Source organism: Abramis brama, assembly GCF_963993115.1.
Source record: "Abramis brama genome assembly, chromosome: 23".
NCBI classification, from domain to species: domain Eukaryota; kingdom Metazoa; phylum Chordata; class Actinopteri; order Cypriniformes; family Leuciscidae; genus Abramis; species Abramis brama.
The window spans coordinates 23,949,546-24,237,903 of NC_139985.1; the positions used below are offsets into that span (position 1 = coordinate 23,949,546).

The 288,358-nt window shown below is 39.0% G+C and overlaps 8 protein-coding genes and 1 pseudogene across 14 annotated transcripts; 3 read left to right on the plus strand and 6 right to left on the minus strand.

Annotated features, from left to right (window-relative positions):
* The first annotated feature begins 238 nt into the window (after window positions 1-238).
* On the plus strand, window positions 239-15,782 carry comp (cartilage oligomeric matrix protein). The gene is made up of 20 exons (XM_084100934.1): window positions 239-357; window positions 1,765-1,838; window positions 5,807-5,858; window positions 5,950-6,098; window positions 7,397-7,534; window positions 7,615-7,689; window positions 9,478-9,630; window positions 9,716-9,820; window positions 9,955-10,062; window positions 12,278-12,437; window positions 12,515-12,633; window positions 12,926-12,978; window positions 13,064-13,257; window positions 13,598-13,776; window positions 13,866-13,914; window positions 14,000-14,196; window positions 14,293-14,465; window positions 14,567-14,706; window positions 15,300-15,387; window positions 15,676-15,782. Exons 1-19 carry the CDS (start codon window positions 282-284, stop codon window positions 15,353-15,355), a joined length of 2,250 nt encoding a protein of 749 aa, XP_083957060.1. The 5' UTR covers window positions 239-281; the 3' UTR covers window positions 15,356-15,387; window positions 15,676-15,782.
* A 4,006-nt stretch (window positions 15,783-19,788) lies between these two features.
* On the minus strand, window positions 19,789-43,253 carry crtc1b (CREB regulated transcription coactivator 1b). Of its 2 annotated transcripts, none has more exons than XM_084100936.1 (12): window positions 42,997-43,253; window positions 41,359-41,475; window positions 35,495-35,622; window positions 35,344-35,403; window positions 35,153-35,256; window positions 34,390-34,495; window positions 32,809-33,145; window positions 30,204-30,416; window positions 30,015-30,101; window positions 29,671-29,757; window positions 27,124-27,298; window positions 19,789-20,142 (listed from the first exon to the last, which is right to left on the minus strand). In XM_084100936.1, exons 1-12 carry the CDS (start codon window positions 43,120-43,122, stop codon window positions 19,931-19,933), a joined length of 1,752 nt encoding a protein of 583 aa, XP_083957062.1. In that variant the 5' UTR covers window positions 43,123-43,253; the 3' UTR covers window positions 19,789-19,930. The 2 variants fall into 2 exon arrangements, with proteins under 2 accessions (XP_083957062.1, XP_083957061.1); XM_084100935.1 differs by having other exon boundaries at window positions 35,495-35,634.
* A 3,450-nt stretch (window positions 43,254-46,703) lies between these two features.
* klhl26 (kelch-like family member 26) lies at window positions 46,704-62,930 on the minus strand. Of its 2 annotated transcripts, XM_084100938.1 has the most exons (6): window positions 62,836-62,930; window positions 62,663-62,750; window positions 62,356-62,475; window positions 53,325-53,510; window positions 48,976-49,019; window positions 46,704-48,872 (listed from the first exon to the last, which is right to left on the minus strand). In XM_084100938.1, exons 5-6 carry the CDS (start codon window positions 49,014-49,016, stop codon window positions 47,291-47,293), a joined length of 1,623 nt encoding a protein of 540 aa, XP_083957064.1. In that variant the 5' UTR covers window positions 49,017-49,019; window positions 53,325-53,510; window positions 62,356-62,475; window positions 62,663-62,750; window positions 62,836-62,930; the 3' UTR covers window positions 46,704-47,290. The 2 variants fall into 2 exon arrangements, with proteins under 2 accessions (XP_083957064.1, XP_083957063.1); XM_084100937.1 differs by lacking the exon at window positions 48,976-49,019.
* A 23-nt stretch (window positions 62,931-62,953) lies between these two features.
* Window positions 62,954-75,174, plus strand: ddx49 (DEAD (Asp-Glu-Ala-Asp) box polypeptide 49). The gene is made up of 13 exons (XM_084100939.1): window positions 62,954-63,222; window positions 65,194-65,317; window positions 65,564-65,649; window positions 66,553-66,674; window positions 66,779-66,966; window positions 71,318-71,458; window positions 71,908-71,983; window positions 72,068-72,144; window positions 72,250-72,347; window positions 74,159-74,233; window positions 74,400-74,488; window positions 74,574-74,645; window positions 74,924-75,174. The coding sequence occupies exons 1-13, from the start codon at window positions 63,108-63,110 to the stop codon at window positions 75,068-75,070; spliced, it is 1,410 nt and encodes a 469-aa protein (XP_083957065.1). The 5' UTR covers window positions 62,954-63,107; the 3' UTR covers window positions 75,071-75,174.
* Window positions 75,175-75,732: 558 nt separating this feature from the next.
* On the plus strand, window positions 75,733-80,814 carry lsm4 (LSM4 homolog, U6 small nuclear RNA and mRNA degradation associated). The gene is made up of 6 exons (XM_084101015.1): window positions 75,733-75,886; window positions 76,888-76,929; window positions 77,678-77,776; window positions 77,904-78,105; window positions 80,206-80,286; window positions 80,555-80,814. Exons 1-6 carry the CDS (start codon window positions 75,884-75,886, stop codon window positions 80,557-80,559), a joined length of 432 nt encoding a protein of 143 aa, XP_083957141.1. The 5' UTR covers window positions 75,733-75,883; the 3' UTR covers window positions 80,560-80,814.
* Window positions 80,815-87,633: 6,819 nt separating this feature from the next.
* rab3ab (RAB3A, member RAS oncogene family, b) lies at window positions 87,634-114,857 on the minus strand. Its single transcript, XM_084100693.1, has 5 exons — window positions 114,753-114,857; window positions 101,524-101,751; window positions 91,183-91,301; window positions 90,958-91,082; window positions 87,634-89,951 (listed from the first exon to the last, which is right to left on the minus strand). Exons 2-5 carry the CDS (start codon window positions 101,749-101,751, stop codon window positions 89,761-89,763), a joined length of 663 nt encoding a protein of 220 aa, XP_083956819.1. The 5' UTR covers window positions 114,753-114,857; the 3' UTR covers window positions 87,634-89,760.
* Window positions 109,502-110,500, minus strand: LOC311074748 (putative nuclease HARBI1; annotated as a pseudogene). Its single transcript has one exon. The product of its transcript is annotated as a putative nuclease HARBI1 (transcript).
* Window positions 114,858-117,575: 2,718 nt separating the features above from the next.
* Window positions 117,576-206,131, minus strand: pde4cb (phosphodiesterase 4C, cAMP-specific b). 4 transcript variants are annotated; one of them, XM_084101966.1, is made up of 16 exons: window positions 147,483-147,582; window positions 147,228-147,307; window positions 133,218-133,394; window positions 131,056-131,092; window positions 130,668-130,738; window positions 130,487-130,536; window positions 130,182-130,294; window positions 126,802-126,895; window positions 125,474-125,637; window positions 125,297-125,395; window positions 124,593-124,757; window positions 124,391-124,490; window positions 124,104-124,258; window positions 121,210-121,332; window positions 120,737-120,919; window positions 117,576-119,258 (listed from the first exon to the last, which is right to left on the minus strand). In XM_084101966.1, exons 2-16 carry the CDS (start codon window positions 147,278-147,280, stop codon window positions 118,863-118,865), a joined length of 1,980 nt encoding a protein of 659 aa, XP_083958092.1. In that variant the 5' UTR covers window positions 147,281-147,307; window positions 147,483-147,582; the 3' UTR covers window positions 117,576-118,862. The 4 variants fall into 4 exon arrangements, with proteins under 4 accessions (XP_083958092.1, XP_083958089.1, XP_083958091.1 ...); XM_084101963.1 differs by lacking the exons at window positions 147,228-147,307; window positions 147,483-147,582 and adding an exon at window positions 205,540-206,131; XM_084101965.1 differs by lacking the exons at window positions 147,228-147,307; window positions 147,483-147,582 and adding an exon at window positions 162,131-162,648.
* Window positions 206,132-239,722: 33,591 nt separating this feature from the next.
* cist1 (colon, intestine and stomach enriched 1) lies at window positions 239,723-251,827 on the minus strand. Its single transcript, XM_084101710.1, has 5 exons — window positions 251,677-251,827; window positions 250,133-250,267; window positions 246,558-246,794; window positions 246,218-246,378; window positions 239,723-241,281 (listed from the first exon to the last, which is right to left on the minus strand). The coding sequence occupies exons 1-5, from the start codon at window positions 251,747-251,749 to the stop codon at window positions 241,234-241,236; spliced, it is 654 nt and encodes a 217-aa protein (XP_083957836.1). The 5' UTR covers window positions 251,750-251,827; the 3' UTR covers window positions 239,723-241,233.
* Window positions 251,828-288,358: the final 36,531 nt, after the last annotated feature.

Here is a 288,358-nt window from a genome sequence, read left to right on the forward strand (position 1 = left end):
TCAGAAAACAAGTAGGCTAACTCTTGATCATCGGTTATGTTGTGTGTGTGTGTGTGTGTGTGTGTGTGTGTGTGTGTGTGTGTGTGTGTGTGTGGGAGAGAGACTCAAATCCAAGTATTTTTTGCCCCGGCTTTACACGTGAACCTTGGAATGGAATGAAAGGTGTGATCTGTGAAGAACCAGACTGCAGATGACGTCAGAGACGTGGTATAAAAGCAGAGGAGACACAGACACACTCAGAACTTTAGATCTGCTGCCCTCCTCAGACACAGGCACTGAACATGCTGTGGACTCTCTTGTTCAGCTGCAGCTTTTATCTGCACAGCGATCTGGTTTTGGCTCAAGGAATATCCAGAGGTGAGTTGACTTTCTTCATAAAATGTATATTTTTGTTGTATCTTATAAATATTCCGAAATCTGAAAGTCTTTGTAGAGGAATATCTAAAGTACACTGCAAGATTATTTCAGAGAATATATTCATAACCATATGTATGAGTTATATATAATAATATAAACATTATTATTATTATTTTTTTTTTATTTATTTTTTACAAAGCTCCTAGAAGTGTTTATGCTAAGAATCTTTATACTGTTTGCCAAGTAAGAGAACCTATCATGTGGGCAGGTTTTGAAATGCTTTAATAACATATATACAGCTGAATAGAACTTTCCATTCTGCAAAATGCAAGATAAAGATCAACATTTTAAGATGAATAACTGATAAGTTGAGCTTATGGAATCCTGGAATGCATATGGAAAACACTGATGTCGCTAATGGAAAGAGCACACTTCCCTTCTGTTTGTCTGGACTGCTCTCTCGGGAGGGGAACCTCTGACAGAAGCCCCTCCTACTAAGTTTGTCTCTTAGATTTTTATTTACTTATTTCTTTTTATTTAACATGTTCTTAAATTTACTGGAATCATCAATGGAGAAAATCTAAACCAAACCCTTATTAGGACCCTAACCCCACATCTAGAGCTGAGAAAGAAATGGTCTCAGGTTGATTTGATCATTCTGGTGTTGCTGCTCCTGTGGCTCATAAAATCCAGCCTCATAAATCTAAACTGCTACAGTTTATCTCCTGTCATAACAACACGTTCACACATGAGATTAATCAAAATGACGCATGATATTTGGGTTACATGTTATGGTCATGCTGAAACACAGAAAGCAGGATCCACCATTAGGCAACAAACTTAGACTGGCCTTTGCTATTCACAAACACACAGCATAAACACTCAAAATGTGTGTGAGACACAGATGTAATCCATTGGCAAATTACTATAATACAGTTCCTGACTGCTAAAATGTCAGATGCTGAAAAATCACCCACAGGGCCTGCAGGAAAAGCCATTATATTTTGAGCGGGGCCTTACAAGCATTAATCATGAAACTGTCCGGTTGTTCTTAGTTTACTGTTGAAACAGGTTTCAAAGGGATATTTCACCCAAAAATGAATATGAACACCCTTTTTTACACACCCTCATATCATTCTAAACCTGTATGACTTTATACTGCAGAAGAAAGACATTTAGCATAGTATTTAATGAGCTCAAAAAGATATAACAATAATATTTAATCATAAAAGTACCGTGTTTCATGCTTTATTGTAAGCCATTAGATACTGTAGCTGTGTGTGAACAGAAAGAAACTTAATACACAATGTTTGGTTTGGAAACATGAAGGTTCCAAACCAAGAATTATCTTTCGATAAATCAGCATGTTGCTAAATCACCTTTCTAATTCTACATTGTTTACTACAGATGGTGAGATTATCAAACAGATTAAAGGCACAAACCAGGAGCTTGCCGAAATCAAAGAACTACTGAAGCAACAGGTAATTCAGAAACCAAACGTAATGGGCTCTTCAATCATTTCCTTAAGTATGTCATTGTAAATTATCAAGGTAAATGACTTTGTATGAAACCTCTGGCATACACTAACAATCTTTATTTAACCCTCCTGTGCTCCTCATTTGGGAGTTAATACAATTAATACAGTATTTCAAGTTAAAATAGAGACTAGGCATTTAAAATCCATTTTTTGAAGGCAGATTAGCGCCATCTGGTGAGAGTAAAGAAAGAAAAACATGTAGGCCTAATACCATGGTGTAACCACTAGATTCATGAACAGCTCTCCAAAGAGAGGCTTTTTGACCGCGAAGACCAAAAGTGTGACTATTTTATTACGACCACTTAGCCTTTTCAAATCATGCCCTCAAATATATATTTTTGTGTGTGTATGTTCATATAGCAAATGCCATAAAAGTCAACATGTTTCGTACCATTACGATGAAGCTACGATTTTTTAAATTTTCTAAAATTGTTTGGTCAAAAGTGACAGAAGAGCACCAGAGCAGGGCCGTGCACAGACATTTTGAGGGGCAGTGGCTTAAACCAAAAAAGGGGGCACTATAAGGAGTTTGAATGAGGCAGTATCATCTTAATACAGAAAATTAAAAACAACTCTTTTATATGGGCAATAAGATTACAATTAGGATTTAGTGCAAAATCAAGTTATGTTGTTATAATTACTCTTCCAATTAAATAATTCAATGTCAATGCCAGTTTAACTGTCTGATGCTCAGTGGGCTCTCACTCTCTGAGCTGCCTCATCCTATGGAAGTAGTATAGACATTTAATTTAATATTATAGGCTACACTTAAAGTATAAATTGAAATGATATACAGGTTACAACAGTTATAAAGTCACACCGGGGTAAAATGCGCATTTGACTTAATTCTCTTTTATACCACTCAATGGCACAAATTCTGCTCAGCACTTTTTTTCATAAACGCTTTTGATGATGGACTTGGAAATTTGGCTGATCATTGACTTGATCAAAGTTGATTCTGTACTAATTTAATCTACTATTTTATGTATATTTTTTTTTATGTTTTAGACTTATGTAGCAATTTAAATACAAAGATCTCAAGAATCTTGTTTCTGTATTTTTAAAATGAAAATTATGACAGATAGCCTATATTTATTGAACAAACATTTATTATTTAATTTATCAAAATAACTCCAAAATTGTTATAAACTTTACTAAAGTGATTGGTTTGAACAAGTATCAACTTAGACATTATTAAAAGCATATTAATTTAGCTTAAGTATTTTTATCAATACTGTGTGTCTTACCATGCTGGTTTTACCCCGTGTGTACCTCCTTGCCACCTCATACATTAATAAGATTTTTAAACAAACCACCTTTCTGATTTATTTTCACACAAAATCTGTTGCTCCATAAATTTTCAAACATATATTGTTCTGCAATCATACACTGGGAGTAGTGAAAATTAGAATTCTTGTTCAATCAAATTATTTAACCTGATCTTATCTAATATAAATAACACTAATAAATAAATCACAAATAAATAAATAACATTTTCTGTTGTTTGCAGATTTTGTAGACAAAAAAACAATGCCTTCACAAAATTATAAGAACAGAGTGAGAAAGAGCAAAGACAAAGCCTATTCAACATTGCAAAAATTGAATCAAAGTTCTAGAAAGCCAGAGGGTAAATCATTATGTATAGAATATTTAGCAGACAGTTTTTCACACTTTAACTCCTGTAAATATATTTCCCATTATAATCAGTTGCCTTAGTTGATATAGTATCTATCTATAACATGCATCATATTTATAATATGTTAATGAGACCATATTAACATTATACATAATAAAAAGGTAATATACTATATATTATCTAAATGTGTTCTAATCTAAATGAATAGTACTTTAGTATAGAAGGTTACAAGGTGGCTAACGGCACAAAACACATTTGCTTTTCTTCCAAGAACATGGATGTTGCACGAGTTGTAACTTGTTAGCACTATTTGAAGACCAGGAGCAAAACATTTTGCGACAGAAATACAAAAACATATTACCAAAATACTAATTTTGTGGATCGACTACTGTCTGTAATGTGGATTGTAATTTGTAATCGACCTGTGAATGGGACGAAATTCTATTCTGAAACTGTCGTCGGAGAGCGGCACATGCTTGTCTACGAGTGACGCTGCGGAGCGAGCAGGAAAACACGGAGCGGATTAGCGGAATCAGTGGATCTTTAGCGGAGTGATAACAGAACGTTTTTATGGGAATCTTCTGGAGGGTTAGGGAGGGGGGCGAGGGGGGCGAGAGGGGCACCTCAGCTGATGAGGGCAGAAGGGCAGTGGCTCTAGCCACCGGGCCTCCCCCCTGTGCACGGCCCTGCACCAGAGGATATCATGACAGCATGCTGTGAGAAGGTCAAAGACCGTGATGTAAATGTTGATATCTTAACTATATTTGGAAGGAATTCCCTTGTTGAAATGTATACCACTTGTATCCCTTGTATACCACAGCTGTTGAACACACACAGAGACATACACACACAGAAACTTGCATTACCACCTCCAGTTGTGTATATATATACAGTGCAATGCATAAGTGAATACACCCATGCTAAAGTTGACTAAAAAGAGGAATAAAAAATCATATTTTGGAAATTGAACTTAATGCCTTAATTTAAAAAATTAGGAAAAATCCAACCTTTAAGGACACCAATTTTCTTTGTGAATGAATAATGTATCGTAAATAAATAAATGTTCTTCCTTAAAATACATGGTGCATAAGTGAGTACACCCCTATGTTAAATTCCCATAGAGGCAGGCAGATTTTTATTTTTAAGTATTTTTTTTTTTATTAAATTTTAGGATACTATGTATCCTGATAAAGTTCCCTTGGCCTTTGGAATTAAAATAGCCCCACATCATCACATAGCCTTCACCATACCTAGAGATTGGCATGGGATACTTTCCATAAGATCATCTCTCAATGCAAATCAAACTAGCTTTTAGGCTAACTGAAATAAAATCATGCCAATCTCTAGGTATGGTGAAGGCTATGTGATGATGTGGGGCTATTTTAATTCCAAAGGCCAAGGGAACTTTATCAGGATGCATAGTATCCTAAAAAAAAAAAAAAAAAAATACTTAAAAATAAAAATCTGCCTGCCTCTATGGGAATTTAACATAGGGGTGTACTCACTTATGCACCATGTATTTTAAGGAAGAACATTTATTTATTTACGATACATTATTCATTCACAAAGAAAATTGGTGTCCTTAAAGGTTGGATTTTTCCTAATTTTTTAAATTAAGGCATTAAGTTCAATTTCCAAAATATGATTTTTTATTCCTCTTTTTAGTCAACTTTAGCATGGGTGTATTCACTTATGCATTGCACTGTATATATATAATTTCAACAGCCTGTTGTCAATTAAGACTTACTTATTGTATAAATGAGCAATGTGTTCCTGGAGATACAAATGGTACAACAGAAAATTAATGCAATATTTTGAACAAAGATATGAAAATGTGTTAGAACCGATACATAAATATATTTGGTAATACTTCACAATACAATGGCACTAATATGCATTAATTCATGCTTAACTAATGCACAGATAATCGTATGACTCATGAAGAACTAAGATTAATAGATTAAGTATTATATGAATTGCTATTAATTAAATGTGTCATGATGTATTAATTAATAAAATATATGGTAGTATTAACTAATAGTGTAAATGAATGTGTTAATTACCACAATGGGTCGAAGCCATGCAATTCAACTTCCAGTTGTCTGCTTTAATTAATCATTAGCTAATGATTTGCAAAGGTATCATTATGTTATTTTACTTGTTGATAATTTTATTTTATATTATATATAACATTACTGCATATTAAAAAGTGAAATCACATTTTAGTTATTATACATTCTTACACAACACTGACAAATTAACAATTTGTTTTATAGATACAGGAAATAGTTTTCCTGAAGAACACGGTTATGGAGTGTGAAGCCTGTGGTGAGGAATTCTAAGCTTATCATTGCATCAGATTTATAATCGAGATTGTAACTGCTAAATATTGGATATTCATTCTCTCTTGTCCTTGTAGGCATGAGACCAGTAGATCCACAGCCTTCATGTGATCCCAACCCCTGCCACCCTGGTGTGGAATGCATTATGACACCCAGTGGCATCAAGTGTGGCCTGTGCCCGGAGGGCATGACAGGAAATGGAACTCACTGTACTGATGTTGATGAGGTGAGTGGGCTGTCTGAGCTGAAATAGGGTGAATTCCAATCAGAAGTGAGCATCCATACTCACTCCAAAGGGAGCTCTTGAAGTGGGGACTCTAGAGGGAGCAGGGAAATTGTGTCTTATAAGGTAGCAGTGTGTGAGTGTGTGCGTGTGTGTGTGCGTGCGTGCGTGTTCCTCCCTCTCTGCTCTCTATATAAAGCTTGCCGTCTCTTATTAGGATCATGCAGGTAGTCATTTTTACCTACTGTATCTAATATTAAGCACACATTTCTTAGCAAAAAAATGCGAATTTAAATTGCATGTGAAATGCATGACAAATATGTGGTAACAGGGTTATTTCAGCTATCTAAAACTAAACCATAAAAACTGTTACTCAAAATAAAATGAATGCTAACTGAAATAAAATAAAATATACAAAATTTTAACTAATTTCATTTCAGCTAGATGTCAAAGCATTTGTCATTTTCATTTAGTTCATCCTGATGTACTAAAATAACTAAAACTGAAATAAAAATGAATAACTCTATTAATAACTAAAAAATAACTATTCATAACTAAAAACTATGATTTTTTTTAAAGTAACTAGAAAAATGGCAAAACCATAAACAATTAATACTTGACCTAAAACTAAAATTAAATGAAATTAATTTGTCACAGCGAAACAAAAAAACTGATACAACTTATATTATTCTATTTATTCATAACTCCCCTGCCATCTATAGTAGTTTTAAAATGAATCGCAAGGACGATAAAATTGATAAAATTACTTTCTCAAAGTGACCATCGCATGCACTCTTCGCTAACGGCCTTGTGGAAGGGCCCTTCGTGAAGGTATTCGGTTGTTCCCTATTGTTTGGAACGGCCTTACAAATTAAGTCCCCTTCCCAAGGTGCCTTTCAAGGGCGAAAAACAGCATTTGGAATCCGCTGAACAACTTGAATTATTTTATTTATATGTTAACTCAGACTCTCCTGCCATCTAGCTTTAAAATGGCTCACATAACCATAAACGGTAAAAAATATTTCCTCAATTGCATGTACCCTTCACTAACGGACTTGTGGAAGGGCCCTTTATGAAGGGATTCACTTTCATTTGGAATGCCACTACAAATGGCATCCGCTTCCTGAGGTGTCTTTCTAGGGTGCTAAAATTCCGTTTTGAATTATCCCTTAGTCTTTTCTCTTAAGGATTTGTGGTGCTGTGTGGAACAATGTCTCTAAATATTTTTAAAGAACAAATATTTAATTTGTACTTCACTGCAGAGTAAGATTTTTGTTCTCTACTATTTCTTTGTTGTACAGTGTGCTGTAATGCCATGTCACATGGGGGTGAGATGCATTAACACATCACCTGGTTTCCGCTGTGGGCCCTGTCCAGCTGGGTACATGGGCCCCCAGGTGCAGGGGGTTGGACTCGCCTATGCATCTGCCAACAAACAGGTATCATTTTTATATGAGAATAATCATGAGGCAATCAATGGATAAAATGTTTGAAATTAAATGGAAACTATTATATGCAGGTCTGCGCAGACATTAATGAGTGTGCAAACTCAAATGGAGGCTGCGTGGAGAACTCCAACTGCATCAACACACCAGTGAGTGATGCTTTATGGTCTGTTGGTCACAGCAGCAGAGCTACGTTTAAAGCAGTGGTTCTTATCTGGTGGTTTGCAGGCCAAAAATTGGTTCTGCTATTGATACACTCTAAAAAGAGACTTCTGCCAGTAGTTACTTCTACCTGATCTGACACTAAAAATAACTTTTATCAACTAATGTGGTGAGGCAAGGAACCATTAAGGAACAGTTTGACTTGAATCAGTTTATTTACATGTGCCCATGTAATTAGGTGCCTATTTAATTTTAGATTAAAAATATTTTCAGTTGAAGGGTCACAGACATGACATGCACAAAAAATTTATATCATGGACACAAATTAAGAATTCATTCCCATGACTTGATCCCAATTAATTTATGGTCTTATCAATATGTTCCCTCGTTTTTGGTAAAACTCGTCACCTTTTATTAATTTGTTCCCACATTTTCGGCAAATCATGGCCAAATTGTATTAATTCTTTCCCTCGTTTTAGGTAAATTGTGGTCATGTTGTAATAGTGTTCCCTCATTTTAGTTAAATCATGGACACATTACTACAACGTGACCACAACCACAAAACGAGAACAAATTAATAAATTTAGGAAACAAATTAATAAGTGTGGGAACAAATTCCTAATTCATGCAAAATATATGTATCCAAACTATAAGGTATTTTGGAACAAATTCATCTGTTCAGCTAAAGCTAGCTAAATTAGGCAGATCCTAACATATGCAGGTTGCGTGACATGCCCTTATCCTTAAATACAATTAACAGAACTGTGTAAGATAACAAAAATAGAGCCAGACTTCATTAAATACTGGTTATAGATTTGATATTAGCTGAGTCCCAATTCAGAGGCTGCATCCTTTGAAGGCTGCCTTGGATACATCCCAAGATTCATTGCACACCGGGGATGACACCGGATTTTTTTACACTTTTTTAGGTTTACACCGTTACACCCACTTTTAAATGTAAGTATAGTCCTTATTCACAGCAGCGCCATCTTTGATTTTAAATGGGAATGAAACCAAGGCTGTGAGGGATAGACATACATCTCTTCAGTGAGGTTTACTGATATCTTTGTCTTTGGATTGTCCTGCTGACGAAACACTGCAAAAATATCTTTCCAAGAAATTGCAGTACACAAAAAACTCCAGACAACATGAGCTGTGGAAAAGTGACCTAGGAGCTTTATACAGTTTTATTTTTTCTATTTTTTTTTTACAGCAGATACTATTGAAAACACAGTAAGGCTATCCCTCACAGCCTCACTTTCATGCCTGTCACTGCTCTGAATGAGGTCTATTGGGTTTCAACTTACTTGAATATCTGAATATCAAAGCATAGACTGTAAAAAATATGGCTGCAGTGTCCACGACGTCACCCATAGGTTTCTGAAGAGCATTTTTGAAGCCTAAAGTGGGCGGAGCCGGCCATCACCATCTTGGCAGCGCATCACTCCCGGATAACAGAAAATGGGGTTCTTTTCATCAAAGAGGTTCAAAGGACACAAGATATTGATATATTTTACCAAGATACAATTTTATAGATAATTTCTGCTCTTTATTATATACATAAATTGATCATGGTGAACATATTTACATAAGTTGTGAACCCTGAATTGGATCACAGCTATTTTGTTGGCTCACCACAATGCAACATAAAAACTAATCAAACCAGATGATAACCACTGGTCTACAAATTTGGATAAATTGATTCATATCAATCAGTGGGATCATCTTTCTTTTCATTCACCTTGTTTATATGAATCATTGTATGTTTATGGCAGGGCTCTTTTCGTTGTGACCGCTGTAAGACTGGTTTTGTTGGGGATCAGGCGAAAGGCTGCAAACCTGAGCGGTCTTGTGGTAATGGTCAGCCCAATCCTTGCCATACCAGCGCAGAATGCATTGTTCATCGTGATGGACAAATTGAATGTGCAGTAAGTCAATGATCATATTTGACATATTTCACATTATGCAAACTCCTATAGATGTGACTAGCCTAACTGATATAATCTGTTTTAGTGTGGAATTGGTTGGGCTGGGAATGGATACTTGTGCGGAACAGACACTGATATTGATGGCTTTCCTGATGAAAAGTTGGAATGTGTGGAAAGAAACTGTGCAAAGGTAAACAACAACAACAACAAAAACAAAAACAAGAATAAAGATGTATTGCACTAAGCATTAAGTAAAAACAAAGTAAAAAGTGAAGAACTTGTTAAAAACTCAAGTGTTGAGGTCTCAGTAAAATGCTTTTCTAGGACAACTGCCTCACTGTTCCAAACTCCGGCCAAGAAGATGCAGACAAAGATAACATTGGTGATGCATGTGATGATGATGCAGATGGAGATGGGATCCTAAACACAGAGGTCAGAGGTCACCACACCACCTTGGTTAAATGCAGTGTTATAATATCACCTGATAGACAGTTGTAATCAAAATTATTTAACCCCCATTGCAAATCCGGTTTATTGGCAAAATTGACAGACTTTTAGCTTTTTGCAATGAACAAATTAAACAAAAGTAATTGAAATAGCTCAACACAAAAAATGTTTCAAGTGGTTTTCCCAAATTCAACTGAAAATGCAACTTTTACTGACTTTTGCAGTCTCAAAATTATTCAACCCCTCCGAATAGAATCCCTCACAGCAGCACAAATCTGCAAAACAGGTGTTGTCTGAAAGGACAGTTCCGGTGAAAAATGAACCTGGGGGTAATTAACACATGGTTACCGAGTCGATCGTTCCCTGGGATGCGTTTTCATGAAAATCGAATGTAAAGAGTTTTATCTCTAAAAACAGATTAGCTTATAACGCTAGTATATGGGGCACAGAGAAAGTAAAAGTAAATCGCTAGTTAATACCACTAACAAGGCTCAAAATAGCCTCACACTAACACGGTAGCATAATGAGGGTCCCTACATGCAAACCGAAGCATTGAGAACTTTGTAAGTGTACAGACAGTTTAATAAGAAGAGACTTTATAAAGACAGAACATTACGCGTTTACAGACAGGCGTCATCTTGGAAAACAGTCTCGACTAATCGAGTCACGAACGCCGCGCTACGTTATATTTCACAAACGTAATTCCTATCAACCAGCTCACTTAGCACGGCGTTCGTGACTTGATTAGTCGAGACTGTTTTCCAAGATGACGCCTGCCTGTAAACGCGTAATGTTCTGTCTTTATAAAGTATCTTCTTATTAAACTGTCTGTACACTTACAAAGTTCTCAATGCTTCGGTTTGCATGTAAGGACCCTCATTATGCTACCGTGTTAGTGTGAGGCTATTTTGAGCCTTGTTAGTGGTATTAACTAGCGATTTACTTTTACTTACTCTGTGCCCCATATACTAGCGTTATAAGCTAATCTGTTTTTAGAGATAAAACTCTTTACATTCGATTTTCATGAAAACGCATCCCAGGGAACGATCGACTCGGTAACCATGTGTTAATTACCCCTAGGTTCATTTTTCACCGGAATTGTCCTTTAAGCACACCTGATGCAACTAATCAAGGGCTTCATTAGTTGCACTATGTTTGCTTGAGCTAGAACACATGAAATATCTGAACTGGCTAGGTTTGTTAAGTGTCACATTGAACTGCATGTTAGAAATTTGGTTAAGAATGGTCCAACAAGTTAAGAGAAGATATCATCACCCTTCACAAACAAAGAACAGGACACAAAAATATCGCGAATTCATTAAATGTTCCTAGAGACAGCGTTGGAATTATGGTTTGGACGTTCAAAGTTAAAGGAACAGTGGTTACACTACCTGGACGGGCAGAAAAAGGAAGCTATCAACGGCTGCTGCCAGATTTCTGAGAATGCAGGTTCAGAAATTTGTTCATTGCAAACTGCTGAAAGTTTAAAAATGTTGCCAATAAACCTGATTTGCAATGGGGGTTGAATAATTCTGATTAAAACTGTATGCTGTCTGCTGCCTTCTTAGGAAGCATCCTAATCCAAATGGAACTTCATTCAAGTGATTGAACTGGACTGAACATTCTACATAGGCAACAGTTTTGCACAGCATACATAATGCTGCATGTAAATGGAGAGGAGACTTGACTCACTACTGATTCTAATACAGTTCGATGTTAGCGTGTTGTTCAGCTAATATTACACTTAAAATATTACATTAAAATGCATATCACAGACAAAGCTCATTAAGGGAAATTTCCTGGATTGGCTTCTTCATAAAGATATTTGTGATGCTGCCTTAGAATCTTGTCAAATGCTAACTTAGAAGGTTGCTGCTTACCTTTTAAAACATACTTTATGTTGGGATTATGCCCAGTGTTGTCTATATAGGCATTTTGGGAGCTGTAAGCCTAAACCAGGGTTCACCAATCTCGGTCCTGGAGGGCCGCTGTCCTGCAGAGTTTAGCTCCAACCCCAATTAAACACACCTGAACCAGCTAATCAAGGTTTCACTAGGCATACTAGAAACTTTCAAACAGGTAGTTGGAGCTGGTTGGAGCTAAACTCTGCAGGGACAGCGGCCCTCCAGGACCGAGATTGGTGAACCCTGGCCTAAACTACCAGTTCTCATGACCATCTTACTGCTTACTTCTCTGATAGGACAACTGTGTGCTCGTCCCCAATATCAATCAGAAGAATATTGATCAGGATGATTATGGAGACGCTTGTGATAATTGCCGTCTGATCAAAAACAATGATCAGAAGGATACAGATGGTGATGGTCAGGGTGATGAGTGTGATGATGACATTGACGGGGATGGTAAGACTTTAGATATGTCCTTCATTGGGTTACTATGAACAGCTGCATTGGTCCAACTGAGAAGGTTTGCTTTCTAGGAATAAAAAATGATAAGGATAACTGCAAAAAGGTACCAAACCGTGACCAGAAAGATCGAGATGGTGATAATGTTGGTGATGCTTGTGACAGCTGTCCCTACGTCCGCAACCCTGATCAGGTCTGATTAACTCTTTATTAATTTCTCACTTGTAACTTCTCTCTTCTCTTTACCCAGAATGGTTTGATGTCAGAATTTGTTTTTAGAGTGCACACCCGATCCCGCTTAAAAAAAAGTGGTCTGGGTGTGGTCTTGCAAATTTTGGTACCCAAAGATCTGGTTGTCCAGACTCAAAAGTACAATGTAAAAAAGAGACTGCAGAGTGATAGAGGTGGAATAAAACTCTGAATCCAATAAATTGAGGTATTAAAAAAGCCTACATAACTCATGATTCTCCTTCTTTCTGTTACAGATGGATGTGGATAATGATTTAATTGGTGATCCTTGTGACACCAACAAAGACAGGTATTACAAAACTCCAAATGTTGGTTCCCATTGGTAACACCCATAATCAGAATGTTCAATCCAATGCTTTGGTCTCTATCCTCAGTGATGGAGATGGGCATCAGGACTCACGAGACAACTGTCCTGCAGTTATCAACAGCTCCCAGCTAGACACAGACAAGGATGGCATTGGAGATGAATGTGATGATGATGATGACAACGATGGCATTCCCGATCTCCTTCCACCTGGTCCAGACAACTGTCGTCTGATTCCAAACCCACTGCAGGAGGACTTTGATGGTCAGGTTTTAAAGCTTGGAAACCTTACTTTATGTCAAACTGTTATACTAATACCATTATTCTGAATTAAATAATCTCCTGTTCAAAAGACCAACATATGTTGTGTTTTGGATGATGGTCCCCAATATGGAATACTGGTGTTTCAACCAGCCTTCTTAACTAGTTTAACTGAAAAGACTTTATGAACCATATTGACCAACACCAAACCAACAAACCTTTTTTCAGCAGGGTTACAACCCTTCTTGTGGATTGTTTTCAGCCAGTTTCTGATCTTGTTGGTTTGTCGTATATATGTCAGATCATAATCATCTGCATAATTTTCTTGACTGTTGATTTGCAGGTGATGGCATTGGCAACGTTTGTGAGAATGACTTTGACAATGACACATTTAGCGACAGCATTGACGTTTGTCCTGAGAATGCTGAGGTCACTCTCACCGACTTCAGAACCTATCAGACTGTAGTTCTAGATCCAGAGGGTGATGCGCAGATCGATCCAAACTGGGTGGTGCTTAATCAGGTCTGTCTGCCTCTTTCTGCCTCATAGATGGTGGCAGTCAAAGTTCTCACAGTGTGAATTTACTAAGCAATGCTCATCCTTTTTAACAGGGAAGAGAGATTGTTCAGACCATGAACAGTGACCCTGGACTGGCTGTAGGTAAGAGACTATGACAAGGAAAAACAGCATAGTGGATGTACTGTCAAGTTGATTCCAAGCTTAACTCCTCTGGTTACTCCAACAGGCTACACAGCATTCAATGGTGTGGACTTTGAAGGGACGTTTCATGTGAATACTGAGACGGATGATGACTATGCAGGCTTTATCTTTGGCTATCAGGACAGCTCAAGCTTCTATGTGGTAATGTGGAAGCAAGTGGAGCAGATTTACTGGCAAGCCAATCCTTTCCGAGCTGTAGCTGAGCCTGGTATCCAACTAAAGGTGTGATCTGGTTTCTTTAAGTGCAGAGTAACAACTTTTATTGCTCGGATCAAATATAGTATCAGGTTTTTTTTTTTTTTTTTTTTTTTTTGGTAGGCAGTGAAATCAGACACGGGACCTGGAGAAAACTTGCGGAATTCACTCTGGCACACAGGTGACTCAACTAACCAGGTGAAACTCTTGTGGAAAGACTCCAGAAATGTTGGCTGGAAAGACAAGACGTCTTACCGCTGGTTCCTGCAGCACAGACCCCAAGAAGGCTATATTAGGTATAATCAGATGGACAATGTTTCATCTGCAAATCCTTTTTTTCATTTGCAATATTGTTTTATGCATGTTTAGGTAAATACTCTGCATATCTTGCATGCAGGGTTCGGTTCTATGAAGGTCAGCAGATGGTAGCAGACACAGGAATTATTATTGACACAACCATGAGAGGAGGCAGACTGGGAGTTTTCTGCTTCTCTCAGGAGAACATCATCTGGGCCAACCTGCGCTACAGATGCAATGGTCAGTTATTTTGATAAAATATATTTTGCGTACATTAGAAAATAAGTAAACAGTCTACACTCACTCAAAGAGCTTACTCTCAGGCCAATAAATAATCTGAATTCCCAACAGTTCTACACATCCTTGGGCACTTGCTTGCTCATTTATTATTTTGGCTAATTTGAAAATACTTAAAGCTACCAATAGGAGTACAGTACTCCTAAATGTTTAACATATTTTACTTTTTTTTAAGTTATCATGAAATAAAAAAATCTATTGATTTTCATTTATACAAAATAAAGGTAAATACATATTTCAAGTCTTTTTTAAGCATGATTCATTAAATCATGTTATTTCAAATTTATGACAAATTCAAATTTATTACAATAATTCCTTTTTGGATGACCGTTTTTCATGATCCAGTTCCCATTGGACTTCACTTGGAAGACTTTATACATTTTGCAGAATCCAGCAGATTTTCCCTTTGAAAAAAGTGCAGAATCATCTTTTTTTTTGTATTATTAAGGTAAAATGTGTAATATGGGTATACAAAATTCACAGTCTCTGAGGAGAAAATGATACAATTCTATTGTATTTCCTCTTTGTTTTTGCAGATACAATCCCAGAGGACTTTGAGACATTCAGAACCCAGCAAATCCAGCTTTTTTAAACCCAAACTCAACATCAGTTATTTTTTACAAGGTTAATGTGTTTTGAGTTGTATATTTCTGTCATGTGTTTCATTTTTTATACTTTAAGAACAACAGTGGACAAGCCTTCTTTAAAACCCCAAATGACTGACAGATACACTGATGACACTGCATTAGCACTGAGGTCACAAACACCAGAATTTAAATATATATATGTATTTTAAAAACACGTACAGAAATACAGGTTACAAAATATAAATGATATAACAAGAAGGCTCTGATATATGCAGCTGAGACATCATGCACGTCCATATTTAGCTTCTTTTTTTTTTCTGAGAAAGGAAAAGGACCAGCAATACAACAAAGACAAAATCAGTTCCTTCTACAATCAATTACCACAAACAGGAGACAAAGATGACCACACCAGCACAGCGACTATAGAACTGGGCCTCTGGATAGATCCAACCCAATGAAAGCTCTAGACAACCACAAATTATATGTCCTAATATACCGTTAATTCCAATAAAGAGCGAGCACTGTTTATGCTCACAAAATGAAAGATCACAAAGATTTGATGTGCATTCTGTAATCTAACACTCTCATGAGTGGTTTGTTTACAATGTCTTTTAATACTTATTAACCTGCCTTAAGTGAGATGACAGTTGACGAAATAAAAAATATATCATCTTTACAGAAAGAAATCAATGTAGATGGCACTTAGTTTATGCTAATGCTATGAGTAAAGGGGAAGGGTTGTTATACTGATCAGCGCTATCCTATGGGTCACTATCATTATGTTTATCAAGAAGTACATCCCATCTAGTCAACTACGTCCTTATTAGTCTTAATGGTACGGACATGGTAATCATGGTCACTAACTGCTTAGCAGTTCTATTAAGGCTTAAAGGGGAATTTACGCTAAAGGGGGTTTGCTCTCACACAAATAACCAGGACACAAATTAACAAGTCCAACATACATGTAAGTGCTGTTAGCTAAAACCGCTCCAATAAAATGCCCCAAACAGGCAGTTTGGCTGCATGCTGCATGTTCATCAACAACAGATTATTTGACCAATAAACACATGCAGTCTGCCCACATCTCCTAATGTTTAACATCGTAAAGCAACAAACAGACTGAGCCCTTTTTTCGGTTTGCATTGGGAAGTCACATATACGCTTCCAGAATTGTTTTCCCTCTGAATTATCAGTGCAATACAGAGAACAGTTCACAAAGAACACCTTCACAATAAACTGGGGGAAAATGCATGTACAGGGTTGAACAGTCGGCATTCTCAGAAAGTAAAACAGTCCAAGTTTCATGAGCAAAGCCATGGCTGAAGCCCCTAGGAGCAACAGCCAGAAGATTTTGAAGTAATGCACATACGTCAGTATGAAAGCTGCCATATCTTCCAGATTTCTGACAGGATTTCAAATGGAAACTCAAGATGCAAGGGCTGAACAAATCGATAGGGAAGGGGAATGACCCAACTGAAGTTAACAAACATGCTACAACTGTGATGAACAGAAAAATGCTACTGTGACCCCAAAAAAGCCAACATAACAGATCATTAAAAAAACAACAAAGAAACAAAAGTGCTTTGGTCAAGCATTGCCAAGCAGGTCATTTGGTGTAATGCACTATAATAACACGGAGCCCCATAAATACATTCCATTTCTAAACATGATCATAGACGTAGTTATCAGTGATAAACCAGTAAAATTATACCACTAGCATTAATTAAAACATGCACGGTGTCTCTGGAATCTATTTTGTTTTATGTTCAGTGAATCTTTTTACTGGAATCAGCCAAGCTAATGAAGACCTCGTTCTCTAAAGGTATTTTCTCATTTTGACATGCTGTCGTCATATTCCTGTGATAAGCTTTATGTACACTGTTTTCAGGAAAAAAAGTGTCTGAGACAAACACGTTCATGGAAAACGTGAAAACAATATTAGAAATATTCTGAATGGCACAGTTTGAAGAATAAAATGTGAGTATTGCAGTTTTTGTTGTCTAATAAATATCCACCATCTGAGCCAATCCCTACTTCTCAGCCCTTAGTACACAATTCATATTCAAACAAAAATATTCCAGATTGATAGTTGATTAATGCTTTTAGTTTGCATAGGAATTACAAATGGGATTTGCACCGTTTTAATAGTTATTTCCTTGAAGGATCCAAATGTCCAAAATGTATCTGGCCAAAAAGGGCTAAACTCCACCAGGTTATTTATCCAAAGTAGCATAAACTTTGAGTTTTTGGATTGACAAATTAGATACAGTGGGGCCCAAATGTATAATTTCTTTAAATAAATCTAAAACATCTATATAAACTATATCATCCGCATAACAGTTTGACTAAAAAAAATCTATTCGATTTTGTGGTAACACTTTACAACAAGGTTCCATTTGTTAACATTTAACATAAACTACAATTAAAAAATACTTCTACAGCATTTATTCAATTTAGTTCATGTTAATTTCAACATTTACTAATACATTATTAAAATACTATATCTGTTAATATTTAATTCCTGAGATGACATGAAAGAACAATGAACAGTTGTATTTTTTTTAAATAACTTTAACAAACATTAATAAATACTGTAATAAATGTATTACTCATTGTTAGTTAATGTTACGTAATGCATTAACTAACATTAACTAATGAGACATTATCGTAAATTGTTGGCAAATTTCGTAGTATTTCAGTAACATTTTACAATAAGGTTCCATTAGTTAACATTGGTTAATGCACTATTACCAGCATTAACTAACAATGAGCAATACAATTGTTATAGTCATTATTAATCTTGTTAATAAAGTTAACACTGTTAACACTACTCCATAAAAATACAACTGGTCATTATTAGTTTATATTAGCTCAGATACAACAAGTTCTCTTTTTAATTGTTTTTGTTTTAGATTTTTTTTGAAATCCTACAACTTTCCAGGTTTGAATGAAAAAACCCCACTGCATATAGAGATCATAATGTCACTGAACTGTAAATGAGTGATTCCTTAATTCCTTCTAATAGCACAGAGGTCTTCAACCTTGCTTCTGGGGACCCACTGTCCTGCGAATTTGATTTCCAACCTGCTTCAGCACACCTGATTGTGTGCTTTCAAGCGATCCTGAAGAGCTGATTAGCTGATGCAGGTGTGTTTGATTAGAGTTGGAACTCAACTCTGCAGGACAGTGGGTCCCCAAGAGCAGGGTTAAAGACCTTTGCTATAGCACACAGGGCAAAAAACGTCACTTGATCAAAGTGCGACAGGGCTCGAACATACATGTGGGAATGAAAAACACAAACTCCGGTAAACAGCACAGAATAAGGAGCATTACTCTCCCCATGCCAGATGAATGACATCATCTTCACACAGAAACTTGAGTTATGTTTGGCAGTACAAGTACAAACTATACAGCACTCAATACTAAACAAAATGGCATTGATAAAACAAGAATATCGAGAGGAAAACACTTTGGAGATTAGAAAATCACATCGACAGTTAAAAACAGCATTTTGTTCATATAAGGCAAAATCAGGTCCTCTCACAGTGTAGTGTTCAGCAGGTTTCTGCAGCAGCTCTTGGATCCCGTTTACTGACCACTGTTGAAGCGTACATTACAGCGATAACAGTAATCAAATCTTCAATTTGAATAACATATGCAAAACATACAGAAAGTCACGTGACAGTCCACAAAAACACCAAAATATGGGTTATATTTCTATCAAGAGACCGCTGTACTTTTGCTAGAAAATTTCATTAATTACTGGCAAATATTAAAAAACAAGAATGATAACACCAATTGTGACATCTTGAGATGTTTGGATGTTACAAAATGCTCGCAAATTGAAATGCCATGGAAGCCATTTTGTAAAAGCAAACTTTATGCCTTCCAGTGTACAATGAGCAACGCTCCCTTAAACCCTTAATACACAATCTGGGGGAGTAGTGCTCCTTACAGAAATATAATTAAATAATATATATATATATATATCTATTATTAAAAAAAAATAATTAAAATAAATACATATTATAAATAAATATGTCGATTTCACACACATAATTATACAGACGGATAATTCTTCATGGACATATGGCATAATTATGTAAACATTTTAAAATAGATGAAAGTTGGCAATTCACTTAATGTGACAAAATAATTGATAAACATACTGAAGTAAATATGAATTAATAAACATAATCACAATGGTGTGAACCATAAAAGATCCATATGCCGATGGAATCAAAAGGATAAACAAAACACAAAAATACATCAAGACAAACAGAAAATGCATGTTGGCGACCAACCAAGATAACGAAATGCAAACAAACAAAAACAAAACATGAATACATGAAGAGAGTGGATGGTGGACGGTATTGCGCATTGGAAACTATCCAGTGTGGATACAGGACTTCCACCTCCACACCCCCCAAACCCTCGCTGCCATCACCAGCTCCTGGCCATGAGCGGTTTGGCAGCATGCTGTTGTGTGGGTGGTTGGGAGGACGAGGTCAGCCACTCACCAGATGGTGAACAGAGAGGCCATGCAGCGGAATGTCTCGCTTAAAATTGCATTCACAGGTTCACAGTCGATCCATGCGGAATGTGTCCTCAGTGGCCGGGTCGGCGAGAACCATGTCCGGGTCGTTGAGCATGTGCAGTCCGTCTAGTGTCAAGGGGTCGATCTTCAACTCGTCCAATGGGAACTGAGAGTCTGCATCAAAGCTGACGTCACCAACGCTGGCCAATGAGCTGGTGAGGTCTTTGGAGAGACTGGGTGGAGATTCCCCTGTTACTAGTGTACGACAAATCAAAAATGCCAGTTAGCAACTAATAAACGGGTGTTCACGCATACAGTGACAACAAAGTGACCAGAAGTCATTCATTTTTTTATTGGAGTAAGTTGGAGATTTTCCATGACATCAGTGACTTGTGTTTGGCATAAGTTTACATTTCATTAAGTTCAGTTTAGTGATGCACTGACATTTTGGTAAATGAAAATATTTGGCCAAAAAATAATTGAAAGTTTCAGCTGAAACAGTTTTGGAGGACTGAAATCTTTCAGCGAAATATGTATCACTAATTAATGTTTCTCCAATGGCACATTTTGACTGTGTCAGTGACTTTTTTTAATTCAGCAGTATATATTGTGTTAAAGTGGATGTTGTTGTGAGGACTTTTATTATGACGGGGGTACAGAGAGGAGAGGGGAAGAGAAAGGGTGAATAAAGAGAGAAAAGAGGCTAAAGAAGAACTCGTCCGTGTCCGACGGTTTTATTGCTATATTCCTAAAGTTATCTTTGGATTAAAGCCCCGAGAACACCCACAAACAAGTATTACACTTGTAGCATGCCTACCATCTAAAAATCACAATATGTGTGATTGTGATTTGTTAGTTTTTATATGAAACAAATTCCTTCAAATTCTGTAAATTTTATTACGAAATTCAAACAATAAATGTCGTTTTGATGTGCTTTAATGTGGTGTGACAGATCTCTGTATCTCCCTCGGTTCAAGTGGCAGTGCAGAGCGCACGTGAACCGACCATCTCTTCCTCTTTACTAGTTATAGCATTAAATAAACATGAATGTACATCAGAAGGTATACTGAAAGAAACTAAAATGATTCATGCCTCATGTAATCGCTCAATCAGTGTTTCAACCGCAGAAAGTCTTGTTGTGTCGATGTACTGACACTAGGGGTCACACTTGGGAGCCCCAAACACCTCTGATACTTTGAGAAAATGCCAATGAAAATTGACAAGTGGAATTTGCAAGCACCTCAGGAGATTCAGTGCATCAATTCATTCAGGTTTGTGCTAAAGAGCCAAGACAGTGTTCCCACCATTTCAGCAGATAGTTCAATGTTCTGGCAGGAGGGACAGAACATCTTATTACCTCAATCAGGGAACGGAGGATACAGTAGTAACCAAGACGTTCCCTATCTGTCAGTCACTTTTACATGGTGTCGATGTACTGACACTAGGGGTTCCTAGGGAAAACGGCACAACCAGCTAAACCAAGTTAGGAGGTTTTGGCGGTGCAGATGTCGGCAAGCTGCTCCGTGCCAGGTAACAAGTGCACTCACAATGTCGTGACCTTCCCAATACTCCACATAAGCAACGTCATCCACTGTACGACAAGGGGGCGGTAAGGACCGTACTTACAGAGGGAAAAGGATCGCTTCAAAAGTTTTTTTTTTTTTTTTTTTTAAATCTTTTCTCCTTTTTTTTAAGATAAAAACTTATAGCTGTGCAGACCAGAAGTTAACGCTGGGGAAAGCACTCTTTTTTCTATGCAGAAAAAAGAAAACTACGGAGACCACATCCAGCAAAGGGAGGAGCTTTACAACACAGTGACTGTTGGCAGAGCGGAAACTGTACCATAGGGATTGTCAACAGGGTTTCACTTTTAAGCTAAACTTGAAATTGCCAAAAAATAATAATAATAATAATAATAATAATAATATTCATCATTGTTAAAGAAAGAAAGAAAAAAAAAGAGAGATTTGAGGTTAAAATGAGTGCAGCCTATTGGTTGTGAGCACATAGTGCAACCTGGAAGAAACAAGGAAGCTGATTGGCCATTGAAACTGCACATGTCACATAGAACAGGTGTGTGTGTGTGATTACCAGCATGCAGAGGGACCTTTGTTTGAAAAGTGGATGTGCTTCTCCTAGTAGTGATGGGAAGTCTGGCTCTTTTCAAAGATTCGGCTCTTTTGGCTCAGCTCCCTTAGAAGAGCCGGCTCTTACGGCTCCCAAATGTCTCTTCATTTAGTATCAGTCGGAGACTTCTATTTTAGCCTAATTTAGCAATTGTGAATGATTTGTGTTTGGTAAGCAATTTTTTTATTCAGTGTTTTCATAAAAGTCTTATTTTTATGCATTTTTTTATATTTTCTTTACAAAAAAAAATTCACAGTTACTATTATTTAACATTTCAATAAAACTTCAATATCAGATGCCTCAGCTTGGATGGGCTGATGCAATTTTTTCTTTCTGTGATTATTTGTCCTGTTTTTGAGAAGTCTCCAATTTCATTGAAATGCAGCAAGATGCTGCTTCTTTTTTGGTTTTCACTCATTTCTTCACTTTCTCCCAACGCGCTTTCATTTAAATCCGGCTCCCCCGCCTCTCTCTGTTGATCTGTGTATGGCCTGTACCACTACACTCGCTATCTTCGGAACATGTGTCCCTTTCCTTCTTTTACATAATGGTATGATCTTAGTCTGTCCTCCCATGTCATAGAGCTGTCTAGTTCGCGAACGACACATCACTATCTCCTAGTGCTTCTCCTACCCAAGTTGGTGTTGTTGATGGTTACAAAACCAAAGGAGAAAGATTGTTAACCTGCACGGTTGTAACCATTGAGTTTGGAGTAAACCACATGCTGAGTTTGTTCAAAGACAGCTGGGAAAAGCCACAATGTGTTCATCAACTTTGAGACGCTACTGGTAGGACAAAGACTCAATTCTTTAGTGACTACAGATGTTGTGTATGTTTGCAAGTTGTTTGTTAATGCTAGAGGTTTTAGCATCTAATATGCTAACTGGCCATGTGCACTAAGTGCATTTGATTTTACATTGCTGTTGAGTTGCTATATAAACTGTGAGTATTTAAAAAATATTGTTTGTACTTTAAATTAGTTAAAATATCCTCAAATGTACATTGATCTCAATGCTGTGTGTAGTGACTCATATATTTATATATTTTCTCTGTATAGGTTATTAAAATACTCATCTGAATTAATCACTGAAAACAAGCACAAGAAGATCAAGTTGTTGCTGATAGATTTAATAAATTGAATTAGAATTAGATGTTTTGAGATATTCCCTGTACCCTCTGAAGTTGATTGAAGCCTTTTTTCAAGTTTGGGCAGACATTGAGGTGAAGAAACCCTGTTAACTTGACAATTACTACATATGGAGTACCTGGTCCAACAACACGAGTTGACCTGAAAAGTCATGATTACTTCATGAGTACTGGGCCTGGCAGCGAGTTCCACCACCGAATTAAGTTAACATAGGGCGCTGGAAGCTAAAAGTACACCCAGGGTTCGCTAGCCTGGAGAATTCATGTGAACAAAAAAGTGCACATTATCACCTCAGAGAGGGGAAAGGTGTTGTGTGCAAACTGTTCACCCAGCTAGTTGCCCGCACCTTACCTATTCGTACCTGATAACACACAGGACAAAACTGGCTCAACCCAGAGATTGTAAAATCTTGCAACCGTATTGGGTGTCGCCCAGCCCGCTGCTCTGCAGATGTTTGTTAAGAGGCGCTGTTCGCTAGAGCCCAGGAGGATGCAACACTCCTCGTGGAGTGTGCTTGGATTCCTAGGGGGCATGGCACACCCTGGGCAATGGCATCCCAAATACAGTGAGCAATCCTCTGTTTGGAGACAGCCTTCCCCTTCTGCTGTCCGCCAAAACAGAATCAGAGCATCTAAAGCTCTCCATGCAATCCAAGTAAACACACAGGGCGTGTACTGGGCACAGCAATGACAAGGCTGGGTCTGCCTAATCTCAAGGCAGTGCTTGCAAGCTCACCACTTGATCAGGGTCGTGGGAACTTTGGGTACGTAGCCTGGCTGGGGTCTCAGGATCATGTGAGAGTATACCGGACTGAACTCTAGGTACGTTTCACTGATAAAGAATGCCTCCAACCCTCTTCTTGTTAGTGAGCGTGGTCAGGAGGGCTTTCTTCAAAGAGAGGACACTCAACTTAACTGACTCCAGGGACTCAAAAGAAGCTCTCTGTAGGCTCAGCAAGACTGCAGACATGCGTGAGCTCCAAAAAACCAAGTCCGGGTGGGCCAATACATCGCATCCAACAGGACCTGTGTATCAACCTCCCTGACTTCGCACAACATCTATGCAACCAGGTTTACTGGGGGGAAAGCATATTTGCGTAGGCCCGGGGCCAGCTGTGTGCCAGTGCGTGCATGCTGAGAGGTCAGAGAATACCATAGCGGTGGGAGGATTCCTGGATCCGTCAGGTCTATTGCCACAAACCAATCTTGATGGCGAACGTATGTCAAAATGTGTTTCTGTGTTAACATCTTAAATGGGAGCTTGTGCAGGGCCCAATTCCAAACTCACAGATTTCACCACCTTTGGTACGATGAAGGGGTGTAAAACCCTTTCTTCATCTTGGCTGGAGGGACAGGCTCTATTGTATCCTCTGCCAAAAGGACTGCATTCTCTGTATGCAGGACAGGGTCATCTTTGCCTGTCATCGAGGTAAAAAGGCACCGCTGAACCTGGGTGGGCGCCTGTCCTGATGAGCCAGTGTGATGGTTTCATGAGAAGCACCAGTGGGACAATTGTTTTAGATGTACCTGTGGTAGTACAGCGACACAGAGCGTTGGACGCCACGTCGAGAAGCATCACGTCCCAACCCTGTGGGTGCACTGAAACACCTACCTTGCTCCATGTACCTTGACTGGAACCAGCCTGTGATGGCTGAGGAATCTGTGCATCTTCAAGACGCGTCACATTGACCTTAGTGGGAATTTGTGTGTGTCGTGGTGGGAAACTCGCGTCCAACATGTTCAGACTGCGAGCTGTGTGACCCAATGGGGGAAGGAGCAGTCTGGATATCACCTCCTGGGAAAGAGCAGCTCCTGTCATTCCTGGGTCACTTGTCTCAGGGACGATTCGAAGCCTTCGGGATCTTGGCGCTAGCCTGATGGATGGGTGGCGTCGCCATCCTGCGGTGGGCTCAATGCTGCATCCGGGCTGTGGATTCAGGCTGCAAAGGAAGGCAGGAATTCAGCCAAGTCCTCGGCATCGGAATGCTGCAATCGAAAGTTCGTCCTCATCTGGATCCCTGAATTAGAAATTAGGTTCGCTATAAGACGAACTGCTTAACTCATCCATGAACTTGACTGGGCACAATGAGAGTGACTAGGAATGGGAGGCCCATTGGGATTGAACTGGCGGAACAATCCCATTGTTGTCCTCATCTCCTTTTATACCCATATGTCCAGGGGAGTGGCACATAGAAATTCCATTCGCCAATACTAATTGGCCTTTTCTCAAAGTATCAGAAGTGTTTGGGGCTCCCAGGTGCGACCCTTAGTCTCAGTTCATCGGCACAACGTCGAACTGACTGACAGATAGGGAGCAGCCTATAAATGTATGTTACAAAACGTTACATTTATCTCTGTAAAGCCATTCAATTTCTTTAAAATAACTCTGGAGAAGCATTTTGCAAAATAAATGCACTACATTATATATTCATTATATTTTTACTTAATTGGTTATATTCATTATATGTTTCAATAAATATGTCATGAAAACAAGTTTTAATTAAAATGTAAATGTATATATTTCAACAATGAATTTGAGTAGAAACAATAATAAAATTAAAAATAGTCTCTTCACTATCTTCAGTACTCCATCAACACCATGGAGTACTCGGAGGGAGGCTACCTTGGCTAATCTACCCATAGATAGCAATAACCGAGGAATTGGAAGCTTGTTAGTAGATTTTCTCTCCGCCATCATGCTTCGTATAATCCAACACACCTGCGAACTTCAGGCGTGTGCATGTGATATTGTAACGTGTGTGAGGGGGGATCTGTGGCGTGTGCACAAACTGTGATTGACGGTCAGATCTCACACAGCCCTGCGCTGATTGGACCAGAAGAACTGGGAGCGGTGGATTTTTGCAAAACAAATAACACACTCTAGGTGGAGGTAGAAGCGCGGGTTTTTTCTAAAACCGGCTGATTTATGTTGTTCTGTCGAAGCATATGGTAAATGGTAAATGGACTGCATTTATATAGCGCTTTCACAGACCTATGGCCACCAAAGCGCTTTACATAGCCTCACATTCACCCATTCACTCACTCATTCATACACCGACGGCGGTGTCAGCCATGCAAGGCGCCATCCAGCTCGTCGGGTGTCTTGCTCATGGACACCTCGACACTTGGTCAGGTGGAACCGGGGATTGAACCACCAACCTTTCGGTTTGTAGACAACCTACATGAACCACTGAGCCACTGCCGCCCCATAGTGACGGTTTCAGTGAATATGATCAAAAAATCTTGCCGACTGCAGCTTTAATTTAAGTTTTTATTTAAGTGTCAATTATTAAATAAATTTGATTAACTGATTATGGAATAAACTTTATTTTTCGATTTTGGTTTTCAGCTAAATGGTTTCGGTGTTTTTTAATAATAATAATAATAATAATTATTATTATTATTATTATTATTATTTCGGTGCATAACTAGTTTAGTTTGGTCTTGATAGCTTTCCGTTTCTGTGTGAACGGAACATAAGTCTTACGTTAATTCTTGCATAGCCAGAATATTGCCTAACTTTGCATTGTATTCTTGCCAAGAAATGCCTGACCAATCACAGCTTTTGTATTAAAATGTCATTCAGGGGTCAGGGGATATAACTGAAACTGAATCTTGTTTACACAAATTTGTCTTGACTAACAGAAACCCATTTTGCATGAGACTGGTTGTTACTCTTTAAAATAATCATGAAATCAGAACATTTACATTATTCAAATCAAGTACCGTCCTACTTTTTTTTTTTCTTGTTTAATATCCCGTTTTAATCAAAAATTAACAAAATAAAGTAAAATGGGTTGTAAACAGACTTTTAATGATAACTTTATGCAAGCATTCTGTCCTCCCCAAAACTTGTGCTTGTACTGGAGGTAAAGAGCCTCAATGCATTTATTGTACCTCAGTGACATCTCTTCGAAAGACATTTGCATAAAGACATTCTTGTTGAATTGAAAGACACAATACCTGTGAGAATGATGTTGGGAATGTTGCCATGGCTACTGTAGCTCAGCTGCTGTGCCTCCTGCTGACTGCTGTGGCTCCCAGTTAAACCCATCATGGCTGCCTGTGTGTAGTTCAGGGTTGAACAGTGACTGGAGTCACTCAGATTCTCCATCATGTTCATGTTGAACTGTTCCAGCTACATGATCAGCATTAGAAAGATTTTAACTCATTTGAACACTAAATAAAATAATAACATTTGTAATAGAGCAGCTAATTTTATTCCTGCACCTTCACACTCAATCAAACAGTAGTCCAGTCCAGTGAGTGTGTCATAGACGATTCAGCATTATATACTGTGAAAGTGCTATAGAATTAAAATGGATTTAAAGGGATAGTTCGCCCAAAAATGATATTTAAGCCATGATTTACTCACCCTCAAGCCGTTCGAGATGCATATTTCAATCTTTTTTCAGATGAACACATTTTCAGTTATTTTAGAAAATGTCTTAGATCTTTCAGTGGTTATAATGTGAAGCAATGGGGTCCAGCAGATTCAAGTCGCAAAATGTGCATGCATCCTTCACAAAAATAATCCATCCGGCTCCAGGGGGATAAACGAAGGCCTTCTGAGGGTAATCCGTGCAGTTTTGTCATAAAAATATACATATTTAAAACTTTATAAACGAAAATAACTGGCTTCCGGTGGCGGTCGGCGCGCGTTCATGGAGATGAATGACGTCGTGACGTAGAGCGAACGTAGAGTTTTGTTTTGCTCTGCTCTCTGGCTGCGCTGTCACGCTCGGTCTACGTCACGACGCTTCCTGCGTTACGTCCTACGTCATATGCCAGCAACCATCTCCATGAACGCGCACCGACCGCCACCGGAAGCCAGTTATTTTCGTTTATAAAGTTTTAAATATGTATATTTTTACGACAAAACTGCACGGATTACCCTCAGAAGGCCTTCGTTTATCCCCCTGGAGCCGGATGGATTATTTTTGTGAAGGATGCATGCACATTTTGCGACTTGAATCAGCTGGACCCCATTGCTTCACATTATAACCACTGAAAGATCTAAGACATTTTCTAAAATAACTGAAAATGTGTTCGTCTGAAAAAAGATTGACATATGCATCTCGAACGGCTTGAGGGTGAGTAAATCATGGCTTAAATATCATTTTTGGGCGAACTATCCCTTTAATTTTGCCCATCTTGAAATAAGTTTCCTGCACTGAATCTCTCTCTCTATCTCCCTCCCTCTCTCTATACAGTATATTATATATATATATATATATATATATATATATATATATATATACACACACAACCCAGTTGCGCAGTTGATATCTGCGCTGGTAGTAGACGTGGGAAGTTGAATCAAGCATCACTGGTAGAGATGGGAGGTGAAGAATGTATAAAAAAAAATATACATGTAAATTGAACAACAGCTTGACAGCCATATCATAATAACGCGACTTATTCATATTTTTATTTTTATTAATAATTATGTATTATGTATTTATTTATGTGTATTTAGCCTGCCTCTGCCATCCAGCACCATTCGGATAAAAACTGTGGATTATTGAATGTTTACTTCAAATATCTTTAGAGAGGAATATTTTTGTTGTATTTAAAATAGGGCAATGTTAGCGTTATGGCACGCTAAACTCTCACATTAAATTGATTTAATTCATACTCAACAGCTGAGTGTGCTCTCGTGCAGAAAGTCCACAAGTGAGACCCATAGAAGTATTGAACTTTTGACGTTCCAGGAAATCCCTAATGTGGACAAAGACATCCAGCTATTGCTTTAGCTGAATAAAATTCAGATAGAGACGTTTCGACTGATTAAAGGGTCAAACAGGTTAAGGTTTTAGTTGTGTTATTAAAGCTTATTTCTAACACTGTTTTGAACTTGACAGTATTTTCTCTGTCCTGGTTATTTCTTAGGCAGTCAAAGAAGCCAGAGAAAGCCAGTCTTAATTGTTACATGCAATGGTGTGATTTATTGGCTAAAAAATGAAAGCAAAACACAAAATAAACAAACTAAAGATGAATTTGACTGATAACATTGTTTTTTCAAGGATTCTATAGATATTGCAATATATCGTTACCATGAATTCTTTTTCCCACGATAACCATGGTATATATGCAACCCCAATATATATATATATATATAAAAAATGCAAAAAATATCTATCGATTTTGAGAAAAAAAAAATATTTTCTTTCTTTCGTGTGCTCTGACTGAACAAAAACTAACATGCACCGCACCATAATGTAATGACCAACTTGTGAACGAATCGGTTGATTGGTTCATCACAAAGAACAGCCCTAATCTAGTTGTTTTTCTGGTCTGGATCTGAACTGAACTGAATTATCGGTCTAATTCATGAACTGAATTAATCAGGCAATTCACTTCCTCTCTGAATCAGCTATGATTCACTCTTAAGATGAAGTCAGCCTTCAATGGTAACAGGGTTTTTTGTTGTTATTGTTGTTGTTGTTGTTTTTTAAATGGTATATCTTAATATAAAGAGTGATTTTTAAATGCCGCACATGTATGTACCTGGTTGGATAGGGCATTGGTCTGTCTGGATGGAAATTGTTGATCATAGAATGAATCTCCAAAGATGCTCCCAACCACCTGAATATGCTATGAAAAAAGATCCATTAAGAACAATGTAACGCTGTGGTAAGCATGCACGAAGATGAAGTAGACATTCTTTATTATATTCCAAAATACTGAGGAGAAACACAGGAACTCAAGCAGGGATTAACATCATATCTAAAGGAAATTAGCCAGATGTAACAACAAACAGATGTACTGTAACAGTGTGAAAGTGGTGGCAATAGATAGAAGTACACTCTGAGATGCCAATAAACACAAAATCACAAAAATTAATTACTTACTTGAGGTGAACCGCCAGGTGAGAAGCCCTGATTGGACACTGGAGATGTTGGTGACTGATTGGTTGAAGAGCCGGTCTGACTGCGATACTTTTGTGAGTAAAAGGGCTTTAGAATCATGTGATGTGTTGAATTTGAGATAACTGAAATATCAACCTAAACCAAAGTGCGTACACTAGAAGAAAAACTTACTGAGTTGGCAGTTCCACTTGTGGCTGTCTGTGATTGGCTGGCAAGAGAGGTCTGGACGGTGCTGGGGGTGGAGCTTACGGTGAGAGGAGGGAGCCGTATGAGACGAATGTTCTGAGGAAGGGTATACGGCTGTTTCTGCAGGTCATTCAGTAAACTCAGCAGTGAGTACTGAGACAGCTGCTGCTCCAGTGACAGACTGTCCATCGTGATTGGCTGTGATAGCAACATACAGTCAACAAATCAGATGTTAGTGTTATGAACAAGGACATTTTGAAAAAAATGTCATAAACCCATACATTTATCCCACAGTGTGACAAATATGTTTTTTAAAAATACAGGGCCAATAAATCTGAAAATGCGATTTTTATATCATCTGGTGCTATTTTGAATTAATTTGTTTTTATCACTGATTTTTTGGATTGACAAATTGTAGACTCATGTATTTAGAGACATACTTGATTGCTCAATTAATTTATTGATTTCTCAGTTGATTCAGATCTCATTTAGAGATCTGAATTATATAGTTACATTTTGCAACAAAATAAAAAATAGGCAGTTGATATTTGCTATAGTTAACTTTACGTGAGTGCATGGCATGTATGTGGATAAAGTTGGATATAATATACAGTGAGGAAAATAAGTATTTGAACACCCTGCTATTTTGCAAGTTCTCCCACTTAGAAATCATGGAGGGGTCTGAAATTGTCATCGTAGGTGCATGTCCACTGTGAGAGACATAATCAAAAAAAAAAAAAAATCCAGAAATCACAATGTATGATTTTTTAACTATTTATTTGTATGATACAGCTGCAAATAAGTATTTGAACACCTGAGAAAATCAATGTTAATATTTGGTACAGTAGCCTTTGTTTGCAATTACAGAGGTCAAACGTTTCCTGTAGTTTTTCACCAGGTTTGCACACACTGCAGGAGGGATTTTGGCCCACTCCTCCACACAGATCTTCTCTAGATCAGTCAGGTTTCTGGGCTGTCACTGAGAAACACGGAGTTTGAGCTCCCTCCAAAGATTCTCTATTGGGTTTAGGTCTGGAGACTGGCTAGGCCACGCCAGAACCTTGATATGCTTCTTACAGAGCCACTCCTTGGTTATCCTGGCTGTGTGCTTCGGGTCATTGTCATGTTGGAAGACCCAGCCTCGACCCATCTTCAATGCTCTAACTGAGGGAAGGAGGTTGTTCCCCAAAATCTCGCAATACATGGCCCCAGTCATCCTCTCCTTAATACAGTGCAGTCGCCCTGTCCCATGTGCAGAAAAACACCCCCAAAGCATGATGCTACCACCCCCATGCTTCACAGTAGGGATGGTGTTCTTGGGATGGTACTCATCATTCTTCTTCCTCCAAACACGTTTAGTGGAATTATGACCAAAAAGTTCTATTTTGGTCTCATCTGACCACATGACTTTCTCCCATGACTCCTCTGGATCATCCAAATGGTCATTGGCAAACTTAAGACGGGCCTTGACATGTGCTGGTTTAAGCAGGGGAAACTTCCGTGCCATGCATGATTTCAAACCATGACGTCTTAGTGTATTACCAACAGTAACCTTGGAAACGGTGGTCCCAGCTCTTTTCAGGTCATTGACCAGCTCCTCCCGTGTAGTTCTGGGCTGATTTCTCACCTTTCTTAGGATCATTGAGACCCCACGAGGTGAGATCTTGCATGGAGCCCCAGTCCGAGGGAGATTGACAGTCATGTTTAGCTTCTTCCATTTTCTAATGATTGCTCCAACAGTGGACCTTTTTTCACCAAGCTGCTTGGCAATTTCCCCATAGCCCTTTCCAGCCTTGTGGAGGTGTACAATTTTGTCTCTAGTGTCTTTGGACAGCTCTTTGGTCTTGGCCATGTTAGTAGTTGGATTCTTACTGATTGTATAGGGTGGACAGGTGTCTTTATGCAGCTAACGACCTCAAACAGGTGCATCTAATTTAGGATAATAAATGGAGTGGAGGTGGACATTTTAAAGGCAGACTAACAGGTCTTTGAGGGTCAGAATTCTAGCTGATAGACAGGTGTTCAAATACTTATTTGCAGCTGTAGCATACAAATAAATAGTTAAAAAATCCTATATTGTGATTTCTGGATTTTTTTTTTTAGATTATGTCTCTCACAGTGGACATGCACCTACGATGACAATTTCAGACCCCTCCATGATTTCCAAGTGGGAGAACTTGCAAAATAGCAGGGTGTTCAAATACTTATTTTCCTCACTGTATATCCAATTTTATATATAGAGCTGTGTGATAAAGTTTACATTTCTTTACAATATAAACAATCACAGAGTTGATATAGTATTGCTTTACATGAATGTAATGTGTGTATGCATATGTACTATATATCCAACTTTTAATATATCATCAGGTAATATATAGTTTACATTTTTCAACAATGAAACAATCAAGCAGTTGAGATTTGCTATATACCTAATACCAAATCTCAACTGCTTGATTGTTTTATTGTCGAAAACTATATATATACTAAAAGATCATGAGACCCCATAGATTGCTAGAAATAAAACTAAAACCCTTTAATTACACATTACAAATGAAAACACAGACTGCTCTGTTTAGGGAGGCAGGCTTACCTGTGCGATGGGTATCTGAGGTGAGACCGCAGGTGGTAGCGTGGGAGCTGGCTGCTGTAGGCTGATATTGGGTGAGGGGACGGGGCCAGTGTGCTGGGCAGGTGGGGAGGGAGGGACGTGACTGGCAGCACTGATGCCCAAGTGTGTCAGGTTGGTGGTCAGGTTGCTGGTACTACTGGAGCTGGACGTAGGAAAGGTAATTGGGTCATCTAGATCCAGCGGGGTGGGGAGAGGAGGGGGGAACTGAATGTTTGTCAGATCAGGTAAGGAGCCGCCTGTGCTGTGAGCAGCTGGCATCAAAGAGCTATTCATTTCTTGATCAGGAGATGGAAATATGCTAGAAAAATTAAACAGAATATGCTGTGAATACCCTCCACATATGGTAAATATCATGAAACAATATATACATATTAATATACTGTATATTTTGCTGGACGAAAATGCTATTTATTTTCAATTTACCGTTAAGGGTTAAAGTTAGCTTCATTTTACTCAATTGTCTTGAAATTAAGATTCATTACAATTAAGCACAATTCGTCCCACACAAAATCTCATTAAATTGTCATTACTGAAATACAATTTGTTTGTTTTTTGAACATTATTATTTATCATTACCACGGTTGTCCTAACCCTAATCCTAAAACTAAACTTTCGTTTAGTATATCATTTTTTCAGCTAGTTGCCAAGCCAACCATCTCAATATCTCAACTAAAAACAACACTGGCATAAATCAAAATGTAATTTCAGTTGAATAATTATATAAAGACAGTTTAAAATACTTTCAAATCTATATACTTTCCAAACTACAATTATTTATTGTTTTATTTTCACATTTCAGTAATAGGAATCTGGAGGGAAAATGTGTAAATTACCATGAACATAATCTCGCCATAAAAAAAAGCTTAAAATCAGGCATCATTTTCTTGAGGCAAAATATAATTATTATTATAATATTAATTATTCACCCAAATAGGGTTCAAAATGAACATTCTGTTTTACCTGCCAATGAAGGATGATTTGAGAATATTTACCAGCCATTAAACATTTCTTCATGGCTATAAAATAACATTTTACATTTATCACAAAAATGTAAAGACCTACAGTATGGTGGATTTGTTTCTTATTGTTTCGTTATGGTTGCTTATGTGAGGAATAATCCACATGAAATTCTGGAGAAAAATAAACTTTAGGCATCATGTAAAAATTGCAGTTTGCTCCAAGGGTAAAATATTTAAAAACAAGTCATGACAGATTTGTACAGTATGTCTAAATCTCTCATATCACAGAGTATAATTCTAACAGTTCAATTAAAACCATGTACTATTTCAGTTCCTAATAAAGTTACTCGACAAATGGCCACTGCAAACTATATTTTATTATTTCATTTTTAATTAAAACATTTTTACCCCATTTTGGCACATGGTGAGTATTAATTTTGGAGCATCTAAAGTTGCTGCCACACCTCCTTTTCTCTACTGATGCTAAATCAAAGATCATTGTGTTACATGTTTGTCCAGCACACATGTAAAATAATAATAATAAATAAATAAATACATAAAAAACATGTCATGATAAACTCACTTAATCCCAGGAACATCACATGACTCTGTATGCATAGATGCTTTGGGCTCGTCTTTCTCCATCTCTAACTCAGTGTCCTCTGTATCTGGAGGGGTGAGCAACAGCACTGAAGAAAGAGGGAAATGGAGAGGAGGATGAACTCCAGCTAGTCATTGTAAATGAGGAAAAACAGTATCTTACAATTACATGACAAATAGAGTGTCCACGATAAAGAAAAGGAAAAATATTTTGATAAGTTCTTAGAAATGTTCTATTCATGTTCATGTTCATGTTGTGTTTGTGTGTGTGTGTGTGTGTGTGTGTGTGTGCGTGCGTGCGTGTGTGTGTTTAACCTTTCTACAATTTTCAAGAAATGTTTAAATTGAATTAGTAAAAATAAAAAGTAATAAAATATTTCCTGTCCATGTGAGTGTAAATAATCTTAATCATTATGTACAAAAACAGACTTTGTCAGATATTACCTTTATAATAGCATAATAGGGGCACTTTAAATATTAAAAAGCAGGGAATAACTTTTATTTTAAAATAATTAAATTAAATAATAAAAAAATATGCTTACTTACTAACTTCTGAAGATTTTTTTATTTTAATTTTAATGAGGGTAGGTTTTTTTTAATGAGGTTTTTCTTTATTATAATATCAGGACAGTTGTATCACCCTTTACAATATTTTTGAATTTATGCACTACAAACTCATTCTAATTCCACTTCACATGTATCTTCACAAATAAAAAACGAATAAAAAAAACCTCCCAAATTCTTACATGTTTTCACTCCTTTTGACTGCAATTCTTGAGATCCACCAACAAAAGTGTCCTGTTGAGCTGGATTCACAGCGCTCTGGTGTAGAGCTGAATCAGAGTTGGTCCTGTAGTAGAGGTGGGAACAGAAGAAACAATGATTTATGACCTTTAAACATGTTTTGTTTCATAGTTTGTGAGGAAAACTGCTTTACCTCCTCCAACTTGTGTCGGGAGGTGGTGACAGATATACCGAGCTGTAGGGGCAGCTGTCAATGTAATTGGGCTAAGGACAATGTCTCACACAGGTACACGCACATAAAATACACCACAGTAGGGTAAAACTAGCTGTGTATGGTAAAGGATATCTGACGTCCATGCTTGTCCACAGAGAGAGGTCTACGATGTGGAGAAGCGATGCGATTCCTGTCACGATACACGCGGTCCACCAGGCCATGATGTCGGGACGTCCGACTGGTGTCTAGAACTGTCGACTGTAAAATAATCTTTTAAAATTTGTTTAAGTGATCTTCTAAGATGCATTTTCTTTAGAAAAGGTATGGGAAATTTTGCTGCAGTGTGGGGCAAATAAAAGCATTAAACAGGCTCCACACAGAAGATGGACTAGCAGTATGAAAGCTTAGAGCAATGAGAACCATCTTGTACATTCTTATGCTAATGTATCATAAATGAATAGCAATGATAAAAATGATACTTGAAATGACACTTGTGCAAATGCATGTTTCCATCAGCTTTGTTACATTTAACTAATTCATTAAATAGACATTCCTTAGGACAACCAATAATATTATATGAATCTTTGGTTAGTAATTTGCTTTCGGTGTGGGTGTTCTGGACTATTCCTACAATACAGCGCATTTTCATATCTCCATATACAGTAGTGTCCCCAAAAAGAATTTGGACATGTAATCCACACTAAGTTGTCCGAATGTCTTTGGACTATATATCAGAATGTCAAAGCAAGTGACAAGAAGTATAGAATAAACACACTTTCCAAACAAAACATTTCACAAAAATATGTTTTACTTTTATCATAATATAACAATTCATGTCCCCAAGTGCTTATGAACACTAAACATGGTAAACTTGTTAAGAAACATTCCAGATATTTCTTCATAGTTCCCTTTCGAGAGCGGTAACTCTACATTGCGTAGCTACACTTTGGGAACTCCTCCCTTCTCCACTTTTGTTGAAATCTTATGTGCTAACGCCAGCTTGGAACAGCTGGCCAATTGTTGCGAAGTATGCAAATACTGACAGGCTCGCGAGCAGTATAAAATGCATGGGCGCGACAATTGCGTCAGAATCTCTTTCTTCGCGCTGTCACTGTTGAAGTTGCACCTGAGGACTAGTTACCTTTTCTTCCTCGCATCCGATGGCTAACCTTTGCAGGATTTGTGCGGGCCCCATAGACCCGCCCCACACCTACGAGTACTGCGCCGCCTGCCTGGGCGTGGCCCACGCCGAGGCAGCCTTCTTGGTCTCCACGTGCGTGCACTGTGCCGACCTGTCGGTGCGCACTCGAGAGGGTTTTTGCTATTACGGGGTTGAGGCCCACTGACGCCAGCAAGCCACTGGTGGGCCCTCCCCCACCCAGAAACGACGGTGACGACGAGGCCTGGGGCCATAGTCCTGTGCCGTCGCCACGCACCGGTCCTTTTCGCGGTCACGCTGGACTCAACGCGAAATGCTCCAGTAAAAAGGAAGTAAGTCCGGTATGTCCAGTCAAACCGCCGCCAGGCTGCTTCGAGGAGGACTCCGTCCTTCCCCGATATCCACGAGCACGTGGTAAAGGGACGTGTGGAAGCTCACGGCTCTGTGCGCATGCCCCCTGTCTAGGAGACTGTCGCCATGCATCTGTGCCCGTCCGTTCGTCTCTGGCCGAGGATCTCAGCTTGTAGTCCAAGCCACTCATCTGTCTGAAAAAAGAAAGGCTCCAATCACTCCCTCCGGCCTCCTTGGTGATTGATGCCGTGGAGTCAGTTACTGAGCATTTCTCTGAGGTCCAGCAGAAGCGCAAAGGCTATGAGTCACGAATATTGCCCTGTCGCTCGTTCCAGCCGAGGTCTCTCTCTTCGTCGGCATCTCGTCCCGCCTAAGATCAGCTGAGCAGCCCGCTGCGGATCTCCGCCCTGAGCCGGATGTCTGCTGTAGGAAGTGGCGGGACCGGGAATGTAGCATCACGGACCACAGAGAGTGCTGTCCTCGGCTGCCAAGCCTTCGTCCTACGGACCGTCCAAAAGGAGGAGAGAGTTTGTTGGAGGCCCCGCCCCCAAGCACCGTGTTCTGCATCATGTCCCCTCTGTTCCTGTAGGTGACATTTGCAATGTTTGTGTGCTGTTTGTGTGAGCTCCACAATAAGAGCACATATCTCTTCACGCAAAGGGCCTTTTCCTCCTCATACACTCAACACTGTGTCACTCGCCCTGCCCCAGAGCAGCGCAGAGTCACAGTCTGTGCCTGTAATGGCCTCCCGATGGAAAAACGCGAGAGTGCCAATGTTTCCCCGCCGTGCGCGACACCGCTCGTGCCCGATCGGCAGCCCGCCTGGCTGGGACAGGGCTCCAGTCTACATACTGGCAACAGCGGCCATAGAACTAATACAGCCGTGATGTCATTTTCTAGACACGTGGACAGTTATTCCAGGCGTTTCACCTTGGCTACTGGGGATAATTCAACACAGGTATTCTCTTCAGTCCAGACGCAGACCAACCCACGTCAGGCATGGGTCCGTCACTGACTTTGCCTCAAAACGCCCCGTTCTGAGAATGGAAGTGCACAGCCGCTATTCCGTGGTGCCCAAGAGGGATGGATGACTCCGTCTGATACTGGACCCGAGACCCATCAACCGAGCACTTCACTAGCGCACGTTCAGGAGGAAAGACTCCCTTAACATGTGAGCTCACTCATCGAGTTCTATCCCCTCTTCATGGGCCATGTAAGCACGCCTTTAGGGTTGTATGTTTTGCAACTGGCTGATCTTCACAGAAAAGTGCTTTCGGTGAGTGATTATCCTCAATTATCTCCTAGTCTTGAGTCTTGACAACGGGTTTGCGCAGTCATTGCCGCTTCGGCTGCTTACGCTGTGCTCATGTACATACTGATATGTGTTTATGCTGTTATCCATCCATCCATCCATCTTCTACCGCTTATCCGGGGCCGGGTCGCGGGGGCAGCAGTCTAAGCAGGGATGCCCAGACTTCCCTCTCCCTAGACACTTCCTCCAGCTCTTCCGGGGGGACACCGAGGCGTTCCCAGGCCAGCCGGGAGACATAGTCTCTCCAGCGTGTCCTAGGTCTTCCCCGGGGTCTCCTCCCGGTGGGACATGCCCGGAAGGCATTCCCGTGAAGGCGTCCAGGAGGCATCGGGAAAAGATGCCCGAGCCACCTCAACTGACCCCTCTCGATGTGGAGGAGCAGCGGCTCTACTCTGAGCTCCTCCCGAGTGACCGAGCTTCTCACCCTATCTCTAAGGGATCGCCCAGCCACCCTGCGGAGAAAGCTCATTTTGGCCGCTTGTATCTTGTTTATGCCGTTATGTTGCCCTGTATCCTTCAGTGCAACTGGCTATTCTGATCTAACTGCATATATTCACAGTTGTTGTCGCTACGGCCGCTGACGCTGTGCTCATGTACATACTGATATTTCTTTATGCTGTTATGTTGCCCTGTATCCTTCAGTCCTTCAATTGTCGCGCCCATGCATTTTATACTGCCCGCGAGCCTGTCAGTATTTGCATACTTTTGCAAACAATTGGCCAGCTGTTCCAAGCTGGCGTTAGCCCATAAGATTTCAACAAAAGTGGAGAAGGGAGGAGTTCCCGCAGCGTAGCTACGCAATGTCTCGTTCCCGCCTCTCAGGAAACCAAGGTTACAATAGTAACCGGAGACGTTTTTCTTTCTCAAATCCAAATGGTTACGAAAAAATGTCCTTTGATTTGATAATATTGCTATTTTGCATTTGATATTTTCTGTGCCCTCCATATCACTTTCCATCCTGTTTTTGTATCAGTATTTTGTTATATCCCTTTATCTAAACGAAAAGTCTTAATGGACTCATCCTAGGAATTTGACAGAATTTTGGTGCAAAACAACAGCGCAAACATCAATAAGTAAAATTACAGACATCGGTATTACAATATACTAGGGATGTTAATTTTGCTATTGATTTTTTTTTCAGTTTAAATGCGTTAAACTATAACACAGCATCCATTTTCTATCTTTCATCCTTTGGCTGCGCTACAGTATATGATCACGCTATCATTCATTCAAGTGCTATTAAATCATTCAAGCGTGATAATACGCAAAAAAGAACTCAAATCTGTACTGGTGCGCTGTCTGTGAAGTGTCTCTCTGTGAACTAACACCTGAAACATGCGCACAGAATGTCGCTTCAGACAGCACGGCAGCACCCCACTGAGTTCTCTTTCGCACTTGATCAGACAAAAGAAAGCACACACACTGTAAAAATGTAGCTGCAATTCTTAACTTAACATTTGTTGAGATAACTTAAATATCCAACTAAACTAAAGTTAACTAAACTTACTATTTTAAGTCAAGCACAAACAAGTACTTTTTTAAGTTGAAACAACACATTATTTCTTATTCTAATGTTGAATTTTAAGTTGTGATAAATAATCACAGCAATCATTTTTTACAGTGCAAAATTATGTAAAAATTCCCTTTTTGATGAGTGTCCTCGTAAGCACAGTCTTAAATGAGTTCAAAAGTTAAATTAACGTAAAGAGTTGTGAGAAAACAGGGAGTCAGATCTGCTTCATGTCTATCAGTTCTTAAAGTGACAGCAGCCTAATAAACCTGCTGCTGTCTGTCATTAATGTTAATCAAAGAACAAAAGACAAAGAGAAAATCACTCACTGCTCTTGACTGTATAACCTTTGTAGCTTTAATAAGGATTAAGACTGCAGTGTTTATTTTCTGTATATTTACCTGTAAGACCTACATGGAAATCTTAAATCACTGTTTACAAGGTTACATGGTCAAGAACAATGAAAACAATAACTTTTTTGTGCATTTTAGCAGGGCATGTAAAAATCTGAACTGGCCCGACTGGTACAGTGGAAAAAAAAATCTTAGGGTTGAGCCCAAATATATTAAAAACACATCTAAATATGACATTTATTACAATGGGTTTATGTTTCAAATAAACCCCATATCGCTCATTTCTGCATTTGAGTCCTCCCTCATTAATCTGTAACAATAAAACTAGTTTTTCTGTTTAAAAGCAGAGGGTCTGTTCTTTCTTTTGACATATTCCATGTTCAGATATTCATACAATAAAATATTCTGGGGGCCATGAATATTTTGTGAAAATGATCAAAAACACTGGCAGTGGCTGGCAACTTTTTTATTTATTTTTTACGCTGTCGGGGAAAGAGTTAAAACAAATTTTTGGCTTAAAATTAAGAAAATGTGCATTGTGCAATAAAGAAGTACTCCAAATAAAGCTTAATTATTTAAATATTTATATCAGTAAGTCTCAAGCGATATGTCAGTAAATGTTAATGGATTTGTAGTATACTTAGTATGAAAATAATGTATTTTAGATACATTTTGGTATAGATTTTTTTTTTTTTTTTTAACTAGGATAAATAATGAGGAGGAAAATCAATTTTATACAGTATCAGTATCAGTGATACTGACCTTCATACTGGCTTACTAAAAAGATGTCATTAAACAAATACCATGTTTATGTTGTTTCAACATTATTTTGGAGATTCAATGTGAAAGTATTACAATATAAAAATATTTTTAAAACTTTAATGTTAGGTGCGATTAATCGCGATTACAGAAAAATGTGCGATTAATTAGTTTTTTATCGATTGACAGCACAACAATATACAGGAAAAAAAAACTGAGTAATGACTAACTTTAGTTCTTATGTCCATCGTGTTATTTCATAAGGTTAATTTTCTTACCAGTTGTGTCAATAATCAAGCTATAATTACTAGTTAAAGTGTCTCAAAGCATCTAAGCTTAACTAGAGTACATCACAAGCATATTAATTTTCTTTTTAAGTTAGTTGAAAAGGTACTGCATAAGAGGAATGACCCATCTTGCACTATGAGTTTCATCCAGTTAGGATGTTTATGAAATTGTGATTAGATCAGCTGAAGGGAAATTCAATCATAAAGTGACAGCAAGTGTGTACGACAGAATTTTCAAACTTATGAAGTTTCTAAGGTCTCACCTGAAAAGGGAGGTCAGTGTTGCTATTTCCAATCTGATTGACATTGGGCAGTGACCCTCCATAGCACTGAGCTCGATTCTGGCCTAGTTGCAAATACTGGGTCTTCTGTAACTGCAGCTGTGCAAAATAACAGTGCGTGAAAAGCAGCAGTGAATGACGAAATGAAAGCATGAATGAAACGTAAACCAGATAATGTGGAGTAAAAACACTTTATCAAGTGAAGAATGAGAAAAGCAGACCAGTGAGAGTTAACAAAAAGTAGCAGAATATGGGTTTCAACTTATGTGACACACACTAATATATGTCATAAGTTCAATACCAAGGGACATACTAATAGGCTGCATTTCAATAGAGGCCAGGACTAAATGCCAGACATTTTCCTCCAGTAAATATTTCTTTATTTTCAAAAGTTAAACTTGAAGTCATGACTAAAATAAGTTTCGAAAATTTCACAGAAAAAACATTTAACTTATGTTGACCAATAGCGGGGCAAGTTGTCACAATGAAAATATACCGTTTATTGACAATGATTTGAGAAGAAGAACTTTTTATGTATAAAACCCTATCAAATAAAAGTAAAAAGGCACATTCAACAACTTATGTATACGTTAGGTAATCAGTCATTTAAATAAAATAACATTAATCATAATGGAACAATAATAAAAATGGAAAAGTGCCATACAAAAACATAACAAACCACTGTTTTGGTAAAATTATAATGAACAAATTATTTAAAATAACAACATAAACCACGTGACAACGTTCCCTGACCTGACATTTATGAAAAATACACACTATGTTAAAATCTGTCCAGTTATATTTTAGTATCATTGATTTAATATTAAGGATTTTAATATTTTGAATTAGATGTTTTAATTTGAAAGTTTTAGTAATAGTGTTGTGTATTTTTGTATTAGTTTTCTATTTGTATGTCTACAGTTTTTATTCATTCTTATTTAAGTTTTTTTTTATTATTACTTGAAGTTAAACAAAAAAAAATTGAAATGTTGAAATAAAATTATTCAACGTTTTTTAATTTAATTTGATTTAATGTTTATTGAAATATTGAGTAATGTTTTTTTTTTTTTTTTGTATTAGTTGTATTTAACAATAGTAACCCTGAATATATCTTCATTCTGCATCCCAGTATGGTTTTACTACACTTGCATACTTTACCATCCTTTACAAAAACATGATAATATTTAAATCCTATAGTTGGATTTAATCAAATATACAAAACTGCAACAATGCACACGTGTAGACTTTTAACTCAAAACCTATAGTAACAAATATTTTGTGACAACTTGCGCATATGACAATTATCCACGGTCTACTATATGACATTTCATTATTTAGCCTAGAAATAAAAGACCGAAAAGCAATCACAATCCATTCGCGGCCAAAACAGATGTGCACGACATCTGTCCGGCCGCATCCTCAGCATCTCTGAGCTCATGCATCCGATCGGCCTCCCGTTACGCTCAAACCCTGAGACATCATTATCGTCTTCACCGAGTTATCACGGCTCTCGGGCGACAAAAGTGTTCTCAAATCATATACAGGCTATATTCTATACATAGCAGCTGTGCTACGCGCGCGTTTAGCCGCGACACACGTATCCGTTTCTGACACACGTACCCGTGCAGCTCGCGTGATGCTCAGGTCTTTCATGACCTCCTCAAACGCCGCGGTCTCCTCCGCTTGTTTCTGGTTGTGAAGGGCAATTTTCTCGCTAAATTTTCGCGGATTGTTTGAGGTCGCCATCTTCCGTTCTTCTCCAAAACACAGAGCGTTGCGTGAGACGCGTTGTGCGCTGCTGCGGCGGCGTCATCACGGGAAGAGTTGTGGGCATTGGAGTCCAGAGACAGTCCACTGGAGGAGAGCCTGATTGATAAAACAAACAAACAAGCCCACCAGGATCTTCACGAGCTGAGTCCGACATTTTTTTTTAATGAACTAGTTTCATGTCTTGATAGAAGATACTTGTTTCTGATAAGAGGCGTTTGTGATGATGAATGTTTTTTAGAAAATATATAAACATAGGCTATAGGCTTATGGTTGTTTCACAATAGGGAAATAAATGTAAAATTTATATTGAGATTTAGGCTATTCATATATATATATATATATATATATATATATATATATATATATATATATATATAGCCTATATATGTTTGTTTAATTTAGTAATTTAATTTTGCTCACGTTTCATTATCAGTGTTTCTTTTATGTATGTTAATGTGTTATTTGGTAAATATCGCAAAATAAAGCTTTTACCCTAAATATGACTAAATTTAGTTTGTTTTGCATTATTGCAATAGAAAATATGAGCCTATAAAGTTCTGTTTTGCACACAGCAATAACAACAATAGGCCCACATAATAAGTAAAACACTTTAGCCTACTTGCAAAAACGTTATTTATTGTAGGCCTAATAGTAGCATCACTGAAATTGAGAACACGTTTGTGTGTATTTTTATTTAGACCACACTGTAATGGTCACAACACAGCAGATGGATAAAAACAAAAACATAATTTCACACATGGAAGACAAACTGTGTAAAAGGATAACTGCAAAAGTGCTACCAATATAATACATTCAGTGTTTTTCTTTTGTTGTTGTTTTTTAAATAAACTATACCACACATTTAAAAATGTAACAAGTAAATTTACATAAAGATTAGAACAGAATGTCACTCACACACACACACACACACACACACACACACACACACACACACACACACACACACAAAAATATATATATATACATATATATATAAATTGTTTGGGGGGGTTTTTAGATTAAAAGCTGCTTGGGAAAATTGTTGTTTACATAATCAGAACTGTAATGCTTCTAACAGGTAAATTAAGGCTGATCTGTGGCATAAGTCCAGTACAAGATAAAAGGCCATTTGTTCATGTATAAAGACCCAGCTAACTTACTCAAAAGTATTGCCAGATGCTGTCCATATTTAGCTTTACATAAGTCATTTACTGCTGTAACCGTGGTAAATTAACCATCTGTATACATACGAATGTAATTTGTATTGTTGGAAAGAACAATGGGTCTCATTCATCAAGCCTGCTGCGTACACACAAATGTGTGCACAAACAAATGATTCACCAAAAACTTTCGTACTAAAATGTATTCGAAGTTGAAAAAATTTAGGAACTGAAACCACATGTAAAGCACTTTCTCTGTGCGGCCTTATAATCTTGTTAAGATGTTATATTTTATCTCAAACATATTTAGCACCCAAACTCTAAATGTCTTCCTAGCCTTGTTCTGGAAGCAGACACACTCGGTTAGTTTAAATCTAGACTAAAACACATCTCTTTAACCTGGCAGATACACATTACACATTTCTATAATTCAAATCCATTAGTATTGTTAGGCTGCATAAATTATGTCAAACAGAAAGACTTCCCATTACACCAGATGTACTTGTTACATAAGAAGAATGGCATTTATGCTAATATTAGTCTATCTCATCCTTATCCAAAGTTACCGTAGTCAGCCAGATCCGGGTCGTATCAGATCAGATGGTGGACCTGCACCTAGTCACAACCTCATCGCAGACCTGTATGTCAGCAGATACCGTGTCAACTAGAACAATCACCTGTGAAGACCTCGTCGACACGACAGCCATCGGCACAGATCCACAGATCCACAGCCCACAAGGCAGAAAGACCACAAGAACCAGACATGTCCTCTGCACAGCTGCTTTAGCTGAATTGAACTCATTTCATAATTGATGTACTTTACACAATTATTGAACTGAAATGAATCAACACTGAAATGACTTCAACGGAATGACTGTTTACTATTCTTTTTAGAGCTGCTTTACAGCAGTGTTTAATTCTGTTTGCATCATTTAATCGTTATTTTCCTGTTTTTCACTGTAAAGCTGCTTTGAAACAATTTGTATTGTATAAAGTGCAATACAAAGGTGACTTGAAACGACTATAATTATATTGTACATTATATTATTTTTATATAAAATTACATAAAACTAATAAATACAGCTTTAAAGTGATAAGAAGAAAAATAATTAAATGATGCAAACAGAATTCCTCTTAAATATATTCATCATTTATAGTGAAAGAGTAAGAAAAGCTGTGTTATAGCTTAAACTGCGAGGTTTCTCTGTATAACGCATATGTACAGCTGGCTAATGAAAGGTCTAATCTGGGTCTGTATAAAAGGTGTTTATTGTGTTTGAACTGGTTTTGAGAATGACACACTTGGCATTGCTTGAGGATCGAGTGCGTCTGCAGAGAGCGGCATACAGTATGTTTGACTTGAGGGACGAAAAGCTGTAAAGGAAAGGTTGTGCTGAAAGCCCTTATATGGAGATGGTTTAGGCATATTTTATGCAAATGACTAACCTTGTGCACATGGCGGCTCATTTAGAATACTCCAAATTCACTAACATTAGAATGAGATTAAGAACAAATTCATGTGTGCACTACGCACGTGTTGTGAATTAGGTGGAAATATTTCATGAAAAGTGTGAACAAATACGAAATAATCCACGCAATTATCAGTGAATGAGACCCACTGTTTTTGACACCTTAAAGGGTTAGTTAACCCAAAAATGAAAATTCTGTCATTAATTACTAACCCTCATGTCGTTCCAAACCCGTAAGACTTTTGCTTATCTTCGGAACACAAATGAAGATCTTTTTGATGAAATCTGAGGGCTTTCTGTCCCTCCATTGGCAGCTACGCAACTACCAATCAAAAAGCTCATAGTGATCGTAAAACGAATCCATATCAATTGAAAGGTTTAGTCCAAATTTTCTGAAGAGACTTGATCATTTATATGATTAACAGATTTAATTTAGGCTTTTATCCACATATAAACATTGATCAGTGAACATAAAACACAAGCTGAACCTGCTTGACGCGCGAGAACAAACCTCATTGGTTCTTGCTGAAGCTCAAACGTGCAGCGTAATACGAGAATGAACCATTGGTTCTCGCAAGTCAAGCAAACATGCTTGAGCTTCCGTTTACCACAACTGATGTGTTGATGAATGTTTATATGTGAATAGAAGCCTAAATTCAATATGTGATTGTCTCTTTAGAGAGAAAAAACAAACAAACACTCAATTCACATGGATTAGTTTTAGAATCTTTTTACAGATTTCATCAGAAACATCTTCATGTGTTCCGAAGTCTTGCAGGTATGGAACGACATGAGGGGGAGTAATTATTGACAGAATTTTTACTTTTGGCTGAACCATCCCTTTAAAGGGATTTAGGGGGAAAAACATTAACGCATAAATGTAATCAAACACATCATCATACTTTAAATGCACAAAACACAACATGGGTAGTTTTTAGAATGCAGGGTTTTTTACACATTCAAATTACATGCTGACACAATATCATGACAAAAAAATTGTGCTGTAGTTCCATGTATATGATCCAGTCCCTTGACATACTGTATATACCTTGTAAAAACATAAGAGTGAACCGTTTTAAGTCATTAAATCACTGATTGAACATTAAAGTGCCTAATGAAATGTGCTTGCTTAGTTTGTGAAAGAAAACAAAACTGTAGGTAGGTTAAAAACATTATTACCCAGTAATATATAAATGTATATATATGTTGTTGGTCCATTCAAGTCTGTCGTCAACGCAAATCCCACAGGCACTTGTCAGAAACCCTCATTAGAATAAAATGGGGCAATCTACAAGAAGGGCCAAAAACAACATCACTGCTTGAGTGGTGTGTAGAAAGATGCTTCACATTCTCAAAAGGGTGATCAGGAAAGTTTGTGCTTTCATGTCATTAACATGAACAGGCCTTAAATCATTCATGTTTCTAAAAAGTGAAGGGCAAACCAATTATACCATTACTTTTACTGCTGTCCCTGTGGACACAAAACTTTATGCGTAAAACAGCAAGTATATGTGCTTAGCGCTGAGTGGTTGTTTGGGGAAGTATAATAGGTGTACAAGCTATTCCTGCAAAAGATTCTGGAAAATGAAGATCTCTTTCCCACTCATCCGTCTCTGTATTATAAACTTGCACAATACTTGTGACATTATTTAGGTGCCAGTTGTATCCTCCAACTATATAGATCTTTTTATCCAGCAAGCAGCAGCCAGCCTCCGACTGACCAGCACGCATTGGACTGACTGTTGTCCATTGATCGGTCTCTGGAATGTAATACTCTACAGCTAGGACATCAAAGCAGCGGTCAACATGGTCCATTCTGCCACCGAGAGCATATATACGGTTGTTTACGCTGATCATAGCATGCAGGACTCTTGGCTCGTTCATGGGACACTTGAAATCCCACTGATCCGAGGCTGGATCATAGCAATGAAGAGTCTTCTTATCCTCCACAGACACCCCATAACCTCCAGAGACATAGAGTTTCTCTCCACATGTAGCTCCGGCGTGACCCCAGATTCTCCTCTTCAGGGAATCCACGTAAGTCCACTCATTTTTCCTTGGACAATAGCACTCTACAGAGGACAAGCTGCCAGATCTGTTGCGTCCCCCCGTAGCATAAAGTTGTCCATGCAGTACGTTAAGCTGAAACTGAATGCGGCTCTCCTGCATGGGTTGGATTCGAAGCCACTGGTTCAGATGGGGGTCATAGCGAAAGCAAATGTCAACTGCGCCCTCTCCACTGCGATATTGCAAATGCTGCCCACCCACGACGTACACAAAATTGTCGAGAACCGACACACATGCATGGCTGCATCCCATCTCCATTTCGGTCAACTCTTTGAACTGTCGCACTGTGATGTCGGGCAGATAGTAAACTTTGCTGCTTACAGTGCGATCATTGTCGGTGTAGGGTGTTCCACCAAAAGTAATAAGCGACGTAACGTCTGAGCGAATGGAAGTTCTTGGTGATTGCATTTCGTGCTGTCGGAATGGAAGGATCTGATAATTGAAGGCCTCTAGGAGAAAGTATCGGCACTGCACATCCTCCACCATGATGTCGACCGTTTGGACACTGTCCACAAGCTCAGACGATCGCATTAGGGGGAAGCGCACGTGGCAGAGCACTTCGCTGGCTGCAGCTCGTCTGGATGCGTCATGCTGCAGCCAGCGGATCGCTGCATGGAACAAGTCGATCTCACTACAGTTCTTCAACTTGTTGCTCTGAAGGAAGAAAACCAGTCGTTCCATTGGAATGTGAAGGAAATCATCCTCCTGTGCTATCTGCAGGAAGTGACGGAACGTGTAAGCATCGACCGACTGTTTAAGGGACGAGAGGCTAAAAGTGGTGGCCATCTGGCCGATATTTAGACAAGTCTCAACACTCATGGCTGATTTCAGGAACTCCTCACAAAGCTCCACCACAGGCACCATCTGCAGGAAGACAGCAGCACCAAGAACATCCTGAATGCAGTCCAAGTCCAAAGTGACCTCAGAACTGTAGGCAAAATCAATAATGTGCTTCAGTCCTCTGGCTGAAAGACCTTTTAGCTCTATGGTGTTTTGGCTTGACTCCTTCATTCCTCCAGTAAACATGGCTCTGTATGGATCAAGAAGAAAAGATTTTACACCTCTGTTCAAATTGTGAAGAAAGAATCTGCAAAATTTTAAGCTAACCCTAAAGTACAAAAGTGACTGCTCACATTTTTAGCAGCCTTGATTCCGGAAATATTTTCCCAGTCATTTTCTAAGTAGGCATTAAAAAAAAAAAAAAAAGAAGAATATTAATAAAATTTCTAAGCCTTGAACCAAAACATTATAAACATGGCGGATTATAAACTTGACGGATATCAAGATGTCTCAAGTCCTATGAAACATGACAGGAGCTTTCATTTGGGTTTATTAACATGTCAAATCGGCTAGATGCAAAGAATGTGGGAAAACAATTAGCGACAACATCAAATTTTATGAGACATCGTGACCTGTCAGTGGCTGGCTGTGATCATGGGCATTTGACTGGTTTAATTGGGATAACCTCCCCAAAACATCAATCATACTAAAGAATAGATGCATGAGATTATATTCGTAATTAGAAAACAATTTAAAATTCCTTGCAGCGAGAGTGTCAGGCAACGCATTATACTCATAGTTCAGCCGCGGCTGACTGGATTGAGCGTCCAGCAAAGCGTCGGTAAGCTGCCAGTCTGATCACGGCCATCTGACTGCTTTAATTGGGATAAAACTCTCTGAAACTCCAATCATGCAAAAGAACATAATCATATCAACAGATGCATAATAAATGAGCTTGAGAGGGAGGAACACAAAAGACAAAAACTGCCAAAAATCAATGGTTTCTGAAACTGCCAGACAACTAGCCAGCCACTGACAGGTCACGTGACATGCCAGAATCAGACTGGCAGCTGCCAGCCAGCCACTGACAGGTCACGTGACATGCCAGTGAGCTGAAGATTGAACCCCTACTGCATTTAGCTGCACACTTCTGTTAACGCTTCTGCTTAATTCCCACAGTTTAACACGGTGTCTCATTTCGAAGACTGCGTCCACTGGAGGTTACGTTTGTCGGCCGCATACGTCACAAAAGGAGTCTTATTTCAGAACAGTAACCATTATAAAATTGACCGGTATTCCTAGTGAAGCGTAAATTGTTGTAATTTCTTAATGAATTTGGAATATAGGGGTCAGTTTACTGAAATGAAGCAGCCTCAATGATGTATGCGGCCAACAAATGCGACCTGCGGAGGACACAGCCTTCGAAATGAGACATAGCCAAAGTATATTTATATCCGCAACCTTAAAAACAGGTTGAGAGACTATGATGAATGGTTACCTCACAATGTACAACGGTAAGCAGGTGCAAAGGACTTTATCTACATGAAATACATATATCTCTATTGCTCACATACTAGTTATCTCTCTGCATGCCAACTAGGGCTGCACTATAAATTGTTTTAGCATCGATATCACAATGTGCGCATCCATGATAGTCACATTGCAAAATGTGCAATGTCAAGTATAATGACTATATGATCTGTACAGATCAGGCACCACGGTTCGAAACGCACATGATTCTCCGATTAATTGCAAAGTTTAACGATCACAGAGTGAAAGTTTAAGACTTGCACGTGTTTTAGGTCCTGTCAGTTTAAACATTCAAGTGATTTTAAACTATTAGAGCGTAAGAAGACACGGAAGAAGACTTGCACGTCTTCTTTTATAGTTTTAACAGAGCAACACACACAGCACACAAATACCGAATTCCATTCACATCTATTTGTGCTAGAACGGACACGTACACGCTAAATTATGTAAAAATGCTCATCTCTGTGAGTATCTTCGTAAACACTTAAAGCTTACGTGAACGTAAATAACTGAGAAAGAAAATGGATACGTATCATTATATTGGATCTGTGCATTTGGTCTTAAAGTGACAGCAGCCTAATTCTTCTGCTGCTGTCTGTCATAGAGGTTAATCACACAACAAAATACAAAGAAATCACTTTTGTAGCATTAATAAAGAGTAATTTAAATGTATACAGCGAAGACTATGCAGTGTTATTTTACATTTGATTATTCAAATGAATACTGTTCAATTTTACTGTATTTATTTTGTAATTTGTTTCACTCTAAAATCACCTCAATCATTTTAGAATTATTAATTCTTTCTCAATAGAGCCAGAGACAATTTATATGAGACATGCCACTTCCTCAATCCTCAATACAACTATATAAGGAAAACCCGTAACGGCAAAGATGGCGGTTGTATGCACATGTCCCGCCCCTCCCGCCGGAAAGCCAATCATCTGCTTTTAACAGTCAGCAGCTGACCACTAAGGAGCGAATGTACAGTGACGTGACATAACTGCCATATTCAACCTGTGCTTTCGCGCTGTGGCTGGCGCTGAGCCAAAGACGGACGCGCTCAGCGCTTGTCATAGGCTCTATCACAACTGTTCAGTGTTTTAACCACATAATGTTTATTTTAGGTTTCAGACATTTAAATACATATAATTGTTTAAGTGCTTGGCACAACACCGGCATTCTGGATAGAGACGTAAATGAAGTTTGGTGTCGTGAACGTGAACCCTTGCGCATGCGTAGTAAAGGTATAACCTGTGGGGAAAAGGGCATTTTAAACCTTATTTTGGGGCAAAGTCATCAAACTTTTTCAGCGATTTTTATCATATTTTACTGTTGTTTCTATACATGCAGTTTTTATGTCCCGGTGACCAGTGAAAGTGCAGTTCTGACTCTCTGCCCATTCATTTAGATAGGAGCCTGGTCTTGTTAGTCCGAAATAGCTGCCCGGAGGCGTTGCCAAGATGGCGGCCGAGTGGCACGACTTGCCTAAAAGGACTTTGATAGAGCTTCTCCAGTCATCTGGTGAAATTATTTTCATATCTCTCTCTCTCTCTATATATCTATATCTATATATATATCTATATCATCTATATCTATATATATATATATATATATATATATATATATATATATATATATATATATATATATCTATATCTATATATATATATATATAACAAAATATTGCATTGACAGTTTTTTCCAATATCATGCAGTCCTAAACATGAGGTTTAGTAAAAATGACATAACTTTAATTTTATATGAATTATCTCTTTAACATTTCATGTAAACAACTCAATAGTGCTAATGCCAGTAGTTCAAAGGGCTAATGAACTTCAAGCATCAGTCATTTTTGGGCTTGTGCTCAAATTTGTTGAGTGCACACAGCAGCTCCTCATCTATTCTGGATCCTTCTTGGTATTTCATTCTTCTTTCAGTGCTTTAATGCCACCAAATGTTCTGGTTTGTGTCTCTGTAGTGTCTCATGTGACCCGCAGCTTATAACTTATTAGTCAGCAGCACATTTTCATAACTGAACAAAGAGCAAGACGTATAACTTTTAATTAAACACATTATATTAGGTTTGTATCTTTAATTTACTGTATGTCTAATAGTTTTGAAACCATCTATATGTTAGTGTACTCCTTATATGACATGAGAAATCAAAATGTCCTTGATTTTTTGGCATTTAAGAGGCCAAATTTTTAATTTAATTTTTGTACTATTAAAATATCCAAGTTTTATAGCTTAAAACAACCTCCTAACTACAAAAAGAGCATTAATTTAACCAAGCTCAAAAAATGGCTTATTTGGATATTGTGGGATCTTTTGAATATGACTGCCTCCAGAGCAAGATACGGATGAATATTTGGCCCACTGGCACTCAGTCTCTTAACACGTCAAAAGCAAATAGAACCCAATGTAATCACTGACGCTGAATACAGTATACCCGTTCAATTTCTAATGTACTCCATGTGCTTTAGCTACTCCTGACAACAGGACAAATGGAAGAGTAAAGGAACATTTGCTTTGATGCGTCCAGTTTAAAAACCATGTTAGTATCTGTACAGCCTTCAGAAGGTACCCAGCGTCAGGAACTGGCAGATTTTTTTTTTTTTTTTTTTGGTACTCAATTTTTATTGTATTAGAGGGTAACAATATAAAAGAGGTATTGTAACAATTCAGATACAACAGCAACACTTACTAATTTTTGTTGAAAGATGAATCAGTCAACTGTCTTGGATCTGACAGAAGCTAAATTGCAACTGTAATTAAACTAATGATGCTTTGCCTGTAAATGGTGGTTTTATATGTATAATGCTTTACTTACACTTACATGCAATAGCGGGGGGCTGTTAATATTTTTTCCCATGCAATTGTGTTAGCCAATCACAACAGAAGGGCCAGAATGAGAGTTGAAATTAATAATTTTTGTGAATATACAACTTTTTGGGGGTTTTTTGTGCAAAAAAAAAAAAACAAGCCTAAAGGAACATATTAAATTAATTAAACATATCCATGTTGTGTCCCCTTTAACACTGACAAAATCTGTTATATATGCAGTAGTCAAGTCGTTTAATTGGGTCATCAATAAGAACAAGGATTAACCTTGCAACTTATTTCTCGATTTACAGCTCAGTTGACTGGTGTTAACAAACTGTGTATATCTCACCTGAAGTAGTCACTGCAGGAGGCCAAAACCGCTTTGTGAACCTCGAAGCGTTCGTTGTCAATGGCCAGAACCACATCCAGCAACTGACCTTGATCACGCAACGCGGACAACCCCCTCAGGAGAGTGTTGCTGTGGCTGGGGGCCGAGAAAGTACAACGGAGCGTGCTATTCTTGTTGTTAGCCATGCTGGAAAAAAAAGAGAATCAGTTACGAGGAATTGTATCTCTCACCACTCCCTGATCATTGTCTCTGGCTACACAGCCCATATAACTTCAGAAGTAGCTTGATGAGTTTGCTGTTTCCCGACGCTCCACCAATTGGTCTCAGTTTCTAAACTGACGCATCAACATGATCCCTGTAATAGCACTTACTTTTAAATTATTCAAAAGAATGGATAAAGAACCTATTTGGATACAGAACCCATAAGCTGCACAAAAACCAAGCAACAAGCAGTCGTTGGAATCTTACTGACTGATCTTGATGGAATCACTTTTGTAACTTTAATAAGGATTAATCTATAGTATTTATATAAAAAAAAGAATACCATGCAGTGTTATTTTACATTTGATTACAATTTCTGTTCCTGAAATTTGTTCAGTTGTATTTATTTTAGCCATTGCTAATTAGTTTATTTGTTCTTATTTTAATACTGACTGTTTACTTGTCTTTAATAATGTTTGAAATGTCTATTACTTAGTCTAGTTGTTTTTGTTCATGGTATTCAGCTGCAACAGAGACACAAAGGCTGCGTTTACACTGGCACAAAAAATCCAATCTTTTACTCGCATCTGACACAGATCGGAATTTGTTGCACACGTGTAAACACAAAAAATCCGTGTTTTTTCCGCATCCGATCTGAGCCACTTCCAAATGTGTTTTTAAATCAGATACATATCCGATGTCTGGACATCCGACCTATGTCTAAACACACATATCCGATTCTCCTTTGAATTCCAAGCCACCACAAGGCGAGGACGACACGTTTATTCACAAAGATAGCTTTTTAATGTTGCATTATAAGGCAGCTTTTTAGAGGTGGGAACTTTATATTTATCTTTGTAAAGAAAAGAAATTGCACGAACACAGAAACATTCAGAAGCTGGTTTTCAACCTCTGCCTGTGACTTTTATAAATAAAACAGCTTCGCTACCGAAAACTACATTATATTTCTCAGCAATGAGGTGACAACTTCGCTGTAATTAAACTTAGGTCACTCACTCGCACGCTCTCTCTCTCTCGAATTCATAAAAATAAAAAAATATATTACAGGGCTACTTTATTTCACTTCAGAATTCTAGATCTGAGCTGTAGATAAACGAAAATGATTTATGGACTAAATATCTGTTCCGTAAGATTTTGTGCTACAAAACATTCATGAGTCATGACAGCTGTTATCTTGTCCATGCTGGCAAATAATCATGACCACCCGACATGAATTATATAAATAATTTTAATAGAACAGCCATTCAAAATCAGGGTCTACCATGTGAATTGTAGATGATCACCAAAAATCATTTTGGGCAGGAATTAATGTAAACACAGATATCGGATACCAGTCCTGTCTAAAGTGAGTGTAAACAGATGGGCCAAAAAATCAAAAGATCGGATCTGTGCATTCAGACTTGCAGTGTAAATGCAGCCAAAGAAAAAAAAAAACAATATGTTTGATATCTAAATGTTTGAGTTAATTTTTTTTTTACCTTATTGGAATCGGAACTGGGAATCAATGAGCAGAATCTGAATCGCCAAAGTTCAGATGATACCTAACACTACCTGGAGGGCCACTGTCCAGCAGAGTTTATCTCCAACCCTGACAAAACTCACCTGCCTGTAGTTTCCTAGTAATCCTGAAGACATTGATTATCTGGTTCAGGTGTGTTTGATTAGGGTTGGAGCTGAAATCTGCAGGACAGTCGCCTTCCAGGACCGAGCTTGCCCATCCCTATAGACTAAATGTTATCATATTATGGCCGATAACAACATATTAATCCTTTATTAGTCTGTCAAAATTAAAGCGGCGCTATGCAGTTTTGGCAATTTCTTCGCTGTCTTCTCGCGGGTTTCTCTATAGAGCTCCCCCTACAGCTTTGGAATAAATATTTGACAACACTGTGGTCAAAACTCGTTGGTGACTCGCCCCCCTCCCATCTTCTCCCGCTGGTCATGTGCATTTGTTTTCAAAGAAGCCGGCGAACACAGGGAGCCATGTCCACTGAGGTATGTATGATACACAGCTAGCATTTAAATGTTTAGATAGTGTATGTGTGCAGTGCCGTAAAGCAATTCGTTACATCGCGAAACCTGATATTACGCGATACTTCCTGACAATGAGTTGCACAGTTGCAAGGGTGGTTTTTCCGCTCAAAGGCGCTAGGGGGGTGCGAGAAGACCACCATTCAACCCGAAAAAAGTCATATAACCATTCCAATGACTCCGAAGCTGTTAAGGTAAAAAAAACCTGCATAGTTCACCTTTTTTTTAAACATTCAAATGAAAATCAATAATCTCCTATATTCTGCATGTGAATTTTTGACATAATGTTAATATTGCAAAAGTTTTCCAGCGTTGGAGAGATGTTAGAGTGGGTAGGCCTGAAAACGGGTGCCGGGGTTGCTTTGTTTCTGCTCGATATGCGAGTAACATTGGTTTTGCCATGTTTCACATAACTGAGATATGCTGTTGCAGTTGTTGAATCACAGCTGATGCCTGGCTCACACTACAGGAGTTTTAGGCCGAATGATCCCCGATTCAAGAATCGGAGAAAAAATATTGTCGATGACCTCGATCGGTTCCGATGTTCGGCGCAGATTATCTGGTAATGTGAGGCGTTCACAGATCGAATATTACACCTGCCGATCTGCTCTAACACAAATCGGGCTCGCCCCGATCACATCAAACATGTTTGATATTTAGGATTTTAAATCGGGATGAGCAAGACTGTGATTACGTAAGAACCTTCAAAATAGCCAATAAGAAACAGTTAGGGCTGTCGTGCTGAAGGTAATTTTGAGTGACTCAACAGTGCGATGTGCGTTTTTATCTCCATTTATTTATTGCTAAATAAATAAGAGTTACGCTGTGGTCAGCAGGCACGAAGACGAGTACATGTTCAGTACTGAAACCGAAACTATAAAGCGTGTTAAAACGAAGTGGAGTAAAATGAAGATACAATGTCAAAATAAGGGTCGGGTCCACATAATACAATAAACACAACATAAACCTGACAATGAGCTTTTTTTTTTTTTGACAATGACAATGAGCTTGTTAGGCCATTGTTATAGAACAGTTAGTTCCTTGAATCTCACTTTACGAGAGGCTTTCTGCTGATATTTCACAAGTATTGGCATTGATAGTCTCTGCATTCTAGACAGGCTGTCACTCAGTCCAGTTACATTGTTACGCCACTAGGTGGCGAGAAGGGACAGTCTTTTAGTGAGTCATTAAACTGTTTATTCAACGGAAATGTAAAAAAAATGCGGATTCATTCAAAGATAGATGTAATGAAACAAGCTGTTAATTATTTTAATATTTAATTTGAACTTTGAGCTCCACTTTACAAGACTCAGCTGAGCAGCAATGAGGCGCATGGGCAACGCTGAAGCTGATGCGTCACTTCATGATCAATGGCATTGATTCATTGTATCGACCAGCGCTGAGTCGCTGATGCCATTCATTAGAAATATCCTTAAATGTTAAAAGGATGATTTTTGAAAGATTTCGCTTTCCTTGGTCACGGCTACCTTTTCATGAATATGACTTGATATGAAGGACAGATACTGTTTACATCTGCTTTTCCGCTTCAGATCTGCTGCGTGAGATCACGTGAGGCGTTTCGTCTGGCAAGATAATCTTAATAACATTTTGTAGAGTGTGATGCGCCGCGATTTTAAAATATTGTAGTGCTGCACAATTAATCGAATTTCTAATCGCGATTACAATTACGGATGCCACGATTACGTAATCATTCAAAACCGTGATTAAAAAAAAAGAAAAAAAAAAGACGCTTACATTATTCTGCATGGGTGTGTTTAGAGCATGTTACGTTGTGGAGAGGCGAACCACGACTAACGTTACTTCAGAGAACCCAGCACAATAGGAACTACCAGAGACGTAGGCCTAATTGTATGCTGAAATAAAAAATCTCTCAACTCAGAAAAACGGACTTTTCTGTCCTGTCAGCCGCTATACTGCAGTAGCGCGCACTCTTCAATTGCACGCGCAAATGAGGCGGAGCGCGCTGTATATCGCTTCATTATACAGCGCAAAATAAACTAGAAGCATGCAACGTTGTTACGTTTTAAATTAGAAAAAAAACGCGTTGTCCAGATTCAGTATTTGCGGTCAGATGAGATGTTGTCGGTCTATATGTCAGTGTCATTATTCTATCGTTATTTTCATAACTTGATACGAAATAAAAAGTCTCTAACCTCAGAAAAACGAAATTTCACGTCCTGTCAGTTGTTTTACTGCGCTCGTAGCCGCATTCACTTTAACAGTTCTTGTAAGTATTGTGTATCACCATGGTAACGGTTGTTTCCATAACCCCATAATGCCACTTATTGATTATTTTGTATATTTGTAAATGACTGTGGTGGCTCATACCAAGATTGTATTAACAAAAACTAGTTTGGAACTGCTATTTAATAGCTTAACCTTGTAGGCCTACTGTTTATTTATCAGTAGCCTATTAGTCATATTCTTACAATTTATTTGTATATTAAGTAAAGGGGGACAGTAGCCTACTTGTATGTGTCAATTTTTGTGTAAACAAATTATAATAGGCCTATATAATACCTAAAAAGGTGGGTCGCGGCTTGATGACCATGGGGAAATGTGGGTCCCATGGCCAAACTATTCAAAACATCATGCAATGTAAATCGTGGTAATCGTAATTGATTACAATTTCAAGGGAATAATCGACTATTATGATTTTTGTCATAATCGTGCAGCCCTAAGTGTGAGCATGTTTAAGATTTGAGGGAAGAAAATCTGCAAAGATTCTCCTTAAGTGTGTGCTGCAACCAGATTTTACAATCGGTTAGGATATTAAAACTCCTGTAGTGTGAGCCAGGCATGATTCACGCATCCTTATGGGGGTGGACCAATGAAGGGAGGGGTGTGTTTCTTCTGGGTTGGGGTGTGTTTATTTGGGTGTCAATTTCAAATATCAACAGTGTTTCTCAGAAATCTCTTACTACACCTTGAAGAGCTTCAACCCAAAGCCTAAGCATTTACCGCAGCTTGCCCTGTCCTGCTTTGACAGATGCATGTGCTGTTTAATGCTTTTGAGGCATGTTTTCCTCAAAGCATAACTTACATTTTACAGTTATATCCTTGTCTCATTTTGTTGAAATATTTCTTGTTAGAAATCTAGATTTAAATTTCAACATTTAACACAAGTAATCGTATTTTAATGAGAGCAGTAACAGTAAAGGGACTATTGTTGGAGTAGCCTATAAATGTAAAATCATTAGGCTACTATGTTCAGTCGAGTAAATGTGTGTGCTCCTCATACCTTGTACAAGTTAACATTTTGTTTATTACAATTTTTGATTTAGTCATTTTAACTTCTGCTTTAAAACGGCAAATAACCAGTTGATTTTTTTGGTTTAGAATGTAATGTTAATATATTAACCCTTTTTTGAACAAACAATGTATAGCCTACATAGATACTTTTCATAGCCTTCATATTTCACATTGTTTGGAGAACAACATTGGGCAGGATTATGAAATAACATTTTCTTTTTAAAATAATGGTTTTAAATTAATTATTTTTTTTAATGTAAAATATAATTTTGTATAATTTGTGGATTTTTTATATCTGATTAATCGATTAATCAATGAAATAATCAGGGTTCGAATTATGATTTCATCTTTGTGGGGGTCTCTTTAAAAAAAGAGAAAAAAAAGTAGTCTATGAGCAGGCGTGGTAGCTTAATAATGTAATATAAAAATATAAAAATTTGTAAATATAATACAAATTTAATAAAAAAGCTTTGGTGACACAATTCAATTTAAATAGTAGCCTACATTTGGTTTAATTTGTTGAGAATTTTCACGTGAGTGAAATAGATCCGACAGATTTAATTAAGTGGTCCAGTGGTAGAACATTTGCCAAACGCGTCGGAGATTCTGGGTTCGAATCTGCACTTATATCAGTTTTTTTTTTTTTTTTATCAAATCCGATTATGTTTATAAGTGGTTCTATATCAGGCAGAGACACGTTTGTGTGCATTTTGTTTTGTAATTTTACTGGAACGAATAGAGAGTCTCCACAACGGATTGAAGCGCGCCCGAGTGAAGACTGTGCGCGAGCCACAAACAAACACAGTATCCGCGCCAATGATCGCAGCGGCACTTTTATCACTTGGTATAAGTGATATATTTATCACTTCATAAGGTTGTACCGTAGTGTGATGACGATCCGAGATCCCGCGAGATCCATGTGTTTGGCATCTTGTCCTATCTTTTAAGTCATGCTACAGTAGTCTGAAGGAAAAAGTGCTTTATTTGTAATTTAAAATAATGGTGCTGATGATTTTTAGAGACCCCCACAGGTGTATGATTTTACTGCTTTCATGGGAGCTCATCCTCTCTCTATGGGAGCTCAGCTCCCACTGGCTCCCACGTAATTCGAACCATGGAAATAATCAACTGAATTGATTAACAAAATAATCATTAGTTGCAGGCCTAATGTACAGTATAAATAATGGATACTAATTTCAAAATTTGCTAAAGATTACATTAAACACTCTTAATAAATTATAAGTGTTTTCGAATATTCGTTTTGAAAGGCAATCTAAACGTAAAAATAGGGAAAAGAGCATGTGCAATGACAACTTCCAATTTATATCCAACTGATATCAATAAATGTAAAAAACCTCTTGATATTGCTCATATACCATTACAGGAAAGATAAAATGCAATTCCTACACAGCTGGTCATGTGATGTCAACATGGCTGCACCCATAAGAGGGCGACCCACTCCATGCAGAACAAAAACAATTTTTTTCTAGAAAAATTGTGTCTGAAGCCTTCTTAATTACATATGTTGGGGTAAATGTCACTGTAATGATATTTTTCAAAAGTGCTTTTCATTTCTATACGTGTAAAACTTTAACAAAACATTACGGAGTGCACCCAGGCCCGTCACCAAGGGGGGGCATTGGGGGGCAGTGCCCCCCCCAAATTACTTATTGTGCCCCCCTAAATATAATGCACAGGACAGGACAATAAAACAAACTTATATTAAATGTTTGATATTAAATGTCTGCGATGATCATTTTCATTTTAAAACCAAACTGTTTCAGCAGAACTTAGCTCACAGGAACAGTAATCTAACGGTAACGGTAACACTAGAAATGCATAACACATTATCCTCAGAAATGATTCAGAAAATTCATTATTCAACGCATTATTACACAGAACGTAAATTGAAATATAATTATATTCATAAATGACTTAAAACATCCCAAAACAGCACCCAAACCTTGCAAAGACCTACCTCATTAATTATTCAAATACAACAGCCAATGGCAAGTTTCCAGCAGCAGACCTTTCAATATGTTATTTTTGTGTTAGTAGTTTTATTTATTCAAATTACAATATGCAGTTGTGTGTAAGTATATGTATATATATATATATATATATATATATATATATATATATATACACACATATAAATCATGCAATTCATTTAGTTAAGCATACAGTATTGTTTATACGTAATTATTTTGCGCAGCTGGGCATTGCATGCGATCTCAGAATCAAATTTTGGCGGTTTTGTACTTCAAAGCTATGGATATAAGAAAGTGGTTTAAAGATTCGTCGTTGACAAAGACGACTTTGACCAACAACAACGTGTGTGGAGACGACTCTGGAGCTAATGAGATAGGAATGGAGAATTTGTCTAATGAGACACAAGTTCACAGCGTAGACAGAGCAGCGGGTGTAATTATGAATGGGCCTAGTGACGTGATCGCCATCGCTGTGGCTGTGACATTGATCTTGGAAATGAAGGACCGAATCAGATCATTTTACAGCGATACCCTGCTCGCTTGTATAATAATAAAAATCGCTCCTTTGTGTCTTCATGGTATCAGACTAATGATATACGTTACGTTGATTGTGCCTGTTACTCAAGAAAGCTACTAGATGGCACTGTGTTGTGTATGTGACGAACAATGCAGATTAACAAAAAATATAGGCTACTAGCTTAGGGTGACCATATTCCAGGACATGTCCGGCCGGGGTTTCGAGATCGCCCAAAATATCCGGGATACGGCTTTTGCTTTATCGTCGCCATTCATTTTGTTTACATGCACACCTTTTGATTCAGTAGGACTGAATTAATTCCGATTGGTGAATCTGAATGTAGTGTTTACATGAACGCTAAACAAGTGATCGGTTGATGTGCGTTTTAGCATTGCTAAGAAAATTCCTGTGTTTTCTTCTCGATCGGGATCCGTGTGAAGCAGAATGCATGACCTGCAAAGCTGGCACGTACGTGTCAGTGTCAAATAATGTAATAATGTAAACATAATGAATGGTGACTGTAGAAAGCAAAAGCCGAATCCCGGGCATTTTGGGCGATCTCGAAATCCTGGCCAAACATGTCCTGGTTAAACAGGACGTATGGTCACCCTATACTAGCTAAATGTGGAAATGTTAAGAGAAAATAAACAGACGTTGAGATCATAAGGTAAAGCATTTTTTTTTGAATAATTTAACAAAACAAGACTATTGTGGACTATTTTAGTTATGGGTTGTTGTTTTGGTCTGTCTCAGATCATTAAAAAAAGTGTGCCCCCCTATGAAAATTAAATGCCCCCCCATTTGGTTTGTTCTGGCGACGGCCCTGAGTGCACCTAATATTCAAAAAATGTCTAAATAAAGACTGAATAATAAAACCAATACATTTAGTTTTCTTTACTAATATTAGCACCTAACCCTGTTGAATTTTGGAGCAACATCTCTCTATGCATGCATCAAACGCATCGCATGCCACATTTCATGCTACATCCATGCCTACCTGCTTTGAGCTCGATTCACAGAGAACTCCACACCATCTGACTCCGCCATGCTCAGCGAGGATGAGGATGAGGAAGGTCATCATGTGCAGAAGCCCAAATAACCGCTAACCATTCTCAATCTTAATAAAATAAGAAATACAACAATTCAATGACAAAACAACAACAACAACCCATATCATACTTACAGTTTCAAGTGCATAGGCTGCTACGAGACAATGAGAACATTAGAAAGGAAAGTAATGATTCATTCTGCATTAATATTGTAGGGCCTGAACACTAATACAGAGTTATTAATGTTCAGCTCACCTGCACGCGCCTCTCACCCTCTGCTCGACCCCGCGGTTTCAGCTGCGCGCTCACGAGCACACCACTCACGAGCTCCTTCGCATTACATCTGCCCCAAAATTACACAGCTAATCAGAATAAAGCACGTGTTTTCATGTAAATACATTTGCATGGAGGGAATAAGGCATTCATACCTAGCCTGGCGAGTTTGTTGCAATGTTTTTATCATACATAATCTCTCTCGCTATTTTCGCTGTCAAAAGGCGCAGTTCTTGACGTGAGGGGCGTGGTCATTTTCTTTTTCAACGCGTCATCATCATATGACGTCCAATTCACGCGTCCGTCACAGATTCGCACGAGGAAGCTTGTTATTAACTTGTAAAGGGTATTCAAATGCGCTCAAAGCAACATTAATACAGATTAGCTTATGTTTTGGACATTTTGTTTTTAGATAACCCTGTGTAAAATGGCCACGTTTGAGTCTCTCGGACTGTGTGAGTGGTTGATTCAGCAGTGTAAGCAGATGGGCATCAGCCGACCGACCCCTGTACAGGAGAAATGCATTCCTGCCATATTGGAGGGTAAAGATTTATATCTGCTTTATAAAAACTGTAAAACCAATGAAAATAGACAGATCACGTTCATTAATTGGCTTTACATAGATCATTAGAAGTATTAATTCGCGAGCACATGTGGATGGCACAACCAAACGGTGTCTTTTCTAAACAACAGTAACAACAAAGTATTTATTCTTGGTTTAATATTGTCTTAATATTTTTATTAGAAAGTATTTTGGAGGGGAAAATTTGGCACAATAATAGCTGTATAATTATTAGACTATAATAAGAATGTTTTGTTGTTATGTATGCCTTTATATTTATATTATTACATTTATACAAAGCTGTTTGTTGTTGTTTTGAGTTATTTGACTGTTGTTAACTTTTGTGAACAGAATGACATGTTCATATTCATGAGTAAGCTCATTAATAAATAATATATCCTCCTTGGACCCAGGAATAGACATTTTGTCCTCTGTAGTGGACATTATATTTCTGTGAATTTCTCTGACAGCATACATGTAATATCATACATCATGGATGTCTTGTAAAGAGCATATTCAGGGCTTTTCAGAGATACCAAAAGTTCAGAAGTTTCACAATGACAATTGCCTCTCCTTGGACTTTAAAAATAACTGACATTAATTTAGTGATCAAATTTAACACTCTTATGGAAATGTGATAATATTTTGTAATTATCATTTAAATCTGACACATTTTTTAATTGTTTGTCATAAATAAACATCTCAGGAAAATGTTATGGGGTTTCAAATCAAAATATGACTTTCTGTTATGAAACAAGACATCGATTTCATACATGTACACTGTAGAGAACACCAAGACTTAAATCATGTTTATCATGCATTTTGGGAGACACAACAAGTGAATGGGGAAAGAAATTATATTTCAATATTCCTATGAAATATTAGATATTATTATGAAAATATTGCCAATTACTACTCCCATTGTTACGCTTCTTTTTTCATTACATGTTGCACCAAGAACACATTAATATGCACATTAGATTCAAAGTACAGGGTGGGCCATTTATATGGATACACCGTAATAACATGGGAATGGTTGGTGATATTAAAGTCCTGTTTGTGGCACATTAGTATATGTGAGGGGGCAAACTCCTCAAGATGGGTGGTGTGTACTAATATATACTAATGTGCCACAAACAGGACTTTAATATCACCAACCATTCCCATGTTATTACGGTGTATCCATATAAATGGCCCACCCTGTATAGATGCATTGTATAAAAAAAAAAACCTTATGGCTATTTTACACACATATTGCATAAAGCAAAATGGTAAATCAAATCATTCTGTTATCTTTCATGATATAGTTGAGAATCATCTTTTTACAAAGTCTGGTATATAAAATCCTGAAACATACAAATTGATTGATTAAAAAAAAAAAAAATCCATTGTTTTTGCCTATTTATTTGCTTATTCATGTCTATTCATGTCTTTTTTTAATTTATTTGTATTGAGTCCTGGTGTCCTCTACAGAGGACAAAGCATGACATATGAATAAAATATAATTTTTCTAAAATGATATTTAAAAAAAAAAAATCTTATGCTCTAAGCAATGTAATGACACGAGAAAATACTCAGGAGGATATAATAATAATAATAATAAGCATATGAATATTATATGTGCCTGATATATCCGTTGCATCTGTATCATGACGGGATTTACGTTCTTGCTTTTATGGACATCTACACATTTAAAAAAAAAAAAATATATATATATATATATATATATATATATTTATACATTTATATACATTTCAAGTAATCGAGACAATCTGGCCTTTCATTTATAGTTTACACCCTTTAATCTATAATCTAATGTCACTGGTGTAATTAAGTGTGTTAATAATAAAGTGTGATTGTGATTTTGCCTGTCATCGGGGGTCATATTGAACAAAACAGAGTTGTTCTTTATTTTTTAATTTGCTTAATCCGAATTCTGTCTTTCACATAGGTCGGGATTGCATGGGCTGTGCAAAAACTGGAAGTGGAAAAACAGCAGCATTTGTTCTTCCAGTGGTGCAGAAGTTATCTGAGGACCCTTATGGTGTTTTCTGCTTGGTGTTAACACCTACCAGGTGCCAAGTTTTAATTAAAACAAACATAACACATAAAATAGTACTGAACTTTAATACAAAAATTGAACAACAGTACTGAACCATGAAAATGTTCTGTACTTTTCAAATATCTAAAAAAATATATATATATTAATTATACCTTGATCATTCATGTTAGTTCATAGTTCATTAACTAAAGAGAAACAACTTTAAAATGTATACAAATTTATTAGTAAACTTATTAATTTTTGTCTGTTTTCTGTCCAGAGAGCTTGCTTACCAGATCGCAGAACAGTTCAGAGCATTAGGGAAGCCTCTAGGCTTAAAGGACTGTATCATTGTAGGAGGAATGGGTAAGATAATATTCAGAGCTCTACTTGGTCATCCTTTAGGGCTCATTTATTCACAAAGCAAAAACAGTGCTTAATGTTTATTGAAAACTGTCATTTATAGAATGCATATTTATTAAAGTGCCCCTATCATGCTATTTTAAAGGTTCCTAATTTTGTTTAGAAGGTCTCATACAATAGGTTTACAATGATCCAGGGTGAAAAAAAAAAACAAAATAAACCTTTAATTAACTCTAATAAATGCATTGCAGTATCACCTCTTTGTGACTGAAACTGTTTGATGAAGTATTCAGTCTCTCTAAACCTGTCCTTTCTGAGAGCCTACTCTGCTCTGATTGGTCCCATGGCCCAGTCTGTTTTGATTGGTCTACTGCTTACAGCTCATGCTGGAAGCGAAACACCTATTACCATATCTGAATTTCATCTCCAGAGGCTTCCTCAGCACTTTATACACAGTGATAAGAACAGTAACGATGGCGTCGGTTTTACCGCCATCAATTCGACCCCGAGTCCTCATCCTTTGGAAGTGCATGCAGTGGATTTGCTTTCGCAGCACAGATTATAGCGTCTTTTCAACATGTTAACTACACGAACCAAACTCTTCCTGGCTACAGAGTTTGAGGGCGGGTCAAAGTAGATGTTGTTGGAAGACCATAGGCTGGCATTATGCAAATCTGTTACAAACCTACATAGGTTAGAATTAATGACGACTCTTTTCAGGCAGTTCAAAATCGGTTCTTTCTTTTGGGAGACAATAACTCTTTACTCATTTATTGTGCACTTTGATCTTTGAAACTTTGCAGACCTTTTACATTCACAAACCACTATATTACACACTGCATGAAAGGTAATATCAGAAGAAGTATATTAGGGGCACAAACTTTATTTTATTTTTTCTTCAATTAGACATGGTCACTCAGGGTTTGGAGTTGTCGAAAAAGCCGCATGTTGTTGTTGCCACTCCGGGACGACTTGCTGATCACATCCGAAGCTCTGACACAGTTAACCTGAACAGAATCCAATTTCTAGTAAGATTTTGATGTATTTTCTAATGGTTGTTTTATCTACCTAAATTCTTAAGCTAGTTTGTTTTAAAGCAGTTTTCATTGAATTGTGGTGTGTTTTTCTGCAGATCCTGGATGAAGCTGACCGTCTTTTAGAGCAGGGCTGCACAGATTTCACTAAAGATCTAGAGGTCATTCTCAGTGCTGTGCCCGCAAAACGCCAGACGCTGCTGTTCAGTGCCACACTCACGGACACGCTACAGCAGCTGCAGAGCATTGCCATGAACAGGCCCTTCTTCTGGGAGCACAAATCAGAGTAAGTCATGCTCAAAAGTGTGTCGGGAGAATGTTTTGAGATGTACAGGAGAAAATAGGTGTGTTCAACTTGAAGCTGCTCAGACTGATCATCAAAGTACCCTGAGAGGGATTAGAGAGCAGACGGCTCCGTATGTCTTCGAATTGCTCTCGCGGTACTTTGATGTCATTCACCGATCGGTCTGTGCAGCACCGCTTCAAGTTGAACATGCCTATTAATATTGCTGCCCTGGGGTGCGTTTCCTAAAAGCATCGTTAGCCAACTATGGTTGCAAGTTCTGTCGTTATCAGCATAGGTCAACGAGTCGGCGTTTCCCGAAAACATAGTTCTAACGAACATTCGCAAAGTTGTGTGGTTGGAACTGTGTGGTCTAGCGTCACCAACTGTCCAGAGTTTCACTAATTTTTATACTAATAACTTTTGAACCATAAGGGCTAGAAACAAAATTGGAAAAAAAGTTATATTCACGTCTTGAAATTGGCTCAAGACGATTTGATTGCACCATATGACATTTTGACCATATGATAATTTTCCGTCATGAAAATCTGTCTGCCATTTTGAATTCTCCGAAAAACCTACCTTTTCTAACTCCTCCTAGGCCGTTACTCCGATTTTCACAAAAATTTAACCTGATCATCTTCAGACCATGCCGACAAAACGTCGATTCGTCAAACCGTTCTCAAATGAACTAATTTTACGTAGCGCTTGCGAAAACAGACGTAAGGCTGTATCTCCGCAACACTTTATCGTATACATGTCATCACATGCATGACTTTAGGCTACATGATGCGTTTCGACGCAGCTCCACCTACTGGTCCAGACATACGAAAAATTGCTATTTTTCCTTATAACTTCTGAAAGGTTTGTCCAAAAATCATAAAAGTGGTCTCGTTAGATCATCTCCTTAGATTCCTGAATCCTTGCCGAGTCCAACGATATCAAACATTCTAGGTTTTGCCTTACGGTTTGTGTAGAGTTGTAATTTAGCGCTTAAAAAACATTTGCCAATATCTTCGAAACCGTTAGACCGATTGAGATGAAACCACCGTAGGAATTTCGGAAACATAGGTCGTTGGCAATATGCTAATGCCCAAAAGTCAAAATATGAATAGTAAGTGGCAAGAAAATGCAAACAAAGTCAGGTGTGTGGGTCATGTGTTTATACATATAAATGTCAATAACTCCAAAACGAAATGAGATATTTTCACCAAATTAGCCACATGTACTGGCTCACTCTGAGGACACATACAAAAGATTGCGGGATTGTGCCTCTTGTTGTCGCTATAATAGAACAAAACATAAAATTTCCATTGACTTCAATATACAAGTCGTCAGTCATACGAGTCATCAGCACCATGCCTTGAAGGTACTCAAAAAGTTTTGAGGTAGCGCCACCTTGTGGTAAAAAGTTATAACAAAATTAGCAAAAATGCTAATAACTTTTGAATACATTTGCCTATTGTAATGACACTGGGTTATGCCGAAAACATAGATACCAATTTTGCCATAGTCAGCCAAACGTCCTGTCCGCCATCTTTATTTTCTTTTAAAACCTACTTTTTCAAACTTGTCTTAGAACGTTTGTCCGATTTTCACCAAAATCGAACAAGTATCGTATCATCTCCAGACTGTGCCGACAAAATGTTATGGATTTCGTGTCGATAGACAAAAACGTTTTTGTATACCGCAGCAGCAGCAAAGATGAGGCATGTTGCCAAAATGACTATTCAGGCTTTATCTCTTTTTGCATAGTGTGATGTCTGTTTATATTTGTCAACACACATTTAGTTTTTCTTCATTTTTATGTACTATATGGTATATTTAGTAGTTATCAGTGTATGACAAGTTTCGGTAGTAAAATAAAACTTTTTCTTACTTGCAGATCAAATGCATATTAAGTATCTGCATAATCTTCGTTATTGACTAGTGCTGGCTACTTGACAATTCATAATAATTCATAATGATGTCAGACCTGAGCTGTCATTTAAGCCTTATTTGTGTGTCTAGTATGTGTGTCTAGTACTTTGTCTAGACTGGAATGGCCATTGCAGAAGCTTGGTTTTGTGCTCAGTGACCCTTTTTTTTATTTTATTTTTTATTTTGATGTTTGTTGTTTTTGTATCACTGTCCTTTTGGAAGATCCAAACATGGCCCATTATAAGAATTAATGCTGTGGGCCTAATTTTCTGCCAGAGGTCCTGGACATGTTGTTCAGATACATGGCATCATGGATTCGATCAAATGCCAACAGATAAAAAATCAAAACCTGACAACCTCTGCAAGAAATCTTATAATGGGCCATGTTTGGATCTTCCAAGTTCCAACAGGACAGTGATCCAAAAACAAACATCAAAATCAAAACAAAAATGGGTCACCTAGCACAAAACCAAGCATCTGCAATGGCCATCCCAGTGTGTGTATATATATATATATATATATATATATATATATATATATATATATATATATACACAGTGAGGAAAATAAGTATTTGAACACCCTGCTATTTTGCAAGTTCTCCCACTTGGAAATCATGAAGGGGTCTGAAATTGTCGTCGTAGGTGCATGTCCACTGTGAGAGACATAATCTAAAAAAAAAAATCCAGAAATCAGAATATATGATTTTTTTAAACTATTTATTTGTATGCTACAGCTGCAAATAAGTATTTGAACACCTGTCTATCAGCTAGAATTCTGACCCTCAAAGACCTGTTAGTCTGCCTTTAAAATGTCCACCTCCACTCCATTTATTATCCTAAATTAGATGCACCTGTTTGAGGTCGTTAGCTGCATAAAGACACCTGTCCACCCCATACAATCAGTAAGAATCCAACTACTAACATGGCCAAGACCAAAGAGCTGTCCAAAGACACTAGAGACAAAATTGTACACCTCCACAAGGCTGGAAAGGGCTACGGGGAAATTGCCAAGCAGCTTGGTGAAAAAAGGTCCACTGTTGGAGCAATCATTAGAAAATGGAAGAAGCTAAACATGACTGTCAGTCTCCCTCGGACTGGGGCTCCATGCAAGATCTCACCTCGTGGGGTCTCAATGATCCTAAGAAAGGTGATAAATCAGCCCAGAACTACACGGGAGGAGCTGGTCAATGACCTGAAAAGAGCTGGGACCACCGTTTCCAAGGTTACTGTTGGTAATGCACTAAGACGACATGGTTTGAAATCATGCATGGCACGGAAGGTTCCCCTGCTTAAACCAGCACATGTCAAGGCCCGTCTTAAGTTTGCCAATGACCATTTGGATGATCCAGAGGAGTCATGGGAGAAAGTCATGTGGTCAGATGAGACCAAAATAGAACTTTTGGTCATAATTCCACTAAACGTGTTTGGAGGAAGAAGAATGATGAGTACCATCCCAAGAACACCATCCCTACTGTGAAGCATGGGGGTGGTAGCATCATGCTTTGGGGGTGTTTTTCTGCACATGGGACAGGGCGACTGCACTGTATTAAGGAGAGGATGACCGGGGCCATGTATTGCGAGATTTTGGGGAACAACCTCCTTCCCTCAGTTAGAGCATTGAAGATGGGTCGAGGCTGGGTCTTCCAACATGACAATGACCCGAAGCACACAGCCAGGATAACCAAGGAGTGGCTCTGTAAGAAGCATATCAAGGTTCTGGCGTAGCCTAGCCAGTCTCCAGACCTAAACCCAATAGAGAATCTTTGGAGGGAGCTCAAACTCCGTGTTTCTCAGCGACAGCCCAGAAACCTGACTGATCTAGAGAAGATCTGTGTGGAGGAGTGGGCCAAAATCCCTCCTGCAGTGTGTGCAAACCTGGTGAAAAACTACAGGAAACGTTTGACCTCTGTAATTGCAAACAAAGGCTACTGTACCAAATATTAACATTGATTTTCTCAGGTGTTCAAATACTTATTTGCAGCTGTATCATACAAATAAATAGTTAAAAAATCATATATTGTGATTTCTGGATTTTTTTTTTAGATTATGTCTCTCACAGTGGACATGCACCTACGATGACAATTTCAGACCCCTCCATGATTTCCAAGTGGGAGAACTTGCAAAATAGCAGGGTGTTCAAATACTTATTTTCCTCACTGTATATGTATAGTTTAAAGAATTTCTAACTCATGGAAAGACACTGGATTAAATTACTTAGGATGTTAAAGTATTTTCTCAACTAGGAGCGAGACTTTGTTTGTGGCCAGGTTATGTTTTAATGTAGGCAGTTACGTTGTTATTTGGTTCTGAAGTCATGCACTAATTCAGATGTTCACCAGCACTATTTTGTTGGAAGAGGGTTTTCATAGGCATTAAAGCTGTTTTGACAAAGGCCTAATATTATTTTTATGTGGTATGGCTCTCTCTCACAGTGTGCGGACTGTAGATGAACTGGATCAGAGATTCATCCTCACTCCTGAGAAAGTCAAAGATGCGTACTTGGTCCATCTCATCCAAAAGTTCCAGGATGAACATGATGATTGGTCTATCATAATATTCACTAACACATGCAAGTAAGTTTTCAGTTGCCGAAAAAAAATAATTACAGGGTTTATCAGTGGTGCTTGGTAAGGCAAATCCCTACTATAAGTATTAAACTTGACATCATAACCAGACTGCATGTACAGTGGACATGAATGCTACCTCAAAATGGACATCTTGTTGAGGAGCTTTTCTAAGCAATCAGACTTAACATTTTACCTGGTGGACAAATCCCATAGACTTGCATTAAAAAGGAGGAAACTGAGTCATATCTAAGGGGCTCTTTTGAACTGGTAAACCAACTGTGCACCCAAATAACCTAGAAATTGCCATAGCATTATGTTAGCAAGTTTGCACAGTCAAGCACCACTCACATTTTCAAAAGAAAAATGTAAAAATCTATTATTTGATTCCAATAATAATGATAATTTTTTTGATAATGATGATATTGTTATGTGATATTGTGATGTAAATATTCCAGGAACTGTCAAATACTCACAATGATGCTGCGTGAATTCAATTTCCCAACCATCTCTCTGCACTCAATGATGAAGCAGGTAAGTGACATGTTATGTAGTTAAAATTGATTCTCACTCAGTGCCTAATGTCTACTAAAGGCTTTTATTTTCTTCCCCTTTCAGAGACAGCGTTTTGCCAACCTTGCAAAGTTCAAGTCCAACGTCTTTAAAATTCTCATAGCCACAGATGTTGCTGCCAGGTACAGAAGCAAACATTTCTCAACACACCTCACCATTGCTCTTTGCCATTTTCTAATTTATTCCACTTTCTCGTGTCTATGTGTTTGTTCTCTTCTTATCTGAAGGGGTTTAGATATTCCTACAGTGCAAGTTGTTATTAATCACAACACACCAGGTTTGCCAAAAATCTACATCCACAGAGTGGGACGAACCGCTCGAGCTGGTGAGTTTAGAGCTCTATTAACAAAACTGAATGTCAACCCACAGTTAAAGTTTTGTTATCTTGTAAATTAGACATTGTTATTCTTCTCTGGCTTTTTTTTTATGTTAGGTCTAATATTACAATTCTATACTATGTTTCTGTAATATGTATTAAACCTATAAAACATTAAAGACTAAAATCAGTCATTTTAAATATTCTAATAGCTTTATAATATACGATATAATTAAACATTTTCTATAAAAGAATCATACGAAGTAGCAGAAATGACCTTTAAAATTACACATGAAATACAGGGGTTGGACAATGGAACTGAAACACTGGCCAATATATTATTGGTGGTTTCGTGCCTATATATGCTGTAAGAGCAGAGTGTGAAGGTTGAATTAGCAGAGCAATAGCACAGCTGTACATAAAATATTGCAATACACACAACATAATGGGAGACATTTCACAGTACAAAAGAGGACAAATTGTTGGCTCATCTGTGACCAGGACAGCAAGTCTTTGAGGTGTATCGATAGCTATGGTATTCAGGATAATGTCGGCATACCAGCACGCAGGATGAACCACATCCAACAGGAGTGAGAAAGCTGTCTGAAAGGGATGTTCAAGTACCAACCTGGATTTTATCAAAAAAAACATAAAAGCTGCCCAACTCGCTGCAAAATTAAATGCACACCTCAACTCTCCAGTTTCCACCAAAACTTTTCGTCAGGAGCTCTACAGTCACTTTTGATCGTTTGATCACTCGTGCCAGTGCCAAATGTCAGTTTCATTGGTGCCAACAGTGCAAATCTTGGGCTGTGGACCATGTGAAACATGTATTGTTCTCTGATGAGTCCAGATTGAAGCACGGGGTTTGATCACTGATGGTTTGGGCTGCAATATCATGGCATTCCATACTGTGCTTGATGTGCGTCACTGCCCAGGACTACCGAACCATTCTGGAGGACCATGTGCAACCTAATGGTTCAAACATTGTACCCTGAAGGGGGTTCCGTGTATCAGCATGATAATGCACCAACACACACAGCAAGGCTTACATTTACATTTGTAAGAATGGTTTGATGAACATGAAAGTGAAGTTGAAGCCAGATCTAAATATTTTTGAGCTACTTTGGGGTATTTTGGAGGAGCAAGTCAGCATCATAATAGAGACCTGGCCACTCTTCTGGGCTCTGTGAAACCCGGCTCAAAATCACTCTGGCCACTGTGAAGGACTTGTATCTGTCATTCCCAAGACAAATTGATGCTGTATTGCCTACAGCATCAATAGCACAGTATGGCCCCACCATACTAAAATGTTATTGTGGTCTAAAACCAGGTATTTCCGTTTCATTATCCAACCCCTGTGTTCTAACACTTACCGTGAACTTCCAAGCATTAAACTAAATTATTAACATGACATGACAAAAAGCGACAATTTTATATATGCATGGAAAACTGGGATTTTACAAACACTGGGTCAGATGTTGTATTAGTGTTAGCCATACCAAGTGACAGATGAATTTGTTCAAAAGACCTGCGGCCCATTTTTAGGTTGTGAGTGTGACCCACCAGTTGAAAAACCACTGTGCTAAAATATCATATCTGACGTGACATAACATCTGCTATGGCCGCTGTACACTTGTTTCACTTTAGGCTGCCTGGTTATAAAAGAAAATGTATGTGATTGGATACAATGCTGAACCATTGCAAAAACAACAATGTAAACAGCATAGCAGCAGGAGTACATCTAATTGGATTGCTGTAACTAATACAAATTCAGAATTGGACCATCTGTTTTATAACGTCATCTTCCTGTTGTCCAGGCCGAAATGGTGTGTCAATCACTCTAGTCACACAGTATGACATCCACCTCATCAGTGCTATCGAGGAACAGACCCGTAAGTTCACAACTTAAACAGATCTTCTCATTTAGAGAGAACTTTACTCTAGAATCTAAATATTCTATTGTAATAAAAGCACTGTAAATGCAAGTAATAGTAATGGACTTTCTATGAAATTACTTGCTGTAAGAGTATGCTTATGATTACCGTTTTGTGTGTTTAGAGGTGAAACTGAAGGAGTTTCCTGTTGAAGAGAAAGAGGTGTTGAAGATCCTCACACAAGTCAACGTAACAAGACGACAGTGTGAAATTGTGAGAGAAGATTTTTTTTTTTTTTCAATATACATTTTATATAACACATGCAACCATAATCTTACAATTGTTAATTCTGTTACAGAGACTGGAGTCCACTGATTTTGATGAGAAAAAGAAGATAAACAAAAGGAAACAGATGATTCTGGAGGGAAAAGTGAGCCGTTTTATTTTAAATGCATGCTTTAAACATATTACAGAAATCAGAAAAAGATTATAGATTATCCAAAAAATTATATAGAAGTTGTCGTTTTGTCTAGATTTGATGACAGGATTTTACTTGCAGAATGACTTTGTTGCTTGTGGTTCAGTTTTTTTTTTTTTGTTTTTTTTTTACTTTCTTCAGATATTAAATAAATATAATGCATAAATAAACACATACAAATTAACCATGTTTTTTTTATTTGTCCCAAACTTCTTTTGTATCAATCACAGGATCCAGATTTGGAAGAAAAAAGGAGAAATGAACTAGATAAGATCAGCAGAAATAAGAAGAAACTGAAAGGAAAAAATCAAGAAAGCCTCCAGAACAAAAAGGAAAAGAAAAAAAACAATGCAAAAACGACAGAAGTAGACTCTTGAAGTGTTCTTGATATTGTACATTTACATAGGTGTGTATATAGCATAAACGAATGTATAAAATATCTGTGATCAATATTTCAAAATAAACTGCATTTTATGAACTATGTTGAGTGTGTTCTTAAATGAATAAACACATTGTAGCCGGGTTTCACAGTCGGACTTTGATTAAGCCTTAGTTAAATTAGGACATTTTATCACATTCATTTTTATTTTTGGGGGAAGAAATATTTCTCCCCATTTTCTGGGAGCTTGGGGGGTCCCTGGAAATATAGCCGTCATAATATACCCCCCACCCCTGAACCAGGTATATTTTTTGTTGCTATGAGGGTACTAAAACGCCAAGGTTTTCTATATAGGTGGAATAGGGAAAACAATCAATATATGCTATATATAAATGCTACTACTGATTACAACTAACACATCATATTCATAACATTTCAATTAAGTGTGCATCTTGAGACAAAACAATGGCACTGGCATATTTTAAAATGTATCAGTATAAGTTGATTTCAGTTGCTCAAACAGGCATTTTAGTCTGGGACTAGGTTTAAACCTTGTCTGTGAAACCGGCCACGTATAGCGTAAATGTATACTATTACCAGACGGGCTCTGCTATTACTGCAGTGATGATAAATTATTGGACTTTTATTTTGACAACTTCCGCTTTCACCTGGAAGTACAACAGTAAATGGTTCGCACTTCGCAGACCACCTTGTGCCGCAAAGAAGATTCACAACAAACATTCGTGATTTAAGACCTCAGCTGATTAAACTTTACTGGAGATTATAAGGGCTGATCAGTCGTTCAGCTGACATGGTAAGCGAACGTCTATAAATTTGTAGATTAGTCAAACTGAAGCTCAGTTCCTGTGTTTAGTAGAGAAGTTGTAGCTTACTGGTCCGCAATCTCGAGCGCGCCCTAATGTAGTGTCCTATATCGACGAACACCTTTTAGCTTTGCGGTAGATGTAGAACCGTGTTTTAATTAATAATTTACGTTACAAACCACTACAGAACCCACTGATCTATATATTAATATATATAGATAAATATTATAGATCAGTGCTTCAGAGCACAAACACATGCGATGCGCTTTAGTAGTCAACAGAATATGGGGTTTCAATTCAATGTCAGCTAAAGAGGAAGTAATATAACACTTTTATTGTACGCTATGTAACTTATTCCCATTACTAACAATTAAAAAGATGAATGGTGCATTGTTCACTCCCTTACGAAAATTAACCATGGTTTTGTTATAGTAAAGTGTATTAACCATGATTTTTTTTTTTTTTTTTTTTCGGTGGATTGATTACTATTTTTCAATTAGGCTATCTCAACAGCTTTAAAACTACTGACATTTATAAAAATGTGTTTATATGAAAGGTTTCAAACCTAAAATTATGTCATAGTACTATAGGCTATATAGTTTTAAATGTGTTGTTATTTAAGACACCATTTTAAATAGTTTTCTTAGTCTGTTCATTTGTTCGGACAGTTGCACCAGCTGACATTTTGGGGGTTTAAGATAACAAAACATTAAATAACATATAGGCTATTATTTAAATGTACTAAAGGCTTTAGGCTATAGAATAGTGATGTACGTCATGAATTTATAAAATAATTTTAAAAGGAAATATGCATTTGGACACAAAAATATGCACGTCATATCATTGACCCAGTTACCATGGTTTAATAACCTTTTTTTGTGGTTAATTTTCATAAGGGTTGTCAGTAGATTTTGGAATTGACTCCAGAAAAAAGTCTAAAATCTAAAGGTTCAGATTCACCACCTTTACTGGTTGATGTCTTCTCTCCTAGCTCCCGTTATCTTTACTGAAGACAGCACAGAACCACCCGATGGTGAGTATGAGGCAACTCACATTATGTTTTGTGCAACTTTATCATAGCCATGTCCTTGAGTAATACTACATGCCATGGTCTTTGCAGTTTTTGGAATATAGTACAGTAGCAATACCATAGTACATGTATATAGTGATCGTTCAGTATCGAGGTAGTCCAATAGTAAATATCTCATTACTTTTCTTCATAGAGAAATGTATTTATTTTATTATCAATAATATATAGTACATTCCAGACAACTTTCAAGATGATGTACTTGTAAGTATTTAACTTAAGTATAAAGTCAAGTCATAAACTATAAATGTGATTTAAACAATATTAAAAAAAAGAGTACTTGCTGAATTCACTGAAAAACTATACTACCCAAAATCATGAAAAGCCAGCCACCAATCAATCAGAAAAGTCATCCACTCCCATAAAGCACTGAAAATGATGTAAGGCCTCCCATCACTCTTAATCAACTAATATATCTGAATATTTTACAATAACCAAATATTATTATTTTTTCAAATCGAAGTTTGCAATGTTTTCTGGTGATTCTGGTTGGCTTAGTTAAAGGCTTAAAACAATTAATTGAATCTTTTTTTAAATGCCTATGGTGAAAATGAGAAAAAGAACCCCTGAAAAGGAGGCATTCAGTTGTATGCTGTTTTATAAGGGAAATTAAACCCAACTAACATAACCAATAAAAAGTAATGGCAATTAAAAAGTTTGCCTGTTTCTTAATTTAGTCTGCTTGTGTTTTCAGCTGGTGGAGTTAAAGAATGGTGAGACGTACAATGGCCATCTGGTCAGCTGTGACAACTGGATGAACATCAACTTGAGAGAAGTTATTTGCACTTCAAGGGTAATTAAATCTTCATTCCTCGAGATGAGGGGTTCTTTGAATATTATTGATTGCATAAACGTGATTGAGCATTTGTGTGTGTGCTGAAATGTAAAGGTTATTTCTGCCTGCTGATTTTGATTTGCAGGATGGAGATAAATTTTGGAGGATGCCGGAATGCTACATCAGAGGAAGCACCATTAAATACTTACGAATCCCTGATGAGATCATAGATATGGTGAAAGAGGAAGTACAATCAAAGGGACGCGGCCGGGGAGGCATGCAGCAGAACAAGCCACAGGGAAAAGGCAGAGGAGGTGGACCTGGAAGAGGTGGTGGAACCGGCAGAGGTAAGACGCATTTCAAAGCCTTTGTTAAAGGAATAGTGTGACAAAATTGTCAAAAATGTTGGGTTAACTTAAATGTTGCGTTTTTGAAATGCATACACACTAGTGATGCACGGGTGGATGAGATAAATCATAATGTGTTCATTTTAATAAAGTCAAAATCTCATTTCACTGTAAAATGCAACAAACGTGTGTCACTGTTTTACTTTCAACAACAAAGTATTTTCCTTCAGTCAAAACCAATCCAGTATATGCCTAGAGCACCTCCTAGTGGTCATTACATAAAACACAAAGGAAGTAACCTAATGAGATATTGCTTAATAACTTAACAGATTTAACTAAAAATGTACACAAGCGTAGCAGAATTTATTCTAAAAGAGTGTTTTCCAACATAATGATGGAAATAGTATGCGCGTGATGTCACCGTCGACCGGAGTGGCAAAGTGCCAAAAAGGCTGAAAATATTAAATTAATAAAAAATAATTCTATTTTTAAGATTTTAGTTAAATTTGAGTGACCAACCCGCAAAACAGAGCACAAAACTTCATATAGCTTCATTTAAATTGATGGGCTCGCATACCCCTGTCATTCTGCATGAATTCAAATGTTTCCATGGTCGCGACGTAACATTTGCCTGCTAACCAATTCTTTATTTTGTAACAAACTTGTACTTCACTCTTATCCTATTATTCACATAAAAAAAAAAAATAATAATATGTGCTTATGGTAGTGGTCAGTCACGTTGACCGCCACATCCGTACGTGCTGCACGTGTCTCATTTGGGATCGTTTTACTTTTAGGTGATGTTAATTGCAAACATTGCGATTTGTGTTTTAAAATACAATACAACAACGAGCACCATATGATACCATTTACGGTGCATTCGGTCTCCTTGACAGGATATGAAAATATACTGCCAATAATAACCTCTGTTTTAGCCAACATTTATCACCATTTAAAGTAAAATGATCCCAAATGTAATTACGGCGCACTCGCTTCATTTTATCAAATGAACATATTTACATCAATTAATTTCACAATAATACTAGCCTTTTGTTTAGACTAATAACCTTTTCGTTCGAGCGAGGAAGCTGGCGTTTTGAGTTGCATTTGCTCATGCTGATGACTATATGCCACTGCTGTAAATGCAACTTGCAGTTTTAAAGACCCCTGTGGTACAAATCAAGTTTTTAATGTTGTTTATGTCTATGTGGTGTTTTTAAGATGCTTTAAGACAAACCATGAGCAAATTCACAAGTCAACAATTGCAGAGTATTTTCTCCTTAAAACTGCAGTGAACCAAAGACTCAATGCGGTTTCTGACGCCACAAATACCATCGTAACCGATCCCATTAAAGTCCCAGCGGGCTTTACGCTTTAGCATATCTTTAACTATGTTACGAGGCAGGGGAGTCTCAAGAGAAGCCAGGTTATCCCGGTATATTTTTCTGTTGATATGACAAATCGGGCACATTTACAGCGGGTGAATTACGTATGTGATGTATGTTACGATGTAATGATGAACATGCATGCGTTTCTCCACTGACGTTCAAAGTTGTTCAAAGCTTTTCAAGGATTTTTAGAAGGCAGTTTCCTGACTCTGAGATGGCAAACGGGAACATGGTTTGTGTAACATTAGCAACACATTAGCTGTTTGATAACATAGTCAAGCAAAGGGCTAATCATATTAATTACCGTTACGTGTCTGACGTTGTAGAGAGCGATACATAGACTAAAACGCATTACCATTCTGATACATCGGTTTGTATTCGACCCTATAATTGAATGACGATTGAATTAAAATCTCTAGTGAAGAGAGTAAAGCCTGTGTTTTCAGGCTATTAAGGAAATGTAATTTTGCCAAAGAAGAACTTTTACTTCTAATAAATGTTCATTTAAAAGCAGCCTACTTAAGTGTAATATGAACACACCGAGAATTAGAATATTTGTAACGTGACGATCGGGTGCAGATATCTAAATCAGAGAAATCCATAGGTTAAGTTGGGTGGTGGGTGGATGATTTATTTTTAACAGTGGATTCGGGTGACGTCAACTGTGCATCTCTAATACACAATTGACAGACTTTTTTTGTTGTCTTTTTAGGTATTTTTGGTGGCCGTGGCAGAGGCATGCCGGGAACTGGCCGTGGACAGCAACAAGACAAAAAGCCTGGTAAACCACAAGGTGTGAAAAACCAAAACTAAATTTTATAACAGATCCTTCCCTTGTGTGCCGGTATGAGTTTTACTCCTTTTAGTCACAAGAGCACCTCTTCAGGTCTCTGGATGTTCATACATTAACATCATCATTTTATTTAGAGGCTCATTTACAAGCCTCAGTTCGTGCATCAAACTGTTCAGCAACTTTTGTGTAACAAGTTTAATGTAAAAGCCTTTAATGTCATGTGAATTTTTACCCAATATCTGATACTTATTGTCATCTACTTTCTCAGTTTGATCATCAACCGAAAAGAAGTGAGTTTATTTTGGAAATGGACGTCCTGGATCTCCGAAGGTTTTTAATTTGGGCAAGCTGTTGTAAAGATGCTTTTCCATTTTCTTCAAACTGTTTTTATTTCTGTTCACTCACATTTTGGTGCATGTTTTCACATTTGCTCTTAAGTTTGTTTGTTTTTTGTTTGTTTTTAAATACAACCATGGTGTAACTTGACTTGTGCACTTGTGAATAAACAATTTTTGTTAAATATTGCAATTGCTGTTAATATGTGTGTCAGCACTCCATTACATCTAAACAAATGGAAACAAGTTGCATGTATTAAACAGTTCAATCTTTGGTAACTGCTGAAAAACACTTGGCAAGCCATTTTCATGTTAGCTTTCGAAAAATAGTCTTTAATATTTATTTGCCTTAGTTTTGGAGATGTCTAGATTGGTAAAAACACATTATTTTTGGGAAGCCAACATGAAATTGTCTTGCCAAGAGTTGTCTCTTTGAGATTAAACTGAGATTAGCAGAATGGATTTTTATTTTATTTTTTTAGGGTTACCAGTCACCACACTAGTTGAATAATGAATTCCTATGACATTTCCATTCACTTGTGATTTAAAAGATGATTTTCACATTTGACATTGAACTATTCAGACCGATATGTGAATCACTTCATTTTTGACTGAATAAATAAAAAAATCGGACTCGGATTCAATATCGCTCACTAATCAGACATTAAATAAATAAAAACCATGACTCGCAAGCTTGACTTTACACAAGCAATATTTTAGACCAAAGCATAAAAATGACACTGCTCCTTGTGATTATGACATTAATATAATGTCAGTCCTTGCTTTGGTTTGTCAGTACGCAAATGTTTGAATGCACAGAATGGCTGCTCCATAGGAATTACATTTAAATTAAAAGTGCTGCTTCAAGTTGAACACACCTAATATCATTGTTGGAAGAAGCACATGACCCACTAGCATTATTATAATCCATCCATCCAGTCTCCAAACCGTTTATCCTTTGTAGGGTTGCTGAAGCCCATCCAAGCTTCTCAAGCTACAGGCAGAACATTGGACTTGGACAGACGGCAATCCATCACAGGGCTCACACACAAATTCACACCTACAGACAATTTAGTCTATAATTCACTTATGTCTGGATTGTGGAGGAAGCTGGAGGACTCAGAGGAAACCCTTGGTAACAGAGAACATGTAAACTCCACACAAAAAGGCCTCCTGGCTCAGACAGGATTTGATCTCTGCAGTGCTTCCCACTGAGCCAACATGCCACTCTTTTTAAATAAATGAATTCAATTATTTGTATTATATGTTTTCCCTAGTTTTTCATCCAATTAATCGAAACTATCAACAGATTAATGGTTAGACAAAATAATTGTTAGTTGTAGCAGTACTTCCCGCGGCCCTGGTGGGGATGTTACCAGAGGTGGACGAAGTACACAACTTCCTTACTTGAGTAAAAGTATAGATACTAGGCTACTGGTCAAATACTCCGTTACAAGTAAAAGTTGTAAAGACCTATTTTTACTTAAGTAAAAGTACAGAAGTACTCGTTTTTAAAAATACTTAAGTATCAAAAGTAAAAAGTAAATGTCAATGCATTGTTTTATTATTGTTGCATTGTTGTATGTGTTAAAAATCCCAATTGGTCACCCTCCTGTCACTCTATTGGGAGACACGCCCACTTCCTGGAACTTTCTTCACCTGAGGATAATTAGGCCTCCCAATCAACCTCACTAGTGTGTCTCTCTTTGTGCTGACTGCTTGCTCCATGTGTTTGCTGCGTCTATGACTTTGTAAGTTTATTTAAACATTTTGTATTGATATTAATTTGGTAATTGTTGATTTGTTTAATTTGGTTAAAGATTTTCTTTATGGTTATGTGAATGTATAATTATTATTATAATGATTTGTATAATTATTATTATAATGATTTGTATAATTATTATTATAATGATTTGTATAATTATTATTATAATGATTTGTATAATTATTATTATAATGATTTGTATAATTATTATTATAATGATTTGTATAATTATTATTATAATGATTTGTATAATTATTATTATAATGATTTGTATAATTATTATTATAATGATTTGTATAATTATTATTATAATGATTTGTATAATTATTATTATAATGATTTGTATAATTATTATTAGAATGATTTGTATAATTATTATTAGAATGATTTGTATAATTATTATTAGAATGATTTGTATAATTATTATTAGAATGATTTGTATCAGTAAAGTTAACTTTGTTTGATTGTAGACACCAGCAATATGCAGCAATTGTAAAGCCACATTAATGAAATGGGACAATGAAGAAAGAAAGTAAATGGCAATAAATCAATTGAGAAGTAACTTCTGGACTCATTCCTGTGTTCTAATCGACACACCATTCTGGTAGCACTTATCCTTAACCAGTCAAACATCAAATATTTTACAGTATGTAATACTTAAAGTACCGTATGCCGAATCTACGCCTGCCTACCTACCCTCATATCAATATCAAATTTATTTCTAGAACACAGTTCCAGTAGTGGGATTGAACGTGAGATTGAATAAGTGCACTCAGTAACGTCCACAATGGTTTCGGACACCCAAATGGCTGTTCCCTCAAATATTGCCCTATTTAAAGTTTTTTGGCTTTTAGTATGAATATGTTAACCTTACTGTTATCTATAAGCTAGTGTGCTCCAAAAAAGTGACAAAAGTCGCATTTAGAAGACCAAACCCAACGTTGAAAATAAAAATCAGGTTTATGTCAGAATCCAATGTCAGATTGACGTTGATCTCCAACGTTGGACAGACGTTGTATTGTGGTTGACAATGAAAATCGGGTTGACGTCAGGTACCAACATCAGTCGGGTTCTGACGTCAACCCGACTTTTATTTTCAATCAATATCCAACGTCAATCTGACGTTGGGTTCTGATGTCAATCAGATGCAGGGTTCTGACGTCAACCCGACTTTCATTTCCAACCAAAATGCAACCAAAATCATGCCCTGACTGATGTTACTTTCTACTCAAGGACCTTGACAGAATTGTAGTGGAGTAAAAAGTACGTACTTCAAGTACGTCAAAAAGTGTACTTAAGTACAGTACTCAAGTAAATGTACTTTGTTACTGTCCACCTCTGGATGTTACCATGATTGTGAGCGAACATAAACTGGTTTCATCTGAACGCACTGTTTGGAATCTGACAAACTCTGCAGGACAGTGGCCCTCCAGGACTGAGTTTGGACACCCCTGCTCTAGAGCATAGCTTTATTTTTCAGTGTCATGAAAAACTTGGATTTGGAGATTTCTTCTGTAGTGCCATAGAACGTACACAAATTCTGTTATTCTAAATCATGGTGCTACCCACCGTTTTGAAATTTCAAGGAGAATAAGGCAGGGCTGCCCCATTTCACCTTATCTTTTTCTTCTCGCTGCTCAGCTTCTCTGTGCTCACAAAAAAACCAGCAATCTGAAAGGAATAGCTATAGCTGAACGAGAGGTGATTGCTTGCTGATGACACGACCCTCTTTCTTAGGGATGCTATGCAGATCCCTTTGGCAATAAGTGTTATTGAGTCTTTCTCCAAAGCTTCTGGCCTGCGTTTAAATGTTCAAAAATGTGAGTTTTTGGCCATAAAAAACTGCAATGACTCCTTTATTCACGGTATTCCTGTGAAAGAAAAGGTTTGTTATTTAGGAGTTTATATAGTGAAGGACCAAAAAGAAAGATGCATTTTTAATTTTCAACCCCTTACGGATAAAATTCAGAAGAGATTTAACCAGTGGCTACAAAGAGATCTCTCTTTGAGAGGCAGGGTACTTCTTACGAAGGCTGAAGGCCTCTCAAGGCTTATTTATGCTGCTCAATCTGTTCATTTGGAGTCAAAGCTCGGTAAAAATATTGACCAGATACTCTAAGTTTTTGTGGAAAAACTCAGTTCATTATATTAGAAAATCCGTTGTGAAACGGATGGTGGTCTTAATATTTTGGATTTTAGTACTTTAAACTATACCTTTAAAATGAATTGGATGAAACAGTTTAGAAAGAACCCAGGGTCTTTGTGGAACTTTATCCCTAATTATATTTTTTCTCAGTTTGGTGGTCTGGATTTTCTTCTGTTATGTAACTACAAAATTGAAAAATTACCCGCAATATTTTCTGCTTTTCATAGGCAGTCTCTTTTAGCATGGTCTTTGATATTTAAGCACAACTTTTTACCTCATAAATATTTTATTTGGAATAACTGTAATATTTTGTACAAGAATAAATCTATATTTTTTCAGAATTGGTTTGATCAAAATATCTTGTTAGTCAGTCAATTAATTAATTCTCAAGAATTGTTGTTTTCATATAAGGAATTTCTAGATCATTTTCAATTTCCTGTTTCTCCCAAAGAATTTTCAATAGTTATGGGTTCAATCCCATCAGGTGCTCTTGCTTTATTCAAAGGAACTCAATCTCTACTTCCAGTCTCTTTGAGTTTGGTTAATACTTCTGTTGGCAAATTTGCGCCTGTGACCGCTTACTGGAATAATGTAGTTGGTAATATCTGTTGGAAAAAAGTGTGGATGCTTCCACATCTCTTTTTTTTAACCAATAAAGTAAAAGAGATTTCTTTTAAAATAATTCATAAATGCTACCCTGCAAATCAATACATGAAAAAGTTCAAAAAGGATATTTCCTCCAGTTGCTCTTTCTGTGACATCTCTGACGAAACTGTAGTTCATCTTTTTTGGTATTCCATTTACGAAAATGTTTTGGCAAGATGTTTTAGGATTTATTAGGTCTGAAATCTACAATGAATGTGTGTTGTATTGGAAGGATGTGGTCCTGGGCTTTGTTGATTTTGACCAATCTAAAAAAGGTCATTTTTATGTGATTAATCTGATCTTGTTACTAGCAAAATTCCATATTCATAAATCTAAATATCTTAATGCTAAAACCTCTCTTTCTTATATTTGTGAAAGAACTTGAAAAATACTTTTCGATTAAGTTGTCTGAGAACAAAAAAGCCTTAAAAACATTATCTGTTTGTAACTCTTTTCCTTTTTTCAGTGTCATGTAAATCTCATAATTTGTTAATGTTTAATTTATATTATTATTTTTTTGTATTCTGTTGTTATCTGTTATTACTTGTGTATTGTTTTAAGCATTAATAAATAAATAAAAAGACCCAACAGCGTGCGCCATCTAGAGCTTCATGACACAACTTTGTATTTGTTTTTGGGTAACTATTCCTATAAGCTTCAAGATTGACCTAAATCTTTCTAATAATTATTGTATACAGGTTATAGTCTCATTATTGTACTGTTATGTTTTAGACAGTCTCAACAATGCATTGAAGTTTGCAACCATGTAGATTTTTAGTTTTGTTTTGAGAAGTTTCTCATAGGCCGAGACTGTTTAAAAGGATTTCTTGAATTCATAGAATGAATTCATGAATTCTATGAAATGTTTTTCTTTCTTTTTTTTAATTCTGTATAGTGTTTTAAAAAGATGCTGGTAATCAACTGAAGGCATAAAACATTAATTTATCTTTTGTTCAAATGAAAATTAAACAAGCCCTTTAATTGTTTTGCAAACAGGCTTATTGTTAAAATTCTTCAGTCTCTCATGTTCTTGCTCAGACGTGGACAGGCTCTGATCTCTCTGGTGTGGCGCTTGAGTTCCCTGTCAGGTTGGGGTTGGACTTCAGGCTTCGGGTCGAGTCTCCAGCTCAAGCCCTCCACCAAGGACAGCAAGTGTGTTCTTTCCTATCCAACACAAAGATTATATGAACAAGTCAACTCATGAATGATATTTTAAGAGCTGTTTTACAACAGAATTGAATTCTGTTTGCACTGATTCTGTTATTTTCCTGTTTACCGTGAAGCTGCTTTGAAACAATACGTTTGCGTGCAGGTGCGCAAATTTTCAGGGCCTGTTTTGTGCGTACGCAACGGTTATAAATGAGGCCCCAGATCTCAATGGAGGCAAAACTTATGCAGAAATGCATTTAATCCTTTGTCAGGATGAAAACAAAAGTAGTGAAAGATCTTTTCCGTATTTTGATGTTCATTTGAGTGAAACGGTTTATCGGAAAACAAAAATGTAGGGTAGGGACTTCTTGCATTCTATGCATCAGTTGTTGATTTGTTTTTGAGATATGGGCAGATATCAAAAAGCTCTAAGGCACAATGAGTGCTTCTCAAACAGAAGGCTGTATATAGTATGTCCTCCTCAGCATTAAACGTTAGAATGAGACAGTCTAGTAAGTGCTTATGGCTGTGTCACATGTTCCCGTCCCCACAGTCACGGCACAAAAATACAACTAAAACTTAATTTTGGAAAAATACTAAAATATCTTCATATTAGCCTAATTGGCGTTCTATTAATGCAATAATGAATGACAATCGTCTGTGGTCTCAGTGGCTTACATTACTGGCAGTTTAGTGTTAAGTGATCACACTAAAACAAAGGATAACATGTATGCCTTAAAGTCCGAAAACATTATAATTGTCTAACATTTCATAATGAATTCAGACAAGCTCACTGCAGACTTGTTTCCCGTATGTTCTTTTTTTGTGAATTGAAATGTGTGCAAAGGATTGTGGGTGATTTAAGGACACAATCGGATACACTTGATGCATCCTGCAAAAGGGATGCAAAAGTAAGGCTGCTTTCAAGGATCCTTCAAATTGAGACGGCCTTCAGAGCCGCTTGATGACGTGACAACCGAGATATCTGGCCTTACTAGGATGCATCCTTTCGTTTGAGAAGCACCCTATGACAACAGCTGATTCAGCCTTCATCCCGGGGTGCTGCTATTTTTAGGTCCATCTAGTGATTGTTTTTCAATTAAACCACATTGGAAGTCATTTAATTTAGGCCGCATGTCAAACTCCACTCCTGGAGGGCCACTGTCCTGCAGTGTAGCTCCAAAACACCTTTCTGGAGGTTTCTGGTTCAGGTGTGTTTAATTAGGGTTGGTTCTAACCTCTGTTGGAGTGACACCCCTGATTTAGGCGATAGGCCTGACCCAAAACAGATGCAACATGGTCTCAAGTAAACAGCACAAACCTTTATTTTTATAAGTTCAGTCATTTTCACAACATAGACAGTTGATTTGGTAAATTTCACCACTGGACACTTTAACACCAAACCCCTTATTGTAAGTACAGTACATTTACTACTGCATATTAGTGTTTTTTTCCTTGTACATTACACTCAAAAATAAAAAAAATAAAAATAAAAAAAATCACAATGGAAAGCATGAATAGAAATAATTCTAGATAATAATGTAGGAAATGGAGAACAAACTCGTAGTCATGATAAACTGATCTGAACGTGGAGCGACTACTTTATATGGTGAGCTGTGGTGTTAATAAAGATTCAGTCATATCTTCTCACTTCTGATTTCCAGGGCCATGAAAGGGTCTCACTAAGGTCCTCTATCTATTGTATTGTCTGCTCATTAGTCCTGAAGGAGAGGGTCCCACCTATTTGTCCAGGGCCCCATGGATTTTAGCAGTGCCTCTGCAGATATCTACATTAAACTTTTTTTCTACAACATGATTTGAGGTTTTAAAGAATCAACAGCATTTGCCACAAATACAGTCAAGCTTTTGAATTTCAGCAAACCAGCTCTACGTAGACATGACAGTCAGTCTATCTTCCTGCTTTGGTTTACAACAGTACGTTTCAACTAGGATTTAAACCACTTGATCACATTTCCATCACATCCTACAAAAAATGATCTGTTTATGTTAACAGAATGATAAATAATCTGCAACACATGAAAAGGTATTTTCTTCAATATTGCTCTGTAATAAAGTGACATTCATTCACAAGCAGGCATACACGACAGCAGGTAAAGAACACCCTTTATATCCTCTTTTTGTATTTTTTTCTTCTTAATATCACCTAGATTTTTTTAAAGCCTAGAATTGATACAACACAGTTCACACATAAAACCAAAGACTCAAATGTATGTACAATAAGTGTTCACTAAAGGAAGACAGAATAGCAAAGGAAAGATGCAGGAATAATCAGGGAGGGTCTTATACATGTAAACGTTAATACTTGTCATGGACTTTTTTTCTTTTTTTTTGCAAACGGATTTTTCATTATAGTTGCAGGTGTGGTATTATACAGAGCCACATCAAATATTTCATAGGACACACACCAGTCTAGAAAGTCTTTATGGGAAATTCCAGTCAAATCTCAGATATTTGCTAAATTTTGTGAGCGTATAAGAGTGTTATTGATAGCAAATAGGTTGAGCTTATGGCTCTGCTATAATGAAATTACAACATGGCTGCAAATCAGACTCTGTTTTTGACTAGAAATATACTTGACTAGACCTAATGAAGCATTTAGAATGGAATCACTATTTGCCTAGATGGCTTTATTTCCTTCCATGCAAATTTACATCAAGGAATGTTTGTGTATGATATCTGGCGTTCAGTCCCGGGACTGAAATTACATGAGGCAAGGCAGTAAACAAGATACAATGTCACAGATACAAATAAGCAAGGTTGGTGACTCGCACTGCAAAGAATTACCATGAAAACAGCATTAATTGACTTCTATAACTTTCTTTATATTTGACTGAATTGGTCATTTTCAAAAAACAAAAAAACAAATAATAATAAATAAATAAAAAACATTTTAGATATGTATCTCTAACATTATAATTTAAATACTGAACTGTATTCATTATGTACACTTCTGGAATAAATATACAGAAATCTCTTTTTTTATATTTGTTCATAAATATGGTTATGGAAGAGTACAAGAAAAGAATATGAAGTGAAATGAAATGAAGGCATCGAAAATTAAAAGATTACTGATTCTGTGTGCTACACCAAACTTGGTCCTAATAACACACCCCTAAAATTTGAACTTCATTAAGTCTTTAAAACATAACACAGGCTTAATCAAGCCTAATCGAATTCTTAAATGGTGCTATGGCTTTCCTTTTAAAATGTAATGGATTGCAGGTTGAATAAAACCATGTCAAAGCTTTAGGTGTTAAAGTGAGACATCAGAGAGGAGAGGGTGTGGCCAGAGGAGGCAGTAAGGGGAACTGAAGGTTTTGTTTCTTGATCTTTTTAAATACCTAAACTTGTTTGTTTTTTTTGTGTGTGTGTGTGTGTTGGTGCAAGGCAGTGCAGAAAGAGCCGTGGGGTTTTCAGCAGGCGCAGTCCTGGTGCGGGGCAGCGGGTTGCTCTGTGAGCTGCGGCCCCTGTTTGGCTCCCGTCACTGCAGGATCAGCAGCATCCAGGCTCTCTGACATCTTCTCGCAGATTATGTCTACCAGCCGCTCGAAGGTTTGTTTAACATTAATGTTGTCCTTGGCACTGGCCTCAAAATACTCAAAACCTGAGGATAAAAGAAGAAACCAAGTCAAGACTAAGGCCCTGTTCTAAAACCCATTGAGCTGCCACTGACAAAAGCACCATTTCAATTTAAGCGCCATATTCGGCAGTTGTCAGGTGTGAGTTGTCAGGAGTTGATCATTTTTACCATAGTTTTTATTTTGCTACAGTTGCCTTTGACAAGTTTTACAACATTGAGATGAAGAGGTACAATAGTATCTTCGTAGAGCCGGTTTTGGAAACAAAAGCCATGTCTACTGTAATTCCATCAGGTGAAACTCCAGAAACTTCCAGAAATAATAAAAAATGGACTATAGTGTGTGCTTTTTAGAGTATTGTGTCCTTAGCTTAGCTACATGCTAACGCCAAACTCTACTGAAATCAATTGTGATTTGTATGACACACAGAGGTTTTTTTTAGTAAGTATGCTGCTTTAGAAAGTAGCTGCCTATGTAGGCAGTAAAGACAGCTTACTAGGTTTTGGAACCCAACCCAATATAGCTAATACAAATATCAAGCCATGAAAAAATGGATACCGTACTTTCCAGAAAATAAGTTGCACGTGACTAGTCACATCGGGTCAAAATTGCATTGATTAGAGAAAATAAAAAAACACCAATAATTCACATCGGTGTATAAAAGTCACATTTTATTTTTACTTTCAAAAATAATGTAAAATACAGTGAATAAAACGAAATATTACAAACATTATAAACACTATCAACATGTATTTGAGTTGTCCTCACTACACAATAAATAAAAAAAAGTATAAAACAAACAAATTATACTGCCAGTCATCATAAACAACATTTAAGTCTAAATCAATTTTACTAATGCGAAAGTAAAAATACCGGCATGTGGGAAATGCGTTATAAAAATAAACTTGATAAAAAGATGATTTAAAAGAAAAATTTATGTTCCAGAAAATATGATGTATGTCAGCAAATACATTTCTCCCTGAAAGAATATTTGAAATGACACAGCTGTGCCAAACACCAAACATGACTTACCGAGATGCTCGGATAGCTGTCGGCCCCTCTCAGAGGCCACCACCCTCTCATCCTCCATGTCACACTTGTTGCCCACTAGAAGCACCTGAGCGTTATCCCATGAGTATGTCTTAATCTGTGTGGACCTGCGGGAGACCAGTTACACATAATTAAATCTTTGCTTGTTAAACACAATTTCCTCTGTTATATTTGAGGCAGAATGTTTCGCATGTTTAGTTAATTCACCAGTCTTGCACTGCGGCGAAAGACTCCTCGTTGGTTATGTCGTACATGAGGATGAAGCCCATGGCTCCGCGGTAGTAGGCAGTGGTGATGGTTCTGTAGCGTTCCTGTCCTGCTGTGTCCTGTAAAGGAATAGTCAGTAATTCACAAGTTAAAATAGGAACAAATGCAAAACCTATTTTTTACATTTAAAATATACAGAATATGCATTTGTTGGCATTAGCCAAGCCCTTACGGTAAGAACACACACACATATATATACATATATATACACATGTTCAGTTCTTTCTGGTTCTCGAATCTGATTGGCTGAGAGCCTTTTCCAGCCGTGCTATATTCACACAGAAACAGCACTCTAACTGTTTCACCGTTTGTATCACTCCGCTAGAGGCAACTGTCATGGCGGTCGAGCAAATCCACCATATTTAAAAAAAAATACTACTACTGTTGTTGTGTCATGAAATGTAGTTTTAAGAGTTTCTTTAGGCGAGAATGTAGTTATTTATACCTCAAATATGTGACTAATATATAATCATAGTGCTTATTTTACAATCTGTTGAGACACTTTCGCAGATGCGAGGTCCAGGCCGTCAGTGGCCATTCAGCGCTCATGTACCCGCAGTGTAACGGTCACCAGCTGGAGTGCCCTTGAAAGCCACCATAGGGCACTCCACACCAGACTATCTTGTTCACTCACAGACTACATCTCCCATCATTCTCTGCCTGGACTCATCAGCACTCATTATCACATTCACCTGTAACTCATTATCTTGTTTAGTTCACCCCATATAGCCTGGTTCACCCCATCACTCACTGTGAAGTTTTGTATGTTGTTGCACTGCACTTCTGAGTGTTTTCCCTGGTTTTCTTGTGTCTTGGTTTTTTGGATTTCTTGCCTATCCCGTGGATTACTCTTGTGCCTCTGACCCCTGCCTGTTTTGTTTTGTTCTGTTTGTAACAGAAACCTTCGCCTAACTTAGATCCAGCAGCCGAGAATTTACCAACATGAATCCAGCAGCACAAATTATGCGTCTCCGTCAAGGAGATCGATCAATGGAGGATTATGTGATTGACTTTTTGGAGCTGGCTCACCTGACCTGCATGGAAGAGGTATGCTTAATGATATTTTTTCGGGGAGGATTATCTGAGCCGCTCGGTTCAAGCATGCCTCTGTGCAATCCTCATTGGACTCTTGGACAGTATATTAACTTGGCCCTGCAATTGAGCGATTCAGCTTTTACTGTGGGTTTGGCGGACGAGGAGCCCCACAACCCCACAGTACCTGCCAAGTCTGAGTCCGTCCACGTCAGCCCTGCCGAGCCTGCGCTTCACGTCAGTCCTGCCGAGCCAGAGACGCTTCACGTCAGTCCTGCCGATCCAGAAACGCTTCACGTCAGTCCTACCGATCCAGAGATGCTTCACGTCACATCTGCCGATCCAGAGACTGTTCACGTCGCCGCCGAGGCAGTGTCTCTGGACAAGATGGCCGCTGACACACCTGAACCTGAGCCCTTAGCAGAGATGGCCGCCGACACGCCTGAACCTGAGCCCTCAGCAGAGACGGCCGCTGCCACTGTGTCGGTTCCTGTCCCTGAGCTGGTGTCTGTCCCTGAGCCGGTGTCCGCTCCTGTTCCTGAGCCATGGCCGCCCGAGCCTGTTCCTGTGCCATGGTCGCCTGAAGGGTCGTTTCCTCCCTGGCCACCTGAAGGGTTGTCTCCTCCCTGGCCGTCTGCACAGCCTGCTCCGCCCTGGCCGCCTGAAGGGTCGTTTCCTCCATGGCCACCTGAAGGGTCGTCTCCTCCCTGGCCGTCTGCACAGCCTGCTCCGCCCTGGCCGCCTGAAAGGTTGTTTCCTCCCTGGCCACCTGAAGGGTCGTCTCCTCCCTGGCCGTCTGCACAGCCTGCTCCGCCCTGGCCGCCTGAAGGGTCATCTCCTTCCTGGCCATCTGCACTGCCTGCTCCGCCCTGGACAGACTACATCTCCCATGATTCTCTGCCTGGACTCATCAGCACTCATTATCACATTCACCTGTAACTCATTATCTTGTTTAGTTCACCCCATATAGCCTGGTCCACCCCATCACTCACTGTGAAGTTTTGTATGTTGTTGCACTGCACTTCTGAGCGTTTTCCCTGGTTTTCTTGTCTCTTGTTTTTTTTTGGATTTCTTGCCTGTCCCGTGGATTACTCCTGTGCCTCTGACCCCTGCCTGTTTTGTTTGTTTGTTTGTTTGTTTGGACTGTCTTCCTGTGCTTGACCCTCTGCTTGTTGGATTACGATTCTGGATAACCCCTTTAATAAAAGCTGCTTTTGGATCCTCTACCCTCGTGTCTCGGAGCAGTTCGTAACACGCAGAGAACAGCATCATCTCGGCCAGTCTTTCAGGAATTTGCCGCTGGCTCTTATGTATAGGGCTGTCGTGATAATCGCAATATTGTAGTACCGCACTACTGACTGTTTTCTTTTATCATAAGGCTATACCCTTCTTGTTTTGAACTTCGTGCATGTGTCTTGAATGTTAAATAAGTTTATAATGATAAGAAGACCATTTATCATGATTTGCACTTAAGCCTAAACAGACAGTGAATATGAGAGAACGACTGAGCGTGAAGAGTAAAATTTCATCTTTGAATATAATTTCATTGTTTAATATTATGTATCTGTAGTATTATTATTATTATTGTTCTTTATTAGTATTCATAATCAGTTGTATTATCTTATGAAGTTTAAAATGCATGAGTTAAACTATAGATTGCATGGACTGTAAAATGCAATGTTCACTTAGCAGAGAGTTCCGATGATGATACTTCAAATGTGTGCAGTTGGTATTGTAAGACTTGAGAAATTAGAAAATGCCGGACAGTCTGGTTAAGGAGCGACCAGACCCTGAGAAGACTGGATCTTGTTGGAAATTACCATTTGAACTCACCAGAAACACGTAACAGGGTGATTGGAATAGTCTGCGAAGAGCGGGTCGGATGGGAATTTAGCCTGTGAGCATCTGAAATGTTATTAGGCTAAAAGGGATTGGTACAGCTGAATTGTTGATGGGAGATTAAAATTGTCAATAAAATGGACTTTTATCATTTGATCTGTCTTTGTTTGATTAAGTAAGAGATGTTTTTGCTTTTTAGCACTAATAAATCTGTAATTGTGGTATGGACTTTTGGGGTTGAAGCTGGAATTGATGAAGAGTTCCGAGCATCTGAGAAAACCGAAGAAAGCCAATATAAACATTGCATCGAGTGTGAGGTTGGTATTTAGCGGAGAGTAGAGACACATTTGGTGAGTATGTCTAAAGTTATGGGTTGTCTGGCATCTAGGCGGTGGATTGAGTCCTTTGGATAAGAAGGGAGGTCTGTGATTGGTTATTTCTTCGGAGGGTGAACCGAAAATAAGTTTATGAAAAAATTGGATTCCGCTTATGTAACCCTTAATGGAACAAGCTTGGAGGTTCTTGATGCTGTAAGTTGAGATATAAATGAGTTAATAGTGAGAAGTAAAAATCGGGAAAAGGCAGGTTGTATGTGAGGTGAAATGACTTAAAACATCCCCATGCAGTTACGCAAGATTGAAGGGTTCTAGGGAAGATGGCTTGAAGAATGGTGTTGAGAGATGTGTCAAGAAGGGTTTTCAATTGGTGGTTTATGGGAATATCAACTATGAATAATGAGGTACTGGGGTTGGGTCTGCCTCTGGTGCCAGCAGCCTGAATTTCTGAAAAGCAAAACGCGCGAGAGAGTCAGCTATTTGAATTTTGGACCCAGGAATGTGTTTGGCACATATGAACTATATGGGCAGTTATAATGAATTGCATGCTGAAATCCAAATAAGAAGTCTTAAGAGAAGCATCAATGTGGGGGAGTGTGAACAACCTTTATTAATGCAATGCACGGTTGCTTCGTTGTCTCAATGAACTATGATGCTATTGGTGGACCATTCTTTTCCCCACAGGAAAGCTGTTACGACAAGAGGATAAAGCTCGAACAGCGCTGAGGACACTGAGGACTGCAGTGAGTCTAGAAGCTGGGGGCCATGTTGACACGAACCAGCTGCATTGGTGAAATCCCCCAAATCCTATGCAGGAGGTAAAAAGTTGAATATCGACAGGAAGAGACACCAAATTATCATAGAAAAAGTAAAGACTGTTCCACTGTTTAAGGAAGGTTATCCATAAACTAAGGTTGTTGCAGCACGAACTAGTAAGGTGAATAATGTAAGGAATTGCATAGTTGTTAGAGAGAATCCAGCAAATAGCTTCTGACAACATGTTGAAAATCTTCGGGCTGCTTTTGCAGCCAAAAGTTAAGCAGAAGGCGAAGTATCATTTTCCGTGCCAGCATATATGCTGAATAAATACCATGAATCTGGTTGGATGGGCATGACTTTAATTGCAGAAGTGATGTCAACTTTGGCGAGCCACGAACAGTGTTTTTCATCAAGGTCATTGCTTGATCAATGTTGTGGTAATGAAGAGAATATTTTTCAAGAGGGATAAGGCTGTTTATGCTCAGAAGCTGGGAATTGTGCTGGGCTGAGAGATCGATTATCAAGCATTTTTTACCTGAAAATGTTCTAATAGCCACTCCAAAGGGGCTGATACAGAAACACTTGAATGGGGAAATGTTAAAACGGCCGATCATGAAGCCTGATTAAACATCTTTTTTAATTAGATTATAGACTGTGTCAGGCTCAGAGAGAGCTGACTGAATATTATCACAAATAATACTTTGGGAGGGAGGCTTTCAATGGCAGGTTTTAAATCTAGATCTGCCAGATCTCTTTAAAGGGCATCTTGAGCGGGCATGAGCACAGCCACAATAGCTGCAAATGTTCATGAAACGGCAAAGCTGTCTTGCACATCTCCCCTTGTTTAAATTATTGCAGACCTGACTGCTGGAAGCGAATGAATTAAGCGTTTCTCCTTCTAGTATCCATAGCTGAGGAGTCAAAGTTGATGTTTGCTGGCCACGGGACAGCTAGTTGATTTAACCTGGGATGAATCTGGGCATGGGGGAATTGAAGGGTTAATCAGAGGGCAAGCTGTGGTGGAGTGGGCAACGAATCTACAGACCGCACAGGAGATGTTCCTGGAGCCCAAGAACACCATATTGTGGAGATCTGCATCTAGTGCACCCCAGTAGGGCACTGATACCACTGGGCAACACGGACAGTGCATTTTACTGAGAACAGCTTATGATATGTGTAAAAGTGAGTTCCTCCGTAAGATAGCGCGAGCTCTGCAATTATCGCAAGATAATCATTCAGATTTCACTGTAGTGACTAAAAGCGATGGAGAATTCGGAGAATGAAAGGCGATCAGTGGGATAGAGATCTAGCTTGGGAGAGAGTGTTGGGAGGGAGAAAGGCCGGAGCCTGGAGAGGAACAAGGAGGGTACAATAGGAGAGAAGCTAGGAAGGAAAATAAGACATCTGGGCCTGCGCCGCTAGTGGAGGCAGCCTGACGCTAGGGTCTGATGGTGGGGCTGCAGGCCACGGATAGGGAGAGGATTAGAGATAGCGTAAGGAGAAGACTGTGATGGCTGGGCTTGCGCCGCTAACAGAGGCATACTCACGCTAAGTGGAAGGAATGCATCAAGGAAGGCTGGTATTGCGAAATGAGGTGCAGCGCTGGGGAAAGCCGCAGTGTGTAACTGGGCGGAGGGAAGAGGAGAGTGGGGCCTGACAGTGGCAGAATCTGGGGCACGGCCCAGACTTGCTGAAGGCCTACTGCCACAGCCCGACACACGAAGGAGGTGTCGGGTCTTGCGAGGAAGGGAGACAGAGTTTTTTGGGGAATCTGAATTCAGGGCCCTACGGGTATTGCTTGCTTTGTTAGATGCCTTGGAGGGTGGAGTGGATTTAAGAGAAGGAACTGCTGATTGTAAGGAGACATACAGGCCTTAAAACTGTGTTTTGTTCATTCTACAAGAGAAATGGACATTTGCGCTGATTAGAGTCCGTCTCAAACCTAAGGGGCCTTTCACACAGAACACATTTTTCCATTCCACTGCGCTACTTTTCCATAGTTTTTGTAAAATACATGCTAGACTGACTTTTTTTTACCTGTTGCGCTCACATCTTGTGTCTTTTGCAGCGTCTCCCTCATGACACGGCATTCTAAAAACGCGGTGCTCAAGTTAAAAGAAGTTCAACTTTTCCAAAACACATCTCTAGACCTTGCGCTTTTTTTCGTTCCACTGACCTGCATCTTGTTTATTTTAACAGCAAAAACACATTCTGTGTGAACCAGCCCAAACAATGTCCATTTCTGTATTGCAGGGATTGTTGTTTGGGCCGAGGTGGAGGAGGACACTGAAGAGGATTGTGGGTGTCTCGCCGCTGGAGCCAAGGGTAGGACTCGAAAAATCATACTGACCCAAAACGTTTGGATGGTAGTGTTTGATATAAATCTGTTCATCATGCATATGAAGTGATTGTGTCTCTTTAGAAGACTTGGATTAAACTGCTTGATTCGTAAAGATGACTTTTACAGTACTTTATAAAACTATTTGAAGCATGAAAGTTTTACTGGTATGGACTTTCCATGGAGGGACAGAAATCTCTCAGTTTTAATTAAAAATATCTTCATTTGTGTTTTGAAGATGAACAAAGTATCCAGAATGACATGAGGGTGTGTAATTGATTTTTGGATGACCTATCCCTTTACAACAGTGAAATATAACTCAATTAGTGTGTCTTGTATGTAGAGAGATATTATTGAAATGCTTATTTTAATTTGGTGGACAATAACATGATTGAAAAATCAAATGGATTTACATTGAAAAAAGGGCCTGAAGCCATATCTAGCGACTAGAATGTCACTGAAACTTGAGTAAGATAACCACCAAGCAACCAGAAATCTGGTTATTTATATTCTCTTGCCAGATTTGTGAAATAAAATTATTGAAAAAGTTATTGAATTTTCTACCACATTTTTGAAAAGCTGTAGTAAAATAAAATATAATTCAGTGATCATTAGTCATCATGTTATTCCAGAGACAAGCTTTTGTTTGGCCTCCTGCATAAGTCAGGCCTCTATTGACTGAACTGAGTGAGTTTATAATTAACAGGCTCATTTCTCTGGTGCAGTGATGCAAGGATCAGCTCCTTAGGCTACATGGTGGATGCTTTTTGTTATACTTGATCTCATATTTCTTGATAGGAGGAGCTACAAGGCTAAATCCTGTATTTCTGGTTTATGTGGGAAAAAAGTACAGAGGCTCATTGAAGGAATATTCAGAGATTAAGTACAACTTCGACAACATGCTGTTGATTACCACAAATAATTTCAGTTTGTCCATCATTTTTTTATTTTGATTTTTTTATTTATATAGTATATTCAATTACATGTATTTTCCAAGTATAGAGCATGTATTTAAAACAATACTAAATAAATTATTTAAAAATAAAAGAAATGAATGTCCTGAGTATTATGGGTTTGGCACAACATGATGGTGGGTAAATGATAAACTCCAGTTAATTCAACTATCAAAGACTTTCTAAGAGAAACATTAAGATGATAGAATTATGAGGACATCAGCCTAGTGTATCATATCAATAGACTAAATCCTCACCGACAATGTAACCTCTCATTCCTATAGAGACTTCACAAGGTCAAAATGGAGTCTACTGAGCAGCACTAATGGACCTATTAATATACCAAAATATCTGAGACCGAAAGCCTATTTTTGGCTCTTGACTCTGATACCACAGTAATACATCAGCATCTTTTCAACAATATGCTGCAATCCAGCAAGTGTTTCTGTTTTCTATTACACTGACCCTGAACCATTTTCAAAGAGTACAGTACAGAGCATCAGGGCAAACAAGCACTGTTATGTGCCAATTAAATTCTGCATCCATCCAGGCTAAGCAAAAAAACAAATAGTATGCAGACTACAAAAGAGCACACAGCATGGTGTATATGCGCTTGAATAGACTTTCCATTTCTAGTGTGACGAATGAACTGGAACCATTAACAACTGCAATACCTAACATGTCTTGGGACTAGGGATGCTCATATTGACCGTTTAACCGTTAACCGAATGTAAAAATTTTGACCGATTAATACTATCAGTTAAACGGTTTAAAACGTTTTTTTTTTTTTATCTTCTTTTTTTTTAGTTTGCTGCATGGTTTAAAAATAAAATACTTTATAGCTTATATATTTATTAACTCACGGAGCGCGTCGACACCTTTTTTACAGTCTATGGTCGACACGCGCAACCACATACGTCTCGAGACGTTACCTGTGTATTCCCGTCCGATGGGACATCCATCCCATCGGAGAGGGTGTTTTCTGCCGCGGGTCTAACTGTCAACAGGCTGCGCTCTAGACTGACCCCACATCACGTTGATGTTGCTTTTTTTAAATAAAAAAACGAGAAAAAAAAAATGCCGTTTTTTTCTAAAGCTTTGTTCAAACGGATTCAGTGTTTTCTTTTTGTCATCTTAATTTGTTAATTATTTAAGTTTAAAAAATATATTTAGTGTAGGCCTATTTTGTTTTTTATTTGTATTATTTTATTCTGTTTTTCTCTCACTGTCAGAAATGCTGCAGGTGCGTGAACATTTAAACTGAATCCAGGTTCTGTTGTTGATCTGTTCTGTATGCTGCTGTTTGCACTTTGCACGTTAAAATAAACCCTTTGATAAAAACTTTTTTTTTAAAAAGGGTCACAGATACGCGTCCATTTTATTTGTATTTAATGCAATTGACCCTTCGCAAAGACCTGCCCCCCTTAGTTACTGTCGCTATGTCCGACAAGCTACGCTGCTCTCACGTACACCATGTTCTCACGCAGTGAAAAATACATCGCGGAGCAGAGAGGAGACTGACAACATGCTGACAGACAAGGACAGACCAGGTTACTTTTCGGTTACTTCTGATATTAAACATATTAAACAAAGTCTCACCTTTCAAATTTGGTCATTTTTTTAAATAAATTTATACAATAGGCTACATACCGTTTTGTGGCTCTTAAATGTGTCTGACAGATCGCTGTAGAGCATCCGTTAAAGCTGCTCGTGAACCGATCATCTCTTCCTTCTATAGCATCAAATAAGTTATGAATTAACATAAGAAGGAATGTTGTTTTAAACCGCGGAAAGGGGTCAGTACATTCCGTTTTTCAAGTTCAAATCCTCCCATGTTAATCTGCTAGCTAACGTTATCTCTCCTGACTGCTTTGTCGGACAAAATGGCGGATTATGATTGGTGAGATCGGCTGTCAATTCAATATTATAATCTTATCAGTTAACGGTTAATAATCGATTAACGAGCGGCGGTTGTCGGTCGGGAAAATTAATCGAAATGAGCATCCCTACTTGGGACATAACTTGATCAGACATTCTTACACAAAACAGGATTTAAATAAAAAATAACCCCCTATATTTCCAAGGTGACAACTGGGCGCCACTCTATGAATCATGCTTGAAGTCATGTGACAACAATGTAGCATAGTACTGTCTGAAATGTTTATCGTTGCATAATACTTTGAATAAATGAAGAAGAAGGTTGAGCATATACAGTACATTTTGTACAGTATTCAATAAATAGCAAGCAAGTATTCAATTCTGAATATAACCAAATTTCCAGGTCTTTTTAGACCATATACTGTATGCCACATAACACTACATTTTATCCATGGTAAGATGGCGAGAGCAAGCTTTTCTCTAGCGTGTGTGAATCTGGTCAGGTCTTTGCTGCGGTCTGTGAGGTGGGGGAGGGTCGTCTTCACCAGAGGGAAATATGAGACATTGGGGGAGGGGTCCTAATACATCACAAGCGATTCTGATTGGTTACTCATCTAGCACATCAGCAAACCTCCCCAACCATACTAGCTACTGACCATCTCTCTCTTTCTCTCTCTTTCTCTCTCTGTCTTTCTCTGTAGAACACAACATTTCTTTAAACCACAATGGCTTAATTGATTCCATTGGTTGATTTTACATATTTAGGTTTATGGCATTACTATCACAATTGTATTTAATTTTTTGAAAAGTTAAATGCCTGGGGTTTTTTTGTTTTGTTTTACACTTGCATATTAAACCACAGCTCTGTTCCAGATATTTAAATAAAATGTATGGGTCTGAAATAAAACAATCAATATCAATAAACAGTGACTTTAACCCCAGTATAATAATGGATCACCACTATGGACTTTCCAGTAAGAAAATAGCTAGAATGCAAAAATCTGCTTATTCGTTTTTGACAAAAAAAAAAAAAAACATTAATCTCTTTTCTACCACAACAAGCCCTTAAACTGGCACAGATATGTTCCATTTATCTACATCAGCACCTAATCAATGCTCTCAGTGCTGATGGGAAACAATATCTCACCCAGATCTGCAGCTTTATCCTCTTGTCGTTCCTGTAGATGGTCTTCACCTTGAAGTCGATGCCCACCGTGCTTACAAATGCTGGGGTGAAGGAGTCATCAGCATAACGAAACAGAAAGCTTGTCTTCCCAACGCTGCTGTTCCCGATGATCAGGATTTTGAACATGTAATCAAAGTTCTGGTCGGAAGACTCCTTTTGTCCATAACGATTATCTGTAGCTGAAGCCATCTATAGGATGTAGAAAAGAAAAAGAGGATATTATTTATACATTTGCGTAACAGCATTCAGGCTATAGCGGCATCATCATTATGTTAAGTTCCAAAACACAACAAACATTATGTTTTCAAATATTGAATACTGAGAGAATAATGCAAATAGTTAGCATGTACTCCTTGGGCATTGTAACATTGTAAATCACCAACGTTATGCTGCCTTCTATGATTCCTTCTTCTGGATTCTATTTACTCATAAAGCAGCAAAGCTTGTATCCAGGGGCCAAAACTATTTTTGCCACACCTGCCAATGGCCAGTGACTTGAGAAAATGTCCTGCCCATTAAAATGTATTTGCTTTATTTCATAAAAAGCAGTTACTATTATTGATGTGATTTTTGTAGTTTAAATTGTGATTGCAAATTATAATGCATTTTTTAAAAGCAGGATACAGGATCGTTGTGCTTGTGAGTGGGTCAGCACAGTTTAACCAGTTTAACCAGTTACCATAGTAATAATACTATTGCACTGTAATTTTTTTCTTACAAATCTAGTATTTAATACATTTTCAAATGCATGTATAAGCGACCCAAACTCTCAGCACTTGTGTGAGCAGAATTTACTGTGTACCGAGCCATTCTGAGATGCTGAAAACCCAAAGATCATGAGTTGCTCGGTTGTAAAAGAACACACCCTTTCACTCTGAAACACACAGAGCATCAGACTAAATATGATATAACCTGATAGCTGCCTTTGCGATTTGATAATTCAATTAGAATTCATAAAAGTTACCAACCAACTGGTGAGTGACACAATTTCATACACTCACCAACTATAGTTTTTACAAGCATGTGGCGATTGGTAAGTGTTCATTTTAGGCCCTGCTTGTATGCTTTGCAGAAATGGCAATCCCAGAATGCAATGCAATGAAATCAGTGCAAAAAAAAAAAGTATAAACCAATAGAAATGTTGATCATACTTAAATCATTCAATACTTGATACTTAATAATAAAAACAGTTTAATCTAATTAAAATGAACTGTTCATGCAATATTTGTGTACTACTTTTAACTCTTTCACTGCCATTAACATAATTTTCTGTAATTTATGAGACAACGCTTCTAAGCCATTGAAGGAATTTTTCGGCTTTCCGTGTTTTTATTTTAATACAGTAGCTATTAGGCAACTTCTGAAAGAGTACAGAATCTCTGAATCAAAACAGGCAAAAGAGGCACAACCAATAAAAGCACTGCTTATGCACTTTTTGTTAAATAATAATAATAATAATAATAATAATAATTCATTACATTTATATAGCACTTTTCTCTGCACTCAAAGCGCTTTACATAGAAAGGGGGGATCTCCTCAGCCACCGATGCGATGGCAGCCATATCGCACCAGAACGCTGTTCAAAATGCTTTTTTTTATGAAACTTAACCACATTCAAGTATTAATAAAAAAAAAATGACATTTTTTTTTAAAGCAGAAGCTCTGTCCTTTCTTTTGATGCATGTTCAATTATTTATACAACAAAATATTCTGCGGGCCATGAAAGTTTTGTGAAAACGATAAAAAACACTGGAAAATGCTGGCACAGAAAGTGTTAAGTTTATTTGAGCATAACCAAATCAATACGCAGTCATATTGACAACGACTCCAGGGCAGATGTTTTGGGCAGGAAAAAGCAACTTGTATCTGCTTGAATGGGGAAATACCAAAAACTGACACTTCAATAACATATTTCAAATCAGCAATACATTCTCATAAACCGGTTCTTACACTCAAATAAGTAACTGTTTCCATCAAAGCTACAAGCAGCAGCTGCAGTGATGCAAAGACTTTACCAACTGGCGACTGGCTTGTTTATTTAGAGGCAGTATTTACTGCCATACTGTGACTACTCCCATTCATTGTAATACGAGTGAACCATCTTGGTACACACAGTTTAGGGGTGGGCGATATGACCAAAATGTTACATTACAATATGAGTAAAGCCCCCCAGTTAAGGAAATTCCAGTTCCAATTAAGAAATTGTTCATTTGTTACTCTAATTGATAGAGTAACCAATGCTGCGTGGTAAAATGCAACAACTGTTTTCAAACTTGGCTTGATTAATGTGTTGTGCATAGCCTACGCTGTCATTTTAATTTTTTCATTTTCATTTTTCATTTTTTTAAATCTAGATTTATTTCAGAACAATTGAACAATACACGATTTCAAATATATTTTAGCCAAAAATTAATAGCAATAAATAACACCAATAATAGGCTATTATTAACAGCAAATGCTTTGTAAAAACAGAAAATAACAGCACATTTCAGCCTGTCACCATCATGCAAACATGAAATATCAAACGTAGTTCTTTCCAGGTTTTTGCATTTTTCTTGTACACGTTTTGGCTGTTGCACTCGTGTCTCGCGTCTTTTGCAGCGTCTCACCCATGAAACGGCATTTTAAAACGTAGCGCTCAAGTTAAAAAAAAGTTAAACTCAGGTCTAATAACTATGCTTTTTTCTCATTCCATTTCCCGAGTTTCGTTTTTTTTTTTTTTTTTTTTTTACGCAATAGAGTGGTGCAGGTATGACGTCACTTTGTAGGCCAACCAGCAGTTAGCATCACACTGGTTCCTTCGACAAGTTATCTAAAAACATTTATCCAGAACTTCTGAGTCAGAATAGTTTGTAAGAGCACAATTATAACCATAAAGATGCTGTAAAAGCGAACTGAGTTTACAGGTTCGGCGTGATGACGTTTAATCTCCTCGACAGCCTCTGCAGTCCCATTTAGCCACTTGTTAGCAACCGCCTTTTTAAAGACACGTAACAGCTTCAAAAAATCATGAGTGGGGTAATACTGGTATATTTTTATGTCACAGAATAAAACGTGAAAGTGTCTTGAGCTTGTGTTCACCACAGACCTTATTTCAGACATTTAACCAAAACCTCATTAAAAAAACCCATTGACTTCGGGACGATGGAACCGGAAGTGCTAATATGCTAACTCGCTTCTGTGTTTTGGCCTAAAAGTGCACCACTCTAATACGCATTTCTGAGTGAACAGCCGCTAACACTAGCGATGTGTTCTACGTTCAAAGAGCACGTCACACAAGACCAGTTAATCAGGCGTGCTAATTTCTTCTCTTACTGCTTATCATAGCTGTATTGTCAACATGTCTATTTGTAACATTTGCTAACATTTTTATTCAAAACCTTGATTTCTTGATTTAAAAATTCAGGCAAAACATTACATTTTTTAAATCGTCCAGCCCTGCTACTACATGTTGCACAGTTTTTTTTTATTGTTTTTCTCCAATCACAGAAGCGCTGCAGGTATGTAATGTGACGATTTATGAATCCTCATGTTCTGTTGTTTATGCTGCTATTTGTGCATGTAAAACTGAACAAAACAAATTTTGGTATTTTTAATGGGTCACAGATACTTATCCATTCTAACTTAATTGTTTAATTGCATTTTAAGATGGGATCCCCAAAAAATAAAATTCTGGCTATGCCACTGGCATATATGGTTTTTGGTATTATGCTGTTAGCTTAGCAACATGCAAACTGTTGCAAAAAATTTATTACATAAGGAGCACTATTTGTATGATGCATGATGTGTATGTGACATTTCCTACATACAGTTGCTCCCATGTAATGAGCTAACAGAAAGGCAGCAAACAATTTTGGAACAGAGCCATTGTGATTTAGTACATGTAGGAGCTTGCTGAAGACAGCAGAGCAAGCAAAAGCTTAACTTCAAAATTACTTTATTTGGATTCACTATGGCTGAGTGAATCGTTGTCCCATCCACTGTCTGACACTTATCCCTTGAGACCTGTGACCAAACAGCAGCGGTAGAGTCACCAGCTACTGAAAATCAGTCAGGCAAGAATCCCGGGACAAAAAGAAATGTCTGAGAGGCTGCCATGCCTTGGCATTAATCTGACATTTTCTTTTGGTGTCAGATCAATATTTGGCACAGGACCTTCTGAATTAAAACCGTCTTTTTTTAACACCTTCATCGGAATATGACAAAGGCGACTCAATCTATTGTCCATCTGAAGTTTACATGAGCTGCTGTAATGATGATGATCATTATAATCTGTGATTGTATAACCTTACGGCTGTAAATGACTTAAACATATATTAGGCTAAATCATTATAATATCTTAAAGTCTGCGTGAACCGGAAGTTGCAAACGACTTTTCTCCAGTGTTGTGACGTATTTCCCAGTGAAAAGGAATATTGAACAGAGGGCAGGGTTTTACTCTAGCGCTCCTCCTCTCCATCTCTTGCTCATAGCAGACTAACGGTTTGAGGGGAGTGGTTAAGCGTTTTCAACCCAAGCCGTCAAACCTACATCATCAGAGAAGGAACGCCATTCCAGACCGGAAGTAACTTTTCAGACTTTGATTAAAGATTACGACGGCAAACAAATTTTTTTCTGTGTATTAACTTGCACGGATTAATTGTTCACCACAAGACTAGTAATATGCGCTAACAAAGTAAATAGGGTCAATTTTGATTTCAGTTGGACTTTAATGAGAAAACATAAAATCAGAATAAGAAAATGATAAGAAATCAACATCAAGTTGAATAAAAAAGGTGATATATTTACACGTTAAATGCACTTACTATAGTGCATTAGTACTAACCCTATAGTAAGTTCTATAGTTAATTAAAATTACTCAGTACTTTTTTGTTTAATTTCACTGTACGTCACCTTAAAATAAACTGTCATGGCATTAAACACGTTTAAAGGAACACGCCACCGTTTTTTGAAATAGGGGTTATTCACCGTCTCCCCTACATTTAGATAGGTGGGCAAACACATTTTTGTCTCAGTGCATGCATTGTCTTAGTCTGGCAGCGCCGCCGCTAGCTTAGCTTAGCATAATGAATGGAATCCTTTGTTTGCGGGATAGCATGTCGTGAGTAAAAGTGATTAAAAAAATATATATAAAAAAAAAAATTACTTCTTGTGGCCTGCGTATTCACGACGAGTACAAATAGCAATGCAGAGATATCACGCAACACCGGCTAATATTCACGCCGGTATACGGAAGTTGGGGGATTTCAGGTGTTGCATGATATCTCTGCACCCAAGTAGCAGTGCTCCGCCTGTGCTTCACCCCAATATAGTCCCAAGTCAATATATGCCTAGTCTTAATCTGCATTGCTATTTGTACTCGTCGTGAATATGCAGGCCACAAGAAGTAATTATTATTATTGATTTTTTTTTTTCACTTTTACTCACGACATGCTTAGCATGTTAACTTGGAATTATTAACTAATTACTCTTTTCTGTAAAACAAGTACCAGGATGGATACTGAAGGTGAGCAGAGAAGAAAGTTAGAGAGGGCAAATGTAACATGAGCTTACACACTGTACATATCGCAGTGACTCAACAATGCTTGGGAGATCAGATTGGGATCAAGTGAAAAGCAACAATCAGATCTTATGGATAGACATATAAAAGAAAGAAAATGCTGAAACACTGTGCAAGCCTTTCACATTGACAAGGACAGATGTTTTATTCTTATCAAGCTGTCTCAGGAAGGTTTTACTTTAGGACTAATCAGCCATTCCACCCTAACAATGTTTTACACTATTAAATTAAGCTAATTCTGACATGGGGAAGAAAAATGTCAAGTTAGACTAATGTTCGTCTCAAGTCAGTCGTGCCATACACATACAGATGCTGGAATATATTTGGAACAGCATATCACTACTATTTCTGCAGAATGTATAATGCGCATGTATGCATATTTTCCAAATGCATTGAAAATGACCTATTGTATTTACAAACAATTGCAGTACACAGTGAAACACACTGTGTACTCAACTGTATCAAATAAATACAATGCAAGTGACTTTCCATTTTCATTGTGATTAACCACAGATAATGTTAGACACATTTATTAGTCTTCAACCCTGATACATTATTTTATCATCTTTACAAGCCTTTAAGAATAGTAGATGGTTGAAAAGGATTGTGTCATGATTCCTGTCTTCTTTTTCCCTGATCTTGTGTGGACTTGTTATTTCCTGTTTTGCGTCATGTTTTCTTTGTAGTTTTTCTTGTTGATTAGTTCTTTAATTGTTCCCAGGTGTGTCTTATTTGCCAATTACCCCTTGTGTATTTAAATTATTCTGTTTCCTGGTTCTCTGGTCTACATGTTGGATTTCTGTCAATAAACTCATTGCATATGGATCCAGCTCTCCTTCGTTCTTGAAAACTCTACGTTACAGATCGCATGCCCAAATTGCAGATGTGCTGTTGTAGTAAAAGCATTGGATTTTATGCAAGCTACAGCTGTATACATGATTTCTATTTCTTTTTATTACATGCTATATTCAACAAACCTGTCTGCAACCATTCAGGTGTACAGGCAATGTTTATTAATTGCTCTGAAACAGCTGCATTGACAGCGAAGGAGAGTTTGTGTATGTACAATATTAGCAATGTTGCAGTCTCGGCTTTGGATGGGCAGCTGAATGCTGTACATCAACAGAGACCTTCAAAATATAAACTTTAAATGAGCTACATTTTCATGTTTTTCCAACTTGGTGTCATCTCCTTCTCATGTTTTTTTAAAAAAAGTAATGCCTACTTCGTAATTTTTTTATTTTTTCAAGAAATGGTGCTTTAGTAGATTAGAAACACACCGGTAAGCTTCATCATTTAACTGTACAATTTCAAATGTTAGGGCTGTTTGACTTAACATATGCAGAATACAGGAAAAGTGGGATATTTATTGTTTTCCTTTTTCCTTTCTATAGTTTAGTGGAGATCTTTAGCAACGATACCTTTCAAAAGTTAAGGGTTGGTAAGATTTTTTGTTATGCTCACCAAGGTTATATTAATTTGATAAAAAATACAGTAAAAATTGTATATTATACAAATTGAAATATATTATTATATTGAAATATTATATATATATATATATATATATATATATATATATATATATATATATATATTTTATTACAAATTGAAAATTACTGTTTTCTATTTGTGAACGATTTTCAGCATCATTACTCCAGTTTTCAGTGTCACATGATCCTTCAGAAATCATTCTAATATGCCGATTTAACCTTTCTTATTATTATCATTATTATGTTAAACAGTTGCTTAATATGCTTAATATTTTTTTTGGAAACCGCGATAATTTATTTTTCAGGATTCTATTATGAATAGAAAGTTCAAAATAATGTATTAGAAATAATAATCTTTTGTAACAGTATATGACTTTACTGTGACAATTTAATGTGTCCTTCCTTGCTGAATTTGATGTTTTATTCCAAGACGACACCTGGGCCCAGTTTTTCAAAAGTAATCCAGTGGGATTTCGGATCACGGATTGGATCAAATCAAAGCATGTAATCTGATCTTACATTTGATCTGGATCAAACCTGCCCTTTGGGTTTTTCAAAACTTTGAACTCGGTTTGGGATCTATTAGATCAAAAAAAAAAAAAAAAATCCCATCAGAAGGGTGGATTCAGTTGTGATTTTTCGAACCAAATGAAGAGAGTTTTTTTAAGTGAATGATCACAAAATCAATGTTTACTGATGATATATACATTTCTTCATATTTGAAGCATATATGAAGCATGTCACATCTAATGAGATATGGTAAACAAACAAACAAACAAAAATCTCAAAGCTATCAGCGGTCAAATAAATGTCACTGTTGCTCACAGCTCTCCACAGTATACTAATGGCAATGACAACAACAAATATACTCAGTCATTCAGTAGCCTAGTTAAAAGTAATTTCTCACAATTGCATCTCTAATTGCATGTCCAGTGTGTCCTTCATTAGGTAAGAACATTAGCGGCTGTTCTGGTTCTACATCAGGCTCAAAAATTGTCATCAAGAGGGACATATTACGATGTAATACAAAACAATACAGGCAAGGATTATGTTGCATGCCACCTTGGGTTGTACTCGCAAGTAGTTAAGGCACGTCTCTCTGGACTCCATTTAAGCGTTCAATGGCACATCTTGTTTTGCAATGTGAGGAGTTGAAGTGTACCTGCTCAGCTGTGTTTGCAACTGGAAAAGGGGTCATTAGCCAGGGTAGGAGTGGATGTGCGCTGTCTCCCAATACTATGCCATTTGGTCGGTGGGATTGAGGCTCTCTGTATAGTGCACTCTCTCTTAGAATATGTGCATCATGAACAGACCCTGGCCATTTCACAACACAGTTGGTTATTATGAGGTCGGCATTGCCCACAAGTTGGATGTTGATGCTGTGCCTCCCCTTTCGATTGACATACTCCCACTTCCTTTCACAAGGTGCTTGGATATACACGAGTACAATCAATAGCACCAATACTAGTGCTAGGCATGTTCCCCATCTGAAAAAAACGTGCGTTTAGTCTGAGCTGTCTGGTCATCCTTAGGAAAGGAAACAAATTGATTGATCAGACTGCCCAGTGCTACTGACATAGCCTTCACCACATTACTCACGGTTGCTTTTCTCACTCCCATATTGTCACCAATTACTTGGTAGAAAGTCCCACATGCGAAAAAGCACAGAGCGATTAAGCACTGTTCCTCCACGGATAAAGCATGACTCCTTTGGGTTTGGTGTTGGAGTGTTGGCCTGACAAGATCTGCAATGTACTTAATGTCATCTCTCCCAAAGCGAAAACGTTCACACAGTTCTTCTGATGTGTATTGCTCGAGTGGTTTGGCACGCTCAGCATGCGCTTTAACGGTACCTTCTCCTATGGTAACGATGAACAATACCCGCCATGTGGATGCCTCTGTAGGGCGAAATGGGTGAGAGAAATGGGTGCAAAGACATGATGTGTTTAAATGGTGTCACCCATTAACCAGCAATGAGCTGATTGATGTAAGCCTAATTGAGCACAAGCCAAAGCAATCATGCTCAAGGCTTTTAAGATCAGTGTTGGCTACACCAAAGAGTTGGAACCATGGACTCAAAAGGGCCTAATTTCACTGTGGCAGAAACTTGTGCACTGCTGGAGGGTGTTCGGGCCAATTTTGCCTCGATAGTAGGAGGTTTCAGCTCTGCAAAAGGTGGAGAAGTGACCAGAAAAGGAAAACACAACATTTGGCTGGCTAATGACCCCTTTTCCAGTTGCAAACACAGCTGAGCAGGTACACTTCAACTCCTCACATTGCAAAACAAGATGTGCCATTGAACGCTTAAATGCCATGGGGTCTGGCCAAAAGAGGACCATAAACCAAGTTTTGTTGCGATTGAAGAGCCTTACTGAAGCCAAGAACCCCCAAACAGGTCATATAAGAGGGGTGATTTCACTGATATGGTCCTTGATATCATAGGAGGAGAAAAAATCAGAGGCCCTGCATGGCATTGAAGGCATAGAAGCAGATGGAGAGGCCACAATTACAAAAGTGGTAAGCCATGCTTACAAAGACTAGGACTTCAGCAGAATGCGAGCAAAATTCTCCTGCAGAGGAAATGTTTGTCCTGGACTTGACTACAGTGATTGAGGATCCCCAGTGGATGTAATGAAGACAGTCCAAGACGTTCCTACAAGAAAATGCAAACGTTCCTCAGCTACAAACCAGGATGGTGACAGCTATGAGTTGCTTCTGAAACGGGAAACCGAAAGAGCAGAAGTATAAATTGAACTGGGTAGAGAACAAATCTTGCTTACCCAACTGCAGCAGAAAAAAGTGCAGATGGAGATACATCTCCTAAAGGCAGAGATGGAAAGAGCTGGTATCTGTCCTGTAAATTATTTTTGACTATTGGATAGTATTGTTTTTGTTTTGTTATTTAACATTATAACAAAATAAGGAATGTAAAATGTTTTTGTTTCTTAAAATTAAAACAAACAATGGCAAAACATGGGATTTCCAAATCCAGATCAATTTGATCCAGATTATTATTTTTTTTTTTAAACGGGCCTTGGACACCACTCATATGCAGTGTTATGAGGTCATGTGACAACAAATAGCATACATTTGTCTGTATTATGCAACGTTTACCATTGGATAATGTGTATTCTGTTTTTGTTTCGTTTTTTTTAAAGTAGTCCAGATATAAACAGATAAAAGTAGATCACAGTATATAGCTAGTAGGCCTATTCCATTAACAATATAACTTGTCTCTTAATTTAAACACACTGAAAAAGAAAAAGAGATTCAGGGCTGACATTTCACCTTAAAACATTCCATTAAATAAACCCTTAAAGAAATTGGTTCAGAAAGGCACAGACAGAGGCTAACATCATACTACTATACACTTACTATTTCTACAGTATAGTATGCATGCATATTGTGTACAGTATATAACAGAACAGACTATGGCTGTGTCCAAAATAGGGCACTATTTGAGGGGACAGTCATTTGATGTCCAAAACCATAGAGGGCGTTATTGAGTGCACTTATTTATTCCCACAATGCATTGCAATAACGAGCGTACAACCGATGTACGCTCAATGGCTATAGAATACCCATAATGCACTGTGACGATCGCACCGAATTAATTCCCGTGTCTGACCATCCATCCATCCATCCTTTTTCCAAATCGCTGGTCCAATGTGGCTACAGCATAATATCATACAGGTATAAATTCCTTTTTAATTGATTATTAAATTGTTTAATTAAGGTTTATACATGGTAGTTTCCATGACAGAGTTCAAGATAAAGCATTAGGCCTACTACTGGAGCTGCCAGTTTGCTAAGTTTCAAATGATTATTAAATAGCAAGCAAAAACTATGCAAAAGCGGCAGCCCTTCCAGCGAACTCGGTGTCAGAATTCACTCACTCGTTTTCATTCACTCCTTCAAGTGAACTATTTTAGTGGACTAATGTAGGGAATAGTGAATGATGGTATAGGGGGGTGATTTTCGAACACAGCCTATGTCCATTACTGTATCCCACAATGCAAAGCACTTGACCTCATATATTATTTCCAGAGTGAAACAAAATTCAACAAGTCCTCAGTCATTATTTCAACAAGCCACTTAGAGAGTTAAAGTTGACCCAAAAATAAGAGTTATTTTTTCCTTTACTCACCTTTATGTCATCGTCTGTGGAACGCAAAAGGAAAAGTTTTAAAGACTGCAGTTTGCTTATTTCTATGCAATTACAATGAACCAGGAGTGCTCCATGGAAAAAGTTACCAAGTTTGGAACAACATGAGGATGAGTAAATTAATATTTACTTTTACACAACATTTTAAAAAAAGCCTTTTTATTTACAAATTACACTGGATTCCACTGCATTTCTGGATGCTACTAAATGCCACATATTAGGTGTCTATAAAGTGATATATATATATATATATATATATATATATATATATATATATATATATATATATATATATATATATATATATATATATATATATATATATATATATATATACACTGTGCAGTACTTAGTAACCAGTAATTCACTCCGAACAGAGACATTTGGAATACTGTGGCAAAAAGCGAAATGGGATTGGAGATTGGCATCGTATTCCACTTCAGGGCAACATGATCTTTAGATAGAGAACTCAAGGGTGGTTAAAGAGAAAACAATGTTCCTATTCTATTTCTGACCTGTCAAAAACACCATAAAAAAACTCTAATACAAGCTTAATTAATTTCATATACATGTTTAACCAGGATACATGTATGTTCATCACAATCAAAATAATTTCCACCAGACACAGCACAAACTCAACAAAAAGGCTTCTCCTCCAGAGAACCAGGAAGCTGATCTGTGATTCAGCACTCCACGTCTGGTGTGTCGGGAAGATTTGCAGAACACCAAAGCATCCTATCAGCATCTCTCCTGATAACAGAGGGCTCGAGCAGACTAAAAATAGAGGCTAACTTTTAGATCTCAGATGCTCTTTCAGCCCAAAAACAAACTGCCAGACCGCCAGCTCATTTTTATGGCTATATATTGTTGGGAAGAAAATTGTTTTCAACAGCAATTACACTACATGAAATGTGCAGGCTCTGCTCTAGACTAGAGACTGCTTTTCTCTTCCTTTAGACTCAAATCCTCAATAATGCAAAAGAAATTGAGACTGACAGCCCTAGTGGACACTGTGTGGTCGGAGCTGCTCTGTTCAAGAACCATCAAACTGATCTGCTTCAAAATCATCATTTAAAATACTAGTCAGATAACACTGCTGAAGAAGAAGAAGAAGAAGAAGAAGAAGATCTTAAACCAGCCTAAAATGGTTTGCTGGTTAAGCAGGTCTAGCTGGTGGTGACCAGCTGGAAAGTGCACAAAAACACCTCTGAACCAGCCAAAAGACCATCAGCCTGTTTTGGCTGGTTCAAAACCTTTTTTTTTAATTTATTTATTTATTTGTTTTTTAGCAAAGAATAGGCCTAAACGAAGCAACCTAACATATAAACTGCCAAATGTGAGACATTTGTCCAAAACAAGGACAGAACCACTAATAACTTTGGTTTTGCTGAATTATGGAGGTAAATATCCTAGACATAGAGCCACAAAACACGTGCATTTTCTTGAATGGTTCTATGAGACATGCCGGAATTTTATCAGTAGCCCAATGTTATACTAGAATATTACATAATACAGTACAGCCTATTATACATTATAGCCCTTTATTATAAAAGGAAAATTATAACTAACAAAAAAATCTGAGCATCCTTACATAATAGGAAACAGCACATGTACATGCAACACTGCTGCTGCGGAGGATATTTTCACCTGATTCACCATCTTCTGAGATGATGCTAAAGAACACAACGAGCATGGATTCGTTATTCTCGTTTAGATATAAAAAACGAAAAGGCAAACAATCATTCGAATCCGTGCAATGTAATGCCAACGCTTCAAAGGCTATGTGGCAGATCTGTCTTTCATGGGGAGTAAAAATAGAAGCACAGGATTCGCGATGTTCATGTCAAATGAAGGTTATTCTCCTTGCAACCAGCACATTTTTCGCAGTTTCCCAGTGACAAACACACACATAAACATATATTACGGTATATTTAGCGTAAAATATTTAAAACGCATATTACTACCGTTCTCTTACCGTAAAAGCCTTTTTAAGCGTCACTTACGCCAATACTGCGCCTTTTCCAACACCTGCAGACAATTTGACGTCACTTGAAAGACGTGTGACGCCAAGAGGGGCGGGGTCAGAGCTTTTGATTGACGGATCCGAGAGCTAATAATAACAATGCAATCCCACCCACAGGACGTAAAATATTCAAGACTCTTTAAAACCAGCATCATTCATTATTTAGGAACTTGGCTTTGGCCTTTCCATAATTAATCAATTAAAATGGTCGTAGAAAACGAGCAGCTGACACAGGGATTTGTTTACATTAGCGGTGCAGGTCAGTGTCATTTTCATCACACTAATATGTAACCAATGTTTGACTCTCATGTTGTAGTAACTGTGGTAACTATTCTATTTTGACCATAACAATGGTTAGCATGGTGATTTTCAACGCAATAATTTCTTGACATTATAATAATATTATTTCCTCCTGATAATATTATTATATTATATATGTAGGGCCTATTATATTATAATAATAAAGTAATATAACTATAATAATATTATTCTATTATTGTGTTGTATTTAATACATCAATTAGCGTTATTTTAGCGCCATCCAGTGTTCAAATTCATGTTTACTCAAATTATGAGAAGTCTTTATGGAGCATATGGACCCCATAAAATTAAAATGAGTGTTGTGGCATGTCTGTTCGCTTTGAGGTCATCTAAATGCGAGTGTAATGCTGAAGTTTAAATGAAGTTTAATTCATATTTAAAAAGGTAAAATTGTACCTGCATTCTTCATTTTACACAAAAACAGAGCAAAAATATTAGTGAATCATCTTGCATTCTAGGGCTCATGCAATATTGTGGCCAATCAAATGCTTTCTGAGAATCTGTCTTTCTAATACTGCTTACCACCAGAGGACTATAATAGTACCAGGAGAGTCCTATTAGCATTCCTGTTCATCTCAATGGCTCTGAAATACACTGCCTGCACAATGGCATTATATCATATTATATTGTATAATATTAGATTAGATTAGATAAGATTAGATTAGATTACTGTATGTAGTCGATTATATATAGTCGAAGCTAGCCAGTCGAACTGTGCCTGTTCTGGACTTTTCATGTCCTTGGCTGCTATTTTATTTATACATTTTTGCTTAAAACACAGAAACACACAACAGAATAGTTGCTGTATTTTTTGTTGTTGTTTTTATTGGCAATTCAGAACAATCTTAATTAAAAATTAAGTATTTTTTGGCTCTGACAGTGGAGAACACAAACACACTCTGTGATCACCTTTATCTGAAACATGATCTCAACCTGTAAACAAACTGAACAAATATATATATATATATATATATATATATATATATATATATATTTTTTTTTTTTTTTTTTTTTTGACAACATCAGTAATACTAACAAACAGACACAGAGGACACAGTTGAGTTAATATCATACAACAAAATTCATTTTAGACACTGAATGTTTCACAGTCACTGTTGTAATGGCACTGAAGCTAAACGGATGTGCTTTAAGGCTGTATGCTTGGATTTCTATACTGGCTTTTCTGATCTCTGAGAATGAGTGTGTCCAAGGCTTCTGGGTGGCACTTTTAGCATTTAGTATCAATCTGGCAACAGCTTCTCTCCCAGCACTGCTCACTACTTTTTTATTTTTTTATTTAACAAAATCATTATGTATCACGGTTTCATATTCTTAACAAACTAAAGGTGAAATGTGTAGGCCTAATTCCGGCTACTATAAATACAATTTAAAAAAATAATAAAAAAAAAAACATTTTACAACAGGTTTCCCAAGCAGACCCCCATCTCTGATTGGTCAGAAGAAGAGAGAATTATACCCCAATAAATAAAATATGTAATAAGATGTTATCTGAAAAATGTTCAAATATAATCTATAGATTATAGATAGACTTATAATAAAATGGTTTTGCTACTCAAACAATAGTCTTGTAATTTCAGAGCAGAATTTAGAATGAAGCAGTAATGTTAAATTTGGTACATGTTAATGTATTAAAATGTTTTTATTTACTGATTTCACACAATTTGACACAATTTTCTCTGATCCTAGTTTGGTTTCCCTTTTCAGGGATATCAACATGCAAATGACTTACTTTTAGTAGCCTTTACTGGAAAACTAGGAAACTATATATATATATATATATATATATATATATATATATATATATATATATATATATATTTAAATTGCACACTTCACCTTCAAATTCCTCTGTAATTTCATAGCATGTTTCTGATTGTATATAACCAGATATTTATGGAATATTTCGAGGCAAAAAGCTCTGAAAATGATGGCAATATCAGAGCAGGATCTTAAGGATCATTTTGTCAAAGCCCTTTATGTGAGGTGGACATGCGTTTGGCTAAGAGTAAGGGTTGTCTGCGCTGGTCTGGGATCAGAACTCACTGTTTAAATCCACCTGCAACCACGAAACCACGAAAGATATCAGATCCACTTCAGCTTTCACTTCAGCCAGAGGCGATCTTCAATTTGGCAATGTCTAACATGGGCACACCAGAGTAAATCAATGTAAAACACTGATTCACCCGTGAGGGTAAAGTTTAGGTGAGTTTAGATTTGCAAACATGAGAAGATCTGTCACCATTCGAATTCATTCATAAATCAGATAAAACATCAACCCTGTTTCTATTTATATAATCATTATGTATACATAGTGCTAATGTTTAAGAGGTATAAAGGTATTTCAGTACAAAGACACATGTAAAGGGATTCTCCGTATGAGTCCATAAATTTGACTTTTAGATTAAATGTTTCTTTTTTTTCTTATTTGTTTGTTCAAAACAAGATTATAAGCAGATTGTTTAGTGACTGCACTTTGGAGTCTTGCTACATTACAATGAAATCAATATTATCCTGAGGTTGTTAGCATTCACAATCTTATCGCTGACCTGTTAAGGCAAGACACTACAAGCAAAACTTCCTTCCATTCGCCTGATTAATACAGCTTCTTTCTTTTTTTTCTGGCTATTGACAATATTCTTTGGAATGATAAAAAGATATCAAAAACTCCCTCTGTAAAAACCTTTATCTCTAATATGTCAACAAAATAAAATATGTTGAACCAATGTACAGATTTCTGTTCTGAAAATGTATGCAAATTAGTGCATATTGAATTAGATTATTGAAACAACATTTGAGAAAATTTGTATTAAAAAAATGGCCTTATCTTTATTTAGTAACATTTTATCTTTTTGTCCTTGTTACACGTCACATGTAGTTACTATAGTAATTACTATAAATTGTGCATCATTACTTGCAACTAACCCTAATTCTAACAACCCTGACCCTATAGTAAGTTAATGTAGTTAATTATTATTGCTCGGTACTTAAATGTATAATTACACTGTAACACTGACACTTTAAAATAAAGGGTTACACTTTACTTTGATGTGTCCGTGTTACAGTGTAATTATACCTTTAAATACTGAGCGATAATAACTTACTATAGGGTTAGGATAAGGGTTTGGTTTAAGGTTTGTTGCTTGTAATTCTGCATAATTTACTGCTGTTATTATAGCAAGTACATGTAACGTGTAACAGACGCTGTAAAATAAAGTGTTCCAAAAATGGTCTTAATGTACTGTGTTTAATCAACTGGGGAATTATGATATATTAGTTAAAATGTTTACCCAATTCACCTGTGGTGTCTTGCCTTAAATATTTCTCACAACTGTCCCGTTTCATTTCAGTGGCAAAAACAAAACAAAACATTAATTTATCCATTATTAAAAATGTTCAGGATATTAAATATACTACAGTCCAGTGAAAAAGTTCACATAATGAGTAAATCAGCTTTCCTCTGCAATTGGCATGGACAGTCACTCAAGGGAAGACTCATGTTTCTCCATACGACATGAGACCACAAAAACATTCATCCTCAGTCCTTTTGGAAATGTTTGTGTCTGGGACACAAATAGAGCTTTAAAATGCAGGTTATTTGGTCAGATAAACCTTGGGTCTAATGTCTTTTTAGTTTTTAGTGAACGGTTGTTCTACTCAACCCCAAACGAATAAGTGCTACTTAGAAACACAAATGAGCTGCTGTGGTTGGTACTGGGTCATCTTAAGTTTCCAACTGCAGGATGGAGGCGCTGGTCATTTCTTGGTCCAGTTCTCTTTCACCGCTGTCTAAAATGGGAGTGACTTGAAGGGGGGACATTTGTGGATGCCTGGTGTCCGTCACAGTCCCTGATCTTTCTGAATCCATGTGCTCCTCTTCAGCCTCTAACTCTCCATCCTCTTCCTCCAGAGTCAGCTCGAACTGGAACTTCTCCCCGGCTGAGCCCACCGTGGCCCTCGAGTCCTGCTCTTCGGGGGTGGGCGACGGGCTGCGCGGGATCATGCTCTGGTACCATTCTCGATTGTCCTCTAATGTATCTAGAATGTCCTGAGCATCTGGATGGACCAGATCAGCCCATGTCTCCCATAGAGGGTGGACAATGTAATCAATGAATCCCACCTTAAGAAACAATAATCAAACACGGTAATCATTAGTATAGTATAGGACAGGGTTTTTCTAACTTGTTAATCCCCACATTTGATCATTTTTGAACATTAAACATTAACAAGTCTTTGTCTTTACAGAATAAAACTATAAAATAACAACCTAATGCAAAGCATTCTGGGAACCAGAAATCTTCATCAACCTTTTTCTGTTTTTTTTTCCTTCAGATTTTGGTTCCCAGAATGCTTTGCATGAGGCTGTTATTTTAGTTTTATTCTGTAAAGATAAAGACTTGTTAATGTTTAATGTTCATTTAACTTTGAACAAACTGTTGCCAGTAAATAACATCAATTTAAATCTACAGTAAGTTACTGGCAAACAGCTGCATAACTACAGCAATTTTTTTACAGTGTACCCTCTTCCTAAAATACAAAGACAGCTATATCTTTTTTTATGTATAAAAATTAATTTATACAATATGTGCTAAAAATTTGTCATTTTATAAAGACTTTTTTTTTTTTATAATAATAATTGGCTATTGTATTGTCAAATGTTTTATTTACTCATATTTTCTACTATTTATTTATTAACAAACAGTTAAAAATATTGATATTAAAGGCAGGGTAGGCAGGTTTTTTCTAAAAAACTTTTTCCCAAATTTGTTTAAACTGTCTTTATATACCAATACATAATTAAAATGTAAGTACTCTGAAAAGGAGAGTATAAAAATCGAGTGTCTCTAGTCCTCTCAGGGCTGCAATAAACACAGCTACTTATTTCCATTCGGAACGAATGAAATGATTGGCTGGGCGACTGTCACTCTCCCTCGCTACCATGGCTACCACCCCTGCCGCTACAGGAGCTGCCCACATGCGCGCACCCGTTTGACTCGAGGAGGGGAAGAGGCACGGAAGCTAGGAAGAATCACAATTATGGCAGAGAAAGAGCAGTCAAAATTCCCAGTACCTGCATATACAGTCAGCGAAGGCAAACAAGGCAAACGTCCTCCTCCAGCTGAGCGGTCGGCATCACGCGTTCATGTGTTTTGGGGGCGTGGCTTTGGAAGGAGCTCAGAAGGGAGGGGGTGGGAGTGAATGGAATAAGTAGCTGTGTTTATTGCAGCCCTGCGAGGACTACAGACACTAAATTTTTATACTCTCTTTTTCAGAGTACTTACATTTTAATTACGTATTGGTATATAAAGACAGTTTAAACAAATTTTGGAAAAAGTTTTTTTAGAAAAAACCTGCCTACCCTGCCTTTAATAGAATAAAAAAATCTGAATTTATCTCATGATTTCATGAATCAAATTTAGTGAAATCATTATACTAAACATAATTTATTAATATCTCAAGAGCACAAATTAACTTTGACAGCCCTAAAAATAAATATTGTAATAAAATAAAAAAACTCTCTCTTTTTTTTTTTTATGAACCCACTACTGTTTTGAAACCCCCTAAAATAGGAGACATAATCCGATTTTTACAGGATACCTGAGTTTTTTCCACAGAAGCCGTGTGTTTGTCACACATGGGGCTGATTTCTATGCCCTTGTCACGCTCGCGGTCACCCTGACTGAAGAGCTCCACCATGATGCGATCGGTCCACAGTCGATAGAGCTCCAAGGGTTTTGTGGGGTTGCTGAGGTCAGAACAATGCACCATGTTCTGGAGCACCTTTAGAAGGAAAGAATTAAGATGTTTTACATCTTACTAGCAATTTAGCTGTGCAAATAGCACTAAAAAGCCAGTAATAGCTAGGGGTGGCTCAGGATGGTTGACTAGTCAACCGAAAAAAGACTTAAATAGTGTTGTTTAGTAAGTTGTTTACTCTCTTTGAATAATTTCTTTTGTGGCTGTGGTGCTTTAAATGGGCTGAATTTAGTGATGCTATCAGGGGCCCCAAATTATACAGGGTCTCACATCCCTAATACTGGAATTGTACTGTGTATTTGGACCTGCAATACCTGTATTCGGTCTGAGTAGTTGTCCAGCAGTAAGACTCCTAGACTGGTCACTTTTTTAGTCTCCACCATTGTCTTCAGGTCAGCCAGGAAATTCATGTGTTTGGACATATCAGTGGCTAATACCTGAAAAGACAACAGGAAATATGCTATTAGACCCATAAGTATTAAAACAGTTTGAAATGTGACATCTTAAAAAGGTTTGTCTTCACGTTTTATTAGGGTTGGAATTTTTTTAGTTTTTTATGTTATTCAGTTTAATCAACAGTCTGGATGAAATACATGTTGTAAAATAACAAACAGTCAGTAGTGTAGTAGTAGTAGTCTGACTCACAAATCAATGAATCTTTTGAACTGGTTTATTTTTTTAAATGACTCACAGATGAGTCACTGGCAAACTCATTGGTCTAAATCACTCATTAACTCTCTGAATCATTTGGAACAGTTACCAAATCTGACTCACTTACTGAAACATCATTAGTATCAGACAGATCTGGTTACGATATTTCACTGTTATATTTTCCTTAAAGGAGCCGTATGTAAGATTGTGGCCAAAACTGGTACTGCAATACTTTCAAATTACTGTAGAGCGGTGTATCTCCTCCCCCTCCCCCCTGACTCGAGGTTGCCAGATAGGCTGCAGGATCCAGCAGGAACGTAGGCTGCTACGTAGCTGTGGTAACTAGAGCAGAGCTGGCAACCCGGATGCCGAAACACTACTGACTTCGTGATTGGTAGATAGGTGGAGGGTGGAGCTTCAGGCCAAAACACAAGATGACAACATCAACATCAGTTGAGGGCTGCAACTTCACTTTTAAATGACAATATCCTGGCCGTACTACTGTTGTCAGTGATATAAGTATTTGAAATGAACATGATTTCTTAATGTCTAGTGACATATCAGGGCCATTTTATGATTAATTGAAATACATTTCTTACATACAGCTCCTTTAAGGTCCACAAAAGGTAAATGAGTGTAATTTCGATTCGGTGTAGTTAAGATACACATTAAGAACAGAGTTTTGTTGTAATAATAGTACTTTAAACAATGTGACCAAAATAGCATCATGGTATCATTCATGATAAGTATTTTTGTTTATAAAATAATTAAATAAAATATCAATAATAGTATATGATAAAATATATGAAGGATCAGATATTTGGTGCTTGTTTAAAAAAGTAAAAGTCATTGGGCCCTATTTTAACGGTCTGAAACGCAAGTATCAAGCGCGAAACGCAAGTAACTTTGTGGGCGGGTCTTGGGCGCTGTTGCTATTATACCGGCGGGATAAATGACTCTTGCGCCCGACGCAAATCTAAAATGGGTTGGTCTGAAGTAGCTTCATTATTCATAGGTGTGGTTTGGGCTTAACGTGAAATAAACCAATCAGAGCGTCATCTCACATTCCCTTTAAGAGCAGGCGCGCTTGTTCTAAAGCGGATTCCTATTATAACGGCGGATTTGCCAGGCGCACGCCAGGAGCAGTTCACAGCCGAGGAGACCGACGTTCTCGTCAGGGCCGTAAAACACAGAGAAGTGACGTTGGGGATGGAGAAACACACCCAAATTAGCTTCGGTTAAACAGGTGTATGATAATTTGGGTAAATGTATAATTTGGGTAAATGTAAGCTAGATGTATGCTTTTATAATAAACTATCTATCTATCTATCTATCTATCTATCTATCTATCTATCTATCTATCTATCGTAATAATGTATGATTATTCTTTGCAAAAATGAAAACTGCTGCTTCTGTTGTGCACACGCTACATTGATTATGGCCAAGCATGCGCCCTTAAAATAGCATATGAATAACATGCGCAACGCGCCACTGACTTTAAACTATTTTTTTTCGGTCAGTGGCGGAATTGTTTTCTAAACCTGCAAAATAGCATCAGGGAACGTTTGCGCCGGAACACGCCTCCTCTTTGCGCTGAACCGCCCCGAGGAGCGCAAGTGTATTTCTTAGTTAACCGACGTGTGTCTGTGGAGGGAAAAGTCCGCTGTGCGCGGGTGCAAAATAGGAATGATACATGCGTCGGTGTACAAAGTCAATTGCGCTGGGTGCAAGATAGGGCCCATTAAGTTGAATCAAAATCATTACTGAATCATTACTATAACCATCAGTAGTCTGTATATATATGTATAAGTGTTTGTACACAAGTATAGTATTAACGCCCCAATATACTTCAAGCGAAATCAAAGAACAAACTGCTGTGATGTCATTTCGAACAAAATCAGGCCAAAACGAAGTTCGTTTGGAATTCGTTCTGGGAGTTCGAAATAAAAGTTCGCTGCGGCTGGTAAACATCTTAAACTACCATTGGTTCATGGCGATTACGTAATAAGGAGGTGTGCGCGGAGGCTCCACCTTCTTTCGCGCGGAAATCTTTTCTGGTTCATTTCTCCTGTTCAGTCCGTCTTCACACTGGAGAGCTGCTTTATAGTAGAAAATTAAGTTGTACTTGACACTGACATGGTTTTTCGTGTTTAATACGGTAAAGCTGCTTCATTTTAAGCAATCTATTGTATAAAGTGCTATATAAATAAACGTGAGTGCCGAATTGCAGAGCTCGTGCAAACATATCCACGTTGCTATGATCAGATGCTTTTCTTATGCTTTATTAAAAAATGCTTGCTGTTTTCTCAATTTTGTTGTGTGTTTATTTTGTTATTGAGAGGTAAAGTGCACAGCACATATTTACATATTCATCTAACAGTCGCTCTCAGCAGTGTGGGCGGTGTTGATTATTCGCTAACAGTATATCATTGGTTACGTATTTCGAACTTCGTTTTACCCCTAAGCGAAGAACGAAAAAGAACTTCGCTGTGAGTATATCGGGGCCTTTACTCTAACATTTAATGATGATATTCACAAATATATCACAAAGAATCACCATATCTATAGTCAACTGTCGCAGGGACTGTTTTTGTTTCTTGCTGAGATTGCAAAAGATATCACAGTTTTCATCCTGTAGAAGCTTGAAGCCGACAGCCAAGTGATGATTCTCCAACACTGAGGCATCATTATACATGAGAGCCAGTTCAGAGTCTGAAAGAGTGAAGATAAAAACAACATAGGGGTCCAGCTAGGTTTTTAGATAGTCTTTCATATATTTGTGTTGGGGAGAGAGCCTAAGTGAATGAATTAGGGAGTCATTTTAATGGTTTGTCAGAATCGTACTTGTGTTAATGAGGAACTGGTTGGACACTCCTGGATGATCCACATCATGAATAGCACTGGCAAACAGAGCAGCCATGATCTCAAGATCAGTGAACACATCCTGAAAGTAAAAAATAAATAAACCATTGTCAATACCAGGATATGTTTGTGTTTAGGTCAATTCCCGTGAGCACTGTGTATGTGTGTACACATCCATGCAGACCTCTAGGGCAGGTGTGGAGAGAAGAACGTGTGTAGACTGTACAACGTCTGCTGCGTGGATGTTGTTATGGTAGGCCACGTCTGCATGGTAGTGGTCTTCCAAAGTCATCAGAAAAGTTAAGAACGTGTCCGATGGGATTTTAAAGGTTTTGAGCAAATCTCGCTCCTGAGAATTAAGAGTACATAAAGAGTCAAATCTGCAGTTAAAATCAACATAAAAAATAAATAAAAAATACAAAGGAAAGCTATTTACAGTTAATGCTTCACACCAATGATCAAACTATGAGCTTTTTCTTTTGGAAGTTTTTCCAACAATGGCTTTATCTACTGTATTTTTTAAATCAAGGCTATATATTAAGACTTCAGATGCAAAAGCCTCTAAGTGCCATCTGAAATTTTATTCTAGAATGATCATTTTGATCAAGCTTGTATGTTTATGTTCAGTTATTTCACTTTAATGGCAATGAAAATGACCCATTAATTGTCATTAAAGTGAAATTACTGAACTTCAACATACGAGCTTGAAAAAAAAAAGCTCATTTTAGAAGAAAATTTCAGATGGCACTTAGAGGCTTTTGCATCTGAACTCTTCATATATATATATATATATATATATATATATATATATATATATATATATATATATATATTGTTATATTGTTGGAAATACAATAGCAAAGCAGCAAAGACATTCAAAAATCTTACCTGAAAAATGGTGTACATTATGACTGTCAGTGGCCGATTCCCAGAATACTCTGCTATCTTAAAAATATCTATACCCCATCGATCCATGTCCTCAAGGCCCTGGGGTAAAAAAATATGGTATTTTTTTCTCCAATGAATAGCACGAATAAATAGACATAAAATGAAATGAATGGATACCTTGGCCAGGAGGCTCTCGTGCTGCGTGTTGACACCAAATCGTGGGATGCTTGTTGGTGGGAGACTCAGGCTGGGTTTTCTCACTCCACTTATCTGAGACATTGGACGCCGTTTTTTCTCCTCCTTACAAGTTGTTGACAAAATCTCCACATCATGCTGTTTTTCTGCAACACAAACACAAAAAGTATGTGAAAAGCCCTGAGCTGCATTCAGACTGAAAGGAAGACACAGTTTAAAAATCTGAATAAAATCTTTCCCCGCCAGCGTTTAAAAAAAAAAGTTGCCAGCCACCGCCAGTGTTTTTGATCATTTTTACAAAAATGTCATGGTCCCCAGAATATTTTGTTGTATGAATATCTGAACATGCAATATATCAAAAGAGAGAACAGACCCTCTGCTTTGAAAAAAAAAAAAAAACATACATTCTTTTCTTTTTGACAATTGAATATGGGTAAGTTTCATAAAAAAAGCAACATTTTGAGCAAAAAGCTGAGAAAACATTTTTGTCAAAGACTACTTCTGGATCGGATTCAGTATTATGATTAAAACATACATGGAGTAGATTGAGTCCTTAACACCCCTAAAGCTTGCACAGTCCTGTAACTCATCCTGGGTCGACATTTAATTCAGTAACATTAGGCAGTTTTGATTTATATGCTGTTTAATGTTGATGATCGTGTTATTTTACATATGCATATGATTACATATACATTGTTGTTTCTGCATCTTAAAAGTTTACTGCAGAACAACTCATTATGTGGGTGTAAAATAAACAGTTATGGAAATGTAGAAATTAAAGTTGAAGCTCCAATCTTCGGCCGAAGATCCCAAAAAAAGTCAGCTGGTGCCTCAGGGACTACTTCTCTCAGAGAGGCTGTCAATCTAAGCTGTCAATCATGACGTCAAACCCTGTTTTTATAACATCAACTAAAACCAAACTTATTTAAAAAACGAACACTTGAACTTACATCAGCGTGATAAAAAAAGCTTCCTAAATGACAGAAACCATCTTTGGAAAAAAATAATTTGAAGTGTAATTTGATTGTTTAGTTTGTCTCACGTCCCATTAGATTACAAGGAGAGTGTGGGGTTTATGACCTATACTGCATCCAGCCACCGGGGGGCGATCGAAACGTTTTAGGTTTCACTTTTCAGGACTTGTGCAACACACTTGGGTTGCGACCGAAATCGCATACTCTCTTGAGTAGGTACTTACTTTGAATTTGAGTAATTACTTCAGGGCGGGGAAAGAGTTAATAGTAAACACACAATGTTATTACAAATCCTGTCTCATAATTACATTTAAATTACATTAAGTAGTCACTCACGTAAAATTGCGCTTGCTATGAATTCCGACACCTGGTTTCCTGACCGGCTGGTCTCAGATAGCTGAGTTAGCTCCCTGTTGAGCATTCTTTTAAACTAAAAATAATACAACAAATAAAAGTGAAACATTATATTCTAATCACAAAACTCCATTTATTGTATTTTGGAACTAATTTCAATGTAATACCGACAGCAAATGATACAATAAATGTAACTGTGAACAGTAGATTATATACACAGTCCGGAAGAAAACTAGTGTTATGAACATTGCCACTGATCTATGGAGCTTATAATATGACAAAATGATTTGAATTTGAATTGTGTAAATTTGAATTATTTGCAAGTGTAATCTAACAAAATTGAATTTTAGGTGGTAGTTTAAATAGTTCTGAATTTGATTTTTTTAAAACGAATATTGAACATTTGAAATTTAACAAATTGAAATGTTTTTATGGCTGAATTTTATAGACATGTATTTTCAAACAGCTAGTTTTTTTGTTCTGAATTCGTATACTGCAAATATTCAGTTTAAAAAAATGCAGATTCAAGTTTTCAAGATGAAGAAATTCGGAACTTCAGATTCAGAAAAGCTGCGGAGCGCGGAGAGAACGCACAATGGCTTTGCTTTGGAAGTTTTTTTTATTTTTATTTTTTTATTATTATTTATTTTGGAAGTTTAGTTGCCAGAGAAAATAACACACAGTTTTGTTTAACATCAATTGATACTCAATATTAATGAAATAAATAAATGTAATGTCAGAGAATACACAAAGCGCATCCTTTTGAGATGTAAATTATTATACATTTTAATTAAAATAAAACACACAAGGCCTACATCATAAAACTCAGAAGATTATGTATTTTAATATATTATATTATAATACAAATAAAAAGGCGTCATACTTCAGTCGAGTCCCAAAATACACGTATAGGCTAAATCAGCGTCTTCACAGCAAGGGAAATGTTTGGAATAACAAGTAGGACTGTGTGCGGCACAGCTTGCCCTTTATATTGTACAACAGACCAATTAAATTAGGCAGAATAACTTTTTATATGTTTGGTTGACTGTGTTTCATTTTGATAATGAGCAGTCTGCGATATGAAGCAACGCCAGAACTGATAGCCTACTATGTTGTGTGAGAGCGCGATGCGTGAGCGCCATCACTTGGATTTGTTCCACTGCTGGGAAATAACTTAATACTCTGTTATTTATAGTCATACAGATAATATGACATCATCCGAAACAGTAAAATGTATATTTTTATTTGTGTACATTCAAAATGACTACAAAATATCATGCCATTGAAAAATAAATAAAACAACATGATGCGCTGCTTTAGCGCGTCTCGGTCTCTTTAGATCTTTCTGGCGCTCACCAAAAATGAACCAAAATACAGAGAATAGCCTTCTTGGCGCGCCTACTTTTGAAAGTCAACATTTAGATTATTTAACGTTAAATGCATTATATATGCCTGAGTCACTTTGGAATAAATCACAGCGTGTGTCATGATAAAACGTGACTTAGCCTATACAGTCCAGAAAATAGGCTATAGGTTATAGCAAATTCAGACCAACTGCTGGTCTACACAGAGAAAAAGCCCTTTCTAGGCTCTTCTGTTGTACCGAGCCATTCGTTAGTCTAGTTGTTTGATGAGAAAATTAAATGTAGCCTATAGTTGCAATACACGCGTTTTGTAAGCTCCGTGCAACTGCTGCAGCAGACTATTATTACTAGAATGTTAGAAATCTAATACTCAAGCTGTTTTCTCATTTTTTCTACTCTTAATATTAAATAAAAAAACGACTGAACGAAAGATACACGGATTCTCTTGAACCACCACTGCGTTTGCGGCAGAAAACTACTGCAGTGCAGCTAAAATGCTCTGTTCGACTTATCTGAGATCCTTTACTCTTCCCTGTGGATGACCTGTGACCTACTTTCTGTAAGATCTGAATTTTTGAGTTTGAATTTTTGAGATTGAATTTTTGAAAACTGAATTTAAAGTTCCGAATTTCTTCATCTTGAAAACTTGAATCTGTATTTTTTTAAACTGAATATTTGCAGTATAAGAATTCAGAACAAAAAAACTAGCTGTTTGAAAATACATGTCTATAAAATTCAGCCATAAAAACATTTCAATTTGTTAAATTTCAAATGTTCAATATTCGTTTAAAAAAAAAATCAAATTCAGAACTATTTAAACTACCACCTAAAATTAAATTTTGTTAGATTACACTTGCAAATAATTCAAATTTGCACAATTCAAATTCAAATCATTTTGTCATATTATAAGCTCCATACTGATCAGCCATCAGAACCCTACAGCACAAAATTCAACATGTTACTTAGTTACTATGGTAACTGAGTCCATACCAAAAGGCCAGTGAGGAAACACTCATTCAGACTCTACAGTGCATGGTAGGGTTATGTAATCATGCATCAGAAAAATGATTTACAGCTCTGATTAACACATAATAAACTGAATATGATGCATTGCAATAAAAGACTGAAATAGTTTTGTCAGAAAAACTCATTTCAAGCACTGAAACATGAGCCTTTTGACAATATAGTACATGACAGTACAGTCAAATATACAGTGTGTCTCATGTACTGTAATGACTGAAACCACTCTGCCAACATTGTTTGCCTTACGTCCAAGTTTCTGTTCAGTATTTTACTGAAATGTGTTGGTTTTGTATTATCTTGTTGCTGAATTTATGCATGGCTTTGGGCATGGAACATGCACAACATCAAATGTGAATTGAATTCATGTTACTTAAATGTTATTATAATCAAAAAACCTTAATCAAAATGTACCTCCTTCCTGTACCCAAAACCTATTAAATAACCAATAAAAATGACTAAATTCTGATAACTAGTAAAATATCATAGTTCATTACTCATACACTATATTCCAAGCCTTCTGAAGTCATATGATTGCATTGTGTGCAGTGTTTATTTTAGTATTATTTATATACTATTATAATATTAAAGAAATATTTAAAATGAGCTTTTATTTATATATTTCTGTTATGTGTATTTTATGTTAAACTTTAATGTATTTTTGTTTTAGTAATTTAAGTACTTCAATTAAAATGTATTTTGTTTCAGTTAGTTGCCAAGGCAACATTAGTTTATTTCAGCTTTATTTCAAAACTATTAATAATAGTTATTTACTAAAAATCCTTCCTTTTTGCAAAGCTTTAAAATTGACATATTGTATGGTTGCAGAAGTATAGTATTCTAATAAAGTGTAAAGCTGTGCTGTATAGCCAGATTTATGATCTTTTCATGTTTTAAAGAGAGTAAATTATTAGATGGGGGTGGGGGGGGGGGGGGGGTGGTGGTAGGGTGGTGATGATGAAATATTGCTTTAAATACCTTATTGGATGCCATTTCACTGACAGAGTGACGTGTTTGCAGGGTCTCCAGCTGGTCCAAACACCAGTCCAGCTCTTCAAGAGTCTCGACAGCGAGTTTTTGATATGACTCATCTAGAAAAACAAACCCTTAGATGTAAAAACAGTCCTGGTTCTTTTAAATAATGTTAGAATAAGCCTCAAATACATCATTTTCATTTCTGGTGACTACTCAGATGTTCAAACCTTTACGTCTAAATCTGAGATCTACAGCAAGAAAAATAAATCCTCATCTTTGGCTAGACCAGCTCATGTTCTTCCACTCACCAGTCTGGTTTGTTTTACAGGCAGATTGAGGGTTAGTGCCTGACGGTCTCCTGATATATATATATATTTATAAAAAAAAAAACAAGATTTAAGAGACCTCATGAGACAGTTGTTATAAATATTTTTCTCATTAATCATTCCATTTGCTGACTATCTGAAGATGTTTTGTCTACAGACTCACTTGTTGCTTCTATCTTGCATGTGGGTTAAAGCTGCAACGTTACCCCTCACTGTACGCAGACTGGCAAGAACCTACAGTACAGTACACACACAAATATATATACTTTATCGATTAATGGACATGTTGTAGGTTTGACACACACACACACACACACACACACACACACACACACACACACACACACACACACACACACACACACACACACACACACACACACACACACACAATGAAGAGCTACAGCTGTTACACAACTTGTAAGACATATGTGTAAGTGTTACACATTCATCTGCACTATAGAATGCACATATTGCCTTGCACAATTATTTGGAACCTTTGTGAAATTACAAATATATTTACACATTTACCAAATTTGCACCCAACTGACCTGCGCAAAAGGTGTTACAATCATGTCCTCCCCATGACTGCAAAAGAGAAGTCAACAGTCATGACAGATTAATTTATTTAATTAATATTTAACAAGAAATCAATATTGGCCAAATTTACTTTCTTAAAGCACTTGCCTAGTTTTATTGTAAAATATTGACAAGACTGCACATGTAATAATTCACTCCGACTCTTAAACAACATTGCATTGCCATTGATGTCAAAAATTCCCTTTAACCAATTTCCCTCCAATCAACAATAACATAATTTCCTGATGGATACATCTATGTAGGATTGGGAGTGCCATATTAATAAACACATTTTTCATTAAAAGCATCAATAAATAAATAAATCACAACGTGTCAGTAAATAAATATACAGTAGCCCATGTTTGGATCTAAGTCCAATGGAAAATAATTTACATGTTATTTCTTAATGTATAAACAAATTTCATGATTTAGTATGGTTTTAATTTATGTATGGTGTCAATAAATAAATAAAAATAAAAATAAATGTAAATAATGTAAATTAATTTTTTTCATTGCCATTGGATTTTGATGTATGTAGTAATATAACAATGCTCATCAGGGACAGCATTTATACTTTGCTCAAACACTCACACTTCTGGTCTCGTTGTTGTTTACAAAAGACTGCTGAGACTCTTGTGTTGATCTTACCTGTTGGATATACTTATCTAGATTTCTCCATCATCTCTGTTCTCCATCGTTCTCTATTGTCTGTCTACTCCTTCCTTGATCCGCTGTGATTACTCCCTCTGTCTTGTCTCCCTGTGTGCTCGTCTCATCCGACTAAAAAGTAGTGTTACTCTCAAGTTAAGTGCTGGTGTTGTTTTATCTATCATCAATATACTTACCGGCGTTATCTGTCATCCCAAAAAACATTTCAAAACATTATTCCATGTCAGAAGACCAGACCAAACACACTGAACTTTCATCACTCCTGCATTCCTTCTCATTAGCCTCACCCAGGACCCTCGAGGAATTATAAGGATGATACTCATAAGTTTCTTCAGAGCCAGCATTAACAAACCCCTCAGATCACTGCTGCCATCCAGTGATCCTTGAGGGATGCTCTGCCCACTTCTGGATTTGGCCCTTCAATCGGATGGATCCCCCTTCAACCGTGGAAGAAGTGGATGAGGACCCTTAGTTGCTTCAATCAAGGTTCTCCAGGGCCTCCACAGTCCATTGTAGTCATCTTAGAACTTCCAGATCCCACTTAAGATTTCCCTCTAACCCTCCATCCTCCAGTCCGGGGCACCACATTGACCGCAGTACAGAAGAGGAGGTGAAGGAGGAGGAAGAAGTCTGTCTTTGAACACTCTGGAGAGCTCCCAAGTCTAGAGGCCCAGAGCTTCCAGGTCCAGTGGTCCCTGGTCCGGTGGTCCCAGAGCTCTCTGGTCAAGTGGCCCTGAGTCCAGTAGTCAGGGTGGTTCCAAGTCCAGTGTTTCCAAGTCAGGTCATCTAGGTGGTCCCAAGTCGGGTGGTAAGGTTGTCCCAAGTCAGGTATTCTGGTTGGTCTTAAGTCCGGTGACCGCTGTCACGGCCACTCTCCGCTCCCTTGTCTCAGCCATGGAGGCCACTGTCTGCTCCCTCATCTCAGCCACGGAGGCCTCTCCCCCACATCCTCATCTTCATCATCCAAAAAAACTGTGTCCCTCTCCTTCATCATGGACATGGTAACCATAGTTCCTTATCCTCTGGTTTCATCTGCTCCACCCTAGTCCTCATCCATGCTGATTACCTAAAGGTAATCCATCTCTGCCAACTCCACCATGGTCCCCTGCTCGGCCGGCTTGCCTAAGGCTTCCTGCTCTGCCGGCACTTTATTGATTGACATTTTTAATGAAAGGTTTATTTCTTAATTCTGCACTCCCAATCCCATCTTACATTTTTTCTTTTTTAAGCATTTCTTGTTTTAATTATAAATACATATGTTGTGAATGGTATTTCACACTGACTTTATATTTACACTATTACAACATCTATCCCACACTTGCTTCTAGAGCTACTCTCAAGAGCTACATGCCAAAAAATGAAGTAATAATTAAGAAAGAAATCACTCTGAACAGAAAATGAGTTGACTCAGTTCAATGACAGAGTACTATGACATATTTTGCTTTAGTATGTGATAAAAGCTCACAGCTCGCTGGCAGTCGAGGTGTTTCTGGACATCGTCTTGGGCGAGATGTCGAAATCCGAGTCCGAGCGGTAAAGGAAAGACTCTCGCCTCTGGCTGTTTGCTTGGAGGACCAGACCAGAACTGGGACTGGTGTCCAGTGGACTGCGTCCGATTGACAACCCATTTTCCACATCGAAACTGCAACAGACATACAGGTGAGAAGAAATTAGTTATCTGAATAAAACATTTGGACAACTAAAAAGAAGAAACTGCCCAACATTTGATCAAAGGAATACTGAGAATTGCAACATAGATGCAATTATCTTTTGTTTCAGAATAGACACTGGTATTCTAGCAACTCAGTTAAACAGCAAGCACAAGTTTATTTTTTGTTTATTTACGTTACGTCTGTGATGAAGACAGAAGACACAAGTTTATGTTCTGAAAGAAACTGTTTCATTCATGATTTCTAGTGAATGAAGTCCTCTGGACTACAAGCTCAAAAAGAGAAGTAACAGGCCTCGGCTAGACTGTCTGTAGGTCTGAATTCAAGGACTCTCAGCTCTGATTTAGACTGACTTGAAGAGAAAGTGAGCCAGGGCTTCTGGTTTATTAATATCTGTGGTAAAGGTTCAGTGGCTGAGGGTCTATTTTTAGTTTCTAAGGTAAAATATTGCCTTATCAGCACCTAGTAAAACCCTAGAAGACAAGTCCCGTCACCTTTAATTTTATAGCGCTTTATACAATACAGATTGTTTCAAAGAAGCTTTGCAGTGATCAACAAGAAAATAATGATACAATGATGCAAACAGTTTAAAGTTTTTTTTACGATCGCTATGACAATTTTTTTCAATACTTTTAACAATTTCTTAACAAAGTTAGCACCAGTGGCGGAGCCAGGATTTTTTCATAGGGGTGGCCAGGCAAGGGCCAGCAACCAGTCTGGGGTGGCACAGAAATCTTAATTTATCCTAAAAAATAATTTGACAATAATTGGACTGTTTTAGTGCATACACAACTGAATAAAGTTCATTTGTACTAAATTGTAATTGAGATAGTAGTGAATTAGGAATCATGGAATACTGAGTGAGTTTTATATTTTTTGTATTATTACCCACCACCTCATATTAAAATTAATTAAATAGTAATAAAAGGGCACACAATATAGCTAAAGTTCAACTTGCTCAGTTAGCTTGGTTCTGGTTCTCAAAATCTCCAATAGCTTGTTCTATTGCAGATAACAGATAACTACATATAACTACTGAAGTCCAAAGATTATTCAACCTTCAATGCGTTTTATATAATCAATGAACTCTTCAATCAATTCTGAGTTTGTCAAAAAAAATTTTTAACTTTCGATATTAGTTGTCAAAATAAATAATTGCAACAGTTCTATCATACCTAAATTAAAAAGGAAAACAAAAGTTCTCTTTTGAATCCCCATGTGCAAGACTGTGAACAAGGCGGAAGTCAACAGCACATAGGCCAGAGTGCGAATTACCCCACCATAATGGGAGGGTACTGCTCCTTCACTTCTTCTATGACCATCATGGTCCACTACCATATCAATCCCCACCGTGATCGCCAAGTGCAACATGTGTTGTGCAACACACATACAAGGTCTAAACATGCGACAAACTGATAATCAGTAGGCTACAGAATATCTCATTGTTATTATATATCCAAAAGAGAACTGTTTTGATCAACTCCCAAAAGTTAGAAGTTAAGTGCACTGAAATACCATTCTAATTACTAGTAAAAGTAATACCTTTACAAGAAGCCTATTGCCTATTTCAGGGTTTTTCCTGGCTCAAAATGAGGCGGAGGTGGTAAAATCATAATAATGTATTTTAATAATAAGATAATTAAATGTGTATTTTTTTGTAGATCATTATATAGCCTAATGTGTTCCCCACATTTTTTTGTTGGTGGAGCTTGGTATCTCTAGGGGGGTCCGGGGGCAGGCCCCCCCGGAAGAAAATTTTGTACATTTTAAAGATAAATTCATTAATCTGGTGCACAGGGGCGGACTGGCCATCGGGAGCACCGGGACATTTCCCGGTGGCCTGACGGTCGTTCTGGCCTGCCGGCTGCCGCTGTGCAGACCATCAGCCTGGCATGTGATAGGCTGGTGTGCAACTACGAATGCAGACGCAGCAAGCTGCTGCAAAATCCCAGCCATGTTCGCCAGTAAGGGAACAGGTCGGTCAAGATTACATTTACATTATATTTATAATAATTTGGCATTGGGGTGTGCGATATGACGATTTTTGATCGTGGACGATTAAAATGTCTCCATGATCTGCTTTTGAAGAAATATCGTAGAATCGTGGTGCATTCTATCAGTTGCTGTTCTGGCGCCTCTGTCCCAACATCCTGAACAACGCGACGTACACGCTGCGGAACGGGACACTGCAGTTTACAAAAGTTCATAATTTGCATGTGCTTTAATGCCTTGTCGGTTAAACATTTAATTCGCGTGCTGATGCGCTGTTCTAACGTGTGCGTTTCTCAGCGCGTACATGTGAAGTTCACATGCACTAAAAGCCTGTCTACCAGCGCCTGGATACTGGACAAAGTTATCCTTTGAGTCTTATTGTGCTAATACTGTCAAATACACACAAGGTTTACATAAACAAAGTCGATTATGTCTAAAGTGAACGCAAACTTGAGAAAATTTAGAGAAAATCTGCTTGTCAAATGCGTGTATAATAGACGCGTCGCGCGCAACTCTTAAAGAGACAGTAGTAATAGTAAACACGATGCCGCTTCTCCTTAAAGGGATAGTTCACCCCAAAATAAAAATTCTCTCATTATTTACGCACTCTAATGTTATTCCAAACCTGTATTAATTTCCTTTTAATATTTTCTAATATTTTTCTAATATTAATATTTTGAAGAATGTGGCTATCCAAACAGTAGCTGGTCCCCATTGACTTCCATAGGAGAAAAATATACTATGGAAGTCACTGGGGTACATCAACTGTTTGGTTACCCACATTCTTCCAAATAACTTTTATTTTCAACAAAAGAAAGAAACTTATTCGAGTTTAAAACAACTTGAGAGAGTAACTTATGACAAATAGCATTTTTAGGAGAACTATCCCTTTAATGTTAAAAAACAACAAAATGCAAAGAGAAAATCACTCACTGCTCCTGACTGATAATTTTTAATAGTAGCTTTAATAAGTATCAATGTATAATTTATACAGTGAAGTCTATGTTTTGTTTTATTTTCATATTTGTTATTTTTGTTATTTTAATTACTTTCTTCAATGCTACTGTTAAATACACCTACTGTAGCTGAAAACATAAAGCAAATGTTTATTTAATTTGTATATTAAGTTGTGTATGAGTAATGTGTATCTTTGATCTTAATATTTAATAACAAAGAAAATGACAAAAAAATATCTTCGCCCCTGTCTGCTATTCTTTTTTATTTTATATTTTGTTACCTAAGGCTTTGTTTTTAAAATATGGACATTAGTTTGGCTGTAATGCTCAGTCACAAAATAGTAAAACCAACATTAAAAAAAGAATCGTGATAAAATCGTGAATCGTGATTTTTCTGAAAAAAATTGTGATATTATATTTTTGCCATATCGCCCACCCCTTTTGAGCACTGAAAATACATAAAATGTAAATATTTCAACATGTGAATGTGTCTCTTATTATCTCTTTTAAAAAGCCAATTTTCTATTTGTCATTGGTTTGGTAGTATAAATGGTGTATTCCTAGTGAGTTTTTAAGGGTTATTTTTTTATTCATTTATATTGCATCTGGTAGTCTACCTGTTACATTAATAGGGTTAGCCTACAAGTTTATCAGTCCAGTAGATTACATGAATAGGGTGGTGGTGACTGCAGCAGCAGAGGTGGCCTGGCAGTGGAGTCAAATTCCCGGCCTGAATTATTGTCCCAGTCCGCCACTGCTGGTGCACTTTGGAATCACCCGAATCCACTATTAAAAATAAATAATCCACCCGCAAACCGCCTATATTCTTTGATTTAGATATCTGCATCTGATCATCACATTACAATTATTCAAATTCTCAGTGTTAAGCATGATAATATGGTAACATATCACACTGAAGTAGGCTGATTTAAAATGAACATTTATTTAAAATAAAAGTTCTTCTTTTGGCAAAATTACATTTCCTTAATAGCCTTAACAGAGGCTTTACTCCCTTCAAGCTTAAATTGTCAATGTTTCATTACATCACTGTTTGGAAACACTCAATTTTTTGTACTTTTATAAAGGCCATTTCCCCCTAATTTTATTAAATGTATGCTCCATCTTTCATTTCAAATTCTTAAATTTGATAAATATATTCAATTAAAATAATTAGACACTAGGCTGTTACCAATAAAATTAAATAATTTACATTGAAAAATTATAACTGTATTAAATTAGATTATTTTAAATATTTTTGAGTATACAAATAAGGAATGTTGAAAAGAATGATACTTTATGAAATTAGCGTTTTGTTGTTCAACATTGACACTTGCTTGAGAAGTTGAAGTCGTTCTCTATCTCCATTGCTTAGCCACGGTGGTTAAAAATGGTACGGTCCACATTAGGGGTGTCTGAAATCGCTTTACATTAAAATGTTCCTACAGTGAAAATAGGAGTTGACTTGTATTGTAACTGTAATTATATTTTTTCACAATATCAGAAAAATGATCTGATCCCCCCAAAACTGATATTTCTGTCCCTTTGGGGTCTTCATTGGGGGGTATAGTACCCCCCAGTACCCCCTGTAATTCGAACTATGACATAGGCTAATGTAAAATGTTATATTTTTCATAATGTAATGTTGCCAGAATGTAAAATTAGTTATTTTATGGATTTAAAAATTATCCATTTTTGTTTGTCCTTTACAAATTAACGCAAAATGAATGCCTATCTTCTAGTACAAATGCACAGTGCTCATATGTATTTGGACATTAAAACATTACATATCAATTTGTGCCTTATATTTTGATCTCACATAGCAGAATATTCAGACACATGTGACGCATATATAACAAATACATGCATGCAGTTTTGACAGCTTTAATCGCCTTTTTGATTCTTACATGAGTTAATTGACGACAACTACGGCTACTACAGCACACCACATTTGCGCGTAATGTGCGTACCGCAAGCACAGTTCAACGGCTGTCAGACGTATGACAGAAAAGTTAGTTAGTTTTACTGACATTTGGCCTGACAACATCTCATCTTACCGAAGATAGCCAACTGAATAATGCGCTTTTCTCAGCATCTCACAGAAGTGTCACAAGCTTTCACACACATTTTCTAAAATAAAAGTAGCATCAGAAAAAAAGAGAATTACGTTTGTTGGTGACTGCACACTATTTGACTTACTCGAAACGGTCTTGCAACTCACCAGTTGAGAAAGATTGACTTTATATTTACTATGTGCATATCACTGTCTGATGTTCTGCTGAAGCTCATGCGGCACTTGCACATTTCCGCACTCGTTTGACTTGCGCCTGGCGCTGAGGTGAAGTTGGAGTGTGCGTCTGAAAGTCTCACGTTTTTTGTGGTCTTAAAGAGACGGTTCAGCGTTTTAAAAAACACTATTTTTGGCAATAAAAAAAGGACAGAAACAGCAGTTGTGAGAGGGGTGGTCAAAGTGGTGGCCAAGCTTAGACCAAGGGTGGCCACGGCCACCCCTGGCCACCCCCTAGCTCCGCCAACATCCATCTGTGTAGGATATACAATTAACACATTTCTTGCTGCTTTGACACAAAATGCATACAGTGTCACAGTGTTGGGTTTGTGTTTCCGGGTGTCCACTAGAGGTCCTACTTCCCCACGTTGTCATTCACATTATGAACTGCATTCCCCACAATCCTTGTCTGTACCCATCACTGTATCACTGCACTCAGCTGTTCCCCATCATCATTGCACTCAGCTGTTCCCCATTATCATTGCACTCAGCTGTTCCCCATTATCATTGTTAGTTCTGTTATATATACCCTGCCTGTCTAGTGTTTGTTACGGAGTCCTTGTATGTATCACACCACTTCTGAGGTTGGTTCTTGTCTGTGTCTTGTTTTGTTCTTGTGTTGGATTGCGTCATTGGGTCATTGGATTTTGACCTCTGCATGGACTGGATTATGATGTAATGGATTGGCCCTTAATAAATATACTGCAATTTGGGTGCTACCCTTGTTTTTGTGTGTGGATCGTGACATAGTTAACACAAATTTAAAATGCTTGAATTTTTTTTACGCACAAGCTCAACCAAGACCAAAACAATATATTTTTACTGCCAAATTTACAAATGATTTCACACTGTATGTCAGAACAGATAACATCATGTTCTTATACTTGTAGGTTAAAGTCAAACTGAACAGCTGTTCATATTGTGAACTGAAACACAAAAATATCCCCTGTATTTTATTCCATTGCTACTGAGAAACAGCTGATTGAAGTTATGCAAATATGGGACAATGTGGCATTCCACCATTCCCGTGCAGTCACAGTCTGCTTTGAAGCCCATCACTCCCCTTTCCTCAACCCCATTAAGGAGTTTTCTCAGCCTGGAGTTGGAAGGTTTTTGACCATTTTCCACAGGACCAAATGTCCCTCCTGGATGCAATAGATGCTGCATGCCAAGACATCACAGCTGAACACTGCCAGGGGTGGATAAGGCATGCCAAAAGATTCTTCCCAAGATGCCTTGCCAGAGAAGATATCAGGTGTGATGTGGATGAGAACATGTGGCCATGGCCAAATGCAATTTCTGTTTGTATATTTTGTATTTTCACATACAGTAATACTGTAAATGGCAGCTATTTTGCATATTTTTGTTATCTTGCCTTTACTGCAGCAATTCTGTCTCTGTCTCATTTTTTTCCATAAACCCTACATTCTATAAAGCTACTCTGAGAAGGTTCATTAATTTTTTGTATTGAATTTCTGCTGTAAAAATAAATAAATAAAATAAATAATGCACGCATTTACTAAACCCAAACAAAACATGTAAAGAGACTTCAAAAGAAACTGCAGTCCAAAACACAATCTATGATCAATACAATGTACTGTCTATTGTATAAGGGCAGACCTGACACATATAAAATAATGCAGTTTCTGTAATTCTGTAAATCTTATATTAGTGTTTTTATGACATTGTGCTGATTGACTAAATGTTCCTGTTGGAAGAGAACATGTGTCAGTGTTTTGGTAGACAGTGTATTGTGTTGAAAATTTGTGTTAGAGTTTAGTTTACAATGTGTGATTTTTAGCATGAAATTATACGTTTTGCCAATTGTGTGTTGTAGGAGTGTTGGTGCGTTAAGAGTTTAGGAAAATTGTTAAAGGTATTGAAAACATTGTCATAGCAATCGTAAAAAAAACTGTAATTGGTCTGTAAAGCAGCTTTAAAAAGAAAAAAGTGTCATTGTTCAGCTGAAGTCAGTTCAGTTTTGATTCAGTTCCGTTGTGAAGATCATCAATTATTAAATTGCCAAAAGACTAACACTTGACAATGTATGACGTCGGATGTAGGAGTAGAGTAAGCTTTGACGACTCTCGTGGTTCAAACAAACAGGGCTGTGCAACCGCGTTTGTCATTACGTCATGCGTCAGGTTCAAGTGTTACTATTTCGCCATAAATTGATGCGTACGGCCGTCTGCCGGAAGCTAGTTATTTTTAGTCGATAAAATATGGATATTTTTCTTGCACAAACACACACGCTTCACTTCAGAAGGCCTTTATTAACCACCGGAGACGTGTGGAGCACTTTAATCAGGGATGGATGCACTTTGATGGACTTCCAAAGACATACACCGATTCACTACCATTATAAAGCTGGGAAGAGCCAGGACATTTTTTAATATGAGTCTGATTGTATTCGTCTGAAATAAAAATGTCATGTACACCTAGGATGGCTTCAGGGTGAGTAAATCATTGGCTAATTTTCATTTTTAGGTGAACTATCCCTTTAAGTCAGGGTTCACCAATCTCGGTCCTGGAGGGCCGCTGTCCTGCAGAGTTTAGCTCCAACCCCAATTAAACACACCTGATCAAGGTCTCACTAGGCATACTAGAAACTTTCAAACAGGTGTGTTGGAGCTAAACTCTGCAGGACAGCGGCCCTCCAGGACCGAGATTGGTGAACCCTGCTTTAAGTGACCCCAACAAAGCTAGCCAGAGGTAACAGTGGCAAGGAACCCAAACTCTGTCATCAGGTGACAGAATGGAGAGAGAAAAAAGAAGAAAAAAAAAAAGTGGGAAAAAAAAGAGTCAGTTGGGGGACCATGTCACATGCCTGTCCTGTCTTGTGCTACACATGGGTGTTTTGTTATGTTGGGCCATGTGCTCGTGTCATTGTCTGATCCCTCCCCCTTGTTATCTGATTATTGTTTGAGTTCATCCACCTGTTCCCTCCTGATTAGTTTCCCCTTATAAGTCCCCTCTTGTTTGCAGTCTGTGTTGGTACGTTGTCTAATGTTTCCTGTTCCCTGTGATCCTCCAGAAAGTTTCTGTTCTGTTCTGTTCTGTTCTGTTCTGTTCTGTTCTGTTCTGTTCTGGTCTGGTCTGGTCTGGTCTGGTCTGGTCTGGTATTTATTAGTTATGTTTCCCCCCTTGTGGGTTTTGTTTTGTGTTTAGTGTTTCTTTTATAAATAAACTTAATTTCTCTGCACTTGAGTCCTCGCACCTTTTTGCATTTATCCCACCGTGACAGACCAGTCCTCATTTGGCCAAATGAAGCAACATGATGTGGTTTAATTGCAGGTTGCACAAGTCAGAAGTCAATCTGTGTAAATACCAGTATCAGATGCTTCTTCTGTTCTTTGCAATGTAAAGATGGCTTTTGTTGATGTTGCTAAAATTGGATTGATAACAGTCTATAGTATTCTGACTGAGTATTTTGGTTAAACTTCAGAATTTGACATAAAACAGAACACATATATGTTAAAAAAGGTATTTATAAAAATTGCCTTTACAACTGTAAAAAATGCCCCTGGAAATCAGTCCCTTAATGGAAAAGTTCATTTTTGACCCTGCTCACAATCATTCAGAATATATTTGCAACCTTTGAATCCTTAATGATAAATGCAGGTAAAAAAAATAAAATAATAATAATATTCATATATTTAAAAATATTTTAGACCTGTTGGGATGGTTTTCGTGGGAAATTGCCCCGTCATATTCGTAGATAGAGAAAAGTTGCTCCAGCTACTTGGTGTGGGAGTGGCAGAGGTTAGATGTCACAATGAGTGAGAAAGGTTGACATGGTGCAGCTAAACCTCGAACCTCCGGGGAATCACCCGTTTAAAAAAAAAAACACAGAACAGAGGAGAGTCTGCTGGCAAAAAGAGAACGCGACAGAGCTCGTAATAAAACCAGAATAAACATTGGCTTGGTTTTTTGGAGATGGTGAGAATCGCGTTTTTGTTGCGAGATAGCGTTTTTGTTATTCAACAGGTGAGTAAGGTATTTTATTTAACTTATAGATTTCCATATTATATATCTAACAGTTCATTAGAAATCATTATCTACTGTGAAGGGTCATTTCATGGGCTGTTGTAGCGCTTCTGGAATGTATTTTCAAGGAAGTACTGTAATGGGTGTAGCTACAGTAACGTACAGTATTAAATATTGTGCACAAACATCTATTAAAAATCATAAACTGGTTATATGTCTTAAGCGTAGTAGTGAAGGTTTTATGAGCACTCATGCAGAGTCAAAGCACAACCAAATCAATGTTCTTCTATACAATACATGCAGTTTTGTTTTTTAACCGCCAGAGGGCCAAAAGTTTCATAGTGTACAGGGGCGGCTGGCCAATAGAGGGCGCGAGGACGCAAGGGTCTTTACAGAATTGCACATTACCTTTACATTTGAGTAAGGAAGATTTCAAGATTATTCTAGGGAAAACATCAGTTTTATCTTTTCAAGCTAACCTTCCTCCTGATGTTTTGGATCGACTCTAAGCAGCTGGCCTACACAAAGGCATTTATGAGAACCCCAGAATGGTGGTTTGGCACTGAGACACAGATGTGATCATTAAAGATCACTGTCCCTGGAACAACAGAGAGCTTTTCTGAAAATAAAGGCCAAACATGACCCCGTTCTTTCTTTTATGTAGAGTGAAAAACAGGTTGTATACATTTGTCCTGGTGGGTTTTGTAGCCTGACCTTAGCACTTTAGAGACGGGGGCCCAGATGAAAAACATGTGCCACAGGAAAAAATAAAAATAAATAATAAATTGTTATAAAGTGCTGGTTTGGGTGGTACCTGCACAGATGACACTTAAGAAAATAAAAAAAGAACTACATTATCTATAAACAGAATTTTTTATATATTATACATATATATATATATATATACAGGGTGCGATTTGCCGGGGGGGATGCGTGGGATTTCCCCCTTTCTGGTCAATGTATCCCTGCCTCCGCTTAATAATTTTTATCCCCGGTGGGGATAAATTTATCCCCCCCTCAAAGTGATCAGTGCTACTACACTAGTGGAGAGACGGATCACAAAACTTAACCCGGATCCGTGGTTTGATTAAAGTCAATTTTATTTTAAAATGCGCTACTTTGGCTGGCTCCGACATAGCTGCCGCAGCCTCTTACCACTCTCCAGACTTGCTCAATGTCCCGCCCACGGCGCTATCTGATTGGTTACACCTCACGAGTAATAGCCTATCAACACTTGCGAGACGCCACCCACTTTTCAACAGGCCCACCCAAAAAAAAAAAAAAAAAAAAACTTTTAATATATTCTAATTTTGTCAAGAATTATAAAAAATCGTCAATCATAATGTGTACTAAAATAGTCTAAATGTTTAGTTTTAAAATCAATTTTAAAAAGCTGGCTATGTCTATTTTGATGTTTCTGCGCAAGTTCTGCAGACAGTGAGGTTCGGGTTTGTTCCGATCAGAGCTCGTGAGCTGAGAGCGTATTTCTGAATATTCCGCTCCGCTCGTTCATTCCGCAGGGTCCCTCGCTCAACCCAGAATGGCCTGCTGGTTCGAAAATATGTGGAATAAGGGCTGCCTCCGACTAATTTTTTTCCCCTAGTCGACTAGTAGTTGTTCATTTAAGCCATTCGTGGACAAATCGCCCCTTTATATTAATTTAATTACTTAAATAGGCTATAGCCTACAGGATAATACGCGTTATGACAGCACGCATAAAGCTTGCCACAAAGAACCGGTTAAAGTAATGATTATGAATGTGTCTAAATTAGCAAGGAGACATTTAATTGTTTATTAATAAACTGGTGTTTTCTGTGTCGCTGCAAAGATGAAGTTGACGATGCGGACTCGCCATGAACGCCAGAGAGAAATGCACATTTCATGGATTACATACATCAGAGAGTAGCCTATTTATTTTGGTTTGAATATTTTCGTTTAAAAGTAGACATTTCAAGCTTTCTTTAATATATAGCCTATATTTCTCAAATCTGTGAGGCACAAGCTGAGTTTCGGCGCCCTCCAGTTCACGTGCAATGCAAGTGATTGTGCCTGCGCCTTATTACATTGTCTGCTATATATTTGCTTCTTATTTATTAAATACGGGCAATTGGTTGATAAAACATTGATCAAAATTAAGATACAATTTATACAAAACGAAAATCTTTTAAAAAGAGTTTTCTACAAAACAAAACTTAATGAAGTGGTCAAAATCATGTTTTACCAAAAACAGCGCCGTTGCTAGGAGGGCGCCAGCGCCTCTGCCTCGCAAGTGGATGATAGCCCTGAAGACGCCTAGCAATGACATACCTTTAGTTAAGTTATACCTTAAGAGTCTTCGTAGCGCGCTAAGAGACAACGTCAATGGAAAATGAAGCCCAGGTATGATGCGTATGATGCGTAATGGAGATTCCAAAGCGCTCTTCTTTGGTCAGAACCACGGAGAGCGATCGCGGATAGGTCTGTCCTATGCACCGAAACTTTTAACTATGCAACAAAATATTTAAAGAGCATCAAGCTATTAAAATCTAGATTATGTATAGGCTACGCACAGATAATATAACAGTAGGCTATATTAGTCAATATTTTTTTATTAGGTTAAACAGTGATTGGATAACGTTTTTAATTTAACGTTTTTAATTTAAGGCTCACCGACAATTGGTCTGGCCCATCCAAAACTGGAATCCTGGCGCCATGCCTGGGCTAAAGCAAAGGTTTTTTGATTGCTCACTCACTCTTGAGCGTCTGGCGCGAGTGATTTCAATGTTAAGTCAATGTAAAGACGCGTTTACACGCGTCTAGAGGTCCTGCGGCGCGAATGAGGCGTTTAGCGGTATACGCGAATGAGGCGAATTGACTAACACATAGATTGACTTTCTATCATTTCACTGTAGCTCAGCATCGCGATGTAAAGTTAACGTTATTACTTTAACAGCAGCAGTAAAACTGTTTCTACTGTGATGGTTTAACTTTGCAATCAATCCGTGGTTCAGCAGAGGCTGATATATGACAATAGATGACATTGCGGCTAATTTATCTGATCCTGTCCATTAGCTTTGATCCATGTACGGCTTTTCAGAATGTCACCAAGTACAAATATTTATGTAATTTCAGCGCGAAAACTCTAGCTAGCTAGCTGGGAACAATGAAAAGGGTCCAGAGCAGCATATCATCATATTTTACAGGACCGTCACAAAAAAACAAAAAAACAAAACTAAAACTGCAAATGAGAATGTTACTACAGGTAGGATGGACGGCAACTCCCAGCTTCAGCAGAACTCACAGTCCCAGGTTGACTCAAATGAACAAGGACCACAGTGTTGGGAAAGATAAGCTATTAGACTAGAAATATTGCGTTAGGCTACTTCATGAGTTAATAAGAAAAAAGATTTTACAATTCCTGCAAATGCAGTGATGAAGTTCATGTTCTCATGATTTATTTTTATGAATAAAAATGTTTCAAAACATCCCCCCCTCTGTTTTTTTCACAAATCGCACCCTGTATATATATATATATATATATATATATATATATATATATATATATATATATATATATATATATATATATATATATAGGACTGTTTTTCAGTCACAGGAAAGTTAATTCAAAATATGTAATGGGAATGATAAAGGAAATAAAACAGAGTATAAATCTAGTTTTAAAAAGGTGATTTCCGCCGTTTGTCTACTAAATGAATCATTCTCATGTATAATAATAACAATTGTGGTGATGCAAATTCTGAATCAGAATTGATTCAGTGAAATTTGAGTAGATTCTGGATTTCTTTTTCTTCTTGTTGTTTTTACTTATACTTTAACACCACTGATGCTAAAGTTTAAACCATACTATTTAAATAATCTCACATAAAATAATTTAAGTCTTAATTTTATCGGCAGCAAAATCATTGCAAATTTTGTGAACATTCTATACTGTATAATAAGATGCAGCCATAATTAATTAAATCAGCTTTTTTACGCTTTTACATTCAAATCATTACAGTAATGATACATTAATTAGTAATTGTGCAGATTTGTCCAGTAAACTGTAAACAAATACATTCAAGATGTCTGGAAATAATCTAGTATTAATTATTGTACAAATACAAACATCTATTAAAGATCTTATCAAAATGTTTGTTTATATTTTATCTAGTAAGCATATGATTCACATACATTCTAAATTATCAATATCTCAACAAAATCTGCTGGTGAGAAAATGCTCTAAAATGACATTTCCCAGACTAAAACACACAGATATCAAATATATGTCTTGTGAACATGCATATGGTATCAGAGAAACCAGAGAACCAGTGTCATGACAACAGGTACAATAATATGGATTTGGGGGGAAACTATGTATAATAGTGCAAATAATTCTGACCACAATATTATGACATGTCAGAATATAGTACAATTACAGCCTATAGAATATGTTTTTTCTCTCTCAGATTTCAGTACGGTGTAGCAAACTCCATATATTTCAACAGAGAAGAAAAAGAGCAAAGTACAAATTACGAGTTCTGAAGAGCTGGTCTGACAATACGGCTCAGTTTATATAATGTGGCAAATGTCAACAGTGAACTTACCACAGTACGTGCTTTTCAGCAGATCTTGGTCTTGTCTGCAAGCAGATTGCCATTCTAACTCAAGACTTTTAGTAAGGAACCTTGGAGACAAATCCAATGCCAATCTTACCATATAACATATTTCTTACCAAATAAAGAGATACATTTCTTACATTTGATTTACTAATTTGATTTGATATTTATTTGAAATATCTCGAATTACTTAAATCCAGAGACCAAAATCTGTAAACCTTTAATCTAAATACAGTGTTTTACCATAAATACATCCAGTCCTCTCCTTTTCTCTTGTAATCTGACCGCACGCACGCACACACGTACACACGTAACTTCTCTTTGCCAACACACAAGTCGCAACACGCCAGCAGAGCTGACAGATTTGTAGAATGCCACAATAACGCACGTCAGACAGCTTCAGGATCAGACACGCTTTAGAGAGAGAAAAAAGAAAAGAAATTGTACTTTGTACAAAGAAAATAAAGGCGATTTTTTTTTTCATTGTAAATACTTTTGTTACAATTAAAGACACCTTTTCCACAAAATTACCGCAAAAAGCTCCTTCTCAGTATAAAAAAATATAAATTCATGAAATGTAATACAATAATGACAATCATTCTCACTTTTATTATTTAAAGTTATATATATAAAACATATGATTCATATCTTCGTAAATGCAAAATTATGTATTATTTAGTTTTATTCTTATTTGTTTTGGTTTGAAATTGAAGGCAGATTCACAAGTCATAAATTATGGGTATTGTCTATGGTAAAGAGCGAGATTAGTGAGAATAATTACTGTCACAAGTAGAATGTTAGCACACGTTGTTTACTCAAGGTATAAAACAAACTGCTTGTACAAATATTGTACGTGGAAGTAAAATTAAGCAATATGCAGTGTCGATTCTCAGTTATCCAGATCGTCATACATTTTTCCAGGGAATTACATGTTTCACAATTCAACACTCATAGCGGATGTAATTAGTTGGTAATCTTAACGCAAGCAAGAAACAGATTTTATCACATTCAGGGTTGTGCACAAATTTAATTTGAAGTGAGATAGCAGAGAGGATATGGAACTGCACTTCATTATACATTATACAGTTATACAAAAGTTTGGAAACATTACTATTTTTAATATTTTTGAAAGAAGTATTTTATGGTCATCAAGCCTGCATTTATTTGATTTGTTTTTCTATTTTAACATACTTTAAAATATAATTACTTTTTGTGATGCACAGCTGAATTTTGATGTGTCTGTGTCGCTGTGATATTGGTAGAATATTGCAGGACTATTTTAAATAGAGAAATGTTTCATTTTAATTAGATAATTAGAGATATGTTTAATTAATAATTTTGCCCAACCCTTACTAAAGTACATTGTAAACTCCACTACATTTAAAAATGTAGCAACTTAACTAAACTGCACCAGTTGTGACACTCTTAAAGTCATCATTGTTCATGTATGACCCTGGTGGCTCTGAACAGGCAAACATGGAGACAGATTTGACCAATCCGTCCAGGTGCTCATGTTATGAGCGGGGATCTGGAATGGTGGGATCAATAAGCTCTTGGTGTGAAGAGCACGATGAGAGGTCTGCAGTAATAGAGGACAGTTATTCTCCCACAATGCACTAGTGCCCTTGTTCACCTGCACACCAGCTGTATTCCAGAGCTCTGACTCTAGTCTCTCTGCTGGGTCCGATTAGGAATCGGTCTTAATTTGGAACATTGCTTCGATCGTGACACGACAGGACGCATCAGTTACTGAGCAGAGGCAATTAAAGTGCACAGTGGCCAGTCATATAAAGACTCAATGCATGATGGGCAAGAACAGCTTTGCAGAGAGGGATGGACCCTGATTAGAGGTGCAGATGTGGCTTAAATCTAAATGTTTCAATAAATGAGTAATTCAAGCATGGCTGATGCCACTTCCTGCTCAAATTAGGTAATCATCCCCCACCCCCCTCCCCAAAAAAACCAAAAAACCTCCAGTCAGTTGTCCTGTTTATCTTATCATGTTTTTGGTTATTGCATGCTTATCCATGCTAGGCTGCATGGATGCGCAGGGAGTTCTTGCCAAGAAAAGAACCATACCGCCAATCCAAACTGTATGCTAACTGTTGATCTACTCTTTTTAGAGTAATAGATAAATTCTGGGTTAAACATGTATATCACAAGATTATTATTTTTTTTCTTCAAATTTGGACAATATTCAGAATATAAATATCTTCTCCGTTTTTTTTTTTTTTTTGCACGTGCATTTGCTATTAAAAAAAAAAAAAAAATATATATTCTTGGCCTATATGAAAAAAGATATGATCTGGATAGAACATCTATTGTTACAAAGCACGTAACAAGTTTACTGCAAAATCAGCACTACTACTTAAAAATAATAATAATAATTATCAAGGCATTTACCACTTACAGCTTTTTACTAAATTAACACAAAAAGGAACATTAAAATCACATGTTCCGTCACTGTCTGGTGAAAAACCTTCAATCTCCATAATTTTTTTTTTACTGTTGGTCAACCTTTACGTCTATCTGTGGGTTTTACAAATATTTAACCAATGAACCATTGGATCATCAAACTGACAATAAAATCTCATAACTCCACCTCGCCTCAATTGGGAAAGAAGTGCTGCACACATTTTGGACCGTCTCTGCTTGTTTGCAGTGCAAGGGTAAATAAAGAACAGGTTGTTTGAATAAGTACAGCTTTTTTCTTACTCAAGAAACACTAAGGCTAATGTTTTACGTATTTGAGGAGAGGAGAAGAGTCTTAGTCTTAGTCTTAATCTTAGTCTAGCATTTGTCGTAGGGTCATAGCCAATATGGTATTGTGAAATAGCCAGTCACATCACTTCATATTTTATAACATGAGATTTTGGCCAAATGACAGAAAAAATGGAGTCCCAGGACTTCATTTGAGGGGGAATGCGGAGGGATGAAAAATGTTCCTCCCTTGTTATAAAAAATTACAAAACGCATACCCTCTGTCAAACAAACTACAGGTGAACTATCTCTTTAAATTGCCATTGCAACAAGACTTTATATTGTAGATTCAGAAATATTCCATGTGCACACACTAAATCCACACTCACTTCTTTCCAGGTCAATAACAGAGGCAGATCACGGCAGACTGTGTTGCTGTGCACAGCCCTAAATGATGTGAAATTTGCTCTGAGATAAAAGACAGGGTGGTTGATGTGTTTCAGATAGACCTGACCCTATACAAAACTGCATCATATTATATTTACAGTATATCTGCATTACAGCTTCAGCACAGGCTATGGCTACTGTTATTGAAACCCTGAGCTCATATTTTAGTTTCTCTCTTCTTATTTCTAGTTTTCAGGGAAAAGCAGCGACAATGTGGCCCTTCATACCTGGCCCTGGGACATTCATAAATCATATATATCATCGTACTAAATGATTGTCATATTAACTCTTTCCCCGCCAGCGTTTTTTAAAAGTAGTTATTGTCTCCCAAAAGAAAGAACCAATTCTGAACAGTCTGAAATGAGTCTTCACTAATTCCAGTCTTACTTCCTGCACAAACCTGCGTAGGTTTGGAACAAATTTGCCTAATGGCAGCCTATGGTTTTCATTGGCTACCATGAACGTCTACTTTGACCTGCCATCAAACACTGAAGCTGTAGCTGAGGTCTGGAAGAGTTTGGTTCATGCTGATAACATGTTGAGAAACTACTGTTTTTCTGCACTGCGAAAGCAAATCCATTTTGCATGCACTTCCAAAGGATGAGGACTCGGGCTCAAATTGATATGGTAAAACTGACACCATCATTACTGTTTAATTACTGATAAGCACTGTGCTGAGGAAGCCTCCGGATCAGAAATTCTGATTGTTTCTGACACACTCTGTAAGTGGTAGACCAATCACAACAGACTGTGCCATCTGACCAATCAGAGAACTCAGAAAGGACAGGTTTAGAGAGACAGAATCCTTTTTCATACCGTTTTAGACACTGTGAGAAAAGAGGTGATGCTGCAATGTATATTATGAGAAAATGAAAGTGTTTTATTGACCTTGGATGCGTTTATTTTTATACGTGTTATGATTTGATTTTGGAGTGAAATATGACCTGGACATGTTTTTGTGAAATCACTTCATCACTGTCATGAGAGCACTCTCACGGGGACTGCTAATGACGAAAACAAACTTCCTGAATGAACATCAGTGAAAGTTCATTTCTGTAATGTTTTCAGCATGTGTGGCTCAAGAATATAATAATATTAGTTCTTATTTGAGTCACACTCAACGCTACACAGAAACTGACACCTACAAAACAACTGTCCAAAGGCAAACAATACTTATTTCCAAAACAATCTCAAAGCAGTTCTTACCTAAATTTGCGACAAATTCATATACAATTTGTATGATCTCATTCGTATGTTTTAGTACAATCTGTTAATGCCCAACTGATGTTTAGGGTTAAGGGTGAGCTTCTTGCTTACTTTTTCACGAATCATATCGTACAAATCCATACAAAATCTTGTAAAATAGTTATGTTTTCTAATTATTTAGTGTTGGATGTTTCTTACGATTATTTTCAGTAGACAGTTTTTTTATTGTTCTGTATGTATTTCTGAATTAAATGCATGAAGTCGTGTCTATTTAATTACAATTTACAGGTTTCCATGAAGCACAACTAAAAAATAAGTCTTTCACTGGACTCAATTCATCTGAAGAAAGTTATCACAGTAGCCTACATATCTTTGAAATGTTTTTTTTTATAAAATAAAAAATCTGTTTCAGTTAACTTCAAGCTAGAAACTGCACAGTAAACATAACTTTTACTATATGTCATGATGGTATTGGCAGCAAGTATGAGAAAAAAGAGATTGGTCACTTTGCATAACAAATCGTCACTTTTCAGCATATTGGAAATTACCAAAATTAAAGCTGCAGTCGGCAAGATTTTTTTGATCATATTCACTGAAACCAACACTATACTCCGACAGAACAACATAAATCAGCCGGTTTTAGAAAAAAAACCCGCGCTTCTACCTCCACCTAGAGCGTGTTATTTGTTTTGCAAAAATCCACCGCTCCCGGTTCTTCTGGTCCAATCAGCGCAGGGCTGTGTGAGATCTGACTGTCAATCACAGTTTGTGCACACGCCACAGATCCCCCCTCCCCCGCGCACGTTACAATATCACATGCACACGCCTGAAGTTCGCAGGTGTGTTGGATTGTACGAAGCGTGATGGCGGAGAGAAAATTTACTAACAAGCTTCCAATTCCTCGGTTATTGCTATCTATGGGTAGATTAGCCAAGGTAGCCTCCCTCCGAGTCCATGGTGTTGATCGATGCTGAAGAGACGGACGCATTCACAGAAAATCTGGTGCACACGCACTGATGAGCACAAATTCGATGGGAGGGTGCTCGCTGGTAGTGGGGGAGGGGCATGAGAGTTGTAAACATTCAAAATTTTGAATAAGTCCACTCAATCTGCCAGACTTGCTGACTGCAACTTTAAGCGTAGCGTCAGTTCTGGCAGGTCACGTTAGTCAAGCTCGCATCAGCTGACTCTCAGCTGATCCACATCTACCTATAGGAATACGATGCCTATCACTGTAAATATAAGCTCCTTCAGTATTATCATCAGCTATCGCATTTCTCAGGAGCTAATTACCCTCCTCCCTCCCCAGCTCCTCCTCTCGTCAGTCAGTATTTGGCCTTCTGATTCCCCTTGAATCAGAATAAATTCTCGAATTATGTTGCACTTAAAATCTTGAATTAATGATATCTGCAATATATTCATGTTGGTTCTGTTCTGTTTACCCTAAGGGGAGTTCTTGTGCTTTCCCTGCTCTTATCCATGCTAGGCTGCATGGATGCGCAGAGAGTTCTTGCCCAGAACAGAACCATACCACCAATCAAAACTGTATGCTAATGGTCAATCGTATTTGACGATAGTGGTCCTGACAGAAATGCCAATATAAATAAACTGTTCTAAATCAGACATTTCTACTTCACCTGTCTGACCTTCAAAAACAATACTTGGTTTCAAACAGGTTTTCCCAAACACTCCTACCACAACTTCAACCCCTGCCCCTATCTTCTATTGGTCAGGCAAACAAGTAGCCTCACCCCAAACATATGCTATTGGTTGAGCCATAAGTTGACAAGACGGACCGCTCAAACAAATATTTTGATAGCAGCACAGAGCCTCAGTGTCTCCCTTTTTGTGGAAATCAAACTGCTTAATTGGCTTACAGTTAAAGTCCTGTTAAACTGGGGGAAAAGTACTTAAACATCGGAGAGAACACTACTTTTTAGAAGAGCCAAAGCTATTTTGCATGCATAACTGATTCTAGTCACAACAGAAGCAAAAGAATATGAAATTCAATTACCGCCTGCGTTTCTGCACAATGTCAATCGGACAGTTGACAGCGCACGGAGAGCCGCAAAGACTGACGTTTCGAACTTTAAAAGTGCGGTCAGTGGGTGGAAGAAAGACACAGCCAGTTGGCAAACTCATATTTCCCTCTGTGTCTCTCGCTGGTTCTTTTTGCTGTTTCCCTCCAGAAATCAGCTCTTCCTTTTATGTAGTCTGAAACACATGCTTCCCACCGCTGAGTTACTGTCGAGTGATGAACACATGGAGCCACGCTGACATGACAGAGTTCGCCCAGACATCTTGTATTAGCCTAGTTATCATCCTTCAGTTTAAAATCACATTGACTCCTTGTAATCCTCATAAAAAAATATTTGTATAGTCTTGAATGCTGCTGTTAAATACAAGGATAATACACTAACAAACAAACTTCCAGTGTCACCAAGCACCAAAGTAAACTCTCTCTCTCTCTCTCCCTGCAGCTCAGACAGCTGAACTCTGATACACATGAGTTTACACCAGCATGCTGGCCTCATATGGGGGTGTGTGTGTGCATTTGTGTTTATGTGTGTTTGTGGGACTGGCAGCTGAACAGTGAGTCACAGCCTATGGAGAGGGTGGAACCACCAGATGACTGTCTCAACATTAACCCTTTACTGGAGACTCCCCTTAAAGCGAGCAATAACGCAAGTGCATTTATAGTATGTCCCTGTACAATTATCTCATTCTTAAAAGGTATGAATGGCACTACATTAAAATATCAAACCAAGTGCCATGTTTTAAACAAAAAATTATTTGTGATAAAGAAGTACACTTTACCATACTTTTAAAGGAGTCATAACCTAGTATTACCTTGGATTCCCACGCTCTATTATAGTCTTTCAGGCCCTTCTAAAAAAGAAAAGTTGAAAAAAAATAAACACAGAGCTCCTCTGACCCTTATTTCTGAAGGCATTATTGTCTCACGAGATCTGATGCGATATTTTGGCTGTCGTGGACGGTCATTGTAATAATGCAAATGAGGGGGCGCATTGATTGGTGGCAGGAAGGAGGGGGGTTGACACCGCAGGTAACGCTTCAGCATATCATTCCAAAATGACATATGGCGCAAGTTGTGAATGAACCCGACCTGGCCGCGGCAGTCAACAACAGAGCAACTCACGTGTGCACCACGTTTCTGCATCTTTCACGGTCGAGTGCGTACTTCGAATCGGAATTCAGTAATGGCGGCGCTCGTCTGAATATGAGGGGGAGAGGGGCAGGGCGGGCTTCCTGCAGCATAGGTCTGCGGTGTCCATATATGGTATATCCTGCCCCGTCTTGACGTCAAGTCGGGGCAGAAATTAAAATCTCGTATTTGAGTGCGCGTGCACGTGGGCTGGTTTACGAACCCAGGGGTAAACAAACGCTTCACTTTTAAATATCGGCTTCCCGGCCAGTGTATAATCGTTAGGCAATCATAACATACATTGATTCTTGTGGAAAAGTGAAAATTACAGGTCATGACTCCTTTAAAAAGAATACTTATTATTGAAAATATGCTTAAGTGTGATATACTGTAGTTATAGACACAAATTATATTAAATGCAATTAGCTGTACTTTAGAGTCCTTTTTTAACCCACTTAAGTAGGACTTAAGTACATGCTTATATAATTATTTCTATTCACTTTGAAATGTGTTTTTTGTACTGTCAAATGTACTGCATGGTAAATTAAAATAATTAGGATTTTTTTTCTTTTCTTAGATGTCTATTAGGTTTTTAATTTGAAATGACAACAAATACACTTTTCAAAATGAAGACACATTTTATTGATTGTTAGTGTTAGGGGAACACGAGCATAGCTAAGAATATTCTGGGTTAAAGGATTAGTTCACTTTTAAAAAAACTTTTGCTGATAATTTACTCACCCCCATGTCATCCAAGATGTCCATGTCTTTCTTTCTTCAGTCGAAAAGAAATTAAGGTTTTTGATGAAAACATTTTTCCATATAATGGACTTCAATGGGCCCCAAACGGTTCAAGGTCCAAATGACAGTTTCAGTGCAGCTTCAAAGGGCTTTAAACGATACCAGACGATGAATAAGGGTCTTATCTAGCGAAACGATCGGTCATTTCAAAAATAAATAAAAAAGTTTAAGTTTTATAAGCACAAATGCTCGCCTTGCTCTGTTCTGTGATGCGCGTTCGTGACGTCACGTAATACGCAATTACGTTGAAAAGGTCACGCTTTTCTGTCCTGACGAAAATGTTCTTTTAGGCTTTTTAATATTAAAACACCCAGGATACGCACACGAAATGGCCATTTTAAACGATAAACTGACACAAAGACATTTGAATATGTGTATGGTCCTCCTTCCGCACATTTGTAAACACTGATTCGGTACTTCCGCCTATGTCAAGCGTGACCTTTTCAACGTAATTGCGTATTACGTGACGTCACAAACGCGCATCACAGAACAGAGCAAGGCGAGCATTTGTTCTTATAAAACTTAAACTTTATTTATTTTTTAAATGACCGATCGTTTCGCTAGATAAGACCCTTATTCATCATCTGGTATCGTTTAAAGCCCTTTGAAGCTGCACTGAAACTGTAATTTGGACCTTGAACCGTTTGGGGCACATTGAAGTCCATTATATGGAGAAAAATCCTGGAATGTTTTCATCAAAAACCTTAATTTATTTTCGACTGAAGAAAGAAAGACATGGACATCTTGGATGACATGGGGGTGAGTAAATTATCAGCAAAAGTTTTTTTTAAAGTGAACTAATCCTTTAAGTACAAGCTTTTATCTGCCTTTTCTGAAAGCATTGTTCTCCCTTTTTCCACTGCATATCAGCTCGTTTATTTTTAATTAAAAGGGAGAAAATAAAAAAAAGTGGAAATAAAGTGCAAATAAAGTATATAATGGGTAGGTTTAGTGGTAGATGTATGGGATGGCTTTAGGGACAGGGACAAGTAATGTCCCAAAAAGGCAGCATGCATTTATGACTTTAATAAATATATTATTATTGCATACTTTTTTATAAGTAAGGGAAAATCCACGGCTAGTTGTGCATTCAACGATATTAATGCATGACGTGGAGGCAAAAAAAAAAAAAAACATTCAAATCATTTAATGCATAGCTAGCCGTGGATTGCTTACACGTGGTCATTTGCCAGCACTGACAAATTAAAGCTGTTGTTGTTGTTTGCATTGCAATATTTGACTGGAAGGGTCTCTATACTAGCAATGAATCTGTGAGTTTAATTACTTCAAAAACAGCGATATTACCCCCTTTTTGCTGTAAAATATAATGGAGCAATTTAATTTTAGTAACAGTAATGCAGCATTTTGTATTACTTTGCAGTTTTAAAATTAATTGCATGCCATTTAGCAACACAAGCCATACAGCATTTATTAATATGATATTCTAAAATCGAAGTAGCTTATTGCAGTGTGCAACAAGAGTATTATAGCAACCGCCGAGCGAACGCAAGTTATAACATAATTTTCAACAGACAAATATAAATGATAAAACAGCGCTGCGTTACCCCACATACGCTTGACCTGATTCACGGCCATTATAAAGCTTGGAAGAGCCAGGACATTTTTTTATATAACTCCGATTGTATTCGTCTGAAAGAAGAATTTCATATACACCTAGGATGGCTTAAGGGTGAGTAAATAATGGGATATTTATTTTTTTATTTTTGGGTGAACTATGATAAGTAGTTTGATATTTGAATGATAATGATAAGTATAACGTTTTAATAATCATCCTAATTTTATGAGAATAGGGAGGTCCACACCACAACTATAGCAATAACAACACAGAGGAAGACATTGTTGGAATCACTTTCAGATAACTTTTTTTTTTCCAGCTGATGAATGATTACAACATTGACAGCCAATCAGAATCCATCCTGTTTCAAAGAGCTCTAGCATTTAAAGTGGCAGATGACATAACTTAAGCACATGCTCATAATAAACTGAACATTATCATGCATTGTTGTGGATGCTAATATATAGTTGTCAGTAAGGTTATCTTTATCGCTCTTGGTGTGAATACACACAATTTATTGCTTTTTTTAATTAAAATTCTTTGACAATTTATTGCCATGAGAAAATAGTATGTCTGTGGTGTCTGTCAGGAGTTAGTAAGCAGCAATAAAACACACAAGACAGGAGTAGCGAACTTCATCCATCTTGTTTACTCATTCACTTCAGATCTCACACACATTAAGGAGGTCCATAACACTTATGAACACAACAAAGTCCACTTGTTTATAAAAAAAATAGCTCACCTCTCCTCCCATGATTTCAGATAACATTCAAAACAATCAGTGATGTATTCTGCATACTTCTTCTGAGCTTATTTTTCTCAAATTAAACAAAACTCTTTTGAGGAAGCCAAAATAAACCTCTGGCGAGACTACTGATTCTATTCAGCCTCTCTCTCTCTCTCTCTCTCTCTCTCTCTCTCTCTCTCTCTCTCTCTCGCTCTCACACACACACACACACACACACACACCCCTACAAATGTTTATCTTTCCACATGCAATAAATTCCCAAAAGAGCGCTGTTTCTGCAAGTATGTGTGTGTTTGCAACTTTTCTTTATGGACTAATACTGGCCGAAATTCTCAAAACAAATCATCAAGTTCCGGCAGTTCACACAAAGCAAAAATTCACCTTTCAGCCAGATGGGGGCAGCCACAAACTGAGAACTGCTAGGAAAGTTATTTACATCAGTTCACCAAAGAAACCTACACACAGCGCATGATCAGGAAAGATATAATCACTGTTATGTTAGCAACAGGACAAAAAGGTTTGTGTGGAGAGTGAATCAGGATGAAAAGAAAAACAAGAGTTCTACAGGAGTCATTTGAATATCATTCATAAAATATCCCTACTTCAATACCAATACCACAGAAATAAGTGTCCTGAGAATTTACACCTCTTTCTGTGACAATAGTTTGAGCTAACCGTTAGCATTCCCATTCATCTCGATGGCAACTCAGCAGGCACACTTGATTTAAATTCTGCAATCTTTGCTGATGGACGATCATTTCTAGATACTTTTTGTTTTGTTTTCTTGACCCCAAGGACAGAGTACTAGCCCTCTTTTTTCCTTATGACTCAATTTCTACCAAGAAATAAGCATTGTAGTCTCTAAACATTTGTTTGGTTATCTCTAAATCTTACCTGAATTTGTTTTAGATCATTATATATAACAATATGACCTAAATCGTTACAGCACCTTCACATCATTTGATATTTATACACTCTTTATCCAAAGCAACCTACACTTTTTTTAAACAATAAAACTATTAAACAATAGTATTGGTGCAGTATGTACTTTCTGCAACACTAGTAGCACCAAAACAAACAGTTTTCTCAAACACTAGTCTCAAATGGCAAGATCTCTGACTGGCAGAATAAAGTCTGTCCCACTTTGGCAGCTTGTTTAGGCTAAGAACCATCCACTTAGACAGCAAGGAGCTCACTGACCAAGAAACCCTTTGCTGTTAAGTTCATCTGAAAAATGTAATTCTAAAATAAAGCCTTGTTCAGCCTGTCAGTACAAATCAGATTTTTGTGCAGATCTGATTGGAATCCAATCATAATTGGCAAGTACACATGTCATGTCAGAATTTCTGGAAATCAGTTTTAGTCAGATCGCTCTGATTGGATTTTGCATAGCTTTTCTGCCTAAGAAAAACATGGCATATATGTAAAACATAAACATGTCAGATGTTGAAAGGAACATGCTGAAAATCAGCTCGGAATTTTGCCCGAACCTAGAATACTCCCCCGAAAACGTTGCAAAACAGATGTGGGACAGCAGCCAGGAAATGGTACAGACAACCCCAAAGCGGGTTGCGCAAGCGCAAGGCTGTTGGTGCAAGGCTGTTGGTGCATTTGTGGGCAGGGGGTTGGTTGCTGGACCAGGAGGGCTCTCGCATCATCGGACAGGAGTTCGATACTCACAGCTTCAGACATGTAAACTCTGCCGGGCCAGACTTGCTGAAGGCCTACTGCCACGGCCCAATGCTCGAAGAGGGCCCAGTCTTGTAAGGGACATGAGTCAAGGCCATTCGGGTCTTGCTCGCTTTATTAGCGCCTTGGAGGCTGTAGTGGGTTTACGAGAAGGATTCATTGACTGTAAGAAGACATACAGGTAATAAAACTAGGCTTTTTTCATTCACCTTGAGAAATGGACATCTGAGCTGATTACCGCCTGCTTCAAACCTAACACTGTTCATTTCTCTATTGCAGATATTGTTGGATAGGCAGAGGTATAAGAGGACGCTGAAGAGGATGGTGGGTGTCTCGCTGGTGGAGGCGAAGGTAGGCCTCTACGTCTTGAGGTACGGAGAGCAGAACGGATGAGCTGACATCCGCGTGATGATGCCGGAGGCTCGGTTGTGGTGTCAGGTGAAGAACAGGTGCTCCTTGGGCCAATGAAATTAAGTGGAGGATCCAGGGAAAAGAGGGACTCGTCATCAGACGGGGAGAGTTAAATCTTTAACATTGTGGGGCAAGTGCACTTAGGGAATGTCCGAATCCACTTTTGCTAGTTTAACGGCGGGAAAAATAGTCTGCTTGCCCGACGCATGGTCTAAAAGGGTTGTCCCTATTCTCTTAATGAGTAATGGATGTGTTTGGGGCTTAACATGCAATAAACCAATCAGAGTCTCATCTCCCATTCCCATTAAAGGCCAGTTGCGCTCGCGCCATGCTCGTGCACGAGGTTAAAGCGCGCAAGCAGACCATCTACGGGACAAGCTGGTCTCCACCATATCTTTATGTACACAATAATAATCTTTTACACTGTAATCCTTTTATTTTTTAATATTTGGCATGTTTGTGTGCTGCTGTGCGTCACTATGTGTATAATAAGCAGAGTGTACGCGCGTTTAGCACCCGTCTATAGGCTCATATTACTAATGCGCCCTTTAAATAATTATAAAAAATACTGCGCCATTGACTTTAGACCAGGTTTTTGTTTCAGTTGCCTCAAAATAGCAACGTGCCAACAATGCGCCTGAACACACCAGGTTTTCAGACCAGCACGCACAAATGGACGCAAATGCATTTGCTATTTAAACAACGTGGCACAGGACGTGAAAATGATAACTGCATCAGGCTGAAACTAGCAAAAACCACTTGCGACGCGTGCCTGGTGCTACATTGCGCCAGGTGTATGATAGGGCCCTATATGTTGCACAGTGTGGTGCAGTTCTAAAGTTGAGGATTAATTGTGCATGGTTGTCCTCTCCTACAGCACATAATTTATGTTGTACGTGCTTACGCCAACACAATTGAAAACCAAACCGAAAACATGGAATGGAGTTGTACAGTATGTGGACACAATACAAAAACACTGGAGTGACACAAGTGTGGTCGGATAGTGACAGCATGTGGTCAGATAATGACAGCACTTTCAACAATAAAAAATATTTTTGTGCTGCTTTGTTTGTATGGTTACAAACTTTGGTTTGAACACAGTTTCACTGATGATGTTTGAGAATTCTAATATGATATGACAACGTTATTAAAACATTTTGCCTCAAACACAGGCATGTGCATTGTGACATCTGCACATCTGGAAGAAATTTATGTTCACAGAGGAGTTTATAATCACTCCACCTAAGAATAGATTAGCGATCTGCTGTAGTTTAAGCAATAACTGGCCAAAGTCACATAATATCTTAAAGTGCTCAGTGCATTACAAATTTGAGTACGTAAAGGGTGTTAATGTGATGAGTATAGACAGCCAAATATTAATGCTGTTAATGTTAATTCGTTTGTTTACGTGTTTCCAGCACATGTGGACCACAAAGCCCAAATTTGCATTTGTTTTGCATTGCATGCACCAACCCAAAAATACAGACAAATATTTACAGAGACATACGATACTCACATATATGCAAATAATATCAAGTGGCTCAGTAGCTTCAAAATAGTGCAGCCTTTTTTAGAAATATTTCAATAGAATTCTTTCTTTCTTTTTTTTTTTTGTCATATTATATTGCACATACAGGATTAAAACCAAGTGAACTGAGGTAATAATCGAATGCCTCTGTGGTAGTCCGATTCATTTGAGTTAATCAGTTCATTCGGATAAATACTTCATCCTTTTATTAGGCACTTTGATAATGTGCCTAATAATATATTTATATTATTTATACCTGTTAGCTGCTTTTTATTAGTATCTTAACAGAAGTTGAACTACTTTAAACTTTGAAATGTTAATATTTTAAACATGTTTCTCCAAAACAGGTCTTGACATGAGACCATCTGGACATGAGACATCCAAGGCGGAAAGTCTATACAGCTGCTTGGGCTGTTGAGACTTTCCATCTCCTGTGAAGTCTGCCAAAGTAATAAATCTGAACTGCACAGTGTTTTCAGCCCTGCAGCGGCAAATGACTCTTAGTTATTCCATTCATACTGCAGCTGACCTGCCTGATCTGACTTCAGCAATCAAAATAAACTTTGACAAAGCAGATCCTATGTAACTGACGTAATGTACAGTAGATGTCCAAACATACCCGATGCAAGAGTGTCGTCTCCGAGTTGAGCCACAATTAAATAGTGAATTCCTCCTGAGGATTCGAGGATCCCTGTGCGTCATTTCAAAAAGCTGCGGAAACAACTTTAAGTCTTGGTCTTTTACCAGCACTTAGTAAAAAGAAACATCCTTAGAGTTTCAGTCTATTTTAAAGTTCAACCAAATGAGCAGCCAGGTAAAACCATGTTCAGTTGAAAGAGCCTAAGCAAAAATCTGACACCTTAGTCCAGGACTTTTTGTCTCCATTTACAGAACCTCATCCTCAGGGTCTGCTGAACAAGAATGTGATGACTAGCTCATGTAGATCATCATCCAAAGCTGATAAATATCTTCTGTAACATGCCAAATAAGGTTCATCAGAAACTCTATCTACTTTCAAAAACTTGCTTTCATAATTCAATCATAAAACTCTATATTTATCTTTAGGGAGTCCCTAGGGACACAGTTTAGAGGTTCAAGGTCCTGCTAAGTTTCCATAAGAGTGTTTCTTTGGCTAAATGTTAGATGGGCGGGAAGAAGCAAGAGAAGAGAAGAGAAAGAGAGAGGGGGAGGTGCTGTACACTGAGCCTGGAGGGTGGTGTGCGGTCACACGCTGCAGCATTTCATAAACATGTGTATTGTGAATTGTCTGCGATGGGTGGCTCCTGTTTTCCCGCCAACATCATCAGAGTAAGACGCGAACACACACACAGCATGAAGTGAAAACAACACACTCTTGCTGCGGGTGCTGTTCTGACATGCCTTATGCTATTGTCTACATACTTCATTTTCATTGCACACTCATTTCTTCCATTTAGCGAGAGAATGACCTGATTTAAACTTTTAGAACTTCAACTTTGCAAAGCGTCCAATCAGAACTTAAGGTCGGAAGCGTGTCTGATCGTTCATTTTGCTACAATGTTAGTCCGGTGCCATATCCGATCAGAAGTCAGTTTAAAATTGTGTCCGATCACAAATTCAGTCTAGTAATGTGTTCGATCTGTAGTTTGCTACAGTCTGATCTGAGTTTCAGTCCAGTACTGTGTCTGAGTGTCCAATCAGAACTTATTTTGACACTGTGTTCGACTTTAGTTTAGTGTTCAAGTGACCATTTTGAACTTCATTTTGGTCAGTTTAAAATTGTGTCTAATCAGAACTTCAGTCCAGTACTGGGTTTCATCACTACTTTCAGTTTGGTTCAATATCCTGTCCAATCACCTTATTACAGTATGTCTGATCTGGCAATCAGTTTTGTTATCGCTACAGTTATGTGTCATCAAGCATGCAGTGATTCCTGTAGGAACATGACTCCACTGCCTGGATTAGAGCCATCTAAATCTGCCCACTTTTCTGATCTGGAATTTTTAGATTTCCTCTTTTTCACAGAGACTGGAATGTACAGACTGTTTTGAAGGGTTTGCAATGAAGTAATATCAAGCTAAATGATAACAGCATTTATTTTATCATATAGTGACCCATACGGAACAAAAATATATGGGAATATACTGCTAAATATATCTGCAATATATTACATGTGCAGTACCATATCTGATCACATATACATCTATATATTATGAAGTATACTGAATATAAAATTACATACATTATGATATATTAGTAAATATATTGTCACATATTTTTCAATATATGAAAAGTGGCAATTCCTTTGGTATTATTCAATATATTGTATTATATTAACACAATATATTATTCAATGTATATTTTCAAATATACTGTTAAACCATTTAATATATTGATAATATATTTTTGTTCCGTAAGGGTAACCATCTATCAATCTATCAAAGTGGTTTGTCCTATGTAGGGTCATGGGAATACTGGAGTGTCTCGGGCTGTAGGCGGGGGAAACACCCAGGGTGGATGGTCCGGTGAGCAAAAGTCATTCAAATCAGTTCAGTTTTAAGAAGAACAAAAAAATCCATTCCTTCTAACGACAGTTAAGAATGAACAACATAGATCTAAAAAAAAAAAAAAAAAAAAATGCAAAGAATGAAACATTGCTTCATCAGACAGAATAATAAGCTCTGGAGTAAGTTTTCTTCAGTTGGTCATGACCTTTAAATAGAAAATAGTCTGACGTCAGAATCCAGAAAGATTTTGTGCACTCTGTTTCGGCAGATTGGGGCAATGGAACTGTTTACATGAAAGTCAGAGTCACTAATATTTGCACAGCTCACTCATTCCAACAGTTGTTGTACTGTGTCTGATGGCTGACTATTTCCATGCATGTACTGCTTGATGAAATTCAATATGGATCCCAGTAAAAGAGAAGGAAAAAAACAAAGAATGAAACAGAACAAACAAACCCTAAAAGAAAGAGATTGTTATGTTGTCTTTCAAAAAAGTCTCAGAGAAATGCCCTGGCCAGGAGTAATAGGGTGCGAGACACAGCACCTGAGGCAGAGAAGATCTAAACCTGAAACCAACAAAAGCCTCCTTTCAAAGCCTACATGCGGCTGCTCTCTTCAGAACTGTGTTTTCTGGCATATTATATAATTTAAACCCTGGTTAACCTGGAGTCTTTAGTCTGGAGGACTCCGCGTGATCTCCTGAGGTGCATGATGCATATCAAAACAAACATTAATGTGACCATCAGCATAAAAAAAACATTGTACCTGTAACAGAGACAGTCTATGCTGAGGAAAAGCCAGGTGCTCTGATAAAACCAAACACTGCCAGTGCACCGAGTAAAGTGTTCTCTCCAAAATGATTTAGAAGGTGTTAAAAGTATAAGAGTTTAGCACTAAATAAGAAAGTCTTGGGATACAGAAACACTGGATTATTATCAATTATGAGAGTTTTTCTTTTTTATCAGCATATTGAACATTTAATTGTACATGCTCATCTAACACTCACTTAAAGTTAATCTTGAACATCAATAATGTATTAATACTGTTAAACAATCTTTAGCAAATCATGCATTAAAAATTATTGCAATACTTAGACAAATGAGTAAAAATCTCTCTGTATATACAGTATATGGTAAAAGCCATTTTTGATGGAACAAAAACCGTCTTTTCTTTGGTAAAAAAAAACTGCAGAAAGGGGACAGATTGGGAAAGTGTAAGGTAAATGAAAGTGTCGATCTTGAGTGCAAAACCTCCATATACTGTAACTCAAGCATAAATTCGATGAATTATAACAATTTACCCTCTTCCATACACTCAGGACAAAACATAAACATCAGTCATTACATTTTCACACATTCACAATTCTCTGACAGATTCCCCTCACATGACACTTTGCATAAGACGCGCTGAATGATTAAGCATAGATAAGTAGTTTAGTAAACCTATATTCTTAATTTTAGTTTTAACCCTAACTTAATTTAATCATTTGATATGTAGCCTATACATCATTTGACATTGGTGGGAGTCTTTGTCAAAAGTGCTTTGGTTATGACTGTAACCTCAGTTCCCTGGAGAGGGAATGAGGCGCTGCGTTTTAAGACACTATGGGAAAGCCTCTGCATGATTGAGACCTGAAGCACACGTGAAATCAGTCCAATGGTGTGATGGAGCATCATAGGTGGGTGACGTCAGGACTAGGAAGGTATAAAACACCCCTGAACAAAACAATGTCAGCTTCTGATAGGCTGAAGCATGTCGGTAACTTGTGCGCCGGAAGTATGGCGGGGCGACGCAGCATCTCGTTCCATTTCAGGGATCTGAGGTTAACCTTGTAACCTTTCAAGGGAACTTGCACTGAATTGTAAGTTCCCTTTCAAGGGAACTCGCGTTGCGTCGAGTTTGACGCTATGGGAACGCTTTGCGTGATGACGTCTTGAAGCACATGTAAAATCAGTCCAATGGTGTGGCGGAACGTCAGAGGCGGGTGACGTCACGTACCAGGAAGCTATAAAAGCCGGCCCGAAACAGAAAACGAAAGCTTTCTGAGTCTTCAGTTGCGCTCTGTGTGAAATCTGTCTGTATATTTGGTGTTGTCTGTCTATATCATATATATATATATTCAGTATGGCGAGCGAGCAGCAGTTTAGAGTGTGTGTCCATCCCTGCCCGCGTTATTTAACGGGAGGTGACACACACACTCTTTGTGTTGTTTGTTTGGGAGAGGAGCATGCCCAGTCAGCACTCGAGGGTGGTGACTGTGTGCATTGCTGTGCGCTTCCATTGCGTACGCTCCGATCCCGCTTGGCTCGGTTCAATCCCGACCACGCTCCCCAGGGCTCGGGTCCCGCCGCTGCCGAGGCACGGCGTCGATCTCAGACCTGGGGTTCACAGATGGATTTATCAGTGGATGTTGAGACGGGCTCTGCCTTATCTCAGCATCCGTCTGATAGATCCAGTGCCTCTTATCAGGGTGTGGAAGCACGCGCTGCGGTTTCTTCCCCCCCGATAGAGGTACCAGTACTGCAACTATCCAGCTCTGAGGAGTTGGATGTTGTGAGTATTGTAGCTGAGTCTGAGGATTCGCCACCTCAGTCTCATGCGTTTGAGGAACTGCTCGATGTCATTACTAGAGCTGTTGACAGACTGTCTATTGAGTGGCCAGAAGATAGGCAGGACGTTCGTTCGAAAAGTAAGCTCGACGAACGCTTCCTGCCATCTCGTGCGCAGCCCCAGCGCAGGAGCCTGCCGTTTTTCCCCGATCTCCACACCGAGGTGTCGAGATCGTGGGCGAAACCAGTGTCATATCGAGTGTATACTGCACAAACATCACACTATTCATCCATTCACAATTATAAAGAGCATGGTTATGGGGAGATGCCGAAGGTGGAAGAGACGCTCGCGAGCTATCTCTCTCCAGCAACGGCATCTTCTCTGAAGGCTCCTGCACTTCCATCCAAGCCAGTAAAAGTTACTTCTTCCCTGGTTCATAAAGCTTATGCCGCCGCCGGTCAAGCTGCAGCGTGTTTACATACAATGTCCATAATGCAGGCTTACCAGGCTGAGTTATTGGGTGATTTTGAGGAGGGCGGGGGTATTAGTGCTGATACGGTGTCTGAACTGCGTAGAGCCACGGATTTGTCTCTCAGGGCCACCAAGGAGACGGCTAAATCCATCGGCCGCTCTATGGCAGCCCTGGTGGCCACTGAGAGGCATCTGTGGCTCAACTTAAGTAACATAAAGGACAAAGAAAAACATGTTCTTTTAGATGCACCAGTATCCACGCAAGGGTTATTTGGAGACGCAGTTAATAGTGCTGTAGCGAAGTCACAAGAAGCTTCAAAACAGGCAGCTGCACTTCAGAAACTTCTCCCCCGCCGTTCTTTCTATGAGGCTGCTGAGCGGGAGCAGCCTCACTCCTCTAAAAAGAGCGCTGAGCACCGCGCCACTCAGAAACAGAGCGTTTCCTCCCGTGCTCCCCCACAAAAATCTCGGGGACACGGAGGGCGCTCTCAAACCCAGCAGTCTTCGAGGGGTAAAACGGATCTGCGGACCGTTATTACCGCCAAGAAGGCTGCTGGGAAAAAGTCCTGATGTCTGAGGGCTCAGGACAAATGAGGGTAGTCCCCCCGAAGCAGAGCGGTTAACACCTCTTTTCACGGTGCCCGTCTCTCTTCGGTGCCCTCAGGGGACCGTTCTGCCAACCCTGCCGCCTCCGGCGTTACAGGGCGCAGCGGTCTCCGGCGAGCACATATCTCAAGGTCCACCCGGAAACGTAGTGGCCTCGGGATGCCCGCCCCCTCTGAGGAGGGTGCTAGAGTAGTCTGTTTGGTCGTTCCCTGCCGGTGCGCCGTTACAGGGCGACGAACCGACTGCTCAACAGCAGGAGAAAAATACGGTGCCGTCTCTCTTCGGTGCCCTCAGGGGACCGTTCTGCCAACCCTGCCGCCTCCGGTGTTACAGGGCGCAGCGGTCTCCGGCGAGCACATATCTCAAGGTCCACCCGGAAACGTAGTGGCCTCGGGATGCCCGCCCCCTCTGAGGAGGGTGCTAGAGCAGTCTGTTTGGTCGTTCCCTGCCGGTGCGCCGTTACAGGGCGACGAACCGACTACTCAACAGCAACAAAATCCAGAAACCAGTCTCGAGAGACTGGTACCTCTAGTAGAATCTTTGACAGCGTGAAAGCTACTGTCAAATGTTTCTCGTTGGGTCCTGCAGACCGTGGAAAAAGGGTATTAGATACAATTCTGGTAACGCCCACCGCGGTTTATGGGGGTCCTGCCCACAATGGTGGGCCCCGAGCAGGTTCTGGTTATGGAACAGGAAGTAAACACTCTGTTAGAGAAAGGGGCCATAGAATATGTACCTCCCTCCAACAGGGAAACCGGGTTTTACAGCCGGTACTTCATAGTTCCAAAGTAGGACGGGGGATTGCGTCCCATTTTAGGTCTTCGAGTTGTCATGCAGCTCAAGTTCAAAATGTTAACATTGAGACAATCGTGCCACAGATTAGTCCGAGGACTGGTTTGTCACGATAGACCTCAAGGACGCATATTTCCATCCGTCCGTGTCATTGGAAGTTCCTGAGGTTTGCTTTCGGGGGCAAAGCATACCAATATCGAGTTCTTCCATTCGGCCTGGCTTTATCACCCCGCACTTTCACCAAATGCGTGGATGCAGCTCTGGCGCCTCTGCGCCTCCGGGGTATTCGCATCACGAACTACATCGACGATTGGTTGATTTTAGCTCAGTCGCATTAGATGGCGGTTCAACATCGAGATGTTGTTCTCGCCCATATGAAAGAGTTGGGGTTACGGCTGAACGCCAAGAAGAGTGTGCTTCTCTATTTTAGAGGACCACTTTTTTAGGCGTGGTTTGGGATTCAGTGTCGATGCAGGCGCGCCTGTCATCGCCACGCTTCGATCCTGGCAGCTGTGAGAAGTGTAAAGCTAGGCCAGCTACTCACTGTCAAACAGTTCCAGAGACTGTTGGGTCTCACGGCAGCAGCTTCCAACGGGATACCTTTTGGACTGCTGCACATGAGGCCCCTGCAGTGGTGGCTCAGGACCAGAGGGTTTTTCCCCGAGGGGCAACCCATTTCGCACAATCAAGGTCACGCGGTGATGCCTACGTGCCTTGGTTATGTGGAAGAAACCTTGGTTCCTGTCCCAGGGCCCAGTGCTGGGAGCTCCTTGTCGTCGCAAACTGCTAACGACGGATGCTTCCCTCACGGGTTGGGGAGCGATCCTGAGGGTCGCTCATCTCAAGGTCTGTGGGAAGACCATCATCGTTCCTGGCATTCTATAGCCTAGAGATGTTAGCTGTCTTCCGGGCTCTGAGGAGCTTTATCACAGGTCTCAGGGGACACCATGTGTAGTACATACGGACAACACGTCGGTAGTCGCCTATATCAAGGGGGTTTGCGCTGGCACGCCATATCCTCTTGTGGTCCCAGGGGAAGTTGCTGTCACTCAAGGCAGCCTACATCCCCGGGGTCCAGAATATAGGAGCAGACACTCTGTCGAGACAGGGGCCGAGGCCCGGGGAATGGTGGCTCCACCCCCGAGGTGGTGGAGCTGATATGGAAATTATAAGTGGATCTGTTTGCGTCTCGAGAGACGTCTCACTGTCCACTTTGGTTCTCCCTCACGCATCCAGCTCCTCTGGGACTGGATGCTATGGTACAGACGTGGCCGAGGCTACGTCTGTACGCCTTTCCCCTAGTTGCTCTGCTCCCGGGAGTTCTGGAAAGAGTTCGCAGGGACCGGGTTTGCCTGCTTCTTATAGCCCCGCGCTGGCCGGGCAGAGTATGGTTTCCCGATCTTGTGTCGCTCCTCGACGGGCCTCCTCTGGAGCTACCCGTCAGGAGGGACCTTCTGTCCCAGGCAGAGGGCTCGATATTTCACCCCCGCCCAGAACTGTGGAACCTGTGGGCTTGGCCTCTGAGGGGGCCCAGCTCATAGAGTCAGGTCTCTCAACTGAGGTTGTTGAGACCATTCTACAGTCCAGAGCTCCCTCCACGAGGAAACTTTATGCCCTGAACTGGAGAGTATTCACCTCTTTGTGTAGTGACCGTCGGTTGGATCCAGTCAACTGCCCAATTGGTACAGTTCTGGAGTTCCTGCAGGACCGGTTCACTGCAGGTCTGACCCCGTCCACTTTAAAGGTTTATGTGGCGGCCGTAGGTGCTTACCACAGTCCTTTGGGTGGAATGTCTGTGGGGAAAGACCCCTTTGGTATCTCGTTTCCCTCGTGGCACTTGGAGGTCCTCCTCCCTTTCGAAATCGGACCAGGAGGCGATTAATTTGCTTTGCCCTGTTCGGGCGTTAGACTCGTATGTCCACAGAGCTGCCCTGTGGCGTAAAAGTGACATTTGCTCCCCTAACAAGGGAGGTCCAGTGTCTAAGCAAAGGATGAGCAGTGGGTGGTTGAGACTATCTCACTTGCTTATGAGGCGGCTGGACAGCCTTCTCCTGTAGGCTGTCCGGTCGCACTCTACGAGGAGTATGGCGGCCTCTAAGGCCCTTATATCAGGAGTTTCGTTACAGGACGTTTGTGATGCGGCAGGCTGGTCCTCACCGCACACTTTCGTCAGGTTCTACTCTCTGGATCTAGACTCTGCTCCAGGGTCTCATGTTTTGTCTTCCTAGTGCTGCTCACCAGATTTCACACAGGACAGACATTTGTAGCTATGGAGGCGTTGGTATAGACGTTCCCATAGCGTCAAACTCGACGCAACGCGAGTTCCCTTGAAAGGGAACGCCTCGGTTACGACTGTAACCTCGGTTCCCTGAAGAGGGAACGAGCGTTGCGTCACCTTGCCATATCTCCTTCATGCCTGTCAACACGACTTCAGACTTTACGAAGCTTTCGTTTTCTGTTTCGGGCCGGCTTTTATAGCTTCCTGGTACGTGACGTCACCCGCCTCTGACGTTCCGCCACACCATTGGACTGATTTTACATGTGCTTCAAGACGTCATCACGCAAAGCGTTCCCATAGCGTCAAACTCGACGCAACGCTCGTCCCTCTTCAGGGAACCGAGGTTACAGTCGTAACCGAGGCGTTTTATGACACTATGGGAAAATTAATATCCACTATGCCATGCTAACCAGTGCCTGTCTGTGAATCCTTTGTAAGAGCACAACTAAGACTGAAGAACCTGGGACCCTGGTGGAGCCCAGGTCAAGGCCTGACAAATGTGTGTGGAGAGGACCAGCCCACCGCAGCACATACAGCTCAGAGAAGCCCCAGAAAGCAAGGCCATACTCCTAGTAGAATGGGACCGGACAGCCAAAAGAGAAGGCTGACCGGCCGATTCATAAGCAAGAGAGATAGCATCAACTACCCATTTGCTCGTTCTCTGCTTAGATGCTGGGAACCCCTTTCTGGGTGACCCAAAGCATACAAAGAGTTGGTCAGACTTACATCACATGGCAGCTCTGTTAACGTAAGCATCAAGTGCCCTCACTGGGCAAAGCATATTTAATTTTTCCTGGTCTTAAGTACGAAGGGGTGGAGGACAGAAGGCCTGCAACACTATAGATCTGGCTACATTAGTGGGGACCTTAGGAACATAACCCGGCCTAGGCTGAAGAAAAGCCATCACCATGCCAGATGCGAATTCCAAACACGAAGGGGAATCCAAAAGGGCTTGTAAATCTCCAATTCTTTGGAGAGATGTCATGCCAAACAGAAATAAAGCCTTCACGGTCAGAAACTTTTCTAAATCTAAGACCTCCTCGATAGGCTTAAAGGGAGCAGCCGAATGGCCCTACAGTACTAACGCCAAATCCCAATCCCAATCTGTAGAAGGGGATAACCCTGCAGAGAACAGTTCTTGTAGAAACTCCAGCACTGTACCAACTAGATAGTTAACTGGGTCTAAATACTGGTATATAATGACAGATAACACCAAATAACACAGACAGAGTGACACAGATCGCTTGCTGAAGACAGAAGCTGACATTGTTTGGTTCAGGGGTGCTTTATACCTTCCTTGTCGTGACAACACCCGCCTATGATGTTCCCTCACACCATTGGACTGGTTTCACATGTGCTTCAGGATGCAATCACGCTGAGGCGTTCCCATGGTGTTGTAAAAGATATAACGCAGCATGAGTTCCCTTGAAAGGGAACATTATTTTAAAACTATTTGTACATAAAATGATAACTCTTCACTACATTCAGAAATATCTAATATTGTCATTCTTAAATATGATCAATAAATAACCATGGGATTTTCGTACTTTAAGATAAGAGATTACTGTTATGTGTGACACAATGTTTGTTTACACTGAAGTGCATTATGGGAGAGTCTGTCAGAGCAAATATACTGTATTTATAATTAACTAGCCCAACCACTTGTTGTCCCGAAAGAGATAAAAATTAGTGATTGCTGAACTCAGAGAAAGATATATAGTTACCTAATACTTTCAAATTACTTCTGTAATAATTAAAATGTTTGTAACATAAAAAATAAAAGATAGGCCTATGTGGTTGAAAAGAGATTCTTCATACATAAAAATGACAACATTTTTGTCATTTGTCAGCACAAACAGCGACTTTTCAATAAATAAATAAAAGTCAACCTGGTTTCAGTAGCCCGTCAGTGGTGTCACATAACAGTTTAAGCTGTTTTTTTGATGGAAATGCGAAATGGTAAACTGCAGAGATTATCTTGACCTCCATCCTCATTATAATCATCTTCACCATCAGCTTCATAACAGCTGGTGATCAACACCATATCCGTACACCGCCATCTGTACACCATTAACTGTCTCACTATAGCCGTGTTTCCACCGCAGGAACTTTCCCCAGGAACTAGGAACTTTGGGCTGGTACTCGATGTGTTTACACCGCAGGAACCAGGGTCTAAATGAAGTTCCGGGTAAATATTTCCCCCTCCGATAGTCCCTGCTCACGAGGTAGTACTTTTTCAAAGTTCAGGAACTTTCAGGGGTGGGACTTGTGCGCTGCACAAGCTGATTGGTTGTGTTCACGCCGCATTTTGGTTGGATGACTCCACGCAGCATTTTATTTATTTTTAACCTCCCTTTTTAAAAAATCTATTGTGTTCGTGTCGTGGCTTCATGCAGTAAGAGTTGTCTGTCTGCAAATATGGAATTTAATAAAAAAAAAACTGGTGGACTGGCGACGAGTTTCAGGCTTTATTAAGGGTATTTGTGGAAGAGGAAACTTTCTGCGCGTTCATCCCAGCCATCTCACGGTCAAATGTCCGCAATAGCTGATAACATACAAATTTTATATCTAACGTTAGCATTACGAGCTTACTGAACACGCTTTATCAGTGCTCGTCTCTTTTCTGCCACAGCTTTTATTATTAAGTCATTATGTTTACACTCCAAACCATGTTACAAATTTACTATAACAGGATTGAAATAGCGCTTTGAGGTTAGTAACAAACAACTATTTACAAGACTGTCACTATTTATGATTGATAGACTGGGTTCAGGCTTTTTTTAAGCGTATTTGCGAAAGAGGGAATTTTTGCGCGTTCGTCCCAGCATCTCACAATAACTGATAACATACGTTGTCTAATTTTATACGCATACGAGCTTTCTGAACACGCTTTAGTATCAGTGCTCGTCTATTTTGTTTTGTATTACAGTACCTCGTTAGTAAACCAATACATAACTGCAGCACAGTTTGAATCTCCTCCATACTTATTATAAATGTGGCGCTCAAAACTGATACTGTCTGTCGCAGATTGGGAGGAGCAGTTGCGCGCAGTTTACCTTTCCGGTACTTTAGACCGCGGTGTAAACGCAGAAAGCAACCGGTCTGGGGCAAAAAAAGTTCCTGGGAAAAAAGTTCCTGGGACAAATTGTTCCAGGTAATTTCGGTGGAAACGCAGCTTATGATTTTACAGCAAATCAAACTCTCATTTGCATAAACACAGCTGTTCTCACTAGATATCACCAGCAGATGGTGCTCACGGAGACCTTCACTGACTCCAGCCTTGCTCAGTACTGTAGTGAGCTGCCTACATAAACCATTTTAAGGCAATGTTTCCCAACCTTGTTCCTGGAGGCACACCGACCATTAACATTCTGGATGTCTCCCTAATCTGAACCATCTACTTCTGGTTTTGAGTTGAATCAGGTGTGTTTGATTAGGAAGAGTTTGAAAATGTGTATTGTTGGTGTGCCTCCAGAAATGAAACAGGGTTGGGATACACTGTTTTAAGGCATCATAGTCATGCTTCAGATGTAAATGTAGGCTATAACCTTATGTGCCTTCTAAAGTACCATTTATTTCTTGAAATTTGAAGGCAGCATTGCACAGTGTATTTCATCAACCTCAATGAAAAGTTAATCCAAGATAGCGGATAAATGTAAAACAGAAATGTGAACTATAAATATATATGTGTGCATTTCATTATTTTATTTTTTTCAAAGAATTACAGTTTTGAAATTATTTTTAAAATGTAAACTGCCCAATACTTACTATATGTGTGCTTCTTTTTTGTTTATTGGATTATGTTGTTATTTTAGCAACAGGCTAACGTCAAAATCTATTGGAATCATTTGTGTGTGCAGCAATAATTTTGGGCCGCACAAAGCTGCTGCCTATTTTAGAGCATTCTATATCACTTCCTTGACTATTAGGAAACTGCTCACATTTCTAAGAAATCAGATGATGTTTGCCTGGTGGACAATAACTTATATAGGCTAAGCTGATAAATCCTATAGACATAGGACCTGTTCACACCAAGAGGAATATGGTGCGCTAAACATTTCAATTTGAGTTTGTTTATTAATGCAATATGTTCAGGCCGACACAAACATTTGAATGCCATTAATGCAAAGGAGAAGTGTTCAGATCTCTTTTTATCACACTGCGAAGAAAGCTGGCCACATGCCCAGAGCGCTGCTGCTATATAAAACTACAACTTGTTGGTCCCATTAATAGACTATTTTGCAACGCGTCAGTGAATAGCAGAGTAAGAATCCCAAAACCGGTTCTCTTGTATCTGTACTCTGTATTTGGTGTTGTTTAATAAACATCACAGCGAATACAAAAATCTATAGCTAAATGAAAACATGTACTCTTTGACTTCCTTTCTTTTCTGTGAAATCTGGATGTCAGAAGCAGAAAGTTGTGGGTTAACCGGGGTATTTCTGCTTTTAAATATGCGCCACCTACTGTCAGAGAGTCAATTTCCATTTTCATTCAGACTGCATATGAAAATCAAACCAAAATTTCATGTCGAATATTCATAGTGTGAACAAGAACAGTGCCATATCTAGGAACTTGGGAGTGGGCTCTTTTAAGCAACAACCACATACCCACACCCCTATAGAAACCACCCACAAAACATTAGCATTGTGGTGGTCACAGATTATTCAGAAAATGTAAACGTCTAGATTGTAACCCTGCTTTAGGTCACAGACAAGCCTCCTGAATTCCAGTCATACCCCACCTGAAAATGTTTCGTTCAAGGCCATCACTGTAGAAAAACTTTATTTTATCCTGCCCAGCATTCGATTCAGACAGTCTAACAATAAATATGTGGTAAAAGCTAGTCACAGACACTCTGCTAAAAAGACCTGTGAACATTTATATTTAGATATTTATCCTTTTTCTCACTTTGCTGTTATCATGGTCTATATTTTCTGTTGGGAAAGAGAAACTGATGATTTGTGCTTTGGAGAACAGGTGGACATTGCCTCTGTCATGGAGAAGTCTGGCTGGACCATTTGTTTTGTATCGTCAAGCCATCTGCTGCCTTCGTGAGACACTCTGATGGCCCCATCCCCCTTCAGATAAAGCTGGATTTTGTCCCAGTGTGTTTCTGATGACATTGTGACCCTAACCAAGCAAATGCTGTAAAAGCTTTTAACATAATTTCAATTAGCAGCCAGATATAAGAAGAAGCTACATTTCCAACACTGGTATAGGCCCTGTAGACATGTATCATGTGACAACTTACATTACCATTCCTATAATACTTCCTCACCATAAATCCTTTATGAGCAACAACTAATCTGACAAATTGTATTGAAGAAAATAACAAGAAGGTACAGACCCAGACCAAAAGGACCCAGACCTCGATGACTAGCAATAATTAAATCAAAAGGGTGCTTCAACTTAATTTACCTCTATTGCCAGTGTATAATGTGTAACGTTGTTAAAAAACGCTGCCCTCTGGTGATATGGGAAAATAATGCACACAATGACAGCACATAGATAGTGATTATGGTAAACTATGGTGCCCTTATGGTAAACTATGCAAGAGTGGAAAGTGTCTGGTAAATTAAGAATGGAACACAGATAAAGAAGGTTTTTGTTGTTGTTGATTATAAATATAAATATATATAAATATATATATATATATATATATATATATATATATATACTGTATATATATACTGTATATATATACTGTATATATATATATATATATATATATATATATATATATATATATATATATATATATATTTATTTATTTATTTTTTTATTTTATTTTTTGATGGTAGAACAAACTTATTTTCAAAAAAAAACTCAGTTTCAAAAAAAAAAATGTTGAAACTGTCTGTTATATTTACTGTCGTATTGTCTGTTCACTCAGTATTTCATGGTATTTCTGAGGCAGCGTGGAAAAGGCATTCTTGGGGATCGCAAATGGATCTCTCGGTGGGGTTAGAGACGGGCTCCACCCTTTCTCTTCCTTTACCCGAGGGATCCAGCGCTCTCTCACCGGTGTCGGAAGCCCGCCTAGCGGCTTCTTCCGCCTGGGGTGAGAGCCCAAAGCTTCAGTGCTCTAGTTCCGAGGAATTAGATGTGCTGAGCATTGAAAGTGAAATAAAGGGGAAGAGGATTCGCCACCTCTTTCCCCAGTGTATAAGGAGCTGGTGGAGGGGATGACTCGTGCCGTGGCTAAACTTAATATTGACTTAATATAGACGGGCTCCACCCATTCTCTTCCTTTACCCGAGGGATCCAGCGCTCTCTCACCGGTGTCGGAAGCCCGCCCAGCGGCTTCTTCCGCCCGGGGTGAGAGCCCAATGCTTCAGTGCTCTAGTTCCGAGGAATTAAAGTGAAAATAAAGGGGAAGAGGATTCGCCACCTCTTTCCCCAGCATATAAGGAGCTGGTGGAGGGGATGACTCGTGCCGTGGCTAAACTTAATATTGACTGTCCGGCCGAGAAACAAGCTTTTTGTCACAAAATGTGTCTAATGTGTCACCTCCATCATGGGGCCTTCCATTTTTTCCTGATCTGCACAGTAAGCTGCACATCAACTGCCTGGAGATGATGGCGATCTTCAATGCGTTGAGACACTTCCTCCCAGATCTGAGGGGCCATCATGTGCTTGTCAGGTCAGAAAACACATCGGTGGTCTCTTACATAAATCACTAGGATGGTCTGCGCTCACGTCTACTATGCAAACTGGCGCACCAAATACTCCTGTGGCACCTCGGGAAGATACTCTCCCTGAGGGCAGTGTACATTCCGGGGTACCAAAATATAGGAGCAGACATCCTGTCGAGACATGGGCTGAGGCCAGGGGATTGGAGACTCCACCCCTAGGTGGTGGAGTATATATGGGAAGTTTATGGCCAAGTGGAAGTGGATTAATTTTCTGTAACAAATTTTAATATGTTTCAGTTGATGAAGTATTGTGTACACTTCTCAGGGTTTTTTATTTTAAAAATCACAAACACTTCTCAAGACACAAATTTTTCTAATGTTCTTTTGAGAGAAATTATTCAATGCACTCCTGTTTTGAAAGAGGAAAACAAACTGGATTTGAGAAAGAAATTGTCATCCCAGATGCACAGCAATACACAAGTACAAAAAAAATCAGTCTCTAGTTTGAGAAACAGGCTTATCACTAGTGCTCAGTTGGCAGCTTCACTGAACAGCAGTTCCATCTGCAAAAAAGAAGACTCTTTTTTGACTCAAGAAAACTCAACAGGATTGCTGTTGGCCGTTTAGGCAGAGCTTAAAAATGGTATGTCTGACATTGGAAAATAAGAAGAAAATGGTAGAATTGACGAAAGAACAAAGATTGGGAAGTAGTTGTTTAGTATTGATCATGTTTAATGTGTTGAGGTGTGTGAAGAGCTGGCACTGTGAGTCTGCAGTGGACTGTCATAATGTCCGCTGGTGGCGTGGTGTTTTGGTGCAAAGTTTTAATTCTCCTCACTCTCTCTGTTCATGAAAGGGGATCTGCACTTATTTAATACCCACTTGACGTAATCGTGGAACGTCCCTTGAGGGCCGTCTACCTACACAGAGGCTGATATTGTCGTATTGCACAAAGGGGACCAGATTTCAAAACATTTGTGTGTGCTCCTCGAGGGACTGATTCCCATGGGAGAGGAAGACGCTCTGATCTGCTGCTAGATCCATTGGTTCAGGTCAGATATTCTGTCATGCTGGGGTTGAATGCTTCGCTCCCGCCTGAGCCTGTTCGATGAATCAGGCCAGGCTCGCACTCCCCGTGGGTCAGGTCCCGTGTCTGTCGAGGCAGCGCAGTGCATGCTCTCATGGGGATCGCAAATGGAGCTGGCAGATGATGTTGAGATGGCTTCGGCCCTTTCTCAGCATTCAGCAGCCAGCTACATTGGTCCTGTGCACGGGTCTGAAGCCCGCTCTGTGGCTTCTTCCGCCTGTGATGAGGACCCGATGCTCGAATTATCTGGCTCCGAGGAGTTAGATATTTTGAGCATCGAGGCAGGAGAATGTGAGGATTCGCCACCCCATTCTCCTGCCTTCGAGGAGCTGCTGGAGGTTGTGACCCAGGCAGTGGCCAAATTAAACATTGATTGGCCAGCAGAGAAACAGCCTTCGCGCCGGAGCCTCCCATTTTTTTCAGATCTCCACACCGAGGTTTCGAGATCGTGGAATAAGCCCTTCTCGTCCCGTCTGTCGAGCCCCAATCTTCATATTTATTCTTCCATCATGGGCTCGAAAGATAAGGGCTATGGGACGATGCCACGGGTCAAAGAGACATTAGCATCATATCTCTCGCCCGATGCTGCATTGTCCCTGAGAGCTCTGGCGACGCAGTCAATACTGTCGTCGAGAGGTTTCAGGAGGCGAAGCGACAGTCAGCCGCATTCAAACAACTCATCCCCTGCCGTCATCATGGAATAAGAAGTTCAGTCCCTCTTAGCAAAGGAAGCCCATAATAGATCTCAGGGTATTGAACCGGTCTCTGAGGAGATTCAGATTCAAAATGCTAACCATACCTATTATCGTGAGTCAGATCAGGTCCGAGGACTGGACTGTAAAAGATGCATACTTCCACATATCCATCCTTCCCCATCACAGGAAGTTTCTGAGGTTCGTTTTTTGGGGGAAAAGCATATCAATACAGAGTTCTTCCATTCGGCCTAGCACTGTCACCTCGCACCTTCACAAAAGGCATGGATGCTGCTCTAGCTCCACTAAGACTTCAGGGCATTCGCATTCTCAATTACATCGACAACTGGCTCATCCTGGCACAGTCAGAGGAGATGGTGGTTCAACATCGAGATGTTGTTCTGAACCATCTGAGGTGCTTGGGGTTGAGACTTAATGTCAAGAAGAGTTCACTAATTCCTCTACAGAGAACGATATTCCTGGGGGTAGTGTGGGATTCAGTTACGATGCGGGCACAGTTGTCTCCTGCTCATATAAACCCCCATCACGAATATCAAGCTAGGCCAGGCCATCACTGTCAAACATTTTCAAAGGATTCTGGGTCTTCTGGTAGCAGCATCCAATGTGATACCTTTTGGCCTGCTGTATGTGAGGGCCCTGCAGTAGTGGCTCAGGACCAGAGGGTTTTCCCCGAGGGGGAACCCATTTGGCACAATCAAAGTAACGCGCAGATGCCTTTGTGCTTTGGTCATGTGGAAGAAACCATGGTTCCTTTCCCAGGGCCCTGTGCTGGGATCACCGTGTCAGAGAAAAATAGTGACCACGGATGTGTCCCTCACTGGCTGGGGAGCGGTCATGGAGGGCTGCTATACCAGGGGTCCTTGGAAGGACCTAGGGCTGTAGTCAACAAAAGAAATGCTTAGTCGACCAAAGTCCTGTCCTGCACAATGATTAGTCGACAAAAAAAAAAGAAAAAAAAGACGCGATGTTTTGCATTTTGATTGAACATTTATTAAACAATCGTCATAGAGCATTTATAAAACAACAACGAAAAAACATTTTTTTTTTTTTTTATTGACACCTGGGATCCCCCGCATGAGGTGCGCCGCTTCCCGCTCGCGCTGTTCTGTAGTTTACTATTAATTCTGAACGTGACGCGTCTCGCGTGTCTGTCTATATTGCACCAAATGCGACACTGCACTCCCTTGTTAAGTCGATTGGATGAACGGTTCTCGAAATAATCAAAATGCAAATGGACAGACACATAGAGATTACTACCTATATTCCTTACTGAGCGCGAAGCAGCTCCACAGGTGCGGTTCCCGAGTGTTCTACGTGGTGCGCTAAACTGTGGCGCTGTTACAAAATAGCCTAAATTAAAGCATTTAAAGTTGGGGATAAAACATAGGCTAATTATATTTAGAATACAGTAATATATAACTGCTTATAAAGGAATAAATATCAAGGAGTAAATCAATGAAAATTTCTTTATTGGTGAAAAAAAAAAATAATAATAATTATGCGACTGGTCGACCAATGAGAATGTCAGTCGACCAAGACGGCATCGACCGATTAGTCGACTAAACGACTAAAGTTGACAGCCCTAGAAGGACCACTATCTTTCGTGGCACATCAATTGCCTAGAGATGTTGGCAGTATTTCTGGCTCTCAGGCATTTCCTTCCGGACCTCAGAGGCCATCATGTTCTAGTGCGAACAAACAATACGTCGGTGGTCTCATTTATAAATCAACAGGGGGGCCTGAGATCGCGCCCTCTATGCAGACTGGCACATCAGGTTCTTCTGTGGTCCCAGGGCAAACTACTCTCAATCAGAGCAATGTTTATTCCCGGGGGCAAAAATGAGGGAGCAGACATCCTGTCGAGGCAGGGGCTGAGGCCCGGGGAATGGAGACACCACCCCAAGACGGTGGAGTTGATATGGAGGAAGTTCAGTCAGGCGGAAGTGGATTTGTTCGCCTCTCGAGAGAACACACATTGCCCGCGCTGGTTTTCCCTCACACATCCAGCTCCCCTGGGACTGGATGCCATGGTGCAGGCGTGGCCGAGGCAACGTCTGTACGCATTTCCCCCGATCGCTCTGCTCCCAGGGGTTCTAGAGAGGGTCCGGCGGCACGGGATCAGCTTGCTCCCAGTAGCCCCGTACTGGCCGGCCCAAGTATGGTTTTCGGACATTATAGCTCTTCTAGCAGGCCTTCCGTGGAAAATCCCGATCAGGAGGGACCTTCTTTCTCAGGCCGGGGGCACAATACATCACCCTCGGCCAGAACTGTGGAAGCTGTGGGTCTGGCCACTGAGGGGGACTAACTTGTAAATGCTGGTCTCTCAACTGAGGTTGTTGAGACCATCCTAAACTCTAGAGCCCCCTCCACGAGGAAACTGTATGCATTAAAATGGAATGTATTCAATTTATGGTGCAGAGAACATCAGTTGGACCAGGTTAACTGCCCAGTGGCTTCAGTGCTTAAATTCCTCCAGAATAACTTCTCTGATGGGCTCTCCCCATCCATGCTTAAGGTGGCTTAGCTGCCTTCCACACGCCTATAAGGGTGGGCACTTTAGGGAGACACCCACTTATAGTACGTTTCCTTCGTGGAGCTAGGAGGATGAGGCCTGTCATCCAGTCCAGAGTCCCCATGTGAGACCTGGCAGTGGTTCTTGAAGGGTTATCCCTGGCACTCTCCGAACTTTCCTACTGGCTATCACGTCCCTAAAAAGAGTTGGGGACCTGTAGGCACTATCTGTTGCGCCCTCTGTGGAGCTATTCTCCACCCTAGACCTGGCTATGTGCCTAAGGTGCCTACAAATGTGGCACGGTCTATAATTCTGCAGGCATTCCATCCTCCACCGCATGTGTCAGATGATCAAGCTAGGTTACATCTACTATGCCCTGTCCGAGCTCTGGAGGCCTACGTACACAGGTCCTCGGGCTGGAGGAAGTCGGACCAGCTGCTTGTGTGTTTTGGGTCACCTAAGAAGGGGTCCCCTGCTTCTAAACAAACTATCAGCAGATGAATAGTAGAGGCTATTTCCTCAGCTTACGAGGTGCGCAACTTGCCTTCGCCTCTCCTGATAAGAGCCCTTTCAACTAGAGGAGTGGCATCCTCTAAACTCTCCCTTCAAGAGGTCTGTGATGCCGCTGGCTGGGCCTCCCCACACACCTTCATAAAACACTACAGTCTGGATCATTCTTGAGTAACCTATTGCTTCCAAGATGGCGGAGTAGAGGCACAGTTGCTCACAGCTCTCCTTGCCTAAGTTGCTAAAACAGCAAATCAAGATTTCCAATTGCAGAATCTGCTTTATGATTTTGATCATGCCTGGGAAAAGGGTAAACCCAAAAGAGTCTGCGAATTTACAGGCTGAAAACACTGAGACTACCTCGTGCGGCGGACTGTCTATTGCGTCTCTGGAAGAAACTCTGCAAAAGTTTTTTGCTGAAGCCGATAAAAAGGCCAGTGATCGCTTTGAACGTTTGGAAAATCAGCTGGATTCTATCAAAATAACACTTGATCAACATTCTAAAGACTTGGATTCCCAGCGCAAGATTACAACTTCTCTACAAACACGAATGAAGCGAGTAGAGGAAGCTTCTACTGAACATAATGACACCATTGTGAAACTTCAACAGAAACTTGCTTCGATGGAAGACCGGAGTAGGAGGAACAATCTCCGAATTATAAACTTGAAAGAAGGAGCTGAAGAAGATCAGGCCTTGGCTTACCTGGTGCGTAATTTTCGCAAATGGTCCCCTGAATTGGAAAGCAGCCCGCCGGAGCTCACGCGAGCACATTGTATTGGTCCCCCGCGCAAGGCTCCTGCTCCTCCGCGGACCATGATCCTGAACTGTCTTTGCTTCACTGACAGAGATCGGATCTTAGGATTTGCAAGGAAATCACCGGTGACAGTAGACGGCCAAGCAATTCGCTTTACTACAGATTATAGCGATGTCACCGCTCGGCGCAGACGTCCGTGCTTCCCTATAATGAACAGGGCTCGCACCTTGGGATTTCAAGCTTTCCTGTTATATCCAGCCACCATCAAGTTGACAAGAGGATTCAACCAAAATTTGTTTACTGAGCCAAGTGAGGCGTCTAAGTTTATTGACTCCTTTGACTCACTCAATTCGGAAGATGAGACTTTACGTTTGCCATGACTGTTGTCATGCTAGTATTGTTTACTTCCGTATGTACGGTATGACGTGCTATTTAGCGCTTGATGTCATTCCATTCAAGGTTAAAAGACGTTTACAGGTGTGACCTGATTTTGATTTTCTGATTAATTATCTGTCTTTTTATGGATTGGAGGCTTGCTAATTTTTAGTTGGTAATAGTACGCTGTTTTGTTGTTCTATCATACTGAGATTTAACTCGTAAAATTTTGTTGTGGATTTATTTATTTTTTTTCTCAAGCAAAATATAATAAAGTAATATGATTGATTAAGCTCAGTAGTGTTATTTTTAGGGGAGCGAGCAAAGAACAGTTATTTGATTTGTTGACATTTTTGCTTTGTTTCAATGCAAGATTTTTTTATTTTTTTTGTGTGTGTGTGTGTGTGTGTGTGTACGCGTGGGTGTGTATGTGCGTGTGGTTTGCATGTTGGTTTGCTCTCATATTCACCTTACCCCAATCACTACCATTATTGTAAATCAGACATGTCCAGTTTGCTTTATTTTAGCATTTGCTTTTCAAACTGTAATCAATGGGTAAAGGTCTTCATGTAATTCATTTAAACATTCGCAGTTTAGTTCCTAAAATGTATCAATTAAGGGCATGGCTTGTTTATAATAATCCCAATATTATAACATTGTCTGAAACCTGGCTAAATGAAAATACAGCAGACTCCAATGTTAAATTGGACAACTACATTATATATAGGTTAGATAGAGGATCTAGGGGAGGTGGGATCGCCACTTACATTTCATCAAATTTGAAATCACAAGTAATTACTCTTAAAGTGAAACCTGAGCTTTTTGAAGGTATCTTTGTTAAGGTTACCCTGCATGCAAATAAACAATTAATAATTTGCAATATATATATCGCCCACCAACATCTCCAAAGCTAGAGTCTGTTCAAAACATCCTAGCCACTGTTTCATCGTTTGGTGACTCATCAGAAATTATTCTGTTGGGGGACTTCAATTTAAACTGGACTGATCCTTGTACTCTCACGGAACGTAACATGTTTAATGGATCAAATTTTACACAAATTATTAAAGAGCCAACAAGAATCAGTCCAAGTTGTAAATCTCTTCTTGACTGGATACTAGTCACACACCCCAACAGAATAATAAAATCTGGTGTTCTCTCGGATTGTTTCAGCGACCACTCTATCATATATTGCATTTGGAAAATTTCATCTCCCCATCTTTCTCCGAAATATATTAGGATCCGTGACATGAAATTATTTAACAGTGATTTATTTATAAATGATGTGAGAAGGATAAATTGGAATAGACTTAGCCTAATTCCTGATGCGGAAGCTGCCTGGAATTTCTTTTATACAGAATTTGTGCAAGTTATTGATAAGCATGCCCCATGGACAACTATTAAGGTCAAAGGTCATCATTTACCTTGGGTAAATGGGGATCTTATCAGTCTGTTTAAGCAGAGGGATAGGGCATGGAATAAACACAAATATTCAAAACTTCCTAGGGATTGGGAGGAATACAAACGGCTACGAAACACGTGCACCACCCAAACAAGAAATGCCAAAGCCAATTACTATAGAAATAGTTTGTCAAATGACTTCAGTAATCCTAAACATTTCTGGAAAAAAATGAATACCTTACTTGGTAAGTCTAACAGTACCACGAGTAATATGACAATCAATAATGAAATTGTTAATGATCCAGCAGTGATCTCCAATGCATTTAGTTCACATTTCTCCCAAACACCGCAGGTACAGTCATCGCTCTTTCACCCAGAGCCGACTGTTAATTCTCAGCCCTACGATAGTTCTTTCACATTCCGACAGGTTAGCTCAGCTGATGTCCAGCTGGCCATTAGCAAGCTATCCTCTAGCAGTGGACCTGGCCCTGACGGCATTGAGGGTAAGTTTATCAAACTTTCTTCACATGTCCTATCCTCTCCATTGGCTGAGCTCTTCAATCTGTCATTTCTAACCCATGTAGTGCCTTTGGAATGGAAGTGTACCAAAGTCATTCCATTGCATAAAGGAGGGGACACCCAAAATATGAACAATTATAGACCTATCTCAATAATTAATAGTATTGTGAAAATTTTTGAGAAAATAATCTTCAATCAATTATCTAACTATCTCTCTCATAACAATTTACTGTGCCAGTCAGGTGCCATCTCAATGCCAGTCAGGTTTCAGGAAACACTTCTCTACTACCACTGCTCTTTTGAAATTTACAAATGATATTTTTTCTAGTTTTAATAACAATATTGTCACAGTGTCTGGTTTGTGTTTCCCCAGGTGTCCACTAGAGGTCCTTGTCCCCCACGGTGTCATTCTCTCATGCACTACATTTCCCATCATCCTGTTCTGTCTAATCATTGATCATTGCACACAGCTGTTTCCCGTCACCTTGTTAGTCTGTTTCAGTCCATGTCACGGAGTCGTTGTTATTTGTCACTACACTTCTGGTCTGCGTTCTAGCCTGTTTCTTGTTTTGTTTATTGTGTTTGGATTGCTAAAATGGACTTTGAACCCTGCCTGGATGACTATGAATTGGATTGCCCTAATAATAAATATGCTGCATTTGGATCTACCTGTTTTCCCGTGTGTTCCTGTGACAGAACAGGATGATGGGAAATGTAGTGCATGAGAGAATGACACCGTGGGGGACAAGGACCTCTAGTGGACACCCGGGGAAACACAAACCAGACACTGTGACAAATATGTGTACTGGTGCCATCTTCTTAGATCTTACAAAAGCATTTGATTTAGTTGATCAATATCTGCTCCTGGATAAATTATATTCAATTGGCCTTTCCCGTTCATCTCTTCTGTGGTTTAACTCATATTTCCATCATCGCCGCCAGTGTGTGTCCTTCAGGGGCAGTCAGTCGAATTTTACAGGTGTAGATAAAGGCATACCTCAGGGTTCTTCGCTTGGGCCTTTGTTATTTTCCATTTTTATTAATGACTTACCACTATGCTGTTCAGAATGTGACATTCATCTTTATGCAGATGATACAATTATTTATTGCTCTAAACCAAATATTCCCGAAATAAATTATTCTTTACAACATGACTTTGATTCTGTACAGCAGTGGCTGTCATTTAATAAACTCCTGCTGAATAAATCAAAATCATACTGTATGCTTTTCCAGAAGAAAGATAGAAATAATCTTAATCTGCATTTTCTTGATTTTTCTCCTCTAGAGCCAACCGAAAAATTTAAATATCTCAGTGTTTGGCTAGAAACTGATCTTTCATTCAAAGCTCATGTACACGCACTTAACAACAAACTTAGCTTTCGTCTTAAAACATTATATCAATCAATAGACTGCTTTAACTTTCAGGTTAGAAAAAGGATAGTCTCTCAGTTGTTGCTACCTATTCTGGACTATGCAGATATTATATATGCCAACACTACTGCTATTTGTCTACATTCTCTCGATGTGGTATACAACAGCCTGTGCCGATTCGTCCTTCGCTGCCCCTATAGGACACATCATTGTGTGATGTATGAACAGTTGTCCTGGCTTGCACCCTCAGACAGAAGACAATATCATTGGCTTCTGCTCATTTTTAAATGTATTTACTTTCAATATCCATATTATTTATCGCAATATTTAGTGCCTTACAGGTCACAATATAGCCTTCGTCACAATAAACAGGTCTTCTTTACTGTCCCTAGAGTTAAGAGAGAAATTGGGAAATATGCTTTCTGTGTTAGAGCCCCTCGTGACTGGAACAGCCTTCCTGCATCCATTCGCTCGCTTACGTCTTTTCCTCTGTTCCGAACTGCTTTGTTGACACATCTTCAGAATACTTGTCTGTGTTTCTAGCATCTCGGATTTGGCATCGATATGTGTCATGTTATGTATGTTTTTATACAGTATATATATGAAAGTCTATCTGTGATGGGTGGGGTTAGTGAGAGCTTGTGTGTGTGTGTGTGTGTGTGCGGGCGTGCGTGTGGATGTGTGTGAGTGCGCGCGCTAAGGTTATTGTTGTTGTATTATTATTTTATTATTATTATGATTTTTTTTTTTTTTGTTTGATTGTATCTACTCTGTTGTTCTGCTGTTTTATGTTGTTTGGATATGATCCTGAGGACCCCCATGAAAACGAGATGTTTCATCTCATGGGGTTGATCCTCTAATAAATGTTCATAAATAAAAATCCTAGGTTTACGGTTCTTTGATATAGGATGAGTATCAATTCTTGATGGCATTGATTTGAAAAATAATCACCATCACAGCAGGTTTGTTTCTGAGGCTTCAGCATTACGTGCACACCTGAGCTCTGCTGAAATGAGAGGCATATGTGTGTGTAAATGAGAAGAACGCTGTCGAAAATAACCATGTCTGAGATCCACACAACATATGGCAGATTGGACTGAAACATAGAGAATGTGCTCATTAGACAGACCACAAGATCATATTATATAATTGGGACTTAGGGGAAAAAAAAGATAAAAACCTGTATCTCTGTATTGTTAACCTAAAATCTTTCTCTCTGCTGACATCTCTGGGAGAAGCCTGTGGATATTGAGAAAATTGAAACTGAAATCTAATACAACATTTTCAACAGTCCGTTGTGCACCTGAAACGGAAATGTATGTGATAGTGGCCTAAAGGTTCAGGATCTGAGTTGCTAATGCAATGGCTGCAGATTCAGCTCCTTTTTGAGAGACCCAGAAAACAGTTACTGATCAAATCACTGATCCACCACCACTGAGCAAATGGGGGAAACAATGATCCTTGGGTGTAATTAGTGATTTTTGTATTAAATTGAATGTAACATTCCACTGTATGCAGTGTTAAGTATCTTCCAAACTAGATTTGTACAATATCTGAAGAACAAGTTGTACTTGCCTGTGCAAAGTTTGGAAACACTTTAGAATAATGGTCTGTCATTAGGTAACTACGCATGAAGTAATACAGGACAATTGAATACTACTACATTAACACTTCAGCTTCTATTAATGAATCTGGAAACAGAATTAACTAATCAGTAAGTAATAGTAAATTTAGGACTGAGATAGTTCCTTATTAGGTAATCAACAATTACTGAATAAGATTAGTCTTAGTAAGAACTATTGACTATGACAAAAAGTAAAGAATTACCAATTACAATGAATTGCTTATCACAACATTAATGTGTCCTGAGAGCAGAACCTGATTTTACCAAGTGCAACATGTTCTTGGATCAACATCTTTGTTGATCCTGGAACAACATTCCAATCAAGCAATCAGGTTTGAGGGACAAGTTTACAGTTTATGTCAATTTTAGGTTGACAACCAGGTTTAAGTGCTTCTACATTGGTGTTATTCACCGATCATTTCCCTCTGATTTTAGGGATAACTTATGGGTAGGATTAGGTTTAGGTTTAGGGTAAAATTTTCAAATAGGAATGTTATTCCAGTATCAACGAAATATGTTGACCCAGGAACGCGTCTAACTCGGCAAAATCAGGGTGTGCTGTGTCTGAGAGATGAGTAATTGTCCTTTTTACTCAGAACATGATCATGAAATGACTCACTAATTACTCAAGTGTTACCAAGTCAATCTTCAAGGGCTACTTGTAATCTGGACCATTATTTTAAAGTAAAAATAATACTTTCACTTTAAAATAATATTTAAATAATTATGATGCATTGTATGCATGTTTAAAGTAAAAAAGACAATCTTCAAGAACTACCAGTGACCCAGACCATTATTTTAAACTAAAAAAACATGCTTTTCACTTTAAAATAATGTTTCAGATCACTAGTGGTTTTTGAAGAGTGATAAGGTAACACTTGAGTGATTAGCAATGCATTTTATGACCATGTTCTGAGTAAACAAAACAACTGCTCACATCTTAGACACAATAATATTGTGATTAGTAATCTAATTACTTGGTGATTCTTTATAATTTTGTCATATTTAATACTTTCTTAATAAGGCTAATCTCATTCGGTGAGTATTGATTACCTAATAAGGAACTATTAAATAAAATTTGCCTAAATTTGCTATTACTTACTGATTAGTTCATTTTGTTTCTATAGTATAGCTGAAGTGTTAATGTAGTAGTATTAATTTGTCCTGCATTACTTCCTGCATAGTTACCAATTAATGTCGGACCATTATTCTAAAGTGTTACCCAAAATTATTCATCACAATGCTAGTGAGTTGTGGCTGGTTGCTAGGGTGTTACTATGCAATTGCTCAGGTGTTCTGAATGCTTTTGAGTGCATTTCTGGTATTTGTGTGTGGTTGCTAGGTGGCTGCATACTCCAATCACTAGATACGGTGTGTGGAATTGTAATTTGCAAATAATTTGCATAATTGCAGTGTATTTACGTTTCGACAGGTCTGTTTCTGCATGCATTCTCCATTTACATTTGGGCACATTAATAGGCACAATTCACACTGCACCGACAGACGCCGACCAATGCGGACAATCACCAGATTACAGTATGTCACTTCTCAGACATTCCACGACACAACCAATGCCGATTCAACATGTTCAATCAGCAAAACCAAGCACTGACCAATGACAACAGACACAGTGTGACAGTGTGAATTGGCCTATAAATGTGTCCCTGTAGAACATATAAATGTGTCTCTGCAGAATGAATATAACTTTCATGATTCTAGTAGCAAAACACTTCAGACCATATGGCAATTAGTGTTCGTGTTTCGCGTCTGCCCCATACACTCACTCTCACTCCTGATTGCTCGCTCATGTGTGGATTGTGGTTGCTTCCAAACTTCCATATGCTGACGTTCTTATGTTGGAGGTTGAATAATGAAATATGTGACCTGAACAACCAGGAATGTCCTCAAAGACAATCATAAATGTGTTCTGGAGGGCATTTACTGTACACTTGGTCTTTTAATGATTGGATGGCTATTCGATCAGATGAAATGCAGGATGAATCTCATGAAAACATCAATAAAAGAAAAAAATAGAGAAATATGTAAAGGAAATTAATTCAAGTCCATAAAAAAAAAATGTTGTAAAGTGACATTAACTTTCATTTCATAATTGAATACATCTAAACGGGGGTTCTTAAATCTTATAAATAAAACATTGAATTTGAATTTTGAATGTTTTTTATGATCGGGACATGGATAGGTTTTGTGAGATTTACCTATCGTTTCAAGCCCCTAGTCATTTTTTTCCCCCATTTATTATTTTCGAAAAGGAACAGCACACCTCTCAATACACAACTTGATTTTTTGTAAACATTTACGTTAGGACAAACAGTCATGAGTTATGCACCAAAGTTGTTTAAGAGGTTTGTTTAAGCCTTTTAAGTTTGCATTCAGTGTACACTTTTTGTTGCGGGTCAAATTGACTCTAAATGGATTCAATACTATTCACGAAAAATCACACTATGAAAAACAACAAACAAACAATAAACAACAAAAAACACATTTTTTTTTTTTGTTTTGTTTTTTTGTTACACAAATCCTAGGTTAAAAAGTATTTCCAACAACTAAATTTTGTGTTTCAAATATGTTGCAAATTGACCTGCAACATAATACATAGGTTAAATCACTAACCCTAAATATGAACAAGAGTAATTGTGCTGCTTGCCTTATCAGCCACCACAAATAATTGATAAAGAGACTGTTTGGCATCTGGCATGATGGGTTAGTTAACAAACACTGTCCTGTTTGCTCAGAGAATTAGTTCTGACCTGGCAACAGCACCTTTTACCCAAGTCTGAACATTAATCATTATTAAGGCAAACAAAACTGCTTATAATCACAACACCATCAAAACTCTTAAGAGCACACGGCATCTTAGCAAACATTATGTTGCATTCATAACAATCATTATCAGAGTGCAGTGGTTTTAAAAGTGCCAAGTGCTCCTTCAAGAGAGAGTTTGGATGAGAAAGAAAAAAAGGCAGTTCAGTCACCTAAATGTTATTATGAGACAACCTTGAAAATGGAGAAATGAAATATGTGTACACTATATCTGTCAATTTATTTTAATAATTTACGTATTTGAAATAAGTGTCTTACTCACAAAGGCTACATTCATTTGATCAAAAGTAATATTGTGAAATATTATTAAAATTTGAAATAACTGTTTTATATTTAAATATATTTAAAAATGCAATTTGATGGCAGATTATTTTTCTGCAGCCATTACTCCAGTCTTCAGTGTCACGTGATCCTTCAGAAATCATGCTGATTTTGTGCTCAATTATTAATACAGTTTCTAATTATTATCAATTTTGAAAACCGTTTTTCTGCTTAACATTTATGTGGAAACTGTGATACTGTGATAGCAATCTTTTGTATCATTGTCTTTACTGATCAGTTTTCCTTGCTGAAAAAAGCTTTCGATTATTTCTTTCTTTTTTTTAATCTTACTGACCCCAAACGTTTGAATGGTAGGCCTAGTGTTTCACAGTTTCCTCAAAAAAAAAAACATTAAGCAGCGAAAACTGTTTTGTTGAGCATCAAATCAGCATATTAGAATAGTATCTGAAAGATCATGTGACACTGAAGACTGGAGTAATGACGCTGAAAATACAACTTTGTCATCACAGGAATACATTACATTTTAAAATGTATTAAAACAAAAGACAGTTCTTTTAGACTATATTAATATTTCACAATATGTATTTTTGGTCATATTAATGCAGAACTGGTGAGCATAAGAGAACATCAAAAAATCTTAATCTAATCCAAAGTTTTGATGGGTAGTGTATGTCTAGAAAGCGGTAGGACACCAGACACGCTGATAAAAGACAGAGCAGAGAGGAACATCAAAGCTTTGAAGAAATCCACAGGGGGAAAAAATGGCATGTTCAGTTGGACAGCAATGGGAGAGAGATTGCCAGTGATTGTCTGCAATGAGAGGAAGGAAATACGAACAGAATTAATGATCTAATAACGATGAATCGTAGCAGTGCTGTCGGGTCAGGTGAACCTCAGTGAGCAGATGTTGCTCGGAGATCTGGTCGTGACATGAGTTGGCCATTAGTTTCCTTGTGGCCTGTGGAGAGAGGTGTCTGGCAACAGCTCTCCATCCTAACCCATCCACCTCCCCCAAATGAGAAATGAGTTTAATTTCACAGATGAGACACCATGTGGTGGGTAGAGGGGAAGATCAGAGACCAAAGCTGTGTTTGGGTTCCGGAGACGGCAGACGGACACTTTGCGGAAGCATCCGTTGTCAATTAGAACCCACTTTGAAACAATTGAAATGGCCACAATTTGTATTTGAGTAATATGGATTTTACCCAATGGCATCATCTGCCTTCTTGATAAAATCGGGCAATCATATTCCACTCATGTAAAACACTCTTCATTTCATTCAATTTAAGACAAAATCAAGCATGATACATATGGCATGCTGTGTGAGATTTTACATGGCTTGTTATGAAATAAATCTAAATGTTCCCTCCCCATCTCGATTCTTAGAAATAAAAGGGCAAAGATGTGCATGAAGAAGTGGAAAGTGCTGTCTGAAGACAAAGAATGAATCTAGAATATTTATGAGATCCTGAACCAATTTTGCTACTTATACACTAATGGCTTCATGGTTGCACAGGATGAGGTAAGATTGCATGGTACATTTGCCACGTATGACGTAGCCATCCATTGAAGCGTTCCCTGCCTAACACAGCCACAGTTGCCACAGTTATGTTGATAACTACACTATTTCAGTAAGCTAAAATACCTAAAACAAAGAATTAAGATCAAATGCTCGAGGTGAACAAGAAAACCATCAGTGAATGGGAGCATAATTAGCCTATTAGCAAATATAAAGGGTTTGATCAATACTGATTTACATTTCAGCCCAATAAGTAATAAAGTGAGGTCACACCTCTTTTTAATAAGTCATATAATTTGAGATATTATTCTTAGTGATTTAAGTTTAATCTTGATGTTAGGGGGTTGTTTAAATCTCTAACCTGTAATATACTGTCTTACCTCCGCCTTGAAAAGATCAGATACTCGATAAGAGGATTTGAAAAATATATTTCTAAGATCTCTTTCACTCCTTTATTGAATAGCTATAATGCCCTGTTAGTGACTTTTAGTGACTGTTAGTATCTCTCTTCTAAATCAAAAATGAATGTGTGTCTATGTATATATTATTTAATTATTTATTCAGCAAGGACATTGTCAAAAGTGACGGTAAAGACTTTTAGATTGTTTCAAAAAAGTCAATTTCATTCTTTACATTAAAGAATAAGAATATATATTAGGGTTTGCACTCAAAATATATTAAAATACAAAACAGTTCATTTATATTGCAATAATATTTCACAATATTACTTTTTTACTGTATTTTTTTTTTTTTTTTTTAATAAATGCAGCTTTGTTGAGCATAAGACTTCTTTCAAAAAACATAAATTTTCACTTTGAATTTGAATTCATCATAACGAGCGCGGGATTTGACGTTTACGGTCACTGCTGAGAATGGAGATGAAGATCGCTGGATAAAGGGCCTAAAACTGATGTCTTTTGTGAATGTATGTTGTGTTTTGGTGTATTTTATATTTCTACTGTCAACTATTGTTCTATAGGAGAAAACGACTTTTTTGTCTCACGGAAAACAAACTAAATATTACAAAATGGTTAAACGATTAAAGAAATGTTATTCATTTCAATGTTTTAAAGTGCAGTCTTGTTTAACTTCATGTAATCCTCCGAAACGAGTTTGCAGCAGAAGTCACGAACAGAGTGAAATATTTCAATTAAATAAATTAGTATACTGCATTTAATAAACGCGACTGAAAACGTAATGGATAAGACAATTGAATATAATATAGTCAAAATATTAATGCCACAATTTTAATATGCATAAATAGGAATATGTACAAATTTGTATAACCATAAAGTTGTTAGTACGATAATTATTTACGTTTTAGTGCTATCAATACGTAAATATTTTACGTTTTAGTTCTGTCAATATGTCAGTATTATGTTTTTGTGTGTATAAAATAAGTAAATGTACGTAGAACTACACTTTACGTAAAAATACACATGTATTCTCATGAGATCACGTTGGTAATAATGGTGTTATTCCAGGAAAGAGTTGGTGAGGGTCAAGGGATTTTGCTGAATTTGATTTGTTGCGAAAAACCAATAAAAACTTTGGGAAGAAGAAATCTCTTGCCCTAAGGATGAACAATAGTAATAGCTTGTTTTAGCAAGCACCATCATTAAATGAAAACCTCAGAGTGATGTCTGAGAAACACCAGCAAAGAGTGAAAGCTTCTCACCTTCTGCAGCAAGTCAGAGATAAAGCAAATGGAATATAGTCAGATCAGTTCTTATGGGTCCTCACAAATATACCGCAGGGAAGCCAGACATATAATGACCCACTTTCAGATGGTCAGTCGCTGACAGATAAATGCATTTCTGCAGTTACACTGCAAGCTGAACAGAGCTGAGAATATTAAGCATTCAGAAAAAGTACAGCTAGTAGAATTTAAATGACACAATCTCCAGTGATTCCAGCACTTTGTGTAAAGATTACACTCGGAAATGAATGCTCTTCTATACATCATGTTCTATGATACAAATGGACAAATAGCATCCTGCTGAAAATCTATAGTTAGGAGAACAAAATGGCCTTTTTTCAATAGGGCAGAAACATTCAGTTCCTCTCTGCTCACATAAAGGCACAGACACAGCTCTCTCTATATCACAGGCTTGTCTTCATTTATATTTGTAATGAAGTCAAAAGGTGAAGAACAAGCTTTAAAGAGTTCTTCAGTACTTCAGGGGTGGCATGTTGAAGCATGGCCTGGTCTGATCCAGAACAGGAGGTATAATGTTTTCCTCTTCTCTGACCTATATACTGTATTTTTCCCCTGAGGGTGAAACCTCAACATGGCATTGACCACAAAATGTGAAGAACTTAAAAGCAAAATGGGCGTCTTATTTGACTAGACTTTAGATTGCATTTCTGACCAAAGGACAAAAAGCAGACTTGAAATGTGTCTGTGCTTGGGGACAAATTACTGTCGAAAGCAGCGCTTCATTAATAAGTGATGCAGTGTGAAGAATAATCATGGGAATATTGCTGGAAAAGAAATTAAGTATGGCTTAATATAATTTCATACAATGTAATTACAGTATCATCAGCCCTTTAGCCATTAAAAATTCGCAATCACTTCAGCCTAGAAAGAGAAATGAAGCCACCAAGAAAACTGAATGTAAGAAGTCAGTTATAATAATAGAATTATGATAACTGCGGTCAGTAGTCAGGATCTGGAGTCATTTTATGGTGATTAGATATAAAGAGAAGGAGCTTTGACAGGCTCTTTTCAGAATCTTTTCCTTCAGTTTTAGATTCCAGATACGGAAAGATGTAGTTAAATCAAGAGCATTTCTCTTCTAACCTACATTTAAAAAAGAACTCTAGGTTATTCTTTCAACACAAATGCTGATTTTAGACCGTTAGGTAAGGAAGCTGGGTTGATTTGACCCAATTTGGGTTAATATTCATTCATAATCAGTAACTCAATGCATGCACACCATTCAAGTTCTCTGAGTGTCAGTACCACTTCAACTATTCTTGTTCACAGCACTTATGACAGAAATAGAATAAAATGAATCTAAGTGGAGAGAGGTTACAAGGTTTTTGTGTGTTTTTGGCGGCACTCAAAGCCTGAGGCTTTGGCCATAGTGGGACTATTTTCATTGATACATCCGTATGCAGTGTTTTAGTCGTTTTTAATGTTTATAATATGTGAGCCATGATGTGAATAAAGACTTTTGAACTTTTTTGGACTGGAAGAAGTGTCTTTAGATCCCTTTTTTCTAAAAATATGTTTGAAACCCAGACAAAGAGGACCTTCTGGGATTACTTCACAAGGTCCTTCCAACATATAGCATTCCAAGATGTTTTCCTTCATATCTGTCAATGTGAGGACATTATGTATTTCTATTTCTTCATTTTGTCCTTTGTATATATACCCCCTGGTTCTTTCAGTTCTTGGTCAATTATTTTCAATGTTAAGGTTGGTTTGCTTTACTCCTGCATGTTTGTTTTTAGTTTTGTTTAACTTTTTTTTCCACCATTGAAGATTCTTTCTGACAATCCATGTTTTTGGGCTGTGAGCTGGCTGTTATATGGCAGGTTCTTATTCTTCTGAAATAGTTCAGCATTTCCAGATCCAAAAACATGCCAAGGAAATCAGCGTAAACCAGAGGGAGAGGATAGAAGTTGCTTACGCACAAGTAAGCTAACGTGATCATCAAACATTCAACAGTATTTAAATGCCTAACGTTACGGAAGGAGATGTCGAACCCACAAAGAGGATGCAAGCTTTGAGGGTGTTGATGCACTCAGATCTACTCAATCAATGTTTTGATCATTGGTCTGAAACCGAATCGGACAACCAAAGTCTTTGACAAAAAATGTTTTTGTTGGCATTTTTTTTTTTAATGAACCTTACTCGCATTCAAGTGTTGTGAATATAATCAAAAATGCTAGTGCTGCTGGCAACTTTTTAAGAAAACACTGGTGGGGAAAGAGTTAATAAAGCATTTAGATTAATTTAGATCCATAAAGCATTTAGGTACATCAAATCTCTCCTACGCCTGTAACAACCTGTGACCATGCTCTTGTGTTGGGCTTGGCGTAACAAAGCTCTTTATTTCAGGTAAGACTTTAATTTAGGTAAATGGCTATAAACGTTAACTTTAACTAATTTGCTCAGCAAGAATAAAACTTATACTTCACTATGACAGTAGTTGACTAGAAAGAGACAACTGACCATAAAAATACATTTACACTAATTCCAACCATAGCTTCCCTATTTTAAGCACGCAATGCGTATTTGCGTTGGGTTATGAATGTGCATGTTTCTGCCAAAAGGCAATATCCTAAATGGGATGGGATCTCAAAACCTTATTTTTGACTCATGATTCCAATACTGCTACCAACATGATACTGAAATAAGCATACAATTCATAGTGTCTGTGAAACATGAATTTCTCTAACGTCCCCCCAGAAAAATAATCCCGTCTGAAGGGGTTTTGTCCACCATCTTGGATTTATATTTTTCCACTGAGCCTGTCACAATGCTTTCTGTTTTTACCATAAACATTACATGGAAAGCTGCCTTTTTGGCCCCCCAACAAATATTTATCAGGGTATATAGCTTTTGGATTTGAAATGCTCTCTATGTAGTAGTTTTGGAGTGGAGTACATCTCTATTGGTTTGGAGTGGAGTACATCTTTATTGTGATGGCAAGACTACCTCTGAGTCAAAAGCAACTAAAATCTGTCTTTAAACACATCCTCGCCATTAGCCCTCTGACAGCAGTATAATCTTTTTTCAATGTGTAAATGACTACTTCATCCAGGACATCTGCACATCTATAGACAGTGATACAACAGATGCAAGAGGTGGAAGAAATCCATGAGTTAGCGAAAAAAATCTGTACTTTGTTGTATATAGATTTAAAAACAAGTAAATATAATAACTGCTGAAGCTAGATATGATTTTACAAACCAATTAGCACCACAGACAGATAACAATATTATCTACATTTTAGCCTATTATTTTTTAATCATGTGTCACCTAGAGGCCAAAGTGCAAACACATAGACACATTTTTTTTTTAAATAACTTGAAACTACCCCCCATCCCCCACCCCACGGATTTCAAACAAGGGCCGACAGGTACAACCTGCACCGGGGCCCCGCATACCCAAGCCTCGGCCCTGCCTGAAGCCATGCTGTTTTTTGCTGCATATATTTCTGGGTATTGCTGAATAGTTAACTTGGTTAACATTTTTTAAATGTCTTTTTCACATATTGAACTTTTTGTGTTAGAAAAACCCTAATGAACTTGGCAGTGAAGATGCCAACACTAAGTGAGTCATTATTTTATCAATGCTTTTGCATGCAGACTCAAAAATTCTATCTATCATTGCCAAATTTTCCTAAGAATGCCACATACATTTAAATAAAAGTCCAAGAGTTATAAAGCTATAAACCATCTACTCATCCTTATTATAAAAATCTAAATAATTGCTTCAATTCTTTCACACTTGTTTAAATTATGGTAAGAAGACTTGCCAAAAAAGTGTGGACAACTGTTTACAGAACCTTTAATGTTGATAACCATTGATGCAAGAACAGATAGAAAAAGACAGAATCACATAAATCTTGCACAACCTATCAAAAGATTCCACAGCAAAATGTCATTAAACTTAATAAACTGGTTGCTGTTTCCAACTAATTACAATGAAACAGGCTTTCAAGCTTCAAAACAGGATGCAGAACCAACATAAAAGTATTATAAAAGTAGTTAATAAGACTTGTGTGCTACAGTATATTCCAAGACTTCTGAATAATGATGGCTTTGTGCACAGCACCAAAAATCACCAGAATTGTGCAATTGCACCATGATACAATATTAATCTTCAGACTAAACACTTCCATCTATAAGAGAATCATAACAAGCACAAGCAGATGATATCCTGAGGAATCAGATTCTCTGGATAACACACAAGGATGTAAAGCAGTTCCCTTTCAGTTCGGTCAAACCGACTGATTGTGATCACGCTTAGGGAGCCTGTCATCTTCGAGTATTGATAAAACGAGCCAATGCACACGTTGGCGTGCGAGCTTTGCATCCACGCTCCGCCCCGCAGCACGGGTATAAATACGGAAGTAAATGCACGCACCACTTGTCTTTCACTTTGGAGCCGATCGGAAGAGTGTTGATTCATTCAACGAGCGAGTGTGTCGGTGCTTCTTCTGGAAGTCTCTCCCGGTGCTGGTGGTTCTACAGCGTGAGTGCAGTGTTGGTCGCGAGCCTTCTGAGCTCTCAACTGCTGTTTTAACAGCATTACTTTTTGTGTTTGTTTGTCTGATGGCCGGTTGAGGGCGAAGAAAGTGAGTGCTTCACTGGTACAGGCTGCACCAGATGTCAATCCACCCATGCGTTTCTGGATACGGCCGTTCACTCTCCCCCTCTGACGGTCACATTAGTTGCATCACATGTTTGGGATTACAGCATGCTGAAGCAGCTTTTGTGGGTAGTTTATGTTTTCATTGTGAGAACATGACTATCGTGCTGTTGAGATCGAGACTCGCCTTCGTTCGCGAAGGTGGAGTCCCCATTACCCCGCCCCACCCTAGGGTGCCGTGTGGGATGGGTGATCAGAGGATCATAGTGATGGCTTCCCAGCCTGGTAACCAATCCCTGTGGGTCCATCACTCCTCTATCACACCGCAGCCGGTGGAGCCCCCCGTTGAACGCGCTGGTCCCTCTGTAATGGACCAACCTGCCATTTCATTCGGGGCCCCTCCAGTGGACAGGATGCCGATTGCAGCATCGGAGGGTGAGCTGGCCTCTGGAGATGATGACTCGGCTGCGTTATCTCCCTCTGGGAGTGTAACGTTGCCCGAGCCAGATCCAGAAATGTCAGCTATGCTGAAACGGGCCGCCAAAGCTGTCGGGCTCGCGTGGAATCCTCCACCGTGTCCCGAACAGTCTTGGTTGGATGATTGGTTTCTCGAGGCGGGCCGCGCTGGTTCTCAGCCCGCCGCCCTAGTGTCTTTCTTTCCCGAAGTGCATGGAGAGCTTTCCAGGTCGTGGACGGCACCTTTCTCTGCCAGAAACTGCCTGAGTAGCTCCTCCCCCCTCACCACCCTTGACGGAGGAGCGGTGAAGGGTTGCGAGGTAATCCCTCCAGTGGAGCGGTCTGTCGCGACACAGGTGCACCTGTGTCCGGCGGCCACTGCCTCTTGGACAGGGGATCCTCGTCTCCCCTCTAAAGCCTGTGAGTTCTCGTCCGTTCTTACGGACAGAGCTTACAAAGCCTGTGGGCAAGCCGCTTCCTCTTTGCATACCATGGCGTTGCTACAGGTCTACCAGGCCAAGGCACTCATGGACATGTACGAGCATAGCCCAGACCGTGCGCTCATAGGTGAGCTCCGCACCGCAACCAACCTCGCCCTCTGAGGTACGGCCGTTGCGGCTTGCACGATCAGTCTGGCAATGTCCACCTTAGTGGTCCAGGAGGATTTCCCAGGTTTCCCAATTCATCTAAAAAGTACTGTCTGGAATATTTTGGGTTCTACACCGTAGATGGTAAAGTAACTGTTAAAGATAAGGTAGTTTGTTGAATTTGCAAACAAAAACGGTTTACTTACCCATCCTCGACATCCAATCTTCGCGCTCACCTGTCGAGTTACCGTCCAAATGAGGCAGCGGAGTCAGAGACACAGCAGACGGCCAGAGCATCGCCAGGCGTCCAACATCGTATGACTGCATACTTTCCTGCACAACCGGTCGGCACCTTTTTTTCCATGTAGCCTAATTTTGTGATTGGCTATGCATAGTGGCACTTCATATAGATTAAGTTGATAACCTGCTGTATCAAACATTAAGTCAAATTTTTTTTTTTTCAGACAGGCTATGGCCTGAGTCCTGTTTATGACTGTCAGACTGTTAATAAATTTGTGATTGAATCTCAGTTTTTTTTTTTTTGTTTTTTTTTTTTGATATTCGAATATATTCGAATATATTCAAATACATTGCTTGATATTTGATATCCGTTCGAATTTGATTTTTCTCAAAAGTGACAGCCCTAGGGCCTACGCAAAGATGCGTTTCCCCAGTGAGCCTTCTTGCACAACACTGTGCTAAGTTAGGAAGGAGAAGGAGCAGGTCTTCCTAGTTGCCCCTTAATGGCCCAACTGGACAGAGTTCCCCCGAACTTATGCTCCTCTCGACAGCCCCTTACTGACCCATTCCTCTGAGACATCTCAGGGATGGGGCACCGTTGGCACCTGCGCCAGACCTCTGGAAACTCCATGTCTCGATGCAGAGGTTCAGGTATCTACCTCAAAATGATCGTAGATACCATCACTTCTGCGGGAGCACCCTCTAAAAAAGTGAGGCTTGCTTACGACCTGAAGTGGAACCTGTTCGCTGAGTGGTGTTCTTCTCAAAGAAGACCCCCGAAGGTGTTCGATCACTTCTGTGCTTTCTTTCCTGCAAGATGGGTTCCGACCTCTGCCCTCAAAATGTATGTTGCCTTTATATTAACGCACATCATGATGCGGTGGATCCAAATCCGTGGGGAAGCATGACTTGATTGTCAGGTTCCTGAGGGGAGCAAGGAGACTGAATCCACCTTGCGCCCCCTCTATACCTTCTTGGGACTTATTTCTGGTGCTACTGCACTCAGAGACCACCCCTCGAGTCACTGCACGCAGCTGAGTTAAATATCCTGTTTTTAAAGAAACAATTCTCCTGCTTGCTTGACTCTATCAAAAAGGTAGGGGACCTGCACGCATTTTCGGTCGACGAATCGTGCCTGGAATTCGGGTCGGCCAACTCTCACGATATCCTGAGACCCTGGCCTGGATATGTGCCCTAGGTTCCTACCTCTCCCTTAACCCTCTGGGGTCGGCGGTCGCACCGGCGATACCAGCTCGCTTTTTTTCTTATCAGTGCAAAAGAGACTCAAAATACTCCTTTGAATTTGATCTTACATCTTAAGTGTTATACATCATTCAAAACTGTTAAATGTCTTATTTTATTTGTGTACACTCATAATAAAAACAAAATGTTGTTTTTCGAAAAATAAAGAAAATAAACATGATGCACATTCTGCTGTCTCTCTCAATGTGAAGTTCATTATGAAACGCGACAAAAAAAATCTGTAACGAATGCTTGAAACATAAGTCTTTACAAAGCTTGAAGTCTCTATTTTTAAATGATGTAAATTATATCAAAAACAAAAATTCCCTGTTTAAGTAATCCGTATGAAAGCAACAACATGTACAGTTTCTTCAGTGCGTGCTCATTAACTCTAATGTGACCACACCCACGCACGCACAAGCGATTGACATGCAAATCGTCCACGTGAAGGAACGCAGACCTGTAAACGGCCATTACCTCAAAAACAAAGAATCAGAGACTTCAGTTCTCCTCTGCTTTTCATCGAGTTTGGAAGACATGTTGTGCTGTTTACCTTGGATTTACCTCAGAAGAAGTAGAAGAACGCGATTTGAAGATGAGAAAGATTTTTAAGGTAAGACATGTCCACTCATAATAGTAAACATGTTATTGTTGCATAAACTTTACATTGTAGCAACTAGTCAAACTGGTGCCAGACTAAAATGTACGTTATGAAATGAGATTGGAGTAAAAACATGAAGCCTAATGCTAAATTTATATGTATGACACAAGGATTTTTTTATGTTCGATAATAAAACACAGCATGATATAAAAGTACACTAGTATGAGTGTTTACTCTAATATGGTGAAAATTATAATGTTTAGACCAGTGTTTACTGTTAAATACTGTGTTTGTGGATATCTGCTCAAACGTAGATATGTATAATGTGGTAACAATAATGTTTCATAGTTTGGAGCGGCTCGATCGCTTCAGTAAATGTTCTCTGCACGCGCTGTAAGTTTGAGTCACTCGCACTGTGCGTTTGAAAAGCAAAACGCACCAAACATTAGACTTCATGTTTTTACTTACTCCAATCTCATTTCATAACGTCATAATGAATGGAAACATTTGAAGTAACATGTGATAATCCATAGGCTATATTTTTCTCTAGTACAGTGTTACTGAAGTGTTCATTTTTAACAATTTATAGGCTGCATACTATAGGCTATTGTTATTATTATTTTATGCAGCCCTATGCGTATATGCCTACAAGGCACAACACACCTGGTGTTCATTATGTATTTTGTAAATTTTAAATGGCAATTTTAACCACAAAAATCTAAAATGTATTCCCAAAATCATGCAGCCCTATAGTTTCTCTTGATATTAGCATGTTCACAGTTCTTTTGTTTTTTTTTATTATTTTTTACAGGGACCAGATGCCACTGATGTGTCCTGCTGACTTCAACATTCACATGAGTCTCTGTACATGAACATGGTAAAGTGAAAAATCAAACATCTTGGAAATGACAGGTATGTACTATGTTTCAGGAATGGCACAAAGTTATGTGACTGTTCAAGTCTCTGTCTTTAGATCAGTGTATTCAATAATGTGCTTTTTTGTCCTTTGTTGTGTACCTTTGGATTATGTTGTGTTGTAAATAAATCCAAACAACCAAAAAGCATTCTTTTTTAAATCTCTCCTCATTATTTGTGCAAGGTTCCTCATAATGATAGGGCCTGATAGCACCTGATAGGGCCATTATGGGAGGGTCTTTGTCTTTCTCAGGTGTGAAACACATCAATATTCATGATGATTCACCTCCTCACATAAAGATTTCTTACACAAAACATGTCTTACAATTTTTAAATAAATATATTGTTTTATCTGAATGAGTACGCAGGATGATTATCACATAGTTTTCATGGGGATCCTCAATCAGTCGGTACGTCCGACTATGTCAAACGTGACCGAACTGAAAGGGAAAGTCTCGGTTACATATGTAACCCTTGTTCCCTGAGGGAGGGAACGGAGACGTGGTCCCGTCGCCACTATTGCTGGACCACCGCTGACTTCGGGCTCTGCTCGGCTCCTCAGCGAAAAACAAGTGGTGCGTGCATCCACTTCCATATTTATACCCGTGCTGCGGGGCGGAGCGTGGATGCAAAGCTCGCACGGCAGTGTGTGCATTGGCTTGTTTTATCAATACTCGAAGATGACAGGCTCCCTAAGCGTGATCCCAATCAGTCAGTACGTTCGACTACATCTCCGTTCCCTCCTTCAGGGAACGAGGGTTACATACGTAACCGAGATGATCCACATACTTAGGAAAGTGTAATGTGGAGGACACGAATGTCGTAGAACTCCCAAAGCTTGATAGTATTAATATCTGGAAAAGTAAATGCTTCAATAAACAAGTAAAAACAGAGCTGAGTCACTTTACACCTACTTCTAACTCTCTGTGATTCAGTGCTATTCAAAACTCAATGCCAAACAATCAGTTTACTGTCCATACGCTGCCTTACCATCAGATATTTTTAATGCAACATCTCATGGCCACGTTGTGCATAACTTGTGCTTTCATTCATCACTGTGTGGGTGACTGGTGGAAATGTTGCTTAATCGAAAGGGGTTTAAATGAAATGTACAGTTGTAATTATATATGTATATATATATTAGGGCTGTCAAAAGATTAATCGCGATTAATCGCATCCAAAATAAAAGTTTGTGTTTAAATAATATATGTGAGTGTACTGTGTATAATTAAATGTATCTAGAAATACACACACATGCATGTATATATTTAAGAAAAATGTGTTATTTATATATAGAAAATTATATTTATATATAAATTATATATAAATATATACAGTATATGTATGCAAATATTTCTTAAATATATACATGCATGTGTGTGTATTTATATATACAAAATAATTATACACAGTACACACACATATATTATTAAAACACAAACTTTTATTTTGGATGCGATTAATCGCGATTAATCTTTTGACAGCCCTAATATATATATATGTACACATATACACATATATAGGTGTGTGTACGTGTGTGTACAACATGCTGATTTCACTTTTTTGTGTTGGGGAGACCAGGGGCCTGTTATCACAATTTCCAGTGAATATTTCTCATGGTTTATTTTATTCCATGAAAATATATATTAAACATGCACTGATAGTTCTGATGTGGCATGATAATCTGCTGTTTATTGACACTGATTGGAGAATAAAACAAAAAATAACATCTAAAAAGCAATACTGTCTGTATTTGTAATATGCTTTTATAATGCATTTTTAGCTCAATTTAAAACAGATCTGAAACATTTTAGTAAAAAAAAAACACACACAAAAAACAACAACTGCAAACAAAATAGTTAAACCATAGTTTGGCTAACAAAAATAGACATTAATGATTTATATAAAATTACAATATTCTAAAGGTTTGTGACAACTTATCAATATCAATGTATCATCTTGCCCCGACTGGACATCTGTGAGCAAACTCTAATCCTGAGAACAGTTTTAATCCTGAGAACATCTGATTTGAGCTGGGAGATTTAACTAAATTAATAATTAAATGAATAAATTATATAGTTCAAAAATATGATATTGGAATTTCAACTTCATTCTGTTGAATGTCAAAGAATAGAATTTACAAAAATAATATGTAATTAAAGCGGTTTTTAAAACGAAAATACATTTTACAAAACATTTTTTGTAATTAAATGTTTCACTGAAAACCTCACAGTCACATGAGATACAATCACATGGGGAAGTTGTCATTTCACATGAGGAAGCTCTCCTATTGCACTTACAAAGTGACATTTGACATATTTAAAGTACGAATTACCGTTTGTTAAAAGAAGACGGCCAGGACATTCTCGGTTTTTTCAGCCCTGGGCGGTGCTGCTCAGTGGCTTTGTTACAGCACAGGTACCGCTCGTTGTCGGAGTGGTACCGCTGTTTGATTCGGATGTGGGTTCGGGGCTGCCTCCAAAGATGCTTAGGCGGTTTGGCCAAACCAGCACCTTCCCTGCTCAGCGCCGAGCACTCCATCAGTGCAGAAGCTCCGTGTCTACTGTCCAAAGTCAGGAATTTTTAATTGTCGAAGTTTGCAGTCTCATATAGTTCCTCAACGTCAGAAGAGCTGTCCAGCGGTCAGTGGTTCTGATTCTGAAACCGAGAACCGCTTGCCCGTTACGTTCAAGTTTATAAATTATGAGCAAATTAAACTCTCAGTATATTAAAACAGCGTGTTTGCAGAAGCAAAGCTATTTCAAGTTTACACTCGCTCAGTCACTCTCCGCATCGTTCAGAAGCAATAAAGGTGGTACAGATGGAGACGGAGTGAAACTGAGACATATGGCCGTCTCACAGCAAACAAAAAAGCGAAACGTCCAGCGTCGCGGCACATATGCAGCTTGTATCCGGCTGAAGTGAACGAGAGAGAGCGCGCTGAGGCGGATATATAAAGATCATGCAGAGCGACGCCATACAGTGACGCCCAGTGTGCATTACATCACCAGGTGCTTTACACACTCCCAAACTGAGTACACACACACGAGTAATTCTAGAATTGAGGGTGCATTTTGAGTCTCCCAGATTAACCTTCTGTTATAAAAAAAAAAAAAAAAAAACCTTTATTGAATCAGTTTTGAACAATAACACAAATTATATTACTCTATCACTAAAAATAATTATTTATATATATTTAGGGACATTTTTTATTGAAAATATTTACTAAATGACTCCCACTCTGCCTATTATTGTCTGTCTTTGCCTCCTGATTCATACATTCAACTTGAATCAATTTTCAACTTTTTTTTAGCTTCCTCTTTTAAGTTATATAAACAATTACATAGAAAAGCCATTTTCTGTATTAATTGTAATTTAATTAATAAAAAAATAGATTTTGTGTATGTCCCTATACGTTATGGTCAACTCTGTTACCTTTGTTATAAAACAACATAAAAATCTCTAAAGCATTCATAGAAAAAGCATGTGACTTGTACCAGTCACTTCCTCTAGCAGGAAACTCTAGAAGGCAGTGAGGTATGTCATTATTCTTTTCTCATTAATTTTTTTTGATTTAGAGTATTGAACAGCCGGTGGGACCACAATCAACCTGATAGACCTTGATCAATCTGGTTAGAGCTGGTAGACCACCTTCCAGTAACAAACCATCTGCTATGTTCCAAAAACAAGCTTGACCACCTTATAAGCTGATATGACATGTTGTTTTTTTCCCCCAGCAGGAACAAAACTAATCTGACAAGCTGTGGCAGCACAAAAGCTTTATAATGTGTTCCAATAAAAAAATAGCAAAGATTTTAACTCTTTTGTTATAATGCTCACCAAAAAGTTAAATATATCATGTTAGTGTGTTCTTAATAACATGCTGAATGTCTTGAACTTCTGTCTCTGTATTCATATGATCTCATTCCAAGTCATTGTGCCCTTTCACCAGATCGGTAAACAGAGTAGAAGCACCAGGGAGTTGTTCCCACCCTCGCCTCAAATCTCCATGACCTTTCTTTCATTTGCTTTCCCACGTCATTTTAACTAACAAGTTAACTAAAAATCTGCCCGTATTGTAGCTACTTCACTTCATGTCATATAATACCTGTCAAATTAGATCTTTGTACGTTTTCGGATGACATTTAACACAAACACACTCACTGTGGAGCACACCATGCCGGCTTATACATAGAAATACAATAAGCATCATGATTGAACTGAGTCACATTTTGCTCACAGTGTCAGTGTCCATTATGGAAACCTCTCTACTTGTGACAGCAGCAATCTGTGTTTGATTTCTGAGGATGTGATTCAATCAACAGAGTTCTATTGAAGAGTAGCTATGATCACATCAGATAGCATATTGCACACTTTTATCAGACACCTAAATCTACTTGGCTGACTCACTCTTTTTGGGCATCTGCGCAGGCCAGGGCTGATTTATAAAGCGCTTCAAGGTCCTTTAATTTCTTTGCATCCAGGCTGGAGTGTCTGCGGGCCACAGGGGGAAGCAGCAGTGGCCCAGAGAACCTGCGGCGAACGGCATTGTTGGTTTTGGACTGAAGGTCCAGTTGGTTGGAGACCAGGGAGTTTCTTCGTCTCTGAGTAAAAAATAATCAATATTCAAGTCAGCTAAGCAAAATGTTTTACAGTGTTAGATTGAAGTGCAAAAATAACAGCTGTTATGGGGAATGTTTTTGTCATTTACCTAGGTAAAAACACATACCATATTTTCCATGTCTACAGCTCACAGTAGGACAACTTCATTACCACATCTTGATGATACTTTTAATTATCCATGAGAGAACTGCCAACACAAATGTAAAAAATTAATGAACAAGAATAAACAAGCACTTATTTTCCTCATGAAGTATATCATATCTAAACATCTATAAATCTGCCTAAACTCACTGCCTCTACACTAGGGTGTGGAAGGTGGTTGTTAGGGTATTGCTAAGCAGTTGCTAAGGTTTTCTGAGAGGTGTTTTTTTTTCTTAACTGAATTAAGTTTGTTTGCTTGTCTTAATTGCACAAATCATGAACAGAACATGATACATACCATACAGAAAAAATACACATAAAATTTGTATGAGTAAAAAACAAATAAAACAAATGAGGACAAAAACAAAGGAGCTATATGTAGAATTCAGAAATCCTTGTTATTAGCGGCACTGGTGGCCGTTAAGTGAACTGCAGCCAGCAAGTGTCGCTTGTACTTGCACTCGTGCACACGTAACATTCAAAAGACTGAATGTGATTCAAGGCCCTGAATCGATACACTAAATTATGTTTTATCGACAAAGTTCGCTAGGAGCACGTTCAAAAAATCGATCCAATCAACTTGTCATCAACAATTACCACATCTATTAAACCGAGTAAATTTGACGCCTCGTACATAAAATATGGCTTTATGGAATATAATGACGGTAGACCACAGTGCACGTTGTGCTTTAAGATTTTGTCCGTTGAAGCTCTGAAACCATATAAACTCAACCGACATCTCGGAGCATTCAAATATTTTTCCAGAAAAAGAAAGAAGAGTTTGTAAAGCAAAAGGTACGACTAACTAACATCACTACAATACCCGAGAAAGCACAGCAAGCATCGTATCTTGCAACCCTGCGAATAGCCAAGTGTATAAAGCCTCACATGATTGGGGAGGAATTAATACTTCCAGCAGCATTGGATATGTGCAGAGTTTAGGCCACAAACAAGATTAAATCCATACCACTGCCAACTGCCATTAGCGACTGACACCTTCGTTAAGTCACGTCTCTTCGCATATGCACAGAGGCTGCTCATGATTGGCTACCATTCCATTCAGAGGTACGGTGGCTCTGACATGTTTCCAAATCTATCTGAATTTTTGGATACAAACTGCATGTGAGAGGACTCCATGCTCAACACCATTACCAATCACCTCACCTCACTCAATGAACATTTCAATCACTACTTCACAGACATTGACATGAAATATGAGTGGGTTTCTAGATCCCTTTTCTTGTGATGTGACGGCCAGTGGCCTCAGCGGGAAGGCTGAAGATGAACTTTTGGAATTATCCAGTGATCACACTCTCAGGATGAGAGTACATCAGCAGGCCCCAGCAGAGTTTAGCCCACGGTTGAAAGGGAGTACAAGGAATATTGAATATTGTTGCCTTTTCCTACAACATATCTTTGTGAGACTTCTTTCTCAGCCATGATGGTAATAAAGACAAAAAACAGGGCATGGCTTAATGTGGAAGATGACTTGAGAGATTGCCATTCCCCTATAGTCTCACGTAGCCAGACCTTCAGACTGACGGCAGAAGGTCTGGACTCTATCGCAGCTTTTCTTGGCCAAGTACGCCCAAGAGGACGTTTGACTGACATGTAACGCAACCAATCACAGTTTGTTTTGTTCCGCGTCATGTTTATGGGCGTGACAATATAATGTCGATGTCCCTACAATAACACACCGGCGTGCATCTAATAAATTATTCATTCAAGAAAGTTGTGCAAGTTTACTGCAACAATGGAGCCGTGAACTTCACATACTTTTGAAAATCCAGCATTTAGTTGATCCTGGTAAGCGCTCATTGTCACAGCTGTAAACACAATGGCTTTCTTCTTTCACGAGGGAGTTTGGCGTCATAGCACTTGTTTCCAGTCGGACCAATAAAGAACGTGATACACACATCTCCCGGACATCCTGTAGAATTCAACCAATCAGATCGCAACTTCACAACTCCTGAAGTGTTTCCAGAAAAGTGTGCCATATGCATCAGATGTTAAGGCTGAAACTAATTCCCCAATAACACCCAGAATTGATAAGCTCTACAAAGAAAGACGGTCTAGGGCAGGCTGAGTGTATTTGTACAGTGGTTGTTATTAAAATAATGTTTATGCATTTTTATGTTTTATGCAGAAAAGAGATTGCTGAAAAAAAAATCAGATTGATGTTCAAATTACAAACCAATCTGCTGAGCCACTGTCAAGTTTAATGCACTTTTAAATTTTAAATGAACTTTTCAGTATTCATCTACTATGGAATTACTGTTCAGTATTTAATACTTTTGTTGCACTTTTCAGGCAATATTATTTTTAACTGTCAAATATAGATAAAATATAGAATTTAACAAATGTTGTGTATTCAACATAAAAAAATAGGCTACAAACATAATTGATGTTCCGGCATTGTACAAATGTATTTGTTTTTGGTAAAATTGTAAGTTTAGATGTTTGGCGTCATGAGTTTTCTTTTGGGGTGGGGGGCGCAAAATGATTTACCCTACACAAGCGGGCCTCCTGCTGAAAAAGTTTTGAGAACCACTGGGCTAGAGTCCTCCTCAGAATTAAATGCTAGAATCAGACCGTTTAGGACAGGGGTGTCCAATCCTGCTCCTGGAGAGGCACTGTCCTGCAGAGTTGAACTCCAAACCATATTAAACCTGAACCAGCTAATCAATTTCTTACTAGGCATACTAGAAACTTACAGGCAGGTGTGTTGAGGCTAGTTGTAGCTAAACTCTGCAGGACAGCGGCCCTCCAGGACCAAGTTTGGACACCCCTTGTCTAGTAAGTGCACATGACTACATCATGAATGTTTCCGCCCTGCTGTCAAGGTGTGAAAATACTATTAAAATTATAATTTGAAAAATACTTTACATTAAAAATCTTCATTTTAACTGCCATTCTTTTAAATGTATGATTTTTCAGAGAGGCTAGCAATAGCAAGCTTGCTTTGAAAGCATGAGATCTCACCCTCCCTTCAGAGCGCTTCAAGGCCACGCCTCTTTCAAAACACACAAACGCACACAGCAGAGTTTCATCACAAGGTGAGAGACGGCGTTAAACTACCTCATTTCACAACATCACAATCTTAATGAATTTAAACAACCTACAGAGCTCTTACTTGTACCAGCTGTCTGCTGCAGATTAATTTTGGCATTGATAGCGTTGACATAGAAACGCATAAATCTGAATGTGAACAGCTCCGGCTTGCCATCTGGTAATCCCGGTTATGAGATGGCGTGAATGGAGGAGGAGCTGTAAAAGACGGCTGCTGTCTGTTTGTGGCGCTCAGTGACTGTCTGTCTACAATTCTGGATAGCTTCAGAGAAAGTGCTGATGACGTGTGATGTCTGCGCGAGCAGGGTGCCTGGAGGTATGGAAATGTTGACATACAGTACAATCCGGACCGAATGCAATGATTGGATGAAAAAAAATGTTTGGTCCCAAGACTTCCACAAAAGATATATGTACATGTAATAATATTTAAGACCACTTCTCTTATTGATTGCGATCAGGATATTCAACCAGAATAACGAAAAGTGTTTATATAAAAATGCCTACCCTACCTCTAATGCAGCACAGCTAATGACAACCATCTGAGGTCTCTCAGTGGTTTACATTGTGCACAGATTAGCATTATGTGATTAATTTACAATAATAATAAAAATAAAAAACGTAAAAAAAAAAAAAAACCTTGACTCATCCAGGCTGAATGAGGGACACAAAATGCAGGCTGCCTTCAAAGGATCCTCCAATGTAGCCTGATGGTGTGGCACCCGGGATATATAGCTTTACTAGTACACAGACTTCTGATTGAGAACACCATAAAATTGGGACACCCATTACTGGACATTATTAAGTGTAGGCCTACTCATTCAATCCCACAATGAACCTCAATAAAAAGTAGGTCTATTAAAACAAAAACAAAAACACTGTTCAATAATAATAGTGATCTTTGAGAACTTTTCATCTCTAATAAATTTTCTTCCTATGATCTGAAAGTTACTTTTTAGGTAATATACACTAAATACTTCACTGATTATTTAAGAGAGATTTAGTATTCAGTCTTGAATATTTTCTTTAAAGTCCGAATGAAACCAAATGAACACTATTTTTGGTCTACGGTATTTCTAAGGTTTTCTGAGTGCCTCAATGCGATACTCCACTGCTGCTTTGGTGGTTGCCAGGACCTTGTTAGGTGGTGGCTATCCTGTGCAGTTGTTTATTAGCGTAAATCGAAAGAGCCCAAGTCTTTATGATATTCTGGGATCTTAATATGACTCAGCTCCAGTCTTTTATGAAGTTTTTCACCTTTAAATATCATCCACAAGGTGAAAATCACAAGTCTGATTGCTTAGAAATGTAATAGCACACCTTTCCTCAGCAAGTATCACTCATGTCTGTAGCAGAAGTGGTGTAGGACTAGATACATTCTAAAACTCTAATATTTCATATTAAAAGGATAGTTCACCCAAAAATTGTTTCATTAATTACTCACACTCAGGGGCGGACTGGCCATCGGGAGCACCGGGACATTTCCCGGTGGCCTGACGGTCGTTCTGGCCTGCCGGCTGCCGCTGTGCAGACCATCAGCCTGGCATGTGATAGGCTGGTGTGCAACTACGAATGCAGACGCAGCAAGCTGCTGCAAAATCCCAGCCATGTTCGCCAGTAAGGGAACAGGTCGGTCAAGATTACATTTACATTATATTTATAATAATTTGGCATTGGGGTGTGCGATATGACGATTTTTGATCGTGGACGATTAAAATGTCTCCATGATCTGCTTTTGAAGAAATATCGTAGAATCGTGGTGCATTCTATCAGTTGCTGTTCTGGCGCCTCTGTCCCAACATCCTGAACAACGCGACGTACACGCTGCGGAACGGGACACTGCAGTTTACAAAAGTTCATAATTTGCATGTGCTTTAATGCCTTGTCGGTTAAACATTTAATTCGCGTGCTGATGCGCTGTTCTAACGTGTGCGTTTCTCAGCGCGTACATGTGAAGTTCACATGCACTAAAAGCCTGTCTACCAGCGCCTGGATACTGGACAAAGTTATCCTTTGAGTCTTATTGTGCTAATACTGTCAAATACACACAAGGTTTACATAAACAAAGTCGATTATGTCTAAAGTGAACGCAAACTTGAGAAAATTTAGAGAAAATCTGCTTGTCAAATGCGTGTATAATAGACGCGTCGCGCGCAACTCTTAAAGAGACAGTAGTAATAGTAAACACGATGCCGCTTCTCCTTAAAGGGATAGTTCACCCCAAAATAAAAATTCTCTCATTATTTACGCACTCTAATGTTATTCCAAACCTGTATTAATTTCCTTTTAATATTTTCTAATATTTTTCTAATATTAATATTTTGAAGAATGTGGCTATCCAAACAGTAGCTGGTCCCCATTGACTTCCATAGGAGAAAAATATACTATGGAAGTCACTGGGGTACATCAACTGTTTGGTTACCCACATTCTTCCAAATAACTTTTATTTTCAACAAAAGAAAGAAACTTATTCGAGTTTAAAACAACTTGAGAGAGTAACTTATGACAAATAGCATTTTTAGGAGAACTATCCCTTTAATGTTAAAAAACAACAAAATGCAAAGAGAAAATCACTCACTGCTCCTGACTGATAATTTTTAATAGTAGCTTTAATAAGTATCAATGTATAATTTATACAGTGAAGTCTATGTTTTGTTTTATTTTCATATTTGTTATTTTTGTTATTTTAATTACTTTCTTCAATGCTACTGTTAAATACACCTACTGTAGCTGAAAACATAAAGCAAATGTTTATTTAATTTGTATATTAAGTTGTGTATGAGTAATGTGTATCTTTGATCTTAATATTTAATAACAAAGAAAATGACAAAAAAATATCTTCGCCCCTGTCTGCTATTCTTTTTTATTTTATATTTTGTTACCTAAGGCTTTGTTTTTAAAATATGGACATTAGTTTGGCTGTAATGCTCAGTCACAAAATAGTAAAACCAACATTAAAAAAAGAATCGTGATAAAATCGTGAATCGTGATTTTTCTGAAAAAAATTGTGATATTATATTTTTGCCATATCGCCCACCCCTTTTGAGCACTGAAAATACATAAAATGTAAATATTTCAACATGTGAATGTGTCTCTTATTATCTCTTTTAAAAAGCCAATTTTCTATTTGTCATTGGTTTGGTAGTATAAATGGTGTATTCCTAGTGAGTTTTTAAGGGTTATTTTTTTATTCATTTATATTGCATCTGGTAGTCTACCTGTTACATTAATAGGGTTAGCCTACAAGTTTATCAGTCCAGTAGATTACATGAATAGGGTGGTGGTGACTGCAGCAGCAGAGGTGGCCTGGCAGTGGAGTCAAATTCCCGGCCTGAATTATTGTCCCAGTCCGCCACTGCTCACACTCATGTTATTCCAAACCTGCAAGACTTTCGTTCATCTTCAGAACACAAATGAAGATCTTTTTGATGAAATCTGAGAGATTTCTGTCCCTCCGACGGCTATGCAACTACCACTTTGACTCTTCAAAAATTTCATAAACAGATCGTAAAACTAATCCATATGAATTCACATATGAACATTCATCAACTCAAAGTTCAATCAGTTGTGGTAAACGGAAACTCAAGCATGTTCTCTTGACCTGCGAGAACCAGTGAGGTTTATTCTCTTGTTACGCAGCACGTTTGAGCTTTAGCAAGAACCATTGAGGTTCATTCTCGTGTTATACACGTTTGAGTTTCCGCGAGAGGTTTGTTCTCGCACGTCAAGCAGGTTCGGTTGAGCTTCTGTTTATGTTATGAATATATTCAATCTGTTCATCATATAAAGCTATCGAGTCTTTTCAGAAAATTTGGACTAAACCGCTCAATTCATCTGGATTAGTTTTATGATCTCTTTATAAGCTTTTTGAAGCGTCATATTGGTAGTTCAGAAATCACTCAAATTTCATCAAAAAGATCTTTATTTGTGTTCTGAAGATGAACGAAAGTCTTACGGGTTTGGAATGACATGAGGGTGAGTAATTAATGACAGAATTTTCATTTTTGGGTGAACTATCCCTTTAAGGGTTTGTTAAAATCCCTGATACTATAAGCAACATCAAAAGCAAAACTAACTATATAATAGGCCTATATATAATATGTATAAAGTCACTAGCCACTAAAGCCAAAAGAATGAAGTCATAACACACTGTGAGGTGTAAGACCGTTACATACTGTAATCGTGAAAATGAACTTGATCTCACAGCTCAGTTTTCACAGTTAAACAACACGACTTCCCAGAGCTTCTAAAAGATGTCATGAGGATTGTCCTATTATCAAGAATCAAGGTGTCATTGACCAGTCGTCTGTGAAGAGTACAAACATTGATCAGTCATCTGTGAAGAGTACAAACAGGCCCTCATATCGACCAAGCAGTCTCTTCTCTAATGCTCCAGTTGAGCTGGAATCAGGTTTTATCCTCAAATCTGTTGCACTTGTGACAAAAAGTCAAGAGCTGCAGTGACTAATGTGAAGAGTAGGACGCCGTAGGACATCGGCTGACAAACTGTGGGCTTTGTGTGTTAATTGCTTCATGAAAGCTGTGAATCTGTGATAGCTACAATGACTCAGTCTCTGAATTACAGGGAAGCTCTCGAACAGACAATGTAATATCGGAAGATTGCCACTGTGATGAATGGTTCTGGGTCAGTTGATTAACAATGATTTATCACAGCCAAAGATGGAAGAATAGTCTCATTATTTCACTGTCAGTCAGATCTCTCTTTGCTATGGTTGGTAATATGTATAGTAGATTGAATGTAGATCGATGGCTGTTTGTATTGAGTGTGTATGTCAGCTGGTTGGCCTCCCCAGAGCATTCTGCCCCTCTCAGCCTAACAATACGCCACATACAGATGATTCAATGTGTTAACATGCTAAATCTGCTAAGCTAGGAGCAAAATGTCCCACAATTTTACATGTCATTAGTTTTTGACAATAGCACCATTTCAACCTGATAACAGAAATATGCCATTTTATTTATTTATTTTTTGCTTGAATTTATGATATTGCATTATCATTCCTAAAATAATTTTTTATTTATTTTTATTTTTACAATTGCTAGAACCAATTTCCCAATACTTGGTTCACTTTCAAAACTCTTCACACAGCGAGCACAACTGTGGGCTAAACTGTGGATCTTTTATCATTGTTTTGGCACAAAAGGCATTAAATGACAACATCTTTAAAATTACATGAATTATTTTCTCACTCGAACACAACCACCACCAAAACTCCATGTACCGACATGCCAATTTGCCTATGTTCAAAATACATACTCTATTCATCAAAACTGTTAACTTAAGTTCAAAACCTAACATAATAGAAAACTGAAGAGGACAGCAATATGCCACATTTTAACAGTAATACCATATTGAAATACATCATTAATCTAAAAAAATATATATATTAGATGTAGCAGAATGTACAGGTATGAAATGTTTTGGTAGTTTTAATGCATTTTGCATATGAAATGAACTGCTCTGGCAAGCTGAAAGTTGGTAAGGAGAATTGTGTGAAGAGTTTTGAAAAAAGTGAACTTAGTAGAGAAATGTGTCCTGGCTATTGTAAAAAAACAAAAAACAAAAACAACAACAACAACAACAACAACAAAACAGTAGTGATAATGCAATATCAAAATTCCAAGAATATATATGACAATGTTCTGACAGAAGAAAAAGGTAACTTTTCAAAATGAAACATTTTATAAGGTTTTAAAAACAAATACATATACTGTATGGCAATATTTAACTCTTTGTATATTTCACCTGCTTTGATTTAAAAAAGGTCACACAGTGTTGTTTATTATTATTCATATAAATATTATTATACTTTTTTTTTTTAAAAATGTTGTGAATTTAAGTAGGCTTATATTTTTTCTTACACAAATTGTAAAGAATTTCTTGGGATATTTAGTTTCCCTCATTTTAAGAATGGCTGTTAGTACACTGTAAAACATTTTTTTTTAATTGTTAATAAACAAAGATTATTAAATTACATTTTACATTATATTTCCGTGTAATAGTACTCCAATAATCTGTTTTATTTCATTCTTTCTACTTCAAAATTTTAAGTTTAATGCAATGTTACTTTCTGTTTCTTTGTAATTATTTGTAAAAATTACCTACAATTTCTGAGTGAAAATGGTAGGTAAAGTAAATCCTACACCTTATGTAAATATATATTTTTTTACATATTTGTGTATGTGTGTGTGTGTGCGTGCGTGCGTGCGTGTGTGTGTATGTGTGTGTGTGTGTGTGTGTGTCATGCCCTGAGGGCATTGGCAGTAATTGTCTTCATTAAATGCTACTGGCAAAGCATCACGACTGTATGAATCACATCACAAAGAAACATACTGATGAATTGCATCCCCCTTTCTAAGCATAATATCAAAATGCAAAACAGGTTGCGAAAACTCTACAGCTGCGATTTACATGATCAGAATTCTTCTTCACAGTGAACATTAGTTCACTCTTTTGAATCCCATACCACACCAAGGAAAGTGGTTCTCTGTAATGGAGAAAGCACACTCTTCTTGGCATTGAGTCTCAACCCCAATTTCTTCATGTGAGCGAGGACGACATCTCGATGCCGAACTGCTAACTGCTCTGATTCTGCCAGAATCAGCCAGTCGTCGATGTAGTTCAGAATGCGTATGCCCAGCAGCCTGAGCGGGGCCAGAGCTGCATCTACGCACCCGATATTGGTATCCTTTGCCCCCGAAAGAAAACCTCAGGAACTTCCTGTGCTGAGGGAGGATGGAGATGGAGATGTTTGGCATGGAAGTATGCGTCTTTTAGATCTATCGTTACAAACCGCCTCGGTTACGACTGTAACCTCGGTTCCCTGAAGAGGGAACTCGCGTTGCGTCGAGTTTGACGCTATGGGAACGCTTTGCGTGATGACGTCTTGAAGCACATGTAAAATCAGTCCAATGGTGTGGCGGAACGTCAGAGGCGGGTGACGTCACGTACCAGGAAGCTATAAAAGCCGGCCCGAAACAGAAAACGAAAGCTTCGTAAAGTCTGAAGTCGTGTTGACAGGCATGAAGGAGATATGGCAAGGTGACGCAACGCTCGTTCCCTCTTCAGGGAACCGAGGTTACAGTCGTAACCGAGGCGTTCCCTTTCAAGGGAACTCGCGTTGCGTCGAGTTTGACGCTATGGGAACGTCTATACCAACGCCTCCATAGCTACAAATGTCTGTCCTGTGTGAAATCTGGTGAGCAGCACTAGGAAGACAAAACATGAGACCCTGGAGCAGAGTCTAGATCCAGAGAGTAGAACCTGACGAAAGTGTGCGGTGAGGACCAGCCTGCCGCATCACAAACGTCCTGTAACGAAACTCCTGATATAAGGGCCTTAGAGGCCGCCATACTCCTTGTAGAGTGCGACCGGACAGCCAAAGGAGAAGGCTGTCCAGCCGCCTCATAAGCAAGTGAGATAGTCTCAACCACCCACTGCTCATCCTTTGCTTAGACACTGGACCTCCCTTGTTAGGGGAGCAAATGTCACTTTTACGCCACAGGGCAGCTCTGTGGACATACGCGTCTAACGCCCGAACAGGGCAAAGCAAATTATTCGCCTCCTGGTCCGATTTCGAAAGGGAGGAGGACCTCCAAGTGCCACGAGGGAAACGAGATACCAAAGGGGTCTTTCCCCACAGACATTCCACCCAAAGGACTGTGGTAAGCACCTACGGCCGCCACATAAACCTTTAAAGTGGACGGGGTCAGACCTGCAGTGAACCGGTCCTGCAGGAACTCCAGAACTGTACCAATTGGGCAGTTGACTGGATCCAACCGACGGTCACTACACAAAGAGGTGAATACTCTCCAGTTCAGGGCATAAAGTTTCCTCGTGGAGGGAGCTCTGGACTGTAGAATGGTCTCAACAACCTCAGTTGAGAGACCTGACTCTATGAGCTGGGCCCCCTCAGAGGCCAAGCCCACAGGTTCCACAGTTCTGGTCGGGGGTGAAAAATCGAGCCCCCTGCTTGGGACAGAAGGTCCCTCCTGACGGGTAGCTCCAGAGGAGGCCCGTCGAGGAGGGACACAAGATCGGGAAACCATACTCTGCCCGGCCAGCGCGGGGCTATAAGAAGCAGGCAAACCCGGTCCCTGCGAACTCTTTCCAGAACTCCCGGGAGCAGAGCAACTGGGGGAAAGGCGTACAGACGTAGCCTCGGCCACGTCTGTACCATAGCATCCAGTCCCAGAGGAGCTGGATGCGTGAGGGAGAACCAAAGTGGACAGTGAGACGTCTCTCGAGACGCAAACAGATCCACTTATAATTTCCATATCAGCTCCACCACCTCGGGGGTGGAGCCACCATTCCCCGGGCCTCGGCCCCTGTCTCGACAGAGTGTCTGCTCCTATATTCTGGACCCCGGGGATGTAGGCTGCCTTGAGTGACAGCAACTTCCCCTGGGACCACAAGAGGATATGGCGTGCCAGCGCAAACCCCCTTGATATAGGCGACTACCGACGTGTTGTCCGTATGTACTACACATGGTGTCCCCTGAGACCTGTGATAAAGCTCCTCAGAGCCCGGAAGACAGCTAACATCTCTAGGCTATAGAATGCCAGGAACGATGATGGTCTTCCCACAGACCTTGAGATGAGCGACCCTCAGGATCGCTCCCCAACCCGTGAGGGAAGCATCCGTCGTTAGCAGTTTGCGACGACAAGGAGCTCCCAGCACTGGGCCCTGGGACAGGAACCAAGGTTTCTTCCACATAACCAAGGCACGTAGGCATCACCGCGTGACCTTGATTGTGCGAAATGGGTTGCCCCTCGGGGAAAAACCCTCTGGTCCTGAGCCACCACTGCAGGGGCCTCATGTGCAGCAGTCCAAAAGGTATCCCGTTGGAAGCTGCTGCCATGAGACCCAACAGTCTCTGGAACTGTTTGACAGTGAGTAGCTGGCCTAGCTTTACACTTCTCACAGCTGCCAGGATCGAAGCGTGGCGATGACAGGCGCGCCTGCATCGACACTGAATCCCAAACCACGCCTAAAAAAGTGGTCCTCTAAAATAGAGAAGCACACTCTTCTTGGCGTTCAGCCGTAACCCCAACTCTTTCATATGGGCGAGAACAACATCTCGATGTTGAACCGCCATCTAATGCGACTGAGCTAAAATCAACCAATAGTCGATGTAGTTCGTGATGCGAATACCCCGGAGGCGCAGAGGCGCCAGAGCTGCATCCACGCATTTGGTGAAAGTGCGGGGTGATAAAGCCAGGCCGAACGGAAGAACTCGATATTGGTATGCTTTGCCCCCGAAAGCAAACCTCAGGAACTTCCAATGACACGGACGGATGGAAATATGCGTCCTTGAGGTCTATCGTGACAAACCAGTCCTCGGACTAATCTGTGGCACGATTGTCTCAATGTTAACATTTTGAACTTGAGCTGCATGACAACTCGAAGACCTAAAATGGGACGCAATCCCCCGTCCTACTTTGGAACTATGAAGTACCGGCTGTAAAACCCGGTTTCCCTGTTGGAGGGAGGTACATATTCTATGGCCCCTTTCTCTAACAGAGTGTTTACTTCCTGTTCCATAACCAGAACCTGCTCGGGGCCCACCATAGTGGGCAGGACCCCCATAAACCGCGGTGGGCGTTACTAGAATTGTATCTAATACCCTTTTTCCACGGTCTGCAGGACCCAACGAGAAACATTTGACAGTAGCTTCCACGCTGTCAAAGATTCTACTAGAGGTACCAGTCTCAGCCACTACGTTTTCGGGTGGACCTTGAGATATGTGCTCGCCGGAGACCGCTGCGCCCTGTAACGCCGGAGGCGGCAGGGTTGGCAGAACGGTCCCCTGAGGGCACCGAAGAGAGACGGCACCGTATTTTTCTCCTGCTGTTGAGCAGTCGGTTCGTCGCCCTGTAACGGCGCACCGGCAGGGAACGACCAAACAGACTGCTCTAGCACCCTCCTCAGAGGGGGCGGGCATCCCGAGGCCACTACGTTTCCGGGTGGACCTTGAGATATGTGCTCGCCGGAGACCGCTGCGCCCTGTAACGCCGGAGGCGGCAGGGTTGGCAGAACGGTCCCCTGAGGGCACCGAAGGGAGACGGGCACCGTGAAAAGAGGTGTTAACCGCTCTGCTTCGGGGGGACTACCCTCATTTGTCCTGAGCCCTCAGACATCAGGACTTTTTCCCAGCAGCCTTCTTGGCGGTAATAACGGTCCGCAGATCCGTTTTACCCCTCGAAGACTGCTGGGTTTGAGAGCGCCCTCCGTGTCCCCGAGATTTTTGTGGGGGAGCACGGGAGGAAACGCTCTGTTTCTGAGTGGCGCGGTGCTCAGCGCTCTTTTTAGAGGAGTGAGGCTGCTCCCGCTCAGCAGCCTCATAGAAAGAACGGCGGGGGAGAAGTTTCTGAAGTGCAGCTGCCTGTTTTGAAGCTTCTTGTGACTTCGCTACAGCACTATTAACTGCGTCTCCAAATAACCCTTGCGTGGATACTGGTGCATCTAAAAGAACATGTTTTTCTTTGTCCTTTATGTCACTTAAGTTGAGCCACAGATGCCTCTCAGTGGCCACCAGGGCTGCCATAGAGCGGCTGATGGATTTAGCCGTCTCCTTGGTGGCCCTGAGAGACAAATCCGTGGCTCTACACAGTTCAGACACCGTATCAGCACTAATACCCCCGCCCTCCTCAAAATCACCCAATAACTCAGCCTGGTAAGCCTGCATTATGGACATTGTATGTAAACACGCTGCAGCTTGACCGGCGGCGGCATAAGCTTTATGAACCAGGGAAGAAGTAACTTTTACTGGCTTGGATGGAAGTGCAGGAGCCTTCAGAGAAGATGCCGTTGCTGGAGAGAGATAGCTCGCGAGCGTCTCTTCCACCTTCGGCATCTCCCCATAACCATGCTCTTTATAATTGTGAATGGATGAATAGTGTGATGTTTGTGCAGTATACACTCGATATGACACTGGTTTCGCCCACGATCTCGACACCTCGGTGTGGACAAAAACGGCAGGCTCCTGCGCTGGGGCTGCGCACGAGATGGCAGGAAGCGTTCGTCGAGCTTACTTTTCGAACGAACGTCCTGCCTATCTTCTGGCCACTCAATAGACAGTCTGTCAACAGCTCTAGTAATGACATCGAGCAGTTCCTCAAACGCATGAGACTGAGGTGGCGAATCCTCAGACTCAGCTACAATACTCACAACATCCAACTCCTCAGAGCTGGATAGTTGCAGTACTGGTACCTCTATCGGGGGGGAAGAAACCGCAGCGCGTGCTTCCACACCCTGATAAGAGGCACTGGATCTATCAGACGGATGCTGAGATAAGGCAGAGCCCGTCTCAACATCCACTGATAAATCCATCTGTGAACCCCAGGTCTGAGATCGACGCCGTGCCTCGGCAGCGGCGGGACCCGAGCCCTGGGGAGCGTGGTCGGGATTGAACCGAGCCAAGCGGGATCGGAGCGTACGCAATGGAAGCGCACAGTAATGCACACAGTCACCACCCTCGAGTGCTGACTGGGCATGCTCCTCTCCCAAACAAACAACACAAAGAGTGTGTGTGTCACCTCCCGTTAAATAACGCGGGCAGGGATGGACACACACTCTAAACTGCTGCTCGCTCGCCATACTGAATATATATATATATGATATAGACAGACAACACCAAATATACAGACAGATTTCACACAGAGCGCAACTGAAGACTCAGTAAGCTTCCGTTTTCTGTTTCGGGCCGGCTTTTATAGCTTCCTGGTACGTGACGTCACCCGCCTCTGACGTTCCGCCACACCATTGGACTGATTTTACATGTGCTTCAAGACGTCATCACGCAAAGCGTTCCCATAGCGTCAAACTCGACGCAACGCGAGTTCCCTTGAAAGGGAACAGTCCTCGGACCTGATTTGAGTCACGATCTGTTTGAGTGTCAACATCTTGAACTTGAGTCTCTGGACTGTACGATTCAATTGTCGAAGATCTAGTATAGGACGCAACCCCCCATCCTTTTTTGGAACAATGAAGTAGCGGCTGTAAAAACCCGATTCTCTGTCGGGTGAGTACACTTGCTATATAGCCTCCTTCACTAACAGAGCTTTCACCTCTTGCTCCATTACCAGAGCCTGCTAGGGATGCAACACCCCATTGTAGCGTGGTGGACGAGAACCAAACTGAATTCTGTACCCGCTCTCTACTATCTGCAGGACCGATTGAGATATGTTTGGAAGATTCTTCCATTCTGTCAGATAATCTACTAAGGGTACCAGCCTCTCGAGACTGGCCTCTGGTATAACTGCAACAGCCACTTCGGTAGCCTGAAGCATACTGGCAGGAACCAACCGAACTGACTGTTTTTGAATCCCCCTCAGAGGTTGCGATTTTGACTCAGCGTCGAGTTAACACTGAGCCATTTGATCACTGGAGACCGCTGCGCCCCGAGGCACCAAGGGTGACGGGGTTGGCAGAGCGGCCCCCTGAGGGCACAGAGATGGAACGGGCACCGTATACTGAGGTGTACAGCGCTCCACCCCGGTTGGGGCTGCCCTCAGCGGTCTGACGCCAGTGGAGTCAGGACCTTTTCTGAGTCGAAGCCTTCTTAGCTTGAAGAACGGTCCTCAGATCTGGTTTCTGCTTTGAAGGCTTCGGCTGAGAGTGTTGGCCCAGCCCCCATTATTTTTGAGGAGCACGGGAAAGACGGGACGAATATGGCTTATTCCACGTTCTAGACAGTCTCATCTAATTTGCTTTTAGGACGAGCGCCCCTTTTCTCGGCCGGCCACTCAATATTTAATTTTGCCACGGCCACTCCCAAACATAAGATACATAAATCGTGTGTATCCCCACCCGTTAAATAGCGCAGGCACAGAGAAGCACACAACTGAAACATCTCTTTCGCCATAATATACTTTGAAATGCTTGTGAACAGACAACAGTAAATAGACAGACAGTTTTGACATAGAGCGTTTGCTGAGGCACAGAAGCTATTGCCGGTCAGACCGGATGTGCTTTTATCCTTTCCTGGTCGTGACGTCATCCGTCCATGACGCTCACTCTCGCCATTGGACTAGTTGACATACGTGCTTCAGACGCAATCATGCAGGCACGTTCCCAAAGCGTCATCGACGCATCGCGAGTTCCCTCGAAAGGGAAATATATATTTATTTAATGTTGTCCGTGTTATATTTCATCTGCAATAATGTGGACTTTTATAAAGATCCGTTTGGCCATTAACTTTTATGTTGATGCATTTCTCTCCGATTTGGTAGGAAATGAAATGAAATGTGGAGGATTTTAACAGTGTCAAGATGATTGACAGGCTAGTTTACTGTGACGGGACGCGACAGAGAGTAACTGACAAAAATGCAATTGTATGACGTGATAGTATGTCCCAAAGCTTGAATATGTTTAGAACAATAGCTTGAAGCACTCACAATTGCGAGTTGCGAACATTTTCCCCTTTACATTTATGGAAATCTGTTCACACTGATAACAGATCACAAAATCTTTGAGCTCACCTACTGTAGAACAACCCATGCTCCAAACCACCTGCTCGAATTGAGTGTTGGGAACTTCAGAGTAAAGTACAGGAACGGCTCAGACAACCCGGCGTATTACATGTCTCGTCACCCTGTTTCTACACCCCACAGCCCAGTTCTTCAAAGAGTGCGCTCACTCATTCACACTAATTTAATGTTGCCTTTGGTTTGCTCAGTTGGGGATATTTGGGATATTTAATTTAATTAATCAATCAACAATACTATTGATCAGCATTACCAAACGTGGACATTTTCCACTAGAAACAAGCATTGATGTATTATTTTAATTTAATAATGTGAAGCTGCTTTGATACAATCTGTATTGTGAAAAGCGCTATATAAATAAACTTGACTTGACTTGACTTGACTTGACATAATTCCTGGGGTTCTAAACACTTCTAAAATATAAAAATATAAAAGCATCAGCAGTTAACTCACTGCCCAGCCTAATGACGACCTAATCCTCAGATTCTCTAGAACTGTCATTCCGCCTTCATTAGAACACCAACTTCTTCAGTTGGCTCATGAATCCCATCAGGACATTGTGAAAATAAAGATACTCCTAAGAGAGAAGGTCTGGTTCTCTGACATGGATAAAAAAGCTGAAGTTATGGTAGCAAACTGTCTTGCCTGTCAAGCAACACACCTGTGACACATTCTGAGCCATTGCAAATGTCTAGGCTTCCTGAAAATGCCTGGCAAGAAGTCAGTGCTGATTTCTATGGTCCGCTACAAAGATGAATATTCACACTACCCAGTGGTAGAGGTTCTTCAGTCCATCACAGGCAATGCTGTGATCCCTGTAATGGATAAAGTTTCCTCAATGTTTGGCATCCCAAAAGTAGCGAAGATAGATAATGGACCTCCCTTTAAAAGAAATCAGTTTAGCAAATTACCTTGTACCTTGGATTTCATCAGCGTAAAATCCCACCATTTTTGACACAGGCAAATGGTTCTGCTGAAAGATTTATGCAGCCCTTAGGCAAGGCGTTCTGAGCATCAATGTGGTTCCTAATGCACATGTGCGGTAAGCATGCACAGTGCGAACAATACATGGCAACATGCCGGGTGCGTTTGTAATGCAGAAAACGTAATGTAATTCAGTAAACAAAGACGTTAGTTCAAATCTACACCATGTGTGTCCATGTCTTCTTTAACAGTTCGCACATTAAAATCTACACCAAATAGCTGATGTTTCTCACCTCAGTGATTATTCAGCGGTAGATCCTATTTTTTTACACCTCCAAAACTAGTGTGATTTTTGAAGTGTTAATTAAGTGTGTGTAAAGATGTGTTTCCACCCACACTTACAGTACATGCACTAAACACAGAATGACAGTTGTAATGTTATCAAAAAGAAAAGAGTCATTGAGAGGATTGAGAGTGTTGTTGTTAGATGATGCAAATTCGAGAGACACCTTGATATAGAACGACAGTATACACACTTGAAAAAGAACGGCATATGGTTTGATGAAATCACTTTAAAATCACTGGAACATTTCCACTGCACAGGTTCTTTATAGTTTACAAGATTCTTCAGATTATTAAAATGTTCTTCACAATAAAAATAAAAATAAAAAAAGGTTATTTTAAGAACTGTTTGGTTCTTTGGTTCTTTGGAACCTTTATTTTTAAATGTATGGTGATATTCATGATAGAGTGATTTTTGGATTTAGTTTTTTATATTCAAAATATATGGTCTATATAATATAATGTAGTATAAGTTGCTGCATGTAAGTTCTAACATAAGATTTTAGATGGGTTTTTTTTTAACTCTCCACTTTGAGTGTATGTTCTAGTAGAGTGAAGCGGATGCATATGTGGAATCACCTGATCCATAAAAAAAAGTAACATTCTTGCATATTTAAGGGAATTCTATAGGAATATGAGCTTTAGACTTGATTGTTTTAAAATAAATGATGTAATAAATTCTCCATTTTCATGCACATTTACAGAGATTCAGAGTGAAATTTCTGAGTCACTCTGCTTCAAAGATAATTGAGGATGCAGAATTGAGTTTATACATTTTTGAAAAACATAGACATTTGAAAGTCATCCAATTCTCTTTGAAAAAGATGATAATTACTGTCCAACTTTTTATTGATATAACAACACCTATCAGTTCACGTGACAGTTTAGAAATTAAATGGCAGTCACCAAACCAAAGCTAACCAATAATTACAGCCATATCAAACTTGTGGTAAAAAATGTATTTGCTGAATCAACCATGCCAATTTTGCTTTGCTTTGCGCTCATGAGTGTCACGAATCATGTTTCACGGACACAAGTGTTCCATATTGTAAGTGCAATGCTGTACCAACGGCGAGATATACAGAGCGAGTTTGCTATATCACTGCAGCTGGTTATATGATGCAAAAGTTAAAATGTATTAGTTTACAAATCATGCATTATACTTAAAAGTCTTTTAAGGTCATAACATGCAGTAGCATTGTGACTCTGCAAAAAATACGTTTTTATGAATTGATAATCTGCTACTGTAATAATAATTTCTGTAAAAATAAATAAAAGTTGATGGTGTTTTACTGCCACTGGTGTTCAGCTGGAAACTGCAGTCAAATGTAGGTACTTTTATGTTGATGCTTCAGTTCTTTTTGCCATTTTTGGAGCTTGATATTCTCAGTCCCCATCCATTTTAGTTCTATGGAAAAGATCAGCTTGAACAATAAGCAAAACATCTAACTTTGTTTCACAGATTTTTTTTTTTAAAGACTTGGGGATGAGTAAATATTGCAATTCAGTCCACAATTCATTTATGATTTGTAATGATGAGCTCAGTCAGATTACGCAAGTCTACAATCTACAATCTGTGATTAATTACTCCTTGAAATAAAAAAGTGTTTCCTTTGAAAAAGTGTGACGCAGACTAACATATTGTTGGCATTGCAACGGTGCTCACCTTCAAATGAGTAATCAAATGAGTTTATCTGTTTCAACAATAGGCCAAAAGTCCAGATCAAATCTACTGTTTGCTATTCAAGGACTGAAGATAACCTGTATTAGTCTAAATCAATGGTGTGTTAATGCAATAAGAGATCCGTACAAACACAGCAGGTGGCTTTTGAGGGACGCTGAAATGGCAAAATGCCTCTGAGAGACAGACGCTGAAATATGGCAATGACAAACATATCTGCTGTTTCATCGTAGCTCAGATCTGAGCAATGAGTTTCTTCATGACTGGATGCACAGAGAAAAACAACATTTAATGAGTTCTGTGACAGATTAGTATAAAGCACTTTAATTAAAGAAACACTTTCATCAAATCATAAATCTCTTTCTTGTCCTGAACTAACATTTCAAGGCGCCACTGAAAGAGATAAACAAGCGAGACAGGGAGCATCAAGCATTCGTTACATTCATTTACACTAAGCAACTAAAATGTCACATTATTCGATCACATTATTTTAGTCATGTCTTAATCACATATGAGACTGGAGAGGTAATCTGAGCTGACAGACTATGTGGTTAAGAGTTCAAAATAGTTGAACATTTTCTCATACTCATGCTGTTTCATGATCTTTCTTTCTTCCTTGCAACAAAAAGGCAATAAAATAGTTTTAGAGCTCTTACATGATAGTCTGTGTTACGCCAACACCTTTTAATCAGCACCTGTACGTGGACCACAGTCAGATTTACGTGTCACTGACGTCTATTCTGCACACATGCAGATATCTGAACTGTGCTGAAATTCAACCAAATTCAGAAAAGGAACATCACACTATTTGAAAACAGGTAAAACAATGGAGAAATACTGGTTTTGTTTATTAGCCGATTTCAATTAATTAATTAATTTCAATTATTAAATCAAATAGTCAGTTATGAATAATATACAGTATATATGAAATCCAAAGTGATGTATATGATTATTATTAGTAGTAGTAGTAGTAGTAGTAGTAGTAATAGTAGTAGTAGTAGTAGTAGAAGTTGTTGAAGTAGTGTATTATATAATGCAGGGCCATAAACATGATGCAGCGCACTTTGATTGATGAAAAATTCTATAGACAACTCAATAAAGAACCTCACGCATATCTAGGTGGAAAACAATAACACATTTTAAAATCCGGACAAATTTTAAAACACTATCATCCATCATGCTGACTTAGTAAGTGATTGCAGAAAAAACAGTTCAAGTCTGAAGATAAAAAACAAATTGGAGTAGTGACCATCAGACTGTCAGAGTCTGTCTGTTCAAGTTTGAATTGTTTGATTTAGCTTACCTGTTCTGTTTCTAGTTTTTGCTTTCATCATAGCAGAAAGGTTTGAATGGACAAACAACACTTATATTATCTTTAAATAACTTTTAAAATCTAGTTAATTTATTATGACATTTCAGCATAATCTATTTCGAGGACAGTATAACCTTTAGAAATGCCAAATGGCATATCCATAAATCCCTCAGGAACAGTTTCCCTCACAGGCTTTTAAATCTACCCTTGATGCAAATCTCATCCAAATTTCAGTGGCTTATCAGAGACAAAATACAAATAAACAACTTGTAAGGAGGAAAAAACATTTCATAATAACATAAACTATATAATCAATCATACTCTATGTACATCATACATGCATTCAATTAAAATAGCATATCAGCAATACTTCAGAGAGGTTATGCCATTATGATTGACATTTTGCTCTTCACATTTGCCCCTGATTGATCATTAACATACACTCTTTCTCATTGACTAATGCTTATGACTCATATTTCCATGCACTTTGTGCCTGTTTATTACATGCACCTAAGAGAACATACTGCGTCTGAACCATACGATGAACACTTGAGTGTTGTTTTCGTATCGCTCCTGCCTAAGCACTTTGACTGAATACAGCCATTCTGAGTGATTATGCTGTTTTTGAAGCAGTCTAAACCCAACGACCCAGATTCTCTTCACAATGAAATAGATCTCCTGGACAAACTGTTGGCAAAGCACTATTACTTGGTTTACACACTGCAGGTGCAGCTTTCCTGATTTTTTTTTTTTTTTAATTTGAGCAATAACAGTCTTTTTCTTTTTTCTTGTGAATAATTCGGCCTTTAGTCATCTCCTCATTTAAAAGAATGTTTTCATGCCATGTTGTAATTATTAAATGATAACCTGGACGTTCTACTAGCTGTTCACGTCGTTTGACTCAGAATTCTGCATTTCTATCGCAACACTACTAAGACCAAAATTAATCATGTAATTTAAGTAATAAATAGACAAAACAAAAGTCATTATGCATAAACTTAGACATTATGCAAGTGTAACAGAGGCCAACTAGTAAAGAGCTGGGCAGTTAAACCTCACTCCCCTTGCCTCAAGAGGCGCATTAGCGACTGATGTTAGAGGCTGTGGGCCCTATTTTAACGATCTAAGTGCATGGTCTAAAGCGCACGGCGCAAGTGCATTTAGTGCGTGTCCGAATCCACTTTTGCTAGTTTAATGATGGCAAATATGTTCGGCGCGCCCGGCGCATGGTCAAAAAGGGTTGTCCCTATTCTCATAATGAGTAATGGGTGTGTTTTGGGCGTAACATGCAGTAAACCAATCCGAGTCTCATCTCCCATTCTCTTTAAAAGCCAGTGGCACTTGCGCCATGGAGGATCGCACCATGGCGCCATGGTGAATGTGCGTTTTGAATCCGCCTATAGGCACATATTACTAACGGTGCGTTAGTAATATGTGCCTATAGGCGGATTCAAAACGCACATTCACCATGGCGCCATGGTGCGATCCTCCATGGCGCAAGTGCCACTGGCTTTTAAAGAGAATGGGAGATGAGACTCTTTAAATAACAAAAAAAATATTGCACCATTGACTTTAGACCAGGTTTCAGTTGGTCAATGGCGCAGTCTATTTCAGTTGCCTCAAAATAGCAACGCGCCAACAATGCGCCTGAACACATCTTGTTTTCAGACCAGCACACATGGGCGCACAAATAGGCGTAAATGCATTTGCTATTTAAACAACGTGGCGCAGGACGTGAAAACGATAACTACGTCGGAAAAAGGATAACTGCGTCAGGCTGAAACTAGCAAAAAACGCTTGTGTTGCGCCTGGTGCTGCATTGCGCCGGGTGTATGATAGGCCCCTGTGTCTTCACCGTCCTTTTACATGTGCCCACCTCCCATGCTGATGATGCTGGTTTGAATCACCAGTCTGAGCGGTGTGAGTATTACGTTGGCGCCATGACCCGGATGGGAGGGAGGTTTAGGGGGGTGAGTGTAACAGAGGCCAGCTACTGTAGTAAAGAGGCCTTAAAGGTGCTCTAAGCAATGTCATGTGTTTTTTAGGCCAAAACATTTTTTGTCACATACAGCAATCTCCTCACTATCCGCTAGCTGCCTGTCCCCTGAACACACTGTAAAAAAACGCGGTCTCTGTAGACAGCCCAAATAACAAATAACAAAGAATAGGGAAAATGAGAAGGAACGCGCAAAGTCCCGCATTTACATTGGAAAAGCATTCAAAAGGTGGCGAGAACTCCGCCGGCAGAAGGGCTTCCAATCCGAAATTCAGGTGGCTCTGTTTTTGCTGGACAGATGGGTATATCCAGTTTGTTTTTTCTAAATGGTTCATGACTGTTTCAGGAAGCACGGAAGGGAGGGGGGTGGGGGGACGGGTTGAGAAGGGAGGGTCGAGCTAGCCTCCGTTTTGTTTGACAATACTTTGAACGTCAACAAAAAGTGACGTCACACAACATCGCTTAGAGTACCTTTAAGAGACGCTCTAGTGACTGACGTTAGAGACTGTGGTCTTTGCCGTCAATGTTAGTACGCCTGTCTCCCATGCCGGTGACACTGTTTTGAATCCTGCTTAGAGCGGTGCGAGTAGGACCAGTTACATAGGCCTAGTTATTGAATTTTATATCATTAAACTGTATTTTCAGATTTTCTTTTTCAGTATTTTCTTTTATTTTCAGATTATTCTTGCATTATTAAGATATAATATAAACTAAGTATTGATCAAAAATGTTACAAGATGCCGCTATTTTGAGTATATCTGCATGACAGTGAGGTGGTGCAAGTTGAAACTTTAAGAAAATTCAGAGTTTAACTACAGGTTCTATAAAGACGTGAATACTTTTTACAAGTCGAATCTCGTGATTACAGTAATTCTGACATTGCGTAAACGCACCTTATGTTGGGAATATCATGCAACCATAAAATCATTGATGCAGTATATAGTATGTACAGTATATCATTACACTGTATGTGAATCTTTGTTCATAAGTGCTTAGTTCTGGACACCAAAATAGTTTTTGTGCCACTGACCTGGAGCCAAAGGAAAAATACTGATAAACATCTCCTATAATATCAGTATGTTGCTATTTTACAAAAATGTATTTAATCATAATACATGGCTAAATGCCATCAATGGCCCTAGAGTGGCATTTACTGCCAGCTAAAAATGTTCTGTGGTCCTATGAACATCTTGTAGGGGGTCCCTAAAGATTGATTATTATTAAGATAAGTCGACAGCATCTTTTATTATGATGAATGGGAATGCTAAAAGATTTCGGCACCTTGAATTAAAGATGTAACATGATGAGGTCATGCCAAAATAATGTAACATGCATGCTACTGATTGAAACGTTTATCAAATAATTATATGTACTGTTTTTCTTTTCTTTTCTTTTTTCTTCCACTGCACAGTATTCGAAGTAAAGTAGTATTCTATGCCAAACATTACAGTGCTATGGTGACAAACATTGGTCAATAAAAAATCCTTGTTTGACTGCTCTGGGTTTATTAGATTTAGATCGGTGTTAGTGCATGGCAACTCTTTAATGAGAACTGAACTGAAACCACAAGTTTTTAAAGAGTTTTTCTTTAAGGACTCCACTGAAACAAGTTTTAACTTCATATGTGCAGCTTTCTTGTGTATAATTTATAATTATTTTACATTTACCTTGATTTTCTGAATACAGTACCAATTGAAATCACTACACCTTGTTCTTATATTATAAAACACATGTAAGGACTTTTCGTTGAATAATGAGCCAGAAAAAAAGAAAAAGGTAATATATACCCTTGCAATCATAAAACGTTTTACAAGTGGCCCCTTGAGTCCTAGTTTAGACAAACAGTTTCAAATCGTATAATAAACTGAAACTTTCATTGAGCCAGTGAAGTGAAATATTTCACTAAGACCCTGAACTTGGTAATAATGTTAAATATACAGTGAAAACGTCTGGGAATACAAGATCTGTAAATGCAGCAGAAGAAGACGTAAAGAAAGAAGAAAAGGCCTTACGTGTGGATTCCTGTGCAGTAGGAGGGGAGTGTCACACAGGTGTGTCTGTTCTGCAGTTCTGTCACAATACTTCAGCTTATATTCGAGGTGAAAGGTTTTAGACTTCAAACTCTGAACCACTAATTTCAGTGACGCTGATCCAGTCACATGGTAAGAAAGTCTTGATGTAAACAATAGGAGCATGCTGTCCTAAACAGCAGGGGTAGTTCACAAGAGATGCCAAGATGTTACATACTGTACTTAAAAAATGTTCTAATCTCTGTATGTATAATTGTTACTGCACAGAACTTTCAGTTGTCACACCATAAGTGATCTAAAACAAACCTCTAAAAATGCTGAAAATTGTAAACGAAATGACTTTTTAGGTTGACTAAATTTTAGTTAATGTCTATTTTATTTCAAATTTCTTAAGCCTCTTAATTATCAACATGAGCAAAACTTTGCTGTAAAAACTGTTTTACATTATCTTTAGCAAGTTAAAGGCTTTTTAGTATATACTTTTAAAAATGTCCACTTGCAGGTTGTACGTGCACATGTGTCTTGATCATTCATACATCAATTAATTTTTTTTTTTTTTTTTTTTTAGAAAAGTAACTTGTAAGTGAGGAATCTAAAAATATCATTGTTTTACATTACATAATTTCATCTTACTATTTGGCCATGTAAATACAGTAACTGTCACGGTTCACGAATGCATTGCTCTCTTTTTGTCTCGTGCGTTTGTTATTTGTGTGTGTGTCGCGTGGATCTGTGGGTGTGGCCGGAGCAATCACGCCCATTCATCAATCTGCAATCATCATCGGCGCAAGCTGCGACTCATGATCACTTCCTTAAATACTCACCGTTTTCTCCTCTCCATTGTCAGATCGTTGTTGAAGTCTTGTGCTGTCTGGTGTCCTGATCTTGTGTTCCTGTTCCCTGTTCTGTGCTCGTGTGGTGTTTGTTCCTGGATTCCTGTTCGCTGTTCTGTTCGTCGTTCACGCCGGAATTCACCATCACCATCACTGCACTTCTGCACCAGCCAAGACTCACCCGTGTTTGACCATCGAGGTCCCTGTGCCACCCGCCTGTGTTTGTTACCCTGTATGTTTCATCAATTATACAAATAAAGAGTTTATTGCACCTGCTATTGCTTCCTCGTTCTCACATCATGACAGAACGATCTGACCGTCCCATGGAAGCAGCAGGTGGAGCTCAGATGTCCATGGAAACGTTCGTCAACAACAGCCTTCAACGCATGGACGCCCAGGAGGAGGGGCTTAACAACACTGGCCGTGCTGTTCAGGCTCTGGTGGCGCAGGTGTCCGAGCTCACCCAGCAAATTCAACAACTGCGAGCTCCCACTGCGCCGCCCACACCGTTCGTTCCTCCCACACCATCAGATCCTCTCTCCCAGTCGGAACCTCGCCTACCTGTGCCTGAGAGGTGTGCCAGAGAACCCAGTTTCTGTCGAGCGTTCCTGACAGGATGCTTCATGCACTTTGCATTGCAACCTAGAACCTTCAACACTGAGCGATCCAAGGTCGCATTCGTCCTCTCTCTGCTGACTGGGAGAGCGGCACTTTGGGGAACGGCGGTGTGGGAAAACCAAGACCCATGCTGCGAGTCGTTCCAGGCACTCTCCGCTGCCATGAAGCAAGTCTTTGACCGTGCGGTCACCGGAACTTCGCCAGGGAGAGAGGTCAGTTTCGGACTATTCGATCGAATTCCGGACTCTCGCGGCAGAGTGCCAATGGAACGACGAGGCGCAGTGGGATATGTTCCTGCATGGGCTGGCTGACCGCGTTCAGAGGGAGATCTACGCCCTGGACCTGCCTACCACCTTGAACGAACTGATTGAGTTAGCACTACGAGTTGATGCACGACTATCAAGAGTCGAGCGACGCGTCCTTTCCAGTCGAGCTCTCGGAGGAGCAGAGAGTCTGCGGTCCAGCGGCACGGACGCGGTCAGCCCTACCTACGATCCCGAGCCCATGCAGGTAGGGCGAGCTCGGCTTTCCCGGGAGGAGAAGGAGAGGCGGAGGTCCCAGGGCCTTTGCCTTTACTGCGGCGGAGCTGGACATTTTCTGAACACGTGTCCGGTAAAAGGCCACGCCCGATAGTAACAGTGAGGCTACTATCGGGTGGGATCTCCGCCGAGAAGACCTCATCGACATCTACCCTCCTCCCGGTAAGACTAAGATGGTCAACACACCAGCACGACTGTCAAGCACTATTGGACTCCGAGGCGGAAGGTAATTTTATGGACTGCACTTTCGCACACAACCTTCAGATTCCCCTTCAGTCACTCCCACATGACATTTTAGTTCACGCACTCAATGGTCAAGAGCTTCCCATGATTTCACTGTCTACTGGACCTATTACCCTCATCACATCTGGCAACCACTCGGAGACTCTGTCATTTTACATCATGGACTCACCTCTTGCACCCATAGTACTCGGACATCCTTGGTTAACACAACACAACCCTAGAGTGGACTGGCTCCGGAGGTCCATTACGGAGTGGAGCACTAAGTGTCATGAGTCCTGTCTTGTGTCTGCCTGTTCGTCTGTTCCTATGTCTGTGTTACAGGAGAAAGCAGTGGATTTGTCTAATGTGCCCGCGGAGTACCATGACCTGAAGTTCAGTAAGTCTCGAGCTGCTTCTCTGCCTCCGCATCGTCCCTACGACTGTGCCATAGATTTATTGCCAGGTAAATCTCTGCCTAAGGGCAAGTTATATTCGCTTTCTGCTCCGGAAAGGGAGGCCATGGAGAAATACATTTCTGATTCTCTAGCAACGAAGTTCATTCGCCCTTCCTCTTCTTCAGCGGGGGCGGGGTTCTTTTTTGTGGGGAAGAAGGACGGATCTCTGCGACCTTGTATTGATTACCGGGGGTTGAACAACATCACGGTAAAGAATACTTATCCTTTGCCGTTGATGTCTTCAGCTTTCGAGAGGTTGCAGGGAGCGTCACTCTTCACGAAATTGGACTTGCGTAATGCTTACCATTTGGTCCGCATCAGGGAGGGGGATGAATGGAAGACTGCTTTTAACACCCCCAGGGGTCACTTTGAATACTTGGTCATGCCCTTCGGGTTGTCCAACTCCCCAGCAGTCTTCCAGGCCCTCGTCAATGACGTGCTGCGAGATATGGTCGATCAGTTCATATATGTCTACCTGGATGTCGATGACATATTGATTTTTTCTTCTTCTCTCCAGGAACACGTGCAGCACGTCCGACGAGTGCTTCAGAGGTTGCTAGAGAATGGGCTTTTTGTCAAGGCGGAGAAATGCGAGTTCCACGCACAGTCGGTTCCATTTCTTGGGTACATCATTTCGTCCGAGGGAGTACGTATGGACCCTGAGATGGTTAAGGCTGTGGTGGAGTGGCCAATCCCAGATTCCTGCAAGGCCCTGCAGAGGTTTCTGGGATTCGCCAACTTCTACCGACGTTTTATTCGTAACTTCAGCCAACTAGCCGCACCTCTGACTGCCTTGACCTCCCCCAGAACTACGTTCAGGTGGTCAGACGCGGCTGAGGCCGCGTTTGCCAAACTGAAAGACCGCTTTGTTTCGGCCCCTATTCTGATAGCCCCTGATTCCTCACGTCAGTTCGTGGTGGAGGTCGACGCGTCAGAGGTGGGGGTAGGTGCAGTGTTGTCCCAACATTCTTCCACGGACGAGAAGATGCATCCCTGCGCGTTTTTATCCCATCGCTTGTCCCCAGCCGAACGTAACTATGACATTGGTAACAGAGAGTTGTTGGCAGTCAAGTTAGCGTTGGAAGAATGGTGTCACTGGTTAGAAGGGTTGGGGGTACCTTTTATCGTCTGGACCGATCACAATAATTTGGAATATATCAGGTCCGCTAAAAGATTGAACTCCAGGCAGGCTCGGTGGGCACTTTTTTTTGGTCGTTTTGATTTTACTCTCTCGTACCGCCCGGGTTCCAAAAACATCAAACCCGATTCTTTATCGCGCATTTTTGATCGTTCCGAACGCCTGGTTACTCCCGAGTGCATTTTACCCGAGACCCTATTTGTCTCCACACTCACATGGGAGGTCGAATCGAAGGTCAAGAAGGCCTTAGAAGGGGTAACGCCCCCGGTCGGTTGCCCACCGAACCGTTTATTTGTGCCGGGGGGATTACGGTCAGACGTTATTCAGTGGGGGCATTGTTCCAACATAGCTTGTCATCCAGGAGTGACCCGTACTAGTTTTCTGGTTAAGCAACGATTCTGGTGGCCACTTATGGTCCGGGACATTCACAGTTTTGTTTTGGCTTGCTCGGTTTGTGCCATTGGTAAGTCTTCCAATCGACCCCCAGATGGGTTACTCCAACCGCTGCCTGTCCCTTCGAGACCCTGGTCCCATATCGCACTAGATTTTATTACCGCCCTCCCGCCCTCCCAAGGCAACACGGTAGTTTTAACCGTGGTGGACCGGTTCTCGAAGGCGACTCACTTTATTCCCTTGCCCAAATTACCCTCAGCCAAGGAGACAGCGGTGACCGTCGTAGATCACGGCTTTCGTTTACATGGCCTCCTGATTGACGTGGTCTCCGACAGAGGACCCCGATTTGTGTCTAAATTTTGGCAAGAGTTTTGTAAATTACTGGGCGCGACTGTCAGTCTATCCTCAGGGTTTCATCCCCAGAGCAATGGCCAGACCGAGAGAGGCAACCAGGATCTGGAAAGAATGTTGCGGTGTTTGGTATCCAAGAATCCTTCTTCCTGGAGTCAGCAACTGTCTATGGTGGAGTACGCCCACAATACGTTACCAGTGTCATCCACGGGCCTGTCTCCGTTTGAGTGTAGTTTAGGTTACCAGCCACCAATCTTTCCCAGTCTGGAGTCCGAAGTCGCGGTCCCCTCCGCACACGCCTTCGTCCAGAGGTGTCACCGCACCTGGACTAGAGCCCGTGAGACTCTACTCCAGGTGGGGGCGCGCATCAAGGCTAAAGCCGATCGCCACCGGTCGAAGCCTCCCGTATACGTCGCTGGTCAAAAAGTGTGGCTTTCTACTAAGAATATTCCTCTCCGTTCCGTCTCTAATAAGCTCGCACCCAAATTCATTGGCCCGTTCACTGTCACCAAGATCATTAGTCCGGTGGCAGTCCGCCTCAACCTTCCTCCAGCGTACAGGAGAATTCACCCCGTTTTTCATGTTTCCAAAATTAAGCCTGTGTTTCGATCAGCGATTAACCCGCCAGTCCCGGTTCCTCCCCCGCCGCATCTCGTAGATGGGGAACCTACTTATTCGGTAAATCGTATTCTGGACTCTAGGCGGAGGGGACGCGGAGTCCAGTACTTGGTGGACTGGGAGGGTTACGGTCCGGAGGAGAGGAGTTGGGTACCTACGAGAGACATTCTGGATCACTCCCTTATCGATGATTATAATCGACAGGTAAGGGAGTCTGGGAACGCCAGGAGGCGTTCCTAGGAGGGGGGTTACTGTCACGGTTCACGAATGCATTGCTTTCTTTTTGTCTCGTGCGTTTGTTATTTGTGTGTGTGTGTGTGTCGCGTGGATCTGTGGGTGTGGCCGGAGCAATCACGCTCATTCATCAATCTGCAATCATCATCGGCGCCAGCTGCGACTCATCATCACTTCCTTAAATACTCACCGTTTTCTCCTCTCCATTGTCAGATCGTTGTTGAAGTCTTGTGCAGTCTGGTGTCCTGATCCTGTGTTCCTGTTCCACGTTCTGTGCTCGTGTGGTGTTTGTTCCTGGATTCCTGTTCGCTGTTCTGTTCGTCGTTCACGCCGGAATTCACCATCACCATCACTGCACTTCTGCACCAGCCAAGACTCACCCGTGTTTGACCATCGAGGTCCCTGCGCCACCTGCCTGTGTTTGTTACCCTGTATGTTTCATCAATTATACAAATAAAGAGTTTATTGCACCTGCTATTGCTTCCTCGTTCTCACATCATGACAGTAACAACATCTGCAACAAATTGGATATTTTCATTCAGTTTGGTCTCTGAAATATATTTGAGATGTTTTTCCCCTCCTTGAGTGTGGGCTCCATATATCATCATAGCATATGGGCCATTAAAGCCTGATGTATCAAATATGATACAAAACATAAAAAAACGCAAACCTACATTGTCTAAAGGTTCAATAAACTGTAGTATTTATTTATTTTTATTTTATAAATTGACATGATATTGTATTTTCCTATTTCAGACTTTACAGGGTTAAATTGCTGGTAATTGGTCCCTTGCCATTACTTCCATTAAAAGATATTTGTTATTTGACTTGGACTTTTAAACAAATATGTAAAGCCACTTTAGTCTGTATAATTTTAGTCTCAAGTCTGTCAAAATTCTAAGAATGACATAATTTTACTCTTATTCCTAAACTTCTGAAGTGTGATTCATAAAGGTTACTAAGTGTTAAGACTTGGTCTCAGCTCGTAAATCATTTAAAAGTGCTGGAGAGGTCTCCTAACCTAGTTAGGAGTAACAAGATGGCAGCAGAGAGGACGTGGCCACGCTCTTTTCAACGAAAATATGATATATTGAAGTTGATCAAACAATAAAAAAGTTTAATCATCAAGGTAGTCTTTTTTGTAACTTACCTTTAAGAAATTGTATAGCAATGAAATTAAATGAAAGTAATAATTATATTTTTGGCGACTGGAAAAATGCAGCAGTGCACCTGTGATGACTCTGGCCCTTCAGTCCACAGTTAGCAGGCTCGAATAGCACTATTGTGGCACTGACCACACCAAATATACAGTAGTGGCCAAAAGATATGTGCAGAGTTTTTTTTTTGTTTTTTTTTTATGACCCTACAAGTTTGCTTAAACCATCAAATTATGAGGAAAATATTTTTATTTTTATATTTTTTAAATATTTTAAAATATGAGGGAAGAACAAAACACTAAACTTAGTGAAGATATTTATCTGACAAAATTATTTCAAGTCACCTTTATTTCTACAGTGGTTTTTACAATGCAGATTGTTTCAAAGCAGATTTACAGAGATAACAATTTAGTCTTCCTGGTAGAACTTACGGTAAAGCTTTCATTTCCATTGTAAAAAAATCATTAGTTATCTATTTAGTTCATTTATATATATATATAGCCGCTTTGGAGAAAACAGTGATGTCATCGTCCAGCTCAGTTCAGTTCTCATACAATGGTGTCAATGCAGGCAGATCAGTATTGTTGAATATTAAATGACAAAAAAGGGCAAACAACAGCTACAGGTTTTAGAAAAACTAAAAAGCTCAAAGGAGAAAAAAAACAAACAAACATACGTTGTCTGCAACATAGTCATTTATTAATATTTCATTGTCCTCTATTGTTTTTTCATGTGTTCATAATTTCTTTGTATGACAGCCTGGCTAAAAATGATGTCCGTACAATTTGGAATGTTTCTTTGTGTTATCAAAAATAAACAATTGACTCCAGGCACAACTACACAATACGCTTACAAAATCTTTAACACATTTTTAATACTATTTGAATAAAGGGTGAATCTGGCAATTTTCCTTTGCCTCACTTTTCCACAGGGGATTCCACAGCATCAATACTAATTTGTGATAATTTTGCACAATGCAAAGCAATTAAAAAAAAAAAAATAATAATATTAAAGTTTCAGTGTCTTAATTAAAATATTGTATTATAATTACATTAAATGACTGGTGCCAAGCTGCAGTGACCTCACCCTTGCAGACTCACTATTGGCTTATTCAGTGGTTGAGGGCGGCCATTTTTGGTTGACATTATTGTAGTCCTTAGTTTGCAGCTCTTAAGTCCCACTTCAGTCAGCACTTAAGAATCAGTCTTATACTTTATTGAAAGTTGCTTTTAGCCTCTTTATAAAAGTCTCCTACTCTTAGAGAAGTCCTACTCTTTACTAAGGATTTTTTGACACTTAAGTCAAAGCTTAAGACTATTCTTAAGGGCAATTCTTAGAAGTTTTATACATATGGGCCCAGGTCTTTATAACCACATTATACACAACAGCTTGCAAACAATTTTGTCGCCATCTGGAGGACAAGCTGAAAATGTCACACTCCCATCATAGTGTCTGACAAATATTGACAGTAAACATTTTCTTGACACAACTAGGTGGCCTTCAGAGTGTGTTTATCCTTATGTACATTTTACATTAAAATTACATGTATTCATTTAGCATAAAGTATAGCTTTTATCAAAAGGAATTTCAAAGGGCATTTAATTAACAAAAACAAACAAAACAAAAAAATCAATAAAAAATCTAGGACATAACAGGTTGATTTCTTCATTTGATTAAAGGTTTGTTGTGGGTTGTGACATTTTAAGGAAAAAAAATAATCAGATCATTACCATAATCCGGGTATTGCACATCAGGTCTATAGATTAAAATGTTGCATTTCAATTCAAAACAAACAAGAAAAATATTAGAGGCATAACTATGCAGTTTACTGAGACAGAAACTGCCGTTCATTTTGGAGGGTAGTGGGCAAATGGTGCGTCCTCACTTATCTTGCCCTGTTAAAAGAAAAAGATAAAATCATTCAAGTTAAAATAAGTTACCGTATTATATCCTCCCAACCATAATAAGGTTTTTAAAGTCATGAGGATATTTGATAGATATATGCATACTGTTTAAAAGTTTGAGGTCAGTTAAATATAACACACACACACACACACACACACACACACACATATATATATATATATATATATATATATATATATATATATGTATATATATATTTATATATATGTTTATATATATGTTTATACATTAGCATGGTTTCCACAAAACTATTAAGCAGTGCAACTGTTTTCAACATTGATAATAATAAGAAATGTTTCTTTAGCACTAAATCAGCATATTAGAATGATTTCTGAAGGGTCATGTGACCGAAGTAATGATGCTGAAAATACAGCTTTGACATCACAGGAATAAATTACTTTTTAAAATATATAAAAACCGAAATCAGATATTTTAAATATTTCACAATATTATTGTTCCCTTTCGTGGTCACTACGAGTTACGTCGTGATGACGAATGGGGTTTAGCCTATAACCTTCGAGTATTACAAAAGGAGCCAATGGCAAGGAAATGCCATGGGTCTGCGGAATTTGCATAGCGTGACTCTGCCTTACCTCGTGGGTATATAAGGAAGTGTGCTGGCAACATGCAGTTATGTTTTTGCTTCGGAGCCAAGAGGTCCTCTTCACTCCTGTAGCCTGAATTCGAATTAGCCTGAAGTGTCATTGAGTATTCTTTGAGACGAGCAGCTCTCCAGTCTGTGTTGGTGTAAAGGCGTTTTCCAGCGAGTTTCACATTCCTGCCTGCTGATCTGTGCAGTGGTCTGCAACAGCGTGTGTGTTTCTCCTTGGTCGCTTCAGCACAGGCTGATGGGCTTCACCTCACAAAAGAGCATGCACGTGGCACGTCTTTTTAAAGATGTCTCGCCCGTGCACTTCTGGGTGCGGTCATTCTGTTCCATTATCTGATGGGCACGAGCATTGTCTTGCATTTTTGGGCTTAGAGCACGCCAAGGCAGTGTTCGTGGATGAATCATGTTCTCATTGTGGGAACATGACCATCGCTGAGGTGCGATCAAGACTCCATGACCTCACTAAAGGTAGAGTCCCCTCTGCCACACCCCAATCTATCCCCTACGCGAGAGATGATACTTTGGCAGGTGGCCAGGGTGATCTGAGGGTGATGGTGTGGAACAACGCCCCGACGATGCTTCCTTGGGCCACACCTCCCTCTTCTGCTCAGCAACCCCTAAGTCTTCTGATTGCAGCCGCAGGGCCGTATACTGATGTTCTCCGCATCTCATTTGGGGCTCCAGATGATGAGACGATGTCGATCGCCGCATCACAAGGTGGGCTGGAGTCTTCTGTGGATGAAGATTCGGCTGTGCTGCCGCCTTCGGTTGTGCCAGCATTGGCCGAGTCCGACCCGGAAGTGACAGCCATGCTTTCCCGGGCCGCCGCGAGCATCGGACTAGAGTGGACTCCTCCGCCCTGTCCTGAGCGGTTGCGGTTGGATAATTGTACACCCGTTAGTGCACCCCCCAGTTCCTTTCTTCCCGGAGGTGCATGAGGAGGTCACGAGATCCTGGAATTCCCCGTTGTCTTCCCACGATCGTTGGGCGACCTCCTCCGCCTTCTCTGACCCTGCAACTGTGTCCGCAGAGTGCTTCGACGTGGCGTGGTGATCCTAAGCACCCCTCCAAGGCCTGTAGATTTTCGTCTACCCTGGTGACGAAGTCTTACAGAGCTGCGGGGCAGGCCGGCGCCTGCATGCCATGGCCATCCTCCAAGTCTACCAGGCCAGGATGTTCAGGGACTTTCACAAGGGTAGAGCTGAGCAAGGGCTCTTCGATGAGCTGCGTGCCGCCACCAACCTTGCCCTCCAGGTGACGAAGTTGACCGCACGCTCCCTTGGTCAGGTGATGTCCACAGCAGTGGTCCAGGAGAGACACCTGTGGCTAAACGTGGCCGATATGAGAGAGTCCGAGCGAACCTGTTTCCTCGACTCTCCTATATCCCACGCGGAACTTTCCGGCAGCGCAGTCGAGGACTTCGCCCAAAAGTTCTCGGCCGGCCAGAAACAGACTGAGGCTATCAAGCATATACTGCCCTGGCGGCCAGTTGCTGCCTCCACCCAGCCGCCGGCACAGTTACCTCAGTCTGTTCGCCGCCGAGGGTGCCCTTCTACGACTCCTGCCCCTCCTGCTCGGCCCCAGCAGCAGCCTCCACCCGAACCGCGCCATAGAGGTAGTTGCAGAAAAGCGCCCCAGTCCACTCCAGCCCACAAAACGCCAGGCAAAGCGGCACTCCTGACACGGACAGCTTAGAGATGGGCTACAGTTCTGTCGTGAAGGTGGTAGCAGGGCCACTCCTTCCCTTTTGAATCTTTTGTTCTCCCGCCGCTGGTGGTTAAAGACAGAAAGACAGGCCCCTAATGTGGTTAAAGACAGAACTGACACCCCCTTCTCTGAGCCTCCAGAGCGCACGGATGGCAGTGTGCACCGCTTACGAGCCTCGCCACTCTCGTCCCCCTCTGTCGCCACAACCCTGTCAGAGCAGGCCCAAGTGGAACTCACGTCCTTCCCTGGTCTCCTCTGTCAGGACGTGGCTCATGACCGTGCCCCCACACCGGGACGCTCTGCCTTTGACATCTGGGCCAGTCATTCCGCCTCTCTGCCCCACCGAGGGTACGTCTGTGGTACCCATGACCCTGCTGGTTCAGTTCTTGGGAGCTTGGCTAGAGCTTCCCAACCTGTCCCGCTGGGTCGTGAGAACCATCAGGCTCGGCTATGCGATTCAGTTCACACGATCTCCTCCCCGCTTCCGGGGAGTCCGCTACATTATGGTTGGTGGCCCTGTCATGTGTGCGGAAGTCGCTACCTTACTGGCGAAAGGTGCGATCGAGATTGTTCCTCCAGCCGAAATGAAGTCCGGGTTTTACAGCCCCTACTTCATTGTACCAAAGAAAACCTGTGGGTTACGGCCAATCCTAGACCTGCACATCTTGAATCGATCCCTTCACAGGCTTCCGTTCAAGATGCTCACTGCCAAACGCATTTTCAAATGTGTTCAGCCACAGGATTGGTTTGCAGCGATCGACCTGAAGGACGCCTACTTTCATGTCCCCATCCTTCCTCGACACAGACCGTTTCTTCTCTATTTGCTTTTGAGGGGCAGGCATGTCAGTACACGGCTCTCCCATTCGGGTTAGCCCTGTCTCCTTGCGTCTTCACGAAAGTCGTCGAGGCAGCCCTTGTGCCGCTACGGCTACACAGGGTTCGCATCCTGAACTATCTCGACGACTGGCTGATCCTAGTTCCTAGTGCTCCGGCACCTAGCCCGATTGGGCCTTCGGGTCAACTGGGAAAAGAGCAAACTCTCCCCCGTGCAGAGGATCTCTTTTCTCGGAATGGAGATCAACTCGGTCGCCATGTGCACGCAGCTTACGAGCGAGCGCACGCAGTCACTGCTGACTTGCCTGAGACAAGGGCAAGAGTGCGGTTCCACTGAAGTTATTTCAGAGGCTCCTGGGGCATATGGCATCCGCAACGGCAGCCACACCACTCGGATTGCTTCATATGAGACCACTTCAGCACTGGCTTCATGATCGAGTTCCGAGATGGGCATGGCAATGCGGCACACTCCAGTACCAGTTAGTCGGGCCTGCCGCCAGACCTTCACCCCGTGGACAAACCTCAGCTTTATACTGGCCGGAGTGCACTTAGAACGAGTTTCCAGGCATAGTGTTGTATCAACAGATGTGCCATGTGCAATGGACATGCTACCGCGGGTTCCTGGACAGGACGTAAATGCCAGAATTATGCCGCCGGCAGCTTTCGTGTTGGCTAGGTGCCTCCATGTGCATGGGTCCCCCTTGGGCGACCCCCACATGTGTATTTCCAGTGTACCTTGGTATTCCGTTATTAAGTAGGAGTCCTTCGTCCATGCCAGTCTCACGATAGGGAGCTTGGACTTACGCAGGGCACTGGAAGACAGCCAAGGTGGCGTGATTAGACTGGGAACCCCATTCGTCATCACGACGTAACTCGTAGTGACCACGAAAGAGAACGTCTTGGTTACCTATGCAACCCTCATTCCCTGAGTAGGGAACTGAGACATTACATCTCCCTGCCACTTCCGCTGTACCACTGGAGTTCAGTCTCGGCTCTTCAGCAGGAAAACATAACTGCATGTTGCCAGCGTACTTCCTTATATACCCATGTGGTAAGGCGGAGTCACGCTATGCAAATTCCGCAGACCCATGGCATTTCCTTGCCATTGGCTCATTTTGTAATACTCAAAGGTGATAGGCTTCTAAGCAAAACCCCATTCGTCGTCACGACACAACGTCTCCATTCCCTACTCAGGGAACGAGGGTTACAAATGTAACCAAGATGTTTTTACTGTCTTTTTGATCAAATAATTGCAGCCTTGGTGAGCATAAAACACTTCTTTCAAAAACATTAAAAAATATCTACCCCAAACTTTGAATGATAATTATAATAAATGTATATATATATATATATATATATATATATATATATATATATATATATATATTACAAAATTGTTATTTAATTATTTATCCATTCATTTATTTATTACATATAGATGCAAGAAATATTTAAAGGGCCAAATACATTATAATGTCCAGTTTGTGAAGATTGTTTGTAAGAAGATCTGAGCCCATTTTGCTGAAGGAATTCTGATTCTAGACTATTTGGTTCAAAAGTCATTGGCTAAAACATATATGAAATTGTGAATGTTGGGTTTGACAGACTGACTCCAAATCATAATATATTGAGAACTTTACCATTAGTGTGATAAACCTTTTACCATGGGCTGCCAAAAATTCACAGCCAGAAGAAAATGCAGAATAATAAGGAAACTTTGGTGTTTGTACAGAACCACTTAATTTGAGACTCACCATTGATACATCATCAAGTCTCTCAAAATGTGGCCTTCTGGAGCGAGCAGCCTTCACTATAACAACCACAACAACTACAGCCATCACAATGCAGAAAATACACAGAACTGCAATGAGCCCTGGATTTACTGCCACATCTTGTCCTTCTCTGTTTCCCTGAGCTATAAAAGACAGAGATAAATCAACCACATTAATATATAAATCAACAAACACAGAGGTATACTTGAGCCGATATGAAACCTGAAAAGATGTGCTAATATAGCACAGCACTGGAAACTGTGCAAATGACCTTGATCTTGTGTTATCTCAGTCTATACAGTATTTCTGTTGAATCTTGTACCTGTGTCTGTGCTGTTTGTTTTTTCTGAAAATATTTTAGTTGAGTTAGCAGTGGTGATCGCAGATTCAAACGTTGTCAGAAGAGATTTCTGGGGCATCCAAGTAGATTGTGAAGAGGTTGTCTGAGTTGTTGTTTGTTGAATTATTATTTGTTGTGTTGTAGTCAGTGTCTCAGAAGTATCTCCAGAAGTCATGTCAGTGGGTGTCTGGGTTCTTGGACTGTTAGGTTCTACTGTCTCTGTAGTTAGTAAAAAGGTGTTATTAATACATATGAAGTTAATAATACATTGTGCTGTGATATGTAAATCTGGTTTGAAAGCCATGAATCTGTAGTAGTTCTACAGTGTATTACAGTTAACCCAGCTAAAAAAGAATTGTTCTGAGAATGTTTTCCAAAAAAAAAAAATTGGTAATGGGAACGTTAAAATTTCCAGTTTTCTTAATGTTGGTGGAACGTTTTATTTTCTTTTTTTTCTTTAAAGTCCCTGTGAACCGGAATTTTTCCCCATTGACTTTTTTCTTTAAAGTCCCCGTCAACCAAATTTACTTCTGTGTTGTGACATATATTCATGTGAAACTGAATACTGAATAGAGGCAGGGTTTTATTTTAGCGCACCTCTTCTCCATCCCTCGTTCATGGCAGACTGACAGTTGGAGGGGACTGGTTAAGGATATTCAACCCAAGCCATCAAACTGAAGTCATCAGAGAAGGAAGAGTGGAAGCAAATTTTCTGATTTTGATTAAAGATTACCACAACAAAAACATTTTTTGCACAGATTAATTGTTCACCACAAGACTAGTAATGTGCGCTAACAAAGTAAATAGGATCAATTTTGATTTCATGACGACTTTAAGGTTATTATGATGTTTCTGAAACATTCTTTCAACTTAATTTTTATAACAACTCAATGTTGATTTGTAACATTTCAAGAACATAAAAATGTCTCCTTAATGTTTAACAGTTATTTTCTGTTTTGTTCTGTGGTTCGGTCTGTGTTTTGGTTTCCCAGTTTGCCTGCCTGTGTTCCCTAGTTAATTTACCTTGTTTGTTAATTAGTTCCTCACACCTGTTTCTGTTCACATTGATTACTCTCCTCATATATTTAAGCCCTGTGTTTCCTTAGTTTTTTTTTTTATCTGGTATCGTCTATGTTAAAAGTGATTGTGTTCACTCATGATCTCCTGAGTTTTCCATTGTGGATTTAAAAAAGACTGTATTTGTTGCTTAGTTCCTTCGTCGTGCGTGTTACTACAACCATTATTGACAGAATACCAGACCAGTCTCCAAGACAAGGCATGCCTGCCAGTGAACAGTCCCAGAGAGGATTTTGCCGCATTTGTGGAGTGGGTGCTGGTGAATAGCAGATCGGCATTCACCATCTGCTCCACTGAGGACGACATCACCAGCCCCACTCCAGACCCAGAGCCCAGCCAGCCATCACCCGGCTGCACGGACATGATGCTTGAGCCCACCGCAGACGGGAGAGCCCAAGCCTGCCACGATGCACGACAAGGACTATATATAAGGCAATACATCTTCCCGGAGTCTGAACCCCACAGTGAGTCTGATCAGGTGTGTGATCTGCTCGTGGAGTAAGAGGATATGGAGGAAAGCTCTGCCCACACTCCCGCATATGAGAGTGAGCTGCAGCTGGCCACTGATTTTTTTGAGGAAATGGAAGAGGATGTTTCACTGATTCTCCCGTCCCCGCTGGTCCCACCCAGCTCCAAGTCTCCTGTCTCCATTGGTTTCGCCCAGCTCCAAATCTCCTGTGTCTCTGCTGGTTTCGCCCAGCTCCTGTGTCTTCAGAGTTTCCATCCAGCTTTCCGCTATGCCTCCAGCTGTCGATCCCGTCACTCCACCTGGATCCATCGGTCTTACGGCTCTACTGGGCTCCTTTGTCCCTCCGGCTCCACCTTGGTCAGACGTTGCTCTGCCTGCACCTCGGACTTCTGTGCTCCGTCTCTCCAGCTCTTCGGCTCCATCTGGTTCAGCCTTCCCTCCAGCTCCACCTTGGCCCTCAGTCACACCGGCGCTACCTCAGCCCTCTGGCACCCCGGCTCCACCTCAGACAGTCGTCACTCTGGCTTTGTCTCGGCCTTCAGGAACATCATGTTGCCCAGTCTCGATGGCTCTTCACCTGCGCCCAGGTCTTCATGTCTATCGACTCCATCTCCGTCCATCATCCCCCTGGTGTCAACAGCCAAGTCGCCAGCATGGCTTCTCCCTCCTTCGACTCTGCTGTGGGACATCCTCCTTGCTGCCTTGTGGGTCACCGTCTGGCTCCTCCTGCTCTTTGCTCCTCCCTGGCTCCTCCCACCACCATTCATCCCTCCCTCTTCTTTTTGACTATCATCGGTGCGAGGATGCACCTTCCGGAAGGGGTGAGCTACTGTAACGGTTATGTTCTGTTTTGTTCTGTGTTATTATCATGGTATTTTGGTTTCCCTGTTTGCCTGTCTGCCTGCCGTGTTAGCTAATTAGTATCCTTGTTTGTTATTTAGTTCCACGCACTTGTTTCCGTTTACATTGAGTACTCTCTTTGTGTATTTAAGCCCTGCATTTCCTTAGTTGGATTTAATAAAGACTGTATTTATTACTTATCTTTTTTGTCATGCATGTTACTGCAACCATTTGTGACATGTTAATAGAACGTCACATGCCAATAAACCCTTGGCAAACTGCAGTCCATGACGTCATACTTGTGAGTATAAAGGGAGCGCCTGAATATTTGTCAGCAATATTTTTGTCTGAAGGAGACATGCAGGCAGGTTCCCCTTCTCAGGGAACCATGGTTATGGTCTTGGATTGACATGAGGAATAACCACTCTGCTATGCCGTGGGAATGCCTGCCTCACTAGGTGGAATATGCACAGGCATAGTGGGCATAGCATACATTGACTCAACAGATTACTTTAGCCGGAGTCAGAGCGTCAACCCAGGGCGCATCCATAAAAAGATGTACATAAACTGTCGAGTGGTAGCATCCCCTAAGCCAGGGGTGTCAAACTCAGTTCCTGGAGGGCCACAACCCTGCAGAGTTTAGCTCCAACCCTAATTAAACACACCTGATCAGCTAATCAAGGTCTTCAGGATTACTAGAAACTTCCAGGCAGGTGTTTTTGGAGCTGGTTGGAGCTAAACTCTGCAGGGTTGTGGCTCTCCAGGAACTGAGTTTGACACCCCTGCCCTAAGCCATTATCTCCCATAAATATAGAAAGTATTCATGCTTCTATGTCTTTGCAACCAGGTAAGTCCCGGCCTATACAAACACTAAGGTATACTAGAGCCTAAAATTAAACCTGAAATGATGTGCTAATACAGGGATGGGCAACTTCGGTCCTGGAGGGCCACTGTCCTACAGAGTTTAGCTCTGCCTGTAATTTTCTAGTAATCCCAAGGACCTTGATTAGTTTGTTCAGGTGTGTTTGATTAGGGTTGAAGCTAAACTCTGTAGGACAGTGGCCCTCCAGGACCGAAGTTGTCCATCCCTGTGCTAATACAGCACAGCACTGGAAACTGTGCAAATGACCTTGATCTTGAGTCAATCCAGTGTTTATGTTGAATCTTGTACCTGTAACTGTGCTGTTTGGTTTTTCTGAAAATGTTGTTTCAGTTGAGTCAACGGTGGTGATGATTTGTTGTGTTGTAGTCAGTGACTCAGAAGTATCTTCAGTGCCTCTCATCTCAGTGGATGCCTGTTTTTTCTCTGTCAATGCATAAAGTATAAAGGTGCTCAGTGTAGGTGTTAAGGCCTCTGCAAAGAGGTAAACTAATCAAATAGCCAGATTCAGATTCAAGTTAATGAAATAGTTCACTTATTTACTTGCCCTAATGTTGTTCCAAAGACAGTGGAATACAAAAGGAGACTTTGTTGAAGAATATTTGCACAGTTATTGACATAGAACAACACTGCCCTACAAAGGCAAAAGACCTTAACTCGCTAGAGTGTGGAAATGAGAAAAATGACTTTAAAGCTTGTTAGTTGTCCCATCAAATTAATTATAGGTAGGACACTGGAAATCTGGCAATTAGATGTTTTAGTAATTAAGATTATCTACATAAAAAATCTTTTTTTTTTTTTTAAGTTTGTGTAGGACAAAGGACATCAGAAGTTACAGGGACTGATGGCAGCTGTACAAAGTACACAGGCTACACCGTAATTTAAACAAAGGCAAATAACCATACAATCTGATAGGTAGAATTATTTGATAGAACACCGGCACAGTAACTTCATATTGACGCGCGGCTAAACAAAGGCAGAGTACCGTAACTCAATTCGAGCGTTCCAAAACAAAGCCAAAGAGCGGTAACTGTTGTTACGGTGCTCTGCCTTGGTTTCTCATGGGCTTTTGGAAGTTATTAAATGTCAAAAAAAAAAAAATCAAAAATCAAAACAACACTCAAAAATAGGCCTATTTTCAAGATTTATATATTTTACATATAAAGTTCCAATCCATTCCGATTACGCAGCTTTAATATAAAATATTACATTTAATGTGAATCATATTTGAAAGTCATACATAAATGAAACAAGAATTCAATGTATGTACTAGTACTAATAAACTGAATCTGTTCTGAATACACAATATCCAGGTTTATATATTAACCGTCAATAAATCCAATTTGTTATATGTAAAACAATAGGCCTATCATACATTTTACCAACTTAAATGCTGCTTGTTCCACCATTAGCGAAATTAAATTAAATTAAATTAAATTAAATTCATGTTTTCACAATTTAAAGATTTATGTTGATTCAACGGAATTTGAATGAATGAATACATTTTGAATATATGATTATAAATAAAATAAATGCAAATATTTAATGATAAACTATTCCAAGCATGATTCTTTCTTTCTTTCTTTCTTTCTTTCTTTCTTTCTTTCTTTCTTTCTTTCTTTCTTTCTTTCTTTCTTTCTTTCTTTCTTTCTTTCTTTCTTTCTTTCTGTAGGATTATCTGCAAGACTCACATTTGAATACCGAAACAAAAACATTGTATTTTGTCTAACTAATTAATTAATACATAATCAAACACTTCTCTTTTGTAGGCCTGTTATGTTTAATTGAATATCAAATTATAATATTCATTTAAATCACTTTGTACTTTGTCTTACCTTGTGATGCTGTGACAGAAATAAGCAAAAGAATAACTATTGAGAAGATCATTTTAGTGATGCTGTGAGGCATAAAACTAAATCAGCACAGGTCTAAAGTACAGCTGAGCTCCCAGCGCAGACACACAACATATCCTGAGTAGCAGGATGTGGATGTGTGGCAGAGGAGGTGGTTTCTGTCATCCAATGGGATGAATAATTGCTCAGTTGTTTCAGAATTGTTTGCACTTGTATAGTATAAACCTGCCATGACGTCCTAAAACTGCTGCCACAGCTTCATACTGCAAATGTCAAATATAATATTACATCTGCAAACAGTGGTGTTTGTTATTTGCACAAGGTGCACTGTAAAAAAAAAAAAAAAAAAAAAAAAAATTTGTGCAGTATTTTCCTGGTTAGGTTACTAGTAGTAACCACACTTTTTACTATAGTGAAGTCCTGTCAATTTAGTTAACCCTTTTCACAATAGCCTATACATTGTTTCAATTGCCAGCTTTACAGAAATTCATGATATTAATGTTTATAATAATTTAATGCCTAATTTTCCACATTTAGCAGTTAAAAGATGTGCAATAGTTTACATATGGTGACCTAAGCGCAATATATAGTTGAGATTTGCTATAACATACAGCTTTGTGTGATTGTACTGTTTGTAGGTGACTAAAGCTGGATAGGGCCAACTGTATAGTTGCAAGCTGGAGTTAATAATTCATTGTGCTGTGATATGGAAATCTGGTTTCAAATGTATGAATCTGTAGTTCTACAGTTTATTACAGTTGAAAGACTGATCAGTGCACTGTGACCAAACCGATTCATGTTTTTGAAGCATTGCAGGCCTACAGTAATATCTTATATGGTCACAAATTTAGGCTAGGCTATACTAGTTTGATGTCCATTCTGCTATGCAACAATGCTAGCAATTAAAACATGTTAACACATGCCAGTATGCTAAAAACATGCTAGCAGCATGATTAAAAATGCTAGCAACATAGAACAATGTAGTCACTTTGCTAACATGCCAACAATGTGATAGAATGTTCCTAACGTGTTTTAACAATGTACTAACAAAATGCTAAAACCATGCTATCAGCATGCTAAAACACATTGGGAACATGTTAGAAACATGAAAACATGCTTGAAATATGCTAGCAAACAAACATATTAAAACATGACATCTAGCAGACATGCTAACCCTTACGAAAAAAAAGTATACTTCAAGTTCATTTTATGAAGTATACTTGAGTAATGTTCAAGTATATTTTTAAGTATACTTTATGTAGTAAGTATACTAATGTCAATATGTATAGTAGTAAACTTGTAAGTGTACTATTTTAATACCCCTTTGGGACTAAATTGGCCCACTTGAAGTATATAAAAGTATATGTTTAAGTGTACTATAAGTGTAACAGTAGTAAACTTTAAGTGCACAACTAGTTCATAATTATGTTTCTCATTTGTACTGCAAGTGAACTTATGAGTATACTAGTAGTTTACTATTTTAATACTTGTAGCAACTTTGAAGTATACTCTCAGTAAACTACTAGTTTAGTAGTTTTATTCTACAAGTTCCCTTTCAAGGGAACTCGCGTTGCGTCGAGTTTGACGCTATGGGAACGCTTTGCGTGATGACGTCTTGAAGCACATGTAAAATCAGTCCAATGGTGTGGCGGAACGTCAGAGGCGGGTGACGTCACGTACCAGGAAGCTATAAAAGCCGGCCCGAAACAGAAAACGAAAGCTTTCTGAGTCTTCAGTTGCGCTCTGTGTGAAATCTGTCTGTATATTTGGTGTTGTCTGTCTATATCATATATATATATATTCAGTATGGCGAGCGAGCAGCAGTTTAGAGTGTGTGTCCATCCCTGCCCGCGTTATTTAACGGGAGGTGACACACACACTCTTTGTGTTGTTTGTTTGGGAGAGGAGCATGCCCAGTCAGCACTCGAGGGTGGTGACTGTGTGCATTGCTGTGCGCTTCCATTGCGTACGCTCCGATCCCGCTTGGCTCGGTTCAATCCCGACCACGCTCCCCAGGGCTCGGGTCCCGCCGCTGCCGAGGCACGGCGTCGATCTCAGACCTGGGGTTCACAGATGGATTTATCAGTGGATGTTGAGACGGGCTCTGCCTTATCTCAGCATCCGTCTGATAGATCCAGTGCCTCTTATCAGGGTGTGGAAGCACGCGCTGCGGTTTCTTCCCCCCCGATAGAGGTACCAGTACTGCAACTATCCAGCTCTGAGGAGTTGGATGTTGTGAGTATTGTAGCTGAGTCTGAGGATTCGCCACCTCAGTCTCATGCGTTTGAGGAACTGCTCGATGTCATTACTAGAGCTGTTGACAGACTGTCTATTGAGTGGCCAGAAGATAGGCAGGACGTTCGTTCGAAAAGTAAGCTCGACGAACGCTTCCTGCCATCTCGTGCGCAGCCCCAGCGCAGGAGCCTGCCGTTTTTCCCCGATCTCCACACCGAGGTGTCGAGATCGTGGGCGAAACCAGTGTCATATCGAGTGTATACTGCACAAACATCACACTATTCATCCATTCACAATTATAAAGAGCATGGTTATGGGGAGATGCCGAAGGTGGAAGAGACGCTCGCGAGCTATCTCTCTCCAGCAACGGCATTTTCTCTGAAGGCTCCTGCACTTCCATCCAAGCCAGTAAAAGTTACTTCTTCCCTGGTTCATAAAGCTTATGCCGCCGCCGGTCAAGCTGCAGCGTGTTTACATACAATGTCCATAATGCAGGCTTACCAGGCTGAGTTATTGGGTGATTTTGAGGAGGGCGGGGGTATTAGTGCTGATACGGTGTCTGAACTGCGTAGAGCCACGGATTTGTCTCTCAGGGCCACCAAGGAGACGGCTAAATCCATCGGCCGCTCTATGGCAGCCCTGGTGGCCACTGAGAGGCATCTGTGGCTTAACTTAAGTGACATAAAGGACAAAGAAAAACATGTTCTTTTAGATGCACCAGTATCTACGCAAGGGTTATTTGGAGACGCAGTTAATAGTGCTGTAGCGAAGTCACAAGAAGCTTCAAAACAGGCAGCTGCACTTCAGAAACTTCTCCCCCGCCGTTCTTTCTATGAGGCTGCTGAGCGGGAGCAGCCTCACTCCTCTAAAAAGAGCGTTGTGCACCGCGCCACTCAGAAACAGAGCGTTTCCTCCCGTGCTCCCCCACAAAAATCTCGGGGACACGGAGGGCGCTCTCAAACCCAGCAGTCTTCGAGGGGTAAAACGGATCTGCGGACCGTTATTACCGCCAAGAAGGCTGCTGGGAAAAAGTCCTGATGTCTGAGGGCTCAGGACAAATGAGGGTAGTCCCCCCGAAGCAGAGCGGTTAACACCTCTTTTCACGGTGCCCGTCTCTCTTCGGTGCCCTCAGGGGACCGTTCTGCCAACCCTGCCGCCTCCGGCGTTACAGGGCGCAGCGGTCTCCGGCGAGCACATATCTCAAGGTCCACCCGGAAACGTAGTGGCCTCGGGATGCCCGCCCCCTCTGAGGAGGGTGCTAGAGCAGTCTGTTTGGTCGTTCCCTGCCGGTGCGCCGTTACAGGGCGACGAACCGACTGCTCAACAGCAGGAGAAAAATACGGTGCCGTCTCTCTTCGGTGCCCTCAGGGGACCGTTCTGCCAACCCTGCCGCCTCCGGTGTTACAGGGCGCAGCGGTCTCCGGCGAGCACATATCTCAAGGTCCACCCGGAAACGTAGTGGCCTCGGGATGCCCGCCCCCTCTGAGGAGGGTGCTAGAGCAGTCTGTTTGGTCGTTCCCTGCCGGTGCGCCGTTACAGGGCGACGAACCGACTACTCAACAGCAACAAAATCCAGAAACCAGTCTCGAGAGACTGGTACCTCTAGTAGAATCTTTGACAGCGTGGAAGCTACTGTCAAATGTTTCTCGTTGGGTCCTGCAGACCGTGGAAAAAGGGTATTAGATACAATTCTAGTAACGCCCACCGCGGTTTATGGGGGTCCTGCCCACAATGGTGGGCCCCGAGCAGGTTCTGGTTATGGAACAGGAAGTAAACACTCTGTTAGAGAAAGGGGCCATAGAATATGTACCTCCCTCCAACAGGGAAACCGGGTTTTACAGCCGGTACTTCATAGTTCCAAAGTAGGACGGGGGATTGCGTCCCATTTTAGGTCTTCGAGTTGTCATGCAGCTCAAGTTCGAAATGTTAACATTGAGACAATCGTGCCACAGATTAGTCCGAGGACTGGTTTGTCACGATAGACCTCAAGGACGCATACTTCCATCCGTCCGTGTCATTGGAAGTTCCTGAGGTTTGCTTTCGGGGGCAAAGCATACCAATATCGAGTTCTTCCATTCGGCCTGGCTTTATCACCCCGCACTTTCACCAAATGCGTGGATGCAGCTCTGGCGCCTCTGCGCCTCCGGGGTATTCGCATCACGAACTACATCGACGATTGGTTGATTTTAGCTCAGTCGCATTAGATGGCGGTTCAACATCGAGATGTTGTTCTCGCCCATATGAAAGAGTTGGGGTTACGGCTGAACGCCAAGAAGAGTGTGCTTCTCTATTTTAGAGGACCACTTTTTTAGGCGTGGTTTGGGATTCAGTGTCGATGCAGGCGCGCCTGTCATCGCCACGCTTCGATCCTGGCAGCTGTGAGAAGTGTAAAGCTAGGCCAGCTACTCACTGTCAAACAGTTCCAGAGACTGTTGGGTCTCATGGCAGCAGCTTCCAACGGGATACCTTTTGGACTGCTGCACATGAGGCCCCTGCAGTGGTGGCTCAGGACCAGAGGGTTTTTCCCCGAGGGGCAACCCATTTCGCACAATCAAGGTCACGCGGTGATGCCTACGTGCCTTGGTTATGTGGAAGAAACCTTGGTTCCTGTCCCAGGGCCCAGTGCTGGGAGCTCCTTGTCGTCGCAAACTGCTAACGACGGATGCTTCCCTCACGGGTTGGGGAGCGATCCTGTGGGTCGCTCATCTCAAGGTCTGTGGGAAGACCATCATCGTTCCTGGCATTCTATAGCCTAGAGATGTTAGCTGTCTTCCGGGCTCTGAGGAGCTTTATCACAGGTCTCAGGGGACACCATGTGTAGTACATACGGACAACACGTCGGTAGTCGCCTATATCAAGGGGGTTTGCGCTGGCACGCCATATCCTCTTGTGGTCCCAGGGGAAGTTGCTGTCACTCAAGGCAGCCTACATCCCCGGGGTCCAGAATATAGGAGCAGACACTCTGTCGAGACAGGGGCCGAGGCCCGGGGAATGGTGGCTCCACCCCCGAGGTGGTGGAGCTGATATGGAAATTATAAGTGGGTCTGTTTGCGTCTCGAGAGACGTCTCACTGTCCACTTTGGTTCTCCCTCACGCATCCAGCTCCTTTGGACTGGATGCTATGGTGCAGACGTGGCCGAGGCTACGTCTGTACGCTTTTCCCCCAGTTGCTCTGCTCCCGGGAGTTCTGGAGAGAGTTCGCAGGGACCGGGTTTGCCTGCTTCTTATAGCCCCGCGCTGGCCGGGCAGAGTATGGTTTCCCGATCTTGTGTCGCTCCTCGACGGGCCTCCTCTGGAGCTACCCGTCAGGAGGGACCTTCTGTCCCAGGCGGAGGGCTCGATATTTCACCCCCGCCCAGAACTGTGGAACCTGTGGGCTTGGCCTCTGAGGGGGCCCAGCTCATAGAGTCAGGTCTCTCAACTGAGGTTGTTGAGACCATTCTACAGTCCAGAGCTCCCTCCACGAGGAAACTTTATGCCCTGAACTGGAGAGTATTCACCTCTTCATGTAGTGACCGTCGGTTGGATCCAGTCAACTGCCCAATTGGTACAGTTCTGGAGTTCCTGCAGGACTGGTTCACTGCAGGTCTGACCCCTCCACCTTAAAGGTTTATGTGGCGGCCTTAGGTGCTTACCACATTCCTTTGGGTGGAATGTCTGTGGGGAAAGACCCCTTTGGTATCTCGTTTCCCTCGTGGCACTTGGAGGTCCTCCTCCCTTTCGAAATCGGACCAGGAGGCTAATAATTTGCTTTGCCCTGTTCGGGCGTTAGACGCGTATGTCCACAGAGCTGCCCTGTGGCGTAAAAGTGACATTTGCTCCCCTAATAAGGGAGGTCCAGTGTCTAAGCAAAGGATGAGCAGTGGGTGGTTGAGACTATCTCACTTGCTTATGAGGCGGCTGGACAGCCTTCTCCTTTGGCTGTCCGGTCGCACTCTACGAGGAGTATGGCGGCCTCTAAGGCCCTTATATCAGGAGTTTCGTTACAGGACGTTTGTGATGCGGCAGGCTGGTCCTCACCGCACACTTTCGTCAGGTTCTACTCTCTGGATCTAGACTCTGCTCCAGGGTCTCATGTTTTGTCTTCCTAGTGCTGCTCACCAGATTTCACACAGGACAGACATTTGTAGCTATGGAGGCGTTGGTATAGACGTTCCCATAGCGTCAAACTCGACGCAACGCGAGTTCCCTTGAAAGGGAACGCCTCGGTTACGACTGTAACCTCGGTTCCCTGAAGAGGGAACGAGCGTTGCGTCACCTTGCCATATCTCCTTCATGCCTGTCAACACGACTTCAGACTTTACGAAGCTTTCGTTTTCTGTTTCGGGCCGGCTTTTATAGCTTCCTGGTACGTGACGTCACCCGCCTCTGACGTTCCGCCACACCATTGGACTGATTTTACATGTGCTTCAAGACGTCATCACGCAAAGCGTTCCCATAGCGTCAAACTCGACGCAACGCTCGTTCCCTCTTCAGGGAACCGAGGTTACAGTCGTAACCGAGGCGTTTTCTTTAAGTGAACTTAACATCATACTTATAGTTTACCATTTATATATTATTTTTGCTCTTTTAGTGTACTCTCAGTAAACTACTAGTTTAGTAGTTTTATACCGCAAGTATATTAGAAAGTTTTATTTTAGTGTAGTCACAGTAAACTACTTGTTTAGTAGTTTTATACTACAAGTTTTCTTTTAAGTGAACTTAACATTATACTTATAGTTTACTATTTATATACATTTTTTGCACTTGCAGTAGGCCTATACTACTATGTTCAAATGTTATTTTTTATACTTGAAAAATACCTTTAACTCTTATTTTAAAAACCTTTTATCAACACTTGAATGTCGGTAAGTTTCATAAAGAAAGGCAACATTTTAAACAAAATAGTTGAGAAAATCACATTTTTGTCAAAGACTACGCCTTGATCAGATTCAGAACGATGATCAAACGCAGATGGAGTAAATCGAGTCCGACACCCCCACAGCTTCAGTCGTTTACGCTTCATTTAGAAACATTAAGCAGTTTTGATTTACAAGCTGTTTAATGTTTGATGATCACATTATTTTACATTTGAGTGAGCAATCTTCTATCACTTGTTTCAGCTTCTTCTTCTTCTCCTGTGTTTTGATCCGGAGATTCTGTACTAGAAGATGTGTCATAGCGCCCCCTACCGTATAACAGTGAAAACATGGATAGCTGGAAAATTCAGTCAATGGTGGGGAAAAGTTGAATTAAAGTAAAAAATTCAGATACGCAGAATTAGAAACATATCTGTTTTATATCAATATTTTAATCAATATTTTCAAACAAAGTTTCATAAGACTGTATATGAAAAACGATGTACAAAAAAAGTATATTTAATAGGCTACTCAATCAAAAGAGTTAACACAACTACAAGCCAAGTATACTTTGAATTATTAAACTTTTAAGTATATCTCGATCAAAAGATTGAGTACAAGTATAGGCCAAGTACACTTACTGTAAGTGTAATTAAGTATATTTTTGAGAAGTATATAAAATGTAGACTGAAAGTATGTTTTCTTCTTTTTAGTTGAAAAGAAGTATAGAACCCTGAATAAACTTATTTTCCATGCTTATTTTATTTACTCTATATTAAGCTATTCCACCCGAAAGTTTGTTACTATATAAAGCTGAACATGTTAGTTTATAAGACGGTGTGTAATATTATGTTTTTAAAAAAGTATTTAATAAGCTACTCAATCAAAATAGTAAACACAAGTACAAGCAAAGAATACTTAGAATACTTAATTATACTTTTAAGTATATCTCGATCAACAAGTATAGGCCAAATATACTTAGACGTTTCTGTCAGTATAAGTCAAGTATACTTAAGTGGAATTTGAAGTATATTTCTGAGAAGTACATAAAGTATATTTCTGAGAAGTACATAAAAAGTAGACTGAAAGTATACTTTCTTATTTTTAGTTTAAAAGAAGTATACTAATAGCACACTTGAATAAACTTCTTTTTCGTAAGGGAAATCATGCTGACAACACCAAGTAACATTAACTAATCGTGGTCTAATGGGATCAAATGGGCACTAAAATGCTTTAATATGATCTATCAGAGATTGTAAAACGAATAGTTCTGGTCCTTGATTCTGAATTTTGTTTTCTCCCTGTGACTCAGTGCAACCAAAAATGTACTCTAATATTTCACTGAATGGTAAGGTAAGCTCACAGACAAATAAAAATTCTTAACTCTAATGGTGACTGCAGACAAAACAGCTATAAAAACTTTAATTCCACAGTGCAGCATTTGTTATGTGTGATGTTTATTCTCACAGTCACCACAAGGTGGAGTTCTTTCAGCGATATTAAACAGGCTTGTGTACTAGACTGTCCTCCCCTACTCCCCTTCACCCCGATTAACCTTATAATTTACCTTTTTTTTCACAGTGCCTAATATATATTTCAAGATGATATTTAATATATATCAACTAAAGAAATGTTTAATATTTAGAACATTATAATGCAAAAAACTTGTTTAATTATATAGGATATATATATTCTATATATATATATATATATATATATATTCACTTTCAGAAACAGAAATAAAATAAGTCTACGACATTATAATTCCACATTCCCTAATGCTGCAATAAAATATAGATTTTTTTTAACGTCTTGGGAATCTATAATCATTCTTCAAAAGATGTACTTGTCTTTGATAGGACTCACTTTTGGCCTTAACAAGTTTATAAATTTCACTATAAAGCTCACTATCACTATTAGCATCTGACACACTTTACCCCACATCAATGGTTTTGAGAAAATACTATGATCCTTCATCCTTCCCTCGGGTCATTTTGAACTCATGGAGAATCTTCATGCTATTAAACATGATCTTATATTATACTTATAACACCTATTATACAATAAGTTCTGTTCATGTTCAGAGTGAGCAGTATCTGCTGGCTTCTGCCCTCTGTTGAGTGTACAGTAAACAGAGATGCAAGGAAGAAATAGACTCAAGCTGCTGTTCAATAAACCTTTTATTTTGCTACATGTCCATTTTCCATGATTCATTAAAAACATCTTAAAGAACATATTCCTCCATTTTGAACAATGTTTTTAGACCTGGATTATTTTACTTAAACATAACATCTAACGCTGATTCACAAAGAAGTTGTTTGATCAGTTGACACACTCAGTAAGGATGAATGTCAACCTTCATATTTATCCATCATGCAAACAAGCTCTTGTGACCAGAAAAGGTCTCTTAAAAAACTTTAAATTGTAAAAAGTGCTTGAAATTGTATGTCTGATTGTAATGCATAAAGAAGCATAACAAGCATAACACATTATGCAGGAGAAAGAAAGGTTTTGTAATTGGAAAAAATTCTGTAGATGAAGACGTGACACAGCAACATGCATCCTGCCAGGAACACTACAAGAACACCCTTGTTTATGTACATTTTTTATCCCTTGCGCACTGGTTACGTGTCAGCGTGACACAGCAGATCTCTGAGCCTCTAAATGGATTAGCCTACATCTCTGTTTCACTCAGAGTCTGAACGAACAGCCTCAGGTTCGGCTGCTGCTCAACACATGTGCTGCATTATGCTGGTTTGTGCTGGTCCAGCTGGTGAACGTGCTCAGTCCCAAGCCCTTCAATAGCAATTATCCAGCAAGTTCATCTCAAGAACCTCTACTACTAATCTACTATAATATAATGAAGTTTTATGATTGATAGCCTATATATTGTTGCAAAACAACTTATTCCACCAGAATGCATGACTTTTTTTGGAAGGGAGATCAGAAATGGACTTTTTTGCTTTCAGCAATAAATACTGGTGTATTTACAACATATACCTAATCTTTTTTAGTGTACACTATGCACTTATTCTATGCACTATGTACTCAGTTGTCTGTAGTGTATGAATTTGAAAAGGTAATTTTGTCATCTAACATCGTATTCAGATAGCCCTTCCAGTTTTAAAGATGCAACAGTTGAGTGCATTAAGTGTCCAACATTCCACTTTTTTCAGTTAATTATGTGCATCATCTGGGTATTTGAATGCACTCACACTTTTCATAGAAGAGCATGAGTTCACAAACTGGGATGCAACTCATGATGTGATACAAGAGAGTAGAGCCAGGTTCAGTAACCCGGGTGAGCAACCTGGTATAGTGTTGACACAGGCGATGATGAAGATTTAGTAATATCTTTCCTCTGAATGCTGTGTTGGACAAATCAAAACCGAGAATTCCAGAGAGCTGCTAAATAACTTACATTTTTAAGTTATGTGCCTGTGGTGACATTTTTTTATATTACGTTGATTCTTGCATGTTTTGTGACATTCAAAGTGAAATGGCCAGTGACGCTAGAAGCGTTTTCAGTTTTATTCAGCAGTTGGGAATTGAAATATCTGGTGAGTGGCGCTAAAAGGCTGATGTTGTATCGCAATTGAAAATAACCAACTACACTAAACTCATACTCTAAACCTAACTGATGTAATTAACTAAAGCAAACATGAGATAAAAATGCATTTGTTGAAGCAACCATGTGTCCTCATCGCATGTACAATGCTGTACCTGGAGAGCTACTCAAAAGATGAACTGTTGGAAAATCCATACATTTGGAGCTGGTTATGTGCTAATGTCAAAATTTGCTATGGTAAAAGCGTTTAAAGTTCATAGTATTGTGCAAGAACACACAAGAAAATAAGTCTTCATTAATCGATAGTCTGTCCCCATAATCATAATTTGTGTAAAAGAAAATAAATAAATAAAGGAATTTTAGTGCCTCTAGTGTTCATTTCAGTAGGAATCTGCAGTGTATTGTATGTATAGGTACAAAAATGTAGACAGATGCACGTGTGTCCAGTGAGCCAAGGGTCCCTAACCCTAATGTCAGATATCTCTGCCCCTAAACACCACATAGGAAAAGATACAAACCGTGGTTAATGTCTTTACATTGTCAGTCAGATTGCTCATCTTCTCTAAGTGGGAAGTTCTGCACCCGAACAAGCCGCAGCATGGACCAGACATCTCAAGCTCATGCCATTGGCAGTGAACCACCTCCAAGTTTTCTGGCTAAGAAGTGTGTTTCAGATAGTCTAGACACCAATTTCAGTATATATTCAATGTATTTCATGAATCTAATCAGATGTAATTATGCAGGATCCATCTGTTTGCTGACCCTCATCCCATTTCTTCTCCATGCAGCCTTGGATGATTACAAAAGCCTCCCACTCCAGTATCTCTGTACAGCTTTATTGACTGAACCCACTTTGTGAACCAGATTTGTTGTTAGTCAGGACATGCCCCTGACTCTGTACTCTGACTCATGCCTCTGTACTGAACTTTATGTCATAGGTCTCTATGACTCAATTAGAAGCACATGGTACAGAAGTTATGAGTTTATGCAGGGAACAAGTCATTTTTTCAGCACTTTTCTGCTTAAATGTGATTTTTTTTCAGTGTTAAAATACTTTCTTCTATCCCAGTTTATTGTGTCTACAATAAGTTGGCCATTTGTAGGTTTATTTCAATATCAGAGCAAACACTTGTGGCACTTTGCTCAAAACATTGCTCTATTTGTTATAGGCCAACTCAGCATAGCAACAAGGATTCAACCAATGGTGTGAGTTTAGGTCACACTTTAGTTTAGGGTCCAATTCTCTCTATTAACTAACTATTAACTACGACTTCTGCCTCAGTTAACTCCTAATTACTGCTTATTATTAGTTTGTAAGGTAGTTGTTAAGTTTTGGTAGTGATGTAGAATATGGTTTTATAAGAACGAGATTAAATTTATATATATATATAATTATTTATCATTTTCATTTTGTGTTTGTGTTGGATTTTTTTCAGTATTTTTTTAACATTCCTCTTAATATATTTAAACTTTTTTGCTTTCTAAGGTAGCTGCAGTTTTCCTTAACTGTAAATGCATTGTTATACTGCAGTTTTCTGTGCGCTGTATAGGCTACATCACTGCTAGTTCTTTGTTCCAAAGTTTAGTAACACAAAGCACTTAACGGACTGTTTCATGACTCTTTTGTATGTCAGTACTGATTATAAGACAACATCTGGAAGAAAAGTTGTTTGTGCTCATTGTCTGGAATACACGCTGTCCATGCAGATGTATGACGTTGATAAAACGAAGGCTGTGCGCAGCAGCTTGTTCGTTTAGTCCACGCTGATCCAGGCCTTCATGACACAAAGACCACGTCATCTGAGCAAAGCTAGGCTGAGGATTTATGTAAAAAGAGTGAAATGTAATAAAAACAATGCTACTGTACGTGCAACATTATTGTTTATTTAACAAAAAAATATTTTGGCTACTCATATATCATTTTAATTCAGATATTTCAAATATGTCCATAGAAGAGCTGTATGTCATTGTTTAAATATCTGAGCTAAAATAATTTGTATATTTCTTATATACAAATTATTTATATGTAATGTTTTTTAAGGTAAGACATCCCAGGTGAAAAAAAATTATGAAAAAAAAAAAAAAAAAAAAAAAAAACAGACCTGACGAAGATCTTTATTATTCGAAACATTGCTGTTATATTTTACAAAGAACTGTTGAAGATGCTTTGGATGTGCATTCTTTTTCCTTATTTTTTTTAAATCAGCATGCAATACCAAGGTCACATTTGTAAGAACTTATTTACCCATAAAACAGAAGACAAACAAACCACCACAAAGAGCTGCAAATCAACTGCATTTACACTGAGCAGCTCAAAAATACACACACACACACACACACACACACACACACACACAAATAATACTTGTGTTTGCTCTTATTTGAGCCTAATAGGTGTTCCTGATATCTGTTGCATATGCAACAATGCATAAAATAATTACAATTTGTATGTATATAGTTAAAATAATATTTATTATTATTATTACATTTTTATTCCTGTTTTTTAACCTACAGTTTGATAATGATTGTTTGCTGTTGTTATTTTATTATGTTTTTGCTGTTAGATCATAATTGCTGTTCCCTTCTTAAGTTTTATTACCATTTACAGAATTAAACTGAATAAAATACCAATTAATTGCAAAATGTCTGTATAAAGTGTTTTGTATTATCACTATCCATCCCTTATTTTGTTAGATTTTTTCATTATCAAATACTGAGTGACAAAAATGCTTGCATTGTGTTCCCTTTATAACCAAATGTTATTGTTTGATTGTAATCATAATGCAAAACCTGATACTTATCTAACAAAAATATCTAAACCTTGACAAAAAGTAGTCTTTTAGAATGTCTAAATATGTATATATATCTAAATAAAAAAAATAAAAAAATGGAGAAATCATGTCTAAAAAAGCAGTGGGAATCAAAAAGCCTCTCTATGTATTTAGGGAGCTACAGTACAGCCTACAGGCGGTTACACCCGTTTTTACTTTTTTAACGCCACTGGATAGCACTTTTCTCATTTCAAAAAATGGATTTTAACCCTTGGATGTTTTCATGTTTTATCAAAAGAAAAATGATACAATTAATTATTTTTTCAACCTCAGACTCATTGTCCTTGGCTCATTTTCTGTGAAGAGCATATATCAGAACACATTTTCAATGACCACACTGTACACCTGTGTCCTCATAAACCAAACGGCTTAAAAAACATACTAAATGGTGTTTTTTGAAATTCAAAAAAGGCCAAAAGTTTTCTGTTTGGTAGGTTTAGAGGTAGGGTTAGTGTAGGGGGATAGATTATACAGTTTGTACATTAACCATTACGCCTATGGAGAGTCCCCGTAAACCACATATCCAAGTGAGTGAGTGTGTGTGTGTGTGTGTGTGTGTGTGCGTATGTGAGTGTGTGCGTGCATGTGAGAGAGAGATTGTGTGTAAGTGTGAGAGAGTGTAAGTGCAAGAGTGAGTTTTGTGTTTCTATCCCTGCCGTTCCCGCACAAGGTTGCAATTCTTAAATGTGATCTAACAAAGGTAAAGAGAAAATATTAACCATATATGCTGTTTATATTGCTTGTTATTTGGGATGAAGTAAACATCTGTTGAGTATTTTAACATAAATTGTTTGATTATGTTGAATTAAAAAACCCAAAATGCAGCGGGTCCACCAGACCCACGAACACTGGCTGAATAACAACAAAAATATGAAGACCACACAAGGGTTAAAGGCCTGCACTCTATTTTAATGTGAAATGTTGCATTTATTGAAAATAATAATAAAAAAATAATAAAAATATTAATTCTAATGGACAAAATAGCTCATAAAAATGGTATAATTATTACATAGTACCATAGAAACCTTTCAAAATTCTAAATAATAATCAAAAAATATTATTGAACAAAAATATATTACATTGGTTTTCCTTAAAAAAATCCACACACATTTTAAGGCTTCGGTCACTTTTGACCGCGAAGGAGACAAGTGTGACTCCTAAACGAAGAGGACCAGAGGAAATGGTGTTGCTCATTGCTCTTAGTGGGTCAATATCAAAACTTCTCAGCTTTATTCTTGGATTTATACAATCCATTGTTTTTTGGTTGTAAACATTCCTGTTGCATCGGCTGCGTATGTGGCCTGTTTGTTCCAGAATGATGTCTCTGGCTGAGATGCGAATGCGCCTGTAAGCCCCTTCTCATGGGGTTGGACGTCTATGGTCATGTGACTATCAAGACACGACGTGCCTCGTCTGTGCATTTTGTCCCTGAGCGTTAAATACACAATTAGGCCATAAACACTCTCTTGAACACAAACATACTGTACATTTTCACACCATTTAATCTGTTTTGTGGAGGGCAAGGTATCCCTGGAACATGTCAGCAGCACTGACCGCTTTCCCTGGAGATGTCTTGTTGACGTCACAGGAGTGGTAGATAAAACTTGACCTCAATTCCTGTCTTGAGTGAGTGAGAGCTTTTGGCCTAAGGCCCATGTATCACAAACCAGTTTTCACTGACAGCACCTTTAAACCTCACAAGTGTGTTTAGACAGTTCCTCGCAGATATTGCACACATTTAGTTGCTTAAAACCTGTGTAAACGTGCACAAGTAATGCTTTTCATCTGGAGTAAAACATGTTAAGGAGCATGTGCAGTTTTATGATCCTAAATGAGCAAAGCCTGTTTTTCGGAGGATTATCCTGTTAACGTTTATTGCAACATTGAAAAAATCACGCACGGCTATCTGAGAGCTTCACATGCTAATTAAAATGTTTTATAGGCTGGAGTATGTAAGTCGTTTGATGTTTATGTGTTCAAAATTAAAGTCTGAAACATGGAATTGTAAACTGACTTAAAGTACACACATGTTTCTGATGTAAGATAACTCCTTATTTGTCAGTTTAAAGATGTACTGATTATCAAATAAAATGTTGCCCATATATATATATATATATATATATATATACAGTGCAATGCATAAGTTAATACACCCATGCTAAAGTTGACTAAAAAGAGGAATAAAAAATCATATTTTGGAAATTGAACTTAATGCCTTAATTTAAAAAATTAGGAAAAATCCAACCTTTTAGGACACCAATTTTCTTTGTGAATGAATAATGTATCGTAAATAAATAAATGTTCTTCCTTAAAATACATGGTGCATAAGTGTGTACACCCCTATGTTAAATTCCCATAGAGGCAGGCAGATTTTTATTTTTAAGTATTTTTTTTAAATTAAATTTTAGGATACTATGCATCCTGATAAAGTTCCCTTGGCCTTTGGAATTAAAATAGCCCCACATCATCACATAGCCTTCACCATACCTAGAGATTGGCATGGTTTTATTTCAGTTAGCCTAAAAGCTAGTTTGATTTGCATTGAGAGATGATCTTATGGAAAGTACCCCATGCCAATCTCTAGGTATGGTGAATGCTATGTGATGATGTGGGGCTATTTTAATTCCAAAGGCCAAGGGAACTTTATCAGGATGCATAGTATCCTAAAATTTAATTTAAAAAAAATACTTAAAAATAAAAATCTGCCTGCCTCTATGGGAATTTAACATAGGGGTGTACACACTTATGCACCATGTATTTTAAGGAAGAACATTTATTTATTTACGATACATTATTCATTCACAAAGAAAATTGGTGTCCTAAAAGGTTGGATTTTTCCTAATTTTTTAAATTAAGGCATTAAGTTCAATTTCCAAAATATGATTTTTTATTCCTCTTTTTAGTCAACTTTAGCATGGGTGTATTAACTTATGCATTGCACTGTATATATATATATATATATATTTTTTTTTTTTTGCCGTAATACAACAATAGCGTGAAGTCTGTGTTGGGATAATTCCTGTCAGACATCCGAATCTTGATCTTTAAAGGTGATGTTCTCTGTAATTATATATTAAGTTTCACTGGTATTTTAGGACACATTTCTTATTATTTTCCCCCAAAATATATTTATTGGCATTTGTTTAAACACTAGAATAATAAAATTAATTAATTAGTTAATAATAAAGAAAATAAAAACACATTACAGGACATCAATACATCTAGAACAAAACAAAAACATCAAATAAAATAATTAGCCTTTTATTGTGTAAATTTACAAGAAATATTAGTTATTTTGCTGGAATACAAGAACTGCATTATATACTGAACATGTCCAGTATAAAGAGGTGGGTATAGTTCAGTCATCCCATGATGGTTACATTAGTGCAAAAAGTCCAAATGTTGTAGTCCAGAGTCTTTTAGTTTACTTTTAACTTACATATGTCAAGTTTTGGTTCTGTTGCAAAGTTCCAATTTTAAATTTTATTTAAAAATAAAATTTACATTTTTCTCTGCAGATTTTTGTCTCTGTTATATATTTTGTAATAAGTAATGGCTGTGTATTATCTAAAATGTTTTCACTGAGGGTACAGACAACAAGAACCACATGACTGACGTAGGACTCAAAAATCAATCTGGAATGTTCAGCCCAGCCAGGAAAATCTTTTGAACTTTCAATCCTTTTCCACACAACAATAACCCTGCCTGGATTCAGGAAACTCCTCTATGCCGGCTGTGTGCTCCCCTCCTCTCAGACATGAACTGATTTGGGTAAACAACGACCACAGGGGAACCCCACCTGGAAACAGGCACTTCTGCAACCAGTCTGATTCCACCAGAGGAATACCTTTACATGTAGATTTTTGATGATATAGTGCAAATGTTTCCAACGACTTTGAAAACAATGGGTATGGAAAAATTAATTAGAACATTTCTATTTTAACAGCTGTAGGAGCCAAATTGGATTTTGTTGCACTTGGTTTCAATCCCCAACCCTATTTTTTTTTTTTTTTTTTTCAACCTGTAACTCATAAATGATTCAGATCATTTGGTTTGTTGAGTTGTCAAACAATTCTACCTAGCGGATGATTTTACAGTTGCAAAAATCCCTAAGATTTTAATTTTTATGAACCAAAATCATATAGTGTCCTGACTATTTTGAGTACTGTAAGAAATCACCTAAAACCATAACAACCACATTGCAATGTGCTTAAAAGCACTCCAAAATCCATTACAACCAAACAGAAATGGTAGCCCATGTTGAAACTGATTTTAATTGATACAATTTTAAGGAAGCATTCTGACAGAATTATTCTGTCAAAAAAAATGAAAGATTCCTTATTCTCAATCATTCTCCAAAAACATATCACAACCAAATGTAAACAAAACCTCTCCTCAGAGATGTAAATAGCAACACACAAGGTTGGCTTTGATCCAGGGACATCTGCCACTGCATAAACAAATATAGACACACACCCACACTCAAAATTGATCAGATGTTGCATTCACATACCAAAAACATTCACACTGTGTACAACGCAACAGCGTTCTAGAACTCGTGCGTTCTAACAGGTGCCAAGGCAGCTGATTGGCTGTGAGCGATAAATCCTCTGATTGGCCATGTACAGTTGCTCTGGTACTGTGATTGGCTGAGACAAAGATATCTGCTTATGGTCTGTACTGTTTGCCCGGCGATGCTGGGAAGCTCAGGAGAATTCCGGAATGGCGGTGCACCTTCAGTATGTACTCATTAAACATGTTCCTGGACTCTGTTCTTAGAACAGACAGAATAAAAACAAAAACAGGAATTGCTGTATACTCTATAGTAAATGATGTAACGTTACCAGTCTGCACCAGCTCAGCTTTCTCTGCAGTGTGTGACTCGCTCAAACCATGTGTCCTGTCTATTCCACAAACTGCAGGAGAGGGAGGATGTCAAATTTAAAAGACTATTCCAGATTGTGTGTATACTAGTCTCGGTTTAATGGACATAATCTTCCACAGAGAATAATTTCTACTCCTACCTCAGATTGTAAAAAAAAAGAAGAAAAAAAAGAGAGAAAGATTACAGTCATCAGTTTTGCACTTACAATTGAAATCTATGGGCCAATATATTACAGCAGTATAAACATTAAAACACACTCTGTTTTGCAAGTATAGCTATAAGATTTAAACATAATACATGTTAGGATGAGACTATTGTGTTGAAATTATTCTAAAATTACAGTATACATTTTCACCCCTGTCAAGGCCATTTGAAGTCTGCAAATTTTGTATGAGAAAAGTAGAATCAGACAGAATCTTTATTTGTGTGTGTGAAACATTCTTTAAGGGGAACTTTTTTTTTTTCTTTTTTTTTCTTCTGCATTCTATAGCACTGCTTTTTAATTGTTTTTCTTATAAACATGCACTAGACGTATGTGGCCAGCCTTTTCTTCCCTGTTCTTCACGATTGTGTCATTCGGGAATTGATTGGATCATAGTACTGTTGTCTTTTACTATTGCTGTGATCTTGTGTGATTGACAGGTTGTCCCACCCTCATGGCAGTAAACACATCATCAGAGAAGAGAAGAGAAGAGAAGAGAAGAGAAGAGAAGAGAAGAGAAGAGAAGAGAAGAGAGGCAATCGCTGCAATGGGGAAGGGAAGTTATTTTGATTAAAGATTATGAGGGCACGTCATTTTTTACACACACACAAAATAATAATGATGTGCACGGATAAATCATTTACAATGAAAACTGCAATATTCCATAAAAAAGAATTCTATTTTGATTTCAGTGGGACTTTAAAAGCAGAAAACTTTTACTTCTATACCTTGCGAGATTTTATTTTCTTCATTCCACCGCTTTGCGTCTCATGTTTCTAAGCGCAAAAACGCGGTCTGTCTAATATGCATATTAAATATGGAATTTTGGACAATCTTTTAATAAAAACTAGTTTATTAGATAATTTCCTGACAGAACATCTTAAAGGAATAGTTCACCCAAAAATGTAAAAATGTACATTTTGTCATCATTTACTATGTTACTATGGAAGTCAATGGGTGCCGTCAACTGTCTGATTATCAGCATTCTTTAAAATATCTTCTTTTGTGTTCAACAGATGAAAGAAACTCATACAGGTTTGGAACAACTTGAGGGTCAGTAAGTAATGACAAAATGTTAATTTTGGGGTGAACTATCCCTTTAAAAGTCCTGAAAGGGTCCAGCATGAATCCTACACAATGCATTAGCTTTAAAAACCAGCAGGAGGCGATACGAGACCAGTCTTCCGGCTGTTCCTGTGTCTGTGTTGTTTAGTCTGCTGCGCAGGGCAGACGGCCAGAAGTGGCTGAGGTAAATTCCTCTGCTGTTACATCAGGTCGCCAGCAGACTTTGACTCATCAAAGCGGTCTGAGATTTCCAGGGTCTCGTCTAGGAGCCTCTGCAGGAAATCGAGGGCTTGGACGGCCAGACGGCTGACTACTGTCTAGATTCCCACATATGATGTGTCTGGCTATCCCCAAATCTGATAAATCATTACTGTTAGTAGAGGAGTTTTAGCAGGAGTCTATTTTTATTCCAGGCACGCAATAACTGGGGAGAAACTTGGTATGTTAAGCAAGTGTGCTTTCAGACTGTCTGTGGAGGTTTTGGTCACCATTGGTGCTGTATGCAAAGAAGGTTCACATAGTAAATCAGACTGACAGTGATATGTAGTTTTAGCAATTCAAGTATTCAACAACAACAACATAAAATGCAATAAATACCTAGCCTACTTGAAAACACCTTTACTATGATGGGCATTTTTCTTTTCTTTTTTTTTGCATTTCTGAATTCAAATTCATTTAGTTATTCTTAGAGGGCATAAAACCAGATGTCATACTCTCTTGTTTTTTGACTTTTGTCCTTTGAGTGGCGTTTAGTTCTTCCATGCTGGAAGAGAGAGTGTTTTTTGCTTTGTCATTGTTTCTCCTCACACTCTATCTCTGTGACTCAGCATTTCTTGTTTCCTTGAACTTACGCAGGGACTGTGTTGCATTTTCTACCATGTGTTGAGAAACAACCCTCCAGTAGAAAACAGCACGAGGACAAAAACACACTCTAAAACAACAACCACGTTACCCCACTGCCTCCCCTCTCCCCTTATTTGAAAGTTAAAGCAAAGTGAGAACATGTTTTGATGCTGAACTTGTTTTGATGGCGTTGCAGCTGAGCTAGGAAACTGTTCCTGTTTTCAACATGCGTACAGAGAGACCCCCTCCCACCCCATCACGTGTGGGCTTCTTAAAAAACAAATTGTCCAGCAGCGGGAGGGGGGGGGGGGGGGGGGGGGGGGGGGGGGCTTGGATAAAGGGGGAAGAAATTTGGAGAAACGCCAGAGATGTTTTTCTGTGCACATGGAGGATTGCAGAAGAGTTGCCTCATGTGGTGCTTTCCCCACAAAAACTCACAATCTGTCACCTGTCACCTGTCACTGCCGCGTATTGCTCTAGTTGAGCCAGATCTGAGACCGCACAGGCCACGATGAACACAGCAGCTCAGATGTTTGATTCTGTTTGCATTGTTCCCACAATACTGAGCAGGGCATAAACAGCCATGCCAACAACAAAAATCCAGATTGAAGTCGACATTTTACGTCCCCGATGAAATATTTCCTTCTGAAACATGGATGTTCAAGGAGAAAAATATGTCAGATGCGTTTCTGTATTTGGTTGCGCTTTGAGTATTTGCAGCATGTTTCTGTATTTGGTTGTGTTGTGAGTATTTGCAGCACGTGTTGTCAAACTGATGAAGACGTTTGCTTAATTTGCTGGTGTTTTTTCTATTTGGATGTGTTTTTTTCAGTTGCAATGCGTTGAGCTCGGTCACCGTATAAATTGATAAATATCCCATTTTTATAATGCATTTATTGCATTGAGTCGTTGACACAATGATGGTCAACAGGCGTACTCTCTGTGAAATCAATCATCTATTTATTTGTTTATTTTTTATATTCATGTTTCTGTATGTTGGTTGCACCAAATGACTTTGGTTGTATCACCCTGGTGGTTTTTAGGAACACACACACACACACACACACACACACACACAAAAGAAATGTAAAATATAAATTAAAAACATGCTAAAACATGCTTCTTTTTTGTTGCATGTTTTATTTATTTTTTAATAAATTGATAAATATGACAAAAAGTCTTATCACAACACTGAAGCATTGAATTACTGCATTAACTGTTGGCTGGATTTTAGAAAGGCTGCATTACTTATTATGGTCATGTCAGCTGAATAGGAAAATATATATTATAATAATTATTATTCATAAAAACCTGCACTGATGCACACTGAATGTGCATTTAGAAAGACGTCCATTTTGTTTTCTTGTTAACTTTAAACGCTACATTTTATTTCTCAGGTTTTCTTGTCATCTTTCTCGTCTGAGGGAGGAGTGATCTGTCATCGCACTTTCGTTTTCACGTCTGCATCACAGTGTCTCGTACCCATGTGCTCCCCCTCCTACACTGCGACCCACGTGCGTGTGTGTCTGTGTGTGTGTGATGGATGTTTGTGGTCTAACCTTTAGTGAGGTCTCTGCTTCTACAAAGAAAAAGGGGAGATTACTCGTTTAACCTTTCACTTCTGACAGCACGTGAATCATCATCTTGATGGGCTACTCTGAAGTTTCTCTGATCTCCTGGACTGGACTATTTCATCTTGACTCTTATTTAAAATATATATTTCTTACAGAGGTCATATTTATCATGAAGTCACCATTACAGTAAAGCATAATAGAAATGTCATATTAGCATCTCTGGAATAAGAATTAGAATCATAATCCAGCTGTTCAATTGCTGACTCTATTTTAAAAAATGATTAAAGTGCACAGAAATTTTAAATGTTCTCCATTAACTTTAATTTACTGCATTCATCTACTGTACCTAGAATGTTCTGAATGTTTCTGGAATATTTGCATTTATTATTACCTTGGTGCATAATGTCAATTTCAGATGTGTAAATGTATTAAGAATGAAATGTTTACATATTCAAGTGAGATTCTCAATGTTAGTGATTCTATAGTGTAAAAAGTGGCCACGACAATACTAAGCGGTTGTTTTGAGTGGATTTTACTGCATTGCTATTTGGTTGATGGGTGTTCTTGGTGGTTACTAGGTGGTTGCTCAAGCCAAATGAAGTCACCTTTATTTATATAGAACTTTATACAATACAGATTGTTTTAAAACAGCTACAGTGATAAACAGGATAATAATGATTCAATGGTGCAAACAGAATTCAATTGTGCTGTAAAGCAGCTCTAAAAAGACAATAGTAAAAAGTTATTATTCAGTTAAAATCAGTTCAGTGTTGATTCAGTTCAGTTTGATAACTGTATGTCAATTATGAAATGAGTTCAATAAAGTGGTTCTGCAGAAAACAGCGATGTCATCATCCAGCTCAGGTCCGTTCACATCCAAGTGTCAGTGCAGTCAAATCAATATGTTGAATATTAAGGTTGCTAAGATGTTCTGGATGATTGTTACTGGCCCAAGTCAAAAATCTCTCTGATTGTGATATCATGTCTCTACGTATTTGTTCAACTGGTAAAGGAAGGCGCTAGCAACTCAAAAGTCGCTGATCAAAGTTTGCTGATCAAATGTATAGCCTGAATGCACTGTAAGTCACTTTAGATGAAACATCTGCAAAATGCATAGTAAAAATTAGCTTGGATCCCTCTTTCGTGTAAATCTATAGGAAGTTTTCACTTTTCAATTGTCATTGGGCTAAAATTATAAATCTGACTGCTTAGAAAAACAGTGGCACAACCTTAATCCATCAAGCCACACGATTTCAGGTATCATTCATGTCTGTAGCATAAACATGCGGGACAAGTTACTCTGCAAAGTTTATTAAATATACATTACTGTTCAAAGTACATTCAGTGTTTTGGGGTCAGTACAAGTTTTTAATGTTTTTTTGGGGGAAAAGGTCTCTTATGCTCACCAAGGCTGCATTTATTTGATTAAATTTGTGAAATATTAATGCAATTTTATAATACCTGTTTTTATTAAAGGAGAACTCCGGTCAATTTTAACATTGAGCTCATTTTTTTGTAAATTTGGAGTGCTGTCAATACAGAGAACAAACGACAAAAATCGGTGTTATCCTCTTTTTAAAATATGCACCCTGTTGACTTCAATGGGGCAAGTTTTAAACCTGCTTTTAGCCTCTTAACATCCTTGATGTGTCATTACAAGTGCCCAGCCAATGTGAGTGATTCCTTCAGAGTGAACACGGGTGAATCTGACTGCAGTAGATGTGAAAGATATGAATAAAAATGAAGTTAATTCAGCCAGCGCTCATACCTGTATTTCTTTCCTGTTTTCGGTCGAAGTCCACAGTAGTCGATTGTCGAGTTCTCCACTGTTGCTTAGTTACCTATGATCATGCGCGTGAACTCGACAATCGACTACTATGGACTTCAACCGAAAACAGGAAATAAATACAGGTGTGTGCGCTGGTTGAATTAATATCACTTTTATTCATATCTTTCACATCTACTTCAGTCAGATTCACCCGCGTTCACTCTGAAGGAATCACTCTCATATGGCTGGGCACTTGTAATGACACATCAAGGATGTTAAGAGGCTAAAAGCAGGTTTAAAACTTGCCCCATTGCCAGCATCATTACTCCAGTCTTCAGTGTCACATCCTTCAGAAATCATTCTAATATGCTGATTTGGTGCTCTAGAAACATTTCTTATTATTAACAATGTTGAAAACAGTTTTAAAGGAACTGTATGTAAGATTGTGGCCAAAACTGGTACTGCAATCACTTTCAAATTACTGTAGAGCAGTGTATCCCCTCCCCCTTCCCCCTGACTCGAGGTTGCCAGATAGGCTGCAGGATCCAGCAGGAATGTAGGCTGACACATTTGTAGCTGCAGCTGTGCTAACTAGAGCAGAGCTGGCAACCCGGATGCTGAAACACAACTGACTTCGTGATTGGTAGATAGGTGGAGGGTGGCGCTTCAGGCCAAAACACAACATGACAACATCAACATCAGTTGAGGGCTGCAACTATCACTTTTAAATGACAATATCCTGGCCGGACTACTGTTGTCAGTGATATAAGTATTTGAAATGAACATGATTTCTTAATGTCTAGTGACACATCAGGGCCATTTTATGATTAATGGAAATACATTTCTTACATACAGCTCCTTTAATCATTTTTGTGGAAACTGTTCAAAAGCATTTATTTGAAACAGAAATCTTTTGCAACATTATACATGTCTTTACTGTCACTTTAGATCAATTTGATCTGTCCTACTTATTTCTTTTAACTTTTGAATGGTAATAGTAAAGTTAGCAAGCACTAATGTACAGCTACAGTTAGAAGATTCTCTTTTAAAACTTTTCATTAATTTTCATATATTTTTTTTTTTTCGACCAGCTGCTTTGCAGCGTCTTCATAACAAATTCCAGTTACAGAACACTCTGCTCTTCCCGACAAGTTACTGAATGCTCTGCTCTTCCTCCTCCGGCGTACACACCAGGTTATTGTTAGCTGTGGAAATGTAGACTAATAGTTTGGGAATGCAGCATCCTCCCTCAATAAAAATGTGTGGAATGTGGAGAAATGCAGGAGAATATTACCGTGAAACATTTATGGAATGAATGCACAACATTCTGGCATGTTCTAGGGCTGATAAGAGTCCTGTGTTGGAAATTAAACTAAAAATTTAGTAGATTGGAATTTTTATGATCGGGGTCAGAGGGACTTTTCAGTCTGGACTGTTTTAAGGAGAGACCGCTGGGAATGTAACAATCAGATGAAGCAGCAGAAAGGAAACGACACTGAGACACATTGTCCGTACAGTCATGCACACTGGGTGGGATCCGTTCACATCTGCCCTTGTGTTAGTGTGTGTCTATCGATGCTTGCAGTTACTCTAACCAGAAAAGGCTGGACTTGGATCTGGCTGTCTGTATTACGGTCTGCCCTGTTTCTCATGAAAATGCTGCTTCCCCTGAATGATAAAACAGAAACAAGGAAGTAAAATGATGTTTGAATTCAAGAATGTTTTTGGTTTTTTAACACTAGAAACTGGTGCTGGATCAGATTTAAAGGGAAAGCTGAGGCAGTTATTTACTATACTTGATAGGTCTTTATACACCAGTACCATTACGTACGTGTGGAGTCAGTAAGATTTTTAAAAAGAAATTGCTACTTTTATTTAGCCTTCAAAATTGTTCAAAAGTGACAATAAAGACTTTTACATTGTTACATTTTTCCACTATTTAAATATATATATATATATATATATATATATATATATATATATATATATATATATATATATATATATATATATATATATATAATTTTTTTTTCTCTTTCAAATAAATGCTGTTCTTTTGAAATTTATATTTATTAAAGTATCCTTACAAATGTATTACATTGTCCTCAAAAATTTCCAGATTTTTGTGTGGGGAGAGGGGGAGGGGAATCCTGTATTTTCTGCAAGTTGCAACACATTATTTAGCAGACAAAAGTTTTTCAAAAGTTAATAAACAGTGAAGCTGTTTTATTCAATTATTTATTATAAGAAGTAATGATAAAATATTATGACATTATACTAAAAAGTATAAGTATTTTTCAAGAATTTAATTCTATAATATTTTTCTTTTTTTCTTTAATATCAGGGCAGTTGTTTCACCCTGACATTTTACTTTATGCCCCCAACAAAATAAAACGAATTAAAATGATTTTTTTATTTATTTACAAATTAATAACTCATCATAGAAGAGGTGTATTCCCGTCGTTGTATGTATGAATTGCAATTTCAATTAATTTTGTTCAGTGGCCGAAAGAGCTCAATGCACTGCAACTGAAGAAAACACAAGCAAATAGAAAAAAAAACATCTTTATCAGTTTGACAACACATGCGCTGCAAATACTCACAATGCAACCAAACACAGAAACACACTGCAAATACTCACAACACAGCCTAATAGAGAAACGTACTGCAAATACTCACAATGCAACCAAATACAAAAACAAAATACAAATACAGAAACACACTGCAAATACTCACAATGCAACCACATACAAAAACATGGGGTAAATACTCACAACTCAACCAAATACAGAAACGTACTGCAAATACTCACAACACAACCAAATACAGAAACATGCTGCAAATACTCACAACACAACCAAATACAGAAACGTGCTGCAAATACTCACAACACAACCAAATACAAAAACATGCTTCAAATACTCACAATGCAACCAAATACAGAATCGCACTGCAAATAGCACAGATCAATTCAATTCAAATTTATTTGTATAGCGCTTTTCACAATACATATTGTTTCAAAGCAGCTTTACAGAAAGTGCATTTCAGAAATGTACATAGAAAAATACAGTTAGTTAATCATGTATTAATTTAGGGCATAAACATATCGCCAGCGTCAAGTCGTCTCTTCAGAGGCGTCGAGTCGTCTCTTCACAGGCTTCGAGTCGTCTCTGCACGGGTGTTGGGGCATCTGTAGTTTCCATGGGAGGCTGGATACAAACTGGAGCTGACAATCTGTATTTACCTCAGGACTAGCGTCCCGAGATAACAACAGAAAAGCAGATGGGAAATAATTAGCGTAGCTGCTGTTCATAATATGAATGCATTCAATCTGATTCAACTGTAGTAAGTATTATGTGAATGCTTGGCTAAAGAGATGTCGAGATGTCGATTTATCGACATTGACCAATAGATCTGAGAGAAAGTCTGCAAACTCTTTTAGGAAATCAGCATAGGGCCCTGGAGGTCTATATACAGTAGCCAAGGCTAGAGATAATAGGGATTTCTTTCTTACATCTAAGAGAGTAACATTTAGCACAAGTACTTCAAATGAATTAAACCTGTGACCTGTTTTCTGAGTAACATTAAGAATATCTCTATATATTGTTGCAACACCGCTGCCACGACCAATCAGACGGGGCTCATGCTCATAACAGTATCCAGGAGGAGTAGACTCATTAAGACCGAAATAATCATGTGGTTTAAGCCAGGCTTCAGTAAGGCAAAGTACATCGAAACTATTATCTGTGACCATTTCATTTACAATAACCGCCTTAGGTGTGAGCGATCTAATGTTAAGAAGACCTAGCTTTATAAATTGTTTTTGTTCACTAATATTGAGATTTTCTGGTTTAATCACAATTAGATTTTTCCTAGATCCTACAGTAGATTTAATGTTTGACCTTACTAAATGAGGAATAGACACAGTTTCAATATAATGTTCTTTCACGAGTTCACACTTACAAATAAGTCAGATAGAATAAATGCGTATTTGGCGTGCTGTCCGAGGAGAGGGCTCCGGGCTCGGTATTCGGCCCGAACCCAGAGTACTCCCCCCGTATTCCTGGCTGTGAAGAAAGAGCCAAGAGTGAGGAGTCGGGGTGGTGGAGGGATGCTGGAAAACTGTCAAGGAATGTTAGGTGAGTTGACAGAGTGGATATATATATACTTCTTGTCATGCTGATTAGGGTAGACGTAATTGTTTGATGACAAGATTGAATTGATTATCTGAATTCTGAATTCTTGATTATCTGATTCTGCTGGGGTGAAGGCAAGGGCGTAGATTTGGTTTGAACATTGGGGGGGTTGAAGTTTGGGTATGCCTCCTGATATTGTGATCATGGTATAAATATTGGGGGGGTTGTAATGCATAATTTAAATATTGGGGGGGTTATCTCCCCCCCAACCCCGCCACAAACTACGCCCCTGGGTGAAGGCCATCAGCACGGAAGAGCCTAGGTAGCTCCCAGAACAGATTCCAATTATTTACAAAGAGCAGTCTCTGTTCATTACACCATGACATTAACCATTCATTTAGAGCAAATAATCTACTGAACCTTTCATGTCCTAGTCGGTACGTGGGAAGCGGTCCAGACACGATGATCATTGTTTCAGGCGATGTGCTGCGTACTGTTTCGATCAGGCTCCTGTAGTCCTTCTTCAGAACCTCTGTCTGCCGCAGCCTGATGTCGTTCGTTCCCGCGTGCAGCACGACAGCTCCGACGCGCTCGTCACCGTTCAGGATCTCGGGGACCTGCGCAGCTACATCGAGAACACGAGCACCAGGAAAGCAGTGAGTGAGCACCTTACCTTTACCTGAGGTAGCGTGGACATGCCGGACGATGGAACTGCCGATGATCACAGCGTCGCGTTCCGTCTCGCATAGAGGGGAGAAGGCCGGGAGGGGCGGAGAGGTCCTTGCTCTGGTCCTGGCTCGTGTCTTCCGCTGTGGAATCACCCAGGGTCCATGGTGTTGTGTCGGTGCCGGAGTGAACGAAACCAGGGATGATCGCGTCCTGGCTGCTCGGGTCCTGTGCAGAGAAACACACGGAGTAGACGAGGTCGGAGTCAAAATGTTACTAACCACTGACTTGTGAGCATCGGCGCGTGATGTTTCAAGCGCGGATCGCCGATCTCGCAGCTCGGCCTGCCTCTCTAGTAGGTCGTGGATCTGCTTCTCCACGGACTCAAGCTCTAACTGCACAGAATGCAGCTCGAAGGTGTCCTCACCTGCACTCAAAGGTAACGTTAGACACACATCCGTTATATTCGCCATTATAGCAGATGTGCTATAATGGAGAATTATAGCTTTCAGTGATACGGGTGTAATAAAGACGATCGATAGGCGCGACCACGCGTGCGATGCTAGCGGGCTAAGGCTAGTAGCGGAATTCGGAAGGTTGGATATAAGTAGCGATATCAAAGTGATCCGATTGTTTTTTAAAGAGAATAGTATTCCAGATATGTTCACACGCTATAAAAATGAAAATGTTCGTTTGTAAAAGAGTGTAAATAAGAAAATCAAGGTTTCTGAATTAATTCGACGGAGCTCCAAACACAACAATGCACTCAGTCGCGATCACAACTGAAATGTTTCAAGGGGACCCCAACAAGTGACAAATCTGGCTGGGAAATGCATATTGCTCAATGCCTACTTGTCCATGGTGTTGTTGATGACCTGAAAGGAGAGTTTGTTCTTTTCTATTTTAACATCCTGATCTCATGTGGATTCACTGTGTTGTGAGTATTTGCAGTGTGTTTCTGTATTTGGTTGCTTTGTGAGTATTTGCAGCACATGTGTCAAACTGATGATGTTTTGCTGGTGTTTTTTTTCTTTTTGCATGTCTTTTCTTCAGTTGCAGCACGTTGGGCTCTCTCGGCCACCGTTATTTTGTAATAAATTAATAGATCCGGACAAAAAAAAGCATCATCCTTCTGTGAATGTCAAAGAAGATCCTTCAATACATTATATTGACAACAGAAGATACAACTTCCATTTGTGCTTAATGCAATTCAGTGATTACCCAGTAAGATGTTTTCACAGGAATTTCTCACATTACTAAGAATCAGCCTCATCACAGCAGCACATGATATTTATGAAACTGTTAGCTTCTCCGCTAGATTAGGTTCTTCTGAACTCGAATGAATTCCAGATTACTCTGACTTGCAGGTGGATTGTCACTTATTAAAGGAAAGTTCCAAGTACAATACACATTAAGCTAAAGTTAATCATCAGCCTTTATGACGTTGTCTTACCACAAACAATTATTTTGACTCATCCAGTTGGATAGGAAAATGCAGTAACTTTCTTCCTGAAAGGGGTGTGTTGTAACTGTGTACACATAATAACTCTTTTGTAAAAAAAGAAATAAAAATAAAAATAAATAATAATAATACTGTAATAATTATATATAATTATATATATAATTATGGATTAATATATATATATACAGTATGGATTAATATATATATATATACAGTGAGGAAAATAAGTATTTGAACACTTTGCTATTTTGCAAGTTTTCCCACTTGGAAATCATGGAGGGGTCTGAAATTGTCATCGTAGGTGCATGTCCACTGTGAGAGACATAATCTAAAAAAAAAAAATCCAGAAATCACAATATATGATTTTTTAACTATTTATTTGTATGATACAGCTGCAAATAAGTATTTGAACACCTGTCTATCAGCTAGAATTCTGACCCTTTATTATCCTAAATTAGATGCACCAGTTTGAGGTCGTTAGCTGCATAAAGACACCTGTCCACCCCATACAATCAGTAAGAATCCAACTACTAACATGGCCAAGACCAAAGAGCTGTCCAAAGACACTATAGACAAAATTGTACACCTCCACAAGGCTGGAAAGGGCTACGGGGAAATTGCCAAGCAGCTTGGTGAAAAAAGGTCCACTGTTGGAGCAATCATTAGAAAATGGAAGAAGCTAAACATGACTGTCAATCTCCCTCGGACTGGGGCTCCATGCAAGATCTCACCTCGTGGGGTCTCGATGATCCTAAGAAAGGTGATAAATCAGCCCAGAACTACACGGGAGGAGCTGGTCAATGACCTGAAAAGAGCTGGGACCACCGTTTCCAAGGTTACTGTTGGTAATACACTAAGACGTCATGGTTTGAAATCATGCATGGCACGGAAGGTTCCCATGCTTAAACCAGCACATGTCAAGGCCCAGCTTAAGTTTGCCAATGACCATTTGGATGATCCAGAGGAGTCATGGGAGAAAGTCATGTGGTCAGATGAGACCAAAATAGAACTTTTTGGTCATAATTCCACTAAACGTGTTTGAGGAAGAAGAATGATGAGTACCATCCCAAGAACACCATCCCTACTGTGAAGCATGGGGGTGGTAGCATCATGCTTTGGGGGTGTTTTCCCGCACATGGAACAGGGCGACTGCACTGTATTAAGGAGAGGATGACCGGGGCCATGTATTGCGAGATTTTGGGGAACAACCTCCTTCCCTCAGTTAGAGCATTGAAGATGGGTCGAGGCTGGGTCTTCCAACATGACAATGACCCGAAGCACACAGCCAGGATAACCAAGGAGTGGCTCTGTAAGAAGCATATCAAGGTTCTGGCCTGGCCTAGCCAGTCTCCAGACCTAAACCCAATAGAGAATCTTTGGAGGGAGCTCAAACTCTGTGTTTCTCAGCGACAGCCCAGATACCTGACTGATCTAGAGAAGATCTGTGTGGAGGAGTGGGCCAAAATCCCTCCTGCAGTGTGTGCAAACCTGGTGAAAAACTACAGGAAACGTTTGACCTCTGTAATTGCAAACAATATTTTTTTTTGATTATTTCTCTCACAGTGGACATGCACCTACGATGACAATTTCAGACCCCTCCATGATTTCTAAGTGGGAGAACTTGCAAAATAGCAGGGTGTTCAAATACTTATTTTCCTCACTGTATATATACACACACAAATGAATAATAAAAGAGCTTTAACAAGAAAAGAAGATTTCTGACTTCCATTGCAAGTGTATACTGTACTTTTTCTCTTTTTCACAAACTGAGGGACGAGTGTTATTTATTGTTTTAATTGAGAATTATTGTTTGTGACAATTAACATCAAAGTTTAGTTTGTATTGAATCAATAACATTTCTTCATTAGCAGTTTGACAACAAACGTGCAGGTCTATAGTAGACACTAACATGTGGACTCCAGTCAGCTAAAGCATTGTTCAGTTTTACTCATGTTTTGGATAACATTACCCTATTGCAAATTTGACAGTGATTAAGAATGAGATGTGTCATGATGGCAGAATGTTCCTCTCATCACCAGCAGGCATGTAAATCATATGTAAATCTAAACAGAACAAATTCCCGGGCCTCTGTCCAGGTTTTCTCTCTCTCTCTCTCTCTCTCTCTCTCTCTCTCTCTCTCTCTCTTTTTTTACGGAGAAAGATCATAGTGTCTGCGGGTCATTTGCTCTGGTTTGATCAACACAGACAGCAGAAACAGCCTCATAAACTCAGTGTCTCTCAGCGGTGTTTGTTCTCAGGACACCCCTTTATTCCTCACTGCAGTCAGGGCAAACATTCCCACACTTCTCACTGAGCCTCTGTCACCTCTTCAAACTCTCAACTCATGATGTCTCTCATATTCAATATCAGATTTCTTTATTGACATGATTGTTTTTATGCTAACACAGCATAAAAAAGTAATAATAATATGTATTAATATTATTATAATATATATATATATATATATATATATATATATATATATATATATATATATATATATATATATAATGTTTATTATAATGTATTATTAAAAAAAAAAAAAAATTACTATAGTTTTTAAATAAATAAAAAATATATATATATGTATTTACTCACTCTCATGTTGTTTTAAACCAGCAAGTTATTATTTTTTTTTTTTTGTGTAACATATTTAATTTTGATATCTGTAATGTAAGAGAAGCTTTTCAGTGAACATGCATTCAAACCAGGCCAAGAGCAAAATAAAAAAGGGGACAGACAAATAATTAAACTAAAAGAGCTATTCTGCAGAAACCACATGATAAATTCACAAAATGGATTTTTGTCTTTGAAATAAATATTTTATCCAAAAATAAATTCAAATTCTGCTGATTTTCTCAGTAAACATCTCCTGCACCTTCATTGATCCAACTATCCTGCACCCCAGAGACTCTCCCATGACCTACAGTGGAGGTGTCAACACCTCAAAATCTGGACCCCCATGAGGAGGCTTCTTCCCCCTCAGACAGACTGATAGATCTAACACCCTTCCACACACGCCCACCGCCACCTTTAGCTCAGACCAATACACTTCATCTGATCCCTGGCTGGCAGTAAGAGTGACAAGATGCGCTAGCTGAGGTGTGAACACTGTAATGACTTGAAGCCTCCCTCTGCCATCTCTGAATGATGAGAATCCCTGTGGAGAGAGATAAAGAAACAACACATAGCCTATTACTTCCCACGTAACATTAGGATTGTTCATACAACATTCTTATTTGCTCTTTTGTTTTGATCTGTAGCCTATGCTAACTGCTGTAGCTATTAGTACAACACAATAAGCGTTTTCTGGGCATGATAATGCTAGTTTAAAAACATCTAGTTGCTTTTTATTAAGGACATTCAAGTTATCTAGAATTATATGGAAGATTAGTATTAGTTTCTCTATTAGAATATGTGGCTTTCTTTGTTAACATTTGCTTACCTGTTAGCGGTTCCTCACACAAAGTTGTTTATGACTTCAGAAGATTTCAAATACAATACAGTGAATTTTGTGGACCACTTTTATCGTTCACTACACTGTGTATTAAAAAAAATGTGTGTGTGTGTGTCCCACAGAATTACATAAGTGTTTGGAATAACATCAAGGTGAGTAAATAATGAAAGAATTTTATACAAAAACATAACATCCATTATTAATACAAAAGATATCTCAGCTCTATTAGTTCATTCTTTTTCTTTCATTTGAAAACTAATATTTGCTTTTGTATACTTTTTTTTTTTGTTGCTCTTATATGGCTTTTGACTGTTTGAAGAGTGTGTGCAGTATCGTATTGTTCTATTCAACAATGAATTTAAGAAGTTCATTGCTGTCGTGCTTTAACTGCTTGCACAACTTGCAAACTAACAGGAAGTGTTTCACACACACATATCTCCCCTTCCAGTAACTCACACACATTTCTGCAGGGATGTGTCCTGGTGCTACGCCACAGAGCAATAACTGACATTCAAAAAAATAATCATTCAAAAACCAGATGAAAACTTAGCCTTAGCTTAGCTGCTAAGAATCCCCTTAAGTGTTTAACCGCGGTCACTAAAAATAATCTCTTTTCACTGAAATATGGTGTGGAATTTCAAAGATGGACAGTTACTGGAACATGTTACAAAACAGCTCAAATGCTCATTTCGCTGCATAACTTTTAGATAGGAATCGTACATAAACTCATTTGCATGACTTGTGAAGAAGTTCCCTGGGAGCCAAGAGTAAACCAGAATTTTAAATGATCTGAAGAAAACAGGGTGTTTTCCTGTTCAAAAACGCAGCCAGGATGCTACGGTTTTGCTACATGGTTGCTAAGGTGTTATGAGGGGATTTGATTGTGTTGCTAGGGTGTTCTGGGTGGTTTTTAGGGGATTAGGTGAAGTCACCTCTGAGTCTGCTTTGGTTGGTAAATATAGTTTTCACCTGGTTTATAATCCAGCAGATGAAAATCATGAAATCAATCACTTAAAAATCAATAGTACACCTGTCCTTACAAGCCGCATGATTTAGTTTCCATCATATTTGTAGCATATCAATGCAAGACTATATAGTTACACTGCTACTGCTAACCTGCAACCCATGATAAATACACTTCCATCCAAAAGCTTGGGTTCAATAAGATTTTTTAAAGAAATGTATTATTTTATTCAGCATGAATGCATGAAATTAAATCTAAGTGTAAAGACATTTAATGTTTAATTAGACTATAATGTTACAAAATAGTTCTATTTCAAATGAATGATGTTCTTTTAACTTTTAATTTAATCAAAGAATCCTGAACAAAAACTGTATCACAATTTCCACAAACAAATATTAAGCAGTTATTAACTGTTATTAACTGTTTTCAACATTGATAATAAGAAGTGTTTCTTGAGCCGCAAATCAGATTTCTGAAGGATCATGTGACACTAAAGACTAATAGGAAATTCAGCTTTGATCACAGAAACAAATTACATTTTATAATGTATAAAAAAAAAAAACACATTTATTTTAAATTTTAATAATATTTCATAATATTACTATTTTCCTGTATTTTAAACAAATGAATGCAGCTTTGGTGAGCATAAGAGACTTGGTGAGCAAAACAATAGAGCCGACCCCAAAACTTTAAATTTTAGTTTAATATTATATGTTATGAAAGTTTGCATTTTACTAGCACAGTAATAAAAAGGCTTTACAGTACTTGCAGAACAAATAGAAACTCTTCCTCAGTGCTGTTCGATGGAAAATAACATGCATAAATCTTTCCAGCCTCCTTGCATGCGATCATCAGTCCACACATTTAACAATACAAACACCAAATGGAGTGAAATCTAATATCATGTACTTAGTGACTTATTCAGACTGAATTAACAGTCTGACAGGTGGAATCCAGGTGTCTCAGAGAAATATTTCATCCTAAAGGCTTATTTTAATGGGTAGAAGTGTCATGTGCCACAGTCTATGTGTAGCTGTGTGGAAATATACACCATCTGACCTTCTCAGTTAATCTCTTAATGTGAGAGGTGAGAGAAACAGCTCTCCTTTACAGGAGTCAGAGGTGAGATCATTCACAGCAAAGCCTCTGATGTTTTACTGACATCTCAGCTGGAATCATGATGACTGACACAGATTCTTTATGGAGTTGCTGTTAAATCTAAGTGTTTCATGTTTTGATCACCTTAATGAGATGCTAATGTTATATTTCCTTCTTCCTTTCTTCCTGTTGGAAGATACACATTTAGTGCAATAGATTTCCAGCGTTTTGGAATGCATAAGAATCCCAACCGACAGGGTTATTTATCAGGAACACGATGCAGATTAATGTGATAAGACTGTGCAGATCTAGATAGACATCTTATGCAGCCCCACCACTTCTCAGCACTGCACTCGTCGTGTTCTGTCTTCCGGTTTGTATTTAAGTACGGTCTTACTGATTTAGAATTTTAAAAACTTCCTGGTCTAATGGCATTTGTTATGACATCCGCTTCAAACATTACAATGCTCATGATAACTTTTATTAACTCTACAATAAGTAAATCCACTTCACCAGCTAATTACTCTTCGAAAGCGATGCCATAGAAATATACAGAGCTACCGCAAAAACTGAAGTTCAAAGATAATATTCTAAAGGTGGCTGCGTGCTTGTTTCTCTGGTTCATATTGCATGGCTACTTAAATAAATCGGCATGAAAAACTGATTTGATAGTACTTTATTATATGAGAAGAAAGAAAGAAATGAAAGCAGCAAGGCTATGTAGGAAAAATACTGTTTGTAGCATCATCATTACGCAACAACATTTGACCAATGCTGCGATTGACCAATCAGAATAAGGATATGCAGGGGTCTTTCATTACATTTAAAATACATCAATATCTGATACATATCAGCTACATTTACATTTATTCATTTAGCAGACGCTTTTATCCAAATCGACTTACAAATGAGAATAGAAGCAGTTAAACTAACAGTAGGACAACAATATGCAAGTGCTATGACCCTTCTCAGTTTAATCTAACATGTACATGTACATTATTTTTTTTATATATATATATAATAAAAAAATAGAATGGAAGAGATAGTGTTAGTATTACTGTATTGCCGTTTC

What these genes read in the sequence shown, in the direction of transcription:
- pde4cb (XM_084101963.1), bottom strand. Translation starts at nt 205,745, where the DNA reads ATGGAGTGCTCGGCGCTGAGCAGGGAAGGTGCTGGTTTGGCCAAACCG. An exon ending in TTGTAACACCTTTTGCGCAG is followed by an intron (nt 130,739 to 131,055) that starts GTCAGTTGGGTG and finishes ACTGTACTGTAG; the next exon opens with GTTCTTGCCAGTCTGCGTAC. An exon ending in TAATGTACACCATTTTTCAG is followed by an intron (nt 124,758 to 125,296) that starts GTAAGATTTTTG and finishes CTTAATTCTCAG; the next exon opens with GAGCGAGATTTGCTCAAAAC.
- ddx49 (XM_084100939.1), top strand. Translation starts at nt 63,108, where the DNA reads ATGGCCACGTTTGAGTCTCTCGGACTGTGTGAGTGGTTGATTCAGCAG. An exon ending in ATATTCACTAACACATGCAA is followed by an intron (nt 71,459 to 71,907) that starts GTAAGTTTTCAG and finishes TAAATATTCCAG; the next exon opens with GAACTGTCAAATACTCACAA. An exon ending in AGATGATTCTGGAGGGAAAA is followed by an intron (nt 74,646 to 74,923) that starts GTGAGCCGTTTT and finishes TATCAATCACAG; the next exon opens with GATCCAGATTTGGAAGAAAA.
- cist1 (XM_084101710.1), bottom strand. Translation starts at nt 251,749, where the DNA reads ATGCCTCACAGCATCACTAAAATGATCTTCTCAATAGTTATTCTTTTG. An exon ending in TTCTGTCACAGCATCACAAG is followed by an intron (nt 250,268 to 251,676) that starts GTAAGACAAAGT and finishes ATGCATTGACAG; the next exon opens with AGAAAAAACAGGCATCCACT. An exon ending in ACCAAACAGCACAGTTACAG is followed by an intron (nt 246,795 to 250,132) that starts GTACAAGATTCA and finishes TACTAACTACAG; the next exon opens with AGACAGTAGAACCTAACAGT.
- klhl26 (XM_084100937.1), bottom strand. Translation starts at nt 62,405, where the DNA reads ATGGCGGAGTCAGATGGTGTGGAGTTCTCTGTGAATCGAGCTCAAAGC. An exon ending in GTGAATCGAGCTCAAAGCAG is followed by an intron (nt 53,511 to 62,355) that starts GTAGGCATGGAT and finishes TTTTTTTTCCAG; the next exon opens with CATGGCTAACAACAAGAATA. An exon ending in TCCTGCAGTGACTACTTCAG is followed by an intron (nt 48,873 to 53,324) that starts GTGAGATATACA and finishes TGATCCATACAG; the next exon opens with AGCCATGTTTACTGGAGGAA.
- rab3ab (XM_084100693.1), bottom strand. Translation starts at nt 101,751, where the DNA reads ATGGCTTCAGCTACAGATAATCGTTATGGACAAAAGGAGTCTTCCGAC. An exon ending in GGATAAAGCTGCAGATCTGG is followed by an intron (nt 91,302 to 101,523) that starts GTGAGATATTGT and finishes ATTCCTTTACAG; the next exon opens with GACACAGCAGGACAGGAACG. An exon ending in ACAGCTATCCGAGCATCTCG is followed by an intron (nt 89,952 to 90,957) that starts GTAAGTCATGTT and finishes TTTTATCCTCAG; the next exon opens with GTTTTGAGTATTTTGAGGCC.
- crtc1b (XM_084100935.1), bottom strand. Translation starts at nt 43,122, where the DNA reads ATGGCGACCTCAAACAATCCGCGAAAATTTAGCGAGAAAATTGCCCTT. An exon ending in GCATCACGCGAGCTGCACGG is followed by an intron (nt 41,476 to 42,996) that starts GTACGTGTGTCA and finishes TATTTTGCACAG; the next exon opens with CTGCAGTTACAGAAGACCCA. An exon ending in CCAATGCCCTATCCAACCAG is followed by an intron (nt 27,299 to 29,670) that starts GTACATACATGT and finishes CTGATCATGTAG; the next exon opens with CTGGAACAGTTCAACATGAA.
- comp (XM_084100934.1), top strand. Translation starts at nt 282, where the DNA reads ATGCTGTGGACTCTCTTGTTCAGCTGCAGCTTTTATCTGCACAGCGAT. An exon ending in GGCTCAAGGAATATCCAGAG is followed by an intron (nt 358 to 1,764) that starts GTGAGTTGACTT and finishes TGTTTACTACAG; the next exon opens with ATGGTGAGATTATCAAACAG. An exon ending in TGATGACATTGACGGGGATG is followed by an intron (nt 12,438 to 12,514) that starts GTAAGACTTTAG and finishes TTTGCTTTCTAG; the next exon opens with GAATAAAAAATGATAAGGAT.
- lsm4 (XM_084101015.1), top strand. An exon ending in CAGCACAGAACCACCCGATG is followed by an intron (nt 76,930 to 77,677) that starts GTGAGTATGAGG and finishes TTGTGTTTTCAG; the next exon opens with CTGGTGGAGTTAAAGAATGG. An exon ending in AAGTTATTTGCACTTCAAGG is followed by an intron (nt 77,777 to 77,903) that starts GTAATTAAATCT and finishes TTTGATTTGCAG; the next exon opens with GATGGAGATAAATTTTGGAG.